Raw genomic sequence first — 237,705 nt, forward strand, 5'->3', positions numbered from 1 at the left:
TCGACTATAGCATGTGAACAGACTTCGACAACATGCTAAAATTCTATCGAATTGTCGAACCAAGAAGCTACCATTCGATCATACTAGAGTTCGATCCAATATCTCACAAATCTCCACCTTGGAACAAACTTTATAACATCAAAGGAACAAACTAGCTTTCTTCATGCAGCTTCTAAACAACTCTGCTGAACCAGTAAGACTTTCATCTTCAAGCGCCACAGACCGAAATTGTTCACTCCAGTGAACTTTTCAATCACATACTTTGTTGACGATATTTTTCTCCACGCTCACCGCACCAATTTGTTGTGAAATCAAAGCCAAGAACAAAGTATAATAAATTTCTTTTCTTGGCAAGAAACTCACAACGGTAAAAAAGAGGGAAGACAGAAGAACACAATGAAATTGGTTATAAACGGTTATTCTTTACTTTCTTTTTGAAACAAGATTACAAGTGTTACAGAATAATAAGTAACATTTATCACCCTAATTAGGATTTGCAGTATGTAATAATGAAAGACTAGTATGTTATTTATAATAAAACTAACACACTAAATTAATGGTCTTTTACACACAATCTCATTACACAAGCTAACTTAGAGAACAAATTAACTTAAACAATTAGGCATAACAGATAGTCTCAATTCGACATGCTAATAATCCTAGCATTTCGACTAACGCATACTTCAGTATTATAGGACTTTGACTACAACATGTGAATTGACTTTGGCGGCATGCTAAAATCCTGTCGAATTGTTGAACCAAAAAGTTACTTTTCGATCATACTAAAATTCGATCCAATATCTCACAAATCTCTTTAAATTTAACTAGATATCTGATTTTGAATTTATTCTAAAAAATTAAGATTAATCATATAATTGTGCACATGAGATATTTAGTAGATATTAAAATCAAATCAATCGAAAAAACTTCAAATAAAACTTATTTAAAAATCGACAAAAATTTATAATATAATAACAATATAAGTTGACAATCAACCACAAAATATTTCCATATTTTTTCCTATATAAATTTACCCATTGTCATTTGTTATTCTAAAAAGTCGATATTATCATAAGTCTATATTGTTGGTATGACATCTAAACAATCCCAAGTGTTACTCCTACTAGGAATGGTGATATTAATCACCACTTCGGAACTAGCTGCCGGACAGCAAGAAGAGGATCCACCAACCGAAGATCCACAGCCCGTAAAGGATCCATCAGTCCCCACAGATCCCGTAGAGAAGCCACCTAAAATTGGTCAAACACCACATCCAAAACCTCTTCATGAGAAACTACTATCACTCTCTTACAGCTCACTCTTTCATAAACCTTGTAATAAGTGCTGAACAAATTAAAGTAAGTGCTGGTTCATCAATCAAATTTGCACAAAGTGTGTTTTTTTCTTTCTTTCAGTTGTTTTGATGCAAAGTTGTGTGGTTTTTGTGTGTGTTTTGCTTTGTTCAATTTGTCAGCTCAGTTTCCATTTATCGTTGGAAATTATAAAATAATTATTATTATAGTGTGTTCTAATGTGACAAAAAATTGGGAATTGATTTTTGATTGTTGCATAAATTTATTTTTTGAATTTAAATTTACAACATTTCATGAAGGGGTGTCTTGTGTCATTATAGATGAACCATTGCAATATATGGTGAAAAAATGTTGTTTCATCCAGAGTTGCAAACTTATGAAACAACACATGCATGGCCTATAAATACACATTTATGAATCCAAATTGAAACACACAAAAATCATAAATCCTCTTTCAGACACTCTTCCTTACATTCGAGTTTTTCGTCGGTCTTACGCAAACTCGACAAAAGGCTGAATTATCTTAGGTATTCGTGCGTTCCAACTCTAAGACATATTGAGAGTGCTTGAAATATTTATAAAGAAAGTGATTTTGTTCACAATTATAGCCTCGACCCATTCGATTTAAATTAATTTTTCTAACAATCTTATAAGAATTTTGTTTAAGGACACCGAGGCTTTTGTTTCACGCATCAAAGAATAAAATTCTATGTCGTAGACTACACACTCTAAACTCAAAAATAATAATTGTCATCATGAATCCGAGTACGTTCTTACTAATTTTCATAGAGATTAGTGTGCGGTGAAAGTCATAATATCAAAATCTAAATATGTTTTTTTTAACAGTTTGTATGAGTGTTTGGTTATTGATATTATAATTTTTTTTTAAAAAAAATAAAATAAAATTTGAGATACTGTTAATATTAAACTGATCCCAAAATTAAAAATGATACATTAATTAAAACTCTTGTGATGCTGTAATTATATTTTCGGCTTATGCAAAATTATATATTATATGAATATGCTTGTATAATATGTATTATTATTAATTTTTTTGTTTATGCTTGTATAATATGTATTATTATTAATTTTTTTGTTGTTGTAAAACATGAAGTCAAATTCCAAATGGCTATTTTGCGATTGTATTGCAATTAGCACTGTTTACATATATAAATGCATATGCTATGTTATATTATAAATTGATACTGGGTAAAATTTGAATTACATCAACCGTTACTTACCCATTGACACATTACACATTGTTTTAATGAAGATGCTGAGAAATACAAGTTAGAGTAACATGTTTTCCATAGTATATGAATATTGGAAAACAATAGTATGTTTGCCTATTAAATAAAACCACAACTTAATTATATAAACATAAAGACTGCATTATAAAAATTATGGTTAAATATTCATTGTTGAATAAAATATATATAAAATAGTAAGATCATTTACAAAATAATGTAAACTTATTGTATTGAATAAGTTAAAATTGGTTGATCATTAAAGTGGTCAAATTAATTAAAATTTATGATTCTCAATTATGCAATTGAATTATGATCTATATGCTAGATTAATTGTTTGTGTTTCATGAAATTTATTATTACAAGACATATAAAGATGATTCATAACGAGATGTAGAATTTTGAGAACCTTATCGCGGAGGATAAGAAATTCTAGATTCCTACAAATAAGAACCTCGTGAGGAAGGTTCTCCGCGGATTGTTGAAACACAAACCGAAATATCGTCAATGATTGTTGAAAAACAATTCGAACTTAGAATAAGCAGAAAGTCTGAAAGGCTAAGGATCTAGGATCAAACAAAATCACTTTTCAACTTATTTCTCTTGTGTAGAAGGAAATAGTGAAAATTTTGTTCATTATGTCCTTATTCTTCAAGTGGAAGATGATCATAAGATTTACAAGCAATAACTTCAAAGGACTCATCCTTTTGGCATGATGTTATCCAAGACGAAATGGAATTGAGTATGTTAAATCATACTTGGAAATTTGTCGATCTACCGAAAGGATCAAGACCCATTGGATGCAAATGTTTGTTTAGAAAGAAATATCATAGTGATGGTATGCTAAAAATATATAAGGATAAATTAGTAAACAAGGGTTTTAGAAAAAAGGAACGTGTTGATTATTTCAACACATATGCGCCACTAAAAAGGATGTCAAAAACGACATTCCTAAATGGAGATCTCGGTGAGGAGATTTACATGAAAAAACCAGAAGGTTATGTGCTTCTTGGTAATGAACAAAAGGTGTGGAAGCTTATCAAATCTTTGTATGGATTAAAACAAGCACCAAAACAATGACACCAAAGGTTTGATTCTATCATTGCAAGATTCACAAATTAAAAGGGAGACACACAACTTAGGGGGGAATTTTCAATCTTATAAAAACAAGAATTCAAAGAGTTTGTCATCATCAAAAAGGGGGAGATTGTGAAGAATATATCTTATATATAGTTTTGATGAAGACAAAGGTTATCAAAGAAGAAAAGAATCAAAAGTATCATTCACATCAGTGATGAAGTTGACCGAGAAGGTTGGACATAAAAGTTCAAGTGAAATTTGAGAGAAATGAATAAAACTAAGGTACTAATTGCAATTCATACTATACTATTTTAAATTGCTCATAATTTCATCTCTCACTTCATCTAAAAACCTTCTGCATCATCATACATGATTATCTAAAAAATATTTCGTCATCTAATTCTTGTGACAAGTGTTTGTACACAAAGTTGTGTGAGAATATTGTGATATTCCTTTGTCTCTATGTTGATTACATGTTGATCATTAGCAAGGAGATGAATTGAATCTTAGAAACAAAGAGGTTTCTAGCTTCCATATTCAAGATGAAAAATCTTGAAATACTGGACACTCTTTTTGTGAGATATTGGATCGAACTCTAGTATTGTCGAAGGGTAGCTTCTTGGTTCGACAGTTCGACAGAGTTAAGCATGAAGTCGAAGGATTGTTCACATGCTGGTGTCGAAGTGTGCATGTTGTAGTCGAAGATGGGTCTAGCATGCAGATGTCGAAGATGTTAGGGTTGTTAGCATGTTAAATTAGGTTTTAGTGTTTAAACCCTAATTTGTTAAGTTAGCTGGTTTATTAAGTTGGCTTGTGTAATGGGCCTTGCTGAAAAAGCCCATTAGTTAGTATGTTAGGTTTTATTATAAATAGCATACTAGTCTCTCATCATTGCTAAGCTGCAAATCCTAATTTAGGGTGAGAGAGGTTATTTGTTATTCTTGTAAACTTGTAATCTTGTTTTAAGAGAAAGTGAAAGAATAGCAGTTATAACCAATTCTTGTGTTCTTATTCTCTTCCCTAATTCCCTATTATACTTTGTTATTGGTATCATTTTACACAACAAATTGGTGCGGTGAGCGTGGAGAAGATGCCGTCAACAAAGTATGAGATTGAAAAGTTCACCGGAGTGAATGATTTCGGTCTGTGGCGCTTGAAGATGAAAGCCCTACTGGTTCAGCAGGGTTGTTTGGAAGCGTTGAAGGGAGAGGCAGCCATGAATGCTGCATTAACGGCAGCGGAGAAGACGACTATGATTGAGAAGGCACACAGCGCAATTTTGTTGAGCCTTGGTGATAAGGTTCTCAGGCAGGTATCAAAGGAGACGACGGCATCAGGGTTATGGGTGAAACTTGAAAGTTTGTATATGACCAAATCGCTGGTAAATCGACTCTACCTGAAGCAAGCTTTGTATTCATTCAAGATGATTGAAGACAAAGTATTGGCTGAGCAGTTGGATATGTTCAACAAGCTGATTCTTGATCTTGAAAATATTGATGTGAAGATCGATGATGAAGATCAAGCGCTGTTACTATTGTGTTTTTTGCCTCGATCACATGCTCACTTCAAAGAAACTCTCTTGTATGGAAGAGAGTCCCTGACGTTTGAAGAAGTTCAATCAGCCTTGTACTCTAAGGACTTGAATGAACGAAAGGAGCATAAACCTTCGACTGTTGGCGAAGGTTTGGCCGTTAAAGGAAAACTCTTACGAAAGGATGGTAAGTTCGACAAGAAGAAAGGCAAAAGCCAGTCGAAGTCTTACAGTGGCGAAGCATCTGGCATTCGATGCTATCATTGTAAGAAGGAGGGTCACACAAGAAAGGTGTGCCCTGAACGCCTGAAAGATCATGGAGGTAAGGATAATGGCAATGCAGCCATTGTTCAAGATGATTTTGAATCATCTGATGTTCTTGTAGTTTCAAGCAGTGACTCGAGAAGAGAGTGGATTATGGATTCAGGGTGCACTTGGCACATGACTCCAAACAAAGACTTGTTCGAGGAATTATGTGATCAAGATGGTGGATCAGTATTGCTGGGAAACAACAAGGCTTGCAAGATTGCAGGTATTGGATCTATTAGATTCAAGCTCCATGATGAGTCAATAAGGTTGTTGACTGAAGTCAGGTTTGTTCCTGATTTGAAGAGAAATCTGCTTTCTCTTGGTGAATTCGACAAGAAAGGATATGTTTTCCAAGGAGAGAAAAGTATCCTAAGAGTCATGAAGGGTTCGAAGGAAGTCTTGAGAGGCGTGAAGAAACAAGGCTTGTATACCCTTGAGGCTGAAGTTGTAAGTGGTTCGACAAATGTTGTATCCACGAAACCTTTGTCGAAGACAGAAATCTGGCACATGAGATTGGGCCATGTCAGTGAAAGGGGTCTGGTCGAATTAGGGAAACAAAATCTGCTTGGTGGAGACAAAGTCGAAAAGCTGAAGTTTTATGAACCCTGTGTACTTGGAAAATCTTGCAGAGTGAAGTTCAACAAAGGCAAACAAAGAACACATGGATCCCTTGATTACATCCATGCTGATCTTTGGGGGCCTGCAAGGTGTGCATCACATTCAGGAGCAAGGTATTTTCTATCCATAGTAGATGATTATTCCAGAAAATTATGGGTATTCATCCAGAAGACTAAGGATGAAACTTTTGAGAATTTCAAAAGTTGGAAGACTCTGGTTGAAAATCAGACTGGCAGGAAGGTCAAGAGGTTGAGAACCGACAATGGCCTTGAATTTTGCAATGAGGCATTCGACAGCTTTTGTGCTGCCTTTGGTATTGCAAGGCACAGAACTACTGCAGGTACTCCACAGCAAAATGGTTTGGCTGAAAGATTTAATCGAACTATTTTGGAGAGAGTCAGATGCATGCTGACTAGTGCGGGGTTAACAAAGGTGTTCTGGGCTGAGGCTGTTTCGACAGCAACATATCTGATAAACAGATGTCCTTCGACAGCGTTAGATATGAAGACACCTGAAGAAGTTTGGTCGGGACATCCACCAGATCTCGACAAACTAAGAGTATTTGGCTGCGTAGCCTATGCTCACATTAGGCAAGACAAGGTCGAACCTAGAGCTCTGAAATGCATGTTCATGGGATACCCAGAAGGAGTCAAAGCTTATAGGCTATGGTGCCTAGAGCCAGGTCACAGGAGGTGTATCACCAGTCGAGATGTTGTTTTCAATGAAGCTGAAATGGCTTTTAAGAAAACTGATGATGTTGGTCGAAGTACAGAAACATCTGACGAAGAGCTGGAACAGGTAGAGATTCCTGTTGAGGTGGAGCATGTTGATGCTGAATTGCATGTCCCTGATAAAGTCGAAGAAGAAGCAGAAGATGCTGAGGAAGTTGAGGAAACTGACGATGACTACCTATTGTCGAGAGATAGGTCGAGAAGAGTCATCAAACCACCTCAGAGACTTGGGTATGCAGATCTTATAGCTTATGCATTAATCTCTGCCAGTGAGGTTCTTGATGATGAACCTAGAGATTATAAGGAAGTTATGAGGAGTCAAAATAAGACTGAATGGCTGAAGGCCATGGATGATGAGATGAAATCTCTTCATGATAATCACACTTGGGAACTGATCAAGAAACCTGCTGGGGCAAGGTTAGTCAGCTGTAAATGGATTTTCAAAGTTAAGGAAGGAATTGAAGGAGTGACGTCGAAAAGATATAAGGCAAGGTTAGTCGCAAGGGGTTTCACTCAGAAAGAAGGTGTCGACTTCAATGATGTGTTTTCTCCTGTTGTGAAACATAGGTCCATTCGAATGCTGCTTGCCATGGTGGCACAGTTCGATCTTGAACTGGAACAGATGGATGTGAAAACTGCGTTCTTGTATGGTGATCTAGATGAAACGATCCTGATGAGGCAACCTGAAGGGTATGTCGAAAAGGGGAAGGATGATTATGTGTGTAAGTTAAAGAGATCCTTGTATGGGCTGAAACAATCTCCTCGACAGTGGAATAGGAGATTCGACAAGTTCATGGCACGCATAAATTTCATTAGAAGTCAGTTCGACCACTGTGTTTACTTCAGATTTCGACCTGGTAATTCATTTGTTATTTTGTTGCTTTATGTGGATGATATTCTCATAGCAAGCAACAGTGTCGAAGATGATATTTATGATCCAAGAATGATATAAGGGAAAAAAATTATTATTGATCTAAATAATTTTGTAGAGTTAGGTCCAAGGTGGAGATTTGTGAGATATTGGATCGAACTCTAGTATTGTCGAAGGGTAGCTTCTTGGTTCGACAGTTCGACAGAGTTAAGCATGAAGTCGAAGGATTGTTCACATGCTGGTGTCGAAGTGTGCATGTTGTAGTCGAAGATGGGTCTAGCATGCAGATGTCGAAGATGCTAGGGTTGTTAGCATGTTAAATTAGGTTTTAGTGTTTAAACCCTAATTTGTTAAGTTAGCTGGTTTATTAAGTTGGCTTGTGTAATGGGCCTTGCTGAAAAAGCCCATTAGTTAGTATGTTAGGTTTTATTATAAATAGCATACTAGTCTCTCATCATTGCTAAGCTGCAAATCCTAATTTAGGGTGAGAGAGGTTATTTGTTATTCTTGTAAACTTGTAATCTTGTTTTAAGAGAAAGTGAAAGAATAGCAGTTATAACCAATTCTTGTGTTCTTATTCTCTTCCCTAATTCCCTATTATACTTTGTTATTGGTATCATTTTACACAACACTTTTCGATCAAAGTAAAGCGAAAGAGTGGGGGTTTAAAACATAGTCAAACACATTATATTGAGAAAACTTCCACATTCAAAATGAAAGATCTTGGACTAGTTGACACTCTTTTGGGGATCAAAGTAATGCAAAAATAGTGGGAGTTATGAACTTAGTCAAATACACTTTATTGAGAAAGTTCTTGATAAGTTCAAACTGTCACGTTTCAAGAAAATGAATATTCAATTTGATCTTAGTGTCAAAATGATGATTGAAGAGTTGTGGCTATATTAGAATACGCAAGTGTAATTGGTTCTCTAATGTAATGTACTAGACCTGACATAGCATTTGCACTTAGTAAATGGGTAGATTTACTAGAAATCCAAATAGTGAGTATTGGAAGGCCATCACAAGGATTTTCGATTATCTTTTAAAGAAACCAAAATCTTGACCTCCATCGTGGTAGGTTTCCTACCATATTAGAAGGATATACCAATAAGGTTTGGCTATCGAGTGTTGGAGATCATAAATGAGTGCATATTTACAATAGCGGGGATCTAATTTCTTGGACGAGCAAGAAATACACATACTTTACTTTTTAATCAAGGGAATCAGAGTTTGTGGCTCTCGCTTCCGCTGGTCTAGAACTTGAATGGTTGTGGGATCTTAAGTTGGAAGTTCCATTGGCTAAATACAATGTTTCAAAGGTGTTGATACATTGCACGATAGTCAGGCCATTTTAGTTAGAGCATTCAGATAAGTGTAAAATGGAAAGTCTGGGCATTGAGGCCTTAGACATTCGTGAGAAAATTGATTAAAGATGTAATCATTTACTCGCATATATACGATCGATCTATAATTTGGGAAATTCATTTACTAAGCCACTGGCCAGAGACTTAATAAAAACAACTTCGAGAGGTATGGGGTTGAAACTCCTTGAGTAAGAGTTCCGACAGCGGCGACAACCCAATCTTACGTTAACAGAACATTAACCTCAAGATTTTCAATGGGTAACAACAAGTCGTTGATTTGGATAATTGTCGAACATTTCGTGATAATGTTGACCTTAAAACGAGGGTTGAGTTTTATGTTAAAACTCTTAATGAAGTTCAATACCGAGGGTACGTGTCTCGTGGAAAAGGACACAATATGAACTTCACCTATGTGAATTTCGAGATGGTGTCGTCTCAAAGTGAGAGTTAGAGTTTCTCTCATGAAAAATTCATGAAACAGGATAGCATATGGCCATAAATAAGTGCTAAGCGAGATATGTAGAGGAAGAACCTTTAAAGAGTGTGTGTAAGGTAATGTCGGTCTAATCACATGGATTAATGGTTTAAAAGCATTGCTACCTAATATTCCGATTAAACTTTGCGTTATTCTCACTAAGGTTAAGTTTTAAATCGAAAGATACCTAACTGTATTAACACTCTTTATATCTTTATTTCTGGAATAAGTTTTTGTCATTATTAGAACAAGTGGGGGATTGTTGAAAATTATAAAATAATAATTACCATAGTGTGTTCTAATGTGACAAAAAATTGGGAATTGATTTTTGGTTGTTGTATAAATTTATTTTTTGAATTCAAATTTACAACATTTCATGAAGGGGTGTCTTGTGTCATATTATAGATGAACCATTGCAATATATGGTGAAAAAGTGTTGTTTCATCAAAAGTTGCAAACTTATGAAACAACACATGCATGGCCTATAAATACACATTTATGAATCCAAAATGAAACACACAAAAATCATAAATCCTCTTTCAGACACTCTTCCTTGCATTCGAGTTTTCCGTCGGTCTTACGCAAACTCGACAAAAGGTTGAATTATCCTGGGTATTCGTGCGTTCCAACTCTAAGATATATTGAGAGTGCTTGAAATACTTATAAGGAAAGTGATTTTGTTCACAATTTTAGTCTCGATCCATTTGATTTGGATGTAAATATTACAAATTTAGTTACATGGATACTTCAATTAACTTAATCTTATTACATTTGTAAGCATTTATCATTTTATGTTATTCTTTTAAATCATATGAGTTTGTTAGTAGATTAATTATTTTTAGTTTTAATTACTTTGTTTTCTAAATATTCTACATATACCAATTAAATGAATATTATATAGTAAAAATATAATGAAAAACTTACAAGAAACTTGATATATAGCGGCGGGAATTTTATGCAATAAAACATAGATAACACATATTTTGTTTCAGGAATTTTAATTCACTATACCCAAGTAAATTGGTTGCTCAATAGCCTATATATCAACAATGTTTTCAGGTTCTCACACAAAGTCTACGAGCTATTAGATTGTTTGATTCACCCACCCCTTTCTAAAGGTTTATTTTTTATTGCAAAAAGTTTAAGTGAATTGGATTTCTGGAGTTTATTAAATTCAAGATAAATTTTAAGATTCAACAAATACGAATAAAAATATTTATAGATTATTCAAAAAAAAATTCTTACATATTAATTATGGGAATTGTCTTAAAATTAAATCAATAACGATCGACCAAATACATCGTCAACAAAGTATAACATATAATTTAATGTAGAAACCAAATAGTCATACACATGTATAAAATTAAAGGATTTACAAAGTAATTTTTAATACGTGAATTCTTTGAAAAAAATCCTTTTGACGGTAATTTGAACGCAAAAGTTAAGAGACACAACAATCACTCGATGACTTGTCGAGTATGTTGAAGTATATTACAAGTGGCAGTGCCATCTTGGAGGAAAAGGAAACAAGAGAAAGAATTTTGAATTAGAATTCTTATGTGCTCTAATTGAGCAATGGAAGCAAAAGATACAATATAAGTAAATCATAGTGGGCCTGTACTAACATGAACCTAAGGCCCAAACATAAACCCGGAAGCCTAATAATACTATTGATCTAATACACCCATAAGTATGAGGGTAGATGGAAATTAGCCCAAGCTTACGGATGTTCGAATTAAACAGGGAAACAACTAAAGGTTTTGTGAATAGGCCTGCGAGTTATTGAGATGAAGAAACAGGAAGGAGTTGAAATAGGTGTTGTTGAAGCTTTTCGCGAACAATGTGGCAGTCGAGTTCTATGTGTTTGCTGCATTCGTGGAAGGATGAATTGTTGGCAATGTGGATAGTTGGAGCATTATCACAGTATAATAGAGCCGATTGTTTATAGGTAATGAGGAGTTCGTGGAAGATGTTAGTTAGCCATTATAGCTCACAAACGGTGGAGGCCATAGAGCGATACTCGGCTTCAGTGGAACTTCAAGAAACTATTGCTTGTTTCTTGGAATTCCATGAAATCAAAGAATCTCTCATGTAGATGCAGAAACCTGTAAGACTTGCGAGCTTCTAGACAGGTGGCCCAGTCAGAATCAGAAAAGGCTTTGAGTTGTATAGTGGAATTGCTAGGGAAGAATAGTCCTTGAGCTAGAGAGGATTTGAGGTAGCGGAGAACACGTATAGCAGCATTATAATGCACATCTATAGGCTTACTCATGTGTTGATTGAATTGTTGTACGGAGTAAGAGATGTCAGGTCGCGTATTGAGCAAGTAAATGAGCTTCCCAACAAGTCTTCGAAATTTGGTTGGATCGGATAAAGGTGTGCCATCGGTTGTGTTAAGACATGTGTCACGAGCTATAGAAGTGGAAGCAGGTTTGCAACCAAGCAGACCTGTGTTGGGGAGGATATCCAGAGTATATTTGTGTTGATTGATGTGAATTCTAGATTTGATTCTTGCTATCTCAAGGCCTAAGAAATATTTCAAAGTCCCAAGGTCTTTGATGTGGAAGTGAAGTTAGAGAAGCTGTTTGATTAGGTTAATAGTACTGATGTTGTTGCTTGTAATAAGGAGGTCATCAATGTATATAAGAATGAAAGTAAAGTGAGATTTAGATTGATGTACAAATAGAGAATGGTCAGAAGAGTAATGTTTGAAATTATTAGCCAAAAGGACTGTGGATAATTTTTCAAACCAAAGTTTGCTGGATTATTTTAATCCATATATGGATTTTAAAAGTTTACGAATCTGATTTGGATAAGTGGGTGTGATGCCTTTAGGAAGACATATGTACACTTTCTCATTCAAATCACCATGAAAAAATGCATTGTGAACATCAAGTTGATGGAGATGCATATTTAAAGAAGAGGCAAGGGCAAGAATAAGTCTTACAATGGTTAGTTTAATGACAAGAGAGTAAGTTTCAAAAAAAAATCAATACCTTGAAATTGATTAAAACCTTGAGCAACTAACCTTGCTTTGTATATTTCTAATGTACCATCATAATGAAACTTAGTTTTGTAAACCCATTTACAGCCTATGCATTTCTTACCTAGGGGAGAGTAGTGAATGTCTATGTGTTGTTATTGGTGAGTGCCTGAATTTCATCATTCATGGCTTTGTTCCAATGTTTATGAATACTAGCTTGCTTGAAAGATATAGGGTCACAAGTAGTAGATATAGCAGAAATATAATTGAAATATGCAGGGGAAATGTTTTTGTATGAAACATAGTTAGAAATGTCATACGTGATGTTAGTGTGAGCAGTAGTGCGTATAAAGTCTTTTAAGTAGGAAGAGGCAAATTTGGTTCTAGTCGATTTACGAATGGTTTGAGTTTTAGGTGGTTTAGATGGGAAGGCAGGGTAGGGAGACTCGTGTTGTGTGGAGGTGGAGATAGGGGATGTAGGGATATCCTGAGTGATAGGTGAACGAGGAATATCCCGAGTGATAGGTGAACGAGGAATATCCCGAGTGATAGGGATGCTGGAATGTCCTGAGGATTAGAGGGGTGATGATCATTTTCAGGACTAGATATAGAGTTTTCAGTCTCAAAGAGGAAAGGTATGATGTTATGTATGGAATCATTGTTAGGGGTAGGACTGTCTAAGATAAGAGGAGGTGTGTAGGGGAAAATATTTTCATAAAAAACATAATTTCTAGATGTAAAAACAACTCATGTATGAAGATAAAAAAAAAGAAACCCCTTGATACCTATAGGAAAACCTAGGAGGATGCATTTTGTAGATCGAAGATCTAATTTATCCTAATGTCTAAGAAGTGTGGAAGCATAAGCCAGGCATCAAAAGGTTTTGAGATTGGTATCTGAAGGGGGTGTTTTAAAGAGAAGAATATAAGGGGTTTTGTTTTGTAGGGTAGGACTTCATAGTCTATTGATTAAATAAGTGGCATGGCATAGAGCATATGACAAAAAACACTTAGGTAGGTGAGCATGGAAAAGAAGGGATCTAGTAACATTAAGGAGATGTATGTGTTTTCTTTCAACCATAGAGTTTTATTGAGGTGTTTCAACATAATTCCTTTGGAGGAGAATGCCTAAGGAAGCGTAATAAGAAGGCATGATGAATTCAATTCCATTGTCACTCCTAATAGTTTTAATTTTGCAATTTAATTGAGTATGACAGTAAGAGATGAAGTTCTTAATGTGCAAACGTGTTTCAGATTTATTATGCATAAGTAAAGTCCAAGTATATCTAGTGTCATCATCAACAATGGTAAAGAAATAGTGAAATCCATCTAAAGAGGGAATGTATATGGGACCCCATATGTCCATCTGCACTAAGTCAAAGCAATTACAAGCAACAAAAGTTCTTAAAGGGAAAAAGAGCTTACAATGCTTAGCCAAATGGCACGTGTTAAAAACAATTTTTTTATTAAAAGTGATATAAAAAAATTGTTGAGACATGGTATGTAAAACATCACTATAAGGGTGCCCTAATCAGTAATGCCATATGGCAATGTCAGTGCTATCAGTATTGGTAATGCTAGCAGAAGTACAAATATCATCAGTGGAGTGTCACGGATTCAATCATCTCCTTGGTATACACATCCTGGATTTGACAGGAATCATGTGAGAAAGATATTGCAAGTTGAGAGTTGGTGCACAGTTTGGAAATAGAAATTAAGCTAAACCTAGATTCTAGAATGCAAAAAACATGTTGTAAATTGAAAGTAGTATCAAATTTAACAGTACCACAAAAGTTAGCAGAAAGACAAGTGCCATTAGGTAAGTTAATAGACATAGGAGTTATGGGAAAAATATCATTAAAGTAGTGAATGTAAAAGAAAACATGGTGTGAAGAGCCAGAGTCCAAAATCCACATAGAAGGATAAATGAGAATACTACCTATTTGTACAATACCTAAAATCAGAGTTTTGCTAGAGTTGTAAGTCTTGTCATCTTTAGAATATGGACTATCCTTATGAAATTGTTGAAGGAGAAGAACTAAGTGTTGGTAATATTCCTTGGAGATACCTATATTCTTATTGTGAGGCTGAGAAGTTTTGTTGTCTGAAGCAGTTTTACCATCGTCGCTTCTGTATCTAGGTGGGAAACTGTGCTTGAAGTAGCTAGTGTCGATGGTATGGTTGGTTTTGTGGCAACTGGTATACAATGAGTTAGGTGATGTGTTGAGAGTGTAATTCCTTGTGTCGAAACATGATGTTGCTTGACACAAGGTGTGTCGAAAAGCTTAGTCTGTTGAGCTATATGTAGTTGTCGAAGTGCTATAAGCAGGTTGCTACACACAGATTTCAATGTTGGTCTAAAATAGTTATTTTGGACTTTTGTAGTTTTAGGCTTTGGCTTATGGAGCAAGCAAATCTAAAACTATAAATAGAGGGAATAACCCTTATTTTGTAATGAGACTTGTATTCACAGAATTTTGCAGTTGCAAAATGAATAAAAAAAATTCACAGTTTGTGGGCAGAGCTCTGCAGAAAATCATCATCTTTTTCTCTTAATTTTGTTTAAATCCTAATTCACCTTTCTCCCCACATTCCCTTTCTTTCATTGTCATTATATAGTGATAACAATTTTATTCATCAAGATTGATATAAACTTTCATAAGTTTTGATGGACTTCCTATTAAAATGTTGACATTATTAAGGTAATCTACTTCTACTATCTACTATCTACTATTCTACTATCTAACATATACTAGAAGATTGACCAAAGAGACTAAATTACCCTTCACTCCAAAATCATTTACAAACAAAAAAGGGCAATTATGTAACTAACAATATAACATACCACTTTTCTACTTTTCAACAACCACAAGCCAATTGTTGGTCTCTCATTGGTCCACCTTTTCTACTTTTTTACTTTTGCATTTATATCTAAAAAAATGTAGATTTCAATTTTTTTCCAACTCACATATTTTTTTATATGGTTATTTAATATAGATGAATTTTTATGATTATTATTCACTTATAATTAAATCATTCATTTTAAATTTACATGTTTTTAAATATATTTTATACAATATTAAATAAATCTACATATTAGACTATATTTTACGGGTCACTATCAACATAATACATATTTTGTTTATTTTTTCAAATGTTTAAAATTCTTTTTATTCTCTTTCTGTCTCACAGGTCAATTTTTTTCTTTGTATAATTATTTAATAATTAAGTAATTCATTTTAAATTTATTTGTATTTAAATAATTTTATATCATATATTAATTGCAATGATAGTATAATGTATTTTTTAATTTTAATAACATTAAAAATATATTTATCTCACGGGTCACTAACAAGACAATATTTATTTAAATTTAATCAATTATTATTTTAATCTAAGAGACAAAATCTTTATTTTTAAATATTAGTTTTTTCTCCATCTCACAATTATAGTTTATCTTCTTTGTGTATGATTCTTTAATATAATTAAATCTTTATGATTACTATTCATTTAAAAGAAAATAAATAAATCATTTTAAATTTTATATTTGTATCTAAAATTTTACATTTGTATTTGATACTATCTAAGTGTTATGACATTTATATATATATATATATATATATATATATATATATATATATATATATATATATATATATATATATATATATATATATATATATATATATATATATATATATATATATATATACTTATTTATTTATAGTTATTTACACAATAACATAATTAATCTCTTACTAGTTAGTAATACTAAGTAAAAGTGAATAAGGTTGACGTTGTGGTTGAGAAGTCTACAAACACTTTTTATTGGAAAAAAAAAAAATTCTTAACAACTCAAAAACAAAAGTCAAGAAAGAAAGTGCATTAAGAAGTTTATGATTTGTACAATGTGGGTGTCCCAATGGTCAGTCATACCCAATGGTTCACATGCCTTTGGATATTCCATCATAAATATTCTTTTCTTCTCACAAAAAAAGTTGATTTGATTTGGGACATTCCATTCATTCTTGGTACCAGCTTTAGCCGAAATTCTTACCTTCTGTCCTTATTATGAATTGATTTCTGATCTTATCCCATGGATTTTAAGGCCACTAATATCATCTCTAAAATTAGTTTCATTCAAAAGCTTATCTATACTATCCCTTTCACCGTTGCACTCTTGCCTAATTTGGATACAAAGTTTGGTTTGGATATTGTTAAAAATAGATGAATGTCAATGCTAATGCAATTCATATTTTCGATGTCAACCCTTAACTATTGGGAGATAAAATGGATTTGAATAATTAACATATACTAGTATATTTGTGAGTACCAAATTTATGGGCATGAACTTTGAAATGAAGACAAAACATAATTGACAAGAAATAAATGTTAAAGAAATGTTAAATATGTTAAAGGTGTGAATTCAAACATTCCATATTTTTATTTGTGGGTGTTAATTTGTTTATTTGATGTTCTGTAGAAAGAAAAACGACACAAAAATCAGTTCTAATTTGGTTCTCTAGGTAACTTTTTGTTTTAATAAATATAAATATTAAATAAAAAAGAAAAATAAAAAAAAAATGTCGTGGCATAAAATCTAACTCATCAAATTGTTAGTAAAATGGTAAATGGACATGCACAATCTATTTGTAAAAAAATATTTAAAAGCTCAAATAAGAAGTGAATCTCACCAAATATCATAATAAAAAAAAATTACATTGACAAATTTATTTGTACATACATTTTCCTATTTGAAAATGTGAGATATCTTAAATCTACAAGAGCGTATAGTCTGTAAAGTATTATTCCTTTTAATTAAAATATGTGAAGAGACAATATTTACATTATAAAATGCACGAATGACTAGTATTGAGTTAGTTTCAAACCGAAGATTTCTCCAATTTTTTTTGTTACATATTTGATAGCAAATATGATTCCAAACAATTAAGCTTGAAAAGAGGTGCAAACTTCAATCTTAATTGAGAAAACTCTCAATGGTATTTCTAATTTATCCCTAAATATGCCAACACAAGTTCATATCCTAAGATTTTCTCTTGAAACTTGATCTGTGTTACACTTATTCTAATTATGACTAGGAAAACACCAATTAACTTATGTGATTATAGATGTGGCAGGGGGGACATTTTATGTCAAAAGATTTAATAATTGTAAACTCGTGAATTAAATAGTACATGTTTCTCTTGAAAGAAGTAGATGTCATATAGACCTGCTGTTTAACATGAAGAATGTCTCTATCAAAGTCATTTTTACCATTTTGAAATCTAATATCATTTCTTGCGTGTCAAATTTTCTAAAATATTATTATGATGAGAGTCTTGATGAGATCCTAAATTTAAGAGCTCTAACTTCTACCAACAAGTTTGAATAAGTCATTGTGAATGTGGTCAGTGAGTTCTATTAAAAAGTCAACTAACACTTTTTATTAAAAAAAAGATACTAACAATAAAATCAAGTACTATAAGAAAGAATCACTTAACAACTCTAAAACAAAAGTCAAGAGAGAAAGTGCATTAAGAAGTTTATGATTTGTACAATGTGGGTGTTCCAATGGTCGGTCATACCCAATGGTTCCAATGCCTTTAGATATTCCATCACAAATATTCTTTTCTTCTCATGATTTGGGACACCCATTCATTCTTGGTACCATCTTTAGCGGAAATTCTTAACTGTCGTTTTGCTTCTGTCCCTATTAAGAATTGACTTCTGATCTAATCCCATGGATTTTAAGGCCACTAATATCATCTCTACAAGTAGTTTCATTCAAAAGCTTATCTTTATACCAACCATCTAGAAAGATTATGAATCAAACATCTTTTTGACCATAACTAAAGTATATATGTAGTGCATTGGAATTGACATTACCACCTCAATATACATTGGCATTGGCATTGACAGTTTCATGATATTTGTGAAATAATTGAAAATTATACCAACATTCTAGTAAGTCAACTCGTAGAAACTCATTCTAGTAAGTCAACTCGTAGAGACTGTCAACATTATTGCTTAATACTATATGCAGTTTCAAACTATTATTATTTTTGGTTTACTTTTTTAAATGGTGAACACTCCGGTACCCTTAAATTTAGATGGGTACCGGTACCCTCAACTAATCAAATGCTATAATTTCATATCATGTCACTTATTTATTTTAATTTATTTTAAAATAAATTAGTATTTAATAATAGTTTGCACTAAAGGTACCGGTATCCAACTTGAATACATGGGTACCAAAGAATTTACCTTTTTAAATTATCATAATATAAATATTAAAAAAAGTTAATATTGTTTAACTACACAAAATCAATTTAGACATGAATTTTAACAATGTTTTTGTGAGACTCCAATAGAGTTTTAAAAATCACGTATAAGGTTACTATCAAACAATAATTGTTGTTTGAAGGTTTTGAAAATCACCCACAAAAGAAATTATGGATCGAGTCGCGACCTATGTCGCTCTCTTAAAGACGTTTTGTAATACTGTTTAAAATTAGACAAAGCAATCGAACTACTGCACCACATCCAAGATAAAACAACTCAGTTGTACGATTACTACTTGCACGGTAGGTAAAATTAATCGATGATGGCGTTAAAATCACTCGCAATTTCTGGACAAAAAAAACCAATCTTGATGGCGCAGACTAGCCACTAGAAAATAGAAAAGCAAATTTAAGAAGAAGCGGAAGAGAGAGAGAGAGAGAGAGAGAGAGAGAGAGAGAGAGAGAGAGAGAGAGAGAGAGAGAGAGAGAGAGAGAGAGAGAGAGAGAGAGAGAGAGAGAGTTAGTTTAGAATACTAAATTCTGAAGTGAGTTGTAACTGATGGAAAGGTTTATATTTATTGCTTAGGATCTGACCCGAATGCAGATAGAATCGTGGAAAAAGTGGAGCAGGTCGACCCAAAACTAGTCGTTATAAAGCTTGGTCAGGAAGGAAGAGCAGAGACTTCGTAACTAAGAAAAAACATGGTCAACATTTAAAGTTAGATTAATGTTTACATAATTAATTAATAATTAATGATTAATAAATTCTTACACACAAATAAATAATTCATAATAATTAATTAATTTACACCTCACACGATAATTAGATAAATTAATTAATATTAAATGATTTTTCTTTATTTCGGGTAAAAAAATATTAAATCAAAATCCAAGCCTAAGACCGGATCAAATTGAGTCGAGTCGAGCCAACGGCGGCGGGCACACGTGTGTAATGTTACTTAGTAGTGCGTTCTCACCAAACACAAAACTGGGAACCCCTTTAGGCCCAACCCAATTTGTCCACATGGAACATATAAACACTACTTAAGTATATTTTCCCATCAAGCTCACTAGATAATACTTGTGTTCATTTATTGCCAATTTAATACCATTAACTTCTTCCAAGTCTCCACTCCAAGTTTTCAATCATCCTAAAAATTTCGACAATAACATTTTTAAAAGTGTTGTAGTAGATAGTCTAACAACAACTATTTTTATATCTGAATCGCCGATGCAACTAAGGGATATACACCTGAGACTGGAAGTCTTTCTAAAAAAGTAGTATGAGACAACATGTGTCGTTGAAGTACCCTTGACATGGTAACAGTGTCAATTACGAAACATATACACGGATGAAAACGTTTCCACTTGAGTGAAAGAATATAAAGTGGATGAACTCCACTTGTGAAGAAGATTGATGTGTAAAAGAGTGATTTAGAAGTCTCACATTATTTGGAAAAAAGGAAGTCGAGTGTTTTATAAGTAAGACAACTTATCTACCTAATGCCTTAAGATTTTAGGCGAATATGTGGTCTATCTCTCACTTGTGTGGTTTTCTTGGCCTAATATACATACTCCCCTCATGAACCATCAGTCATATCAGAGTTGATGGTTAAATTAAGAAACTGTCTCCTCGTATCAAAATTATTCCTGACCATGTGGTGGTCGGGCAACGTGTCCAGTTAAAGTACCCTTGAAGTAATAAGAGTGGCAATGTTTATACAAGTGGATGTGGTTTAAAGAAATTCCAAATGAGGGAAAGCATGTAAGTGGGTGTAGTCACACTTAAAGAGGGGATTGATATGTATAATGGTGAGTTTGAAGTCCTACATTTTTTGCAAAAGTTGAGGTTGAGCGCTTTATAAATGAGATAGCCATATATCTGATATTAAGTTTTGTACAAACAGACATGTCCATTACTCCCTCTGTCATACAAAACTAGTAATCCTCCTCAAAGGGATACCAGAACAAACATGAACTACTCAAGTTCACACATCAGAGGCATATGCAACAGAAGATTATTTAAACAGCCTCGTATTTAGCAGGATGTCAGAACATCTTCCACACATTCTTCAATCTTTAGTCTTCAGGCCAGAGCAGCACAATCAAGCAGCATGACAATTTATCATGCCCCCCCTAAATAATTGCAGTACGCAACCACAATAACTTCTCTTCGTAGCAGTGGCATAGTCAAGATGTATGTCAACCAGCATGTTGTAACATGTGTTGTAACATCAGGATAATCAAACACACTAACACTTTACTCCCCCTTTTTAGCCAAAAATTGACAAAGATAGAGTAAATGTAAACTAAATGGAAGCACCAAACACATTGCAAGCAGGCAACACACACTAGCATAAATGGAAGCACACAGACAATTGGAAACACACAAGCAGTTGGAAACACACAAGCAGATCACTTTTAGGTAGTCTTCCATCTTCTGCCCCTGTAAAAAAGCCTTTTGAATTCCTTGTGGCTTTCTTGCAGAGTCCTTTTGTTCCATCCCTTGTCCATAGCAATTTGAGTATGCTTCATCAGCCTCAGAAAATAGAGGAAAGATGCAGTAACAATTGCATTCCTCCATGTTTGTAATTGCTATAACTCTTCAATAGTGTAAGTTCTGACTTCACTGCTTATGTTTTGATTTGTTTTAAACACTACAGTAAGTTAATCCTTGTTGTCAATATGTTCCAGAGTAACAATCTTTCCTTCAACAAAATTCTTGATTAATTGGATATCAAGATTCTTGTTCCAGACATGTTGAATTAGATATATGATAATATTCATATCAACACAATGTAATGTCAAAACATTATGGTTGACATTATTCAACGTCTATTTTATCAGTTCAGAGAAATCTCCTCTTGGTTCCCTAAGTTCAACTACAATATTTACTTCTTCTTGATACAGAAAAACAAACTATTAGGATCATATGCTTTTTAGGACCTATCTATAACTACTCTCTAGGTCCTAAACCTTTATAGTCAGTGACGAATTCATGACATCATTATTCTAATGTCATCTTTATCACAAATATCTTTGCAAGTTTGAATTCAAATGATATTTTCCTCGTAATATTAAGATCAGTTTAATTCAGTCGTGACTCATTTCTATGTTACGCTTATCAGCTGGTTTCAATCCTCCCTGACCCATGCAGAAACGATATACAATTAAATATCAATTTAAAATTTAATTTTATTCACGAAATTTTGATATTACCCGATAAATTTATATCTATGTAGATTGTTAAAGATCTTAATCACATACTCCCTCCGTTCCTTTTTATAAGTGTCGTTTTAGCAAAAAGCTCTTCAACCAAGATAGTGGATTATTAGAGTTACTTTTTCTATTATACCCTTATTTATTTTTCTCTTTCCAAATAAATTCAATTATAAACTCTCTTTTTTCAATAATTAATTGAAAATTTTGAGGTAGAGTTATTGAGAAAATAAGGGTATAAATGACAAATTATAACATTAAATTATAAAATGACACTTAAATAGGAACAAAAAAATTCTTCTAAAACGACACTTAAAAAGGAACGGAGGGAGTATAATATATCTATGTAGATTGTTAAAGATCCTAATGACATATATCACATTATTTAAGTGATGCCATTTGTTATTAACACAATAAATCCAAGTTAAATATAACTTCTTCTTTTTTAATATAATACAATTTTTCCAGTAACACGTGCTCACTATTAAAGAAAAAAGTCTTCATAAAAAACAATAGTTAGTATTAAACTAGAAACGTTTTTCAGAATTCAGACAATGTTTGACTTGAATAGCATGAATCAATTCTAAGAGATATTAATGGGGTCAAGAGGTAGAACCTTTCAGCAGAGTGACATCCACCTAAATGGGTCTACTTATTTATTATAGAACTCACAAAGATTGTTGGCATGACTGAGTGCTCCACCACCTACCGCCGGCCAATGCTAGATGATCACTCATTTTTCTTTATCGCAAGCAATATGAACATCATTACAAAGGGATCATAAATAGGACCCATGCATATCTCGTTCCTTCTATCTTTTCATATATGCTCTTATCATATATTGTCTTGTTGACAGAGACAATTCCTCTTTTGTGCATCTTCAGTTCAAGAAAGTTCTTGTTCTAGCATCTTTGTAATAGGAAAGAGATTTCTCTTACTATGTGTTCGTGTTATGTCATTTTGAAAACAAGTGTATGTCTTTGTACATCAAAATCTTTTGAAATAAAGTATTTTCTTGAATCTTTGATATTATTATAAAAGATGAAAGTTAAATTTGGAATAAAATTTTGGTGTAAGAAGGTTGCGGATTTATTTTGTTATAAAAATTATGGTGTGTTTTTTCTTTTCATTTATCTCAAGATATTTCTATCTTTTTTACTCTCCTGCGCATAATCTCCACTTCCTCTCTTCTCTTAAAATTAACAAAGTAAAATCAACCTTTTATTTAGAGTTTTAAACATCTTTTTTTTATCACATTCATCCATTCTCTCTTGTATTTAACATCACTTGGGTAATAATTGATATCAGAGTCTAACACATGTTTAAATATTAATCGTATTAGAAGATAGGATGACTTTAAAAAAGTCCTTAAACAAACTTATATCTTTCAATGATGAGTGATATGCTTAGTGAAAAGAGAAAATAAAAATATTTATTAAAAAGATTAAATATATGTTATCCCTTTTAATATGAACGTGTTTTGATTTATCTTCTGTATTTTTTTTATTCTCCCTTATAATGTAAAAATTATGTTCCCTTAACCCTTAAGTGACAACTTGATAAGATATCTTCTTCAATTTGTGGTTTGTAAAGTGACTTTTTTTTTTAAAAAAAAAAAATGTTTTTTATAAAATAAATATTTATTTTTATTTTTGGTACCAATGAATCCCGTTATTTTTATTATAGCATGGTTTAAAGATTCGTTGGAACATTGTATCACAAGTATTGTGGTGATTCTTTACAATTTCTATTCTATATCTCTATATATATCTTATTTTTCTTAATCCAAATACCATCAATTCATCATAATTATTTTAAATATATCACTAATGCATTAATTTATTATTTTTTTCTTACATAAATCAAGATAATCAAGACAATACACTAGTGTAATTCATCAATCTTGTTAAATAGTAGATGTAACTGATGTAACTGATTCCTTCATCAATGGATCAAGTACTTGGTATGTTAAAATTATTTACAATTATCATACAATATTTATAATGATATATATTTTGGACTATTTTTTCAGTATATTCCGAAAGAAGTATCAGGCTTGGGAAGTTCGTGGTGCATTTTTGACGGTTTTGACTCTAAAAGTTATATGAACCGCAAGAGAAAAATATGGGTGATTTGGTTTGATTCGGTTGGCTTTAAGAAATATATCGAATCAAGTCAAACCAAATTAATACGGTTTGGATTTGGTTCGGTTGGTTTGATTTTTTACAAAAAATTTATTGAGTCATAATACACATACAGAGGACAACAGAACTTTGTGTTTAGCCATTAATACATTATCAAATGACAACAAAACTCATCATATTTTGACAAGAATTTCTTATTTAATATATAAAACTCAAATTAGACAAAAGTTAAATAAAAAACATAAAATAGTAGCACAAAATAATATAAAAACATTATAATGAAATAGAAAAAATAGAGGAGAGAAGAAATTAGAGAAGATGAAAAAGAAAGAATAGAAAAGAGGAGAGGAGAGATTAAAGAAGAAAATTAGGCTCGGTAAAAACGAAATTGGAAGAGAGAATGGTGACATAAAAATGAGAAGATGAAAAATAAAGAACTTAAGAGAAGAAAGATTAGAGAAGAACATGCGAGATGTACCTAGCAAAGAAGATGAGAAGAAGGCGTGATACTGCTGGGAGAGATTTGAGAAGATTGAAACTGAAATCCTAAGTGTGAGGATGAGAAAATTATTTGTAATTGTAAGGTTAAGGTGGAATAGATTTGGGCTTTGGTAGGATGTGGGTTAAGTAAAGTTTAGGTTGTAACCTAATGCAGTTTGGTTTGATTTGGTTTGGTTTGCAAAATACAAACTGCAAATCAAATCGAACCATGCGGTTCTGTTAAAAAATGGCTCAAACACATCGGAATCAAATTATGGTTTTTTGTGATATTTGATTCCGTTTGGTTCAGTATGAGGTTTTCTATTAGGTCGATTCGGTTTTGAACATCCCTAATCAGACTATTGTTTTATGGATAAGGAGATCTCCGATATGGATCTCATTAATGAGGACGATCAATATACTTTCCATTGTTGCAAAATCATTCGTACATCAAATGATAATCACAACACTTATTTTTATCTTGAAGCTGATTGGAACGAGTTCAAAAGAGAATGCAACTAAAAAATTGGTGATATTCTTCCAATAGGTCCTTTTATATCCTCTAACTTTTAGGGTTTCAATTGGATAATAGGCCTTGTGAATATTCATTGTTTTGGCCCAAGGAAATGATTATATTCCTTCTCTTTTCCAAGAATCTGCATTAGATAGTACAATTAACTTATCATGCAGGGGACAACATGCCATGTGGCAGGTATGCTGCGCAGACAGACAAGCAGCGCACGAAGTTCATTGTTCAACAATATTTGCAGGTGTTTTTTCTGTAGTGTTTGACCTTAGCCATTCATCTTTCCAAATTTTTCTGCTTCATTCTCCACACTTATGTCGAGATTGTCCTAATGCCAAAGACCTTCACTCCTTTTAGCATCTTTTAGCTTTAAGTCCTATTGAGAAGTAAGTTTGAATTGATACTCCAATTCTGTTGTGCCAGAACTTATCATCTAAGCATTCCTATACAAGTGACAAATACATAAAACTCACAAAAGAGGACATCTATTGTGCTCTACTAAAATTAAATTACAACAACAAAATCTACTAAAATTAACTTAATAGCTTGTAACTAAGAAATAAAGGCTAGAATCTCTCACAAATAGTCAGTTATCAATTTTCAATTTTTTTTATCTTTTGTCACTTGACTGTATTTTTGATAGTTTAGAATTAACAAAATAATTTTTTTTTTAAAATATAAATATTTGTTTTTTTTAGTAATATAGATATATTATAAAAGTATAACCATTTGTTTACTAAAGAAAAAGAAATTGCAATATTTAGTAAAATTACAACCTAAAAAGAAAGGGTAAAAATTTGAAAAGAAAACATTAAGGGTCTGTTTGGTTCAAATGAGGGGGAGGGGGAGGGGAGGGGAGAGATTTTAATGGAGGGAAGAGAATGGGAGGGATTTTTTGTAATTATATATATGTTTGGTTCAAATGAGGGAAAAAATATGTTTGGTTCAAGAAGGGAATGGAGAGATTTTAATAATAATTTACAATTTTATCCTTGTAATTTTATATAAGTGATATGATATTCAATTGTAAAAATTTCATAAATATTTTTTTGGAAATAATATTTGTACAACTGAGTGACTAAAAAGTCATAACTTATAGCATAATATTAAAAAAATTGAGTACACTTGATTCGTATTATAACTCTCGACACAAAATAAACTATGCGTTGATAATAACTTTTAAATACATAAAATAAATTATAATAAAACACAAAAAATTATTTCCTCCCCTCCCCTCCTAAAAAATTGAACCAAACACATTTCATTTTAAATATTTCCTCCCCTCCCCTCGTTCTACCTCGAACCAAACACACCTTAAATTGTGTTGTTGCAATACAACATGAAAAAATAAAATTGTGTTCTTGCAATATAACTTGATGTTTTTTTTTTTAATTAAAAAAATTAACTATTATTTTGTTAGTTGTAATTTATATTCACTTAACTCAACTATCATTTGAGTTATCCTACTTACTGATTTATAACTATAAACAAATTACTTAACATTAATATACTATGCAAATATACAAATAAATGTTGTAAACCAGGAGAAATTATAACACGCATTCATATACTTTAAATAGCACATATCAATTGACCTATAACTTTAATCGATCACCTTGATTCGATCACATGAAATAGAATGACAATTAGCAATATACTCTAAATGGGATCGTCCATATAACAAGTGTTTGGCCAAAGAATAAAGCAAATGGTATATCTTTTCTCGCATGTAACTGACAGTCGCTCACACTTATGGTGAGAATAAATATTTCAATGATAAAGTATTTTCTATTTTAATGTTTTATAAAATATTTGCATTCTAAAATATTTTTTCAAAATTAAATAAATAATAGTTAAGTTCAATATAAATTTTATTTACTCCTATAGCCAAAACAGTTAAAGAGCTTTACTCATTTTATAAGCTTTATATTTTTATTTAATTGATAATTACTTTTAGTAGCTAGATTAACTAAAGCTCCCATTAAAGTCATGGAAGTCTGGTACGGATAATTCCTCCAATTATTGATTTTCTTTATTGGACATTTGTGATGCGACAGGTTAACTTTCGGTTGCTATCAAGTGTGGCTTCCATTCTTTTCTTCAGCTATATATGATGGAGTGGAGTGGAAGATTTGAAATTTGAAGAGGAACGTAGAAAGTGAATTCAGTTCTTAATTGGTTACAAGGGGAATTCAAATTTCACGTGATTACTTGAATATGACTGCTTTTGTTGTTGCTAGAATAAGGACCAAAATTGACGCGTTTAAGTATTCTTAATTTTAGTAATTTTTTTTAATATAGCTTAGATATACTAATTATTTAATGAATTTAAAAAATAAAATATATTTATAATTTGTTTTGGAGGAATTTTATATATATATATATATATATATATATATATATATATATATATATATATATATATATATATATATATATATATATATATATATATATATATTTAATAACTTAAGATATTAATAAAAATATATTAAAATTAAAAACATTTTTTATAAAAATTATTTTTTCTAAAAAAGAAAAATATATTCTTTTGTAAATATTGGACCATCATTTTATTTGGCGGAAGCCTCTATTTCCTTAGTATATATTATGAAGAAAATCATTTGAGAGAATTTAGAAGAAAGATAAGTACTTTATTGTAGGGGTGTTCATGGATTGGGTAAACTCAATAAATCCAATAAAACTCATTCAAACCAACCTAAAAAAGTGGGTTGGGTCGAGTTATTGGGTGAATACGGTTTTCAAAAATGAAAACTCATTCAAAATAATTGGGTTATGGTAAACTCACACCCAATCCACAAAACCATTGAGTTATTAAGTGATTATATTTTTTCTCTTTTTTTGTAATTTGACAAGTGATGACTTTAATGTTTTTAATTTTGCTTGCTTCAATTTCAACCTTTTGAACATCTTTTATTTAGTAAGTAATGATTTTAACTTGTTTAGGATGTCACACTTTTATTGTTTTGATGCTAATTCTAGTAAGTTGCATGTGTTTTATGCAATTTTAGATTTTACTATAATGCAACTTTGATTTTTATAAATATATGTTTATGATAAATTTCATTGTACATTTGGACATTTGATGTTTAAAAAAATAGCACCAATATGTTAAACTATTTATTAAGAAAAAATGTGACATATCATTAATAATTATATAAGAAAAAAAATATTGGGTAACTCACTATCCAACCCAATCTAACCCAATAATATTGTGGGTGGTTATTTTACCTCACCCAAACCAGTGTACCATGTACAGGTTGGGTTATGGTTTTGACAAAATTCAATCCAAATTGAGTATTAGGAGTATTCTTGCCAAGTTACAAAAACATTAGAAAAATCGCAACAGCAACGTAAGTTAAACAAGAAATGGGATCCTTACAAAACTCATAAAAATTACAGTTGGAATGAGGAATATCTCCTAAAAAAGACCATTTCCAAACTTTCAACTTAATAGCCCAAATCAAATCTGAAACATTGCAGACCGCATTGTTACACATAATATCATTCCCGAGCTTTCAGATGCTCCACAAAATTGCAAACCACACAACTCCTTCTTTTTCTTTTTTTCAAATTTTTACTCTTTAACATTATTAAACTGGCTAAGGAAGTTCTTCCACATTATCCTTCCATCCCTCCTAGATGTACCTAACCACTCCTCCAGATTCTCCCAAATTATCTTAGCTACCTTACATTTAAAGAAAACATGATCCAAGCTTTCGTTTTGCTGAAAACATAAAAAGCAAGAAAAATTGAGGGAAGGTGTTACGATTCCTCTTTTTCGAAGTTGATCCTTGCTCGAGAGCCTGTTGAGAAAACTCCTCCACCAGAAAGCTCTAACTCTGAACGAAATATGAACTTTCCATAATTTGACAAAAGCTTCAATCTTGTATTCGTCTTGCTCTACAGTGTTTCACTCTCCTCTGTAATGAATTCATAGCCATATTTGACAATAAAATTCAGCATACAGATCTGGTAACCACACTATATAGTTATCTGCTGCACCGCTTAGAGGGCCTGCATTAACCAGAAAAATAAGAAGTTCTTGCATTCTAATCTGTAAATTATCTTCCAAAGGACCTACAATCACGAAGCCTCCCCAATTCCAAATATTTTTATTCCAGCTCCCCATACTAGCCACTACCTCTTCCTTCTTGTTACTAATAAGATACATATCTTGAAATATATGACGCAAACTAGAACTTTGACTTCAAGTTGTCGTCCAAAAGGGGGTTATGTTGCCATCTGTTATGTTAAACTTAGGATTGCCTGCAAGATCAAAAATAAAGCCATTGTGTCTCTTATCTATATTCACTAAATCCTTCCACCATGAGAATTCATGATCCTTGCAAATAGAACTTTTTCCTCTCAAAATTTTGTGGGTGATGTTCTCGTATCTTGCCTTCAAAAGCTCCAACCATAAAGACTCTTTCTCCATCTCCATTTGAGCAACAAGGCTAAATTGAATTCTTCTATACTTCTCACCCCAAGTCCTCCTAACCAATTTGGTTTGCAAACTTGTCTCCACCCGACCTGGTGAATTCTCATCCTCTCCTTCAAAGCGCTCCAAAGAAACCTTGATTGCATTTCCTCTATTTCTCTTCAAATCTTCATCGGCGCTTTGTAAAAAGACAAGAGAAATATCATTAAACTACTGATTTTAGGCGAGTGGTCCTACCTCCTAAAGAAAACAATCTTCTTTTTCACTTGCTTAACCTCGCACTAATTTATCCAACAGCGGCTTCCACGTGTTGATTCTCTCCGAATTTGAGCCTATAGGAATATCAAGGAAAGAAAAAGCTTTTTCTTCAATCCTGCAAGGAAAAAAAATTGGCAACCGCAAACAAAAAATGAATACTTATGTTAATTTCAATAACTACGCTCTTATGAAAATTGACATCAATCCTTCTATTTTGGAAAAGGAAAAGTGGGAGAGTTTTCCTGTCGGGAGGCCAAACTGAGACGATATCACACTTTTCCATCACTTGCTTGCCGAACCGAGGAAATAGATGATTTATTTATTTTTTATAAAAAAAACACCATCATGAAAAGATTTCCAATCGGTTGTTTGGTCAGTCGAGAGAATAAGTTGTATTTTTTAAAATAAAATACAAAATTGCAGTTGTTGAAAATTGAAGTCTATACTAACGCCACTTTCTCTAATGATTAATTGTCCAACTGAGGGGATAAATAATTTTTTTAAGTAAAAAAAGACATCTATTAAAATAGATTTCACTTCGACCCAATATTCAATTAGTGTAAAGAGTCGTTAAAAAATCTATATTTTGTAGTAATGACATTTTCTCCTTGTGAAATCGATAATCACTTTCAACGACCCGTTCAAGCAACAATAACTCATATTTTCAAAAATAGGTAATTAAATTAATCTTTTTGTAATTTAATTTTACTTTCATTTATTATATTAAAATTTTATTTAACCTATATCTTATAATTTTACTTTTGTTAACTTTATTAAATATCTATTTTTTCTAATAACAATTTAATAAAATGAATTTTATAATTTACATGAAATAATAAAGAAATAGTAATAATTTATAAAATAATATAAATAATTAATTAATTATAATTTCATAATTAAAAATTCAAAGAAAAAAAGCAATTGGCCAATACTTTGAACTTTTATAGATATTAATTTTTATAAATATGTAGATATATAATAATAATAATAATAATAATAATAATAATAATAATAATAATAATAATAATAGATTAAATTAGTGAATAATATATATATATATAAAAAATAGAATAATTGGTTCACTTTAATTTAAACTTAAACAATCGATTTATTTTAAAAAAAATAAAGGTGCGCAAAGATATTGGTGGGGCACATAGGAGGATGATAGTAAAATGAATCAAAGTATGGAGCAGTACAAGAAATGGTACAGAGTATATCTCCAGTCCTGTCCACTACACCGACTCCCACCAATAACAACTCCAACTGCCGTTCACGTCTGCGCAAATCACACCCATGGGTCATACTCATGGCATCCAGATTGGATATGCCTTTAAGCCGGAAAATTCATCATTGTTTCTAGTTCTATCATAACTTGCATTTTTTATACTAGTATTACTCTCATCTTACTTATAATTATTTTATAATTGTTCATTTTCATTTTCTGAGTCATGATCCATGTCAAAGTATTTTTTGAAGACGACTTATCATAATTATTGGTTAAAATTGATGTTGTTACACAATTATCAAAGTTTTGTCACCAAAATTGATGAATCATAGGTGAAGGTTAACGTGAAGAACTAACTATATTTATTGATTTATGGTGAATTAAAAATGACCCAAAATTGATGACTGTATTTTGTTTTAAAAATTTGATTTTACTGTATTTTGGATTAAAAATTTGATTTTACTGTATTTTGGATTAAAAATTTAATTTTACTGTATTTTTAAAAAACGTGATTTCACTATATATTTAAAAAAAATTGATTTTACGGTGTTTTAAAAAAATTGATTTTACTATATTTTGAAAAAACTCATTTTTATTGTATTTTGAAAATTTTGATTTCCGTTTTTTTGAAAAACTCGATTTTAATGTAGTTTTTTAATACTCGAGTTTTTCTAAAAATATAGTAAAATCAAGTTTTTTTCCCAATTACGATAAAATCGTGTCTTTCCAAAAATACATTAATCATGTTTTTTAAAAATAAAGTAAAATCATATTTTTTGAAAATACAGTAAAATTAATTTTTTTTTATAAATACTGTAAAATAAGGTATTTTTGAAAATACTGTACAATCGAGTTTTACTAAAATTACAGTAAACTCAAGTTTTTTCCAAAATTAGAGTAAAATCCAGTTTTTTTAAAAATACAGTAAAATTGAGTTTTTTTACAATACAGTAAATTTTGGTTTTTTAAAAATACAGTAAAATCGAGTTTTTCTAAAAATACACAAATCAATTTTTTTTCCCAATTACGATAAAATCGTGTCTTTTCAAAAATACAGTAAAATCAAGTTTTTTTAAAAATATAGTAAAATCAAGTTTTTTTAAAAAATACAGTAAAATCAAGTTTTTTTAAAATACAGTAAAATTAGGTTTCTTGAAAATACAGTAAGATCGAGTTTTTTTGAAAATACAGTAAAATCAAGTTTTTCAGAAATTACAGTAAAATCAAGTTTTTCTAAAATTACAGTAAAATCAAGTTTTTGAAAATACAGTAAAATCGTGTTTTTTTTCTTCTGAAAATATAGTTAAAAAATCTAGTGTTTTTTGAGAAATATGAAATATTGAATAATTCTGAAAATGTAAAACAAATATTTTATACAAAATATTTATTTAAAAAATAAATATTTTAAGTTAATTTTTTGTATGGATGGGTATTCATATACTAAAATGATCTAAATGGAAGGATTGGATGGATTTTATTCTTAATGGATGGATTGGATTAGATTGAATATTTTTAAGGAAGTTTAAGTGGATTGTTAATGGACTAATGGATTATTTTGATCCATCCATTTATATATATATATATATATATATATATATATATATATATATATATATATATAGAGGACGACTCAAGTGAGAACACTTGGTTATTATGAGAAATGAGAACAATGAATCACGACCATTAAATTTTGATTTTTTTATTTTAATGAACAAGATTGGTTTCTCTTTCTATGCTGATTTAAAATAAATATTAAAGATCATAAAAATATAAACCAATCCTGTTCATTAAAATCAACAAATCAAAATTCAATGGTCGTGATTCATTGTTCTCATTTCTCATAATAACCAAGTGTTTTCACTTGAGTCGTCTATATATATATATATATATATATATATATATATATATATATATATATATATATATATATATATATATATATATATATATATATATATATATATATATATATATATATATATATATATATATATATATATATATATAATTAAATTGTAATTAAATTGTAATTTGTGGTCAATATTGGAGTTTACTTAGAAATATATGTTTAGGTATAAATGTAAATATTTATTTCTTTAATATTATTTGAATACATAATTATTGAATATATTTATTATTAAATCAATGGTAATTTTAGTAGTTTACCGTGATGAAGAAGTAAGTTAAGTTCACCATCTTATCTTTCACCTTATTTTGGTAACATAGTCCTATTTAATTTATGTATTTTAAATTATTTGAATTTTAATTTAGATATTATGTTCTATTATTTTAATTTTGGTTTGAATTGATTTAACCTATTTTAATGTAATTTTTTAATTTGTTCAAATTACTCTTAAATAAATATTGAAATTAAAGTATAATTATATTATTTATTATCTATATCATTGATCATGAAGTTTATAATGAATTTTGAAAATATTTATATTTTATCATCTATATCATTGATCATGTTATATGAAGTTTGTAATGAATTTTAAAAATATTTATTTTATTAACTTGTGGATATGAAGCTAATTAATTAATATTATTAATTCGTTTAACAAACAATTTGATCATATATTTAATCGGTTAAATTAATTGAACCTTAAAATGAAAATTCCATGTTCAACTCACACTCGCTTCATATGAATTAGATATCTTTTGCGTGCAACTGCAAAGACTATATCTTTGAGTTTTCTAAGACTATAATAGGCGACAAATTCTTCCTAAGAAATTTAACATCATTGCTACTTGTCGATAGCTGAATTCAAACACAGAACATCTGATTAACCTAAAAAATATCTCTCTCATCTCATTCAAACGCTCTCATATGATTTTTAAAATTTTGATTAGAATTTTAAAAATGAAATATTATTTACACAATAATAAATGACAAGCTATCTGTCAAATATTTTAAATATTACACATACTTTGTTTTTGATTGGTAATAAATATTCTTTCTAATTTTACTATAAAAAATATATTTTGAATATACAATAATATATTTTAATTAAAGATAAATTAAATATATTAATTATTTAATGATCTAGAATATAACATTATATATATTTCAAATTTAAAAATACTCCAAAAATCAATATATTAACAAAAACAAAATAATAATTATATTTCTTCTGACATAAAAGTAACAATATTCACTACAAGAAATCTTCTCCCCAGCGACATATATTAGCGACGTGGAAAACACGTGGCTCCAGATTTCTTGTTGCAACGTGACAATCACCTCGCAAGGTATTTTTTAATATTAAATAACTTTATTGCTATAAAGTAATCAGAAGTCATGCATTGGGTTATGTGAAAAAAGGTTGCGACGTGGGATACACGTCGCTACATTAAATTTATAAATTAATTCATTAAAAGCCATAACGTTCAAATGGAGGGAATATTCAAATTTTTAAAAATTTGGTTGTGACGTTGGAAACACGTCCCAACCTTTAGAAACCAAACACAATGTTCCACTGAAGTGACATATTGGCAGCTTTGCAGGCAGAGACATTAATGAGTGTTACCATTGCCATGTTGCGACGTGTTTCTCACGTGGCAAATAACGATGTGAATCTCATGTCGCTACATTGAGTATTTATGTACCCAATTCACTTCACTCCACCACCATACATGAACGCTCATTTTCATTTTCTCTTCAAAACGAAACCCAGAACGCAACATTCTCTCCCAAAATCCAACCCTTCTCTCCCAAAATTAATTCAATCCAAAATATTTTTTTTATATCAAAGGTAATTAAGGTTACATCATTATTTTCTTATAGTTTCATTCTATATTTTGTTTTTAATTTTTGATTTTTTTTGTATAGATTTAGTAGATTGAATAAGCTGGTGGAGTAGATTGAAGAAGAGGTAAGTTATTTTTTTCTATTGTAGTATATTTTTAATAGATTTATTAGGTTATTTTTGTATAGATTTTAAAGAGATAAGTTTTTTAATAGATTTATTAGGTATATTTTTTAATAGATTTATTAGGTTATATTAAAATAAAATTAGATATGTTTGTTGTACTAATAATGTTTATTGAAAATAAAATTTGTAATGTTTATTAGATATGTTTGTTGAAAATAAAATTTGTAAATAAAATTAGATAATGTTTATTAGATATGTTTTTTGAAAATAAAATTTGTAATGTTTGCTGTACTGAGTATGAATTTTGGGTTATGAATGGAAGTAGGTGTTAGAAACATATCTAATAGAGTATAAACATATCTAATAGATTATATTAAAACTGTTATTAAAATTATTATATATTAATATTATTAAAATGGATTTTTTGTTTATTATTTTACAATATATAAAATAGATTATTATAAATATTAATATAATTTTAAAACGAATATAATAATTATATATATTATAAAATTTTCATTTTTAAGAATATAATATAGATATATATTATAAAGTTTTAAATAGATTATTATAACTTAAACAAATTTAATATATTCAAAACTAATATAATAGTTATATATATTATAAAGTTTTAATTTTTAATTTTTATTATATATATATATATATATATATATATTAAAATGAGGCAATTGCCGAGACCAAATCTGACACGGGAACAAACTGAATTAATAAGGCAATTGGCGAGACGCGGAAGTGAGGCCCAGATGGAGATGATGCGGAAGAAGCAATCTGATATGGAGCAACAGTATGCGCGACAGATAGAGGACATTCTGAAGAAACAAGCTGAGATGGATTTTAATCCTGATAATTAACCGATTGATGATGATGCCTCTTAAAAATATTTTGTATTTTATTTGTTTTAAATTTATATTTATGTAACTTATTCTACATTTTAATTCATTAAAATATTAGTTTTAAATTTTTAGTTTTATTTAATTGAATTTATTATATATAAATTTTATTATATATAAATTTTATTATATAAATTTTATTATATATAAATTTTATTATATAAATTAATTAATTTATTATATAAAAATACAATTAATCCTGCGTGATTAAATTTTTTATAAAAAAATAGCATTCAAAGTAGCGACGTGAGATCCACGTCGCTATAAAAGTCAAAAGCACACTTCCCCACATCTGACACACCTGCTCTGCGTGCAGGGAGATGTTTCTCATATAACTTTATTGCGACGTGGGAGTCACGTCGCTACGTTCTGACGTGGTGTCCATGTCACTACTGAGTTGCCACACGTGCTCCTGCGACATAGCAGCACACGTCGCTATTGTTTGGTTATGACGTGATTGTTAATGTTGCGACGTGGGATCTACGTCGCTGCTAGGGGTGTAAGCGGGTCAAAAAAATCCAATTAAACCGATAATCCAAACCAAACCAACCCGAAATTAAACCGATTATTATTGGTTTGGTTTAAAAACCGAACCAAACCAATAAAAACCGATGTGGTTTGGTTCGATTCTCGGATTTAGTTTTTAGGAACCGCCAATCCGATGAACCGAACCAATGGAAATAATGACGCTTTAAATATTTTATTCTACCCATCATTAAACTCAATTTTTTTATCGGTCCAACTATTATCCATCTTTGTTTACACTTCCTTCCTTTAAGCAAAACACGCATCTAGAATCAAACTCTAAAGCATAGACAATAGAAACCATAAGTCACAAAAGTTATGCTTTCACAGAACTGCTGCTCTTGCTGCCCACAACTATTGTTCCTTTCACTACTGTCATTATGATATGTTATGGTCGTCTTCTTCGTATTCAAGTTCTCTTTGTTAATTTTCATATATTTTTGTACCTTTTTTTTCTTCTTTTTCTTCATCAAAACTCATTTAGATCTTGTTACAAAATAGTTTTGATGTGTGTTTGAGGTGTGAAACATGTTAATGAATGTGTGTTTTGTTATATTCTATATGTTAAGCTTTGAAATCCCTTTCCAACTTTCTGATACTAAGTGTTAACTTTTATATTTGATAGGAAACTTGCAAAGGAAATGATGTCACTATTTCGTATGGAATAAGAGCAACTTGTAATTTGTTTGAACAAATATAGCATGAAACATATTATTTTAAAAAATAATAGTATAAAATACACCAAAAATACGATAATGGAGAATATACAGATGAATATAATGTTTAAAAAAATAATAGTATAAAATACACCAAAAAACACGATAATGGAGAATATACGGATGAATATAATATTTAAAAAAATAAATATTGTAAACCGATCAACCAAACCAAACCAAACCGAACCAAACCGGTTAGTTTGGTTCGGTTCCATTTTTGAAAAATGTTGAAAATCGAACCAAACCAAACCAATGGAAATATCATTGGTTCGGACCTTTTTTCAACCAAAAACCGGTCCAAACCGATCCGATTACACCCCTAGTCGCTGCAGAGCAGTTTTTTTTGTAGTGATTACAGTTTGTCGTTTCTTACAAAACTAGCTAACCAATTTTTTTTAAATAAAACAAAATAAAAAATAATAAACTTTAATTAAATATGACGGAGAGATAAATGGCAGGACATCCGTACGGTACATGCACATACGTAAAGTGGTAGACTTGACCAAGAATACAACATTCGTGAATGAATCGTGACTCATGCGAAGTATTGTCTTCTTACTTCTTAGTGCTACAATTCTTTTATTTTTTATAGATCGAAATATTTATTAATCATTGGTTTTCAAATTGAAAAAGAAATAAAAAGTTAATTGGTGGCACTACTTTTGGAATCTGTGCTATGCTGATGCTGCAGATAGCACTGAAAATTTGAAATATACAAAATTTCAAATACATGAACTTCATGATTTTGTCTTGTTAACAAGATTTGATTTTCTCTTTTGACTCAATAAAGAATATTGTTGTTTTAATTGCCATTAAACACGTCATCGGAATGAACCATAAGTGCACAACAAGAATGTGAAAACCAATAGAAAGGAAAAAGATTATGTTTATTGAAAAAAAGAGAATGAAAAGAAAGTGAAATGCGAAAGATAAAGATTTAAGTGCGAGCACAATCAAAAACCAGGACCAATTAAGCATATATAGGTTGTGATAAAATTAAGTTGACACCCAATAACTAAAAAGTGCAAAAGATGAAAAAGGTAAGATACAATGATATGATTATGCCCAATTTACCTACTAAATTAGGAAGATCATACCGACTAATGGTGGTCATACTCATTAATGGTGTCAACGTTATCACAATTTAAAAAAAAAAAAATACTCATTCTCATTCATTTGGAAGGTAAGAGAAACAAATGATCTTGCATACATTCAATACAAGAATAATCTACTATTTATAGAAAGGTCAAAAGTATGTTTAGTAACTAACTAACTCTAACCAACTAAAATATTTAGTAAGAAACTAATTACAAATCTAACAACCATATGTTAATTTACTAGCAACTAATAGGTTACATGTTTAGCAGGTTACATGTTTAGCGTTTACTCTCAAACTAGTAAAGGACCCGTGTGTTCGCACGGATCACGTAAAGTCGATATAAATAATAAATAAATATATAACGATGGTTAATGAATATATATAAAATATATGCAAATTAAAAAGAAAAAACATTTGAAATTATAATTTTCATATAAATATTAATTTAATCTAGTTAGAAATATATACTTTAGTAAAAAAATAAATGAAATAATTAAGCAGTCATCTACCCGTGCGCTCGCAAGAATCATACAGTATCATTATAAACCTACCATGAGTAATCATTTACCTCTGCGTTCGCACGGATTGCATAATGTTATAAATAATAAATAAATATAATATATATGAATAAAATATATACAGATTAAGTAGCTTTGACCCGTCGAAAAATATATATTTTAGTAGAAAAATAAAGAAAATAATTAAGAAATCATTTACCCGTGCGTTTGCACGGTTCGTACAATATCGTTATAAATTGTAAATTAATATAATATAGTGATGGTTAAAAATGTATATAAAATGCAAAAAGAATAACAAATTTTTGTTTTTATAAGAAATCATGTATTCATCAATCATAATTATCTCATGTTAAATGTAATTTTATAAGCAGTTTCGGCCCGTCGAAAAATGTATGTTTTTCATATGAAATTTATGTACTTATCAATCATAATTGTATCACGTGTTACTCATTCTTGCTGTTATAATTCTTGAGATGATCTTGAGGCAGTTTGATTCATTGTAGTATCTTAAAATAAAATTTTTAGAGTATTTTTAATCAAAAAATTTGGATTGTTTATGTTTTTGGACGACACAAAATTAAACAAAAAAATATTATTTTGCATTCTTATAGTAAAGCGACATTTTATTGTTTATAAAATAATTTCTATATAATTTACTTTCTTGCTAATTCCTTGCAGGTCCGACCATGGGTAAGTGTAAGAAGTATTAGAACAAAGGACCTTAAATTTTGGGAGGTCTCAAATTTTAAAAGGTTCAAATTTTTTCTTAAATATTAATCGAAATAAATAAAATAATATAATAAAAATTCAATAAATTAAAAAGATGCTATGATATATATATATATATATATATATATATATATATATATATATATATATATATATATATATATATATATATATATATATATATATATATATATATATATATAAATTGAGATAAATCAAAACTAACAATAATTATAATTAAATAAATTATCAATTAATATATAATTGTATTTTTCATGTGTCTTTTTAAATTATTATAATTGTATTTATATTTTAAACTACGATCTATTTTTTAAATTAGAACGGAACCTTTATATCGATTGGACCGACATTGATTCCTTGTAATTTTAATATTATCTTCATTGTATATAATACCCTTTGCTCATTTACATACAATTTTTTGTTTATTTTAAAAATTGTTACAAAAATAAATTTTATTTTAGTATCCTAAAATTTTTACCTTTTTAAATTATTTTTTTTCAAGCATGATTACCTTTTGGGTGTTGGAAGAGTTCTAATAAATTACTTGTAATTGATGTCAAACCGAAAGAACAAATTTTAAAAGCCAAATTATTATCCAAATTTATTTTATTTTATTATCCAAATTTTTTTATGTTTTTAAAAAAAAAATTCAAACATGATTACCTCTAATTAATTCTTATATTCATGGAGCATCTCTAAGAGAGTATAGAAGAGGTGCATATGTTTTGCATGTTGGAAGAGTTGTAATAAATTACTTGTAACTAATGTCAAATAGAAAGAACACCAACTGCGAAATAAAATTAATAAGTGTTTACACCCTCCACTTTTATAAATAGATAGCTGAAGATTGTACAAAATATGGGCAATCATGAACAATACACACTTTAGGTTGTTTTTCATTTTGCTTATTATCCTTTGTTCTCGTAAGTCTTACTTCTCTTTTATAAAATAATTTATATTTTAGTGTGAACCAATACATTTTAAATTTTAATTTTTAATTATACTTTCTAATTATTATTAGTTTAATTAATTATAAATTATTCTTATCAATATTAAAATACAAACATTTTAAAAGAAGAGGACAAAAGTGTTTTATGAAACAATAAATTCATTTTAAAAATATGATTTTATTCAAAAAATAAAAACAAAAAGTTTTAAAATATATATTTCTTTGTGTTAATCTTAATATCTAATTGATGGAAGAATGCAGAGATGGTGATAGAAACAGAAGGAACTGAATGCAGTGATATTATATGCCACTGGGCTTGTATTGATAAAGGTTTTTTTAGAGGGTAGATGCTCACCAAGTTTGGAAAGTTGCCTCTGCACCATCGCACATCTCATTGATCTTTGATGAACATGCAAACGGAATTGTATTTTGTTTTTTTCCTTCGTTTTTACTTTTTTTTTTCCTAGCTTTGTTATTATGTGGAATACATAATCCATAATAATAGCCACTTGGGTGTCTTGTTTTATTTCAATTACTTTACACCCGTAAGTTCGCTTGGATCTCGCAGTGTAGTTAAAAAATTATAAATAAATATAATATAGGAATATATTCTCCTTTACTAAAAAATAATAAAAGAAATTATAATCTATTTAATATAAATGTAAAGAAGTCATGATGGCAACCCTAGCCACATGTCATCTTGATAACAATTTTTGCCACATGTCAATTGAAAATAATTCTAAATACAAACCCTAATTATACAAACTCAATATTAAAATAAATAATAATTATAATAATAATAGAATAAATAATAATTAAAAATATAATAATAATAATAATAATAATATTAACCTTAATAATATAAATAATAAGTAACAATTAATATTATTTAATAATTGACACAATATTAATAATTAAAATAATAGTAATAATAAAAATAAATAATATACTAAAATGATGATAATATATAAAAATAAAAAATAATTTTCATTTTAATAATTACTAAATTATAACTAATACACTACTATTTAAACCCACTACTTTATCAATATATAGTCGAACCCTATATATTTGATTAAGCTAAAAGATAATCTTACTTACAATTTCATTTGATCATAATTCTTTTGGCTAGAAAAATAGTATTCAAGTATATGTTTTAAAATTTCTTTATTATTTTTTTCACGTTAATTATTTATTACTACAAGTTAAAAAAAGCTTAACCTTTTCTTTTATAATTTAATACTATTAATAGTAAAGATAATGAGAATATATCTAGGATAGCCGAATTTAAACTTTTCATATACTTGTCTTTCTATTGCTTATGATAAATGTAATGACAACCGATCACTACATATTATTAAAAGAAAAAAAATCAAATTATTGTTATTAATTTTAGGCACAATAGTTGAGCATATATTTTTTTTAATGGTAAAGCTAACGAGTGCCCCAGGGGTACTGGTTAATAGTTTAAAAACGTAAGCAATACTTACATTTAATGTTTTAGAAATGGAAATAACTAACTCTTTTTAAGGAATAACAAAGTTTGTTTTATTGAAATTACTTGTATTCAATGCATTGGAAGTTAAAATTAATAATTTATTTAAGTAATATTTTCTTTATAAGGAATGCTTAAAGAGTGCCTCTGGGGCACTCGTTAGCAAGACCCTAATAAAAATAGTAATCAATCAATTTATTAATTAAAATTTTATATTAATGTAATAAATGAGTGAATGATCATAGATAAAGAATAAAATCAAAAAATTAATGTACTTCACCGTTTTTTTTGTTTGAAATAATACTCCACCGTTTTAACAAAATTTAATTAGTAATAAAGAAAATTAATTTGGAGTTAGTGTGGAAAAATTGAAAAAAGACTAACTATAAAACTGATCACACGCTAGATTTCTAATATGAGAGAATCAATTAATGATGGTTAAATTTTGTTTTTAATAAAATTCATAATTGTAGCATTTATTATAATCCACCGTTTTTGTTTTATTTAGATTATACTCTACGGTTTAAAAAATTATATGTTCAATATTATACATAAAATTAATGACAGTTATTTGATTTTTTCTTGGAATAATATGTAGCGATGGGTTATTATTACATTTATTATAATTAATAATTTAAAATTTATTGTATTAAGTCCACCGCTTTAAAAAAAGGTTAATTGGTGATAAATTTATAACTTAAACCTTTGAATTACTTTTGTCCCTTTACATTCCTCCACACCTTTATAAACACCTTTAATCCCACATTCATTATTTATTCACTTCTATACCCATTTCACTTATTCACTATTTTTTTAGAATTTTTCACTATGTCTATTATCGATAACAACTTTAATCCGAAGTTCTTCTTTCATTGCAATGTTTTAAAGATTTGTGTGTTTTAATGAGTTGTGCAAATTATTTCAAAAATAATTTGTAGATTAGCTTATCTTATTATTAAATCTCATACTAAATTATTTTAGAGTGAAGACCCATTTTGATCCCTTACAAATATTACAAGAGTCAAATTAGTCCCTCACAAAAAAATTGACTCAACTTAATCCCTTACAAAATTTAACCGGATCATATTAGTTCTTTTGCTAATATTTTTCTCAAATCGGTTTTTTCTACTTCTAAACCGGTTCTTTTCATACTTTAAACCGTGATGAGACTGACACGTTGGATTTTTTATTTTTTAAATACTAAATTAATTTTTAATTTTAATTTCATTTTTAAACAGTTATCAATGAATAATATCAAAAAAGCCAAAATTATTTCTTATAAAGTAATTTTTAAATAAGTAATTTTCATGATTTCTACTAATATTAACAAATTTTATACATAAATTTTTATCTATGAGGTCTCAAATCCAAGTCCCTTTAAGTTAACTGATTCTCACTTTACAACTAGACAAATCAATTTCTATCGTTAATAAAGTGACTATCATTTACAACTAGAAAAATCAATTTCTATGGTTAGTAAAGTGACTATTATTTACAACAAGACAAATCAATTTCCATTGTTAGTAAAATGACTATCATTTACAACTAGATAAATCAATTTCTATTGTTACTAAAGTGATTATCATTTACAACTAGACAAATCAATTTCTACGGTTAGTAAAGTGACTATCAATAACAACTAGACAAATCAATTTCTATTGTTAGTAAAGTGATTGTCATTTACAAATAGACAAATTAATTTCTATTTTATTAAATTGACTGTCATTTAATCCGAAGAGACTTAGGTTCGAGACCATATTAATATAAATTTTGTATTTTTTATTTTAAATTTAGAATTGTTTAAGATTAACCACATGGGCCAGAGTTCAAGTCTGGCTTTTTTATATTATTAATTTATAATTGTTTAAAAATGAAATTAAAAATAAAAATTTAAAAAATGAAAATAAAATAAAATCCAACGTGGCAATCCAATCACTGTTTAAAACTAGGAAAAACCGGTTTGAAAAAAATATTAACAGAAGGACTTATATGACCCGGTTAAATTTTATAAGGGATTAAATTGAGTCTATTTTATTGTGAAGGACTAATTTGACTCGTGTAATATTTGTGAGGGACCAAAATGGGTCTTCACTCATTATTTTATTTTCATATTAAATACATTATATGTTTTTGCAGGTTTAAGGTAGATAGGATATTGCAAGAAGAAACAATGAAAATTATATTTTCTTTGAAATAGGTAAATGCAAGAGATTGGAGGTAAATCTGGGTAGAGTGTAATTATGTATTGACACTTAAATAATAAGTCTACTCAATATTTGTTTCTATTGAAATTATTGTTTATGAGAATCAAATGAGTTGATGTTCTCCACCTCCTCATTGTTAAAAATCTGAACACGTGAAAATTTAATTGTGTATATAATATGCTTATTTTTAACACTTTAAAAACTCTATTGTAAATAGCCTAAACTAATGTGCAAGAAATCATATGTAGGAAACACAATCTTTCATATTTATTGTCAAAAAAAAGATATAAAACTGATTAATATATTAAGATATTGAAGTTACTTTCTTCATATTTTTCCTATTTATTTTATTTGACTATTTACTTAGTCTATTATAAATTTTAGTTTTTTAAATTTGACTGTAGTAGTCATTTTATTGCAATTATATATGTCACTACTTTTTACCAAAAATAAATAAAATATATCATTATTGTTCTTCAAATTTGAAGTATAATATATTGAATATGACCTAAATTCTTTTGTCCAATAAATTATATCATATTAACAATTTTAATAATATATTACAATGTTGCTCTAAAAAATTGAAAGAATTAGACCTACAAAAATATTCATCTCAGGTCACTAATAACTCGAATTTGTTTTCTCGATATCTTATACAATATATATTATAGGTAAAATCACATCAATAAAAAATTTAATTAATAATTATTATATCCAACCTTCTTAATCCACAATTAAAAATATTTATTTCAAGAAATTAGGTATCTATATTGTTAAAAACATCTTTATTTTAAATTGTATAATTTTAAACTCAAAGAAATTATAAATATTATATGCAAAAGATAAAATAAATAAAAAATATAGAAGAACATGTTTCAAGATTCTTAAATTTATAAACATTGTAGTTTTAATAAATTATAATTTTAAAAAGTTTAAGATAAAAAAACATTTTAAATTCTTCCCGCGCAATGCGCGGGTCAACATCTAGTTAATATTAAGTATAAATATTGAGACATGTGTCTATCTTACTATAAATAGTAAATAAATATAATATAATAATTATTAAAAAATATATATAAAAGATATACAAATTAAATACTCTCCGTTCGTCTAAAATGTATATTTTAGTAGAAAAATAAATGAAATAATTAAATAGTCATCTACCCATGTGTTTGCATGGTCACATAATATTGTTATAAATAATAAATAAATTTAATTTAACTAAGAAATATATATATATAATATATATATTTTTAAATTATAATTGTCTTATAAATATTAATTTAATTAAAAAGTAATAATATTTTGTCATGTACAACAACAAAATTATATTAATTAAAGTAAATATAATTTTAAAAATTAGAACAAGAAAATTATAGTATATGGATATATAATAAATATATAATATAGGTGATTTACTTCGAAGATTTTTTTTAATAACTAGGTTTTAAATAAAATCAAATAAACCAACATTTCAAAAAAAAAAACCCAACTAATCATTTTTTGATATTTTTTCCACGTAGGCGCCATGTAGAGTGGCGCCTCCTTTTTTTTTTTAAATTTTGTAGGTAATTGCAGTTTTTTTTTTTTGGTTTATCACCACCGGTTTAGTCCGGTTCAGGGGTCAGTTCTGGCATCAAGTGGTTTCAGCCCCCTCCCGATCGCAATTGCGGGGGATCGAACCGTGGTTCTCCCTACCAAATTCAGCGCCAATCACCACTGAACCAACTAACGATTAGTAGGTAATTGCAGTTTTGTGTTACCTGCGGCTTTACCTGTGGATATACCTGCAGACCAAACATTAAATATTTCCGCAGGTAACTGAAAATTTCTTTTTTAAAAAATAGGAGACGTCATTCCACATGGCGCCTACGTGGAAAAAATACTCAAACATAGTTAGTTGGGTAATTTTCTTAAAATGTTGATTTATTTGGTATTTTTGTTTTAAAACTTGGTTATTATAAGTTGTTATCGATTTACTTTATTGACTTGGGAACAAATACTATGGTATTTTGTTTAAATTCGGGTCATTGTCATCTCTACCCCTCTCTTATTATAAGTGCTCGTAAAATTTTTAGCATATTTTAAATAAAAAAGGGCTATAAATTAAATTAATAGATTTATTTTTTTAAAGATATTATTTATATATTAATATGTGCAACTTTTTATTTGCATATTTTTAATATTAAATTAAAATACAACATATAATATAAGATGAAATATGACATTAAAATGGTATAAAATAAACCATACTTAATAATTGATTGAATCAATTTTTATAAAAACAAAATGATGTTGTTATCTTTAAATTTAATTTCATCCCCGTTTATAAATTCATGGAATCGTTTTCTTCTTTTTCACATTAAAATACAACATAAAATATTAAGTTTTTTTCATTTGTAACTTAAACTCATTTGCATTTTTAGATCTTTTATAAATAATGTAGTTATTTTATAATAAATATTATAACTTTTTTAAAAAATATACTCTATTTTATTATAAGTTTGATTTGCATATGTCTAAGATTAAAATAAAATATATCATAAATATTAAATATTTTATTTTTATTTTTTACAAATAAAAAAATTAATTTTAATAGAGGATAAAAAATACACTCTCTTATCTTTTAATAATCACCCGCAATATTTTCTATATTTTTTTTTTTAAAATTCAATAAAGCCTATTTGCACTTTTTAAGTTTTTTACCAATAATATGATTATTTTATAATTAACAATCTAATTATTTATTTAGACAATATATTAATTTTCGAAGAACGTTGTCTAATTATTTAAGAACTATTAATTTTTTTATATATGGTAATTGATTCTAATAAAAATATTCAACTCAATGTTCACAAACAAATTAATAAAAATATAATAAATGTTTGATTTATTCTTCCCACTATACGGCTTCTTTGTGACATTAGAAGATAAAGCCACTTGAATTTTATCGCTTTTTGGATTCCACTTTTTACCCGTTCTCCGGTCAGTATCAAATCGGTGAAATCAGATGAAGAGCTTCCAAGTAGATGACTATAGAAAGGACCAGTCAGCGTACTCATGAACATATCAACCAATTCTTTGTCAGCCAAAGGAGGTTGAACTCTGCCTGCCAAATCTCTCCACTTCTTGGCATATTCTTTGAAGCCTTCTTTAGGTCCCATGGACATACTTTGTAATTGCATACCGGTAGGTGCGAGGTCAGCGTTGTATTGGTATTGCTTATAGAAAGCAGCAGCTAAATCTTCCCATGTATGAATATTGGTCCCTTCTAGTTGATAGAACCATTCCAATTGCGTTCCAGACAAACTCTCTTGAAATAAATGAATCAACAGTTTCTTGTCAGCAGTGTGAGGCTGAATCTTCCTTACATAAGACCTCAAGTGCAGCTTAGGACAGGAAACACTGTCGTACATAGCGAAGGTCGGAGTTTTGAATTTATGAGGGATAACAACCCCTGCAATAAGGCCTAATTACTCAAAATCCAGCCCAGGTACTTTCTGGATTTCCATAGCCTTCATACGTTATTCTAACAACTTGTATTTCTCATCAGCATGTTCATTCTCATGGTAGGAATCCTCTTCTTCCTCAGAGGGCTTGAGAGAACCATGGTTGCTTCTCACATCTGTCTTGATGCTAGCATGATCCTCTTGATCATTGTCACTGTCTTCAGGGATCTCAACTTCTTTGGCTTTTCTAGCTGGGTCTCTGAATCTTCTTCCCATGTTGATGACACCAACTGATCTTCTTGATTTTTTTTCTTCTTCTTCTCAGCCAAAAGTGCCTTCATTTCTTCCTACCCCTTAGCCAGATTTAGGATCATCTCTTGGAACTGGGTATTCCGAGTCTCGAGATCTTTGACAGTTTGTTCGAGAGCCATTTCAGCTGAAATAAACAGCGAGAAGATGAGAAACCTGTTGTGGAAACCTGTTATGCAATGTTATGAGATGGTATGCATATGCAATGTTTTCAAGGATCTTTATGGGATATAGTTTGCAACATTAAAACTGAATTTGGTTGTAGGTGAACTTTGACTTTCATCTTTGAACGTCCTTTTATAAAAAAACCAGCTCACCATATTAAGTGGGTCACAACCTCTGATTCAGGATATTGTACTTTTGAGTTTGAAAGCATCTGGCTAGAGGAAAATAAATCCTATTGCCCCTTGATAGAAATTTGGCTCTTGATAATCCTTCCATAATAGAACCTTGAAATTATGCGCTATAAATACCTAAGATCCTTGAAAAGGGTTAGTTAACATGCTATATGATGACAAGATGGTATGCGGATGTTGTGCATAGAGTAAAAGCATAAGGTGATAAGGACAAGTAAATCCTGCAAAGAGTTCAAGTTGTTAGAGTACAAACAAAACTTGCCAGGAAATCAAGTTGTTAGATAATGAATACAAACAAACGACACAAGTAGCCTTAGGTTTAAAGACTTGCATGAGGTTCATAGGTGATACCCTCCCCCTTGTAGTTTAGTTTGTTCAACCTGTCCAAAAATAGCAATCGGGTTCTAGGAGTCTCAATAGCACGGATCTTTCCCGCAGGCTTTATTTCAGTTTATAAATGAATTGAAACCGTTTTAATAATTAATTAAATTATTATTAAAAACTAAATTAGCTATTTTTATGGTTTGATTCAATGCGGTTTGCATCTCTACTTCAAATGATAAAGAGTTCATGTTGTTATTAAATTACAGTTTTGGTCTTCTTGTTTTGGTATTTTTACGATTTTGGTCCATCCCAATTTTGAATCAACTGTTCATGTACTTTTCATGTACGGTCATGTACTGTTCATGGACGGACCATGCACTGTTTATGAACAAAATTGAGATGGGAGACTAAAACTGTTTAAAAAGAAAATAGGGGGACCAAAATCGTAAAAATACCAAAACAGGGGACTAAAAATGTAATTTAGCCTTGTTATTATTACGAAGATGAAGTGAATTACTTATAAAACTGTAACTAAAGCTAATAAATATTGTTTATAATTATAACAACCAATATGCATATATACAGCTTAATTAAACATATTAAATTAGAAAACATTTATATATAGCCAGTAAGTAACTTTTTTTAGTAACGTAACGATTAATTTTTAACCTTATTTAGACTGGGAAGTTAATAATTAATTCTCAAAATATTCATAATCTCTTTAAAAAAGCTCTTAAAAATAAATAAAATATTAATTTTCGGATTTATTCATTTCAATAAATAAGAAATACTATTATTACTGAAAATGAAAAGCATATTTACATAATCCAACAAAAGAAGTACGGAAAGTACAATAACAATAATTAGTATATATTTAATAAACTACTGTTAATAGTAATACAAATTAAAAATACTATTGACATAATTAGTAACTTTAATGATAGGTGTCTTAGCTTGAATTTACTATCTAATACATAAAAAATAAAATACTATTTAATATGTTTGAAAATAATATAAATGTAACTAACATAACATTTATTTAGAGAGTAAATTAAGGTAAAATTGATAATGTAGTCACTAATTCAATATTATTCTATCTGAGACACTAAATTGAGTATTCATATCTATAATATAAGAAAATTAATGGTTGTGGAAAAGTAAAAAATACTCTTATTTGATTTTTTGTCACCAAATTAAAATTGTGGTTTTTTGGTCTTTGCACAATAAAGTTCGTAATTTTATTATTAAAATAATACAACTGTTATATTTTATTAAACTTATCAAATCTCTCTCAATTCTCTATTTTTTTTTCTCTTTCATCACTTTCTCACTTCTTTCTTCCACCAAAAAAAAATTATTATTGATATATATTTTTTTATATACGAAAAATGATATTTATAATCGAAATATTTTTTAATCAAAAATGATATACGGTAAAAATTTATTCAAAAAATCAATTATTGATCTAAATATTTTTATATACGAAAATATAATATTGATCCAAATATTTTTGTAAATGATACATAAATAAAAATAATATTTGTATACGTAAAAAATCTATTATTTACGAAAAATAGTATTTATGATCAAATGTTTTTTATTCAAAAATGATATACGGGAAAAAAATCTACTATTGATCTAAATATTTTTATATACGAAATTTACTATTGATCCAAATATTTTTGAAAATGATACCTAAACAAAAACGAAGTTTGTTTGAGTTTTGAATCTCTTGAATTTGGCCAAAACGAAGTTTGTATACGGGAAAAAAATCTATTATTGATCTAAATATTTTTATATACAAAAAATATTATTTATGATCCAAATATTATTTATTCAAAAATGGAATAGGCCAAAAAGTTTATTATTGATCTAAATATTTTTATATACGAAAATTTGATATTGATCCAAATATTTTTGTAAATGACACATAAATAAAAATAATATATGTATATGGAAAAAAAATTATTATTTACAAAAAATGGTATTTATGATCCAAATATTTTTATTCCAAATGGTATACGGGAAAATAATCTACTATTGATCTAAATATTTTTATATACGGAATTTACTATTGATCCAAATATTTTTGTAAATGATACCTAAACAAAAATGAGCTCCGTATATGGGAAAAAATCTGTTATTGATCTAAATATTTTTATATACGAGAAATGGTATTTATGATCAAATATTTTTTATCAAAAAATGATATACGGGAAAAAGCCTATTATTGATCTAAATATTTTTTTATACGAAAATTTAATATTGATCCAAATATTATTGTAAATGATACCTAAATAAAAATAATATTTGTATTATTATTTACGAAAAATATTATTTATGATCCAAATATTATTTATTCAAAAATGGTATACGAGAAAAAATCTACTATTGATGTAAATATTTTTATATACGAAATTTACTATTGATCCAAATATATTTTTACATGATACCTTAACAAAAATGAAGTCTGTATACGGGAAAACTCTATTATTGACCTAATTATTTTTATATACGAGAAATGATATTTATGATCAAATATTTTTGATCCAAAAATGGTATACAGGAAAAAATATATTATTGATCTAAATATTTTAATGTATGAAAATTTAATATTGATCCAAATATTTTTGTAAATGATACCTAAACAAAAATAATATTTGTATACAGAAAAAATCTATTATTTACGAAAAATGGTATTTATGACCCAAATATTTTTTATTCAAAAATGGTATACGGGAAAAAAAATTATTGATCTAAATATTTTTATATATGAAATTTACTATTGATCCAAATATTTTTGTAAATGATACCTAAACAAAAATGAAGTTGAAAAAAAAATCTATTATTGATCCAAATATTTTTATATACGAGAAATGGTATTTATGATTAAATTTTTTAAATCGAAAAATGGTATAAGGGAAAAAATTTATTATTAATCTAAATATTTTTATATACGAAATAATCAATTATTTATCTAAATTTTTTTCTTTTTTAATATTTTTATTTAAAATAAATGATGTATCCAAATTCACGTAACCAAACAGAACCCGTGCGTATACACGGGTTTGTTAGTAGTTTACAATAAAATCCATGAGGCTATTTATTTATGATTTGAGAATTAGCAAGGAAACAAGTCCTGTCACTATCTCCATCCCTAACTCATTCTAAGAGTTGTTCTTATACTTTACTAATTGACTTAGCTGTTGATTGTTACCTTCCCACTCTCACAAGGGTCGCCACACAGCCACACGTAAGTGTCCACCACCAAATTGCTTAGTCCCCACCACCATTGAAATTGGACTCCCATCCTTAAGCAATCTCTCAAGTAGTAATCTTCATGTATAGGAAGATGTGGGTGAGAAGGAACACTCTCCTAAACATGATTTATCTGGTTTTTAGTTGTTCCACAAATAATTTAATTGTCGAGGTTTCACCTCTTAAAATTAAAAATCAAAAAAATGAAATATCGCACGTTCAAATTTGCACTGCTGCAAATTTTTCTAAGTAATTATGTACATATGAAGTTTTTGAATTTAAAAGTTATTTTAATGTATTGACATCGTCGTCAGTCGCTCATTCATTTAGAGACGTTAACAATATCTATCAATATTATAATTAGTCGTCATAGTTAAATTATGTGAAAGTCGGAAGTAGATTTTAGTATATAGCCTTAATTTTTAAAGCATAAATTTTATACATATTGCTTTAATTTTTAACACCCAAAAATATATAATAAAAAATTTAAAAAAAATGTGAATTCGTATTAATATTGCTATATAAATTAAGGCTCTTTCCTTTAACTTTAGCATTCAAAGTCTCACGCTCTCATTCTCTCTTCACCAACATTATAGGAATTACCAACCACATCAAAACACCACACCATGCAGGAAGATAAGAAAATGAAAGTGAAGAAAGGCTGGCTGGCAGTGCAAGTAGGTTTAGAGGAAGAAGAAGAAGGCGGTTCATCTTCTCAGAAATTCCTCATCCCTATCTCTTATCTTTACCATCCACTTTTCAAGACTCTTCTCGATGAAGCCTACGATGTTTATGGCTACCACACCAATGGTCCTCTCAAACTTCCGTGTTCCGTTGATGATTTTCTTCATCTTCGTTGGCGAATTGAGAAAGAATCGAGTCATAGTAATCAGCATAACGTTAACCATCATCAGCATCGTCTTCCTCATGCTCTGATTTTTCACTCTTGTTGATTCTAATTTTATAATTATAACTTCTTTTTTTTAAATACTGGTGTGATTGAATAGACTAGTTTTGTTTAGGGATTTGATGATTCCACTCTGTAATTTTAACTATGAGAGGGAAAGTTGATAAAAAAATACTCTGCTTGGAGACAAATCTTCTTAAGCAGAGAAAACGTATGTGTCTAGTGTTGTTGTAATTGTGTGTTATGGATTCAAATTCAGCTATAAGAATTGATCGCAGAAAATATCCGATTTTATCTTTGTTGAAAGGATCATATCCATATTAAGTTTTTTTAAGATCATTTCATTTTTTTTGCGTTTCAAGAGTCTGAGTCTCGTGTCCTTTAATAATTTGATGTCTCTGAACAACTACTAACTGAGTTAGTTTAACACGACTGATCAGTTATAGTCTGGTGTTTCTGCACAACTACTAATTGAATTAATTTAACATGACTGATCAGTTGAATTTTAATTGAAACTGATATTTGCTTGCTGGAGAGCAATAGTTAATGGAATAAATATGAATGATTTTGATGCTGTTTGCTCTCATTATGTGGCGAGCAATTGGAATATAGTAGTGGAGCAATGAAGAGAGTTATAGTAGTGAGAGACAGCAAATAGGCTATACTGTCCAACGCTGCAAGGGATCTTCAATGTTATGCTACCTTGCTGCCCCCTCTCCCACTTTACACTCTCTATTTGTCTACCTGCTAAGCTGGCCATTCATTATTTCTTTCTACTTTATGCCTACTTTCTATTTTACACACTAGATAGTTGTATGGTGCAAAAGTGTGATAAATGTTGCAACAGACACAGATTTTTATTGGAGTAATTCATATTTGTTTGGGTCAATTGTATAGGCAGTTAGAATGGCAAATAAACACTCCAAATAGATCTTGTTTGTATATGTTATTTGATAAAATGAGAATCAATTTTAATATGTTGGGTTATTTCATAAAAGACATAATTAGTTACTAAATGGATAGTTACTTGATTATCACTATGTAAATAGTTGGACTATAACATGGAATTTGTATGGAAGATAGTAGACTTTTGAGCAAAATAATTTCACTCAAAACTTGGGTCATAGATCTACATTTTATACCAAAGCTATTAAGAATATGGAATCATGAAAGTAGGTGAAAAGACTATGATCAGTTCTACTCTCTTTGAAACTATATTCTATAAGTGCTTGAGAAAGTTTAGAGTACCAATTTCTGGATGTTTTTTTTCAAACCATATATGAACTTTTTAGAAGGCATAGCATGTTTTTATTTGGAACTATATAGCTTTATGGGACATGTAAGCGGAGCGGAAAAATTCGTTGATCAGTTATATGAAATTAGAACATCAATACTTATTTGTTGAAGATATGATTTGAGAGTATGAGTTGTTGATCTTGTCACATTGATTCAGAATCTTGAAAAGATGAATGACTAGATCTCACTACAACACGGAAGACAAACAAAAGCGCTTTTTTTGGCCTTTAACAGCGCTTTAAAGCGCTGCCAAAGCCAGCGCTGGCGTAGGCTACGAAAGCGCTCTGGTAGACCCCCCTATAAGAGCGCTTTTTTCAGAAAAAGCGCTCTAGTAGACCCCCCTATAAGAGCGCTTTTTACAGAAAGCGCTATGGTAGACCCCCCTATAAGAGCGCTTTTTCTGGAAAAAGCGCTCTGGTAGACCCCCTATAAGAGCGCTTTTGCTGGAAGAAGCGCTCTGGTAGCCCCCCTACTAGAGCGCTTTTCCAAAAGCGCTTTGGTAGGTTGCGTTTTTTTTTCTTTTTTTTTAATCTTTGGCAGCACTTTTTGTAACAAAGCGCTTTGGTATGTGGACCTTTAAGAGCGCTTTTTAAAAGCGCTGTCGTTGCTAAATGAGATATTTTAAAGTGCAGCCTATAATTTCAGCCTCCCAGATCGACCTGTAATATTTTCGACCTGTAATATATTTTCGACCTGTAATATATTTTCGACGATATATTTTCAACCATAGGTAGGACTATATGTATATTAATATAATACCATTATAATATCCAAAATTATATATATATATATATATACATCATTATGTCAATCAAACTAAATCTCTAACATCAACAATATTATACTTCAAATATTAATTGGCAACAATATGAACAAAGTTAGTAACCATATATCCTAGAGTACTATAATATTCTCTTCAAATCGACACAAATCCTACTACATGAATAGCTGATGAATATAAAATTGACACAATTCCTCTTTGATTGCTTCCAACTTAAGTTTCGTGTAAGAAGCAGCACGGAATTCGTCAAAGTACTACAGAATAAAAACATAATATGAATGATTTAGTTAAATGTAATAAATTATAAGAAGTTATCTAATTAAGTTATAAATCCATACCATGATTGGAATCTCTAATTGATTCATTTGAAGGATTTCTTTCATAAACCTCAAAACAAAGTATCTGCAGTCTGAACTGTTCCGCTGTATCGGACACTACATAGAAAAACAAATAAGATTTTATAGTTGTCTTGTTTTATCAAGTAGCATAAATATTATAAGCAAAATTGTGAAAAATAATGTACCTGCACTTTGATCCAAGTAATGTTGTTTGATTTAGTCCGGGATACATGTGCGTCTCGTTGACTTCGGAACACTTGTATTGATCTAACAAAAATATAAAAGCATATATTTAGATCAATCTCACAAATAATTAAATATATAAATATACGATAATATTTAGAACGATCCCACTTACAAATCAAACAATCTCTATCCGGAGTCATTGAACCTGTATCAAACAAACTAAAGCACATTAGTACACTATTAATAAGCTAACAATCTATACAAGTCAAATGGAAGTCAAACCATGCATGTACAAGTAAATCGGAAACGAAATCGGTACAAATCAAAATAAGCGTCAAAAAAGAAAGTTGTCGGAATTGAACGAAATTTACATGGCTATGGTAAAACGTCCCCACGGACTCAAAAATAAAGTCGGTTTTCCGAAATTCAGACCCTAAGCCCGACTTTTGATTACGGGCAGAAGCAAAACCGATAAAAAACAGTCCCGAAATGTAAAGATAAGTGCATGAGCAGCTCCGGAATCGTCAAAATAGTATAGTTACATGTAAAGAAGTCGACAAACGGATACATGGTTCAAAAGTTATGTACAAAACGAGAATATGCACCAAAATTGAATAAGTACTATACTATTGAATAAAACAATCGGTACAAATTGAATAAACCAAAATTGAATACACGTTTGGACATGCATGTATCTTATCATAGCTCATGCCAATAGAGGACAACATCTTTTTGGCTTCATACGTGCGATTGGGAAGAACATTATCCTTTGGTAGCATATCTTTCATAAGGGCTAATAACTCTGTGAAACTTGTATCCGACCATCCATTGTCCGCCTTTAAGTTGTACAACTTTAACACCGCAGACAATCTCGTGAATTTTGAACAACCATCATACAATGGTTTCTCTACATCGCTTACCAACCTCTCAAACATTTTGGGACAATCCTCAAGATCTTCTTCAAGCGCTTCTGCAATCTCTTCGACTCGATCGCAATCGTATGTGTCTGTGCAATCGTCGTTTGAAGCATACTTCCTATTACACCTCGACTCAGCATTCCCGTTACTTTTCTCACCATGCATTGTCCAACATGTATAACTTCTATCAATTCCAAACCGTAGTAAATGGGATGCCAACTTATTCCCGTCAACCTTACCCCCATAACAGCAACCCAAGCAAGGACACGGCATTCGAATCGGGTCTTCGGAGTGCGCAACCGCAAACTCAACGAATTCCCATACCCCTTTCTCGTACTCTTTCGACAATCGGTTTGAATTCATCCATGTCTTATCCATGTCTTATCCATGTCTTAACTAAGCTAAACAAATGCTTCTTGGTTTCTCTATCAGGTACTAAGGAATTATGTCAAGATAATAAATAGCTATCATCATTATGTCTTGATCAGAATACCTAATGAGATCTTATAAAGTGTGAATAATAGGATGCCTAATCAGAATACCTAATCAGAATACCCGATTTCTTAAAGAAGACATTACCTTATTTCAAGGTAATATAAGTCCACAAAACAAAAAACTGGTTGAGAGACATTAAATTGATATTAAATAGAACCATAAACAATAAACTATAAGCAGAAAATAACAAACTATAAGCAAGAAGAAAGGGATAGTAACCTGAGTTAGACTTGATGTGGGGGATGGGTGTGAATACAAGATCACACTCAAAGATGTTTTTGATTCATGGCAAACTCAAATAAGCATTCAAACAACAAGACGGAAGCAGAAAACTTAAAGAAAAGCAAGCATTGATCACTCATAGGTCAACTCATTATGTTTATATGTTTATAGGTTGCCTCAACACAAGCAAAACAAGAAGAATGCAGAAAAACAGCAGTTAGGTCGACCTACCATCAACCCAGGTCGACCTAAAATGGAGAAAAATTCATATATCCCTGCTAGGTCGACTCACACATCATTTAGGTCGACCTAAATTGATGAATTCTACATACCAGCCTGTTAGGTCGACCTACACATCAACTAGGTCGACCTAATCTGTGAAAATGTCTCCAGAATGCATCAGAAGAGGATTCTGGTCGACCTACTCCTTCAACAGGTCGACCTAACTGGGAGCAAAATTCTGCAAGCTCTGTTAGGTCGACCTAAGCACTACAAGTGGTCGACCTAACTGATCAAGAAAGTTCAAAAATCAGTTTTTCTTGGTTCTAACTGTTATGCAATCATATATATTGTGCAAGGGTAATTATTCAAGCAACACCAACGACTGAAAGATACACAAACGCTTCTCATCTTCGTTCTTCATCATCTCCAACACAATTACACATAATCATTCTTGCGTTGCGGGTTAGTGATGAGTTCGATAACGTCCATGGAACGGAATTGAAGATTCCTAGTGGGTGAAGGTTTGTGGGGTTTGTTGGTGAATAAAATCTGCGGGTTTTGTCCTCCACGACGGGTGGTTCTTGGGGGTTTTTATCAAGAGGCGTTCATTGAGGATTCGGTTGAGTGTAACGATTGAGGAACGGGGAGTTCAAGGAATCAAGACACTGCAGAAGGGAATCAAAGTGAAGCTCTTGGATAACCTTGATCTGGCTCAAGATTAAGGGGGAAGAAGATTCAAAGGATCGACATAATTGGTTTATCGTTTATCGCTTTGTTATCTTCTTTGTATATACTACTTTCAACATTAATGAAAGATTACCCAATTTCAATTTGGAATTGGGGGCAGACGTAGTCGTAGCGAGGACGATCGACGAACTGCCTAAACAAATATCGTGTTCTTGTCGCTTTTACTTTCTCTTTTACTTTCTGTTCATAATTGGTTATAAGTGCAAAATTGATCAACGATTCAAGTGTTAAAATTGTGAATTCAAGTTCTGCACAAACATCACAATTCACCACAACTTGAATCACTATCAATTTGAACGTATCACCAAGTGTTTGTGTTTTTGCTTAATCCAATCTTACTGCATTGCAAATCAAAGTTGTCAATCTAGGAGTTAATTGGTTTTCAGTTGTTAAACGTATTGGTTAGCCATCATATTACTTCACCATCAATTCCACTTACTTTTTGGTTTTGAAACACATACGACATTTGCAATAGCGGTCCGGAATAGACGCAAGTCGATTCAGAACCGCTTTCGCTCGAGTCAGTAGAAAAATCCGTAAAAACTTAGTGAGATCTATTCACCCCCCCTCTAGATCTTTAGGCCAGCGTCTAACAATGGGTAGGTTTGAATCGGCCTTGTACAAGTAGAAACCAGAGACTTCAAAGTAACTGTAAAATTAAACACACACACACGATGCAGTTAAATACAAATATCATAAAAGTGAAGGAACTATATGCAAACTGTAGCACAAACTACAATGATTTTAGAAGTAGAAACCAGAGACTTCAAAGTAACTGTAAAAGTAACTGAACCAATGATTTTGACATAATATTCATAATAAAATCAAACAAAACTTTTATGGAACACCAAAAAAAAATCGGAAAAAGATGTACAAATACAAATTAAAATTTGAAAACCACCACACCCAACCCTTATGCCACTGTTAAAACAGAAGCCAAGCTATATTATAATCCAAGGCAAAAGCAATCTCAAACAGTATATACAATTTATAGAATAGATTAAGAATAACACCTCCAAAACTAACAAGAGTACAATTAACAGAATAATAATAAACCCACAAAAAACTCTTTGTTGTTTCAACATAAAAATAACACTTAGATTAAGAATAATATCGTCATACAAAAGCCTTATTATATAAAATTATGTATGGTTTCATTAAACAACCAAAATATTGAATCAAACAGAAGCCAGAAGCCAGAAGCCAAAAATAACACTTAAGTAGAAATTATCAAACCGGATACGCTTCCTATATACACATAAGTAGAAATTATCAAACCAACTTGCAATTACCCATAACCAAATTCAAAAAATTCTAACTTCACTCATGTACCACAACCAAATAACCATCCATAAACCCATGAAATTGCCTTACTATAATTTCACCATTACTATAATAACCTTTAACCTTCATCACCATTGACATAAACTACACAAATGCATCACAAAACTAGAACTCACATCATCACTAAATAACAAAAACAAAAGAAAAGAGGAAGAGAAATTTTCCAGAATTCAGAGTTGGATTCAAAATCAAACGAACACATCATCAGAAAATACCTATTACTCATCACTATTTTTTAAACCCCTAATATAGATTTCTATAAAAACAGAAGCCAAAAGCAATCTAGTTTTCTGAATAAAATACCTATAAACACTAATCTTTCAAATGTCAAAAACAGAACTATAAATCGTGTACCTTCGTCTTCTCTTCGTATTCGTTTTCTGGGCAGGGTTTGTTCTTCGTTCTAGCTTCGAATTCGTTTTCTGGGCAGGGTTTGTTTTTCGTTCTAACTTTGTCTTCTCTTCGTATTTGTTTTTCTGGGCGGTTTTGAGGATGAGATACGGTTTTGAGGAGTTTTTATGGAGTTTTTATGGAGTTCTGGGCAGCGATGGTTCTTCGTAATGAAGTTATGGGCAGCAATGGCAGTGAAAGAAATTAGGGATTATGAAACAGCTATTATTTTGATTTTAAAAATTTTAATTAACGAAACAGCTATGAAAGCGCTTTTAGAAAGCGCTCTGGTAGCCTTGCCTTTACCAGCGCTTTTTAGGGTAAAAGCGCTTTCGTACCCCCCCTTTAAGAGCGCTTCTGAAAGCGCTTTCATAAGCCACCTATAAGAGCGCTTTTTGAAAGCGCTTTCGTACCCCCCTATAAGAGCGCTTTTTGAAAGCGCTTTCGTACCCCCCTTATAAGAGCGCTTTTAGAAAGCGCTTTCGCACCCCCCCTTTAAGAGCGCTTTTTTTGCGTGTTTTTTTATTTTGTTTTTAGCGAAACCTATGCCAGCGTTTTCTCCTAAAAGCGCTTTAGTAGGGGTGCTGCTAAAAGACAAATTTGGCATAGTGTCTTCCTCTATATCTTACACTCCCGTACACAATTCTCAATAGGACAAGTTGTGGAGCCGTCAGTTATGCTTATGATTTCGTGATTAGAGAGGAGACTTAACCATAATGGGCCAAGGGCTAAAGCCCACACTTTTGTCCACACCAATCAGGTTTCAGATACTCAGATTTTAATTAAAAGGATCACTTAATCAATAAAGGAGCCTAACTACTTATGCACCTCCATCAAAATCATGATTAACTCGTTTTTCACAAACTTATAAAATAACAATTGATTGCATCCCACAAAATATTAGATAAATCTAACTTTCTCCCACTTAGGCAAAATCAGTTGTGTGATTTTAAATTTTAAAAAACACATTTGAAAATGACTCTTAAGTTAATGACTAATTTAAAATGTGGCCCCATTTTAAGAAAATGCATGATTCCAAGTGCAGTATCAGAATATGACTCTATCCAACAAAAGCCAAGCAGTACTTAATCATAATGATTTTTATATCCTTCATTGACATAAAACCTTCCATGGTTACAAATACTACGGGTTCTGTCAACTAGTCATCTGTGTGGAGTGTGGCAAGAAAATAGCATGCCACTGTGATCCTACAACCAACTGTTATTTTCTTTATCGGCCCTTAGCAATTTCTCTCAAATGCATTAAAGTCAAAGAAATTGCATGGTTTTATAAACCGTAATGCCTCAGCTTTAATATGGCGTCGACCACCGACACAGTGGTCCTGACAATGTCGAGCTCAAAATCATACCTCTGCTCCAATATGACATCAACCATCGATATAGTGGTCCCAAAGATGCCAAGCTCAAAATCATAACCACGCCTCGAACTCCAAACTAGTGTCAACCACAAGCATTGTGGTCCCAATGACAATGAGTCCCAATTGACATATAAATAAATAATGACAAATAATAATATTCATTGCATTATCAATTGCTCCAAATAAAAAAAATACTTGAGACTCCAACACTTAAAGCGTCCAAAATGAAATACATCGTGATAACAAAATAACATAAAGAATAAATTTCCACTAACCAAGTGCATCAAAGGAACTCGCAATGCCCGTGTTCTCAACATGGTATTTGAATACAATGGGTCTAAGTCCCTTGGTTAGATGATCAACAAACATGAAATCAGTACCAATGTATCTTTCAAAATAATTTCAAAAACAGTTCCTAGAACTAAGCTAGCATCTCCCACTAGTTCCATAATAACTTCAAGATCATTTCCTACCCTGAGCTTTCTTTCCCTCAAATTTTGTCTCCGCTGGTTTCTGAACCCCTTCAAATTTGTTCTTCTTGTTTAACCAAGATTTAAAAGCATGACAATTAGTTTTCTTTGTTTAACCAAGATTTAAAAGCATGACAATTAGTTTTCTTAGTACCATGGAAGATTCATAATAGACTACACAATTGTCTTAGGGGCATATCTTCTATTAATTTTTTGGCCTCCCGTAGTTATCGGAAAAGTAATCAGTGTGGTGACATCTTAACTAGTTTAGACATAACTCTTAGAAATTATACGTGATGGGATACCATTCACAATGATATCAAGAATGCATATATTAAGAACTTACAAGGTTTGTCTAATTTTAGAACATGTAAGTCTCGAGCTTTTGGCCTAATCCCCATAATTTTTATTCCTCTATCCATTTATAGATTTTTAGGCTCAACCTGCCTTTTGATAATTTTTTTAGTGATTTCCATGTTGAAGCGTTCATGAAGGTTGTGAAGGTAGTTGGGAAAGTTTGATATATTTAAGAAAGAGATAAGACAAAAATATAGTGTGTCATGTGTTAAGGATATCATGTAAACTTATTTTAATTTAATGGTCAAATTTAGTGGAATACGGTGAGAGACTTAATTGATCCCTCTTACTAAAAGCCACCTTATTAAATATATGTATAAAATTAATTTAGACTGATTTTACTTCGAACCGTCACATCGAATTGGACTGAAGTTAAAATAACTGAATCGCTATATTTGGTTAGTGAACTAAACCATATTGCATAAAGCCACAAACAGTTTTATAACTGCACAAAAACTAAAATCGAACCAAATCAAATTGAAACTGAAATGAGAAATACTAAAAACAAGCTTTAATTTTTTACAAAAATTAAAAATAGTTTAACGGTTCAATTCTTTAATAAATGGTTCAGTTTAAGAAAAGTAAACTTTTAATCGTTCGATACAATTAAGAATTTTGAAACGGTATATCAAACAAATCACTATTATGATTTGATTCTGTTCTGAATAAATTAAAACAATCCGGTCTAATTTGAATACAATTTTTACTATGATAGTAAATCATTATTTTAAATCAGATTTTCATCAATAATTAATTAAATTACAATTTTTGAAATACAAAATTATTTAATAAATTAAACAACTGACACACGTTTATAACATAATTAAAAAAACATATAATTCAAATTAATTAATTAAATAAAAATATTATAACTTCTCCAATCATATGATTTTAAAAACCACTCTCCACTCTCTTAAATCAATCTTCACTGTCCAGTCTCCCTCTAGTCAATCTTCACTCCTAGGGCTGAAAATGAGTCGAGTCGAGTCGAACTTGCCTCAGCTCAGTTCGACTTGTTAAGAATTGGCCGAGTTCGAGTTCGAATTCGAGTTTAAGACGAACTTTTTTTGCAGCTCAAACTCGACTCGTTAAGAATTGGCCGAGTTTGAGTTCGAGTTCAAGTTTATCACGAACTTTTTTCCAGCTCAAACTCGACTTGTTAGAAGTTCACGAACATCTCGGTTCAACTCGTTAGATTACTCTTGTTAGGTTCAAGTCGCTTATTTCACAGACTTAAAAGTAATTTTTTTAAGTCTACTTATATATATATATATATATATATATATATATATATATATATATATATATATATATATATATATATATATATATATATATATATATATATATATATATATATATATATATATATATATATATATATATATTTGACATTTTAAATTAATATTTTTTAAATAAAAAATATAGAAATAAGATAAAAGTTATAAGGTTGGAATTTATACGATGTTAATTTTATTTGTATAATTATTTCATGAACCTAACGAGTCGAACTATGTAAAGTTCAAGTTTAGCTCATTCAGTTAACGAACTTAGTTTTTATCTCATACTCAGCTCATTTGGTTCATGAACCTAGTTCAACAATTTAATTTTCGAATCGAGTTTCGAACTATTTTCGAGTTAGTTTGATTCATTGCCAACCCTATTCACTCCTTATATAATTTGCATTACATTTATTATATTATATGTGTCTCCAACTGTCGTCTTTAGGCCCTTTTCTTATAATTTATCATCTTTTGGTACATTTTACTATAATTTTCTTTTTTATTTTTACATGTTATTTCCACTTTTCCTCTCTCATATTCAAACTTTCTAAATCTACATTGTCCAATATAGAGTTTCAACATTATTATTTTTACTGTTTTGATTTGTTTTAATTTTATTTTTTGGTACATTCTACTATACTTTCTTATTTGTTTTACAGGTTGCAAGGCTGTATTTTTTTTTTTTATATCACGCCAAACCAATTGGTCAATTAAATGTCCAACGATTTGTTGATTTGATCTAATTGTATCTTACTCTTCCTTAAATCATAATATTTGACAGTTTATAATGTTTAATTTGTAAACAATAAGTGCAAATCAAATATTGATTTTTAATCATAATTTACTTTTCAATAACATTGTAAAGTATTGGAGAATACCCAAGTATCTAAACATTGTAATCATAAAATTTAAACAATTATAAATATTGAGATTGAGACTTGCTTATCATTGTCTAGCATTTTGCTGTTTTTATAGCTATTTACACATGATAATTTTTCATCAATAGATCAAACTCTAAGAATTTAAATAATTATTATATAAAATATTTTAAAGATTTAATAAATAATAATAACAATAATATCCTATTTTCTTAATTGAAAACGTGGAGTGAAAACGTGGAGGTTATATTTTAAACTTTTTCTAAAAAAAATTATTTAGGGTTTAGTTAAGTAATTGAAAGTATGGAGGATGGAGGTTGGCATTTTTTTTTGGAAATTTCTTAACAGACCTCCTAACCTTCTTGACCACCCTGGCGAAATTTCCAGAATGCCCCTATATTTCGAAAATGCATCTCCAAAATCACTTTTTTCTGAGTTTTCGGAGATGCATTTCCGAAAAATCCTTTTTTTGTTGGGAAGGGGGTGTGTTCGGAGATGCATATCCGAAATATTCCAAGACCAAATTGGTCTTGGAATGTTTCGGATATACACTTCCGAAAGAATTCTATAATTATTAAAAAATTAAAATCAAAGTGAATCAATACAATTAATAGGTATAAAATCAAGGTGAATCAATAAAATGAAGGTGAATCAAAATTTCCTAAACAATTTTAAAGTTAAAAATTATTTTACTAACTTATATAAATCAAAAACATTTTAATTTCATAATTAAATTTTGATTATTTAGAATTAAATATAAAATTTATTCTTTAAATAAAATTAAGACAATTTTTTTTTAAAATTTTTTTAAACTAAATAAAAATTTATAACTCATTTTTAATTATGAATCAGAATAGAAATATATAAATATATAATAATAATTATTAATTTTATAAGTGAAATATATAAAAATATAATAATTATTATATAAATATATAATAATATAATAATTATTATAAATTAAAACACTATTTTTTTTAATTTTTTTAATTATTATATAAATATATAAATATATTTATAATTAATATATAATAATTATTATATAAATATATAAATATAATTTTAATTTTTCTAAATATATAATAATTATTATAATTATTATATAAATATATAAATATATAAATTAAAACACTCATTTTTTTAATTTTTTTTGTAAATATATAATAATTATTATAAATATATAAATAAAAAATTATAAATCATTTTGTAAGTGAAATTATTTTAATTAAAATTATTTTAAATTTTAAAATATGAATTAGAATAGAAATATATAATTATTATTATTCATAACTCATAAATTATATCAAAATATATAATTATTATTATTCATTACTCATAAATTATATCAAATTTATGATATATGAATTAATTAATATTATAAAATTAATTTTTGGGATTTTTTTAGATTTTTTTTTGTTGTTTTGGAGATGCATCTCCGAATTTGTCAAAATCCCAATTTTTGGGATTTTTTCGGAAATGCACTTCCGAAGTCTGAAAAAATTTTGAAAAAAAAATATTTCGGAAATGCATTTCCGAAGCGGGGTAAAATTGGGTTTTCGCAGGGGGTGACCCCCATAGGGAGGTGGGTAAAGAAATTTTCTTTTTTTTACTACTTTTTAATTTAAGTAGTTGAGAACGTGTGTGGTTTTTTTAATAATATTTCAATTTAAGTCATTTTAAATTGGCTAAAAATTAATTTTAATTTTAATTTTTTTTATTATGTTAAAAATATATTATTACTAATATAAATTATTATTAACTTCTTACATTAAAAATAAAGTCAACAAAAAAACATTAATATAAATGTGTTTTATACTTTTTTAAATGAGTATTTATCAATAATAATATAATAAAATTTATCCGTGCATCGTAATAATATAATAAATTTATCTGTGCATCGTACAGATTCATCAGGTATATATATATATATATATATATATATATATATATATATATATATATATATATATATATATATATATATATATATATATATATATATATATATATATATATATATATATATATATATTTTTTGCTAACCTAGACCTACTAGATTTTATTATTATTTTAGCAACATGCACTTTAGAGTGCATTTAACTATTTTTTAGTTAAAGCTTACTAAAACACACTTTCATAAAAATAAGTGGGTGAACGTAAATCTATTAAATTTTATGAAGGTCTATTTTAGTAACATGCACCTTAGGGTGCATTTAACCATTTTTTAGTTAAAGTTTACTAAAACACACTTGCATGAAAATAATTGGGTGTATTTTAGCCAATCCCACTGAGATATGGTTAAATATCCCAACTTATTTTTATGAATGTGTGTTTTAGCAACATGCACCTTGAGGTGCATTTAATTATTTTTTAGTTAATGATGCTAAAATAGATGTTCATAAAAATAAGTGTGTTAATTTTTTTTATAAGCAAGTTTCAATATAAAGAGAACAAAAGTTTTTCAACCCGATTAAAAAAACCGAGACAAAAACTCGGAGAAGAAAAATTACATACCAATTAAGACGTAAGAGAGATAAAACAAATGATTTTTACAAAACTCATAAAAATTCTAATTGGTATTTATAATATTTTCGGTAAAAGACCACCTACACAACAAAACATTGATATTCCAAACGACATCCAAAACGGTCCAATCTTCCTCCCTAAAAATGATTTCGGGTTCCTAAGAATCCACAAACTCCAACTTATTGGCAACCAAACACAACCTTCTTTTCCTTTTTTGACATTCTTGAATTTGCAAAAACGACTCAACCTCAAAAAGCTTTTCATGAAACTATCCGCCTCAAAATTAATAAAATTATATAAATTAATAAAATATCTTTCATTCAAATATCATTATTTATAAAAATAAAATATTAATATACTTAAATTATAACATTTGTGGGTAATAGATAACTATATGAGTTAATTTTTGGATGCAAAACTAAATATATACCGTTTTATTTATATATAATTGCAGTATATAGTTTTTACGTTAATAGTATATATTCTAATAAGTAATAACTACATTGGTTAAGATATAATTATTGAGGCACAATGATAATCTATATTTATATTGTAACTATCAATCAAAAAAATAATTTTTTAAAAATATTAAATAAAAAGTACCATCTACAATGATAATTCATATTTATATAATAACTATTAGATAAAAAATATTTTTAAAAAATATTTTAAAATATATATTATATAAATAGTTACATCTACAAAATCATATTTGAATCACAAAAAACAATTCACATAATTATATATTACTCTTACTTATTAATATTTAACCATATTAATAATTTAAAAAAAAAACAATGGGAACTGAACGAAAAGTGTTTTATGAATTTATTTGAAATTTAATAATTAACATACAATCATATTACTAACATTTATGGTTAATATATGATTATATTAAGATTTTTGTTTAAATAATTATTTTAATTTCTAATTTTAAAATTGGAAAAAAATATTTATAATTATGTTAGCAACAAATATTTTGAATTAATATATAATTATTTTTAACTATTGGCTTAAACATTAATACATGTTTATATATTAATCACCAAATAAAAATACCATCTATCAAATTAATTTTGATTGATTACTATTTTTTTTAAAAGACGTAAAATCAAATATTTTTATTCTTAAAAGATAGTGTGAATTAAATTTGAAGAATATTATATAAATTATAAATAAAGAAGATTATAGAAAAAAAAATCAATCTAATATATTGATTTTATTGCATTCAAATTTAATAGTTATGATTAATTTTTCTTATTTTTCTTTTCTCTATAACTAAATATTTAATTTTTTCTCTCTTTGAAGTAATAATGAGATGAAAGGAAAATAGTACAGTTTTGCGAAATAAAGCCGAATCGTCAGCGAATCCAATCCAACAGAAAGATTATATTCGTACTTCATCCATTATCTTCACCAATTATTTCTCCCTCTCTCTGCGCGCGCCGCCGCTGCTTCTCTTCGTAAGTACTCCTCTCACAACAGATCCATTCAATCCCAAACCCTAGAAGCTTCTTCCATATCTTCAATTTTCACTCTCACAACATCTCTCTCGCACGTCCTTTCTGCATACTACAATTTTTTGGTTAATTTTCCCTCTTCAAAGCTTAACCAAGTACTGTTACTTTCTCTTACTTGCTCAGGTTTCGAAGCAACGATGGAGTTATCCGAAAGAGGTAAGCGAATTCAATCCATTCCTATAATTTTCTAGGTTCTTAGGTCTTAAGAAGATCGGTAACCATATAGTACTAGTTGTGTCTGTAAATTGTTGATGTGTTATATTCGTTTTTGATTTTGCAATATCAGATGCTGCACTCACCTAGATAACTTGAATTTCTAGAAAAAAAAATACTACAGTTGACTTTAATATCTGCATTGTGAATGAGATTGGAGATGCTGATTTCTTTTGGCTTACATAACAGTGGAACTAAAGTAGTGGTAACCAGAGCAGTCTTTGAGGGTCCCGCACATGACCTAAAATTTGTTAGGGTTAAAATATGGCTAAATAGATCTCTCATAAAATATTTGTCTTGGTTAAACCCAATATTTGTCTTGGTTAAACCCTAATTAGATAGGGCCTCTATTTTCTTTGTCTCGGTTAAACTACGAATAATTTACACAGGGTCTCCAAAAATTTGAGACAGCTTTGGTGGTGGCAATCATACTTACGTTTTAATTAAGTAGTTATGTTTTCAGACACGAGGGAGTGAGGTAGTTACTAGTTTGTGTGTTTGAGGTCTTATCTTCTTTAAATAAGAAGAGAACTCTAAGTGCCATTTGAACCCAACTCTTTTTTGTAAAATTCTATAAGTTCTCTTAGATAGCTGACAAATTCAGCTTAAATTAGATTGAAGCAATTTTACTTCATTTTATGTTGTTATAGAAGTAGTTTATATGCATAAACTGGTTATCCAAAAAAGGTTGGAGTACCGAAGAAATTACCTACCTAAGAATGTGTTGAAAGTCCCGTCCTCATTGCGGTCTGCCCCCATTCGCATAAATTGCGACATTTGACTTGACTTCATTGCAACCTTCAACACCTTCATTGTGTTGGGTTTGAAGGGGGTGGATTTAGTCACTCGTTGTTTAGAGATGTCTTGTGTGGTGTTTATAAAGTTTGGGCAGCCCTCACCCTACAAGCCGGTTTTGTAGAGATGAGTTAGGCTCAACCCAAATTCTAAGAGAATGTCTCATTCCCCTATCCATTTATTTTTTTGTTAAATATTAGTCTTTCAAATATAGGCAAACACTATTAGTTTTGAAGCAGTAAATTACTCATTTATCTCTTATGTCAGACCAACTAAAGGCTGCAGAGAGGCTCGAATCGGAGAAATTAGCCAAGATCAATTTCAACCCTACACGCATCGTTGATTTAGACGCACTTCTTTGTGATACATACGATAAACAATGTCCAAGGCCAGTTCATTATGACAACAGGAGAGATTTGATTCGCATCTTCAATATGATAGCACAGGAAATATATGGTAATATTTTAATCCATGTTTCCTAAAAATTTGGCCCGCAAATTTTGCTTTCAAAAGAATAGAAGAAGTTGGTAGTATATTTCCCACTTCATTGCATCTAATTGTACTGATTATTCAATCTTTCTTTATCATTTATATGCACTAATTCATTAATTAATTGTAGAGTTTAATACGAAACTATGTAGTAGTAGTACTTTGGGTAATTTAATGGAGCATGAAATCAATCTGCCAAATGTTTTTTCTCTTTTTGATTGAATTGACCTGATTTACTTCATTTATTCTCTCTGATTTCATATTGGAAACTTGTCTTTTTGGTAGAGAAGCAGCTTTTGCATTGGGACTGAACATTTAACAACGTCAGACTATTGCGAAATTGTTATTTTTTTGCTCATCGATTATTTATTTCACTCACTACCAAAGTACCAGTTATCGATTGAAACATTAAATTTAAGTATATATTTTCATCTTGCAATTCCCCCTGTTCTAAAATAGAAAAACAAAACCACCCTCTTTTAAAATTAAAATGACTTTTTACCTCTCCCTTTTTATCATCTCCTATTCATTTTACACTTATTGGTCCTTTTACTTCAACTTTAGCTCAATTTTTATGCCTTCCTTTGATAATATGCTATATTCCCTTCAGGCAATAGTAAGTCATCCCCCGTTGTGGAAGAATATGGATCATTTGTAATGGACATTTTCAATGAAAAAAGTGATCTTGACTTGTCTATCAATTTCAGTAAAGATTCCATTGAAATTAGTCGGCAGAAGAAGATTGACACCCTTCGGAAGTTCAGCAAGAAACTACGCTCAATTCAAAGTAAGGTTATCATACTACCTGCTTTTACTGTTGGCTTTTGCCAATGGAAAAGTTCTGCAATAAACATCACTTATTCTTGAATTATTTATCAAATCTCATGTGCTTTAATATGTCTGAGTTAATTGGGGTTCATAGGTAATAACATATTTGTTCTATATATGCATAACATGAAGCATAATTATTCAAGAATATGATCTCAGAGCTTTGTATTATTTGAGTTTGCTGCACAATTGATTATTATCATGGTTCTTTTATAAATTGTTTAACGTGTCTTTCTAATAATCTTTATCTTAGAATTGTGGATGGACTGTGATACCATATTAAAATTTGAGCCTCCTTATAGATATGACAATAGGCCTATAAAGATTGGAGTAACCTTACGACAAGTTATGGCATAACTAATTTGCAAAACATAAAGAGTGGAGAAAATTGGATGAGGAAGTCGGAAGAGACTGGTCCCACTTGTAGCTTCACATTAAGGTGCAGATTGATATAGTTGTCGGCTATGAAGCATGGACATCTCTAGGATTAGGTGTGTTGCAATGTCCGATACGTGTCAGTGTCCGACACTTGTAAGACACCCGTACGGCACATGTTGGAAAACTTTTAAAAGTGTCCCAAAAAATAGTTTTTTTTCTCTGTTTCGACACTCTTTGAATTAGTGCCTGACACACGTATGTAACTCATACGACACGTGTTGGAATTGACACCTGTATGACACTCATACAACACGGGTTGGACAATTCAGACAAGTGTTTTAATTTATTTATTTTTGCTTCAACACATCTTATACTTATTTTGAACACATCTCGACTCAAACACATTTGAAAAGGTTAAAGATGTGTCGAAACAATGATAATCAATGAAGGATTAAATACATTAAATTTGAATAGAATATTTTTCACTCTTTTAATAGTAGATAGATAATTGAAGGTCAAATACCATCATATATGTAGCGGTGTCGGTGTCCTATGTTTTTGACATTATCGGTTTTAGAGTGTCCGGGCCTGTTAATAAACATGGAGCATGTCCCCAGCGACTTCTTCAAAAGATGTTTTATCTTTTGTTGTCCAAATAATAATCTCACTCTTTTTCAAATCTGCGCCATCTGATTTTATGTTTTCTGGATACATAGTTGTCTACAAGTTCTATTTTGCAATGCGAGGAATCAAATTATTATTTACAACATGAAACTGAAAATTATTGGAATCTCAGCTTTGATAAGTACAAACGATTTTTTAAATTGAAAAATAGATGTTTCTGTTATCTTTGTTATGCTCTCGTTAAAAAGATTCAGACATTGGGTTTGATTCATTTTTATTGTGCAATGTTGGTATGTTATGAATCTACAGCTTTGAAGTTGTTGTAGGAATTATAACATCATTGGCTGTTGTGTTGCAGGAAATGGGCATGTTACTGCTTTAGAAGTTATCCTGTCTGCCAAAGTACCGATTATAAAAGTTACTGATAGTGGAACAGGTATTGAATGTGATTTATCAGTTGGAAATTGGGATGGCATTGCAAAATCCCATATTATCCGTGCAATTTCTGCCATAGATGAAAGGTTTCAAAAGCTATCTTTACTGGTAAATATGATGCCTCTGCTGTTTTGATGCCATTTCAATGAAGTCCAGCATCAATATCTTTACTTTGTTTTAAATGTTACAGCAGATAATTCTTTGGTGTTTTTGAGTAAATATTTTATTTAGGACCCATTTGAAGTGAGAAAAAGAAACAGATGGAAAATCTGTAGTGATATTGAAATTGTGATAAATAGTCAAATTGGTCATGTTTAAACACATGATTTTTGATAGGTTAATGGATTGACAGTGGCAAACCTTGTGACCAGTTTTGTCAGAAAGTTACCATAGAATTGGCATTAAAAAGTTTTTAGTGGATAGCTTTTCCACTAATCTTATTTATCTCATATCCTTCTTTGCTGGTGGCCTCATTTGTAACATGCTAGATCCACTTTCTCTTAAATGTCAAACCTACTGTTCTGGATACATTTTTTTGTATAACTGACTAATTTTTAGGAGTCATTTTGGTGCATTATGTATGCATATTGTAGATGAAATCATGGGCCAAGGCACATAATATCAACAGTTCCAGAGACGCCACTTTGAATTCTTTGTCGATCATATCATTTGTTGCTTTTCATTTGCAGGTATTGAACATTTTAAATATCTGTTGAAAAACACACGCACCGCACGCACGCAACGCACACGACTTAGGTTTTTTTTCCAATACACCCATCACACCAACTACAGTTGGACTTTGCGTGTGGATATAAATGATCGGCGACCTAGATCGATAGCCTTTGATGATGCCACATTAGATTTTAATATTGAGCATAACTCATTTTTACAAAACTGATGAGGATGTCTCTCTTTAGAAACTCTTATCATGCCTTTTAGCTTTTCTGAACTTGGGTTTTCCGCAATAAACACATTATTAGTCCATTAAACAACCATTACTCTTTGTTAAGCATTAAGCGACTTATCGTCAACTGGCACATGTGAGATGATTTGTGTAAAGGACATGTTTTTCAAATTCTTTTTCTTTAAAACAAACGGTTGACAAGGTAAAATATCAGGCGGGATATGTATGTAACTGAAAACTGATTGTAAATATCACATTTGTCATGTCATGAACACATCATTTTAGATAAAAATAGTAGTCAGAAAATCTTTGAAAGTAACATATTTATTGGTAATTTTAGAAAGCAGCAATACATTTCTAAGAGTGGTAGATGAATCAGCTTAGAAACAAATTAATTTAACATTACTTACATATTTCCTAAATAGTACCCTGTGATGCGTTGTCCATATGTTATTTTCTTTGCTGAGTTCTTCTGATTCTTCATTTTCCATTTATTTTAATTGCAGACTTGCGATCCTCCCATATTACCTCCATTCTCTACTTTACTTAAAGGTAAAAAGTTTCTGCCAGTATTCAAGTTTTTGAATTGAATGTTTAGGCAGTTTAGTTGTCCTTGAATTTATATGAACATTCTTTATTATGATTGAAGATGTTGACACAAATAAAATTGTGTTTATCTATTTCCCAACCTGTAAACACCTATGTATGCTAACAATCCAGATCCAACATTCATGTATTACACCTTACAACTAGACAACTATTACAAGTCCACTCTTTCAAAAGTATTATCACTTCAGACTTTTAAAATACTTGGAATCCTGATATTCTTACACTTTTTGTCTCAAGTTTATATGTTCTTAGCTTGTTTGTAGATGAACATACTAGCAGAGTATGTTTAATAAAGTTTTTCTTATGTGGACCACCTTGATAGGTTGTTCATGAATCATGATGGACTCTCATATCTTTTAGTATACATTCCACATTTCACACTTTTTTATTCATTTCTCCCCCTTCCTTTTCGTCTCTCCCTCCCCATCCACATTGCCGGCCACCAATCTTCACCCCCTCTACGGTTCCTCCTCGTTCAGAACCACCAGCAGCCGTTAAGGCCCACCTTAACATTACTATCTTCTGCCTGTTATTATCATCAGATTCCTCACCATTGCTCGCAGTTTACACATGTTGTAATCCTCATTTTTGCCTTTTTCAAGCACACACCACAAAAACTAGCATACCTATTTTGAACACCAATCTCTTATTTAAGAACCTGCATATAAGAGGACACCATGATGATTGACTTCAAAAACGCCTCTTAGCCTCAAGATCTGCCCTACAAATTGCCCAAAAAACCAACCAAGCCAGATAGAAGAGATGGGCAAAGATGACCCGACATTAAGTCCCACAGTTTCTGGTTTATTGCAAAATCTTAATTCTCTCCTATTATGCTATGAAACAGAATTCCTGAGTGTCCCACAGTGGATGATATTGAATTTAAGATAGGTTAGCAAAGGCTTAGGCAGTGTAATCATCAAAACTGTCAGTTTTGTATAGGCTTTACCTGCTATGGCGGGTCATTATGTTTGATCTATAAAAGACAAACTGTTGAGCTTTTTAGCTAACTTTTCATGTAATGAAAATTCTGTTAGGATGGAAATGAAAAATCTACACATTACTTTCTAGTAGATGAAATATGAATTGAAAACGTGTTTATAAGTGGGAGGCATCCCTTATGTTACAAGCCGTTTTTGAGTTTGACTTGTATCAAACCTAAATTTTAAAAGAGTGTCACAGTCTATCCAAGATTCGTTGAACCACCCACTATCGGGCCACTTGGATCACTCTCCAGATGCCTTGTCCTTTTGACATCTTTGATAAGGAGGTGATACAATTATATGGAATTCCTATATTAGTAGTCAGTAGTAGAAAGTAGAGACCTATTGTTTGTTATGTGTAATCTCTGTTGGGAATTATTGAACATATAAGGTATGAAGTGGAAAATTAGCACAACAAACCATCTAAGATAAAATTGCCAAATTGAGATCTCAAGTGGGTTACTTGAGACTTATCTATGTTAACAAACCATCAAGATAAAATTGCTAAATTTAGGTCACAAGTGGTTTACTTGAGACTTATCTATGTTGCTTCTGTGCTGAATAAATTAAGGTTTTGATGTATTACTATACATGTGGCTGGTTGAATACTGTGTATTGTGTAATACTAGTTTCCACTTAGAAGTTAATTGCATCCTGATTGGTTCCTAGATTGCAAGGTAGAGAAAATAGAATTATTTGTCCCTGAGATTTTATTAATGACAAATGAAAGGATACACAAAGGAATCTAATCCCCTCACTCGAGCTCTTTAATTCCTAACTCATAAGGGAAGGGAGGTGAGTGGCCCTTTTTATAACCATAAGAGCAGCATGCAGGTTTCAAGGAACCTATATGCTATTTTTAGCAACTGCAACTCCTAGCTAACTATTCCTTACTGTTGCTCCTAACTGACTAATCCCAGTAACTAACTGCAGCTAACTAGGATATTAAATAATTAGCAGCCTTGCTCCTCTTCCTATGATATACTTGAAGGACTTTAGGAGAATTACTATGGGGCCTAATAATAGCATTCACTCCTTGAACCACCTTCTCCTCAAGGTTTAAGTCTGGATATTGTTGTTGAATGGTAGCTTTGTCCTCCTATGTGTTTCTTCAACAGCTTTACATTGCCATTGTATGAGGAGTTAAGAATTGGGGGTACCCTGGTTTTTGTTTGCCTGCTGTCTGATTGTGTAGTGATTCCATCAGTTTGAAAATCAGGTAGCAGATCTGGAGTGACAGGATTGCTCCCTACGACCTTCAATAGCGAAACAGGGAACACAGGGTGTATGCATGTTGAGGATGTCAGCTGTAACCTGAAAGCCACTGCCCCAATCTATTTGAGGACCAATTTGGGCCAAAGTAACTGGGTGCGAGTTTATGATTAATCCTAGTAGTAGTAGGCATATTGCTTTGCATGTGAGGCCTAATTTTCAAGTAGATCCAAATACCGTCCTTAATAAAAGATTCCCTCCTATGTGAATTAGCATGTGTTATTTGATCACGAGCCCTTTGTAGATAATACTTTAATTGAACTAAGGCTTCGTCTCTGTTTAACAAGTCTTGAGCAACTGATTCACCCAAGTGGGCCCCCCCTAGAATAAACCTAGAAATAGAGGGAGGAACCCTTCCATACACCATTTGGAAAGGAGTTTGATGTGTAGCACTCTGAAAACTTGTGATGTACCAATACTCATTCCCAAGAGCGAAATCAGCCTATGTCTTAGGTTTCTTGGAGCAAAATCACCGTAAATATGTTTCTATGGTTCTATTTAGAACTTCAGTTTGACCATCTATTTCAGGGTGATAGGCAGTGCTTTATTTCAATTATGTACCTTGTTTAAAGAGCTCTGGCCAAAAGTGGTTTGGGAAAGTAGGATCCCTATCACCCACATATAAGGTCTCCAATGTTGGATGGATAGAACCAGTGTTGGATATAAGGTCTTCTTTCTTTAATAAGTTAGTAAGAGGTTTAACCATTTTACCATAATTACAAATGAATCTTCTGTAGTATTCAGTGAGGCCTGGAAATTCCCTGACAGCTTTAAGTATTATGGGAATAGGCCACTGGAGAACACAAATTTTTTGAGGGTCGGTGACACACCTTTTGCTGAAATTGAATGGCTCAGATAACAAACAGTTTGTTGACCAAAACTGTGTTTCTTCAAATTTGCCAAAACTGTGTTACCAATTGATAGGTTCCTTGATGGCAAGGTAGAGAGGAAAGGGAGTTATGGGAATAGTCCCTGAAATTTTATTAATGACACAAGAAAAGATACACAGAGGAATCTAATCCCCTCACTAGAGTATTCTAGTGCATATAATCCTATGCAAATGAATTCCTAACTCAAAAGGGAGGGGAGTGGCCCAATATAGAACCATAGGACCAACATACATATTTGAATAATCCTAACCGACCATTCATAGTAACTAACTGCAGTTCCTAACTCACTATCCCTACTAACTAACTAACTAACTGCAGCTAACAGCTACTGATTAATTAGTATTTAGTAGCCTTGCTCCTCTTCGTATAATACACTTGAAGGGCTTAAGGTATTATTACTGGGTCTAACACACCCTTTTTGAAGTTGTTTATGAAAGGCCCTGTGTGAAGTATTAGTGGAAACAGCCTAAGTGATTTGAATTTTGAAAGTGTCAGAGATGACAGTGTTAATATTGATGAGTGGTTACTTGCTAAATGATAATTTAATCATTTTGGAATAGAGTTTTTGGATAGAGAGTTCCCATTGTAGAGAATATGCCAAATCTCTACTTAGGTGGTTTAGACTTTTATTGAGAAGATTTATGGAAGCATCAGTTAGGAGATTAGGCTGATAGAGAATACTCCAATTGTTAGAGAAGGGGGGCACCCGAGTAGTTAATACCACCTAGTAGTTATTTCTGTTAGTATTATCACTAGTTTCTAGTATTGATTCTACAATTAATTTTGATATTTGTGTATAATTATGTGTTTCAGACGGAGCTGATCTCGAGTCTGTAACGAAGATTGTTAAAACTCATACCAACTATGGGAATAAAAACAAAGAGTCATTGGCCAAGCTTTTCGTTACTCTTTTAGTCAAGGTAATTTCAATGCTTTTCAATGTTTTATACTATGATAATAATTTTTCTGCATCCAAACTAATGGCACACATTCTGTTTTGCAGTAATGCTTGTAAAGTGTTTTAGACACGCATTCATGATTTTGATCTATGTTTTTGTTTTGTTTTGATAACACATCCTTTTGTGACACATTCTGTTGATGTTCTAGAAGCCCTCATACCCGATCACTATCCTTGTCCTCTGTCTTCAACATTATTGATTCGAAACAATAACTTTTTTTCTGGTGATTGTTGTTCTGATGTTTGGGAAAGGGTTGTGGATGTTTTAGAAGTCCTTACATCCGATCACTAACTTGTGTTTTGTCTTCAATATCCGTTGCTTTTGTGGCCTCTTTATGGTGAATTTTTTTGGAAAAGGTTTTATTTTGCGGATGCATTATGTTGCTAATGTATATTTAATCACTTGCTTTGTCTTCAACATCCTTTGCTTTTACTGGATCACTAATCTTGTGCTCCGTCTTCATCATACTTTATCCCTTACGATTTCTGAGTTATCATATCCATTATTGAGAATTTTTCTGATTTTGATTTTCTGTTTGGAAAAAAACCCTGGTGTTGTTGCTAGAGACCTCCGATACTCTTTGACCATCACATTGCTCTTCAGTAATGCCAATGTCTCAGTTTATAAGCCTCCTCTTCCCTATTACTGTTTTATTTTATTTATGTTTCAATGTAAGAAGATGACGAGTGAACGCTAGGTCATTTCTGGCCTTTGAACCAGGGTTTTAAAAAACGGTCCGCGTCCGCGAAAACGGCCGCGACAAAACGGTTTCTGCGAGTGCCGATACCGATACGTTGTCACCGTTTTTTATATTAAAGAAAAAATTATGATTAGTTCACACCGCGACGACTGCAATCACACCTGTACTGACCGAAATCGCAAAAACCTTTACGCGACCGCGACACGACCGTTACCGTTTTTTAAAACCCTGCCTTGAACTACTTCGTCGATGTGAGTCTGTCGTGGTCTTTGTTCGGGCTTCTCTGTTTTCCGTTTATTACACAATGTTAAACGGTAGGCAGGTTTCTTGTTTTTGTCTAATAAAAAACAATTATTTTCTGTTATTATACTCCATATGTCCCTAATTGTAAGATTCCTTTTCTATATTTGTAGTCCCTTAATATAAGATCCTCTTCAAACTTCAACATGCTTTAATGATTTACTTACCAAAAAACCTCTATTAAATTTACAATTGGAAAACCCAAATTTGTTTTCTCTATCATAATATATCAGTTAATGTAAGTGTAATTATGTAAAACTAATACACATTTTACAATATATCGCTACAACCACTTCCTTAATGTCCGTGAATTTAAGGAGTCTTGTAATAAGGGATAGAGGGAGTACAATTTTTTCGAAAATTTGATTATGACGGGCTGACTAGAGTACTACCTCTTAGCTGTCTTACTCAAACAATATTTGGATTATATATTGTTGATGTTGTTGATGAAAAATAGGAGTAGGTTTAAGTTCAATCAGATCAATCTAAGTTTGAAAACCATGAGTTTATCGTCCAACTGTCTCAGCAAAATCAGGTTAATGTGTCTCAGCCTCCTCTTCTATCTATGTTTAATTTTTAGAAGTATAGTTTAATTTGTTCCCATGCTCTTTTAAACTTTTGGCTTTACCAAAGTGTCTTAATACGAAGGTAGGAGTGTTCATGAGTAGGTTGGATTGGTGTCAAACCATATTTGGATTCTTTCCTTTTTTTCACAATCCTTAAAGAGAGGAGAAAGTAATCTATGTAATTAATAATGGTCCGTTTTGTGTTTAGGATAAACTAAGCTTCTTACAAATCACATATTTAGTTGAGTTGTTTTGTTTGATTTTTAAAAACTAGAATCAATTCAAACCAAATCAAACTAATGTGATTAAGTTTGAGCTTGTGTTTTTTAATTAAGCAAGATTCGGATATCGTTTAGTTGTGATTAATGATATGATAATCTTCATTGATGATCAAATTGGTGCCATTTTTTTGGTAGAAAATTTAATGTCAGGTTTAGAGTTTAGTTTTTAAGGTATATAGTATGAAATATGTTGTGTATTTCAATTTCTTGGAAACATGTTCATTTGGTAATTTCATTTCTAGTGCAGCTAGCTTCAGTTGAAAATCTTTGGCAGGATGGATTTTGTACGAGTTCCTACAAAGGGTCGTGGGTTTTAAAATCGTGGAGATACTCAATGAGTGTAAGTAAATTCATGTCCACTACCCCTATTTTAATTGGATTAATACCCGTGATATTGAGTTTATGTTGATTATATATTTTCTTGAACAGATAGAGGATTTCACAGATCCATCACAAAATGTCGCTAGAGCAGTTAGAGCTGAAGGATTTAAGGCGATCTACAAATGTATCCATAATTCCATCGACTATGTTTCGCGATTTTTAAATGGTGAGATCCAGGGATTTGAATTAATGGACCATTTGTTTGGAAACCCTATGGTTTCATCTCCAGGAGTTGAGGGTACTTCTACCAGCACCATCAATGAAAGAAAGAATACCCCTCCTATTTTGCGAAATCCCCGCCCAACGAAAAAGAAAAAAAGAAGCTTAGCCAAAAACCTGGTTCCAGATTTTCAACGAACTAATCCCCAGGGCACAGATCAAGTGCATGTACTATGTTCTACTCTAGAAGTTCAGGGTACTACTACTACCAACATCAATGGAAATAAGAATAACCCTTCTACTAGCGGCATGAATGAAAATAGGAATACCCCTCCTACTAGCAACATCAATGAGAATAAGAATAACCCTCCTACTAGCAGCATCATTGAAAATAAGAATAACCCTCCTACTAGCAGCATCAATGTAAATAAGAATAACCCTCCTACTAGTATCATTGGAAATAAGAATAAACCTCCTACTTTGCAAAATCCTCGTCCAGCGAAAAAGCAAAAGCAACACTTGGGTAAAAACCAGGTTCGAGATTTTTACCGAACTGAATCTTGGAGCACAGGTCCGGTACATGTACCGCCTAGTATTAATATGCCAAATGGCATTCCTTCTTTTACTCCCCCACTCCCTTACCAGTCTCAATATCAATCACCGTTTGCTACTTATAGTTCAAATTTTGAGCATCACAGTTATGTTCCACGGAATGTTCCTCCTCCTCCTCCCTTTAGCTTAAACCCAGCTGTTACCCAATTTTCTTATAATCCTTCTGTACAGTCTCGTCATGTTTTGTCACAAACAGATGGGGGTTATGTTCCAACATTTCATCAGAATGCAGTAGCTTCAAATTCCTATCATGGTTCATTCCCCCAGTCCTCACTACAAGGAAGAGACTATGCCTCACTACACAGAAGGGACTATGCCCCACCTCAAAGATGGGACTATGGCTCACCCCAAAGATGGGACTATGCCTACAGAAGGGACTATGGCTCCCCCCAAAGATGGGACTATGCCTACAGAAGGGACTAAGCCTCACCACAAAGAAGTGACTATGCCTTATGCCTTATACAATTACGAAGTGGTTAATTTGATTTATGGGGGTTGATTTTCATACATACTTTTTTTTTAAGATTAACAATTGACAAATGACTTACATGTGAACAGCCAATCCCCTTCTATACTCTCAATGCCTGTGACTGTCTTAAATTAAATCTCCCGGATTTGTATCTAGTGTAGATTGAAAATTGTTCTATAACTGCTATTTCGCTTTTGAAGCCAGAACGCGTTCGTCTAAGTCACTCTCTTCTTTATTTGAGAAAGCAGTTCAGTTGATTGTAGATGGTAATGAAACTTTCTTCTAGCTGTCTTTTATGAAGGATGAACCTGTGTTTTATTGGTAGGATTTAAGGACTAGAATATGCAATGAACAGCACAGGAATAGACGGGCAAGTCTGCAAATCATTTTAGTTACAACTTGTGCAATAGTAAGTCATGTTGTGATATTATTCGAAATGCCGAAAAATGTACTAATACTAGTTTATTAGTGTATTCATTTATCTTTTTTATTGAAAAATTAGTTTTTTTGAATTTAAGTCAACAATGTTGGAGACGGAGTGTACTCTGTTTTCCATCACTGTCTCTTGCAAAAGTCATGATTAGAAAGACAAATTATATCCATGATCAATTAAAATAATATAAATAATATTTAATTAATAGTATAGTTACTTATTATGGAAGATTCATCTATGGACATCTACAAAATTAAATCTCTTAGGCGCAAAACGGCACATCAATTAAATATTTCAATAGTGATAAATTTGATTTTTTTTTTTTTTTCTCTTTTTGACTTTTGCATTTAAGTGTCTTTAATACATAATTAAATGTGTGGTTGTTATTTCATAAACCTTGTTCTCGTTTGTATGATCTTTTGCAATTTAGGGAAATTCTCATTTCATCTTAAGCATTATTTTTTAAAATTTTGTTACCATCTTGTCTGAAAGGATGTTTTCAGAACAATTTTCTGGAGCAATTCAACATTTTAACGACTCAGTCTCTATCTCCCTTATTCTTGGTTTTCTAGTTTAAAAAAATCACAATTTTCTAAACCTTTAAACTCTTGATTTTATCCAAATAAGGTGTTAAGTAAGACTCTGTTAAGTCTCTATGTGACACTTACTATTGGTTCTTTAGTTTTGAATATCAACGGGTTAATATAGTTTAAAAACAACTTTTCTAATTCTTAATTAGTTTTGCATTATTTTAAATTGCAGATAAATGGTGGAAGAGCAAGAACGATTTATACACTATATAGCATCCCAATATACCCTTGCACAGAGAGAAATAACAATCATCATGGGTTTTAACGTACACAGTTTGAGGTATTGCACATTTGGGGATGGGTTTCCCAAGACAAGTTAGAATTGTTATCTTGCAGTTAGCGTTCACGATCTCAGGGCATGTCTCGTGTTGCCAGCCACATGCACCTGCTCTCATGCTTTGGCTCCCGCACCTGAAAGATATTATGGGGGCTATTAGACACATCAATGTTTCTGCAATATTCATACCATGTTGCTCCTCCCCTGGCATGTAAAACAAAAAGGTAAATATTTAATTTTTTTTCCAGTAGAAATTGAAATATCTTCTATGCGCAATTCTAGAGACTAATTTTATGGACCGAGGAAGATCTCAATAGATGACAAAGTTTTCTCAAGAGATTTAACATTGTTACGTGTTCAATTCGAATCTATGATCTGTGGTAGAGTTGGAATAAACCATTACCATCTCATTAAATATTTAATTTAATTTAAGATTTAAATTTATTTTTAGTATGTATATTTTAAATTTTTAATATTTTAGTCCTTCAATTTAAAAATTCATTCCTTTATTTAAAATTTTTATTTAAGAAAAATATGCCACTCTACATTTTTTAAAATTATTTTATAATACTATCTATTATTCAATATAGTTAGTAAATCGAATAGTATTAATTACAAATTAAATATTTTATAATTTGCAAAATATTTTTTTATGGTGAAAGGGATTTGAATCCTTGACATCAAAGCCAATTTTTTTCTGGCTTATTTTAGACTCATCGACGATTTGAAACTCCATCACCATACAAAAATTATTTTATGAGTTATGATATTGTGTAAATAATTATAAAAAAAATGTAGTAATTTAAATTTTTTAAATAATAATCATGAAATAAAAAAATAACAACAAAATATTTGTTAATGTGATAACACATGAATGAATCTTAATATAATAACACATATAGTATAGAATACAAATATAAAATTTTAGATATAAATGTAAAATTATTTACTTTTGTTAAAATGAACAGTAATCATATAGTTTAATTATATTAAATAATCTTATACAAAGAAAAAAAATAATAATTATGAGATGGAGAAAAAACTAATATTTAAAAATAAAGATTTGATCTCTTAAATTAAAATAATGATTGATTAAACTAAATTAAATATTGTCTTGTTAGTGATCCGTGAAATAAATACATTTTTAATGTTATTAAAATTAAAAAATACATTATATTATCATGCAATTGATATGGTATATTATTATTTAAATACAAATAAATTTGAAATGAATTATTTAATTATTAAATAATTATAATCAGACGGAAAGAGAATAAAAAGAATTTTAACATTTGAAAAAATAAATAAAATATCTATTCGGTTGATAGTGACCCGTAAAATACAGCCTAATACATATAAATTTATTTAATATTATATAAAATATATTTAGAAACATGTAAAATTAAAATGAATGATTTAAGAGTTTAATTTATATGCACTAACAGTATAAAATTATTTTATATTGTCATCCAATAGAAAACTAACAAAGTATTTATTAAAAGAACTTTTAAATTAAAGTGTGATTTATTTTGATACAAGATTGTGATTAATTAACCGTGTAAAATTATTTTAGACTGTTAGTGTATGAACCATCTTTTCATGATTTAATTATAAATGAATACTAATCATAAAAATGCAAATTATTGAAAGACACCTCTAAAACTCTGTTTTAATGATAAATTTTAACAATTAATAGTGAGAAATAATGGTTTACTGTCAAAATATTGAAAGACACCATTTTTATTAAATCAAATGAGAAGATATGATGTTAGGTATGATGCTTAGAATAGATATGATATTATTATATCTCACTCGATATATATTGGGAATTTCATATCAGATAATAGGAAAAGCTAAATAATTTTCCTAATAAAATGTAATTTGTTTTTTCTTTATAAGTTTGGCAATTTAAATTATATTCTTTTAGTCATTCTACAATATCATTCACGCTAGAAAATTCTACAAAGAAATGTAATTTGTTTTTTCTTTATAAGGTTTACGTTGTAAAATATATTCTTTGTTTAGATTCTGCAATGTATATTTACCGCAGTTAATTCATAAGCCTACACACTAAATTTGTCTACCTAAACATTATAGCATAAAATAGTCTTCAAAAATATGTTATAGCTTCAAAAGAAAAAAAAAAACTCTCATGTGGGATAAATTCTAGGTGTAATGCATAGGTGTAATGCATGCTCTTCTTTCTCCACCAAAACTCTCTGCCGCAGAATGATCAACCTGGAAAAAAAAGATAGAAACGCATTGATTAGAAGGCCAAGTTTTACTCAACAAAATTCATGAGCACCACAAAATAAATTTCTAACAAATAAAGGAAATCACTAAGACCAAATAATTAAATTTAAGAGAACAATAATAAATGCTATATCATAGCCATCAAGCAACGTAATTAACAAAAAGATAGGCAACATAGAAAAATTTCATTCAACATTGAGTGCACAGGCAGTAGGTACCAGGTACTCGGAAGACATTGTCACTCATTAAACACAAGCAACAAGTATCAGACATTTAGAAATAAAACTCAATATTTTCTTCTACAATACAATCACTATCACTCAATATAAAAAGTGCCAACAAAAAGTTATATGATACCTTTCAACTGGTTTCTTAAAATCAACAGCGAAAAGATCGTGTTCTCCACACACGTATGGACACTCTGACCATAAACTGATCCCCATTAGTTTGTGATGACACTAACTCAGGAATATTGGTTCAGTGTAATATGTTTATATACCTTAACAATCTGCCAAAGCTCAGGCCTTTTATCTGGATTCAAGGACCAACACTGCTCAATTAAAAGTCACATAGGGTGGGCAATTTAGAGGAATAACAGGCCTTGAATTCTGAATATCATATCATAGGAGTATTAGAATTGCATACGTAAAACATGACAAATTACTTTCAAGAGAGACTGAAATTATATGCACAAGATGGCCGACAAACTATACTTTTATTGAAAATCAAATTGCATAAACTGCTAATAGAAAATGAAATGACATGACTTAATTGCAAAGGAGCATACCTGATTTACGATAGCAAAAGCAGCCTGAATGGGAGTCATATCCTCATATGGTATTGTACTAGTAAACATCTTCCATAATATAAGGCCATAACTATACACATCAACCTTTCTCCCATAGGATTTTTGTCTGATCATCTCCGGTGCCATCCAGCGGTAGGTACTAGGGTCATCAGCAAGTAAGTCACAGTGTGCTTCCTCACATGCAATACCAAATTCAGCGATTTTAAGGTAAAAGTATTCATTAAGTACATTATAAAAAAATTAGTAAAGGTAAAATGAATTTAAGACAGTATCTGTAAAAGTGATAAATCATGCAGAATTTCAATATAGTCGGGATCCTCTTTCAGTGCATTTCGATAGCACTTGATTGCCTCCATGTATTCTATGTCTGACCAATAAAGGAGAAACTTTTGTCTTCAAATGCACCCTATGAACCAGAATTGAGTGGCAGAGTTTGCGGTTTCTTATATGGTTTCTTTTCCCTGCCAAGAAATAATATCGACACCGAAAATACATGACTTACTTTGTATAAACATATATTCCCCAATTTTATATGGATATATATAACCCCTAACCTGTAGTGTACTACAACCAAAATGAACATAAGAAATAAAATTGAGTGTTTGAAAAGATATTGAATTCAAACAATAACTAAATTTTACTAAACCTTAAACTAAGATGAAGCAAACTAATTAAAAAGTTAAAATTGACTAAAATAAAACACAACATGGTTTGATAAAAATGATGGCTTACTAAAAGCATGCTAATTTTAATCTATTCATAAAGCAAAAAATGAAGTCACCAACTAATTAGTAAAAGTTGCAATAGTAACCTCATACACCATAAATCCTTTTCATTAGTTTGAAAAATGCATAAATAAATGCACAAATCTGTAGCAAAAGAGGAATCACAGTCAAAAAATTCATCGAGAAAAGACTTGTAAGACTAACTAATTGAATCATTAATTGTTTCATTACACTTTTCATACCTCTTTTTCTATTAACAGGATGGCATCGACCAAACAAAACATATCAGAATTGTCATCAACAGAAACAAAACAAAATCAGAATAAAGAAATACTAACTTTAATGCTCCACTAAGTCCAAATGGGATCATCCAAATAGCCACTTGTAGTTTAGAGTAGAAAGAAAACTGAAAGGAGACTGGATAGTCTTGGACAGAAACCTAAAAGGAAACTAAAAGAAAACTATAAGAAATAATGAAATCAAATGGTTAAAAAATGTGCAAATCTGAAAGGTAAATGTAGGTTCATGAAATCAAATAGTGAAACTAAAAGGTAACCTTGATGAAGATATAGTTCATGAAACCAGAACAATATAGGTGCAAATCTGAAGTGATGCTACAACCAAATTTTAGACGCGACAAATAAATATGCTGAATTGCATCAACAATAACTTCTCCATCCTCAAAACTCACAGATCCAAAATCTTGCAAGAATTTGACTACCATCCGCTATCTCAGTTCCCGTGAACATCTTCAACTGTCATTTTCTTCTGCAACGGCGTGATTTTCATAGCTATGAAATATGAAATGTAAAAAATAAAGAACAACCAGTGGAACCATTAGGCAAAAAGATAGAGGTGAAGTGAACAAAACAGAAGAACACAAAAATGGAAATCGTGTGCTATTGGTTTAAACATACCATTGTCTCAGCGGTATGAGGAACCCGCTAGGGTTTGTAAGGAGAATAGAAAGGGTATTGGAGGATGTTGATATGAGGAAAATCGATTAGAGAGAATGGAGAGGCGAAGGTTTTAGGGTTTCAGTGAAAAGAGAGTGAGGAGAAGACGATAGAGAGAGAAAAGTGATTTGGGAGGAGGGAAAAGTGATTTTAATCTGACCAATGGAAAGCGAGCATTTGGCATGGAATGTGACATCATAGTACATAATATTTATGTAGTTACAAAAAATCCCATGTAGCATGAGCAAATGAATTTTGTAATGCATAGGGATGAAAGGGCTTAATGGGTAGATTGTGTACAAATAGTAAGAAAAGTGATTTAATTAGAATGTTACGATTTTGCCCTTTTATTAGTGTAAATTAATTTTGATGAAAGGGCAAAATAGGGAGATTGGTCAATTTGATAGTAATGGTAAGATAGTAGATAGTAGATAGTAGATTGATAGTAATGGTAAGATAGTATATAGTTGATAGTAGATAATAATGTCGTTAATGACATGTAGAATCATCTAATATTTAAAAATATTATTTTATTTATTAATTATTAATTAATAATTATATTAAATAACATATAATATTTATAAAAATCTTTTAAAAATTTGTTGCATGACAAATTTTGCTTAGGTGGCGTCATAATGATATACTAAATAAAATTTTCAACTAAGAAAATCTTAAATAAGGAAACTAAAAGATTGAATTTTTTAATGGGAGATTAAAATATTAAATTTTTTACAAATAGGAGATTAAAAGTGAATTTAAGTTTTAAGTTAGTTAGAATTTATCAACTTTATAGCTACAATAAACATAGTATATATATTACATGCACAAATTCCTTTTGCAGTATTGTGAGACATTGAAATTTATCAATCAAGTTAAAAAAATATCAACATTCACTATGGTTTCATGATGTACTAATATTTTGGCTGAAAGGATGTTGCGAGAATTAGATACACCTAAGTAGACAACAAACTATTGTCAGCATTTATTGAGAGATGTCATTACGATACATCATTCTTTCATCTTCGCATTGGTGAGATGAGTCTCACTCTGAACCATGTTACTTGACTATTTTGATAGCTTTGTGTTGATAACCTAGATCTAAAATTGCATAAAGAGACAATAAAATAAAACAAACTTTTCTTCTTACTTCATTAATGAGAACATACTACATAATATATAGTAGGGTTATAACCACTACTTGGGCCATGGGCCAACATAACTAAAAAGACTAACACAATATTAATAAATCTACCAATAATTGCACCCCTTATCCTAATATAAAATCCTTCAGCATTATTGACTTCTTTTTGATTCTTTTGGGCCTAGATAACTTCATAACATTACTCCCTGGCCCACAAAGAACCTTGTCCTCAAGGTTCAAAGGACTTGGGCTGGATTGAGGGAACAGATCTGTTGGGCTGGAATTACCAACCGTGGGCCCAATTAATTCGTTTTTGGTACTTGCAGCAACTTGAGTGAATGGCTTAGGGAAGGCCACGCGAGGAGGAGTGAAATGAGGAACAAAAATCTTTGGCAGATAAGGAGAAATCGGAGCGGTGACATGTGATTGGTTATTGAGAGATAAGGTTTTGTCTTGGGCAGTGGAAAGCGTGTCTCGAGACCCGCGCTTGGACTGTGTAGGAATCAAAATCTTCCCGTTGGATTCGGTGGGGGTAAAATGGTCCACTTGTCCAACTGTTTGTGTACTTTCCCATGTGACTTTACTTTCCCTTAAACCAGTTTTAGACAACTCTGCAGATACTTCACATGTGTTTGAAACATCAACCTTTCTCTCTCTTTTGGTGCTCTCCGAAAAATTTTCTCCCTTTCTCTCATTTTGGTCTACCCACCTAGAAACTTCATTTTCTTTTCCTCTCATCAAGCAAGGATCCAACTGTGAGACCCCTTTAGATCGTTCAGTTGCAAAGCTCTTGGTTAGCACAGGCAAATCGGTAAGGATCTCTCCCTCTCTATTGGTAGCTGACAACCGTTTAGCTTGGTTTTGGGACTCATCCTTGTTCTCATCTGTTTTGACGGTGTTTACAGGTAGTTTGGAAGACATGGGAAGTGGTCGAAACGCCACGGTGTGAGGTGATCCGTGGAAAGCTTTCAGCAACGAAACATGGACTACCGGGTGTGTTCGTGATGATGACGGTAGATCTAAGAGATAATCAACATTCCCTATTCTTTTGATGATGCGGTATGGACCAAAATAGCGTTTGGCTAACTTCTTAGACTCCCTACGCGACACTGTGACTTGTCTATAAGGCTGAAGCTTCAATAACACTAGATCCCCTTCCTGAAAGGTAACGTACCGTCGTTTGAGGTTTGCTTGTTTTTCCATGACAATCTTGTTGCGTTGGAGATGTTGTTTTAACTCTGTGAAAACTTGTTGTTGTTGTTGTAGGATGGTGTCTAACGTTACTTCCTGGGCTGAGCCGCTGACGTAGTCTAACAGTTGGGGGGGATCACGGCCATACAGAGCTTTGAAGGGGGTCATGTGAATCGCGGAGTGAAATGACGTGTTATACCAATATTCAGCCAAGTGCAGGAACTGATGCCACTTTTTCGGATGATCTCCCGCTAAGCAACGTAAGTACGTTTCTAATGATCTATTCACTACTTCTGTTTGGCAATCTGTCTCTGGGTGGTAAGCTGTACTATATTTCAGGTGGGTTGCTTGCTGTTTGAAGAAATGCTTCCAAAACTTACTCAAAAAGAGAGGATCACGATCTGAGACAATGGATCTGGGAACCCCATGCAAGCGAAAGATTTCAACTGTAAAACGTGCGGCCAGATCTTTAGCAGTGAAGTGCGTAGGCAACGGAATGAAGTGTACAAATTTGCTCAAACGATCACAAAGGACCCAAATAACGGTGTGACCATACGAATTGGGTAAGTTTGTAATAAAATCCATGGTTATGTCTTCCCATACTCTGTTTGGTACTGGCAATGGCTGTAGCAATCCCTTCTTCTTTTGTGTGTCGTATTTATTGTGCTGTTACTCTGAACACTGTTTAACCATTTCCTTGACTGCAAGGTACACCCCTGGCCAGCAGAATGATGAACGCAGGCGAGCTAATGTCGCTTTCACTCCTGAGTGGCCACCTTCAGGTGTTTGATGGTATTCTCGCAAGATGCGCAGTCGTAGCCTTTCCAAGTCTGGTATGAACACTCTGTTTTTGTAGTAAAGCAACCCTTGTGATATTGAATAATCTGCTGTGTTTTTTGTGGCTAAGTCTAGCAATTTCTGACCCACTGCATCTGTGTTATAAAATTGTCTCAAGGTTGAAAACAGATCTGACATTGGAGAAGACAAGGCAAGCAGCAAAGGTTCTTCTTTTTCAAACTTTCTACTCAGAGCATTTGCCACAACGTTCGATTTCCCAGGTTTGTAAGATATGTCGAAATCAAATCCTTGTAGTTTTGCAGTCCATCTTTGCTGTTCTGGAGTTTGAATTCTTTGTAGTAATAAGTCGCGTAGGCTCTTCTGATCTGTATAAATGTGAAACTTGTTTCCAATGAGGTACTGACGCCATTTCTTGACAGATTCTGTTGTGGCAAACATCTCACGAACGTAGACCGAAGCCGCTTGCATACGAGGGCACATTTTCTTACTGAAGAAAGCAATGGGATGACCCTCCTGAGATAGAACAGCACCAATAGCAACGCCAGAAGCATCGGTGTCAATATTAAACTGTTTTGTAAAATCTGGTAGAGCTAATACCGGCATGTCGGTCATTTTATTTTTTAGATTTGTAAAAGCTCTATCAGCATCTGTACTCCATGAAAATTTAGTGGAACGTAACAAATCGGTGAGAGGAGCGGCGAGAGTGGCGTAATTCTGAACAAAACGTCGATAGAATCCGGTGAGGCCGAGAAATCCACGAAGTGCCGAGAGGGAACGTGGCGGTGGCCAATCTAGAATAGCTGTTACTTTCTCTTTATCTGTTTCAACACCACTTGCTGAAATGACATGCCCTAGGAAATCAATCTGCTTAGCTGCAAACACACACTTAGAGAGTTTCACAAAGAAAAAATTGTCCTTTAATAACTGAAACACCACCTGCAAATGTTCAATATGCTCACTAAAATTGGAACTGTAAATTAAAATGTCGTCAAAGAAAACTAAAACGAATCGCCTTAGAAAAGGTCGTAATAGGTCGTTCATCGCTGCCTGAAAAGTAGAGGGGCCGTTAGTCAAACCAAACGGCATCACTAAGAATTCATAGTGCCCATCAAAAGTGCGAAAAGCTGTTTTATATGTGTCTCTCGATGCAACCCTGATCTGGTGGTAACCAGAACACAAATCTATCTTAGTGAAAATGGTAGCTGATCCTAACTCATCTAAGAGTTCATCAATAGTTGGTATGGGATATCTGTCTTTAATAGTAACAGCATTTAATGCGCGGTAGTCAACGCAGAAACGCCAGGTGCCGTCTTTTTTTTGACCAGTAGAACAGGTGAGGAAAAAGGTCTAGTACTAGGGATAATTGTTCCATCTTCAAGCATTTGCTGAATTAGGGTGGTCATAGCGTCCTTTTTAGAGTGTGGGTAACGGTAAGGTTTAACATTTATAGGAGCAGTGTTTGGTAAGAGGTTAATATGGTGATCATGGGTTCTTTGAGGGGGGAGGCTTGTTGGTTTTTGGAAAATCATTTGAAATTTAGTGAGTAACTTGGTAAGTGGTCTTGGAAGGGTGTCAAGTTCGTTGGGGGCTGGGTTGGGAGGTAGGCTTTGTTGTGACTTATCCAAAGGTTCCATGATTAATAAGTGAAAAGAGGCTACTGAATCAGTGTGAATTAGGTGTTTTAATTGATGGAAAGAAGTGAGGGCTGGGGTTGACTTTGGGTCGCCGGTCAGGGTGATGGATTTGGTGAGGTGTTGGAAAGTCAGTGAGGGAATGGAAAAATCAGCTTGAATAGGGCCTAAGGTTCTTAGCCAAGCCATGCCTAGCACTACATCTGCCCCTTCAATTGGTAATAGATAAAAAGGAAGTGTGAAAGGTTTATTTTCCAGCATTATCTCCACATTGTCACATGTGCCTTCACATTGCAAATGGGATCCATTTCCCACCATTACTGAAAAATGATTGATAGGTGTAGTTTTGAGGTTTAGGTGACGAGCGATTCTTGGTTGCATAATATTATGTGTGCTGCCCGTGTCCACAAGGACCATAACCGGAAGTCCTGCGATTGACCCTTGAAATTTGAGTGTTTGTGGAGAGAATTGGCCTGTTACTGCTTGTGGTGAAAGTTGAAAATAAGTATCAACTAAAGTGGGGTCACTTGCAACTTCTGTTTGTTCTTCCTCTTCTAAAAAATCAGTAGTTAAATCTTCCTTTCCCACTAAAATAAGGAATCTGCTAGTTGCAAATTTATGACCGGTAAAAAACTTTTCATCACAATTAAAACAAAGACCTTGAGCACGTCTTTCTTGAAGTTGGGCTTGAGTTAATTTTCGAATAGGAATTTTGGATTGAGGCGTTGGGGGGTTTTTGTGAGATGAAGTGGTGGCTGTGGGATTTGGGCTTTTAAAAGTTTGTGGGTTTGGGGTAAATGAGTTTGGTTTTGGGAAGGGTGATGAAAAAGGTTTGGAAATCTTGGATTTGGTGTCTTTAAGTTTAGCTTCAATCAGTTTGGCTAGCCCGATAGCTTGGGAAATAGAGGTGGGTTTGTGAATAACTAATTCATGCTGAATATCCTGCTGTAGACCAGAAATAAAGCAATTTAATATTGCTTCTGCAGGCAGCCCATTAACCTTGTTACCTAGTTGCTCAAATTTTGTTTGGTATTCCATGACTGAGCCACTCTGTTTTAACTTAAACAATTCTGCTTGATGGTTCTCAAATGTTGATGGCCCAAATCTCAATTCTAAAGCACGTGTAAAGGAACCCCAATCTGTTAATAGTTGATTTTGGTACATCCATTTAAACCAACCCAAAGCATCCCCTTTCATATAAAATGAGATAAGAGATAAGCGATTTGCTGGTGGGAGATTGTAAAATCCAAAAAACTGTTCAGCTTGGAATAACCATTCCAACGGATTACTACCATCGAATAAAGGAAGTTCTAATTTTGGAGTTCGTAAGGGGGGTAAGGGCGGAATCTGGTGGGGTGATTGGAACAGATCTGGCTGGGTAAAAGGGCTGGAAAAATTATTAGTTGGGGCAAAAACAGATTGTGGGTGTATATAGTGTGGGTAAGGTGGAAAAGGGTTTGGTTGGGATGCTGCTGAAAATCCAGCGGGAATAGTGTATAAAGAAGGGTTAGTACTAAGTGGGGGCTGAGTTGTTGTGAAGCTTGATGGAATGGGTGGTTGTGATGTTGGTAGAGTGGTAGGAATGGGTGTAGCAGCTTGTGTGGCTAAGGGAATAGATGGAGAAACCTGCTGGGTGCTGATATGTGGTGGTTGAGTGGCTGTTCGAATAGTAGATGTGGGTGGTCGTAGAGGTGAGTTTGTAGGGGTAAACACATGAGTGAATGGAGGTGAGCCAAAAGAAATGGAAGAAGAGGATGGGTTAGTACCTGAAGGGCTGGTTGTAAGTGTGGCAGCAGCCATTGTTTTTGGAGAAGAATCACGAAGAAGAGCTTTGTGAAGGGTGGTCATAACAGCCTCAAACCTATCCTCTTCTATCGCTTTTTCCGAATCTAGCCGTGAGTGAATTTCAGCCACCTTTTGTGTGAATACGTCGGACATATGAGTAAACCGCTCATCCAATTGCTCTTGAGTTTCAGCCATAGCATTATTGAGGTTTAAGGTAGAGATTTGTAGAGCTTCTTCCAAAATCTCCTTGGAAGATGGGTTGGGTGGTTTAGGAGGAGCCATGGGAGGTTAGAGAAGGATCAATGGAAGCACCAATGATAGCTTTGTGTTGATAACCTAGATCTAAAATTGCATAAAGAGACAATAAAATAAAACAAACTTTTCTTCTTACTTCATTAATGAGAACATACTACATAATATATAGTAGGGTTATAACCACTACTTGGGCCATGGGCCAACATAACTAAAAAGACTAACACAATATTAATAAATCTACCAATAATTACACCCCTTATCCTAATATAAAATCCTTCAGCATTATTGACTTCTTTTTGATTCTTTTGGGCCTAGATAACTTCATAACATATTTCATCTATCTATCTAAGGGAAACTACTGTATCATTATACGACTGTTTGAAACATTAGACTTAATGTTTCAACACTTAAGAGTTGATCTAGATGAGGCCCAAACCAAGATTACTCAAACGTAGAGATGTCGTGCACGATTTAGATGGATGCAATAGATATATATCGGTCATTTGAATGACGTTATTACTCTTCATAAAGATGATGCACTTTAGAGAGTAACACAAACTATGCACCATAACGATAATTTTGTTGTACTTGGTTGACACAATAATTTTTGCAGATAAGAATGCAACATACATTGATGCTGTATAGTTGAATTACTTCTTAGATATATAATGTATTTATAAGTACAATTGGAGAGTTGTATTTCTAGTTCATTTGTACTACCAATTGGACGAAATATGTAAACTCAAAACTAATCAGTTGTTAGAAAACATCTTAGTTTAAGTAATACTCATGTAACTTAATATTTTTTTGTTTAATCTATTTTTTTCCTGAATGCTTCAACATTTTCTTGCTACCGATTCGTGGCAAATTTTCAATGAATATGATGAAGAGTTTCTTTGTGCATGTTAAATTTCACCAAATAGTGGGCCTACGACTATCGAGGCACATACATTCTCTATACTATCTTTTGGCGGAAGATATTTATTTCACTTCATACAACAATCACCGTTAGACATGATCCTTGAAAAAAGTTCTATTGGTATTTAGGGTGGCTAGTCTGCAAAACTCGACTCATGCATGTTGATATATCAGAGCAAGTACCGAGACAATTTGAATTTCTACAAGTATGATCTTACTGGTTGATTAGAACCTGAAATGGACCAGAGACTTTGCCTACAATGCTGGAATCAAGTAGGAGGGGGTGTACCCGCAAGACATTTCGATGTTAAAGTCAATAAGAGTGCATAGATACGTGAGAGTGTTTTTTAAGGTAAGATTGGAATACCTGACCCTATTAAATGAGAAGATATTTATAGTGGCTCCAACGCATGGCTATTGGTCCCTATTTATGGCATCTTTAGATCTTCATTTGTGTTTAGTTCAAGACTAGCGAAATGGTCATTCCCTTCTAGGGGTGTTCAAAAATGTGGTTAACTGGATTGTATACTTGAACTGAATTGCATTGTACCATAAAAAAATTGAACCACTTAAATGGTTAATGAACTGAACCATTTAATTGAAACAATTCAAATTCAGTTTAAAACCGGTTCAGAACCAGTTTATTTTATAAACTGATTTAATTATAAAAATTAATTTCTCATAAAAAGAGTAAAAAAATTAAGAAATTAAAAAATAATATTTTTCTTCAAAAATAAAAGAATTTCCAAAAATAAAAATAAAATATTGTTTTTAAAAAAAAACTTGAAAATAATTTATGCGTCAAGGGGGCAGATGACCCCACAAAGTTTCTAAAATATTTTTATGCATGCATATGTAATAGTACCTACACCTATGTTAAATTAAAAAATTACTTCAATAACATATCCTCCCTTTCAAATTTTTTTCTTGGACACCATTCATTAATTTAATAAACTTTTTATGAGGTTTTGGAAGCCCAAAAAAATATATTATGAATTAGTTTTCAAACTAATAATAATAATAATAATAATAATAATAATAATAATAATAATTAATTAATAATGAAAACAATTTGGGAGCGCAATTGGCAAGTACACTAGTCTAATGTCTATTTCTATAAGGAGGTCTTAGCTTTGAATTTCTTCATTTTAACTTTTAAATCAATAATGTGTAACATTTTTTTCTATGGATATTTTCAAAAATCAAATGAAAAATTACATGATAGATAAATCATTTGCAAGTTGCTAATATATGCAGAAAATATTTTACAAATGATATAAAATAAATAAATCACTACATTTTGAAATTATGAACGTATTAAGAAATATTTATATTTAAATAAATGATATGGTATTTTTAATATTATAAATTTATGTATAAATTTACTCTCACTACTTAAATCTTTCAGACGTGTCTCTGAATCAAAGCATATCCAATTTACAAGGATTGAAATTGAAATATAATGAAAATCAGTATTTTTTTTATCATCTGTGATTTTAATTTATTCTTTCATTAATTTTTTAGTTGCATCACTTTTTTTCTTAGAAGTTGCATCAATTTGAGTTTTTATTACATAACTTGTTATATATTTAATGTCGTTAATTAATCCAATTTGAGAATAATTTGTATGTATAATAAGTATGTATATTTTCTTTTGAAGTGTCAGTTTTTGCATTTTGAATTTGAGAATTGTGGTTTTGATCTAGAGTTTGATCAAGTTGAAAATGGTAGATGGATGTTAGTGTTGAAAAAAAATTCTAAAATAAAAAACGTTTTTTTTTAAAATAAAAATATATTTTCTCCCTAAAATAAAATTTTTGAAAAAAAATCTGAAAATAATTTTTTGTATGAAAATAAAAAAATTGTTTTTTAAAAAAAAATATATATTCTAAAAAAAAATTAATGTAATTTTTTTATGAAATTAAATAAATTGGTTTTAAAAGAGTCTAAAATATAAATTTGGTTTAAAATTGTAAACTGATTATAAACTAGTTTATAAATATAAACTGGTTCTAAACTAGTTTCAAATTGAATTGAAACCATTTTAGCAGTTACCTGAATTTTTATTGAAATGGTTATTGCAAACTGAACCAAACCATAAATGTGGTTTGGTTCAATGCAGTTCATGAACCATGAACACCCCTATTCCCTTCATTGTCAAATGAGAGTGAGCGATACTCAAGCTTAACAACTCTGTGATTTTTTAGAAAGCACAACAGAGTATTCAGTTTAGATATCAGATTTGCGAGGGCTATTTCCTCGGAGATCCTAAATGGAAGGCAGTGATTTTTGACTATTGAAATACACAAATGCAAGGTGGGGATATGAAATCATTCTCTCTGGTTTTAGTTTTTTGGTGCAGCAAATAAGGGTTGAGACACACCTTATTTATACAAGTATTGAGTAACTTTGGACCACAAAATTCTTATCATGTATCAGGTGAAAATTAAAAAATGCTTATTAAAAAAAACAAGACGTCTTATTACAAAAAGGATGAGTTCGAAGTTACATATTCGAATAAACAACATGTTTAATTATAAAAAGGGTGACTTCGGAATCACATTCCAGAAAACCTCACTGAACCAGAAAAATCCATAATCTTTGTAAACATGCACATGCATTGTAAACCAAAAGCAAACCATACAACTAATATGTATTAAATCGTATCAAAATTAATCTAAAATGCATCAAAAGATCCAGTACCACATAAATCTACAGCTGGTTCCGCCTTCGACACTTCCTTATTTGAGTCTCTTTTAAACTTCATCAATTTGGTGAATTCTATCATCCTCTCCGTAAATTGATCCAGCCTGGTTTTCCGCCTCAATTATTGAATGTGTCGTCCACTCGATCGATGTAGCTAGAATTGGACACCCAAGTTTCAATAAACCTGAACAAAATATAGACCCTTTTAAAGAAACCCTGTGCATATGATGCGTCCGACACCGTTTTTAGGTGGACCACTGTGTAATGGAAAAAATGTCTCCGATAGCCCATGTCTTGTCATATCGATACACATTCTGTCATACACAGTTGTTGTCATGTGACCCATTTCAAGAAAACACATCCATTTTGAAAAGTGTGCCTTACCACTACGACAAGGAACACGTACACTGTGAATTGAATCAAAATTTTTGGAACCGTATAACCTCGTGTAAAATTCCCTTTGCGGCGTTTACTCTTTCAAAAGTACGACACAGACAAATGGGTGATCCTCGTATGATTTACCAAGCAACCTGGATACAGTCCGATACTTACACTTTCAAATCTACAAGTATGTTTTTCGGCGTCACATTGATTGAAGACACGTTTAAAACAATTACCTTCTCCTCTAGTTTAAGACGACATACGATTGGATGACCGACTAGCTTTGTTTACAATTCGTGGTTATGTATTCCATAAAGCACATTAAATTTCCACATCCAATCGATGCTACAATATCTGCGCAGTTTAAACGGACAACCACACTTTCTCGTTCCGTTGTCATCACATTTCAACTTCTGAATCAGGGGAACATACGTCCCAATTCTCTCTCATGTCATGGTTACAAATGCATGTCTTCTATTAGAATCATTGTCGGACCTTCCAATTACAATGTCAAATCCAAATTCATGGCTACCACGCGGACCCATTGAAACATATGTTCGCGAGCAGTATACAATTGTTCCTTTATGAAACGTTGATCAACGTCTATTTGTATTACTTTAACTTCATGTTTCACTTTTTTCGATTTGATTTCCTTCTTAACTTCAACTGGTTTAACTTTATCCTTCGTTACATCCTGTTTTACATCGTCATGTACAACTACTTTGGGAAACATATCCGGGTGAACCATATCTAATAAGAAGTAAAACAACATACTTTTTTAAAACCAGTAACAAATGAGTTTGGAAATACACTTCCAAAAAAATGTAGGGGAGTTCAGTTCGGAAATACATTTCTGAAGCAACACGTTCTTTCTTTCAGCTCAAACTAAAGATCAATGCAAGTAGGGATGGAAAACGAGCATGCCCTCCCCGTTTAGACCCGCCCCGCAAAAGACCGCGAAAAAATGGGGCGGGGCGAGCATTTTTGAGAGTGCGGGTCTAAAACCTTGCCCCGCCTCGCAAAAAAGTGAGGACGGGGAAAGCCCGCGGACATTAAACGTCTTAGGCCTAAAAATAGTAAAATTATATGAAAAAGCTCATACCCGCAAAAGCCTGCAAAAAAACGGGGTGGGGCGGGCGGGCACATTATAGGGAGCGGGCCTAAAACCTTGTCCCGCCCCGCGAAGAAGTCCGAGTAAAGCAGGCTTTCTCCGCGGGCGGGACCTGTTTTGCCACCCCTAAATGCAAGCAATAAGAGATGAAATGAGGGAACTTTACCTTAAATTGCAGCTTATGATGCTCCTTCTGATGTGTTAGAATGTACAAAAATCTCATTTTGAATCGAAAAGTTGGTTGATAATGAGATTTTTTTCAAGGGTTTTTTTGGTTATGGAGGTATTAGGTTGTGTTTGAAAAGTGAGGAAGATGATCATGCAAGATGGTCACATACTCAAGTTCCCGTTAGACATTTTCAGAAACACATCTCCGAAATGTTTACCGAGTGATAAAAAAAATTTAATTTTAACAAATGTGACTACGGACAGACATCTCTGAAAAACATTTTGACAAAAATTGGTGTTTGGTACGTGTGGAGATCAATTTTCGAATTCATCTAGAAACATGTTTGAATTTTCAGAGGTGCGCCCTATTTAACAAGGGTGTGATGAGAAATTGCCCCGATAAATACAACCCACAATTCATTAGACCCACAGAAACCCACCTAAATTTATTTATTCAGTCGAATTACTTGAATTGCACCGATTTGTGTTTTTATGTCACCCCTAAATTCAATTCAATTGTGGTGTACATTAGCACATAATACTTTTTCAGAACTCATAAGATATTGAAAATCTCTTATCTCACCTTATGGATCTCTTACACACCATGCGCGTTGCCAAAAATATCCGCTGCTTTCATAGATGTACTTCTGGAAGCACCTTTTTTTTTCCTTCAAAATTTGGCTTTTTTCGAAGATGGATCTACGGAAGCGTTAAAAATATAGTAAACTTTTGGATAATTCAAATTAATTCAGTTCATGGAATCTTCCGTAGCTACATCTATGGAAGGTCTTGAAAATAGAGTGTTTAGTAGATTTTCCTACGAAATATTCTGTTATATTTTCAAATCAACTACATTTCACTCAAAAACTTAATTTTATAACAAAAATGAAACATCAAATTATAGTAAATCAAAGTAGTGCAATTGAGGTTTTTCAATAACTTTTATAATTTGATGTTCCATTTTTGTTTAAAAAATTGGAGTTTAAGAGTGAAATGTAATTGATTTGAAAATATAACAGAATGTTCTGTAGGTACATCTACGGAAGACTATTTTTTCAAGACCTTCCGTAGATGTAGCTACGGATGATTTCGTGAACTGAATTAATTTCAATTTTCCAAAGGTTCACTATGTTATTTTTAACGCTTCCGTAGATGCATCTCCGGAAAAAACTAAATTAAAAAATAAAATACTTCCGAAAATACATGTACGAAAACATGGGACAAAAATGAAATTTCGCTATATAACCAAGAGATTTTTTTTTTTGACAAAAACAAAATTAACAACTTTCATTAATCAAAAGGATCTCAATACAAGGAGGAGGTAAATTAAAGATACTACGCCTAGACTATAAAATGGCCGCCTCCGCTAACGAGTGAGCAACCATATTCGCTTGACGTTTAACAAACTTCACCTCAAAGTTGGAATAAAATTGTAACAATCTCTGAATAGATAAATAAGCAAACTAAATTAGGAGTTTCCACAATGCTTAGAGTGGATCGCTTGAATCACTTTTTGGGAGTCACTTTCAAAAATAACTATCAAAATGGTTAGCTATAGCTCCAAGAATTGCTTCCTTAAGTGCCAACGCCTCTGCTTCGACAACGGAAAGAAGGTTTGAATCCTAAGCAGTACCTGCTAAGATAAATCTACCACAGTTATCTCGCACACACCATCCCCTATTAGTAGTACCCTGATTATGATTAAAACCCGCGTCTACATTGCATTTCAACCATCCTGTGTCAGGCGGGTTCCAAGCTATTAGGGATTGATCGGTATTGTCTATATGATTCCAATTTTGCGCTGAATACCAATCCTACCATCTATAAAAAGCTTGCATACCAAGAGTAGAAGCTTCTTGTCGCTCGTTATTCCAAACAACATTGTTTCTATTATTCCATATCACATCTAACATAACAGCAAGACGCTCTACAGTCCGACTATCTTCATTGGAGCAAATATCAAAAATAATAGATTTGGCATCATGAAGACGAGGTAATATAACTAAGAGATTTAAAAGGCGAATTGAGATATTCTCTATAACATATTCATCATTTACACAAGTTTTAAAAAAAAAAAATGAGAAGTGGGTTAAATAAATAAATTTGAGGCAGGTGTAGTAGGCGCGTCTAGACACGCATTAGACTTAACTAACCGCCATTTACCAGAACAACATAGCAGACGTTGCAGTAGCGCTAGCCATAAGATCATTACATCACATGAAAATTTTACTTCAATTCACTCTCTCTTCCAATATTCCACTATTTATTGTTTAACTCTATCATTCCAATTCGTTTCGCTTGATGATCCCTCGTTCTTCAAATCAACAACCTCATTCATCTCTTTCCGTTCTCCATTTCTAACCCGAAATGTGGCACCGCTTGTCCTCTTCGAAACTCAATTTCAGAACTTGGGGTTTAGGGTTAGGGTTTCTTAAACGCTCGTTCTCAGCTGAATCGGGGAAGAGGTTCGCTGCGCTCTGGGGAAACGGCGATTACGGCAGATTAGGACTAGGCGATTTGAATTCTCAATGGACACCTGCTATTTGCACCTCCTTCCATGATCAAAACCTTAAAGCCATTGCTTGTGGCGGTGCTCATACCCTCTTCTTGACAGGTTCACACTTCCTTCTTCCATTATCCATTTCATTATTCTTCCGTTTTTTTTTTTAATTTCATTTTAGTTGAGATCAAATAGTTCATTTCCAGCTTGATCATGTATCTGGTATTTTAAGGTTTTAGATTTTGTGTATTTTTGGTTTGACTTTTGGAATAACCAAAAGCAATTCTAGAAGTGTAGAATTGATTCTGGAGTAATTTTGAGGTGTTTGGAGAAGTAAGCTAGAGGAAAAGGAAAGACCTAGAAAAACTATAATAGAAGTTATTAAGGAAGATTTCGAGATTTGGATAGAAAGATGATCATGGATAAAACATTATGGGAGAAGTTGATCCATGTAGCTGACCCTACTTAGTGGGAATGGGATACGATTTAATAGTTGTTGCTGCATTATATAATTAACTAAAAAAATTTGTATTATTCTGTGGTAGTGTAATTTTGTGAGACTTAAATTGATTGATGACGAGTCTACCAATGTGGCAGTCTTTGAAATTGGTGATGAGTCTAATGACTGTTGAAGAGTCCCGTAATGTTTGAGTAGGGCTTACATTACAAATTGTCTTCCTTTCACAGACAATGGATGTGTTTATGCTACTGGTCTCAACGATTTTGGACAGCTTGGTATTTCGGAGAGTAAACAATACTCAGTTGTATGATTACTTTTCCTTTTTTATCCGTATATTGTCAAATAAACTGATGTAATTGTGTTATCTTGTTCTTTTGCGCTGATGTTCAAGAGTGCCTACTTGTCAGCATTTTCTTGCTTTAGATGTTTTCTTCACATGTCCCTGTTTTTTCAGGTGCCACTTCAAGTTTTTGACCACGAGAAAAAAGTTGTGCAGATTTCTGCTGGCTATAATCATTCGAGTGCAGTAACAGGTCTGTTTTTACATTTTATGCCTACTGTTGTCTACATCCCAATAAGAATAGAATTGACCCACTAACTCTTATTTGAAGTTGTCCGACATTTTCTCCTTTAGAATAATTATTTTAAAGCTTAAGTTCTTTGAAGATAAAGGGTAATAAATAATTTGACAGTTAAGGAATCTTTTTTTGAACACACTGCATTTAGTTAATCTTAATCCTAGTAGTAGGTTTGCTAAGAAGCTATTTCAAAATCAAAACCATTTATCATTTCAATGTAAGATATCATCAATTTCTACTGTTAAGTAACTTGCAGTTGAATTATTGATAAACAATTTTACATGTGTGAGATTTGTATTCATGATTGATTATAATATCTGCTTTACAAGGACATTCCAGGAGATAAAATTCACACAGAGGTTTGAGTTCAATTTGTTTTGAACTAATACAGGATGTGGCATCTGATTCATATTGTTTTGACATGTATAAATTAGTTACTAGAGGCTGCCCAGTGCTTTTATTTTTTACTTATTCCTCGTAAAGCTGTTAGTATTATTTGGTAGTACATTTTCGCTGTGAATTCACGTACATTCTTTACCTTCTTGTTTTTAAACAGAATTTTTCTCTCTTTCTTTCTTTTTCACAGTGGATGGAGAACTATACATGTGGGGAAAGAATACAGCTGGGCAGCTTGGACTAGGAAAAAGTAAAAACCAGACCTTGTTTTGGCATTTAATAAGTTGAAGTTGAAAAGCTTTTTTCCCTGAACTGATATATTATATGATTTATAAAAGCGGATACCCTTAGTAATTAGAGTTTCTAAAGCTGGTAAGGTTGGCTGGTGGAAGCTACTTTGAGTATAATGTCGTTTTGCTGACATGTAGGGGCTCCCAACATAGTTCCTTTGCCAACTAAAGTGGAATACTTGGATGGAATCACCATTAAAATGACAGCTTTGGGTTCTGAGCACTCAGTGGCTATTAGTGGTATGCAATAAGCAATCACAAGTTTATTTCATATAAATTGGCGATATTAATTTATCTATTTTTTCCCTTTTATAATATTTTATTTTTTAAAAGATTGATTCTTTATATAGTTTTTCAGCTACAACTTACGTAGGGTTGGAGTGTTAATTAAGTTTGCATGTCAAAGATACTGAAGAGATGAGTATTACCGAAAATTGAAAAGATAACAAGGTGATTGGAGTCATAATCAACCCTGTTGGAAACTTTTTGCTACCAGTCCAGCATAGCAAAGCCCAAGCTTTCATCAAACAACTTTTAGAAACCTTAAACAGAAAATTGTTGGACCTAAATACTTGCTAGTTGAAACTGAATCCAATGAGAAGTGCAACCATGAAATGAATATTGTGGCTGGTGTCAATTACAAGTAACAATGAATTCAACACTGGTGGAACTAATTAGCGAGATAAGAGAAATAATCATTGGTATGATTCATGATAATGTTGGTAATGTTATGAATCAAAACCATTTTATTGCCCTGTTACTATGGTAAAAGAACATTGGCTAGATTGGGTCGCTGAACAATTCTAACAAAATGTATAAACTTAGGGACCAAACATAGAGAATGACACTAAAGAATGATATATCCCAATTTAAAATTTACCTGTTGAAAAAGAGAGAAGAGACTGAGTATTTGATATGGTTAGTTACAATTTGATAAGAAAGACAACACCAATCCCTAATAGGGAATCGGGTCAATTACTAGACTCCCAGTAGTAATCAAACAAATAAAAAACTTAATAGAAAATCGTGAAGAATAATTTTATGCTCATTATAAGATATGTAAACATAAGCTAACACAATTATTCCTCGTATGAAATAAATTTTCCTCTTCAGTTATGTGCATCATCCTCTACCTTTGATCATCTGACAGCAACTTAGAAATATCCTCAAAACATGAAGGTGATTAACATGAAAAAGGCGGTTGCGTTGTTTTTTTGGCTCTCTTACCGTAAAATTAAAACCTTGTCACAATATGTAATATATAAGTGATATAAAATTGTAGATTATGCTTATTATGAATATGAAAGTTTAAAGTGATTTTGAAAGAAATCTTGCATATGAGGTTACTTAACTATTTCAAAATGTTTAATGTAATGAAGCAAACATTTTCACATTCTTTATACAATACTCAAGTCTTAGATCAGTGAAGAATGTACATGCTAGTGCTACATGAAAGTTCTGCCTATGCCAGGATTAAGCACTTCAAGCTAAACGAGCTTTTGTTTGAGGGCCTTGATAATGATAAAATGTATGAATTATACCAATTACCATGCACGGACCCTGTTGCTTAAACTTTTAGAATACAACGATATTTGAAAATGTGTATTCTCTTCATGATATCACTTCCTTTGAGTTTAATCCCACTTTTTTGGCCGAGTTGTTTGTAGCAAGTAAGCTCGCCTTCTGTTGTGCTCTAAGTATTTTTATGTTCTCTATTTTTTGTTACTATCTTTGCTAGATGGAGGAGAGGCCTTTAGTTGGGGAATGGGAGTGTCTGGTAGACTTGGTCATGGCCATGAGTCAAGCATACTAGGATTCTTCAAAAGTAACAGGTTTTCCCCTTCTTTTCTTTTACAATTTTTAGCGGCATTGATCTGTATTGAAGTTCTATTATTACACTTTACCCTATATGATTTGTTTCCAAAATAGAAGCATGGTCCTGGATAGCACATTATGGCGAAAGTTGATCCATGTAGCCGACCCTACTTAGTGGGATAATACTTGGTGGTGGTTGTTTTTTTGTAATTAGTATATTATCGGAACATATTGTAATAAAACCAGTTTTTCTTTTCGTCTTTCATTCTCCAAGATCAAGTGAGCATCCATTTTTCAACCTTTTCTGTTATCCTGCACTCATTCAAGTTTAGAGAGCTTTTAAAATTACAGCTAGTATATTTCATTATTGCAAAGTAAAGCCCAAACCGTAGCACCCTCTTCGATATAGTTCAATTTGGAAAAAAATATGTTGAACCTTGGAGTTGCCTATAAAGTGGTTTCCATTGTATCATCTTATGAAGATCTCATCTATACATTCAAGGTTAACATTTGAGACAAATCGGTTGACTGTAAACAAGATATAGCCCCAAGCATACGGTTATATCAATGTAGTAAAAATGATCGTTCCACTGGGGACTATTTAGATTACCAATTTTCAAGTATCCGATGATTAGTTAAAACTATGTTTTGATTGACTTAGGATAACGCTTATATGTCTATGACTAGTCATGCAAACCTATATTTCCATATGTTATGAGAACTTTTCAGAGTATATGATGGTATCTTGAACCAATGAATCCTCTACTTTCATTGGTTGATCCATTTGTTCAAGACCCTTTAAGAAAAGCTATCTTTTAGAAACACAACTTTCTCAGTTGAACCACCACTATTTTCATGTTTTAGTTCAACCGTCTGACTTTTTAGCTCAGATATCGGTCCTCACCTTTCAGTGTATCAGCCGATATACAATAATGTTGTTTTCAAAATCTGAACTTTCTCTGGTGAACCACCACTATTTTCATATTTTTCAATTTATATGGATCTATAATAATGTACCTTTCGATATCATGCAGTGAATACACCCCAAGGCTTATAAAGGATCTTGAAGGAATCAAGGTGTGCTGTTAAGTTTACTTCCTTGTTTCTTAGATAAGATTGATAAATTTTCTTCAAATTTGTTATTTACCATGTTTTTTGGCTACATTCTTGAAATATTTGTAGGTAAAAAATGTAGCTGCTGGGATGCTGACCTCGGCTTGTACTGATGGTAACTGAATTTAATTATATCCTTAATTCTTTCTTCTAATTTCTCGTTTATTACCTTGGTTGTACTCTGCATTTTGAATTAAGCTTTAGTTTTAGCTCTTCGTTCATGTAAATCTTGCAGAAAATGGTTCTGTATATATATTTGGAGAGAAAGGGGTTGACAAATTGGTACGTGCAATCAGTATTTTTTTACCGCTTCTATGCTACAACTTGTAATGACAGATATTTTTTTCAATCAACATATTCAGCTCTTGAAGGAGATGAGCAATGCAACAAAACCATCATTAATCAGGGAACTTCCATATGCTGAAGAGGTTGCTTGTGGTGGCTATCATACCTGTGTCTTGACAAGTAATCATCAGCTTCTGAACTTAAACATATGTTGATTTGTGATAATTTGTTTACCGCTTCATTCTATTTAGTGTTTTTTGTATAGATTTTGGTGAGCTTTATACTTGGGGTTCAAATGAAAATGGTTGCCTTGGCATAGGGTATCCTTTTTATTCTTAGAACTTGTTACTCGATCTTTTTCATTTTCTACATTTCCATTCCCTATTATTTCATGCTATTAAGTGTTTTGATTCTTTAAATCATTTTTACCTAGGTCCTCATATGCTATTCATCTGCCTGAAAAGGTTCAAGGGCCATTTTTGGAGTCTTCTGTCGTTCAGGTTTCTTGTGGTTGGAAGCATACAGCAGCCATTTCTGGTAAGTTCTTCTTTTTGCATAAAATATATAAAGAAGTACCTTACTGCTGAGTACTTTTTCTTATTAAATTCATGTACAGGCATGCATTTCTTTTTTCTTTTTATCATAAGAAATTACAAGAATATTGGTATTGAATATGTATCTGATAGATTTGATGCTTTAGAGTTATTAAGTGAAGCCTAGGAATTCAATACGATAATAATAAAAGAAAGTTTCATTTACGAGAATAATGAAGAACTTAGCGGAATGGCAGTATAGGAACTAGTAAGATGTAGCATGCATGTCATGTGTTGTAAAATAGTCATGCTGGCTAGTTTCTAAAAGGAATTTGATGATTTATAAAATAATTGAGGTAGACGAGTGAAAGAATGTATCTTTATCTTTCAAGAAATGATTGTGAACTGATTTCAAAGGCTAACAGTAAGAGTGTCATTCATGACAAGGTATTAAAGAGTGAAATATAAAATAAAATAAAAAAACAGTGCTTTCTCAGAATAGAAAGAGATTGGCATTCCTTGGATCAGCTGATCAGCATGAGAAATGTTACAGGAGAGAGAGTGCATATTTGCCAGGAGACATTGAACACTTAAATTCCCCATAAAATTCAATCATGCTGGTTGAAGTCACATTAAAAGACTTGAAATATTATGATGTATATCTATAGTCCTTTGTTTGTGAAACTGGGACTGCTAAAGTATCTGTGCCCTGTATCCAGTTCACTTCCTATATCTTTGGATTAAGAGTTAAGACCTTTTTATTTCCAACCTCTTTTCTAGAATTTTTTTTTCAATTGTCTTATACATACAGCCAATGAGCGATTCTACTGACAGCCACGGAACATGTCTGAAGAGTTGGGTGCTATATATTCAAGTTATACTGCTTCTTAGACTTGTCCATTAGGCAGATATCTAATTGAATTTCTTTAGGAATGAGGAAATTAGGACTTCAACTTAGTTAATAGGTTTCTTGTCTCTTGAGAATTTCAACCTTTTATTTGTTTCCAGTATTTGTTGGTGGTTTACTTAGTTAGTGTTTGTTTTAAAGATTAAAATATGCTTTTCCCTGCGTGTAAACTGGCATAGCCTTCACGTATTTCTGCATAAAGCTGCAGGCTTTGCATGGATATAAACTCCCCTTTTTCGATTATTCCTTGATGTTTTTTTTATTAATATTAATTGCTTTAGTTTTTAACCTTTTCTCACTTTTAAAGAAAATATTTATACTTTATACTGTATTAGTGGTAGTTGTGAAATGAAAGGATTTTATTGCTGTGGTGTTTACTGAATTTTTTCATCGACTTTCAGGGGGAAGAGTCTTCACATGGGGTTGGGGAGGTTCTAATGGAACTTTCTCTGATGATGGACATTCTTCAGGTGGACAATTGGTATGCCTCTGCATATTATTTATGCCTTAGTGTATTTTTTTAAAATGTTTATCAAAAGAAAGTTATCACAATGGTTGGGGTGTAAAATTCTATGGCAAGTCCTCTGACAAGAGAGCCAAAAAAGTTATTTAGAGTAGCAAGGCATTTTAGAATTAATCACAAATTTCAAATAAATTACCCACCCATACACTTAAAAACTTTCTTCATATTAATTTAAGACTCAAATTTCCTTGGCTTCCGAAAACAAATTTTAAAAAAAATATAGGAAAATATTTGACATTTTTTGAAAAAATAATTTTATATAAAACTATAAAATAGTGTTTATTATTACTTTATTTTTAATTTTTAAAATACTATAACAACATAAAAGATATTTGGGTTATTTGAAAAATTTATGTAAGTCCTCCAAAACTCTCCTTCAATACAAATTTTGAGTTCTTCCAAATTAGGGTGTTTTTGATGTTAGGAAGAAAAAAAAAAACCTCCCAACCAAAATCTTTTTATTCTTTTCACTTAATCCTTCCTATTTTTCAAAGCCCTCCCCTCCCTTTCCCTCCAAACTTCCAAACAAAGCCTTAGGAGAGTCTGATTAGTGGGCAGGTAAATTACCTAAATGGATTTGATTAGTTTCTTGCCTTAGATTTTGCAAAGTATCAATTCCTTGCACTGCTCTATGAATGAAGTTTCTGATTTCAACTCAGGGTCATGGAAGTGATGTGGATTGTATAAGTCCTTCAAGAGTTTGCTTTGCAGATGATGTGAAAGCATTGCAAGTTTCATGTGGTTTCAATCATACAGGTGCTATATTTGAGTATGCATAGGTCTGGCTACTCCGGGAATACATAATTATCTGCGGGAATACATAATTATCTGTAACTTATAAAAGGAAATCAGAAAATAAAAGTAATTCACACACCCCATGTATCATCTATAGATAACTTAATTGAGGGTGAGGTATATATATTATCCTTTGTTGTATTTTATTATCATTCTTTTCACAGGAATACAAAACCACAAATATGTGCCAAATAAAACTTCCTTGATGTACAAAACTTATGTAAAGAAAAATGCTTCAGATAAGAAGTTTATGCGAGTAATGCTATAAAGAAAAGATATATTTTGTTTTTGTTATTCTTATGGCTAAAATGAGTTATGGAACTCCCCTTAATATATGAATTAAGGTAAATGCTTATGTCATTTGATATGTTCTTAATGAAAAGTTAGTGATGCAATCATGTAAGACTATCATCTAAGTTGTCACCCTACAGGACATGATTCTTTTGTAGCATCATAGTTGAAAAAGATTCCCATTCTCTATTGGTATATAGTGTTTGTGTGTGGATATTCTCATTTTGCAATACGCCAATGAATGCATTGTTTCCATCAAGCATGGTGCATATGGGAATTGGAATCCTAGCGATGTGGTAGGGCAACATTACTTGTAGTTCATTTTTATGTTTGGATAGTTACTAGCAAGATGTAGGGAAGGATTAAATTGTATGACAGCACTCAGAAAAGACCATCACCCTGTTTTTTCGCATCATCGCATCAGCTTCTACTACTACTACTTCACAGGAAATTGCATTTTGGACATTCATTGCAGTGGTCCTGTAATTCAAGTCTGTTTAGACTAGTTAGCGTCCTTGTAAGTATGTAATAAATTACTTGAAATTTTAAAATTAAATCTGACAATATGATTTTTGTGTAGTGACAAAGCTAAAATATCTTTGGATTCCATTGTATGATATGCATACATCTTCCTCATAAGGGGAAGGCACGTAATAAATGTCTGCGCTGATAAGTCATAACATCGAGGCATTACTTTCCTGTTAAGTTTTGGCTATAGAATTAAGAGTTGATATCAATGTTGTCGTTCAGTCATCAAACCGGTGAAGATATTAGGTTATTAGATTATTGGTCGAATCAATGGGTCACCGATCGAATTGTATGTATATAAATCAGATTAAATCAGATAACTCAATTGAATAAATCGGTATCTATGGCAAAATTATGTATTTTTTAAATCGGTCGAAACAAATGATTTGACTTATAAAAAATATAAGTAACACCCACAGAATTTAAAATTATCAAAATATCACAATTTTAGAGATTATTTTTTAAATTTAAATTCTAAGTATAATTATCATTCGCAGCAAAATAATACAAAATATAAATTTAAATAAATTTTGAACGAGACTTAATTGCAAACAAAAAAAGTTTTTTGAAAATAAATTTTGAGTAAAGTTTAATTATATTTATTTTTTTTAAAAATTATCTAAACAACGTCGTTTTGTTCAAGAAAAAAATCATGCATTTGACCCGTTGATTTTTTAAAACCGTCGGCTCATCAGTTTTTGGTGGTTCCCACCGGTTCAATAACATACTTGATTCAACAATCATACCAAATCAATGCTCCTACGATTACTCATTTGACCGATCGGTTCGATCTGATTTTTAAAACAGTGGTTGGCCTATAGTAAATCACATTACTACTAAAATGCATTGATGATACTAAAATCACCAACAAACTCCCCCCATTTTAGTATAATCCTTGATTTACTTTACAGGTATAACAATCAAACAAATGCATAGAAGAAAATGTCTTACGATTGAATTTTCATCTTAGTACAAATACACATTCCAAATATTCGAAAATCGGGGTGTCATAATGATTGAACCCGTCAATCCATTTAAATATCTAAAGATATAGTACACATATGTTTCTTACAATACTCTACTATTCATACTTTACACTTTACAAGCCATGTGTCCTTATCCATTAATAAGCATATAGGAAGCCAAGTCCAAGCTTCTTGAAGCGGCAAAACTTCATGCTCACATAGGTGATCCTTTTAATCTTGCACCTGCATTAACAATTTTTCAAAAGAACCATTAAGAAGATATACTTCAACCTAGCCATCACTTGCAGGTCTGAGCACATACCTTGGGAAGATAAACACAATTGCTCCAATCTTTAACTATGATCTTTCCACATTGAATTCTGCTTCTAACGTTGTATTAGAAGGGAATTGGGTATACCATAACTAATATATTTAAATGGACTTTAATCCCATCCCAATTACCGACTTTTTCACTAAGTCTCTAGCTAACCCCTTCGTCAAGTGGTCAGCTAAGTTTTGTTGTGACCGAACAAACTCAATAGATATCACCCCATTCATGATTAATTCCCTAATCATACTATGTCTAATACCCAAATGTTTAGACTTTCCATTGTATATTTGACTATATGCTTTAGCCAGTGTGGCACTACTATCACAACGGATAGAAATTGGTGATATCGGTTTAGGCCATATCGGAATCTCATATACCAAGTTCCTTAGCCATTCTGCTTCTTTACCAGCAGCAGCTAATGCTACAAACTCAGATTCCATTGTGGAACTAGTTATACATGTTTGCTTCGTGGAAGCCCATGAGATGGCACCTCCCCCAAGCAAAAACACCCATCCACTTGTAGAGGATGAATCTTCAACATTATTTATCCAACTAGCATCTGAATAACCCTCTAACACCGAAGGAAATCCCATATATGACAATCCATAATTCATAGTACCCTTCAAGTACTTGAATACCCTAGTTATCGCATGCCAATGATGTCTACTAGGATTACTAGTAAATCTACTCAACTTTCCAACCGCATAAGCAATATCCGGTCTATTACTAATCATAGCATACATCAAAGAGCCTATAGCTCTTGAGTATTCGAGTTAATCCACAGGTTTACTTGTATTTGGCATAAGCTTTTCTCCCGGATCCATGGGAGTACTTACTGGAGAACAATGTTCATAATTGAACTTCTTGAGTATTTTCTCAATGTAATGAGATTGCGTAATTACAATCCCCTTATTCTCCCGTTTAATCTTAATACCAAGAATAACGTCTGCTTCTCCCATATCCTTCATGGAGAACTTTGATGACAAGAAATTCTTTGTTTTATCAACTTGATTTTGGTCGGTGCCAAAGATCAACATGTCATCAACATATAGACAAATGAAAACTCCTTTACCGGATGTATCGAATTTGCTATATACACATTTGTCAGCTTGGTTTAGAATGAAACCATTAGACAAAACAACCTCATCAAACTTTTGATGCCACTGCTTCGGAGCTTGTTTCAGCCCATACAACGACTTAACTAGTTTACACACTTTGTGCTCATTACCAGGCATTACAAATCCTTCAGGTTGCTTCATATACACTTCTTCTTCCAAATCACCATTCAGAAATGCTGTTTTGACATCCATTTGATGGATCACTAGATTATGAATAGCCGCCAAGGCAATCAACAATCTAATAGTAGTGATACGGGCAACTGGAGCATAGGTATCGAAATAATCAATCCCTTCTTTTTGTCTGAAGCCTTGGATAACTAATCTAGCTTTAAACTTGTCAATTGTACCATCGACTTTCATCTTCCTTTTGAAGATCCATTTGCAACCCAATGGTTTGCAACCTGGTGGTAAATCAGATAATACCCAAGTATTATTTTCCATGATAGAACCTTTTGGTTAAGTAACATTTTCAATTTTTTTAATATAATTGACATTTTTTGTAAAATTATTTTTATTAATATTTTAAAGATAAATAATTTTTTTAACTTAATAACAATTTTGGTTTAATATAATTCTTTTATTCCAAAACTATAATTGACATTTTTTTCTTTCTATTTTCGCACCTTAACTAATATTGTCTTGTATGTCACTTTATAACTTTTATGTATTAAAAAATATAATTAATTTTTTTTGTAAAATTACTTTTATTAAAATTTTAAAGATAAATAATTTTTTAACTTAATAACAATTTTAATCCTCTTATATACAAAATTAATTCTCTTATTTTAAATTAAAATATTTTTAATCTTATTTTATTTTTTCAATTTAAAATTAACGAACACTTCATTAATTTTAAGTGAAAAAAAATGAGTGAGAAGATTTATCAAGTAATACCTATTTATTTCCATAATGAAAAATACTGCTTGTATCTTATTGAACCCAAAGGGGAATATATATATATATATATATATATATATATATATATATAAAAAGTAATTGACAGTAAGTCCTTAATATTAGAAGGACAGTTACAGAAAACTAAAAATATCTAAATAAAGAAAATAGGCTAGGCCGATAATAGGATCTTACAGGCTAGCCTATATAGGCTCAGACCAGGCCACATATTATTTTTAAATAGAAAAGGCCTAGGCTTCTTTATAAGCCTATTTAGTTAAAAAAGCTAGGCCTCAGGCCCTTAAAAAAGTCTTCTAAGCCTATCAGGCCGACCTATTTAAATAAATATGAATACTTTTTTTATGATCATTGTGTTATGTTTTGTACTTTGAATTAAAATACATAAATAAAACTTAATTGGTTATCTTGAAGAACTTGTGAAAATAAGATGAAAACACCATATGAACATTGTTTTTGTAAGTTTTCTTAAACAAATAATCTCCTAGAACTTATGCTAATAGGTAAGTTAAAGTAAGTTAGTCTATTTAAACATAATTTTAATTGCTTATTTACATATGTCTAAAACAAATAGGCTTTTATGTAGGCTAACAGGCTAACCAGACCTTCGAAAAGGCCAGACTCAAGCCTAAAAAATAAGCCTACGACAGACTACAGACCAGGCTTAGGCTTCGATTTTTTTGACAGGTCAGGCTTAAGCTTGGCAAAGTCTAGCTCGGCCCAGCCTATTTCTAACCCTTGTTGTATGTGTGAGACACCCCCACAAGCTGGACTATGGAGGTTCAGTAGTCCTAGCTTGGAAATATGCGAGTCAAACGTCGGTCTGTAAAGAGGCTTCGTGAGAAAATCCTCTAGCTGCGTGCGAGTATGTATAGGAAACAACTTGATGAGGCCGTATTCGATCTATTTGCGAGTGACGTGGCAGTCAATCTCGATGTGTTTGGATCTTTCATGAAAGGATGGATTATGTGCAAGGTAGATTGCGGAGTTGTTGTCGCAGTAGATTGAAGTAGGCTGATTGAAGTTGTGATTCAGATCTTTAAACAAGTAATGGAGCCATTGAACTTCGCAAACAAGGCTGGCTAAGGCACGGTACTTAGCTTCTGAGCTACTCTGAGATACAGTGGTATGCTTCTTGGATTTCCAATATATCAGAGATGAGCCTAAGAAAACAGCATAGCCAGTGACAGATTTACGGGTTAGAGGGCAAGCAACCCAATCTAAATTTGCAAAACCAGATAATAATAAGTTAGAATTGGCAGCATAGAATAAACCAGTGGCAAGGGCTATTTTTAAATACTGTAAAATCCTAATAGCGGCTTTAAAGTGAACAATTTTAGGATTAGAAATGTATTGACTAAGTTGCTGCACAGCAAAGGCGATGTCAGCTCTAATTGTGGTTAAATATAAAAGTCTTCCAATAAGTCTTCGATATTGAGACTCATCCTCGAAGGGAGGGGAGTCAGCACAATCAAGTTTAATGGAAAGGTCATAGGGAGTATTAGAAGGCTTGGTAGCAAGTTGACCAGCATCATCCAAAAGTTCTAAGGTATATTTTCTTTGATTGATCAAAATACCTTTGGAAAAGTGAGCAACTTCTAATCCAAGAAAGAATCTAAGATTCCCTAAGACCTTTATTTTAAACTTATTATGAAGAAAGGTTTTAACAAATCGAATTTCAGAAAGGTCATTGTCGGCAAGAACAATATCATCAACGTATATAAGCAAAGCAGTAAATGAAGAATCATTATTTTTAGTGAATAGGTAGTAGTCATCAGTAGAAGGTTTATACCCAATGCTAATCAAGGAATCAGAAAGTTTGGCATACCATTGTCTTCTTGCTTGTTTGAGTCCATAAATGGGCTTTTGAAGCTTACAGACTTTCGTTGTAATAGTGTTAGAGTGAGGCAGATTTAAACCTTTAGGCAAAGACATATAAACCTCTCCATGAAGGTCACCATGCAAAAAAGCATTATTAACGTCTAATTATTCTAAATACCAACCTTTGATAGAAGCTAAAGCAAGAAGAAATCTTACCGTGGTGAGCTTGACAACCGGGGAAAATGTATCAAAATAATCTATACCTTCAACTTGTGTGTAGCCTTTGGCAACGGGACGAGCTTTGTATCACTCGATTGAACCATCTACATTGTACTTAATTTTATAAATCCATTTACAAGCTATAGGTGATTTATTAGCAGGCAAATCAACAACAGTCCAAGTGTTGGTGGAAATTAAGGCATCTAACTCAGGTTGCATAGCCTTGTTCCAACAATCCATTTTACTAACCTGAGTGTAAGTTGTCGGTTCAGTGATAGAGGAAATAGAAAGACATAAATTTTTATAAGTACATGAACAATTATCATATGTTAAAACAGAGGATAAGGGAAAGGGAGTGTCAAGAGAGATATGGTTAGTGGTGGGAGGGTTATGGAGGAGATTACAGTGGTAGTCATTTAAGTATCTAGGAGGACGACTAATCCTAGTGGAGGCTCTTAGAGGGGGGAAGTTAAGGTGCGGGTGGATTATGTGTATTGTTGGGAGGGGGAAGAGGTGAGGGAGGGTTGTGGGGAGGAGATAGGGGAGGGATGGTGGAGGCTCTGTAGGTATGAGGTGAGTGAGGGGTTCTAGATCAGGTAATGTAGAATCAATGGTGAGGGTAGTGGAGTTATTAGGTGGATTATGGGTAGGATGAAAGGGAAACATTGTCTCATAGAAAACAACATTCCTAGAAATAATGAAATTATGTAAAAGCAAATCATAAAAAAAATATCCTTTAGTACTGTTTCTATAGCCTAAGAAAATAGTTTTGTTAGCACGATGAACATGAATAGTAGAAGCATAAGCAAGGCATCCAAAAGTTTTAAGGTGCAATAAAGTGGGATCTTTCTTAAAAAGGAGTTGAAATGGGGATTTATTTTTCAATAAAGGGGAAGGGATTCTATTTATTAAATGCATAACATGTTGAATGGAAAAATTCCAAAAATTATGGGGAAGGTTTGCTTGAAAGGAAAGAGTCCGAGCAACATTTAAAATATGTTGGTGTTTCCTTTCAACCAAACCATTCTGTTGGGGGCGTTCAACACAAGATCGTTGATGAATGATTCCTTTGGTATTGAAAAAATCATGCATCAGAAATTCAGGCCCATTATCACTTCTAAGACATTTTAATGTAGTAGAAAACTGATTTTCTATAAAGGAGACAAAGGTGGAAAGATGGCGACGTGTTTTGCCTTTAGGTTTCATTAAAATAACCCAAGTAAAGCGGCTGTAATCATCAACAAGGGTCAGAAAAAATTTGTGGCCAACGATGGAGGGGACAGAATAGGGTCCCCAAATATCAGCGTGGACCAGGTCAAACATGTGAAGGGAAGTACTATTACTAATAGGATAAGATAAACTCCTTTGCTTAGAGAAATGACAAACATCACAAGGAGCTGTTTTATTATATGTAATGAAAGGAAATTGAACAGAGAGAAGTTTGGATACAGAATCTGATAGATGGCCTAATCAAGGTGCCATAAATTGGTATTATTCCCTAAGGTAGAAACATTATGTAAACTAGAAGAAGGAAAGATGTTACGAAATGCAGGTTGGGCAAATAGCACATATAAGTCTCCGTAACGGTTAGCTAAACCAATCGTCTTCTGGGACGAATTCTGCAAAATAAAACATTTATCAATGTGAAAATTCAAGAAACTATCAACAATGGACGTTAATTGAGTCACAAAGATTAAATTAACAGTAAAACAAGGAATGTAGTAGACATTTACAAGCGTAATGGAAGGAGAAAGGATAATTGTGCCAGAAATAGTAGCTGTTGTAGTTTGCCCATTAGGCATTTTTAGGATAAAAGGAGCAATGGTTTCATAAATAGGAAAATTGGAGAACAAATAAGTTACATGGTAAGTGGTACCAATATCAAGTATCCAAGGAATTAGATTCTTACCCATAGGTGTAGAAATTGCATTGACATTACCATTGGAAGAAAAGACAGAGTGGACGTCGGAGGTTTGAGCCGGAGTAGGAGGCGCAGTATCGGCGGTGAGATGTTATTGAAGAAGAGTCAGGAGTTGATTGTATTGCTCTTGAATGTTGAGATTAGAGGTATCCGTTGTGGTGGACGGAGTGGTCGAAGAAGCTTCTCCAACAGTGGAATGAACAAATGGGTTTTTGGGGCGGTGTTGGAAACCGGGAGGATAATCGTGTTTAACAAAGCAACTCTCGATGGTGTGATTTGTGCGGCCACAGTGGGTGCAAATGTGAGTGGATGATGGATTGGTACCACGACCACCGTAGTTTTGAGAGCGACCTCTGCCTCGGAAAAAAGACAGTTGAGAACCACGACCAATGCCATTAGTGTTTTGTTGCAGTTAAAGATTGGAGGAAAGGGTTTGATTCTCAGGAACAGAGTGTGGAAGAGGGTAGAGTAAGCTTGTCTTGATCACGGAACGTGCGAAGGTCGGTGACGGCGCCGCAGGTGCAGGGAATGGCGCAGGTGCAATCTCTAGTAGGTCGATAAGTGCCGATTTGTTCCCAAATTGAGGTCAGATGAGTGAAGTAGGTGAAAACATAGAGTGATACTTGTTGAAGATGAACAAGATCGTGTTGAAAATCAGAGAGATGGAAAATGTCACCTTCAGAGAACCGATTTCACAAATTATCCCAAACTGTGGATGCATTGTCGAACCAGAGAATCGATTGCGCAACATTTTCGGAGACAACGCGTTGAATCCAAGAAAGCACAAGGTTATTGCAACGAACCCATGGATCATTGATAATGCTGTTGGCGGCAGGTTTATGAAAAGTGCCATCAATGAAACACAACTTGTTCCTGGAGATGAGGGTCACCTTCATGGATCGGACACAAGATAAGTAATTCTTGCTGTCAAGAGGAGGAGAAACGAGGATTAAGGTAGGGTTTTCGTTGGGATGGATGTAGTAGGGGTTAGATGGATTGGTAGCGAAATCGGCATAAGCTTGTTCCGCCATGGAAAGGGATTTGGGAATAAGGTTTCTTTGTGTGGTAAAAAAGGAGGATAGTGAGAAAAACGAAAAGGAATAGTTAAAAAAAGCAAGATTTTGGTGAAGATTCTATATGATTACAAGAGATAAGATAGAGAAATTTGTAGGTGGCGAATGAGAAATAAAGCCATGTAGAAAAGAGATGATGAAAATGAAAAGAGATATTTTTATCTATGATACCATATCAAGTAATACCTATTTATTTCCATAATGAAAAATATTGCTTGTATCTTATTGAACCCAAAGGGAAAACAATATATATACAAAGTAATTGACAGTAAGTCCTTAATATTAGAAGGACAGTTACAGAAAACTAAAAATATCTAAATAAAGAAAATAATAATGACTAGAAAATATGTTGTATGTGTGAGAAGATTGAAAGTGTTTGAATTTAAAATAAAAAAATTAATCAAGCGAATTAGGTTACATTGAGAAATTAAAAATGAGCCAAAATAAATAAATAAATATTTAAGATATAGTTAAAATTAAGATTTTATTGATATTGTAAAATACTTCCAGGTATGGGTATACTCTGAAACTAATTCTTTATCATTTGTAATTACTTTTATAAATTTTTTTCTTAAAAAATTAGTATATTATATTGAGTTAAGAGTAGTTTTCTATGTTGTTGAAAATGACTATTTTGTAGAAAATGCAAATAGAAGTTTGTTTTTTTAAATAAAAACATTCTTATTAATTGGATCTATTGTGGAATTTGATTCAATATTTAAATTGTTAGAGTGATTAATCATATTCTGTTGCTCATTAATTCAACCAATTGAATCTTTTTATCCTAATGGCGTTTGTGTTTGGGTGGGGATGGAAGCACCAAAATGTTAATGGATGAAAGGTTGTGAAATGTTGGGTATTGAAGAGACATTGAGACCATATATTAGTTTAAGGCAATTTCTTAATCTACCTCTTGATACTTTTAGTATCTAGTGCAATTTCATTTATGCTCGTTATTTTCGGAGATACATATTAAGAAGTACTTTTTTTCTCCAAAAATTAGTTTTTTTATTCCGAAACTACATATATGGAAGTATTTTAAACTGAATAACATTGAGAAAAACTTCATAATGATAGGGTTTGCATTGACTTGGCGTGATAGGGGTTTTCAGAAACCTTTTTTCCGCTCCGCGCCACATAGAAATCTAAATGATCGCATTATGTGTATTGGGTGGCTTGTAAAATCAAGTCATTTTGTACAAGTTTACTTGAAATTGGGATACCCCATACCACCTACATCACAAGAATGGACGGCTCATCATACCGCAAAAGCCAAAACGTGGCCGGATATTTTTGTTGAAAGGATGCACGAATTCGAAAGATTGAACAGCATCGAAAAGAAATCGAATGCGGAAAAGTCCATGATGGAACCACCAATAGATTTAGCCGACGACACTTGTTTTGATTCGTTTTGAATTTTGGAAGTGTAATATACTCACTTTTTAACATTGCAATATAATCAATTTCTAACATTGCAATATACTCAATTTTCCTTATTATTGTGTTCTGCTAAAAAATATAACAGGGAAAGTTCTGGATATGTATCTACGAAAGTTTCTTAAGTTGCAATACCAGGGTATTTTTTGTAGATAAACATATGGAACCAATATATCTGAGTTCTTTCCGTGGATATAGCTACGGAAAGTTGTGTGACAGAAAATAGGTAGTCCATATTCGCCTAGGTTTTCTATAAATTTGGAGTTTCTTATGTTTTCTTTCACACAAATACAAAAATGCCTTGTTGTGAAAAACGATGGCGAAATCACAAAGTATAATAGGGAACACAATGGGAAGCAAGAAAAACAACAAGAATTGGTTATAACAATTATTCTTTACTTTCTCTTTCAATCAAGATTACAAGTGTTACAAGAATAACAAAATAACCCTCTCACCCTAAATTAGGATTTGTAGTATGCAATGATGAGAGAATGGTATGCTATTTATAATAAACCTAACATACTAAACTAATGAAATTTTTCACAAATACCCATTACAAGCTAACCTAGGGTACAAGCTAACTTAAACAATTGGACATGACAAACAGACCCAATTCGAAATACTAACAACCCTAGCATTTCGACACCCACTTACTAGAACATACTTCGACTATAGTATGTAGGTCTTCTTCAACAACTTGCGAACAAGCTTTATTCTCATGCATATTTTCTATCGAACCAAAAGCTACCCTTCGAACTAATAGAGTTCGATCCAATTCTCACAAATCTCCACCGTGCTTGATTACTCCTCTGACGAAATGCAACCTCACATCGATGTGCTTGGTTTGCTCGCTTAGTTCTTAGACAGGTGTATAGCACTTTGACTATCACATTTAACAGTGATACCTTGTCCTTGAAATTCCAGCTCCTTCGCAAAGCCTTCAAGCCACAATGTTTTTTTCACTACTTCAGTTAGGGAAATGTACTCCAGCTCAGTGGTTGATAAAGCAACAACCTTTTGAAGTGTTGCTTTCCAACTAATAGTGAAAACATATCCAGAAATAGATTTTTTGGAATCCATACAACCTGCATTATCAGAGTCGATATATCCTTTGATTACTGCATTACTATCTTCACCCAAGGCTCCACCATAAATTAAGACTTTGTTTAGAGATCCATTTATGTACCTTAGAATCCACTTCAATACTTGCCAGCGAGCATTTCCAAGATTCACCATGTACATGCTTATAAGACATACTGCATATGCTATATCAGGTCTTGTGCAGACCACAACATACATCAAAGAACCTACTGTATTAGCATATGGAAGACTATTCATGTTAGCTCTTTTGACATCAGTCAGTATTAGAACACTGATCAATACTCAGCTTGAATTGAGGGTTAGTCAGAGTCACAACAGGCTTTGAATTCAACATACCAAACTTGTCGAGAATCTCCCGTATGTATGCCTCTTGAGTTAATCATAACTTCGACTGCTTTCTATCTCTTCGGATGTAATCCCAAGAATCCTGGATGCTGCTCCCAGATCCTTCATATCGAACTCCTTATTGAGTTCAACCTCACCCTCATTACAAATTTAACATTGCTGCTTGCTATGAAAATATCATCCATATAAAGCAACAAAATAACCAATGAATTACCAGCTCGAAATCAGAAGTAAACACAGTGGTCGAACTATATTCTAACTAAACTTATGCGTGCCATGAACTTGTCGAATCTCCTATTCAACTGTCAAGGAGATTATTTCAGTCTATAAAATGATCTGTTTAGTTTTCACATAATCTTCCTTTCCCTTTTCGACATACCCCTCAGGTTGCCTCATCAAGATCGTTTCATCTAGATCATCATACAAGAACGCAGTCTTCACATCCATTTGTTCCTTTTTAAGATTGACCTGTGCCACCATGGAAAGCAACATTCATATAGTGCTTCACAATAGGGAAGAACACATCATTGAAGTCGACACCTTCTTTCTGAGTGAAACCCCTTGCAACCAACCTTGCCTTGTATCTCTTCGATGCCACTTCTTCGATTCCTTCTTGAACTTTGAAAATCTATTTACAGCTGCTAACCTTGATCCAGGATGTAAGTTTAAGAGTGCGCCTAATACGGGAGGTGAATTAGGACTTTGAAAAATTATCTGGTTTTAGTGATGGAGGATATTATTTTTCTGGTTTATAAGTTTTAGTGAGATCATAAACGAGTATACTCACGCATAAAATCTTTTTTTGATAGACTCGAGTAGAGTCGCATAAACTCGTATAGACTCGCGAGTCTATCAAGAGTTTATGAGTTTATAAGTTTTTTTTCAATTTTGTTTTTCAACCAAAAAAAGCCCAAATTCCCCCAAAATAATTATTTTATTTTTAAAAAAAATTATTATTTTGTTTTGCTTGAACGAGAATTAAAAACTCTCTTTCCTAGTCTTTTGTAAAGGATTTCTATAGAGATATGAATTTAAATTAAAGAGGTTTGCAATTCGTGTTCAAAGCTTAACTTGTAGCTCCTCTGATCATGAACTGACTTGGAGCACCCTTGAAATAGTAATGAATTATTATTTGTTTGTTTATAGACTTGATTTTTTTTATTAAACATTGAGTTGAATTATTATTTACTTTGCAAGTTCAATCAAAGAGAAGAAAGATGTTGCATAAGAAAAGATAAATAACTTGGTTTATGTCATATCCATTTTGAAGTTGAAAAGTAGAAAAGGAAAGACAAAGAGTGTTGCTCTTTCATTTGAAGATATTCATTCAGATGATGAATGGATAATTGAAGATCCTAATGAAGAAAATATGCAAACTGAAGTTAAAGTTGAGCAAGATGATGTTATTGTTAACAATGTTATGGAAGCAGACGTTGTTGTATAATATTGTGCAGTGGCGGTGATGCCACTGTTGAATTAGGTGGAAGTGTAACTTCAAGAAGATGGTGATGATATTGGTGGTGTGATTTAACTGGAGCTTTCGATGTTTGAAGCCTTTAGCATATCTATTTTATGATTTTTTTTTGTTTGCTTTATGTAGTTGTCAATTAAGAAGATATTAGTACTTTAAGTCTTTAACTACATACTTTGCAATTTTGTTTGTTTTATTATCGTGTTTTTTGCTAAAAAAAAATTATGGAGTATGAAATTTTAATTTTAATGTTAAATGGTGTTTTATTTTATATATATATTGTTCTGGACTGGGCCAAGGTTAGGCCCAATATGATTTTCGGCCCAATAAACCTCAGAGGCCCACGTTCCTCTACGACCCTCCTACGCACCTGGGATGCCCACCTTAGACATGCTCGGCTGCCCTATATCCCCGGAGCATATGGCACCCGACATGCTCGGCACTGACGACCCCGCAAACACCTTCGTTGCCGAGGACTCTGCTCCGCGCAGGGTTCCTTCATATTCAACCCTCCGAACAACTCGGATTCCACGTGGCTCCTGAAAGACCGCGTCTCCCTGGAACTTCGGAGCGGTTAACCAGGACAGAGGGCATGCACGCACCTCCGATATTTCCGCTCAGGAAACCTGGCAGTCTCCTAGTTGGGCTTGGGAATCCAACCCAATAGCGAGATCATGGCCCAGCGCTGGGGGCTATAAATACCCTCTTTAACTAGAGGGTCAGGTATTCAATTCTTACTCACTCTTAGCTAGTACTTGCGCTCCTTTGCTCGTCAACTTACTTTGGCATTGGAGTACCTTGCAGGTACACCCCCCCCCCCCCCTTCTCCTTCCTAGAAGATCCAGTCCGAGCAGCCTACGACGATTCTTCTGATCAGGTACGATCAGTGGCGCCGTCTGTGGGAAACTTGCTTCCCCATCTTTAACGAACAAAGATCAAAGCTAATCATCTCCAATCGTCATGGCTGACAACAACAACAACATCCCAAGCGCTGACCCTTTCCTCCTTCACGAGCTGATCGAGGAATCCTCCCGCGAGCTAGCTAACCATCGTCGGGGGGATCGTCGGCAACAAAGGTCCCGGCATGAAACCCAGGACACTCAGCTGTTGCAGGTCCTACAACAGGTCCAGAATGTCGACCATGTTCCTCCCGAAGGGCACGTTCAGAACGGGGGCGGCGAGCAGATCCGAACCACCAATGGGCCAGAACATGCCTAGAATGTGAATGAGACCGACCTGCGAGATGGGCAACATGCTTCCTCATTCACCCACACCTCCGAGAGGCGGAGAGCCCGTCATGGAGAAGAAGAGGAACCGCTCAACATTCCCGAGGGCGCTGACCCCGTCACCGTCCGCTTGCTCAAAGAAATACAATTGACGAACAACCTCCTCAGAATTCAGGACGACCGAATTCACGAACTGGAAAGACAGCGGCGACGTCGCCCCTCTCCGCGGAAGCACTACAGGTCACGCTCCTATTCCTCCTCGCGCTCACCGCCGAGAAGATACCGTCGGCGTTCCCCATCCTCTTCAAGGTCTCCCCCGAGAAGACATCGACGCCGGAGGACTCGTTCCCGTTCTCCACCCAGAAAGAACAGGAAGAACTAGAAACCTGAAACCGCTGAACAAAGAAGCCCCTCCCCCGAACAGGGCCGTCGGGGCCCCTCCAAAGCTGCGTTGGATGCCAACCAAGAGGATTCCCGACGAAATAGGCACTACGATTCACCAGGACCAAGCGACGAGGAGGACTTCCGCAGCCCCTTGTCCGCCAATATCCGGAGAGCCCACCTCCCTCGGGGGATGGAAAAACCGCCAGTATTGGACCAATACGACGGGACCACTGACCCCGACGACCATATTCGGAGCATCGAAGCGGTCATGGACTATCACGTCGTCAGAGGCTCGATCAAGTGCCGCATTTTCCCGACCACTCTCAGGAAGGGAGCGATGAATTGGTACAGGAACCTCCCTCCGAACTCCATCCATTCCTGGACCGAGCTCAAAGAACTCTTCTTGAGCCACTTCACAGCCTCCCGACGACAACCGAAATCGGAAGCCAATCTCGAGGCTGTGATACAAGGACCCAACGAACCTCTTCGGGATTACCTTGAAAGATTCAACAAGGAGGCCGTCCAAGTGCAGACGGCCGACTACATGAAGAGGTACATCTTGGAGCGAGGACTTCTCCCCGGCAGTGACTTCAAGAAGGCCATTAAGATTGAGAAGGTGCACTCGATGAATGCCCTCCTCCGCAAAGCAAAGGCATTCATCGACTTTGAGGAAGGCAAGGCAGCCGCGATCAAAGCCTCGAGGGGCAGTGATGCCGCTCGCAGCTCAAACCTCGAGGATCCAGGGTCACGCCGAGGACAAGACAAAAGAAGGGACGACAGGTCCCGAGATGTCGAAGAACGGCGAGGACCGGCAGGGCGGTTCAACGACTACACTCCTTTGAACACCTCCCGGGAGAAAATCCTGGCCGACTGCCAAAACACCGAGTTCAAGAAATCCAACATCAGGCCCCCGAAGCCAAATCCTACAAGACCGGGGACGGACAAGTCCAAGTACTGCAAGTACCACAAGAGTCACGGGCATATGACTGACGAATGCATACATCTCAAAGATGCCATAGAGACCCTGATCAAAGAGGGCCACCTGGAAAAATACACCAAGAGGGGAGAACCCTCCAGAAGAGACGTCCCTCGAAACTCTGACGAGGGGAACTCACCAGACAGCAGACCGCTTCAAGTCGCACTGTCCGTAACCCGACCGGAAGACTTCATCCCTTCAGTCGGCGTGACGACCGCCCTCAGCACCTGGGAACATTTCCCCACCGCAATGGTCATCTCCAACGGCGGCGACCCCGGCTCTCTCACCGTCAGTTCAGTTAAGAGAAAGTTCGACGAGCTACTCAGCGCCAATGCCGATCTCGGCCCTACTCTGCGGAAATTCCGAGGAAAGTCAGAGCCAATCACTTTCTACCTCGAGGAACTGCCCGGCGGAGCTCCAAACGCCACCATTCCCCTCCTCGTCCGAGCCAGAATGGCAAACTTCGATGTTCGACGGGTCCTGGTAGATGAAGGTAGTTCGGTCGACATCATGTACTCTCACCTCTTCCGAACACTTCAGCTGGACGACTCGCACCTCACTCCCTATGTGGGTTCCGACCTCCAGGGTTTTAACGGAGCCACCACCAAACCATGGGGATACGTCGAGCTGATTGTCACCTTCGGGGAAGGGGAAGCGTCCAGGCAAGTCAAAACCAGGTTTCTGGTGATCGACTGCAAAACATTGTACAACTGCATCATCGGACGCCCAACACTGGCCGAGCTAACCGCCGTGCCCTCCACGGTCCATCTGAAGATGAAGTTCTACACGAGGACAGGGAAAGTGGCCACCATCAACGCCGACATTGAAGCTGCGAGGAGGATCTTCGATGCCTCCGTCAAAGGACTAGAGCTGATCGCCCCTCCGACCAGCTCCAACAAAAAACCAAGAGCCGAAGACAAGCATCCTCGGGAAGATCAGGTTCCAACGGCCAACGTCAGCTCAGTCGACCTCGATGCAAGGTTCACACAAGAAGAACTGAAGACCGGGGAAGAGACACAATCAAAGGCCCCTCATCCCGTCCGGCCTGTCCCCGACGGAGATTTCGAGCTGATCCCCCTGGGAGACAACCCCGACAGAGCAGTGAAGATCGGCAAGGGCATCCCTGACCTGCCGAGGAAGCAACTCGTAGCCTGCCTTCGAGCCAATGCCGACCTGTTCGCCTGGAGCGCCGCAGAGATGCCCGGACTCGACCCTGAGGTCGCCTGCCACCACCTCTCCATTAATCCAACCGCCAAGGCCGTAGTACAACGTAGGCGTCGGCAGTCTCCCGAGAAAGCGGAGGCTGCCGAGAAAGCTGTAAAAGACCTCCTAGAGGCAAATTTTATTTCCGAGGCCAAGTATTCAACTTGGCTCTCAAACGTTGTACTTGTTAAAAAATCTAATGGAAAATGGAGAATGTGTGTTGATTATACTGATGTTAACCGGGCATGTCCAAAAGACGCCTACCCTTTACCTAATATTGATAGACTGGTCGACAACTCGGCCGGCTATAAACTGTTGTCTTTCATGGACGCTTATTCTGGTTACAACCAGATTCCCATGGCGAAATGCGACAAGCAATGCACGGCTTTCATGACCGAATCGGGCAATTATTACTACAACGTAATGCCCTTCGGACTCAAAAACGCCGGGGCAACCTACCAGCGGATGATGAACAAGGTCTTCCGAGGAGAAATCGGCGACACGCTCGAGGTGTATATGGACGACATGATCGTCAAATCTCGAGAAGACTCCGACCACACGCTACATCTCGAGCGGGTCTTCGAGCAGGCCAGGTCCTGCAGGATGCGCTTCAATCCGGAGAAGTGTACCTTCGGAGTACGGGCAGGCAAATTCCTCGGCTTTTACTTAACAGAACGAGGAATAGAAGCCAACCCTGATAAGTGCCGAGCATTCTCAGACCTCCCTACCCCCACCAATAAAAAATCCATCCAAGTACTAAACGGAATGCTCACGACATTATCCCGCTTCGTCGCGAAATCCGCCCAGCATGCACTTCCATTCTTTAAGCTTCTTCGGAAGGAAGCAGCTTTCGAGTGGTCCGAGGAATGCGAACAAGCATTATCCCACCTCAAACAAGTGCTCTCCAAACCCCCGGTGCTATCCCGACCAGACAGCAACGAGGTTCTCTATCTCTACTTGGCCGTTTCAGGCGAGGCGGCCTGCGCGGCCCTGATCCGAGAAACGGAAGACGGGCAGAAGCCAGTGTACTTCACTGGCAAAGCCCTACAAGGGCCCGAGGTCCGCTATCAACAGATAGAAAAAAATCGCGCTGGCCCTAATAACGGCCGCCAGAAGACTGAGGTACTACTTCCTCGCCCACACTATCATCGTCCGGACAGACCAACCGATCAAGCAACTTCTCAGCCGACCAGACATGGCCGGGAGAATGCTGAGATGGTCCCTCGAACTGTCCGAGTTCGACATACAATACGAGGGCAGGAAAGCGTTAAAAGCCCAAGCACTCGCCGACTTCGTGGCCGAGATGACGACGATCTCCAACTCCCCAACACCCACCGAGAATAAGTGGACCATCTATGTTGATGGCGCCTCAAGCCACGCGGGCAGCGGAGCCGGTATCATCTTGGAGAACGACGAGGGGCTCGTCATCGAAGTATCCTTAGTCCTATCCTTCACCACATCGAACAACCAGGCCGAGTACGAAGCCCTCCTAGCGGGCCTACGCCTCGCCGAGGACGTGGGCGCTCGGGAAGTCATGATTTATACCGACTCTCAACTGGTCGCGTCCCAAGTTAGCGGCGATTACCAGGCCAAAAACGACACACTAGCCGAGTATCTATCGCTCGTCAAAGAAAAAATGAAAGGATTCACAAAGGCAGACGTCGCACACATCCCTCGGGAACACAACTCGCGGGCCGACCTCTTATCCAAGCTTGCAAGCGCGAGAAAGAAGGGAGGGAACAAGTCGGTGATACAAGAAATCTTGTCCGATCCAAGCGTAGGCAAAAACACGCAAGCCATATAAGTGTTTGCCATCGGAGACGACCATTGCTGGATGACCCCGGTGTACAAATACCTCACGAACGGCGAGCTCCCCGACGACCCGAAGGAAGCCTCAGCCATTAAGAGGAGAGCCTGCTCGTACACAGTCATCGAAAATAAACTCTATCGACGGGGCTTCTCCGTTCCCCTCCTTAAATGCATCGACGGCTCGCAGGCACTGGAAGTACTGCAAGAGCTTCACGAAGGGATCAACGGCCAGCATCTCGGCGGCCGGTCGCTGGCGAGGAAAGCCCTCAGAGCCGGCTATTATTGGCCGACTATGCAGCAGGACGCCAAAGAGCATGTTCAGAAATGCGACAGATGTCAGCGGCATGCCGACATGCACCTAGCTCCCCCCAACGAGCTTAAATCCCTCTCCTCTCCTTGGCCTTTCTCCACCTGGGGAATGGACCTCCTCGGCCTTTTCCCGGTCGGATCGTACCAGAATAAGTACCTGGTGGTCGCCGTGGATTACTTCACGAAATGGATAGAGGCCGAACCTCTCGCCAAGATCACGTCTCAAAACGTGCTACGCTTCTACAAACGAAACATACTCGCTCGGTTCGGGGTACCGCAGGCTATAATCACCGACAACGGCACCCAATTCACTGAAAGAAAGTTCCAAGAATTCGTGGCCAAGCTCGGCACAAAACAGCACTTCACCTCAGTCGAACACCCTCAAACGAACGGGCAGGCGGAGGCAGCCAACCGAGTCATCCTCCGAGGACTGAAAAGGAGGCTCGGCGAAGCTAAAAAAGCCTGGGTCGAAGAACTACATAGTGTACTTTGGGCGTATAGAACGACGCCCCATTCGAGCACAGGCGAGACTCCTTTCAGATTAACCTACGGCACCGAAGCCGTAATCCCCGTGGAAATCCGAGAACCTTCTCGGCGCACCGAATCCCCCCTCGAGGAAGAACTTAACGACGAGGCCATGAGGGAAGAGCTCGATATGGTAGAGGAGATCCGAGCAGGATCCTCCCTCCGAGAAGCTAAACTAAAACAGCAAATAGCTCTTCGCCATAACGCCAAAGTTATAAAGCGCGAATTTGAAATCGGCGCCCTAGTGCTCCGCAGAAACATGAAAGACTCGCGCGAGGGCAAACTAGCCCCAAACTGGGAAGGCCCATACCGAGTTTATGACAAAACCGAGAATGGCGCCTACTACCTCGAGAATCTTCTCGGCGAAAAACTTGCTCGACCCTGGAACGCTGAAAAACTCAGACGTTATTACAGTTAAACATAAACTAAAACGCCCGGCCCCTGGCCCAAACTCAGGTAACAGACGGGCACGGATCCACGTCGTCGGTACGGACGTGAGTATTCCACGACAGCAACTGTCGATCCCCCTCGTCAGATGGACGGACCGACCCCTCGGCGGATTCTACACCTAGACCCTCCGTGGAAGTACCTGCATGGCAGAACCCCAGCTCGCGATGGGATCGTTCACGCCGCGAACGCTTGGCCACAACCGCGGTCTCGCACTCGCTAAAAGCGCACACCTGCTCTGCGCACCCGGGCCGTACTCAACACGCCCGGGCAATCAATCTAGGCCGAGCATAGTCCACAAAACCGATAATATCGCAAGTATATAGGTAACTCTCCGGCGTATCCGAGCATAAGTCATCAGTTACCTAAAGCAATCGAAAAATATTCTAAGTATGGAGGAAATACCTCGTCATACGAGCACAACAGGAAAGTTATCAAAACACGAGCATACAACGATAACACTGAAGGTGCAGATAAACAAATATAAGCAAGCAAAATTATAAAACATTAAAATTGCCGACCAACTTGGTCGACGATGTCCAAAAGTTACAATCAAAATGCCGGGCACGCAGGCCCCCAAAGTAGTCCGGGCATTACCCAACAAAAGATAAAATGGCACGCAGGCCGAAGAAGAAGGGCACGCAGGCCCGGGACCACTATCTACTCTTCACTCCCTGGAGACTCGGGCACCAACGCGCCGTCCACAATCTTCGAAGAAAGCCCGATATTATCCTCCTTCAAACCAGGGTTTAGAAGCCTCAGTTGACGAACAGCACGCTCGAAACCGACTTCAGCCATGTCAGCCAAGCTTATCTTCAAGCCATCTATCTTCTCCACGAATTCATCCCTAGTCTGCAGAGCGGCCACATCCGACGACTCGTCAGCCGAGGGAGCCCACTCAAGCTGAAGGTCGGCAAGCTTTTTCTTCTCCGCCGCAATCTCCCCGTCCTTCTGCTTGAGAACCGCATCGATCTTTCTCTTCAACTCCTTGCGATCAGTCTCCAGGGTCTTCACCCTGTCCTCGGCAGTCTTCTTTGCCGCCTCCGCCTCCTTCAGGGCCTCGGACGAGCCCGAGCCACCATTGGCTAACATTTGGGCCATCCCCAAAACCCTCATCACGGCAGCACCGTCGCACGCCAGCTGTTTCTGAAGGGACGGAAGGTCCATCTCACCGATCCGACGAGCTTCATCCGGAGAGGTAACCAGGGGAAACTTCTCAAAATAACCTCCATCCTTGTAGCAAGGAGGCAATACAAAGCCACGCTCGGGACCTAGGCTCGACGGCTCATGACGTCCCCCCTCGGTAGCACGAGATCTCTTGGAAGCCCTCTCGTCCTCCTTCATCCGAGGAGAACCTGCTGAGGCCGAGTTCTCTGCAGCACCAGTTCCCCGATTCTTCTTCTTCTGATTCCTCCTTGCATCCAGAGCCATCTTCAGGACTGGGTCCTCCTTCTTCGGCATGGCATCTGCAAAGAAAAAATAAAAGGAGTTATCGAAAACACAGGACAGAAGAGGAAAAGCAGGGCGAACGAACACGACCTAACAACGACCGGGTCTCCTCGGGAGTCCGACAAGATAACAAAGCCTTGGTATTAATAGGCCGCTGCTCCACAACCGGCACACCATTCTCGTCCAACACGGGATTCCCGTTCCTCGTCACCCACCGGGACATAGTGAAGCTGTCTACGTATTTGCATAGGACCGAGTAAGACTCTGCGTCCTGCTCGTCCAGGTCCCCATCTTCCCAAACGTAATGCTTAGGGGGAGACGAGAAGTGACCTTTCCACCAGAAAAACGGGAACCTCGTACAGAATTCCCTTGCTACCTGCCCGTCCTCACCCCTCACTAGCTCCCCGTCGGCGTCACGAAGGACCACGGAATCCGACACATCGTAGTAAGCCGTCGGGCTGAGCGGACGAACGACAAAGTATCGGTCCTTGAAACCTTTCACAGAGTCAGTATACATCCCGAAGAGCTTCCGCTCGGCATTTTTGAACGAGACCCAGCCATATCGCCCGTCTGCCGCCTGCCTTTGGACACGAAAACACCGGCCAAACAATGCGGTCGTGGCACCAATACCCAAATAATTACAGACGATCTCAAATGCTCGCATAAAAGCAAAAGCATTGGGATGCAATTGGGACGACGCCAAATTTAGAAACGCCATCATCGATTTCTGAAAGTCAGAGAAGGGCATTCGGAAGCCGAGCTCCTTGAACACGTATTCATACATCGCAAAGCCATCCCCGTTGAACCGAGAGCATATGCGCTCGTCCTGAGACGGGCACATCACTTGGTAATTCGGCGCTTCGCCCTCTCTCAAAACCTCGATTTCTGTGAAGGCCCCGTCTAGAGACTCAGTGTATCGAGAAGTGACCGTTAAGGCTTCCTCGGCTATCCAGTCGGCCGCATGGTCATTGTCGACCAGAGAGGGCGCATTTTGATCCTCGATGATCTCAACATCGGAGCTAGTGGCCGTCGAGCCGTCCGACTCGCTACTCCATGAGTCAGATTCCGAGCTGGACTCCGAGCTGGCGCTCGAATCAGATCCACCTGCACGCAGAAGGGAGAAAGTGAATTCGACAGTTCATCAAATCCACCCTTCCACCGCAATGCAAGCGAAAGGGTAGAGCAGGAGCTGCGGAGCCCTCGGCTAAACCCTCGTCGAGGAAAGACGCCCGTTAGCCGGGGACTCGCAAAATGACGTGACACGACAATGAAAAATCGTATCCGAACAGGCACGACGATCCAACGCCACATCATCTGGTCCACCGACCCACGCTAACCCCCGGGCATCGCCTGGATAACCCGAGGAGGAAACAACAACCGCTCGTTGGACCCGGCCTACGTTTACGACGACGACCGCGAAAATAAAGCGCACAAACCCTAAGGAAAAGAATAAAGCAACGAAGAGGGAAGCGGACTTACGTGAAGACATGATGATGATAACCGGATGAGCTTCTCGGTAGACGAACGGTACGTTGAACAATCTGGAAGAGTATCTTCCGAGGAACGCCTGTCTGATGCCGAGCAGGTAAACAGAGAGATGGAAACTTCCAAATGAGAGGATTCGCCCCCTTTTATAGGGAAAGGGCTCGGAAGGCGAAGCGTCGCCTCTCCTGACAAGCGCCGCCTCCTAGACCCTAGGCCATTATTACCTATGCCACGTCAGCGCGTGTCGCCCACGCGCGACGTTTCGCCCCTCCACCGGCTGTTCCTCCGAGCACATATGCTTGACGAGGAAATATATCTCATCGAGCATCTCCCGAGGGTCCCCGGACGCCGCACATAAGGTAAAGTCACAGCTTCTTGACCAGAAAACTCCGACTTGGGGGGCTCCTGTTCTGGACTGGGCCAAGGTTAGGCCCAATATGATTTTCGGCCCAATAAACCTCAGAGGCCCACGTTCCTCTACGACCCTCCTACGCACCTGGGATGCCCACCTTAGACATGCTCGGCTGCCCTATATCCCCGGAGCATATGGCACCCGACATGCTCGGCACTGACGACCCCGCAAACACCTTCGTTGCCGAGGACTCTACTCCGCGCAGGGTTCCTTCATATTCAACCCTCCGAACAACTCGGATTCCACGTGGCTCCTGAAAGACCGCGTCTCCCTGGAACTTCGGAGCGGTTAACCAGGACAGAGGGCATGCACGCACCTCCGATATTTCCGCTCAGGAAACCTGGCAGTCTCCTAGTTGGGCTTGGGAATCCAACCCAATAGCGAGATCATGGCCCAGCGCTGGGGGCTATAAATACCCTCTTTAACTAGAGGGTCAGGTATTCAATTCTTACTCACTCTTAGCTAGTACTTGCGCTCCTTTGCTCGTCAACTTACTTTGGCATTGGAGTACCTTGCAGGTACACCCCCCCCCCCCTTCTCCTTCCTAGAAGATCCAGTCCGAGCAGCCTACGACGATTCTTCTGATCAGGTACGATCATATATATATATATATATATATATATATATATATATATATATATATATATATATGAGACGTATCAAATGAGAACTTTCGCTATAATGACATCTGCGAACTTTTAATAATAACCATTAGATTTGAATTAATGACTCAGATTTACCTCATATTTTAAAATATTTAATTAATGTTTAAGTGAACAAGATATTTATATAATATGTATTTAACATATGAGGTAAATCTGAGCCATTAATTCAAATCCAATGGTTATTATTAAAAGTTATCGGTTCTCATTATAGCCAAAGTTCTTATTTGATACGTCCCATATATATATATATATGAGGCATTTACAAGTTTAAAAATATAGGAGTGTGTCATATACGTGTAACTTATAGGTTTTTGAAAGTGATTTTATTTTTCATAGACTCGTACGATTTTGCGAGTCGAGTCTATGGACCCTTTCCGAGTCTAAGTAGACTCGCGAGTTTGACAATCTTGGGCGACATTATGAAAGAAATAGAGTGCAGAAAAATAAAGGACACAAGGATGTATACTGGTTCCCCTCACAATCTGAGAGTACTCCAGTCCCCTTTCAACATGAAAGAGATTTTACGATTGTTTGTGACTTGTACAAGACCTACACAAACACTAAGAACAATCCTCTTGGATTTTCACTAAGTACACTAAGAGAACAATCCTCCCTTAATGACTCACTTGTTTCCAACAATCCTGGACAACAAGATTTCAACCACCAAGAACAATCCTCTTGGATTTACTAACTTGATTATGAGAACAATCCTCTCAATAATAAAAACTCTTGCTTCCAACAATCCTGGATAGCAAGTCAATAATAACCAAAATTTGGAAATATATTTGAGTAATAAAATCGATGAATATGTATCAATCATTAAGATTGATATTCCCTTCAAAACAAGCAATTTATAAAGATATATTAGTGCTCAAGTGTTTTTGAATGAGAGAGAAATTTTTCTGAAATAATATGAAGAACACGTGTAGAAAAATTCTCCATAAAAGTTGAAGTATCAAAACACTTGATTTTAAGAATGAATGAATATAAAAATGTTAATTGCAATGGAAGAGGTGAAATGTAATTTGAAATTTCATGTATTTATATGAGCATTACAACTTTATGAATCATGGTGAATTCATGAAAAATATCATGAACAAATGTCATGTTAAAAAGAAAAGGATTCATGAAAAGGTGTTAAAAAGGTGTTTTTTTTTTCTTCAAATCTGTACAGGGCTTTTTATGTCGGATCAAACGGTTACCTGACTTAACAAGTTCGCAACATCTTTCAAAATTCAAATATAAAGATACTGTTTCAGAACGTCGTAAATTGTGGTCGTTTTTGTGCTGTTACGGGGGCTAAAAACGCCACAATTTACCAAAAACTGCATGTTTGAAAAAATTAAAATATTTAAAGAACTGTCTAAATATTTGAACCTACCTTATGCAACTAGCGGGAAACCCGTGCATACGCACGGGTTCAGGTCCTTGGTACGCATTGCTGTTTCAAAAATAAATTGTCATTTAAAAAATTAAAGAGTAAAAAAAATAAATAAATGTTGGTTGTTGAATAGTACTTAAGAATTGTTTAAATCGCATATGACCTTTAGCCATAAGAAAAAGAATAGAATGAAAAAAAAAATTTAATTTTATAAAGACGGATTGTAATTGATATATTCCTATAATAGGGGTTATAAAGAATTTAAGTTTTCAACAAAATATATTGTTAACAAAAATATCAGCCAAGTGTATTATTTGTAATTGCAATTGAATGTGAGTTATAAAGACAACATATTGTTATTTGTTATTGAGTTATATTGATCAGATTTAATATTAAATAAAAAAGTTACAATAAAAATGTGGTTATAAAACATATTTTTGGAAGTGAATTAAAATTCTAAAAGTTCTAAACGTTAAACATTAATTGGTTTAGGGTTATTTTTTATTGGGCCAATATTGATGTATGGTGTTGAGCCCACATTGAAGTGATATAAGTTAAGCACAGAAAGGAACAAAAAAGTAGCAACCGAAGCATTTGGTGAGAGGAAAACGTATTTTGTTAAGAGCGGAGAACGGTTTGTCAGTGTGCGCAAGAACGGTTTGTCAGTGTGCGCAAGAACAGTTGGTCGAGAAGGCGTCTCAGTTTGATGGCTTGAGCTTCGTCGGGTAAGTTGAGTTCATATTGGTTTCTTGTTTTTTCATATGAATGTTGAGAGTCAGATGATTTACAGACCGATAATACAAAGCTAAAACTTTTGTAAACATATTGAGTATTGGGTTGCCTTAATGTATATTTTTTTTCCAGATCATCAAGTAGTACCAAGGATGATGCTCAGAGGATGAAAACGCAGACGAAATCGATTGTGTCAAAGAAAACCGGGGAGAAAGACAAAAGTCCGTTAACACTGGAAGAAAAAAAATCGCCCCATTGGTGTTTCCACTGAGAAAGCCATTCCTAGTAGGTCGTACATTAGTATCTCTTCTGATAGTAGCAGGTAAAAATAGAGATTGCATGACATCAGTTACCCTGCATTGAATCTCAAATACAGAAATAATGATGTTCCCAAAATGAAATATGTTTTGTGTTTGATTCAAATTGCATGATGTATTATAGATCTGCAATACTGCATGCAAGGTATATTTGAGATCTATAATGTTATTGTGAAAATGTTATAGATGTTGTACGGCTAAGTTTTTTGTGCGAAATCTTGTTTTTGTAGTTCGGATGACGAAGAAGAGGCAAGCAAATATAAATGGGAGAAGGAGATAGATTTTGGATACATTTCAAGCAAGAATGTTATGGTATTAGTTGTGTACATAAATTTTTAGGGGAACTAATTTCTCTGTGCCATCTATGTCTATCATAATGCAATTTTGTTAATGTCTGTTGCAGCATTTTCCCCGCGTAGTCACAAAGAAATGGTTGCGTTGGAACCAAAAGTCGATTATCGTGGTTGATGGAGACAACGGAGACACGTACAATGTAGCCATACGTTGTGCCAAGAGAAAAGGGAAGGTTGAATGGAGGGAGAAGTATATATGCAAGGGTTGGTACGAGTATGCTAAGAAAAAGAGGCTCAGAAGAAGAGATGTTCTTGGGTTTAGCATTAAGCGGCCTGCTGATAAACTTGTTGTGAAATTGTTGCAGAGACCAAATGCATGGTGATCAAAGGTTGAAGGTTCAGGCATCCGAGTTAGATTAGGTTTATGTATGTTGTCTAGATGTTAAGAATGAAAAGCAGTCCATATGAAGTATGTATTAGTAGTTGAATCTGTGTTATTTTGGTTGGTAGTCTAGTGACTTAAGGTGGTAATATGTGTTATGGGTTAGAAAGGGCCTGTCATTGTAACATAATGGATTCCAAATCCTGACAAAGTTTGTTTAAGGTTAACTAATGTTTAATTTCATTTGAAATTTTCTATCCTGGAAAAAGCTTGAAAGATACACCAACACAAACACAAAAAAATATCTAGAACAACTATCATTATTCAAAAAAAAGAAAATTACATGAGCTCTTAGAAACATGACTTAGCATACGTAGTCTAAAAAAATGAGATTTGCATAACTTGCTGAATCAAATCAGATTTAACAAACCTATGAGGCTTGAAACAAAAGCATATAACACAGAATATTTAACTAAGGCTATTATTACCTACAATTAAATTCTATACCATTGAACCATGTTCATTGACAGATTAAATTCTATACAATTAAATTCTATACCTTTGAAACATTGGTAACTAACTGAAAGTGAAAGGGAGAGTACTAATGACTCTTGAATTGTTAGAAGGAGGAAAATCTCTAGGCTTCTCCAGTCCATCAACAGAATGTTGTTATTCTTTTATTCTTGAATTAAAGAGTACCATTTCTCTATTGAAAATATGTACCATCCAAATCATGTAAACCACCTGTACAAATTATTTCTCTGTAATAGATATTCATACCGAACCTGTGTAATGGTATAAAATATTGCTTAGAAGTCCAAAATAATCAAGCCATTGTCATGTTTAATTGTTTTTGTACATGCACTACAATTAATGAATTCTTATGTTGCCTAATATCTCCTCTCTTATGTCATATGTGTAACACCTTGAATTGTCTGTAATCTGAATATTGCTATAAAATCATAAGTTCCACAACAGAAATTTTTTCATCACCATTGTAAAGCCAAAACACAATATTATGTTCCAGATCAGAATATGAAGCATATTTCCAAAACAGAATGATAGAATCTTAATCATTGCTAGTTCATATGAGACAGAATTTTATGGTTTTATGCATAACATTTGAGGTTACATATAATTTCCATAAGGGAAAAATTTGAACAAAATAATCCCAAAACTCTCGCGTGGTCGGAGGCTCCGTTGTTACGCTGTCAAGCGTTGAATTCAAATAAAAGCCTGACAATTGAAATAAGTGAATTTTAAGTAAGAGTGTATAATCCTTGAAAAGAAAGTTGTTAAAAATTAAAGAAAAGGCTATGACACATAGAAATATATAATTTTAAAAAAAGGAGGTTAAAATGAGTTATCATACCGGCTAAATATTGGCGAAAACCTCTTTGTAGACAACATTTGCGGTAGATGTCTTGGATTTGTTGTTATCATCATGAATCAAAATTTTGATTCCTTTTTTACTCGTTACTCTCGAAATCGCAACATATAATTGCCCATGACTAAAAACATCTTTTGGGATGTAAAGTCCTACCCAATCTAAGGATTGCCCTTGAGATTTATTGATGGTCATTGCGTACGAAACAATAATTGGAAATTGCCTCCTATTCAACTTGAAAGGCCAAGGTGATTGTGAGGGAGATGTATCCATCCTTGGAATATAGATAACCTTGCCATGGCCTTTTCCACCCATAACTTGAGCCTCAATGACATGATTTGCCATTTTTGTAACTATGAGCCTAGTGCCGTTGCACAAACCTTCAGATTGGTCTATGTTTCGCATAAGCATTATAGGGCAACCCACCTTCAATGTAATGAGATGGTTAGGCAAACCAGAAGTGCGGAGAGAGCTGAGAAATTCAGGACTTAGGACATCAATAATGTTGTTATCATGTATCTCTGATCGATCAACCGAATTAGAGCTATAATAATCCTTTGATTCACCTAAAACAAAAAATTGTAATTGTAAGCATCATACATCCAATATATGATTTAGCATTGTGTTTAAGAAGGAATAAAATTTAGAAAATTTGTAATGGAAGTATTACCTGGTAGCATTTGAAGTACGTGACGGTTAATTTGATCAACAACTTCGATGGTTGATGCTAAGATTGCCCGACTCTTTAGGTAGTCATAAGACTTGTAATTATCCATGAAAGATGGATAAGTACTATCAACAATAGCAACAATAGGGTCATCAAATTCTTGAATTAAAAGCTCAGGTGGTATTTCAATATCAGCATAACCGTCATTTGGCTCAGAAATGCGACCTTCACCTAATTGTAACAACCATTTTGAAAATTCAGCAATATCACGTTTTTCTTCGTCACTTTGCCCTCCATGAAGACGCATATTTTTAGTTAAGGTCAAAACCTCAACCGAATGCCATATATAAGATGCATTGATTGTAGAGTGAACAATATCCGATCGACTCCCTCTGGGGATGACAGGCAAAATCTGTCGGAAATCTCCACCAAAAACGACAACTTTACCACCAAATATCTCCTCCGAGTTACCGTAGCTACTCATGACATCCTTTAAAGTTTTATCAAGAGCTTCAAAACAAAATTTACTTGCCATAGGGGCCTCATCCCAAATAATCAACTTAGCTTGGCGTAGTAATTCGGCATATTCATCACCATAGGTTATATCACAAGTAGAATTTTCCAATGTTGGGACTGGTAGTTTAAACTTTGAATGAGCTGTTCTCCCACCAGGTAATAGTAGAGAAGCAATTCCACTCGAAGCGACTGTCAAAACGATATCATGTTTGGACCGCAACGAAGTTGCGAGTGTTTTCCACATATATGTTTTACCAGTACCTCCATAACCATGCAAGAAAAATACCCCCCCCCCCCTTTTGGTTGTTCACAGCAGATGTGATTTTGTCATAAATACATCTTTGTTCTTCTGTAAAACCAAATAACACAAAAACTGTCATAAGGGCTATTATTATAATTTAAGGCACTATTATGCTAGAGCGTGTGTTGAAAAAAGACACCTGTAAGTGCCGTGAATAATGCTTGGAATTCATTCTTCATGGCTGTAATGTTATAAGATCTTTCCTCAAAAATTAGGCGGTTGCCTAGCTGTTGAAGGACATAATCACTCGGATACGGAATCGGTTTGAAATCGTGTAGGCTTCTACGATTGGCTTGAAGTAAGGTTTCAATCTCAATTAAAGTTAAATTCTGCAAATCTTCCACAGTGAGTTGCAAATCTGTTGTATAAGATAGTAATTTGCAGAAAAACATGTTAGACTCATATGGCAGTGAGTGAATAAAATTTAAAAGTAAATGAACACATGTACAATGATTAAGTAATATCATGCCTTAAGCGCATGGTGTAGTTTCCAATTTATTAAACTGGAACATTAGAATTCCTATTTATGTTGTTGACATCACAGTTTACAAAATATAAAAGCATATTGGAAAGGACCTGGATTTTTTGCGATAATTCTCTGAGAGTGCAGTAGACCATCCGATAACAATATCCAACTTTGATTCCACACATGTGCCGGTCTGCTAATAGTTCCAGAGAGCAACATAATGACGAACAACTTTCTAAGAAAATGTCCGGAACCCCACTGACTGGCCTCTTTAATAGCGCCAATATATTCCCTATCATCCTCTAGGAAACCCATGGCGAAGCATGCATCCCTAAAAGAGTCATGCGGTGTCTCCCCCACCTTACGAATGTCTTCATAAGTTTTTGGACCTTTCACGACCATCAACATCATTCTTAGATAATAGAGTTCGCCGGTTGTTGGTGGCACCCAGATAAGCCTGCCAATGGTAAACCCTTTTTTACGTGGTTTCCACGCTCTCTTCCTCTTTTCATAGACAAATTTAGACACAAACTGTGCATATGTAAGATTTTTGGCCTCTTCAAACTGTCCATTTGCAGTCAACCATGATGTGAACATCGATTCGGTTACACTTGGTTTTTCCAAAACATTCTCCATCCTCTCATAATCCTGATAGTAGACTGTATTCTCACCAATAAGATGGTAAAACATACGTTCTACAGCTGGTTTTCGTCCGTGTATTTTATATGAAAATAAGCGCCAACATGCCTCACTTGGGGAGACATACCTACAGTCAAGGTACTCTTTGATTTCATCTACTGTTTCAGGGTCTTTTGACGATTTCTTTGAAGGAACTACGGACGCCGTGATTCTGTCGTACCCTTTGTTAATATACTTGAACAGGTACTTGATGGAAGTACTTTGGTTACACCATTCCATATTAATGTGAGCTTGGTATTTTAAAAGCAACCTTGTGTTATAAGGAACGACGTATCTATTGTCCAAGGATATACCATTCTTAACAATATAGTGTGTTTTGGCACTTCGCTTGTAGAGAGGATAGCCTTCGTTATCAACAATGGTTGTTTCATTGAACTTTTTGGGGAAAAACTTAGAGCATTTATTGTTTTTCATGCACGTCGATTTTAGGCGTGCCATACCACAAGGACCGTGCATCATGCTTGTCTTTACTAAGTGATACAACCTTGGATGAAGTTGTGGATCAGGAATTTCAGCAGATATGATTTTGTCAATGTCAGACGGGGAAGGATACTTACTCTGTGGATGTAGGAAAAGTAGGATGTGTGCATGCGGCAATCCTCTTTTCTGGAATTCGATAGTATATATGACTGCACCAATTCATGTGCAACACAATATGTTAATCATAAAGGGAAATTTCAAAAAAAGGATATACACATACATTAGGTGACAACAAAAGATATATATATATATATATATATATATATATATATATATATATATATATATATATATATATATATATATATATATATATATATATATATGCATACATTTAGTTGCAAATATAATTACTTACATGCCATGACCTTTCCAAGAATGTGTCGTTTAGTTAAATCAATCATTAGCTCGTCGAACTTGATTTTAAAGACCTTCGAAATGATATCTGGTCGATCATGTGGCTTTAAATTTTCTTTCGACAGCAACCGGGTAATTTCAGGCCAGTTAGGATTGCATGTAAAGGTAATAAATAAGTCTGGAAAGCCAAGAGCACTGGAAATGGCCATTCCATCAAAATAGAGTTGATCCATGTATCTCTTGCTACCAACATAGGAGGAAGGTAAGACAATTCGCTTCCCTCTTTTGACATGTTGAGTGGACTGACCAGGTTGTTGTTGTTGTTCAGATAGCTTTTGGTATTTTCCAACTCGAAGTTTTGACTGATTCTTCCTCAACCAATTAAGGCGTTCCGACTCCATCATGGCGTAGCCATCTACCAAGAATTGTTGGAATAATCTTCTTGAATGCAACAGGGTTTTGGCCTCACTTTTGCGTCCTTGTAATCGAAAACATAACCACATTTTTATTGTCTGTCGATTTTGCTTTGTAACCTCCTTTTCATGAATATATTTGTTGAGTATATTCGGTCTATAACCATCTTCACCATATGGAAAAATCAGAGGGTATTGAAAGGCAAGGTAACTTGCATGGAATTCATCGATTCTTTGTAAATGACCACTGCTGTGCTGAACAATTATGTCTCTCTGTGATGCAGAGTCTATATCCCCAACTATTAGAGCAGCAACCTCAGATACGGTAGGACGGTTATAGACACGACCATCGGTTTGTCGATCAGAAATAAGTTTCAGCTTCAATTCCTGGTATGCATTCTTTTTCAGGGAATCCCTTGCCATTCTATAAGCTTTTGCATGAGGATTATTCTCATCCAACATTTTCAATAAGGTGGCGACCACTGTTTCTCTAATATTGTCACTGTCCCTGTAAAATGAATGAAAAAGATGACCATATATCAGGAACAATGAAAAAATTCACCAATCTTGGAACTGCATTAAAGTCAGAAGTTATACCCGAAGCATTTGATTCTGTTATTGACTTCATTGTCGGTATCATAGATATATAATTGAGCATATTTTGGAGTTTGTCCCGTCTCGGGTAGCAAACTTCCAATTCGGTGGCAAGTCTGACCATGCAACCGCAATGTAGGAGGACCTGTCCCCTTGATTGGTTTGGTGTCAAATTTCATTCCTGGCGAAGTAAATGAAAACATAGCATTGTAAGTTCGAATGGTACTTTGAAAGTTTGATGCGTCGGGACTACCGTGATCGAACAATAATCTATTCAATTCAGGCGGAGGTGTTTGTAGCATAGGCAGCACAACTTTCCCTCCTTTGCAACAGACAGAAAACTTTGGGATAGTTGTATGTTTTGATTTGCCTTTGCGCTCTTGATACCACATCAAGGCTTCACAATGCTGGCATTCCCAAACAGGGTCACCTATATCTGAATATTCTGCATATGCAAACCAAAGAAATGTTAGTAAATAAGTATTTAACTAAAAGCAAATTAATGATTTTGAAAAGAAGTGAATAATGTTAAGGCAGGTGTTTGAAAAACATAGGACCCTGTTGAGTTGGATTTCCCCTAGCTACTGAGACATGGCATTCTTCTTCATCAGAGTTGAGAAAGTCCGATTCCGAATTCTCAGAACCGTCATCTGACGAATAAGTAGCATTGTTCATATTTCTGGAGCTTGTTCCCGGTTCATTTGCTGTAGTTGAAGTATCTCCTACCAAGCATTCATCAAGAGATAAATTAAAAGTTGGTGCCATTGGTGGTACAGTTGCAGTAGATGTAGAAGCTCTTGCATCCATTTGAAAAGGAATTCTACCATAGTTTGGAGGCACTTGTGGTATAGTTGCATCAGATATAGAATCTACTGTATTATTTTGGAGAAAACTTGCACTTAAGTTTGGTTCCACATCTGGTGGAGTGGCAGTAGATTTAGTTGCCCGTTTAAAAAGAGGTCCACTAAAGTTAGGTGCCAAAGTTGGTTGTGCTGAGTTGAACGCACCCATAAGATTAATTCCTTGGTTAAAATCTGACCTTGGTCTCTTCAAACTGTGCCTACCGTAGTGATGACGATCAGATGAAACCGTATGAAGTGTGTTTGGTAAAGTTGTTGTTAGAGGTGTCCGATTGTTAAGTGACGGGTTTGACGTAGGAGTAACATTGACATACCCCGGTTGCGACGGGTTATGATTTTCTTTGTTGGTCGTAGATGATGCTGTTTTTTTGTTCATCAATGTTAGCCTGCGTCTTTTTCTAGCCATGAACGCAGCAGTTTCTGAAGAGTTAGATTGTGATGAATCCATTGGTAAGTTGTGATTTAGAAATTATTTGAGTTAGTTAGTTTCACATTCTGGATTATGATCTGGTACGAACTTCTGGTTGATGTCAAGCAAAGGTGTGATATCAATTGTGTGTATCAAAAAGCATTTACCAATAAGGCGGGAGTATGAAATATGGACCAAAATAAAATGTTCCCTAACAGTGTAGAACTAAGAAAAGAAAATCAGGCGGGAGTATGAAATATGCATCAGCTTAGTAGCTAAAATGCTTTTTGATATTTCTTGGAAGCAGTGTCTAAAAGTGAAGCAGAGACATTGTATTTACTTGGGGGATTATATAAGTGTGTTATATATGTTTATGCTTGTATTTACTTGCTAGACCTTTGACGCTGTTGATGAAAAGCAAGGTAGATAAACTAATTCTTCAAGTCCATTGGGCTGTTTGATCACGGTTATTTTCCTCATCATTTTGTTCATTCTATTGTTTTTCATTATGTATACACCTTTATGTCATTCATGAAGATATAACATACTGCATTGCAGAGTGTGAAGCACTTGATTGAAAATAAAGTCAATCATTTATAAAAACTATTTTTTCAACTCCAAGACTTACTTTTGTGAGCATAACCATGTGTGGGAGAATTAAATCTTTTGGGGCAACTTGGGAATAATGAGTTATTTTGATATCTATCTCAAGATGGTTAATGAATATCTATTATTAGCAACTTTTAGACATGTGTATGAATTGTATACTAAACAATAGATTGCAATAAAGCTAAATAAAATTAGTTTGTCTAATTAATAGAAATCAGAATGCAATCAAAATACGTATTATTTATGCTAAAAAACTATTCTTTTTGGAATCACAATATTTATTATAGATCATTTACTATAATCATACACTCATAGCCGTTGCAGAAGGTAAATTCTTTGGTTTTGAAATAGTTTGCTTTTGATGATCTGGTACGAACTTCTGGTTGATGTCAAGCAAAGGTGTGATATCAATTGTGTGTATCAAAAAGCATTTACCAATAAGGCGGGAGTATGAAATATGGACCAAAATAAAATGTTCCCTAACAGTGTAGAACTAAGAAAAGAAAATCAGGCGGGAGTATGAAATATGCATCAGCTTAGTAGCTAAAATGCTTTTTGATATTTCTTGGAAGCAGTGTCTAAAAGTGAAGCAGAGACATTGTATTTATAGTAGGTGTGGACAGCTTGCAGGAAAGTAGCCATCATTACTGTGTCTATCCAACTGCTATAGAGTGTATAAGTATATTAAAAAAGTGTACTAAACTGGTGATTAAAGAAAGGTGGAAATAAGAATTTGACAGTAAGATTTGATATCAAAATACAAAGTCAAACAATGAAAGAAACAACTACTTGAGCATTGTTGGTGATATATTGGATAATTGTGCGGTGGTACACAGCTGGTGAACCATTTGAGAATTGTAAGTTTTTTAATTTTGATAAAACTTTTTTTGACTTATCATAGAATTTTGTGGGCTGAGATTGAAAATAGGAATGAATAAGTTTGTTTAATTTTTTTTTAGTTTGTCACCCCCAAACTGTGTTTATGCGTGTATATTCTTTGGAGCAGTTGTTTAGACTTTTTTTCTAGAACAAAATTCTTATATGCAGCAATAAGGTGTATGGGACATGGAGAAAATATCTATATGCACCGGTTTTATTCAGCAGCCATAGCTCACAGGCTGTGATAGCTTGCAAGTGCAGCCACTGAAAATGGACAGCTTGAATTATGAGCAACTTGACAGCCACACATCAACCTCCTTAAGAAACCTTGAATTTCCTAATACGCATTATACCACACTCCACCAAACACGATGAATACGGTATTTAAATGACAGAACAATATATTAGGGCGATAGATGGAGAAATTTCAGATCCAAAACCACTACGAAATAGATAAAACATAGTTTTTACATAATGAGTTCCAGATTTTCTGTTTCATAAGTATTATAACCGAACTATAGTCAAAAGCGGTCATTACAATCTTGTTTCATTTTTAACAGAAGGTTTGAAATCTCCCAACAAAAGGCAATATAAATAAACGATAACACAATATCCATGACTTTTCCACTCGTTACAACAACATCGCATCATGTAGCAGTTTTCTCCATCTTGATAATTTTTTTCAATTTCGTGGAGGAATGGTCTCCCTGCTGAATTTCAAAGCTGGCTGCATCTTCGGTAGAATTAGGAGGCGCAATTCTTTTAGTGGCGGAGGTTGGCGTAACAGGTTGAGGGTTAAGTTCTGATGTAATTTCAGCATCCTGCAAAAAATAGTGGAAAACATAAGTTATAGTAAAACACAGTCCAGTCCAATACAGAATATAACCACAGTGATAGTCCAGTCCAATACAGAATATAAACACAGTCCAGTATAATAATGATATAAGTTCTTATGCAATTTCAAGGGTAACCACAGTGAATGAACAGAATATAACCAATACAGCTGAGAATATAATCGATAAAGATATAAACAACAAATCCTTACGGCAACCACAGACCAGTCCTCAATCAATTACCTGCTGAGAGTCCGAAACTCTACAGAATATAAACACAGTCCAGTATAATAATGATATAAGTTATTATGCAATTTCAAGAGTAACCACAGTGAATGAACAGAATAAAACCAATACAGCTGAGAATATAATCGATAAAAATATATGAAACAAATCCTTACGGCAACCACAGTCCAGTCCTCAATTGGTATAGCCTCGTCGACACTCTCATCCAGCTGTGAATTGAAGAGAACATTTGCAGATGTGAAAAAATAATAAGTGGCAGCCATTTGATATGTAAATAAACATGTTCTAGTGGTAAACGACATACCTGCTTGATGCTTGGAGCTTCACGGGATGGAGATGGAGCCTGTGAAAAGAAAAAGAAAATGGCTAAGATATAATTTTTAAGGACAATCGTTTGAGAAAAACTACTGTCAATAATGACATTGTTTGTTATAAATACCATTTCTTGTCCAAATGAGTGTAAAAGCTTTAACATCACAGCTTCATCCCTGTATATAGAAACAACTGTTCCGTTATCCCAATCAGGTTGCCATTTGACCTTAAATCCCAATTTCAGGCCAACCAAAGAATCCAATGCTACAGGATATTCCAATGGGTTTGTTACCCCAGCCTATACCAAATTGCAAAGTATTAGAATACCTGCAACATACATAAAAAATAAGGATTGATAAAGCACAGACAATCATACCTCAAGAAGGGTGTTACGCATCTGAGCTGCTGTAACTTCCAGAAGTTCTGTACACTCGCGGTCCCATAGAACAAATGTAGCTCGACATCCATTGTTGATAACATCAATTAGAATTCTATACCTATGAAAGTGTAATGAATCTTTAATAATTAACGACATTATGAAGTAGGAGCAGGTAAATAATCTGGCATATGAATAAATAGATGCCACCTTAAAATTTCAGTTTCCGTAGAATGTCCGTTGCTACAAACATAAGGCGGTTGATTTCCTTTTGCAAACTTTGGACAAGCATGGCATGCGAGGTAATACCAACCCCCTTGTGCAGCTTTAAGTTGTTTGATTTTACCAACGGTGACACATTGAGTGGTCTAGAATGCACATAATGAGATTGTCTAGTTAGAAAATATGAAATAATCAGTGCCATAAAATTATGAAATTGTAACAGTGGGATAACACGCACAGTATTCAGCTTTATAATATCACATAGAGGGAGTACAACAGCCTTATGCATAAACTTGTCGTACGGGGTCATCTGTGAGTTCCCAGATGCCTGAGACAGTTGAGACATGGATGTATCTCCTAAACCAAGTTTTGGGATACTACCAGAAAAGAAGAATACATTATTAAGGAATTATAAAATATGTTATAGAATTGCAGTTGGCATGAAAAGATAATTAAGTTATATGCTTTAGCGACAAACCTGTTAAAGAATTCCTTAATTTCAGCAAGATCACCATTGATGTGCAACATTGTTACATTAAATGTGTTTGAAACACACACAGGATATTTGCCTACGAATAATGAAACATATAAAGTCAGAAAAAACTTTTAAAAGCAGGGTCACGATACGGACAATGGATAGCTAAACGTGGACCTCAAAAAAAAGCAAAGACAATATACCTTCCTCTTTGACTTTTGCGTATTGCAAAACCATAACAGTTGGTGAAGAAAGATCTTTCCTTTGTTTATGGAATTCATGGAACTGCATAGCGTACCCCTCCCACAATGTACAATTAAGGATGTTATTGCTACACATATAAAGAACACAATGTGAAATTATGTTATTGCAGAGATGTTATGAAAATCCTATATTGCATACGTACCATAAATCCTTCAAGACCAAATTTATCTGTTGCTTCTTGTTTCCAGCTTGAATTTGAGTGTAACCAATCTCCGACACCATTCCTATGACATCTGAGGAAATCATGATATATCATATATAATATTTATCTTTGAATGCTTAAAAGTAGATTAGTAAAAGAGAAAATATAATGCAGACCTATTAAAACATCCCTCTTCCATTTCCCAGTTAGGATTTCAGCGAAAGGAGTGAACTTCAGGGGTTTAGGAGGTATGTCATGCTTGTTTATGTCAGTCACAGAAGTGCCACCAGTGAAAGTCAATAGGAGTTTGTGTTCGGTAGGTTTGAACAACATATCATTCAAGGATACCTGGAAGTTAGAAATTGTAAATGTGTTATTGACCATCAACACCGAATCAAACGCTTGTTTATACGCAGTAGGAACTCTACATTGAATATCACATCCCTGAAATGCAAAAAATGAAGTGTTTAAACATCAAGTAGCTAATACATGAAAGCATTGCAAAGAGTGAAAAGCGAAGTACTGTTAAAAATGTTTGCAAACATATCCAAAGCAGAATAAGAAATCCGTGTGAAAGGTTTGAAAATGGTTCCAAAACCAGAACTTATAAAAGCCAAGTACTGTTAAGAATGTTTGAAAATAGGGTTTGAAATTTATAAGTTAACCCTAGGAGTTAAACTCTTTGTTTTAGCTTTTGTATACCATCATCTTCAAAAAGCAAGAACTTGTGAAAACATAAACAAATAAGACAGAGTCATAACCGGAAAATGAAACAACATACCATTAAAATCGATGGGTCACAACAGCAACATAAATAAAACTTACTTCTTTATCGCATAGTATCATCTCAAAATGTTCCTTGTTCTTCGAAAGAACGGTCCATTTGTGATGGATTCGAACAGCGATTTTCCACAGCTCCTTCGAGTCGGTAATGTCCTTCACTTGCTCAAACGGTCTAGCCATATCTTCGGTTCTGAAATTTGTTCAAGGAAGGAATGAGGAGAGAAGAACAGGTTGAAGTTCTTGAAGGCAGAGAAAATAGAAAGCAAAACCAAGATGATGTGATATAAAAAAAAATTGGGGAACAATTGCTTTCGTCGTACAGCAATATGGTTCAGAAAGTTGTATCAGCAGGTGCTGAAAAGGGGCACAGTTCCATAGATAGAGACTTTTGGTAGATTTTATTCAAAATGCCTAGAAAGCATGACTAAACGCACGGGGAAGGATGCAAAGAAAAGTTTCTTTTTCAATGTATCTGTACTTGACTAAAGTAAAAAATTGTCTCATTGCAACAACCAATTACAAAAGCATGTGAAAAATAGAACAATTTATAGTAACTAAATTTTTGTTGAAACCAAAAGTACACATTGGTTAGAAAAAGTAAATTTTGGACACATTTTACCCCCAAACCAGTGAGGTGGAGGGTAAAGAAGAAAGGTTAATTTGATCTTTTCCAGAGCCATAAATTTTCTTATATTATAGATATCTATTGATTTATCCAAGTAAATAGATTATATTTGAAAGTGATTTAACATGGTTGAAACATGAGAAATAATATATTTGAAAATGATTTAAAATGGTCAAACATGAGAAATAAATTTTACAATACATGATAAAAAAATAAGCATTTTATGCATTTGAGTCAAATACTTTTATGCATGATAAATTGAGAACTTTAACATAAATGAGTTATGCATGCAATTGAATTATGTAAAATATTGAGCACTAATTTATCAATATGAATTGCATGCTTATACCTCAATTAATCAAGATCACTGCTAGTATTCAAAATATAATTCTTAAGTTCTTTGATGCTACCTTTTACACATGATGAATCTTGAGTACTTGATTTGATTAAATGCAATTGAGGCTTTTTCCATACTTTTGCCATGATCATTTGATTATTACTTTGTTTTCATCAAAACAAAATAGATAGAGAGTCTTGACTTCACACATGAGGTTTCTTGATTAGTTCTCAGGTGTGATTATCATGAAGATATTTCATCTCATCATTCAGGATCTTCAGCCATTCAGTCTTATTTCGACTCCTCATAACTTCTTTATAGTATCTAGGTTCTTCGTCTAGAACCTCACTTGAACAATCTTGTTGCGCCAATTTTTGCTCTTGCTGATTCTTGTTAGCCAAACAAGCTCCTGATTCCACCCTTGAATGTTATGACTAATGTTCATTAAGGATGGCAACGGGTAGGGTTGGTGCGCGTTTCACACTATCCAAATTCGCACCCGAAATCACCACCCGAAGCCAAACATGAACCCGAAGGCTATTCCGGTGGCAAAATAACACCCACGCCCACACCTGTTGGGTTCGAGTTTTTCCACCAGAACTTGCAACAAAACACATAAAATACAACAGCAAATCAATCAAAATTCTTGACCAATCCATTCTCCATCTTCTCAATTCATAACAATTCGAAATCAATTGCTTACTCGAACAACATGTAATCCTTCTTTCTTTTTCTTTTATGTAATTTTTTTTTTAATTTTTGTAGTAACTGTTCAGAGGAAGTTACACAACTCACGCAAATTTTTGAATAATAGACGGAGAATTTGAGAACGGAAATGGCAAAGCTAACAATGAACCAGCAAGAATGCTACAGTGTGTGATCCACGATTCAATGGTCAAGAAAATGAAGCAGAAATACGAAGAGATCGAAGACATAAATTATGAGGAGAAAACAAATTAAGTTCGGTAGATCTATTACCTGAATATGTCCTTTGGAGCGTCGTTTCAGAAAGAAGTTTTCGGGATGGCAACGAAGAGTGAAGGAATGGGTGAAAGTGAAACCCTAAAATTTTACACACACACACACACACACACACACACACACACACACACACACACACACACACACACACACACACACACACACACACACACACACACACACACACACACACACACACACACACACACACACACACACACACACACACACACACACACACACACACACACACACACACACACACACACACACACACACACACACACACACACACACACACACACACACACACACACACACACACACACACACACACACACACACACACACACACACACACACACACACACACACACACACACACACACACACACACACACACACACACACACACACACACACACACACACACACACACACACACACACACACACACACACACACACACACACACACACACACACACACACACACACACACACACACACACACACACACACACACACACACACACACACACACACACACACACACACACACACACACACACACACACACACACACACACACACACACACACACACACACACACACACACACACACACACACACACACACACACACACACACACACACACACACACACACACACACACACACACACACACACACACACACACACACACACACACACACACACACACACACACACACACACACACACACACACACACACACACACACACACACACACACACACACACACACACACACACACACACACACACACACACACACACACACACACACACACACACACACACACACACACACACACACACACACACATATATATAGGGGTATTTATATAATTTAATATCTAAGCGGGTGTGATTTCGAGTTTCGGACGAGAGTTTCGCACTATCCAAACTCGCATTCGAAATATCAGGTGGCACCCGAACCCAATCAATTCGAATTCGGGTGCGGGTGGGTCCCACGTGTTTGGGTCTGCCTGCCATCCTTAATGTTCATCCACCTAAGAATTTCCTCACATGTGTACCAGCACTCAAATATCAAATGGTGTATAGTTTCGACACAGTCACAAAAAACTAGTGGATTTTAATAATAAAACATTATTTATATTAATTTCTCTCTCGATTATTTTACTGGTAGATATTTGTTCTTGTCATCTCTTATTTTAAAAATACTCTTACTTGATAGTACATCCCTTATATATATATATATATATATATATATATATATATATATATATATATATATATATATATATATATATATATATATATATATATATATATATATATATATAAATATAAAATTTTCTCTCGTCTTTATTATAATTTTTTAAATATATTAAATAAATAATATATCTAAATTATATATTAATTGAATACATTAATTATTTAATTAATTTTATTTTTTTTACTATTAACAACCGGAAAAATTATTTATGTTTAGTTAAATTAGATTTTATATGGGTTGTGGGGGGAAAATATCTTGAATAGATTGACTTATATCTACTTAAATGGAATAGAGCAGTGTTCTTAACATGATTTAATTTTCTAGTGTAATATGAATCTCCAAATAGTATCATATGAATATGAAGTTTGAATCTCAACTCAAACTAAAACTCAAAGAGACAAACATATTTAGCGTATATTTTGTTATAAAAAAAGTTGTACAATGAGCATCTGGTACAATTAAGAGCAGTAAGTAATGTCTCTAAAGCTGATTTCTTTTGGGGTGAAGCCTCTAAAGGTGATTTATATTCATTGAGACATGGATTTGGTTGATTGCACTTCACAAGTCAACAGTTTCCTTTGCTGGGACCAGAGATCGAAGCTTAGCTTCTAGGGTCTTGTTGATTGTATAAACAAGTCATATGACGATATGACTTTTTTTATTGACTATGCTCTGTCACTTTAATTCCCCATGTACGGTATACTTTCAAAAATCATCACCATTAAAAGTATAAATCCATCGTAAAACCAACATTAATTGGTGTTACAGGTACTAATACTAATAACATTGACCATTGTAAAAATTTGAGTTGGAATATTTAAACTTGGATCAATATAAAAAAATATTGAATTTTTTTTTATTTAAAATGAGAAAGTGAAAGTGAGAGATTATTGAGAGAGATGGGGCGTGTGTGTGCATGTTCAGAAGAAATTGAAAGTAGGGTTTGGAAAAGGCTAAAAATAATAAGGTAATGATGATAGAATCACATTAAAAAAAGGTGAGTGAGTGAGTAACTCCTTTTGTCTTGTTCTCTGTGTTTGACTAGGAGGCAACTTGTGTAACAGGTAACAGGTCGGTTTTTTCACCGGCATTTACAGGTCATTCAATCGCTTTGGAAATCAAAGTTAATTTTTCCAATGAATATAAGAGTTTGGAAAATGTTACTGTAACTTGGAATTTATACATATTAATTAAAAAAATTAAATGTAACAATTGTATTTTGTAAATGTGTATTGGTTTTTATCAAAATTAAAATTTTCTTTTTCCAACACAAACCATTTAGTAAAAATATTAAACTTTCCTTTTTGAAAAAAATTATTATCATCTTTATTAAATATTCATATGAATAAATAATTACTAAATTAATCAATTTGATTGAGATGCTATAAAAATGATTAGTTAATATTATTTTAAATAATAAGTTCTATTTATTTGTAATTTTTATTTTAAGTTAAATTACACGCGTTCAAAATAAATAAAATTTATTATTTTTTTAATAATATATCTTTATTTTATAATTTTATTAACTATTTATTATCTCATACACTTCTTTTCTAGTTGCATTAAGTAATTTGAAATTTTAACAAAATAAATTGATAATAAACATTTAAGAGAAAATTCTTCTAAAAACAAACAATTACTCTAAAAAATTGAGAAAGTAATATTATAAACCTTTTAATATTAAAATATTAAATTATTTTTGTTATTCTCTCTTCCTCTCTTCTAATTTACAAAATAATTTATTTTTTAAATATAATAAATAACTAATATACCTGCATAATTTATAGACTAAATACATTATTTATTTAATGAATGTAAAAAATAAATTTTTTCTTATAAATATAATTAGAGGTGTTTATTAAATTTTATATATATATATATATATATATATATATATATATATATATATATATATATATATATATATATATATATATATAAAGTAATTCCTAGTGATAGTAGTAGACATAGATGGAAGGGCCTCTCCTAAATCTCAGTTACACTAGTGAGTCAGATGTTTTGTTTTGGTGAGTGTTTAGAGCATCTCCAATGGTGCAATCCATTTTTGGGTTCTTTATGGGTCCCACTAGCCACATCATCTTAAAATAATTTTTATAATTTTTATTTTAATTGTATAATTTTAAAAAGTTATTATTGGGCCCACCACTTTACCTCATAAACTAATTTGATTGGGTACCACAATTTTTTCATAGTTGCATTGCAATGCAATGGTACTATGATGTGGCATGTCTAGGTGGAGAACTTATTAGAAGGAACTACCATTGGAGATGGTCTTAGTAAAGGGAAGTAACATGTTGGGAAGTGTAAGTAAAATATTGCATAGTTTTTTGTTGATTTATCTATCTTTGACCTAAGGAAGCACTGAAAAAATATCAGTTCTTTAAAAAATAGAAAAATAAAATAAAATTTCATTACCACCAACTAAAATTTACAAAATATAAAAATAAAAAAGAAAAAAAGTCTTGTAACAAAATAAATTTTGTAATTTAGTAAAGAAAATCAATTTGGAAAAATAGAAAAGAAATTATATTTTGGACAAATTGAATATTTTAGTCAATAAAATAAAATAATAAAAAATTGCTTTTTTAGATTTTTTTATTTTTAAATGGAAAAAGGAAATACATTTTACAAAGTAATTTTGGGGAACAGGCTGGCATGCACACATCTGAACGCGGTAAGTGAAAAAAAAAAAACAAGATAAATTAGATTAGTGAGAGTCAGTGCTGTGCGGCTGTGGCTATATATAAGAAGCTATATCCGGTTAGGGTTTATTGTGAGTGTAGTGAGAGAGAAAGCATAAACGGCAGATAATTGTTTGTTGGGTTGTTGAGGGGAATGTTGGCTGGCTCGAGGCTTTTCATACTTGATCCATATCATCATCATCATGATTAAGCCTTTTCATACATCATCTATCAGAATGATTATGGCTTTTCATTCTTGATGATCTATACTATGATTAACGCTTCGGACCAGGCTTCATTCCCCTCAAATTAAACCTCTTCCGTCGTTCATCACCATAATTTAACCACTCGCCGACTCCGCAAAGGTTCGGCTGAGAGGAATGCTGGCTGGCTCGAGGCTTTGATCTTGTCAGATCTGATCTGATCATAACTAACCGACTCTCGGACCAGGCTTCATTCCTTCCATCCAACTTTTGCTTCTCATTTTCCATTCATCATTTGGTAAGACTAATCACATTTTTGCAGTTTCACATTTTTTATATTAAGTGGCCGTTTTTGCAGAAATGAAGCGAAGGATCTAAAGAATTAGTCATGAAAATGGAGAATGGAGATAGATGGAGGAATCAGAATCAATTGACGAGAGAAAGACACAGAGAGAGCGACAAAGACAAAGGCCATAGCGCCACCAACCCCAACGCTCTATAGTTTTTTGCAATAGAATACTGATTTAAGATTAATTAACTATAATATAGATAATACTATTATTATTATAATTGTAATTTTTTATTATTATTATTATTATACTGTAGAGGTTCATCTATTATCATCTATGTATTCAAATGTTCATGTAGTTACATAAGAAAGGTGAAAGCATGTACAGTGAAAACCTAATGGATGTGAAATTCTTTCTTTCTTTATCTGCAGGTGCCGTGTTGCCCTTACTAGTTAGGTCTTTTTACCTATGTCTTTCAAACTATTACATCGTTTTCCCTCTTCTCTATTTGTCCTTTCACCCTTTTCTTTTAAATTAATCGCTTTTCAGAGTTGAGATCAAAAATAATTTTAGGGAAGGCAACCCCCTCATTTCACTGAGTTTATTAATTAAAAACCACATCATTTTCATCAATCTGTCTCTCTGATTGAAAGAAAATACGTACTACTTTTAGTACTACAGGTAAATTAACAGTTGCCAAGTAAATATTTCTAACGTAAACTTTCACTCTTAGATTTTCTTACTTTCTGGCCATCATGTTCCAATGACTAATTCATTGTTTTTTTATATGAATTAGATATTATCTGTACCGAATTGTGAAGACTAATTCGGTGTTTAATGAAACATTTTCTTATAATGGTTTTTTATTTAATTTTAAGATATTGTATATGATGTGAGGGGCTAAAAAGTAGAGATAGCTAGGTTTTGAAACGTAACTGTTGAATTTATTGTGTTTTGTAGTGTAGTGAAAAATAATGGCAGTCATGACATGAGTATTAATTAAAAGACATGCACTCGGTTCTGAAGCATCTGTGATGGTGTACTGCATGAAACAAGGAGGGAAGAATGGGGGATTTTGAAAGAGATGAATAAATTATATACATATATATATATGCTGGAACAGTTAACGAAAATTAACAGGAGAAGTTAGCTATGGATTCTGTATATATATGTGTATGTATGCATGTGTCACTGTATCTAGAGAATAGATATGTTTTAAAAAGTTTCCATTATACTCCCTCTGGCCTGAATTATAAGCAAATATTCTCTTTTTAGGTTCATTGAGTAATGAATGTATCTGGTCTTTATAAAGACCAGATACATTCATTACTCAATGAACCTAAAAAGAAAATATTTGCTTATAATTAAGGCCGGAGGGAGTAATGAGGAAGAGCTTTCCAGCCAGATACAAGGTGATGCAAACTAAACATAGAAAAAACTCAGAAATTAAGCAGTGTTTGTGTTTGCTAGCTTCTTCTCTTTTCTACTACTAGTACACTATATTACAGGTAACTAGTACGTGTGTGTATTTGTTTTAGTGTAAAGTATTTATGGAGCTTAAAAAGTAGTTGAAAAATCAGAAGCCATTACAGGAAAGAAAAAGCTTGGATGAGGTTAAATTGAAAATGAAAAAGGAGAGAGTGAAAGAGAAAAGAGAAAGAGAGAGGTAATATTAAATGACGACTATCTGACAAATCTTGGGAAATGAAATGGAGAGAGCAGAGTTTGGGGGAACGTTTCATAGCAAAAGTTGGTCTCTTAATTTTAGGGAAACAATATTGCGTAGCTTTATGGTTCACAGTTTGGTTTCATCATCAATTTATTATTATCACTTCAACTGTTTCTTTCTCCGTTTCTTCTGTTTCCTAGTGCCAAAGAATTTTTTCTTCCCCAATGTACACCTTCACTATTTTTTTACTCCCGTACAAGGAGGAGTTCTGCACTTTACACCCAAAATAGAAGAGTATCTAATCAACCTTATGTCATACTAGATCTTACTTTTTCAGTATTTTTTTTAGTATACTCTACTATTAATTAACATTAATTTTTTAATAGTTAAGGATTAAAATCTAACTAGAGCCCTAAAATATACAAAATGCATGTTTGGTAGTATAACATATATATTTGAGCTAAGTTAGACAAAATCGTGGTGAGATTGAAAATTTGTTGAAGTTGCAAAATTCGGCTTTTGCATAATCATGTCGATTAATCATAATTTTTTAAGCAAATCAAATGCTACTATGTCTTTTTGTATGTACAAATTGGTGAATGCTCTAAAAGCATAATCACATATATACTAAGGGCAGTTTGAATGACTTTTTATTTTTAGTTTTTAAAATCTATTTTATACTTCCTCTAGTTTTTATTACAAGAGAAACTTTACTTTGTAGATAGATTCAATAATTAATATATCTAGTCTATATATAAATTAAATATATTATTTATTTCATGAATTTAAAAAGTAAATCTTCTCAATAAGAGACTAGAGGGAATAAATTGATTTTAAAAAGTAATTTTAAGAGAATTTTAAAATGTTTGTGTTTGCCACTATTGTTATTTAGTAGGAAATAAATTGAAGAAGAGATGTAAAAATACATATCACTATTCACTATTTTAGAGGTAAATTTTAAATTAATTTTAAATTAATTTTCTTTTTAATAGGAATCATGGGTTGTGGTGTTAATGAATGGTAATCGTTTATTCTTTCCTTTTTTCTTTTCATATTTTCTTACTAGTAAGCATTTTTCTTGTGTTTGGTGATTGTTTTTAAAAACAATTTTAAAAATGGAAAAAATAAAAATTTTGCTTGATAAATTTGAATGTGTTTCATCATTTTTTTTTAGAAAGAAGATTATCTAACATGAAGAAAAAAAACATGAGATTATGTGAATTGTTTTAGAAAAATTAAAATTAAAATAATGTCAAGTAGTCTAACGTAATTAAAGATATGTAAAAAAAAAAAAAAAAACATAATACTGTATGTTATAAAAAAAAAGATACAACATTAAAATGGACACTTTTCCGTGTTTTCATCTAATGTTATTTAAATTGAAAAGTAAAATTGAGTTTCAAATCTCTCAAAAGAATTTTGATTTTTCAATTTTAAAAACTAATAAAATGAAAAATGTTTTGAAAAACTTTTTTTAAAATAAGCAATCCAAACAAGCTTTTTAAGTTTTCAAAAACTAAAAAACTGTTTTTAAAAATCAAATCAAACAAAACTTAATTATTTGAATCGAATGAGACCATAATGACCGTTAACATTCTTTTTTAATAGGAGATCGGAGTTGGAATCACCTTTGGACAATTAAAGCCATGTTGAGGGGTTTTGAAATGATATCATGTTTAGGTATTAACTTTCATAAGAGTAAATTGATTGGCTTTAATATCAACCCACATTTTTTTGGATGTGGCAACCAATTTTCTCTCTTGTAGTTGGTCTAGTGGTGATTGGCGCTAGACTTGTTAGGGAGAACCACGGTTCGATCCCCCGCAACTGCGATCGGGAGGGGGCTGGAACCACTTGATGCCAGAACTGACCCCCGAACCGGACTAAACCGGTGGTGATAAACCAAAAAAAAAAAAGGAGTTCAAATTTCTCGGTATTTTTGTTGGCATAAATCCTAGAATATTTCCTCTTGGAAGCCTCTCTTGGATAATATTAGGAGGAGATTGAATTCTTGGAAAGGACGGTGGCTTAGTTTTGGAGGTAGGATTACTCTCCTAAAATCGGTTTTGAGTAGTTTGGCGATTTTTACTCTCTCTTTTTACAAAGCTCCAAAGAAAGTAGTTGATGAACTAAATAAAATGCAAAACAATTTCTTATGGGGAGGTTCTGAGGAGAAACGGAAAATGCATTGGGTTAGTCGGGATAATGTATGTTTACCGGTATAGAAGGGAGGCCTTGGTTTTAGAAGATTGGAAGATTTCAACAATGCTCTTCTCTTGAAGTGGAATTGGAGAATTTTAGGGGCTTCTAATTCTTTGTGGTTCCGTTTGTTGAAGGCGAGGTATGCGGATGTGAAGCTTAGAGCTTTTATGGTATCAAGAACAAAACTAAGGATCGGTCAATCTCGGTGTGGTGGGTGGACATATCATTATTAGAGAAGAAAATACCAGATGATTTTTTTGCTAACAATTGTAAATTTCTTGTAGGTAATGGTCATTCAATTTTCTTTTGGCATGCTCTTTGGTTGAAAAAGGTTATATTAAAGGATATTTTTCCAAATATTTATAGCATTTCTCAATTGCAAGATGTCTCAATTGGAGCTATGGGAGGTTGGATAGATGGGAGGTGGTTATGGGGTGATATAGGCATAGCTTTGCCCACTATTTTTGACGTTGTAGCTGCCATCAGTTCAGCCGACACGGGCGCTGCACCCTCGGCTCCAGTTCTGGCCGCTGAATGGGCGGAGCTAGTTCAGCTGTTGACCGCAGCTGTGGTCACGGTTAACCAACCGAATGCGGCCTCTTGGAAGCACGACGGCGATGGAGCTTTTTCGGTTTCTTCTTGTTACAATCTTTTGTGTAGGAAATTTATTCCTTTCGGTCCGACAAATTGTTTTGATTTCGCTTTTGTAGCTATATTGAAGGTTGAAGTTCCTTTAAAGGTTAAAGCGTCCGAATGGAGAAGCTTCCTCAACAAAGTGCCTACCAAAGACGCGCTTTTGATCCGAGGTATTCTTAATTCTTCTTCGAATTTAGAATGTGTTATTTGTAAGGACTTTTATGAGACTTTGCAACATTCCTTCTTGCTTTGTTGTAACGCCGCTATTGTTTGGATGGAAATGTCGGGGTGGATAGGATTGAGTTTTAATAACATTCTTGATTTCAAGGAGAGTTTTTGGTATTGGAGCTCCTTTTGTCGCGCTAAGAAAGTTAAAAGAGGAAAGGAGGGAGTTATTTGGCTAGCTATTCTTTGGAGTATTTGGTTGCATAGGAATGATATACTGTTTAACAATTCCTCTTGGAATTCTAGAGATGCGGTGTGGAATTGCAAAACGCTTATTTGAAGGTGGTCCTTTATCGGTAAAATTACTCATCCCAGTTGTAATTTCTATGAGTTTAGCAATAACCCATTGTTTTACTTAAGTTAGGATTCAATCGGTGTGTAATTTTCTTTGTTGGGCTTGTTGTCTTTGTACTTTAGTATTGATTGGTTTTTATTAATTTATTTCTTGATTTAAGAAAAACATTCTTTTTTAATTATAATTGTATCTTACAAGTATATTGAAATCTAAAACATTTGATGACATGAACAACATATATCATTTTTTTTCAAAATTTAAATTGTTGATATTTTAAATAGAGTATTGAATTAAAAAGAAAATGTACAATAACAAAAACAACAACTTACCTTAAAAAAATAATAACTTATACCCTTTACTTATCTCAACAAAAACAACAATATAAAACCTATAATTTCATCTTAACAACAAGAAAAAATAAATCTTATGTTGGACAAATATTTAGAACAATACAAATATTTCACGTATATTTTGAACAAGAAAATCAAGACAAATATTTTGAACAACAACCATCATAACTCAAAAAATGAATTGTGAAAAATGTTTCAAATACGTACCTTTTCTTGAAAAGATATGTGAAAAATGAAGACAGAGAAATGAGTTACTTGTTTCGTTTTGTAAAGATTTGTGACACATTTCCTTGATTCATACTAGTTGGAGTATGTTGGAGTTTTGTAAAGAAATGATAGAGTTTTGAGAGATTGAGATAATGTGAGAGAAGTTAGGGTTTCACGTTGAAGGCAGTATATTATGAAATGAACTAAGTTAGCTTATATAGGTAAAATATTTCATCATGGTTGATAAAAGGAACCACTGTGAGTTATCTTGATATTTGATTGCAATTGTTAATCTGGACCGTGGTAAAGTGTTTAGTTTTTATTTTAAAATAGAAATTAAGGGTAGAGTCGTGGTAATGTAATCACCTTGCATATATAATTGAAATTGTGATTAGTGCACTGTGAGAGTGCGTGACGTTGATTATGTGAAATGTGTGTATATGTGTGCATATGATTATGTATGTGGTGCTTGGTGTGTGAATTACTACTCCTCCTTAGCATGTGATATTCACCGTTATTTTTTTGAATGTAATTTCCACCCCTTTTCTATTATTGTGTCTGTACTTCTTGTAGGAGTACAGATGACCAGGTACCTGAGTACTTCTTGTTACGTATCATATTTTGACTAAGATGTTGGACCATTGAGATTGGAATTTTATTTGTGATTTCAGACTTTAGTGCCATGATTGATTTTTGTTTCGTATTCCGCTGCTTAATTTCAAAGAGAGATTTTATGAAAAAAATTAACTTGTACGATTTGAGATTATGGGATTTGCATCCTATTTGCTTTATTTATGTTTTATCACTCTTATTTTTATAATTAAATAATAAAGAGAAGTGAGGTGTTTGGGTTTTTCACCTTTTTCATGCAGTTCGGAAGTTCATTTCCGAAGTCAGAGGTAGTTTGGGTTTTTCACCAAAAGTGAACTAGAAGGTTGGGAGGTTGGCAAAGAAATTTTCATTATTATTATTATTACTATGAATATGTTCGCTCAATTTATGTGAATATAAAAATTAGAAGCAAGTTATATTTTTCTATTTCCTTACTTTTTCTAATTTTAAGTTTTTTTATGTAAGATTTTGTTGTGATTTGATTAATACTATTAGAGGAACAGATAAAGAAGGTTATTTTGAGGGAGAGAAGTCATCTTCATGATTTTATTGCTTTATAAGATTAATTGTCACACTGTTAAAATATTTATTATATTTTTTAATGTAATTTGAATTAAAAACACAGTCAAAATAGATCTAGTTAAAATGAAATATAATAATTTGATCAGAATGAAAAAAAAAATCAAAATAGCCTGACTTTTTAAAATAAAAACACAGTTAAAATGGATCCAAAAAATCAATTATTCTCAGTTGGGCTATAATTTAAACTGGACCAGTTTTTTACTCAATCCATAAATAATTAAGAGAAAATAAAAAATTTGATTTATTTTAAAGTTGGGCTTAAAATATTAATTGGCCCAATAACATCTTTAACCAAAAAAAATCTATCTTACTAACCGAACCCGAATAAACCGAAAACTGAACCGGTCGAAAGTAGGGCCCATATATTCCACCCCTGGGTTGGTTCGGTTGTTGGTTTTGGGCCCAAATTCGAACCGATGTCCACCTCTACGGGTGTTGCAAGCATTTCTGTATTGTTATTGTTGCTTTATTTCTTCGTTTCATACATAATCATTAATACCTCTACAAATTTTGCATCAATCACACATCAAACTAATAGTTTCACTCCATCTTCTATTACACACACCTATTCATCACAAAGTTATAAAGTAGTTGGTTACTTATATTGCATGTCCCTAACAAACATCTAACGAACCTTAATAGAACGTCTTGTAATTACAACTTAGATTTTAAAAAAGTATTCAAATTTGCAATCCTTACAGCAAACCTACTCAGTTGAAATCATAACACCAAAATTCAGGTTTGAACTATGATAAAGATGATGATTCTTGTATAAATAAGATCAACTTTGCTCTCTTGGTATATTCTATGATGTTATTGTTACATGCAAACAAAACTCCTATTCGTGAACACCACACAATAGTGCCCATTCCAACACATAAATTAATAGGAAGAAAAAGCACTTATCTTCTGCTTATTTATAACCAGAAGTAGTTTAAGAAGATATGATTATTGTTGAACAAAGAACAACATTAGGGAGATGAAAATAAGCACTAGCCCACCGTTCCAAAACACTGACTACTGCAGATGATGCTCGAACAAAGATGCCATCTCAATCTGTACCACAGACAACAATACATGAAACATTGATTCAGTTAAACTATTTAGCCGAGCAAAAACTGTTGAAACTCTCAGGAAAATGATGTCCATAGAGTCCCTCCTTATATCACCTACATACTGATAACTACTGCAAACTACCATAACCAAAATAGCTACTACTTCATGTTTGTTAACTAACAGAGGTAGTATTATAAGCTGTAACTAATATCTTCAATTAAAAGAAGACAAAGCTGTAAATGATATATAAAGAAATCTCCCGTTGAGCAACGATCAGAGATTACATAGACACGCCGAAAACTTATAAGATTGCATTTCGACCATTTTTCTACGAGTACAAATTAGAAGGACCCGCTGTTAGAGATGCGATAAAGTCACTCATGACTAAGTCTTTATTTAACAGCTTAAGGTTTGGGGGTAATTGGCTCATGGCTCATGGCATGATCATAGAGCCTCTATAATTAAGTAGTTAGGATTTCGATCTTTGTCATCTCCATTCTTTTGTATAAGTAAAATTCAGCACAGGATAGGGTAAACAACAACATTATGTTTAAGCACAAAGGGCTCTTTCATGTGAGAGCAGATTATACATGTAATGAAGTCATTTATGACCCTTCACTTGATAGCTCAAGCTTTTGAAATGATTGGTTCGTGACATGTTCAAAAAGACGGGGGGTTAAGACATCTTCCGACAAGAAAACTACAACTTTCAAAGCATATAAATTTTTAGATAGCTCCATATAAGTTATTGGATGTTGTATAGTAACTTTGGGATATCAATTTGTTAACTTACAGCAGTCAATGCAGCCTCAGCACCCTTATTCCCAGATTTTCCACCAGCACGATTTATAGCCTGCAGATAGGCAAAAAAGAAAGAAAAAAGTATTGATTTAATGATAATGCTCAGAAAAATCCACAACTTTCATAACAAATGCTATAGCTTAGGTTTACCTGATCCATGTCCTCACATGTTAGGACTCCAAATATGCATGGAACACCTGCAAAGTCATCTCAAAATTTAAGTAAGTTTTTCTGTTTACGACAATAAATTAAAAAGGCATATACATGTAAATAAATGTTATCTTATGATTAGAATAGAGCAAATAAAAGGTTTGGTATTTATTCGGCGAAGACTGGTCGTCTTAAGTTTAACTTACATGGGTGTATAGTTTTACTCATAAACGACGATTCACAAAATTATAATCCTTAGAATTCAAAAGCTTCTTATTGACCTTAGTGCTACTCTAGATTCTATTTGTATTTCCTAGGAAACAGACAGTTGCTAAATAGTAAATACTCAATTCAAGCGCGATTTGTTGGTATCTAGAGATTACCATTGACAAAAACATAATACAGACCTGAGTTTAGACCAGCTGAAAGCACTCCAGATGCTGCTGAATTAGCAACTGCATCGTAGTGAGTTGTATCTCCCCGTATCTGTTAACAGCAAATGTAGGCCACAAAGGACACAAATTAAGTCGACATAAATATAAATGATTGGTAATCATTAGTTTTACAAATTCTACAAAAGAATTTGATATATTTGTCAGGATTTATCATACCACGGCTCCTATGCATATGATTGCATGATATTTCCCTGATTTACCAAGTCTTGTTGCAACAGCACCAATTTCAAAACAACCTGGAACCCACACAACCTACAGGATAATAGAAATCAACAAATTCTGTCAGCAGTCATTGCAAAAGAAAGTGAGGCTAGCATTCAGACCAAAGTAAAACTGTCACTATTCATATATCTTTGTGAGTGATAACAATGCAACAAGAACAACAACAACACCCAAGCATTATTCCACTAAGTGGGACCGGCTACGTGGATCGAATTTCGCGATAATGTCCTATGGTGACATGACACACCAAAGTAAACACAAATGAAAAATGTAGAGCATAATGTATAAAGATAGGAGATGGTAAATGTTACTCCCTCCGTCTCATAATAAGTGTCTTGTTTGAGCTCCGCGCGGTTCTTAAGAAAATGATTAGATGTGTTGATTTTAATGATAAAATTAGTATCATTTACTAAAATACCCTTATTTATTATAGGTAGTGGAGTAGTTGAAAAACGTGAAAGTTAATAAATACGGGTATAGTAGTGGAATAAAATAATAAATGTTGTATTGATATTCTAAAGAGACATTTATTTTGAGACATAGAAAAAGTGCAAATGAGACTCTTATTATGAGACGGAGGGAGTATCCATTTTTAAGTTAAATTCAAACTATCAGTCACCTTATACAATGGGATCAGTGGAAGCAACAACTTCAGCTAGTTGATTATCGGTCATAGTTTCTGTTAGTTTGAGATTCCCATAGTTAGTTTAACCTATTAGATGATTAGTTTCTGCCGCATGACACAGCAATGCACTCCTTGTTACATCAGTGTTTTTCTCTATAATCTATATAGACTTACTTCATGATTTTCTGGAATAAATGAAAGACATTTTTCTCTTTATTCAGTGTTCACAGAAGCAACTGTCAAGTGATGCATATTTATGAGAGCAGGGGAAAAGGAAAAGGCATGCAAATTTTTGCTTTACATCATTGTTCAATAAGGCTTATAAGCAAGGCAGTGAAGGCCTTGATGCATCATGAACAGAAAAATAGGTAAAGGATACAAAGAGTAAAACCTTTGTAAAGACATCAACTCCACCTAATACTACGCAATACAAAAGTAGTATCATATAGAGTAGTAAGTCATATTCCAATAACTTATAAGACAGACCACTTACGTCAATATCTTCATCTTGCACTGAATAATTCTTGAAAGTACCCAAAGCTCCCTCCAAGAGCGGCCTGGTGATTATTTCATTAAACCGTGCAACAACCTAAAAGGAAAGGGTTTAGAAATAAGCATAGATAGATGAAACAATAAGAAAATTTTCATGATTATGATCCATTTTAAATGGAAAAGAAATGCAAAATCGGGAAGCAGAATATGATAACTTCCTCATGGTAGAGACTTATGTTGTTTCACTACTACATATCACCACATTTGTTGTTAGTCCTCTACATACAACAACCCCATTAGCAACTTCCTAGCTGTCCAAAATTCTCAAATCTCTGGAAAATAAGATTTGGGCACTAGATATTTGTGGTGCCGTACTTTTCAGTATTTGGATCAATTTTTTATCTGCTACTTCTAAGGTTTGGCAAGACGGGAGATAGAAATATCCTTTGGTGGTGTGTAATGTGTTTTGTGATTTGATGACTATAATTGGAGAGAAGGCTAGAATTTTAATCTTTAGGGATAATTTCTTTGCATTGCTGCTTCTATGGAACAAAATGGTATTTAACCTTTATGCGGTGATGGCTACTTTGGCAGGTGAGTAATGTAGAGGGTAGTTTTTGTCAGATGCATGGAGATATTGGAATGTCAAACATCTGACTTGAATGTAATGAATTTTCCATAAATCAACTAAAAGTAAGATGGAAATCGTAACTCCAAAACATACATGCATTTCATTCAAATTGATGGTGTGGTTTGTTTTTTCTTGTTGTTTCAAACATTACAGAAGCATTTGGAAAAGCTTATCTTAACTCATCTTCTGCAATAAGTACTTGAACTAGTATTCATACACGCTTATAAAACCAACTTATGAAACAGCATTTACATTTTTTAAATGATTTCAATAATTTCCCCCATAATAGCATATTAAACAACTGTTCAAGTAAGCTTTTTAACTAAACTTGTTCTACGTGTATTCTGATCAAAAGTTAAAAAGCGGTGAAATAATACAAGACTAACAAAGGCAAATATTTGTCAAAGGCATTGCATGAAACAGTTTAGCATTAATTTTGTGTCATTCTTACCACAGCAAAACGGAGTCCCTGAGTTCTGGTAACAGAGCCCGTCAGATGCCTCACAGCAGCTGTTTGCGCAAAAGACGATCGACCCTGGCTCTGAAGACATGGCTTAACATCCAAAGCTATAAAAGAAAAACAGGGAATTGTTCAGCTACTAAAACAGCTTCAATGCAAGAAAAGAAAATTACCACAAGAACAAGGAGTATAACCTCGCGAAGAAAGCAAAAAGGAACTCTTAGGAGCATTACGAAGACGCAAGACGTTAATACTACCGCAAGAACGATCTCGGCCATCATGATTCAGAAATCCAAGCTGAGGCTTAAGTGCGGGAAGGAAACAATCGGTGGAAACAAATGAAGCCATTCTAATATGATGAGATAGCACCACACAGTCTATAGAAGCTAAAAACATAAAATGAACTAAATAAACATCTTGTTTAAGATTACATTCATATTAGTATATAATTATAGCCTTAAACCCAAAATATTATAAATCTCAAACCATACAAAACCTTAATCTGAACATAACAGTTAAAATTAACCATAATAAAAGGCGTTTAAGCTGCAATTCTAATCCCAAACCCTGAAATATGAGCTTTAATATTATGATTATAATTGAAACATATAATCAGATAAAGATAAGTACAATGCTGAAATATGAGAAAGTTAAAAATAAGAAAGACAAATTATGGGAATCGGAAACAGAGAAATCACCGGAAATGGAGCCGGCGGTGAAGACGGAGATGCAGATTCAAATGTTGGCGTTTGACTTTAGAGGAAAGAGTAAACCTGTTATAAGAGTTGAACCGATACTAAATCGGTTTCAAAATTGTTTCACAAAATCATAATCCGGTTTATGGAAAGAAATCTGGTTCGGTTCATGAATGCTGAATTTAAAAATGGTTTTTCAGATATGGTTTGATTTGATAAACAATTCTATGAAGGGACTACAATAAACTTTATCTTTTATCTTTTAAAATGTTTGGTCTGTTTTAAAATCTACTTACATAAATCTATTTAATTTGTAAATATAAATATATTTTTTCATAAATTATAATTATATGATCATATATTTTTATAATCGCACGATAAAGAGAAACTCAAAATACATTTAAAAATAAAAACGTACTACTTGTATATATATAATTTTAAAAAACTTAAATATATATTTGGTTTCCCTATGTTTATATTTTTTAAATTTTAGTCCTTTTATTTTAAAATTCTAACTTTTTGGTTCCTAAACTTTATCTCATTTGAGATTTTTATGGTCTCTTCTTCGGGGACAGCCTCATTAATGACACGGCATGCTAAATATTCGGTCACATCACATTTTTTGATTATTTTATTTCAAAGTTTTTATTTTAATTTTAAAAATCAATTTTTATTTCTGAAAAACATTTTTATTAAATTTCTAAAAATCTTAAATTACTTTTGATAATAATTTTTTAATTAATAATTAAGTTCTTTGTCAATTTATTTAAAAATTATTTATTAATACAAATTTTAATACTTAAAATAATATATTCTTGGGCTCCAAGATAAGCCCAAATCTTCGTAAGAATTTTTCAGCCCACATTTGCATTTTGATAATATTTTTTAATTAATAATTAAGTTCTTTGTCAATTTATTTAAAAACTATTTATTAATACAAATTTTAACACTTAAAATAATATATTCTTGGGCTCCAAGAATATTTAAAAACTATTTATTTAAAATCATATTGCTCTTATATGTATAATTTTATTAATTATGTTTTAAAAAACTTTTAACTGAAAATTATAAATAGCTATAAGTAGGTTATGTGTTACAGAAGTATGAGTGCAAGGTTTGATTCAATCGTGTAATTCATTTTAGTCTAAATGCAATGGATTGAATCTTATTCTATGCTAAAAAAATTATGGATAAAAAATTAGGAGATAAGACTGAGACACGATAAAAATAGGGAAAGGTTCGAGTTAATCATCGAAATCTTCAAATTTGAAGTATATCTAAAAGGAAGAAAGAGTTTTCAAGTTAGTGGCTTCTTAATCACCATTTAAAATAAGAATCGAAGTGTATGTTGGCAGTGGCGGATCCAGAAAATTTGTTTAATGGGGGCAAGAAATTAAGAGATATTTTTTAATAAAAAAGATGAAAAAATAAATACAATTATTAAATTGTATAAGTCGATGCAAAAAACAATGTCTATGTTGAACGAATTAAAGAATGACTATTAAAAATATTGATTTTTAGATAAATTGTTTAATTAAAATTATGCTATAAATGTTACAATGTATTTCAATTTATCAAAAAATTAAATAAGCTGATGATTTATATAAATATCTAATTTTTGACCTCCCTAAAAACATATATTTAAATATATTATTTTTCATTAATAAAATTGATACTACCTATTAAAATAAATTTATATTAGGCTATATAAAGGGACTAAAACTTAACATACAATTTATTTGATCAAAATGATAATAAGAACTTAGAAGAAAATAACTAAATCTTTATTTGGTAATTGATAATAAAAAATTGGTTACTTAAAAATATTGTTTGATAAAATAAAGTTAATATAATTATTAAGTTGTTTATTAAAACTAAATAAAATAGGAGATATAATGAGAGATTAGGCAAAACTTAGAAATTGAATGGGGGCAAGAATTTCAATTTTTATATAATGAGAGAAATACTATAGGTAATGTTTAATGCAAAGATAGAATTGGTGGGGCATCAGCCCCTATAAACTTGTATGTACATCCGACACTGTATGTTGGACAAATGACTATAAACAAAAAAGCAAAGGAACGAATTATAAATATAATTTTTTAGAATAAAAACGCTTAAAGAAAAAGGATTTTTAATTAAAATGTTTGAAGATGAATAAAATAAAATATGAGACAATAAATAAAGATCATGGTCGGTTTTTAGTCTGTGCAACTTGATATGTTGCATATAAATCTAAAGTATTACACTAAATCTCATTAATATATATATATATATATATATATATATATATATATATATATATATATATATATATATATATATATATATATATATATATATATATATATATATATATATATATATATATATATGGGGACGACTCAAGTGAGAACACTTGGTTATTATGAGAAATGAGAACAATGAATCACGACCACTAAATTTTGATTTGTTGATTTTAATGGACTGGATTGGTTTCTCTTTCTATGATCCTTAATATTTATTTTAAATCAACCTAGAAAGAGAAACCAATCAAGTTCATTAAAATCAACAAATCAAAATCTAATGGTCGTGATTCATTGTTCTTATTTCTCATAATAACCAAGTGTTCTTACTTGAGTCGTCCCCTATATATATATATATATATATATATATATATATATATATATATATATATATATATATATATATATATATATATATATATCACGTGAGCTAAAGATACAGCTCTATGGCCATTTTTTCTCTTAAGAAATAGAAGATAAAGCTTAGGGAAAAACTGGAATTGAAAACCCTCTACAGTGGTCAACTTCAGTCACTCTTGTGATAGGTGCTTCTAAAAGCTTAAGAATCTGCCATCGTCTTCATGCGAAATTCTCTATCGCCGTCAACGTGAAACATCACATTGTTGTTCTTTCTATTATCACAAAATGGGCCGTGTTGTGGCTCTTCTGTTCTCAACTCCTCAGGTGTTCCATTTCCGCAATAAACGAGTAGCATATACAATCATTATATTTGTTGTCATCTACAGAGAAATTCATCTTAATCTGGTAAGACTTTTCCTTAATATTTTGTTTATGATTTAAATGATTGAATACATGAAACAAAGCTATTAAATACGCTCGTCTTACCCCGTTTTTTTGCGGGCTTTTGTGGCGTGTCGAAGCGGTAAAACAGCAAGCAAAAGATTGGAAGTATTCTGAGTTTTATCGTATCCACAGGGATTAGTGCGAGGGAAAGAATGATATTGAAGAGTTTCCTCGTTTCTGAGCTTGGGTTACAATGTTTTAAAAGTAAAGTGCGGAAAATAAAATATATGAATAGAAAATAAATACATTCTTCGGATATGAGAGAACTCTCGGGATTGAATTTCATATACCCGTCAAATACTTAAACCTAATACTCAATCGTACTCAACCTAAATTACTTGTCAATATCATCACGTATCACTCACAACAGAGGTTATGTTTAACGCAAAGTTACGAGAATATCTGTATCACTCTCGTCGGCGATGTCTTGCGCAACTCAAACAACACTGAGGCATTAAGATTCGATACACACAGTGAATATTAGCTATAAATCTATCTCTAGAATCTAGAAACTAATAGATATCAATCCTCAATCCGTATCTGTAAGGTATATGTCTATAACAACACAAATCCAAACATAAATGCAAAAAGATCAAAGAAGACAAGAATAATGTGTTATGAAAAACGATACCAATAACAAAGTATAATAGGGAATTAGAGAGGATAAGAAGAACACAAAAATTGGTTATAACTGCTATTCTTTCACTTTCTCTTAGAACAAGATTACAAGTTTACAAGAATAACAAATAACCTCTCTCACCCTAAATTAGGATTTGCAGCTTAGCAATGACGAGAGACTAGTATGCTATTTATAATAAAACCTAACATACTAACTAATGGGCTTTTTCAGCAAGGCCCATTACACAAGCCAACTTAATAAACAAGCTAACTTAACAAATTAGGGTTTAAACACTAAAACCTAATTTAACATGCTAACAACCCTAGCATCTTCGACATCTGCATGCTAGACCCATCTTCGACTACAGCATGCACACTTCGACACCAGCATGTGAATAATCCTTCGACTTCATGCTTAACTCTGTCGAACTGTCGAACCAAGAAGCTACCCTTCGACAATACTAGAGTTCGATCCAATATCTCACAAATCTCCACCTTGGACCTAACTCTACAACGTCAAGGAACAAACTAGCTTTTTTCACGCAGCTTTATCAACTGCATACAGTGGAAAAACTTGCAACTCGGCAATGTCTTGGTGATCATATCAGCAGCATTGTCTTCAGTCGAAACCTTCAGCACTTGGACTTCTCCACGCTCGATTACTCCTCTGACGAAATGCAGTGATAGGAAAATAGCAAGTGTACTATTTTTGCCTATGTAGTAGTAATGGGAAAATCCCAAGTATCGAATCTCAAGGACTGCTTGACGATATAGAGTTTTATCAGTGTTTCAATTAAACAAAAGTTCAAAAGGTTGTTTTGATTGGTTTTGCAAATAAAGTGAATAAACAGAATAATAGAACTATGAACAGAGATGAGTAGATTGCTAGGGACGGTGAATGATTCTTCATGCAACGAATTTTCTGTCTTAATACAATAACATGCTTTTCATAGTTAATTACCGGTTCTTTAGAGTATCTAATCCTAAGGCCTTAGTGAAAAGATCTTTGACCTCACAACCTAATTACTATGTCCATAGACAATTACGGTTATGATCAAGCATTCCAATAACAAGAAATTCCGGTTACAATATAATATCCCTAGTCCTGGGTGATATAAATATTATATGTTCTTAATCGTGTCCACAAATAATATGCCGTCCAGCTACACTATTCATTCATATTCAGAATCTGTTTTTCCGACGGATAAAGCATTATTAACGGATGAAGAACAAATTAACAAATATGAAAAGTAAAATAGTTATTGCATCAATTGAATAAATTCATCACAATCAGAATCAGGGTCACCCCCCTAGCAATGGGGGGTTTAGCTACTCATGAAAATAACAAAAACCATAGTGTAAATTGTAGACATTACAGATAAATGAAGGAAATCCAATCTTCAATGGCAAAAGCTCATAGAAATCTTCAATCCTTGCATAGAATCTGAGTTCTCCAGCCTTCTACAGTGTATTTTCGCTCCCAAATTCGTCGAACCCTTGTCCAAACGCAACCTCCTCCTTTTATTTCTGCCAAACTGGGCTTTTCAGCAAGGAAGCCCATTCTTTTACGTGCACACGCGTTTGGTGGCTGTGACACGCGTCCTGGGACGCGTCTTGGCAGGGGCAGGCATTCCTTTGTAATTCTGGCAGCTGGGACGCGTGTGGGCACGCGTCTGGCAGTCTGGGACGCGTCTGGGCATGCGTTTGGTGGCCTGGGACGCGTCTGGGCACGCGTTTGGTCAGCAGACCTCAGCATTTCACTTCCACACGCGTTTGGGGACGCGTTTGAGCAGCAGGATGCACTTTCATAGGCTCCACACGCGTGTGGGGACGCGTTTGGCCAGGCCATGTGCTTTTTCATCAGTTTCTTCACGTTTCGCACTGATTTTCTCCACTTCATTCATCTGAGCCTACAAACACTTAAACACAAAACCAAAGCATAAAATGACGAATAATAAATTAAAACATAAAATAAAATACTTAAAGATAACTAAAAACAACGGTAAAAATACGTGTGAAAACCACTGATCATGCAGCCTCACATCAATGTGCTTAGTTCGCTCATGATAGGCTGAATTCTTTGACAGGTCTATTGCACTTTGACTATCACATTTAACAGTGATACCTCGACCTTGAAGTTTCAGCTCCTTCGCAAAACCTTCAAGCCACATGCTTCTTTCACAGCTTCAGTGAGAGCAATATATTCCGCTTCAGTGGTTGATAGAGCAACAACCTTCTAAAGAGTTGCTTTCCAACTAATTGCTGTGCCAAACATAGTGAAAACATATCCAGAAATAGACTTTCTAGAATCCATACAACCTGCATAATCAGAGTCGACATATCCTTCTATTGCTGCTTTACTATCTTCACCCAAGGCTCCACCATAAATTAAGACTCTGGTTAGAGATTCATTTATGTACCTTAGAATCCACTTTAATGCTTGCCAGTGAGCCTTTCCAGGATTCGCCATGTACCTGCTTACAAGACTTACTGCGTATGCTATGTCGGGTCTAGTACAGACCATAGCATACATCAAAGAACCAACTATATTAGCATATGGGATGCTATTCATATAGGCTCTTTCGACATCAGTACTGGGACACTGATCAATACTCAGCTTGAATTAAGGGTTTGTTGGAGTCACAACTGGCTTCGAATTCGACATACCAAACTTTTCAAGAATCTTCCGTAGATATGCCTCTTGAGATAGACATAACTTCGACTTTTTTCTATCTCTTCGAATGTCAATTCCAAGAATCCTGGAAGCAGCTCCCAGATCCTTCATATCGAACTCTTTATTGAGTTCAGCCTTCACCCTCATCACATCTTCAACATTGTTGCTTGCTATGAGAATATCATCCACATAAAGCAACAAAATAACAAATGAATTACCAGGTCGAAATCTGAAGTAAACGCAGTGGTCGAACTGACTTCTAATGAAACTTATGCGTGCCATGAACTTGTCGAATCTCCTATTCCACTGTCGAGGAGATTGTTTCAGCCCATACAAAGATCTCTTTAACTTGCACACATAATCTTCCTTCCCCTTTTCGACATACCCTTCAGGTTGCCTCATCAGGATCGTTTCATCTAGATCACCATACAAGAACGCAGTCTTCACATCCATCTGTTCCAGTTCAAGATCAAACTGTGCCACCATGGCAAGCAACATTCGAATGGACCTATGCTTCACAACAGGAGAAAACACATCATTGAAGTCGACACCTTCTTTCTGAGTGAAACCCCTTGCAACTAACCTTGCCTTGTATCTTTTCGACGTCACTCCTTCAATTCCTTCCTTAACTTTGAAAATTCATTTACAGCTGACTAACCTTGCCCCAACAGGTTTCTTGATCAGTTCCCAAGTATGATTATCATGAAGAGATTTCATCTCATCATCCATGGCCTTCAGCCATTCAGTCTTATTTCGACTCCTCATAACTTCCTTATAGTCTCTAGGTTCTTCGTCTAGAACCTCACTTGCAGAGATTAAGGCATAAGCTATAAGATCTGCATATCCAAGTCTCTGAGGTGGCTTGATGACTCTTCTCGACCTATCTCTCGACAATAGGTAGTCATCGTCAGTTTCCTCAACTTCAGCATCTTCTGCTTCTTCTTCGACTTCATCTGGGATATGCAATTCAGCATCAACATGCTCCACCTCAACAGGAATCTCTACCTGTTCCAGCTCTTCGTCAGATGTTTCTGTACTTCGACCAACATCATTAGTTTTCTTAAAAGCCATTTCAACTTCATTGAAAACTACATCTCGACTGGTGATACACCTCCTGTGACCTGGCTCTAGGCACCATAGCCTATAAGCTTTGACTCCTTCAGGGTATCCCATGAACATGCATTTTAGAGCTCTAGGTTCGACCTTGTCTTGCCTAATGTGAGCATAGGCTACGCAACCAAATACTCTCAATTTGTCGAGATCTGGTGGATGTCCCGACCAAACTTCTTCAGGTGTCTTCATATCTAACGCTGTCGAAGGACATCTGTTTATCAGATATGTTGCTGTCGAAACAGCCTCAGCCCAGAACACCTTTGTTAACCCCGCACTAGTCAACATGCATCTGACTCTCTCCAAAATAGTTCGATTAAACCTTTCAGCCAAACCATTTTGCTGTGCAGTACCTGCAGTAGTTCTATGCCTTGCAATACCAGAGGCAGCACAAAAACTGTCGAATGCCTCATTGCAAAATTCAAGGCCATTGTCGGTTCTCAACCTCTTGACCTTTCTGCCAGTCTGATTTTCAACCAGAGTCTTCCAACTTTTGAAATTCTCAAAAGTTTCATCCTTAGTCTTCTGGATGAATACCCATAATTTTCTGGAATAATCATCTACTATGGATAGAAAATACCCTGCTCTTGAATGTGATGGACACCTTGCAGGCCCCCAAAGATCAGCATGGATGTAATCAAGGGATCCATGTGTTCTTTGTTTGCCTTTGTTGAACTTCACTCTGCAAGATTTTCCAAGTACACAGGGTTCACAAAACTTCAGCTTTTCGACTTTGTCTCCACCAAGCAGATTTTGTTTCCCTAATTCGACCAGACCCCTTTCACTGACATGGCCCAATCTCATGTGCCAGATTTCTGTTTTCGATAAAGGTTTCGTGGATGCAACATTTGTCGAACCACTTACAACTTCAGCCTCAAGGGTATACAAGCCTTGTTTCTTCACGCCTCTCAAGACTTCCTTCGAACCCTTCATGACTCTTAGGATACTTTTCTCTCCTTGGAAAACATATCCTTTCTTGTCGAATTCACTAAGAGAAAGCAGATTTCTCTTCAAATCAGGAACATACCTGACTTCAGTCAACAACCTTATTGACTCATCATGGAGCTTGAATCTCACAGATCCAACACCTGCAATCTTGCAAGCCTTGTTGTTTCCCAGCAGTACTGATCCACCATCTTGATCACATAATTCCTCGAACAAGTCTTTGTTTGGAGTCATGTGCCAAGTGCAACCTGAATCCATAATCCACTCCTTCTTAGAGTCACTGCTTGAAACCACAAGAACATCAGATGATTCGAAATCATCTTGAACAATGGCAGCGTTGCCATTATACTTACCTCCATGATATTTCAAGCGTTCAGGGCACACCTTTCTTGTGTGACCCTCCTACTTACAATGGTAGCATCGAATGCCAGATGCTTCGCCACTGTAAGTCTTCGACTGGCTTTTGCCTTTCTTCTTGTCGAACTTACCATACTTTCGTAAGAGTTTTCCTTTAACGGCCAAACCTTCGCCAATAGTCGAAGGTTTATGCTCCTTTCGTTCATTCAAGTCCTTAGAGTACAAGGCTGATTGAACTTCTTCAAACGTCAGGGACTCCCTTCCATACAAGAGAGTTTCTTTGAAGTGAGCATGTGATCGAGGCAAAGAACACAATAGTAACAGCGCTTGATCTTCATCATCGATCTTCACATCAATATTTTCAAGATCAAGAATCAGCTTGTTGAACATATCCAACTGCTCAGCCAATACTTTGTCTTCAATCATCTTGAATGAATACAAAGCTTGCTTCAGGTAGAGTCGATTTACCAACGATTTGGTCATATACAAACTTTCAAGTTTCACCCATAACCCTGATGCCGTCGTCTCCTTTGATACCTGCCGGAGAACCTTATCACCAAGGATCAACAAAATTGCGCTGTGTGCTTTCTCGATCATATTCGTCTTCTCCGCTGCCGTCAATTCTGCATTCATGGCTGCCTCTCCCTTCAACGCTTCCAAACAACCCTGCTGAACCAGTAGAGCTTTCATCTTCAAGCGCCACATACCGAAATCATTCACTCCGGTGAACTTTTCAATCTCATACTTTGTTGAAGGCATCTTCTCCACGCTCACCGCACCAATTTGTTGTGAAAAACGATACCAATAACAAAGTATAATAGGGAATTAGAGAGGATAAGAAGAACACAAGAATTGGTTATAACTGCTATTCTTTCACTTTCTCTTAGAACAAGATTACAAGTTTACAAGAATAACAAATAACCTCTCTCACCCTAAATTAGGATTTGCAGCTTAGCAATGATGAGAGACTAGTATGCTATTTATAATAAAACCTAACATACTAACTAATGGGCTTTTTCAGCAAGGCCCATTACACAAGTCAACTTAATAAACAAGCTAACTTAACAAATTAGGGTTTAAACACTAAAACCTAATTTAACATGCTAACAACCCTAGCATCTTCGACATCTGCATGCTAGACCCATCTTCGACTACAACATGCACACTTCGACACCAGCATGTGAACAATCCTTCGACTTCATGCTTAACTCTGTCAAACTGTCGAACCAAGAAGCTACCCTTCGACAATACTAGAGTTCGATCCAATATCTCACATAATGATTTGTAAAACATATATTATACAACACCATAATCGACAAATATACATAGGTTCAGAGTAAGCTTACAACCACAACCCAACAAATAGAGAAATACATAGAGAAGAAGAGAAATTAACCAAACATCTCACGGGTTGTCAGCTCCAATTGATGAGAAATATGCTCCGGAACATCAAGATGCAAGCTCCAATGTTGTTTTCTAAGCCTCTCTACCAAAGAATGAAGGTGATGGAGTTAGGCTCAAAAATATCCAAACCATAACCTAAAAAATATATTTGAATGGTATTTATAAATATTCAAAATTGCAGACCGCGCTTTTTCCCAAATTTGGGACTTAGCCCTAAACTTGCTGTGTTGAAAAAAATTCAGCACATGTTTACGCCATAAACTTTTAAATTGTAACTCCGACTTATGCACGGTTTGAAGCGTTGAAAAGATTATTAAATGATCTATATAATAATGACATAATACCATTGCTTTAATACCTACAAAAAATGAGATAAAAAATCAATCAAACTCAATGATATTTACACGATAATGCAACTATACACAATATTGACACGATAACGAAATATAAACATATTTACATACAAGTAGAGGGTTATTTACTATATCCTAACAAAATAAGTCAATAAGAACCACAAATTAATTTTCAAAATAACGACATTTTGACACTTATCAACTCTCCCCAACATAAGACATTGCTTGTCCTCAAACAAAAGCCACTCCAACCTAAAGAAACAGAAGCAACCACTAAAAAATCATGAATCAACAAGTTTGAAAAACAAAGACAAATGTATGGTTCAAAATAAAAAATATACAAGCAAAGGAATGCTTACCACAATCCTACAACAACAACATGAAAATGAAACGAATCCTAAGTACAAAAATGATATCGAACAATCTAAAACAACACAAGCTCAATCATGAATCACACCTAACAAAAGTTCAACAAGGGATGAAAAACACACAAACATGAGGGACTTGACACTCATCCAACAATTTGCAAACAAAAGACTAAATTATGCATTCATTTAAAAACTCATATTGAAAACATAAAAGCCGAAATCACAAGGGCATTCAAGGTTGTAATGTGGTTGGGCTAATAATCAAGGGGCAATTTCAAAATGTAATTGAAACAAAAACTTGCCTAATTCTAAGGGAGTGATCAATCCACAAAGTCTCAAGCACCGAAATTCAATCACACTTCTTCTCTTTTCCCAAAATGTTACACCAACACATAACTTATTTAGCACGATTATTTAATACTTTTTTTATTTTTCAAAACGTTTTCACTTTTTCTTTATTTTCTTTTTCACATTTTTTTCTTTCTTTTTCTCAACCTCATAGCAACCAACAAATAATCAAACACTCATTTTTCTCCCCAACTTGAATTCAACCAACATCATAGTGTGAATACTCCCTATTTTCTAAGGCAAGGTAAAAATTCAAACAACAACTCATGATTGAGGGTTCAAGAAACAAAAAAAAATCAAAATCCATTCAAAAACAAATGAACTAAATACTCCTAGACAAACATTAAGTTCAACTACAACATGGAAATTGACAAAAAGGCTCAAAAGGGGTTAACAAATTCTTGCTCACTCGCAAGGTAAATTGATTATTTGGCCAAATGGTTATGCTCAAAATGAAACAAAATGCCTTGATCCTTTTCATGCTTTCATACAATCAACACAATTAAAATATTAAACATAATAAAATCTAGTTAAAACAAAAATTGTTGGTCTCCTGCATATGGTAAATAATGGAAAGCTTCCTCACATTTAGGGTTTGGGAACTAAAGTGATTCAATCAAAAGCAAGTACTGCAAAAGAATGGATGACATGGTATTTGTACAAATTACAAGTTTCATATTCATGCTATGCTATAGAAAGCGATAAACAAGTACCTTAATAATGAACCAACTTCAAACATTATCATTACCACACAATTGTATTGTTGAAACAATCAAACTTGAGCAATCACCACATGCGACTTCAAGCCAACGAACCAAAATTTGATGACAAACAACAAACAAAGACAATAGAAAATACTACTATTATTTACTAATCTTAAAGCTTTGGTGAAAGTGGGTAAAATGGCCAAGTGAAAAGACTTTCCACTGGCTCAGTAGCAGGGTGCGCTTAGCCCCCACAGAGTGCTATGCGCTAAGCGTGCACATACCGCACTCAGCGCGAGCAGGTCTGTGCAGAAAAAAAAATCAAATTTGCATATGAAATTCCATGCCTTTCATCTACCACACCTACAATACCTAAAAAACACATATAGAAATCATGAATGTAGGGGTGCCTCCCAACAAGTGCTTGCTTTACGTCGTTAGCTCAACGCTTGTATTTATGCACATTCCTTCAAGTTGCCTCTTTATACGGTTAGTTTTCACCGACGGCTATTCCTAACCAAACACATTAGCAAACATGAAGAGAAACAAATATAGATATGATATTCACAAGTATGCAAAATATGTAAAATTCACAAGTTTGGTAAACATAAACAAATAAATGCACAAGTATACATATACAAGTCTAATTACACAATATAAATAATATAGACATTATGTACAAAGCTCAAAAACATAGAAATTATTGCAATGCTTTCAATATCTAAACATCAATCATCAACAACAACGTCATTTTATTAGTAAGGTAAAGCAGCAAGCAAAAGTAAGTATTTTTGTTTTATCGTCTCCACAGGGATTAGTGCGAGGGAAAGAATATCATTCAATAGTTTTTGTGTTTCTAAGCTTGGGTTTAAATGGGTTTATAAGGTTTGAAAGGCAAAACCATGAACAAGAAAATAAATTCATTCTTTAGAGAGGAGAAAATTGATCAGGCATGAAATTAAACTACTCGTCACAAACTTAAACCTATCGATTAGTTGCACTTAACATACAATATTCGTCATTATCATCACGTATCTCTCACATCAGTGTCCATTTCAGAAACACCTATGAGATGCACCACAACAAAGGTTATGTCTAACGCAAAGTTACGATAACAACCGTATTACTCTCGTCGGTGATGTCTCGCGTAACTCAAACAACACAGAGGCATTAAGCTTTGATACCCACATTAAATATTAGTTATAAATTTATCTCTAGAATCTAGAGACTAATAGATATCAATCCTCACTCCGGGCCTATGAGGTATATGTCTATAACAACACAAATTCAAACATAAATGCAAAAAGATCAAGGAAGACAACAATAATGATTTGTAAAACATATATTAACAACACCGTGATCGATAAATATACATAGGTTCATAGTAAGCTTACAACCACAACTCAACAAATAGAGAAATTCATCGGTAAGAAGAAAAATGAAACAAATATCTCACGGGTTGTCAGCTCTGATTGATGAGAAATCCGTTCTAGATCATCTCGCGAGTTATTTATATATTTTTTTAAATTACAAGAGATAAATGAGGTTATATGTTAAGTTGGTCAAATTCGTTGGTGCTATTTGTTTAAACTTAATTTGTCCTAAAACATTTGATGAAATCATGAGTTATAAGATTGACCCTAATGATGAAGTAACTACTTTATCTCATCTATAATCTTAGGATGCTTTTAATTATTCACAATTTATTATTAGTGTTTAAGATTTAATTATTGAATTTTATTTTATATTATAGAGTGTTTAAATTTGTTGTCTTTGTTTTCTAAATTCACCCATTTTAGATTCTAAAATCCAATAACTTTAAAAACATGTTTTGAAATTTATTTTTGTCAAAACCTTCCTCTCCAAAACGGTGCGTTTAAACTCGCATACACCAGAAGCGTAGAGTCTACAGAGTCGCAGCACCTGATATGCGAAGCATCGTCTTCCTCAATTCCATAGGGTTTACAGAATTCAATTCGTCACACTCCTCGCGTGTCAGATCCAGTTATTCTTGTTTCTGAAAAAACATTGTTTCATACTCAAGATCGCAATTCCTCGCCAATTTCCGAAATCAAACGAAATTTCTCGTTTTGAGCGACACGATTCGATTCCCCGTTCCTTGATCGCTTCCAACTGTCATTATAAGGTTTGATTTCCGTTATATGAGTTTAGATCTGTTTTCAAAATTTCAGTTTTCTCAGTTGTATGTACGTTTGTGTCTCGCAGGTGCAGTTGGCAGGGTCTTGAAGATGGCAACCACCGCTTGTTTCATCATTGTTAGCAGAAATGATATTCCTATATACGAAGCTGAAGTTGGAGTAGCTGCTAAAGTAAGATCATTTCATATTTTAATTTTTTTGTAAAGTTAAAAGCTTAACCTTTCATTGGTTTATGGATTGTTTATTTTTTACTTGCTTCTTGGTGGAGTTTATGAATTGTGGCTATAAGTTTGGGATTGGGTTTTACATTATAATGGTAATTGTTAGGTATTGGGACCTGAATTGTGGCTATAAGTTTGGGATTGGATTTTACATTATAATGGTAATTGTTTGGTATTGGGACTTACGGTGTTAAGAAATGAGGTTGAGCCTAACTCAAACCTACAAAACCGGCTTGTAGGGTGAGGATTGCCCCCCACTTATAAAGACCTGTTCAGGAAATATATTGTCCGACGTGGGACTCTTAACATACGGCAACCCATCCTTTTTGGATGATTCTTTTAAAAACTACATTTGTAGACCTAGGAGGAGACACCACATTGTTATGCATGACCCTTTGAACTATGTGTAGAAGATCTACCGCAAATGATATAAAAGCATGTTGAAAATTGGAACATGTTTTCTCATGTTTGGCCACTTTGCTCTTGAAGCGGATTTGTGGACGTTTGTCCCATAGTAAAGCCTCTAGTCCTCAATTCCACATGTGGAGAAACTCCAATCAAACCTACACATGCATGTTTCTCTCCCATCCACCCGTACACTAGAACATTTGCTGACCCAAGTGTCAATCTTCTCTCTCTTGGGTTGGTCATGAAGTTCATAGGTGCCTCTTACTTCACAATACTCCCGCTTGCCTAAATATATTAACATGGACATCCTAACAAAGTCATGCAAAGATTTGAAGTCTAAAAGCTCGTTATAGTTATAATCTGTTCACTTGATTCACGTAAATGGACCAGGCTTCTCTAAAGCAAACAACTAAAGTGGTTGATGATAAATAAACCAATAGTTTATATTACATGCTCGTGCATAGCAAATCATAGTTGGTTAGAATACCAACCATTGATTTATAACTTTACCGACTATTCACTCTAGAGGAGTCATTTCTTGTGTAAATATTTATCTTTATCTTGCGTCTTGTTATTGCATGGCTTAGATGGTAAGTTATCTTGTTTTCTTCACAAAATTTACATCATTTTGCAATCTGTTGCCACTGTGTGACAGAGGGAGGACGCTGCTCAGCTGCATCAATTTATCCTACATGCTGCCCTCGATGTTGTCCAGGACCTTGCATGGACTACTAGTGCTATGTGAGTTACATATTCAGTTGATTTGCGATCCAAGTTCAAACTCAACTGCAAAACTTTGGCCTTATAATCCTCTCTTTGTGCCTGTTGTTTTTGTTTCCACAGCTTCTTATTCCTTAGCATTCTCTATGCAGGTACTTGAAATCTGTAGATAGGTTTAATGAACTCGTGGTGTCAGTATACGTCACAGCTGGTCATATCCTTTATCGTAGAGAAATAATTTACATCTGAAATAAATTCTATATGATTTTCAATTTTTTGTATCTGAATACCAACTTTAAGAATCATTTAATTTAATTTTCTTCTTTAATGGGATGATTATGCCATTGTCCCCCGACCCTTACTTCCCTGTCCTTCACGTGAATGGGAACAAAATAAAAGATCCATGAGTGGGCAATGATCAAACCTTAAATCCACATACTTCTTTATGCATTTTAGTTTTTTGAGATAATTTCCTTGACCTGTCACACATACCCGGTTAATGTTGCTTCATGATTCGCGTAATGACGATGGCATTAAGAGCTTCTTCCAAGAGGTGCACGAGCTTTACATAAAGGTAATCTTGCCTTTTCTTGCACTCTATAACATATTTTGTATGCAGTGTTCCCTTAATTATTTGTTAACTTCCAATGTATCTTTTTCTTATTTTACAATAGAATGCTTCTCTTGAAATAGGATCACGATTCATGATAAAGTTCATGCTTATCAATTCTTGAAATATGCTTTACAAATGTTATAATAGCTGCCGGACTATTATTTTATGGTTTTGTAAATGTAAATGAACCATGTACATGTTCCCTTCTAATTAGTAATTAGAATTTCAGTGTTTCACGATAGGAGGCATGCCAATTTTCCTAGCTTATACCTGGTACATTATTTTGAGTAGAATGACAAAGTTCTTTTTTCAACTTCTTATAAAACTTCGCTGAATTCCATTTTAAGTGTTTTATGATGTTGAATTAGTTCCTTTGGGAATAGGCAGAGCGTAAATAATTTCTCACGGATTACTCTGTCTTTACGTTACTTCCTTTTTCAACTACTTTTTTTTATTACTTTCGTTTTCAACTACTTTTTTTTCTCTTTTCCTATGTGGATATGACTGGAGACGCAAGGATCAGTAAATAAGTTGAAGTTTCTGATTGTTCTCTTGATTTGTGATGATAAACATGTAGATGGTAGATACTTGAGTTATAAATATTTGTAAGCTTACTCTGTTTGATGGACTATGAAATGTTAAGCTGGTGGGAGATAAGTAATTATATTTGTATGTTTGTCAAATTGCAGACCCTTCTTAATCCTCTATACTTGCCTGGCTCCCGAATCACATCATCACATTTTGATACAAAAGTCCGTGCCCTTGCAAGAAAGTATTTGTAGAGACTAGCAGTCTGCTCTTGATGATCTGTGGTTGACGAGCTGCTTGTTCATAAAGCATTGAGGCCCTTACCTTACACCTGTTAGTTCTTGTTAGTAGCCCTGGAAAACTTTTTTTTCTCCCTCATGATTTGACTGGTAGATTTCCTGTTGCCTATATTGTTGTGTACTCGAGTCATTCGCAGAAGGCCGTGTTTGGAATGTCATATGTTGGCAAAAGTTGTTCCATTGCTAGTGCTACAATTTGTAATGCTTACTGATCTTGTTCTGGATGATCAACTATTTGATTTTAAGTGGCAAAGAATTATTGTCTCCCCCTTTGTGCTTCAAAATTTTGAGAGTATACCAATTCTTTATTCATTTCGAAATATTATGGTGCTGCATGTGTTTTCTAAACACCCTTTTCAGCCAAATGTTTCTTTTCACGTGTTGTTTTCCTTATATTTTGTGAAAGACAAATCATAATGTAGAAAACTAGTTTATTACAATCTTAGGACACTCCTACAGTGGCATAGTGTGGGTTTGGAAACGCGATAAAGTACAGCTGCCGTGCGATTATGATGTTTTGATGTATCCTCTGTCAACAGTTTTTTTTTTTTTTGAAATATGGTTATTTTAAGAATTAGTAAGAAAGCCAATTGAATTGACATATTCTCTACTTGGACAATTTTTTTTTTGTTTGAAATATGGTTATTTTAAGAATTAGTGAGGAACCTTTGTTATTTGAGGAATTTTTTTGAAAATTTTGATTATTTTAATAAAAAATTCGACTTTCATTTTAGGAAGTAGAATTTAATTATTATATTTTTAACACATTAATTAATAAAGTTAATTTAATAAAAATGTACTAATGTCTTTGATGATATTATTGTATTTTTTTAATTTCTGTGAAAAAATAATAAATGACAGTTATTTTGAAATGAAGTAATTTTTTTTTTTGGTCTCCTGGTTCTCCAAATATTATAGGTATACTATAGTTATATAATTGGTTTATATTTTCTTAAGTGTCTTCAATTTGAATTTGAGCTCCATGAATGCAGTATCAAAACTAATAATTCTTAAAAGTTTTGTTGTCTATTTATTCTCCACAATTGCATGCAAAGCTACTAAATTTATACCGACATAATTTAGACAATCCATTTAGGAACGTATACCTCTGAATTTTGAAATGTATGTGTTCTAAAGTTATCTTTCAAAAATACTCTATTCATTCAACAATAGTTTGATTTTTTTTCAAATGTGAAAATGGTGTAAGAACTCTGAATTTTGAAATGTATGTGTTCTAAAGTTATCTTTCAAAAATACTCTATTCATTCAACAATAGTTTGATTTTTTTTCAAATGTGAAAATGGTGTAAGAACTCTGAATTTTGAAATGTATGTGTTCTAAAGTTATCTTTCAAAAATACTCTATTCATTCAACAATAGTTTGATTTTTTTTTAAATGTGAAAATGGTGTAATAAATTTATGTTCGGAAGATAATTCACGGACACCAAATTATGTAGTAGTTCGTATATTATCTTCCAAATCATTACACTTTTTACCTGATCAGTTTTTTAAGACTTTTTCACTCAAAACTTTATGTTATATTTCCTTATATTCTCCCATAAATTCTTCATTTCTTATTCAATTATTGTATTAAGTAACACAATCCTTCTATATTACGACTTCATCAACTTCATAGTTATTCTTTTTTTTTTTTATAAGACTCTTCGTAGTTATTCTAAATTACAATTAATTTTCATCTGTATTTCTTCTTATTAATTCATAATATACATTTTTTTTGCATTAAAGAAGTTGTGAAGATATCATCTATTAACACTTTAAACTTCTTATGGATTCTAACTTCTGGAGCTAAGAAATGATTGCTCAAGTTTTGTTCATTTTCAATACTTGTAGGTATGATTCACTTTGATGATATCAACCCAACTAATGCACGAGAGCATAGTGTAACGGAAGATCCTCAACCCAATGATGTATATATTGATGTTAAAAAAGAATTTAATATTGAACAAGAGTTTATCTTACATATGATTATATGTTTAAATAGATTTGTGTGGAAGCTGTTAAATTAGGATCTGGGATAATAATCAAGAGATCTAATTCTTGTTATGATAAAAGACCAATATTTCCTACAATAAGATGTGAAAGAAGTGATAAATATAAATAAGATATAGGAAAGTTGAAACGTAATGACTCCATAACAAAGACACGCAAATATCTTTTTTAGTTAAGCATGTACTATACCGTGAAAAATGTTTGAAAACATATAATATGTTGCAAAGTAAACATATTCATGGTTTGATATTCATGGGGCGATCATCATCTTTTCTTTCTTTTTTCTTTTTTTTTTAATTTACTTGTATGAAAATCAATGATAGGAGATTAAATTTCGGAATATTTGTTCAAAACCACATTTTAGCAGCCGAATCAAATGTCAAACTGCATGTATTAATTTTATTTTTTATTAGTAGGAAATACTACACTAATCTATTAGTAATTTTTAAGAGGAGAAAGAAGGGTCCTTGGCTCTCTTTCACATTTTCCACTTTTAGAGTTTAACAAACATGATGATCACGGTAAAGCACATAAAATTGGTATCTATATACTATCTGAACGGGACTACTCTGAAAGTACTCTTTTGAAAGTATATTTCTAACAGTAGAAAAAAATACATATACTCTTCTGAAAGTGTATTTTAACATAAAATTATAATTATTTTTATACTAACAAAAGTGTGATTCCTATACAATGGCGTCCGGAAGCATTATTCCGAATAAGGGGTGTTTTGAGAATTCCAGAAGACCTCCGACCATATAAAGGATGTGTATCATGTTCTTGCTCAATCGTCTTTAATAATTAAATGAATTTGAATGCTATAAAAAAGTTTGATACAAATAACAAATTGCAGATATCCCAATATGAGCTGAGGAATATAAAATTCGAAATAAATATATAGAAGAATATCGTGACATTTGATTATTGCATGCCACGGGAAGTGGTTACTGGGTGAACTTACATCAGAGGCTGAAAAGTAAATGGCGATTAGAGGAGCTTCACATCATTCGCCTGTTCAGTGTGCAGCAAATATTTGATTTACCATAGAACTCAGAACTTATGCAGTTGTGACTGACATGTTCTGATTCCAAACTGGCCAACGTATCACTATTTGGTGCGCTTTAAGTAGACCAATAAACTAATGCTTGTTAGAACAACGGCACCTGCGAAAATACCAGAGCGGACAGACACTACACTCGTTTTCTGTTTAGTGGCTGTACCAGAGTTTGGTTGTATCTCTCTGGTAGAATCAGCAAACTTCAAATTCAACTTTAGAGCCTAAAATACAGAGATGCTTGCTACAATCAGTTTGATACATCATAGCAAACCCACAGAAGCAAAAATCGCCAAATGAAAAGACTAGTAAAACAGACATCTTTACCTTCAGTCCTGCAGATCTAGCATAGCTGACAGCAGCAGCAAGATCGTTATTAGTTGCAATAACAATTTTATCTCCTTCATCGTCTTCATACTAGAAAGGGAGAAAAATAGGTATCAGGTCAAATTAAACGCATAGAAAAGCCGACAAAAAATGTAGACAAAAGTGAACTAGATTAAAACACACCATCAATGTAGGGCGTTCTCCATCATTAACAGGACCAATTCTTTGCATAACAGCTGATGCAAGCTCATCCTGATTTTCAGAACCTACGAAAATTGCAGAGGCATATACTTGTAAGTTCTTATACTTATAAGAAAGTGTAGGAAAAAAGGAAAATTACAAGGCCTAGGTATTATTCATAAGATATTAGCGGCGACAGAAATAACATTTTGATATTTTAGATATAGTAAAGTCGGTCACAAGATGTCACTCACCACAGTTGAAACGATGCACTTGACCATTGGGATCCTCGAATTTAAAAGTAAATGAATGTCCAAAACCTGCAGACTGGTATGTAGACTTTGTGGTATCTGCCCCATCCAGAGTTAGTTGTCCAGAGACTTCACTGCAATAAAAAATATTTAACTATTTGTAGAACAGAACAAAACATATATAAACAACATTTCCACATAAAAACTTATAAATAAACAACATAGGTATTACCAAAGTACCTGTTAGTGTCGTAGTCTTCAGGTGGTTCAAGAGAAAAAGCTGAGTCCCAAAATTTTTGCATAATTGTGCCTGCCACATCATTAGCATTTCCAGAAGAGCTACTTTCGACCTACAAAGTACATAGTACCAAAGGTTAATAGTTCTTATCATACAAGGTAATACTTCATTTTTTATATAAGGTGAGCTATCTCAAATATATATTTACCAGAGAAATTGCAGCATGAGTGATCTGCAAAACATCCACACAAGCAACAACATTTCCATCTGCGAAAGGAATAATATTTAGCACATAAATGTAAGAAATTATGGAAACAACTGAGAAGGCAAAGTTTACCTTTGTCTACCACAGGAAGATGTAAGAACTTTCCATCATGCATCATATGCAGAGCATCGATAATTGTTGTCTCTGGTGTTGCACATTGTGGGTTTGGAGTCATTATCTAATAAAGAAGAAAATCAAATCAATTCTAAATACTTGAGCAAACATTAGCACCTGAAAAAAGACAGAAGACAAACAACTTTCCAATAATGTTGCTTCAGAAAATAAAACCATAACAACCTTTTCCACTAAGGTCGACTCTGGGGAAAGATGTAGAGCCATGACTCGCAAAAGAATGTCTTTTGAACTGCATAACAGATCCACAGAACAATATATAAGTCAAAATAAAATATTGTCTAAAGTGCATTTTATATTGTCCAAAAGTGTGTTTTATATGTATCGATCAAGGAGATTTATGATCTAAAAAACACAGTCATGTATGTTATTCCATATAAGAGAAAATAAAGCCTCAAAAAGGAATTTTACGTCAATATCCCCTGAACTTTGGCATCTGTTACGATCACAGATGAACTGACATGCAACTCCTGCATCCTTTTTGCAGCTACATGGACATGATCTGATGCTGATGCAATAGCAACCCTGGAAATACATAAAGCTACATAGTTTTAAAAACTGTTATAAAAAGCATCCTTAGGCAATTCATCAATACACAAGAAAATATGATGTGAAAATTACCTTGTATTTTCACCAAGTATAGTTGACAAGGAAGGCTTGAACATGCGCTCCCTCAATGTATCAATGAAAGCATTTGGAGCTGACAAACGTAGTGGCAGTTGGAACAAACATTCAGCATCATTACAAAATGAAGGGAAAATATAGAAATTTTCAATACTTTCAAATACTTCTATGAGAAGAAGCCATGAGCTTTAGGCTACAAATCTACAAGAATTCAGTAAAAAATTTCTCAAGTTAATTGATACTTTTTCAGTCGCAAATTACAACCGAAGGCTGAAGTTTGTCTGCTCCATCCACCTCTTTTTAATTACACAGTTTACATTTTCTTTTATCTTAACATTTGTATGATGGACCCAAGATAATTAAACCTTAAAACTTATAGATACAATCAATGAACTCAATCATAACTGTTATAAACATATACAGTGATACCGCATGCAAGTAGAAGCAATTCATAAATCATAAGTTCATGCACAAGCAGTACCAAATTGGTAAGATATGCATAGAGGTGACTGTTAAGCAATCTATATTACTACCTCGCTGATGGTCCGGCCCCTCAACTGCAGCAGCAGCAACGGCACTCCCTTGCTGACAAGCCTTCTCCACCCTAGCTATGGCATCATAAAGACATTTTGTGATATCCAATATGGCAATGACTTCACCGTTTTCCACAACAGGGAGGTGCCTGAATTTACCTAAAATCAGTTAAGAAAAAAAAATCAAATTGTATCTCTCACTTAATAAATTATGTTCTAAACAATGAATCCATTAAGCTACATGTAAAGGTAAATCTAATCAACTCATTTACCCAATTCAAGCATCATTAACTAGTTAAAGAACCAGAAAAGGTAAAAAGAAAATAAAACACAAGCAGAAACAATAATAAGAGGGGATCCTATAACAAAAAAATTGGTTACTTTTTCAATTCATGTTGGTAAATAGAGTTTACATGGTTATCAGTTAATTCAGTTCAAGGCAACAAAGTTGTTTGCCAACTCTAAGGCCCTAAGTTACATTTCCACATTTAGCCTCCATAATATTTTGCTCCAAACACAAACAAATTGAAATGTAAGGACATGTACATAGACACACTCAGCATGGGGCTCCATAAGAAACAACAAAGCCCCAACTGTAAATAATCTCCACTCCAGGATCTAAATTGTGCGAAGAAAAGATAAACACACTAAAATCTTGGTCATCTAAACTACAAACAACTCCAGAAAAAATTCACTGCAACTACTAAACCAATTGTCTGTCATCAATTTCTGACAACAAGTTGCGACTCTTTTATCATGCAAGATTCATGTAATCATGCCGAATAGTAACGACAATATAGATGTAAACAGCTCATTTAATAGCATAAGAGAATATATTTCCATTTACACATACTAGCTGATATCCAGAAATATGACTTCAATATCCAAACACAAACACATTGAAATGCAACTAGCAAGGACATGTACATAGACGCACTAAGCACGGGGCTCCAACAGAACAACAAAGCCCCAACTGCAAATAATCTCCATTCCAAGATCTAAACTGTGTGAAGAAAAAATACAACAACAACAACCAAATCTTATTTCGTGGAGTCGGCTACATAATCAACTTTTGCCATTATCCAAATCGTTAATCTCAATATCTTCCTTAATAACTTCTCTTATAGTTTTTCTAGGTCTTCCTCTACCTTTAGCTGTTAGACTATTCTCCATGTGATATACTCACCTTACCACAAAACCTACAGATCTTTTCTCTACACGCCCAAACCACCTAAGTATATTTTCCACCAAGAGAAAAGTACAAAAAAATTCATCGTAACTACTAAACCAATTGTCTTATATCATTCTCACAACAAATCGCAACCCTTTTACCATGCAAGATTCGTGTAATCATGTCGAATAGTAACAATAATATAAATGTAAACGGCTCATTTAATAGCACTAGAGAATATATTTCCATATACATAAGAAATATATAGACTTCAATATCCCGACATGTCAGAAACACTACTGAAATCTATGTCAAAAACCGCTTATAAGCTCAAACAAAGCACGGCAAAATCCAAAACTAACGATTTAAATGCTAATTTGAGAAACTAATATCCAAACCAATATTAAAGAGCTAAGAAACTAACCCTGGATCATCTTCTGAAGAGCATCAATGGCGAGAGTATCCGACGTAACAAAAATAGGATTCCTTGTCATTACTTTCGACACAGCTGTCTCATCAGGTAACAACCCCTCAGCAACAACTCTAGTAGCAACATCCTAACCACAAACGTCACAAACATATACAACACAAATCAACAACATTGAACATCTCATTTTACAAAACATCAACACAAATATAGAAACAAACCTTATCAGTAAGAATCCCAGAAAGCAAAGCACTGGAATCAGTCAACAAAACAGCATCGACACGGCGAGCCGCCATTCGTCTACATGCATCAGAAACCGATGTCCCATCAGGAATGGTAAGAGCCTTGGACAATTTCACCTTCTTCACCGTTCTTTCTGCTCCATCACCCCTACCAAAATAACAACAATAACAAATCAAGAAAAATTCCAATTCCATAATTAGAATGAACGGTGAAATTAGATTTGAACATGAACGTGCATGGTAGAAAAAAGAAAGAAAGAATAATATCATACGGTTGCGAAGAAGGCGAGGGAGGTTTTCCGTTTCCATTTTCAACATGGTGAGATTTCTTGGAAGGACGTTTGGTTGTCTTCTTCATTCTGCAATCTCTTTGGCGCGCTTAATTTCTAAGTCTGCGAAATGTATATGAATCTTATACTATACAAATATACAATTGAATTGAATTGAATATACTATACTATACCCTATCTCATGTCAAATCAAAACTCACAAAATTATATACACAGGTAGATTATTATTATTATTAGGGTTCTGCATTACTTTCATTTCATTTTCTGTCATCTCCAAAATTATAATTTTATTTATTTGTTTTTTTTCCAACTTTGAAAGGTTTAAATTATTTTATTTAATTAAATGGTGCAAATGTTTTTGTGAATGGTTGAGATTAACCAACCATTGAGTGGGTATTAATGGACGTTAAGTGTGTTTTTTTTTATAAATAAATTAAACGCTTCGGATTTGCGAATGGTAACTAACTAGTGAAGTGCGACATGGGAAATTTGCAATTTTGTTTTATCCAAGTTGTTACACGTAGGTATTTTGTTTTGTTTGGCGTGTGGTGTGGGCGGGGACATGTCATGGAGACCGTGACCATATAATGTTTGGGGATAGAATAACAGTTACAGTCTTTTGAAAAATATTATATTTAGCTTCGGATGCAAGAATGTGAATTAGTCTCAGGAGAAGTATGCATTATAATATCTATGCCAGATGAAACTATAACTTTGGCCATGAAGTCATTATTTTTAGATTTTTTAAGGGTGTGGATAACACTGAAATGTCTGGTTTTTTAACTTTTCTTTAATGCTTTAAATTATTACTGCATATTTATGGTATTTATTAGAGGGAGACTCTATGATACTAATGTTATGGGATGAGACCATATAGTAAATTGGGTCATTTAAACTCATAGTTTTGTCTAGCGAGATGGGATGATGGATGGCCCCGCAAAGAAATAGTTCAATCCAAGTTTTTTTTTTTTCTCACCTTGAAGGGAGCATCGATGACATGGTTCAAAGGCCTAGAAGAAAACTCCATCAATTTTTAGAGAATACTATGTAAGGACTAATGAGTTCACATCCCACTTCATAACACACAAAACATTAGCTGAATATTCGTATTCATTCTCAGTACAATTATGAAAAAGAAAAAAGGAGACATTACTAGAGTATATTGAAGGAATCATCAAAGAACTCGTAGAAGTTAGAGGAGCTAACGCCAATTTGAAATGCCGGATCTTTTAAAAGGGCTTAAAACCAAATTGCATGTTTAGGGAAAAATTGGGATTAAAGGAACCATAGAGGATGAGTAAACTACTCGCTCAAACTCAACCATACAACAACTATAAAGAGAAGTTAATGGTTGAAGATATCGAAAAGAACAAGACATCTGGGACATTTAAGGATAACAAGCGTCATGAAGAAGGGGGTCACGAGAGGAGCAAATTACCCTAATCCTAGTTCTTATAGTACACCCCTTTTGAACACGTCTAAAGAAAGAATTTTGCAAGAGTGTGTCAATATGAAGTTCAAAGAAGTCGGTGTGAAATACCCCCAACCCATGAAGTAGTTTGCATGCACTTACAAAATAAAGTACTGACGATTTTCACAACGGTCGTGGGCGTGAGACCGATGAGTGCATTCACCTCTAGTATGCAGTTGAATATTTAATAAATAAGTGAAAGCTTGATAGGTACACCATGAAATATAACTTAAGAGGGCATAATAAGAGACGTGAGGACTCTTCACGAGAGTCTCTACGAAGAAGGGGCCGAAGTGATACCTGCATGAAAAGATAATTGAAACAGTAGAAGGAACCAACAAAGGAATAAATAACAGCAAATAGAAAGATGATAAGAAAAGGAATTGACCCTTCATATCCCCTGTTTTTGGAGGCCGTTATTTCATTGCATCAATCACATGAGGGTTCTCATCCCCGAAAAAACCATCTAAGGGAATCTCCAAGAGAAAAATAGTATAGTTTTTCCCATATATCAGAATCGAGAATCGATTTTCGAAGAGAGTCCTAACAGCCTATAATAGACTTCATAGGTTTATAGGCATTGAAAGGATAAGAGGCATACCTAACAAGATACTTCCATTGATAATAAAGCAATCATGGCCAATTTAACATATCGTAAATTCTAATTAATAAAAGGAGTTCATCTGACATTATGTACATCAAATATGGGAACCTATTTGCAAGTCTTCAACAAAATGGTAACCCCACCCATGGGGTTTCATCGAACTGCTAGTTACCTTTAGAGGAAAGGGCGACACTAAAATCATAGGAATCTAATTCTTGGTCATCCCATGTAGAGGTGGGAATAGGTTGGGTCGAGCAAGGATTTGCCAAGCCGAAGCTTGGCCTACTAAAAAATTTAGGGTTAACTATATTTGTGGTCCTCCTAAATATCTCAAACTTCATTGAAGGAAATATTTTGAGGGACTAAAAATAAAATTCGAGATATTTAGGAGGACCACAAATATATTTAACTCAAAAATTTAAAGCCTAAGTCGGACATGTAGCTTATCATAGGCTTACTTTTAGGTTCGAGTCTGACCTTTTCGAATATCTGACTGACCTATTAGCCTACTTAAAAAGCATATATCATTTTAAAATATATAATTAAGCAACTCACCTAATGTTTAAAAAGACAAAAAAATCAAAAAATTGTATGTGGTCTAGCCTATTTAACTAAATATGCTGATAAAAAAGCCTAAATCTTGTTTATTTTAAAAAATATATGGTTTGACCTTGGCCTATGTAGGCTAGGCCATGGGTCTCTGTTATTTGGTTTGGCCTATTCTCACCCCTAATCTCATGCAAGTTAGACTACAAATGCATTTTGGGGAGACCCACCATATAGGTCTTAAGGTGAATACCATCCATTGTCCATCTTAAAATTAAATACCAAAACTCCATAGACGAAGGGGTGGCCATTTGCACAAACCATACATGAGCTTGGCGCTACCATAAAGCCCTTCGAAAGATCTAGAATGTGACCTTCGTTGTGAGAAATTGAAGGTGAAGACTGTCATCTCTTCCAGAAAGCAACCCCTAGACGTTAATATCGTAGACTTCAACTGTCGTCTAGAGGAAGCTACATCTGAGGACAAGTACTACCCAGAGAGACATCTTCTTATCGAGGCAAGATGAAGGTACAAATGTGAATCAAATAAAGAAATTTTGTGTCCATCCAACTTGACGACAATCCCCCATTTGCTGAGAATATTAGGGGAAATATCCCTAACTCCTTGGAAGACGGACTCGTTAGATGTCTTAAAGCCAAAACTGAAAAATTTTGTGTGCTTCCCCAACTAAACATAAACCCAAATGTCAAATATGTCACCTAGAGAAGGCGGTACTAGTCATGTGACAAAGTTGAAGCCACTAAAAGCATCACGTACGGGCTCGTGCACGTCAATTTCATATCAAAACTGAACTACAAGAAGTGGCTATCAAATTGTGTGTTAGTTAGAAGGCGACCGGATAATCATGTGAGTTAAATATCGAAGAAGAATATACAACATCATAAACCAGATACAAAACACAAAGATAAACATGGTACATGCAACAAAAATGCAAATATACATGCAACAAAATTCAACAATATACAATTAAGTGATCAGAACTATCATGTAAGGAAGATTAAATAATGCATGGACAAGTATAAGAATGCTTAAATGCATATAATTAGCCACACGCATTTAAAAAGACTTTAAATGCAAAGAAGAATAACCAAAAACATGCTAGAGATGAATGAATGAAATGAAGAAGTAATAAGCAAACCAATGAACATATCTAGAATAAACATGCACACAATGATATACAACCAGATATAAGAATTATAGAGACATACCAATATGTTCAGTGAAACCATGATTTTCTACAAAATAGTGTTAGTGAAAACAAAATATACATAGATTGTGAGTGACTCGAGTCACACACAATAAATATCAATTTTCAAGTTTTTCAAAATAGTTTGAGATTTCACTTCCCACATAACTTGAAACAATATCACATATGGTTACTGTTTCATTAACTCAAGCAATTAACTTAAAACATCATGATCAAACTCAAATACAACCCATTCAATTATGCATTCTAAAAAATGAATCAATTCAAAATTGAATTTAAAAATGTGCAATTGACGAGGAGAGTCAATAAGCAAAGATAAACGAAACGAAAGCGTAGAAGACAAGCAACAAAATCACATAGGGGTTCTCCTCTGAATTTATTATAACGAGTCCCACATCGCCCATAATAATCCTTTTTGCAAGGTTTATAAGGCTAGACCATTCTCTAGTCAGGGTTAACCTTCTCTTTGGAGATCTTTATCTTAGTGTACAAAAGCTCTATCAACCCTAAGGAATTTTCAAAAGCTTCTTGAATGGACGAAATTTTTTATTGAGGTGGTTTTCAAGTTGCTTCTCCAAGTGCACTCTCTCTATCCCCACCGCATTCAAAGCTTCATAAGAAGCTTACAAAATAGGGGTGTAATCGGATCTGTTTGAACCGATTTTTGGTCAAAAAAAGTTTGAACCAATGATATTTCCATCGATTTGGTTTGGTTCGGTTTTCAACCTTTTTCAAAACTGGAACCAAACCAAACTAACCGGTTTGGTTCAGTTTATTTGGTTTGGTTGATCGGTTTACAATATTTATTTTTTAAAACATTATATTCATTAGTATATTCTCCATTGTCGTGTTTTTTTGTTGTATTTTATGCTATTATTTTTAAAAATAATATATTTCATGTTATTTATTTTATGCTATTATTTTTTAAAATAATACATCTCATGTTATTTATTTCATGCTATATTTTTCAAACAAAGTATAAGTTGCTCTTATTTCATACGAAATAGTGACATGATTTTTATTTTATCATGAAATAAGTTTACTATCAAATATAAAAGTTAACACTTAGCATCCGAATAAGTTCACACATCTATTAATATATTTCACTCCTCAAACACGCATCAAAACTATTTTGTAAGAAGACTTGAATGATTTTTTTTGAAAAAAAAAGAAAAAAAAAGTTACAAAAATATATGAAAATTAACAAAGTGAACCTGAACACGAAGAAGACGGACATAACATATCAGAATGACTGTAGTGAAAGGAACAATGGTTGTGGGTAGCAAGAGCAGCAACTCTGTGAAAGCATGTTTTTTGTGACTTATGGTTTCTACTTTCTATGTCTTAGAGTTTGGTTCTAGATGCGTGTTTTGCTTAAAGAATTCGAGCTTAATGATAGGTAGAATAAAATATTTATAGCGTCATTATTTCTATTGGTTCGGTTCATCGGTTTAGCGATTCCTAAAAACTAAAACCGAGAATCAAACCAAACCACGTCGGTTTTGAAGGATAGAAAAACACTTAGAAAGGGGGGGTTTGAATAAGTGTAGCTTTAAAACTTGTAAGATAAAAACAATTTGCACAATGATTTTTATCTTGGTTCGTTGTTAACTAAACTACTCCAGTCCACCCCCTTGGAGTGATTTACCTCACCTGAGGATTTAATCCACTAATCACACTTGATTACAATGGTTTTCCACTTAGACAACTGCTAAGTCTTCTAGAGTATCCTGATCACAACCTGATCACTCTAGGAACAAACTGCTTAGACAACTTCTAAGACTTGCTAGAGTATACTGATCAACAACCTGATCACTCTAGTTCTTACAACTTAATGTAAACAAATTCTTTTAAGAGTTACAAGTTACAATGCTTCTTATAAAGCTATTATCACAACTGTGATTTTCTCTTACGTTTAAGCTTAAATCTCACTAAGATATTACAACAGCAATGTAGTGAGCTTGATGATAAAGTTTGAGAGCTTTTGAATTTGACAGCGTTTCTGGATAGTACGCAAGTGTTGTATTTCGTAAGTTGTAACCTTGCTTCTCATCAGAACTTCATATTTATAGGCACTTGAGAAGATGACCGTTGGGAGCATTTAATGCTTTGTGTATACCGTACAGCATTGCATTTAATGTTTCACTCTTTTGTCAACTACCTCGAGCCTTGTTTCCGCTGTGTCTACTGAAGTTGCCTTTAATAGCTTCTAACGTTCCTTTTGTCAGTCAGCGTAGCCTGCCATTCTAGTACTTGCTTCTGATCTGATATTTGTGTAAACAACGTTTGAATGTCATCAGAGTCAAACAGCTTGGTGCAGAGCATCTTCTTGTCTTCTGACCTTGAAGTGCTTCTGAGCGTGATACCATGAGAACTTCAGTGCTTCTGCTTCTGATCTCAAGTTCTTCTGATGCTTCCATAGACCCATGTTCTGATTCTGCTTGACCATCTTCTGATGTCTTGCCAGACCATGTTCTGATGTTGCATGCTGAACCTTCTGAGTCAGTGCTTCTTGCGCTGATTTTGTGCATACTCTTTATATAATTTCTGAAATGGAAATTGCATAGTATTAGAATATCACATTATCTCATACAAAATTCATATGCTTGTTATCATCAAAACTAAAAATATTGATCAGAACAAATCTTGTTCTAACAATCTCCCTGTAACTCGGTGAACTGACTTTTATTTTTTTGAAAGCAACAATGTTGCGGTGAGCATGAGTCGCCACCGACTTTTATTTTGTCCAATGTTAGGAAAGGTAAAAAGTACAGAAAAAGACCTTATTTGAAAGAAAACGGGCTCGGGGGTAAGTTATGAAAAGGGAAGGTGCAAGCACCCTTTTCATCCGTAGTTATCTACGGGCTCTTAACTTGCTTAGCTCATGTTTGTTTGTTTTGAGTTTAAAAGGGGCATAAGGACTTTAGCGTAAATGCGTAGCCTTAGTTTTTCGAAATAGTGGTGAAAAGATATTTATTATTGAGCTAGGCAGGTTAAGAGCACTACCTAACTAATTGATCCTTTTCTATACTCTTTACGATTCCCAGGATTATCCATACTATATAGAAGTAGGAAATCCTTGTTATATTGGACGTGCGGATCATCGAAGGGTCATCGAGGTCGTTTGAAGGCAACAAGTAGAGGTACCTTTTAGCAATATCGGAGGGACAATCATATTTCGTTAGACAACCATTTGAGGGACTAGATCATATCATCGTAGGCAACATCGTGGGTCATCGAGGGACTTATGATCTTTGCGATGATTTTTAATCGAGGGATTTTTGCTAATAGGTACCTTTACATTCGAGAGACACGGCCTTATTTCTAAGAGGCAACCGAGAGGGGCGTACCCTAAGGGTGAGTGCGTGCAAAGTGTGTTGTATTCAATTAAGATTTATCTTGTATTTTTAGTTAGCTAACGTTTGATTCAGTCTTACCATACACGCCCTGATTTAAGCATACATCTAGCACAATATAATAAAAAACGAAAATTAAAGGTGCGGGAAAGTAAAGAGATTTACTATCATATTTACATTTTGACCTATATACATTCTAATGGCTAAATAATAAAATAAACAAAACACGCGCCATACAAGGGATTTCGAGATGAGAGAAGAAATCGGAAGAAAATAAAAAGGGGTTTTGTTAGTAAATTAAATTAAAATTACTCACTAAAAATCCTAATTTGAAACTAATTATTAAGTTATTTATTAGATTAATTAAATTCTAAATAAAAGTTATATTTAAAATTATTAAAAACCTAAATAATACTAATTATTTTAATGGTGAGAAGAAAAAAAGAAAATTAAGAGACTAATTAAATTAAATTATGAGTGATGAAAAAAATATTTTATTAAAAACCTAATTCTACTAGTTATTTGTTAATCATAATTTTTATGTTAATTTTTGGATTAGTTGAGCATTAGATGGTTAATTAACTAATATTTGATAATTGGAAAATAAAAGGAAAAGCAAAACAAGGGAAGAAAAAGCTAAGAAAATCTGGAAAAAACAAAAGGGGATCGCTGGGAATCGAACCAAGCATCCCAAGGTTACCACTTCCTTCTCACGCCAACCCATCTGCATATGTTAACTGTAAATAAAATAGCCATCATTAAAAATAAATGAAAACACATGGTTATGGGGAAAAGTCAACAGCGGACGACGTGGCATCCACTCACACGTTGAACAGCCAATCATAACGTGTTCACTGGCCACGCGTGTTGGTCAATCTTCCAGGGGTACTATTCATCTTCCCCTACCTCGATACCTGCGGATTCTCTTGCCATTTCACCTAGGATTTTACCTGCGAATTTTCCTTTCTTGTTTTACAAAAATTTGAAGCTCAATAAAATAATGTTAGGAAAATAACAAAAGGACCCAGATCGACATAAAAATGTCCTCTGAGTTCATTGGTGCACTTAGTTTTTGGTAACATGGCCTGTAGCATGAAAAACGAGAGCTCCACACGTTTTGCCCTAAGCATGGTGGATTTTGATTCGTGCATCTAAGCTTCGGTTTAATAGTTCTAAGCTTATCCAGACATCATCATAAACTCAAAGAAAGCATTAGATTTAATTATTATGCACAAAAACATGGTAAACGAAAATAAAATATGCATGGAAATAACATGAATATGAGACCAACGCTCCACACGTCATGGGGCTGCATTAATCATCCATTGACAATCTATATTACCTGCTGAAGAGATCCTGATGGTTATTTGCTCTCGAAAAAGACTTCAACTAGGAGCACGAAATTTTTAAGTTCTTTGAGATTTTTGCAAGTTTGAAGCGCTTGTGGTGGCTAGGGTTTTTTCATCCCTTTGTGAGGCTGCACTCTTATGCTTATATATGGGACGAAATTAGGTCAAAAGATTAGAGAAAGATCAAGAGATTTTATTGAAAAATATTTTGTTTTGAATATGTATGAAAACCTTCCTTTTTCCAATTGAATCCTATTTTGATGCCCTTTTTTCACGTGTAAATGAGGCCATGGGATGTACTTGGACACTTTTACATGAATGGAAAGTTTTTGTGTGATTTTATTTTATTTTATTTTGATTTTATTTGATTTATAGTGAATTTAAATGAATAAATCCAAAAATAAATAAATAAAATCATAAAATAAATATCCAAATGACATATGGGCCTTTAATAAGCTTGGAATTTTGTGGGTGATTCACAAATTATGGCCCATTGCTCAAAACTTTGAATTTGGCCACTTAGGTTTTCACACTTTTCTTGAAAATCGACCAACTTGTACCAATCATATCTCCCTCATTTTTTATCATATGAAGGTGTTCTTGTACATTTTAGAAAGCTCAAAGAGTCTTCTAAAAGATCCTTTTGGTTTCACCTTCATTGAGTTTACCATGTTCATTTACCATCCTTTGAGAAAAAATGTCTTTTTGTTGTCTTTCAAAAGGACCTATAATGTATTAGCTTGTATCTTTCAACTGGTGCATTTCTTGACTTTGGACCCAACATCAAAGTTGTAGATAATGAAATTTACTTGAGAATAGGCTTTGGTTGGGCAATTTTTGATGAACTATGCGAGAGTTATGATCAGTCAAAGTTCAGTTGACTTTCACCTTAAAACCTTAATTTAGTAACTTCCTCTTTTGATGATTTTGGACCTTTTTCCTGATGAATCATGATCAAATTTTGATCAAATGATGAATATAACATGAAAATGTTGATGTTGCCCAAAAATCAGGAGTTTTGACTGTGTTTTGACCATAGTTGACTTTTAGGTTAAACTAATCGATTGTTGATCATTTGAGCAATTGAGTGAGCAATCCTGTGAATAAAGGCTTGAAATTTGGCATGAGAGTCCTTTGAGGCATATGAGAGGCCATGGAGCCCACTTGAGATCTTAGATTTGATTTAACCTTGAGAAAGTCCAAACCCTAGTTTTGGCCTTTATTGCTGAGGAGGAGAATGAATCATGCTTTCAGTCAGAGATTGTATGAGCCTGTGGAGACTATCTGAGCCCAACTATCTTGAAATATAGTGGGCAAATTTTGGGGTATGACACTCCCCCTTTTTGATGATGACAAAAACATACATAAATGATATGAATTTGCGATAAGAAAAGACAGACGGCTAAGGACAATTACACAGCTATAGCATAAGCATATAAACATAGTGTGTGAATATGTCTCCCCCTGAGTTTAACAATCTCCCCCTGAAATAAATACTAGAAGAATTTTATAAATAAAAGACTTCCCTGAGTATTTCAGTTGAGACGTTCACATATGCTTAGATCTTCAGAACATTCATATCTTCTGATTCTTGCTTCCATAGGACAGCTTCAGAACATGAATTTCCTAGATCTTCAGAATATTCATAGCTTCTGATTCTTGCTTCCATTGGACAACTTCAGAGCTTGAATTTCTTCTTGAGTCATTGCATGCTAGATTGTATCAGAACATCGTTGAATGTCTCAGAGCATTATCAGAGCATCTTTACATCCTGAAATGTTACAGAACAAACTAAACGACAAAAGTCAGCATGAATGAATCAGAACATAGAATATGTTTCAGAACATATTATATGTCTCAGAGCACACAAACATAATGTTGCAGAGCATATTTTGTAACTAAAAACATGCATCAGAATAATAAGGAATAAGAATGAAAGCATATTCTATCATCAGAATATCAGAACATTCTTCCTTCTTGCTTCTGATCTTGAAGCTTTATAGCACTCAGCTTGCTTCAATTTTCATGAGCTTGATTCTTTATAGAATTGCTTTTCCCCATGTCTTTGCTTCTCATGTTGAGCTTTGAAGAGGATCTTCAATTCCTGCAAAACAACACTCAAAGACATAGAACTTTGCAAGTTCTGTTAGAAATGTGGAGCCTTTCTCCCAGCAACTGATAAAATAAATCAGATCATTTATCACATTTTCTCCCCCTTTTTGTCATAACATCAAAAACATAAAAGATTCAGATGAAAAACAAAAAGATAAACACTCGAAGAAAAGGATAATTTCATTGATAGCACAGGAAGAAAGATTGTCAGAAGTACAAGAGGGCAAGGGAAGATGCATAAAAAAACAGATGCAGCAAACACAAAAGAAAACAATCTAAGACTCAATGACTAAGATGACCCTAGTTTTGACATGATCTTGGCCAGCATATCATGAATCCCATTGTTGCTCTCATTCTGCCTCTCCATGAAAGCACGAAACTCAGCGTTGATCGATCTCTGCTCATCCTGGTTCTTCTGAATCACTTCCAGAGTCCTTGCGAGACGAGAAGGTTCATCAGAAGAAGCTTCACAACTTCTTTCCAGAGGGATGGCATTCTGATCCGTAGCTTCCATAGTCAGATCATTTGCAGGATTTTCCTCAACAGGAATGGTTTCAGCAACATGATCTTCAACATCTGCTTCTTCCATAGAAGCATCTCCATACTCTGCAGCAGGAACCTCAGAATCTCCATTCTCAAGAGCCTGAAGAATGGCAGCCAGATTCCTAGGAGCAGAAGGACCTTCAACTTCTGACGGGTCAACAACTTCTGGAATGACCAAGATTGGGTCTTCCTCAGAAGGATTCTCCCTCAGAAATTCAAAGAGAGTCCTGAAGTCTCCAATCAGAACAGGATATTGAGGTCTCCAGACCACAATTTCCCTGCAAGGATTAGCTTCCATTGCAGCAGCAATTCTTGCTTCCTCAAGTTCATCCACAAATCTCTTCTCTTCAAAGATATATCTACCTCCGAGACGAGCGAACCAAAAATCTTCATAGCTTCTCAGAATTCCACAAGGTCGTGGAGCAGCTTCTACACAAACTTCCTGAAGTTCTTCAAAACAAGCATCAGCTTTTCTTCGGAAGATTCTCCAGAACTTTCGCATAGCAACATCATTCAGGCCAGCACTTTCAGCGATTCTGAGAGTATCAAAGACTCTTCTGAGATTCCTCTTTACCAATTCAAAAATTACACCAATAGGGTATTCCTGGCGGGATTTTATTTTGGTTATTGGAGAGTCAGGGTTAGGGATAGAATAGGGTTGAGGTTCTCTATCTTGGAACGTCTTTCTTTGAGAATCGAGCTCACCATATCGAGTGGGTCATCGCCTCTGATTCGGGATACTTCTGAATTTGAAAGTATATGGCTAGAGGAAAATAAATCCTCTTGCCCCTTGATAGGTAATGTGTCTCTGAATTGGAAGGTATGCGGCCAGAGGAAAATAAATCCTCTTGCCCCTTGATTTGAAATTCGGTCCTTGATAAGAGTACCTAAAATTGTGCGCCCTAAATCTCTAAGATCCTTGAAAGGGTTAGTTAAATCGTGTTATGCTTATGATGTCATGAATGTTATGCGGATGCAATTCATTAGGCATAGTGTGAGATAGTAAGGGCAAACACGTCCTTTTAACAAAACCTGCAAAGAACGAAGGTTAGTAGCAAACACAAACAAGTCACACAAGTCACACAATTTTTGGCTTAAGGCTTGCATGGCGTCTGATCAGGTGTCCTTCCCCAGGGTATTTCTATGGATAAGGAGTTTTCAGCAACGGGTTCTACCAAGTGACTCAGAATTGTCAGCCCCCTCTAAAGCACCCTCGAACATGGTACATGAATACCACGCAATAATACTTTAGGAAGAAACCTATCTGAGTTGTAGTATCGGGTAGCGACCATAACTTGGCATGCACCAAGAATAGCCCTCCCACTACGTTCCTAAAATTCAGGATGGGTTAAAGGTGACTAAAGGTCCTTGAGCTCCGACGCACCCAAAGATACATGCGTAAACCTCTCTCATGCAAAAGAGGTACACAATAACCAGTGGAGGCCTAACTCAAGTGCGAACTTCATTTTGACCAACCCCAAGCATGCACAAGGGGGGTCTCCATGACTATGCCGCTCCTAATCTTAGGTGTTCTTGAATCCGGGAATATGATTCGTCCTTCAATTTTCCCAAAACAGCCCTGAAAAATAAAACAAGCAAAGCAAGCAATAGAAAACATTTAAGTGATTCCTAAACTTTTAAGGTAACCCCTCTTTTATTCGAAAGCTTCCCCAGCAGAGTCGCCAGTTCTGTAATACGGTGAACTGACTTTTTAATAATGAAAATGTTGCGGTAAGCAAGAGTCGCCACCGACTTTTATTTTATCCAAACATATTCGGAAAGGCAAAAAGAAACAGAAAAAAAAACCTTTTAAGAAATCTAAGTTCGGGGGGTAATTTATGCAAAGGGAAGGTGTAAGGCACCCTTTGCATCCATGGTTTTCCATGGGCTCTTAGTTGCTTTGCTTGCTCGTTTGTTTTTAGAAAAAGGTAAATGAAAGACAAAAGTGGACTTCGAGGAATTTTGAGAAAGAATATTAAAGATGAGCATTGCAAGGCAATTAGGGGCAATTACCTTAAACTCAGATGATAGGTCTCTTTTTAGCCTTTCAGAATGAAAGGGTCTATCCTTGCCATAAGAGGGCAGGAAGCCTTTCGTTTGGAGGTTGAAGGGTCATCGAAATATCCTTTGCCATAAGACTGTCCCATGCCATAGGAGGGCAGGTAGTCTAAGGCAAGGATCAGAATAAGCCATTTTTCGTTAGACAACCAGAAGATACCTCAGCCTTTTTCCGTAGGCAACTTCCGAGGGTCGAGGTCATTTGTGTACCGAAGGCAGCATCATTTAGGGTCGTGACCTTTTTATCGAGGCAACATGGCTGAGGTATCCTCGTATTCGAGGGACATGGCTTATTCTGCAAAAAAACACAAAGGCAACAGGCAACAGGCAACAAGGCAACAGAGAGGTTACCCCAAAAGCGTGCGTGTGTGCAACAATCACGTGATTATATTCAGATATTTATCTTTTAATTAGTTATTCTTGGTTAATTACAATCTTGCACTCCCTAAATTATTAACCACACAATAATATAAAGCAATAAAGGGGGCGGGAAATTGTAACCAGCGGATCCCTTATCAGGGTTTGACACAAGTAATAATAATAAAAGGCACAAAATAAAATGAGGTTTAGGGTTACCAACAACGTAGCTTTGGCAATTGATAAACCCTGAAAAAGAGAAAGACAATACAGAAAATATATAATGAGTGCACTATCAAATTCGAGGGCAAACTTTATTGACTACAGAAAAAAAATTAGGATAATGAATTAAAAATAGAATAGGGAGAATGTACTTAGCTTGGCATTTGCCTGACAAGGTTGAGGGCAAGGGTTTGCTAGAAGTATCGGCTCTGATCATCAGAATAAGCAAAGAAACAAACAAGGCGTGAGTGTATAGGCAGTTCATTGATATTTAATTTTATCCCTAATTTATTAAGGAAACAAAATAAAATAAAAACGACTATTTGAATTAGATACGAGATAATACCTAGCTTTTGAATTTGATTTGATATGGTTGCTAAGGCGCCTTTAGGGTTGATCCTGAAAAAGGCAAGGCAGAAGGGATGAAGGCAAGGCAAACCCTGAGTTGTCAAAAGAAAACAAAATAAACTTTGAATAAAGTAGGGTACTTAGCTTTGAATCTTGATCTGATATGGTTGGCGGGAAGCCTCGGGGTAACCCTGAAAAAGGCAAGGCAGAAACAGACAAAAAAAGAAGTGAGTGTAGGCGGAGTTCATTATATTTGAAGGCAAACCCTAATTTTAAATAAAATAACAAATATTTAAATAAGGGTTAAATCGAGACTTAGCTTCGTAATAGGCGTGGCGCGTAGTCGGAAGACGTCTGAAAACTTGCGCAAAAGAGAGAACAGAACCGCAATGAAGAAATTCAATGTTTGATTACAAAACCACATTATATGAATCCTTAGATTTGGAATTAGCGAGACTAGTGGAGGAGCTTGAGGATGAATTTGCAAATATCCATGAGAATATATGAACAGCTCGGATGTACCTCGCAAAAACAAAAAAGTGTTAGTACGGATAAAAAAATAATGCATGAAAAATGATAAAAACTAATGGATAGTAATTAACAAAAAAAAACTAAACATAATAAACTTTAAAGAAAATAGTTAATGGAAATATTTTTGGTGTTTAATAATTTTAATACCTAACTAAATTAGATGACCAAAATTCAATTTGTAAATTATCTTATTACTAAAATTGTCAATTTTAATACTAAAAACTAAATATAAATAAATCCTATTAATCTATAATTAGTTAAGATAAAAAAGAAATGGAAGGGAAACAAAAGGCTGGAAGCGGTGGATTATAGACAACAACATGAGTTGAATCTTCAAATTTCTTTTCAACCAGTTATATCACGACAAGTGGAATAGTCATTTTATTAAAACAAATAAATAAACCATAAGCAAAAAAGATAAAGAAACCACATTAGTAGCAAATCGTGGTTCCCTCTTTCTCATAATCTTATCTTCCAAAATCCATCTCTCAAATCACTTCTTAAAATCAATCAAACCAAACTGTTCCATGAAATTGAAATCAAACCCCCACTCTATCATGTGTGAATCAAGAATATTCATGGAAAGGGAACATTCAAAGTGATGAAGAGTACCTGTTGGGGTTCGACGGCGGAGCGGAAGAGGATTCCACGGCGGTTGTGGGTGCGCGAGGATATCACACGGTGGTTGTGAAGTCGGCTTGGCCTCGCCGTCGTGGATGCAGCAGCGGCATATTCGCGTGGAGTGAAGACCGGTTCAGATTTGCGGTGGACCGGATCTGAAGTTGAGGATCGTGTTAAGGTGTCATCATGTTGAATAGTGAGGTTGCGCAGGATTTGGAATCGGTCTGAGTTATTATTGTTGACGTGTTGATGATGATGGTTGTTAATCTGACGTCGTGGTACTTCAGCTTTGGATTCATATGCGTGTTTGCGGTTATGATTCGAAGTGTTGAACACCAGGTGATGATGTTGATGTGAATCAGTCGAAAGAAGTGTTGTTGTTGTTGTGAGAAGAATCCGATGCGTGTTGCGCGAAGAAGAGGCTTCAGCGTTCATTCTAAATCGTGCGGTGATGGTAATGATGGATTGGTGAAGATGATGATGACCGCATCGGAGCCGTATTGTTGTTGTCAGAATTTCATACCGGCTGCTCTTTTCTTCTTTTCCTACACAAGAAACAAAGGTAAACAAACAGAGGCGATAAGACAATAACTTTCCAAAACTTGTTTTGAATCTTCCCTTATTGATGAATTGTTGTTGTTCATGACTTTGTATTTGTGATGTTTAAAACATGGACCATGGATTTGTTGCGACAATGACCTTCTACGCTTCCGGTTTTTTTTTGAATGGTTGTTGAGTGGAGACTTTGTGAAGTTGTTGATCGGAACAACAGTAACAGTAACAGAATAAGGGTTAGAAATTATTCGTCTTTCTTGTACGTGTGTGGAAAATTGTTATTTATATAAGAAGAAAATTAGGTTAATAAAAAAAAGTGGGCTTGGACCTCATCTTTATTTGCACTTAAATAAAAAGAAAATATAACAAATACAAAAACACAATAATATACAAACCGATTTACTAATTTTAAATTTCAACTTAAATCTAAATTGAATGAAAATTAGCATTGTAAACCTGACGAGGATTAGTAAATTAGTAAATCGTAAGAACGACCTAAATGAGCAAAGATATGTATATTTTGATTTTCTGGATGAATGATAATGAAATTAGAAGTAAAATTATAAAACTAAAAGGTTAGGAGAAAAATTCGAACCCGGGACCTCGCACTGACGTAGCTTTCACGCTCAAATTCTTACCAACTGTGCCAATTCATTCATTCGAAATAAAATGACGTTTGTAAATATATGAGGGCAAATTTTGGGGTATGACAGCTGCCCCTGTTCAATTATCTTAAACCTGAAGATGTAGAGTGGTCTGTATGCCAGTCGGTATCTGAAGGTGGAAGATGATTGAACACTAGAATACCAAGAAATTTGCCCTATTTGAAGTAGGGACTTTTGTCGGAGATGGGCTTGTAGATGCCATCTGGTAGTTGTTGGAGTATGGATTGTTGCAAAATTTCTGCTTTTGTTGTCTTCCCTTTTTTGAATGTTGAGGAACCGTCAAAGGTATCGACTCAAATCTGTGTTGGGTTATTTAAGGAACCGTCAAAGGTATCGACTTAAATTTGAAGCATATTGTTGAGGCACCGTCAAAGGTATCGACTCAGATATGCAGGTAGGTTGTATAAGGAACCGTCAAAGGTGTCGACTTATATCTGAAGTGTGTTGTTAAGGAACCGTCAAAGGTGTCGACTTAACTCTTGATGTGGGTTGTTAAGGAACCGTCAAAGGTGTCGACTTAACTTTGAAGCATATCATTGAGGCACCGTCAAAGGTATCGACTCAGATATGCAGATAGATTGTATAAGGAACCGTCAAAGGTGTCGACTTATATCTGAAATGTGTTGTTAAGGAACCGTCAAAGGTGTCGACTTAACTCTTGATGTATTAAGGAACCGTCAAAGGTGTCGACTTAATACTTGAGAATAGATTTGTTAAGGAACCGTCAAAGGTGTCGACTTAACTCTTTTGCAAATAGAGATAGTAATATCCTGAAAAGTAGAGGTTAGTTTTCTTATGTCATGATGCATGTGTTTATGTAATGAGTATCTCAAAATAAATGAGAAACTTTACATGTTATGGATTTGTTATGCAGCGATGTATGCGATGTATGAATATGTTTGTGTCATATGGTATGCGAATATGATTTAGTCGAGAAAATAAATCTCCAAGTCTTTGTAGTTTGGATTTCGTCTTGAAGATGCTTAGCTGGGGATTTATAATTTCTGCTTGGGGATGATCAGTAACTTGATGTTCCCTGATTGCGGATAAAGGGAAACCATGTTGGGGAAGAGCAACATGTTGGATGACCGGTAGTGTTGAAGATGTAAGCTCTGTTGGGGAACCATGTCTTTGTCGGGACGAGTATGTTTGAAGATATCTTCTTAATGATTACTCTGTGGGGATATGATCTTATGAACGTGGCTCTGTGGGGAGATGATCTTGTGAACTCGGCTCTATGGGAAGACGTGGGTGTCTTGAATGTTGCCCCTAGTATTATAGTACCTGCCATTCCTGGATTTAGGACATGCCACTGAATGTTGATCAAGATGTCAAACTGGACTTGCATAGATTTGCCCCAGTTAGTAGGGACTTTGATTCGCCTCGCGAGGACTTTATGAGATATGAACTATGGGCGACATGCCCCCCAGTAACCAACGGGCTTAAGACAATGTCCCATGTTGATTGGGGGATAGTTTGAAACCCACTTGGGATATACGCCTCTGATTGTTTGGCATTTGAAAGATCCTTGGGATCTTGACTTGATTGCCCCAGATTGAATGGGGAGAACCTGTCATGCCCCTTGTATACGTAGAGACATTGCTTCTCGGAGTAGTATTGTCTGTCGGAATAACTTTCAGTCATTAGTTGTATCATGTGCAAGTTCTTTCTGACGCTAACATTTGAAATTATGTAGCAGAATATGTTAATAATGAATTCAATGAGATGCAATGCATACGTCTGTCTTGAGTTTTTGAAAAACATTAAAACTGGAGATGTAAAATCATGATATTTATAAAAACATGATGTTTGTAAAAAACAGGATATCAACTTAACATTTGTAGTAAACCTTAAGGAGTCAGGATACCTTTTTGGTGACAGTATGCTTTCGAACTAACCATGCTTCAATTAGGACTTTCAAGGGTTGTAACGTGGCTTGGTTCACGGTTTAAGAAACAAAGGATAAAGGCTCAAAATTTGATTGTACCCACCCCTCTTCGTGATGATCTTCAATCCTAAGCTCAGTTGATTCAACTTTGCGCATTCAGGTTCCAAGAGACTTTTGGATTTGCGCCTTGGATAATGTTGATGGCTCACAAGCAAAGAGAACTTTTGAAATGGCAGTCACTTCTTCCTTTTGGTAGTCACAACATTGTGTTGTTCAGGAATTTCTTGACTTCTTTTTCATCTTTTTGATATCCCTAACTTTTGCCTGAACTGTCTATTTTAAGCTTACAGTCAGCGGGACGCCTTGATTTTTGCCTAAGTCATTCTTTTTGATTTTTGACTTAGCAGGATTTTCTTTGTATATATGTTTTTCATTTTTTTTTTGAAAGATAATGACTGCCTTGTTTGATTGATGAAACATCTTTGGCTTTTGACTGACATCTCCAACACTTCTTTGACATGTGCGGATGAACACTTGTAGTTGAAACCTTCGTTGAAAGGTGTATTGAATGATTTCTCTTAAACTAGAATGCAAAGCCAACTTAACTGAGAACTACCCTGCCCCAGGTTGAAAATGCGGTTTTTTCGTACAAAAAGAAAACTTCTACTCCTTAGGCTCAAAGGGGTTGACAAGGGATTATCATCCTTATATCTCCACTGTTTAGGATTTGAAACAATGCCTGTACATCGTCAGCATAGTCCATTCGAAAGCATATTGTATGAGGTTGCGGTATCGTTTTCGTCATCCTCCCTCAAAAGGCTTACAGCTTAGCAGGAGTTGAATAAACACAAAACATATGCAAAGTAAATACGCAATTTAAAATGAGTGATAACGAAATAATGTATTCAAGACAAACATATGCAATGCACTGATGATAATTATTAAAACAGATAATGTCTATCATGATTCGAATGTTTAAACAAACAGAATAAAATTTGCGCATGAAAGTAAATCTAATGATTAAAAGTTCATCCACTTAGACATTAATCAGTCTTGTCGTGACTAGGCATAGGAGCGGCGATCACCACAGAAGTTCTCGGATGGTTGAATTCAATTTCTCCAGCATCGATCATGTCTTGAATCTTGTTTTTCAATGACTAACAACTATTTGTATCATGACTAGGACTATCAGAGTGATATGCACACCTCACATTAGGATTATAGCTACGAGTAGAAGTACTAGGATTCTTAGGGGGATCCTTTAAAGTGATCAACTCCGACTTCAGTAGGTGTTGTAATGCTTGAGCCAATGACATATTGATCTTTGTGAATTGACGCTTGGGTACATCTGACTCGCGTCTTTGTTGTGGAACTGGTGTAGAGATCAAAATTGTCCCCACAAATTGGTTTTGTTCATTGCGGCCTTTCTGATTGTGCTCAGCATTAGTCATGTGAGGTTCTTCAGATGAGTTGAAGGCAATGATCTTTGTAAATTGATTAAGTCTTAAATCTTGTGCTTCAATAGCCAACAATCCTTTGTATCATGACCAGGATTATTTGAATGATAAGCGCATCTCGCATGGTACTTATACCCAGGAGTGGGGTTGGTAGGAAATGAATATGGAGGTAGTAGAGTTATCAAGTTCTGATTGAGCAGTTGTTGCAGAACTTGAGACAGCGGCATGGGTAACAGAGAAAATGATCGCTTAGGCTTGGATCTTTGATTATCTTGACCACCTTGGTGCTTATGTTGATTCTTCTCTTTCTCCATCAGAAGTGCCTTTAATTCTTCTTGCCCCTTGGCCAAGTTAAGGATCAAAGCTTGGAATTCAGCATTCTGAGCTTGGAGATTTTTGACAGTTTGTTCAAGATCCATGATGCTGAAATAAACAGCGAGGGAGGATGAGAGACCTATTGTAATAAACCTGTTATGCGATGTTATGGATGCAAATGAAATGTTTTCAAGGATCATTGGGTATTTAGTTAGCAACATTAGAAAATGATTTGGTCGCGTCTTTGTCGGAAGAAATCTGAACTTTGTCTTGGAACGTCTTTCTTTGAGAATCGAGCTCACCATATCGAGTGGGTCATCGCCTCTGATTCGGGATACTTCTGAATTTGAAAGTATATGGCTAGAGGAAAATAAATCCTCTTGCCCCTTGATAGGTAATGTGTCTCTGAATTGGAAGGTATGCGGCCAGAGGAAAATAAATCCTCTTGCCCCTTGATTTGAAATTCGGTCCTTGATAAGAGTACCTAAAATTGTGCGCCCTAAATCTCTAAGATCCTTGAAAGGGTTAGTTAAATCGTGTTATGCTTATGATGTCATGAATGTTATGCGGATGCAATTCATTAGGCATAGTGTGAGATAGTAAGGGCAAACACGTCCTTTTAACAAAACCTGCAAAGAACGAAGGTTAGTAGCAAACACAAACAAGTCACACAAGTCACACAATTTTTGGCTTAAGGCTTGCATGGCGTCTGATCAGGTGTCCTTCCCCAGGGTATTTCTATGGATAAGGAGTTTTCAGCAACGGGTTCTACCAAGTGACTCAGAATTGTCAGCCCCCTCTAAAGCACCCTCGAACATGGTACATGAATACCACGCAATAATACTTTAGGAAGAAACCTATCTGAGTTGTAGTATCGGGTAGCGACCATAACTTGGCATGCACCAAGAATAGCCCTCCCACTACGTTCCTAAAATTCAGGATGGGTTAAAGGTGACTAAAGGTCCTTGAGCTCCGACGCACCCAAAGATACATGCGTAAACCTCTCTCATGCAAAAGAGGTACACAATAACCAGTGGAGGCCTAACTCAAGTGCGAACTTCATTTTGACCAACCCCAAGCATGCACAAGGGGGGTCTCCATGACTATGCCGCTCCTAATCTTAGGTGTTCTTGAATCCGGGAATATGATTCGTCCTTCAATTTTCCCAAAACAGCCCTGAAAAATAAAACAAGCAAAGCAAGCAATAGAAAACATTTAAGTGATTCCTAAACTTTTAAGGTAACCCCTCTTTTATTCGAAAGCTTCCCCAGCAGAGTCGCCAGTTCTGTAATACGGTGAACTGACTTTTTAATAATGAAAATGTTGCGGTAAGCAAGAGTCGCCACCGACTTTTATTTTATCCAAACATATTCGGAAAGGCAAAAAGAAACAGAAAAAAAAAACCTTTTAAGAAATCTAAGTTCGGGGGGTAATTTATGCAAAGGGAAGGTGTAAGGCACCCTTTGCATCCATGGTTTTCCATGGGCTCTTAGTTGCTTTGCTTGCTCGTTTGTTTTTAGAAAAAGGTAAATGAAAGACAAAAGTGGACTTCGAGGAATTTTGAGAAAGAATATTAAAGATGAGCATTGCAAGGCAATTAGGGGCAATTACCTTAAACTCAGATGATAGGTCTCTTTTTAGCCTTTCAGAATGAAAGGGTCTATCCTTGCCATAAGAGGGCAGGAAGCCTTTCGTTTGGAGGTTGAAGGGTCATCGAAATATCCTTTGCCATAAGACTGTCCCATGCCATAGGAGGGCAGGTAGTCTAAGGCAAGGATCAGAATAAGCCATTTTTCGTTAGACAACCAGAAGATACCTCAGCCTTTTTCCGTAGGCAACTTCCGAGGGTCGAGGTCATTTGTGTACCGAAGGCAGCATCATTTAGGGTCGTGACCTTTTTATCGAGGCAACATGGCTGAGGTATCCTCGTATTCGAGGGACATGGCTTATTCTGCAAAAAAACACAAAGGCAACAGGCAACAGGCAACAAGGCAACAGAGAGGTTACCCCAAAAGCGTGCGTGTGTGCAACAATCACGTGATTATATTCAGATATTTATCTTTTAATTAGTTATTCTTGGTTAATTACAATCTTGCACTCCCTAAATTATTAACCACACAATAATATAAAGCAATAAAGGGGGCGGGAAATTGTAACCAGCGGATCCCTTATCAGGGTTTGACACAAGTAATAATAATAAAAGGCACAAAATAAAATGAGGTTTAGGGTTACCAACAACGTAGCTTTGGCAATTGATAAACCCTGAAAAAGAGAAAGACAATACAGAAAATATATAATGAGTGCACTATCAAATTCGAGGGCAAACTTTATTGACTACAGAAAAAAAATTAGGATAATGAATTAAAAATAGAATAGGGAGAATGTACTTAGCTTGGCATTTGCCTGACAAGGTTGAGGGCAAGGGTTTGCTAGAAGTATCGGCTCTGATCATCAGAATAAGCAAAGAAACAAACAAGGCGTGAGTGTATAGGCAGTTCATTGATATTTAATTTTATCCCTAATTTATTAAGGAAACAAAATAAAATAAAAACGACTATTTGAATTAGATACGAGATAATACCTAGCTTTTGAATTTGATTTGATATGGTTGCTAAGGCGCCTTTAGGGTTGATCCTGAAAAAGGCAAGGCAGAAGGGATGAAGGCAAGGCAAACCCTGAGTTGTCAAAAGAAAACAAAATAAACTTTGAATAAAGTAGGGTACTTAGCTTTGAATCTTGATCTGATATGGTTGGCGGGAAGCCTCGGGGTAACCCTGAAAAAGGCAAGGCAGAAACAGACAAAAAAAGAAGTGAGTGTAGGCGGAGTTCATTATATTTGAAGGCAAACCCTAATTTTAAATAAAATAACAAATATTTAAATAAGGGTTAAATCGAGACTTAGCTTCGTAATAGGCGTGGCGCGTAGTCGGAAGACGTCTGAAAACTTGCGCAAAAGAGAGAACAGAACCGCAATGAAGAAATTCAATGTTTGATTACAAAACCACATTATATGAATCCTTAGATTTGGAATTAGCGAGACTAGTGGAGGAGCTTGAGGATGAATTTGCAAATATCCATGAGAATATATGAACAGCTCGGATGTACCTCGCAAAAACAAAAAAGTGTTAGTACGGATAAAAAAATAATGCATGAAAAATGATAAAAACTAATGGATAGTAATTAACAAAAAAAAACTAAACATAATAAACTTTAAAGAAAATAGTTAATGGAAATATTTTTGGTGTTTAATAATTTTAATACCTAACTAAATTAGATGACCAAAATTCAATTTGTAAATTATCTTATTACTAAAATTGTCAATTTTAATACTAAAAACTAAATATAAATAAATCCTATTAATCTATAATTAGTTAAGATAAAAAAGAAATGGAAGGGAAACAAAAGGCTGGAAGCGGTGGATTATAGACAACAACATGAGTTGAATCTTCAAATTTCTTTTCAACCAGTTATATCACGACAAGTGGAATAGTCATTTTATTAAAACAAATAAATAAACCATAAGCAAAAAAGATAAAGAAACCACATTAGTAGCAAATCGTGGTTCCCTCTTTCTCATAATCTTATCTTCCAAAATCCATCTCTCAAATCACTTCTTAAAATCAATCAAACCAAACTGTTCCATGAAATTGAAATCAAACCCCCACTCTATCATGTGTGAATCAAGAATATTCATGGAAAGGGAACATTCAAAGTGATGAAGAGTACCTGTTGGGGTTCGACGGCGGAGCGGAAGAGGATTCCACGGCGGTTGTGGGTGCGCGAGGATATCACACGGTGGTTGTGAAGTCGGCTTGGCCTCGCCGTCGTGGATGCAGCAGCGGCATATTCGCGTGGAGTGAAGACCGGTTCAGATTTGCGGTGGACCGGATCTGAAGTTGAGGATCGTGTTAAGGTGTCATCATGTTGAATAGTGAGGTTGCGCAGGATTTGGAATCGGTCTGAGTTATTATTGTTGACGTGTTGATGATGATGGTTGTTAATCTGACGTCGTGGTACTTCAGCTTTGGATTCATATGCGTGTTTGCGGTTATGATTCGAAGTGTTGAACACCAGGTGATGATGTTGATGTGAATCAGTCGAAAGAAGTGTTGTTGTTGTTGTGAGAAGAATCCGATGCGTGTTGCGCGAAGAAGAGGCTTCAGCGTTCATTCTAAATCGTGCGGTGATGGTAATGATGGATTGGTGAAGATGATGATGACCGCATCGGAGCCGTATTGTTGTTGTCAGAATTTCATACCGGCTGCTCTTTTCTTCTTTTCCTACACAAGAAACAAAGGTAAACAAACAGAGGCGATAAGACAATAACTTTCCAAAACTTGTTTTGAATCTTCCCTTATTGATGAATTGTTGTTGTTCATGACTTTGTATTTGTGATGTTTAAAACATGGACCATGGATTTGTTGCGACAATGACCTTCTACGCTTCCGGTTTTTTTTTGAATGGTTGTTGAGTGGAGACTTTGTGAAGTTGTTGATCGGAACAACAGTAACAGTAACAGAATAAGGGTTAGAAATTATTCGTCTTTCTTGTACGTGTGTGGAAAATTGTTATTTATATAAGAAGAAAATTAGGTTAATAAAAAAAAGTGGGCTTGGACCTCATCTTTATTTGCACTTAAATAAAAAGAAAATATAACAAATACAAAAACACAATAATATACAAACCGATTTACTAATTTTAAATTTCAACTTAAATCTAAATTGAATGAAAATTAGCATTGTAAACCTGACGAGGATTAGTAAATTAGTAAATCGTAAGAACGACCTAAATGAGCAAAGATATGTATATTTTGATTTTCTGGATGAATGATAATGAAATTAGAAGTAAAATTATAAAACTAAAAGGTTAGGAGAAAAATTCGAACCCGGGACCTCGCACTGACGTAGCTTTCACGCTCAAATTCTTACCAACTGTGCCAATTCATTCATTCGAAATAAAATGACGTTTGTAAATATATGAGGGCAAATTTTGGGGTATGACAATGCAGTATCTGGAAGATTAGAACCATTAGGGTTGTTTTGAGAGGTGGAAGGAATGGGTTCAAAGTTTGCATGAAGAGGTGGTCTAGAGGTGGATATATTTGTGTGAGGTGGAAAGAGAGTTTGTAGGGGTGGTATATCAAGAACAGTGTTTTCAAGGGCCTGGTCAGAAACAAAGTTGGTTGCGGGTGGAGAAGAAAGAGTGGGAACATCTGGAGTGGGGGAAGGAGGAGGAGTAAGGGTTTTGGTTACAGGAGAAGAGGGAGGTGTGAGAACATGAACTTTTATGGGTGATTCTGATGGGGCTTTATCTGGTTGATTTACTGGTTCAGGGGTTTGGGCAACTGCTATTGGTGCAACTTCTGAACGTAAAACAGGAACAGAATCAGGTTCAGAGAGATGTATACCTTTGGATACCTTCTGAACAGCTTCGAACACAGCCTCAAGCTTCTTCTGCTTCTTACTCTTCTGCTCTACCACAATCTTTGCCTTTTCACGAGAGATTTCTTTCCTTCTGGCAGATTCAAGAGCTTCCTTCTCATTAACAGCAACCTTCTGACCTTCAACTGCTTGAGTTGTTGGTCCTTGAGAGATTTTAGCTTGCTGATTCACAGCTTCTGCTTGCTGATTCACAGCTTCTTGAACATCCTCATCTTCATCAGAGGTATTAATTATTAACTTCCTTTTTGTGATCTTCTTCTTCTCAACAGCTTTAACAATTTCAACATTTTTATTTGACTTCTTCTTCTTCTTCTCAGCAGCCTCCTTCTTATTCTTTTCAAAATCAATTGAAACAGCCTGAACAACTTTAGCAATAACTTCTTCTGGAACAACTTTTTCAACAGTAGCAGCAGCTACATTCTGAACTACCTTCACCTGATTATCAGAAGGATGATCAAATTTTCTTTTGGTCCTTCTTTCCTTCTTCACAGCAGCTTCAGGAACAGCTTCTGAAACATCTTCCGAGGCAGCAGCCCTAGAAGTAGAAGTTTTCCTGCGACCTTCTTTAGCAGGAGCACCTTTTTCTTGATCTTTTACTCCTTCATCTTCTTTGAGTGACTTCAAATATCTAGTTCTGACTTCTGGCACCTCACTTCTGAAGAAGGTTTCAAAGTTAGCAAGAATAGGATCTCTTCTGCTTCTTGTTCCAGGAAGAGGTTGAGGGGTTTTGATGATAGTATCAATAACCTTCATCTTTCTCAAAGTGAGAGCATTCAAGCAAGTTCCAGTGGTAACGACAAGGTCTTTGATAGTACCTTCAGCTTCCAGGTTCTCAACAATCTTGGAGTGAACCAGAAGGTTTGTAATGATTCTTCCAAAAGGAATGATAGTACAATTTTTCACTCTGAAGGCATTTTTGGAATCCCTCACAACATTCCACATATGATTGAAGATTATGTAGATAACATCAACCTTCTTCTTAGTGGCAATGCAATACAGAATGTATTTCTGCTCATTGTTGACGAAATCTGCAGCATGTGTTCCTTTCCTGTGATAGAAACACCCCAGAAGAATCTTGGTCCAGATTTTGTAGAGGTCTTTCATGTCCTTGACATGCTTTGTCTTCTTAACGTCTGTGTAAAGGGTAGACAACACTTCATTCCAATCAGCCCTTTGATCAATTTCATAAGCACCCTCAGGGTTTCTTAGATCGAACATCATTCTCAGAATGTTCTCAATAACTACCACAAACTTCCCATGGACGAAAGACAGAATGGATTTAGGGGCAACAACTGCATGCACCCAAAATTCCTTAACAAGATCTGGGTAGACCGGTCCACAGAACTCAGCAAACAATGAAGTCCATCCTTGAAAAATGATATCTTCTTTAAGATGATATTCATGTTCTTCGATGCTATCAAAATCTACCATGAGTTCACAGATAACTTCCAACTCCTTTTTGGAAATAGAACAGACAATAACCGGAGTGATTTGCTGATCTTCTTCTTGCAGATGGAGAGGGACAGATGAGCCAACATTGTGAGATGATGAAGCGGCCATTGAAACAGAACAGAAGTTTGAAGAATAAGATCTGGGTTTGCGCTTAGGGTTTGAGAAGAGACTGAAAAGGTTGCAAAAATGCATGCAAGAAGAAAGAGAGAATGGGAGCGAAAAAGATAAACGTTATGATTTGAAATGTATTTATAGAGACGGATTTGAAAATGAATGCAATGAAGTTATGAGAATGAACAGTTACAGAATCAAATGAAATCAATTGCATTAAATGATGAGTGACGTTAGATGAGAGATCGTGGTAAATGAAATGATTTAACACAGTTACCTAGGGCGGCGTCCCATCAGATTAACTCACACTTTTACCAACCGTACATACACGTGTTCACCATCAGAATATTCTTGATGACAGCTGTGTTGCACTGAATAGAGTTTTTCATCTTCTAATTCTGATAACTGCTTCTGAAGGTCTAGGAACCAAATCCCATACATCATTCCTTGTAAACAGATTTGGTTCTTCTTGCATGGCAATTATCCAGTCTGGATCTTCTAGAGCTTGATCAACAGAAGTTGGCTCGATCAAAGAAACAAGACCTAATTGACATTCTGCATTGTTCTTAAGGATTGCTCTTGTTCTGATGGGATCATCTTTCTTTCCAAGGATCACATCTTCTGAGTGAGCAGAGGTGAGTCTAGAAGATCTTCTGACTGTTGGCTCTTCAGAAATTATGAGATTCTCTAAAGATGCAGCAACTTGATCTTCTGATTCTTTGCTTCTGAGACTTTCAGCTTCTGGAGCTTTGCTTCTTGGTTCTACAACTTCTGATATGTCAATATCTATATCTGCAAAATTCTCAAACTGCTTTGGCTTTTCAAGACCAAGCTTATCATCAAACCTGATATTGATTGATTCTTCTACAACCAATGTCTCAGTATTGTATACTCTGTAGCCTTTAGAGTGTTCAGAATATCCAAGAAGAAAACATTTTTGTGCCTTAGAATCAAACTTACCAAGATGATCTTTAGTATTCAGAATGAAACACACACATCCAAACGGATGAAAATATGAAATGTTGGGCTTTCTGTTCTTCCACAATTCATAAGGAGTCTTATTTAGAATAGGTCTTATAGAGATTCTATTCTGAATATAACATGCAATGTTTATTGCTTCTGCCCAGAAGTGCTTAGCCATATTGGTCTCATTGATCATGGTTTTGGCCATTTCTTGCAGAGTCCTATTCTTTCGCTCTACAACTCCATTTTGCTGTGGAGTTCTAGGGCAAGAGAAATCATGGGCAATACCATTTTCTTTGAAGAACTCCTCAAAGAATCTATTCTCAAATTCGCCACCATGATCACTTCTGACCTTTATGATTTTGCACTCCTTCTCAGATTGGATCTGAGTGCAGAATTCAAAGAACACTGAATGAGACTCATCCTTGTGTTTTAAGAACTTTACCCATGTCCAGCGGCTATAATCATCTACGATGACTAATCCATATTTCTTCCCTCTGACAGATGCTATTTTGACTGGTCCAAACAGATCAATGTGCAGAAGTTCTAACGGCCTTGAGGAAGAGACAACATTCTTAGATTTGAATGCAGGTTTGGAGAACTTGCCCTTCTGACATGCTTCACAAAGAGCATCTGATTTATATTTCAGATTTGGGAGACCTCTGACCAGATTTAGTTTGTTAATCTGAGAAATCTTTCTCAAACTAGAATGTCCTAATCTTCTGTGCCAGACCCATTGCTCTTCAGAAACAGACATAAGGCAAGTCACCTTCTGCTTCTCAAGATCAGAAAGATCAATCTTATAAATGTTGTTCATTCTCTTGCCTGTAAATAGGATTGAGCCATCCTTCTGACTTACAGCCTTGCAAGACTTTTGATTGAAGATTATGTCATAACCATTGTCACTTAATTGACTTATGGACAATAAGTTATGCGCTAATCCTTCTACAAGAAGTACATTAGTTATGGAAGGAGAGTTACCAATACTTATGGTTCCAGAGCCAATAATCTTGCCCTTTTGATCTCCTCCAAACTTGACTTCTCCACCAGACTTAAGCACCAAGTCTTGAAACATAGACCTTCTTCCCGTCATGTGTCGCGAGCACCCAGAGTCCAGGTACCATGACATTTTGTGCTTTGCCTTCTTTGCTGCTAAGGATATCTGCAACAGAAATTATCTTCTCCTTAGGTACCCACAATTTCTTGGGTCCTTTCTTGTTAGTTTTTCTCAAGTTCTGATTGAACTTGGGTTTAGCATGATAAGTGACAGGAGGAACAGCATGATATTCTTTGGGTTTGTCAGCATGATATCTTTTAGGTTGTGTCACATGCTTCTTGGTGTGTGTTGTGTTAAAACTCTGTGCATGTGATGTGAGCTTGATATCATGTGAGTGGCCATATTTGAACTGATCATACAATGGCTTGTATATGATTTTCAAATCATCAACAGGTTCAAATTTATGTGAGGTATCACCCTCATAGCCAAAACCAAACCTTTTGTTTCCAGAAACACCATATATCATAGAAGCAAGATAACTTCTGCCAATACTTCTAGATAGGAACTTTATGAAGCTCGAGTCATATTCTTTCAGAATATGATTGAGACTAGGAATGGATTTTTCTGATTCAGAAGGAGATCCACTATCTTTGGATAATTTAAAATTTTTTCCTTCAGTTCAGAATTTTCCACTTCCAGCTTCTTAGTTTCAAATTCAAATTACTTTTTCAGCTTTTTGTATTTGATACTAAGATGAGCCTTGAGTTCCAGAAGTTCAGTTAAACTAGAAACTAACTCTTCTCTAGATAGTTCAGAAAATACCTCTTCAGAATCTGATTCTGATGTAGATTCTGATCTATCATCCACTGTAGCCATCAGTGCAAAGTTGGTTTGCTCTCCTTCAGAATCTGATTCTGATTCTGATTCAGAATCATCCCATGTTGCCATAAGACCTTTCTTCTCATGAAACTTCTTCTTGGGATTCTCCTTCTGAAGTTTTGGACATTCATTCTTGAAGTGTCCAGGCTCATTGCACTCATAGCAGACGACCTTCTTCTTGTCAGATCTTCTGCCACCAGAAGATTCTCCTCGTTCAAACTTCTTTGAACTTCTGAAGCTTTTGAACTTCCTTTGTTTTCTCTTCCAGAGTTGGTTTACCCTTCTAGAGATCATGGACAGTTCATCTTCTTCTTCTGATTCTGATTCTTCAGAATCTACTTCTTCAGCCTGAAAAGCGTTAGTGCATTTTTTAATATTAGATTTTAATGCAATAGACTTACCTTTCTTCTGAGGCTCATTTGCATCCAGCTCTATCTCATGGCTTCTCAAGGCACTGATTAGCTCTTCCAAAGAAACCTCATTCAGATTCTTTGCAATCTTGAATGTAGTCACCATTGGACCCCATCTTCTGGGTAAGCTTCTGATGATCTTCTTTACATGATCAGCCTTGGTGTAACCTTTGTCCAGAACTCTTAATCCAGCAGTTAGCGTTTGAAATCTTGAGAACATCTTCTCAATATCTTCATCGTCCTCCATCTTGAAGGCTTCATATTTCTGGATTAGAGCAAGAGCTTTGGTCTCCTTGACTTGAGCATTTCCTTCATAGGTCATTTTCAATGACTCATATATATCATGGGCAGTTTCCCTGTTAGATATCTTTTCATACTCAGCATGAGAGATAGCATTCAGCAAAACAGTCCTACATTTATGATGATTTTTGAAAAGCTTCTTTTGATCATCATTCATTTATTGTCTTGTAAGCCTTACGCCAGTAGCGTTCACTGGATGTTTGTAACCATCCATCAGAATATCCCATAAGTCACAATCTAGACCAAGGAAGTAACTTTCCAGTTTATCTTTCCATTATTCAAAGTTTTCACCATCAAATACTGGTGGTCTAGTATAACCATTGTTACAATTTCCATTGTATTGCTCAGCAGAGCCAGATGTAGATGTAGGTGTGTTTGTTGGAATTTCACCAGCCATCTTTTACTGAAGCGTTTTTCTCTTCCTGAATCTTTTCTAAACACGGTTAAGTGCTTGCACCTTAGAACCGGCGCTCTGATGCCAATTGAAGGATAGAAAAACACTTAGAAAGGGGGGGGGGGGTTGAATAAGTGTATCTTTAAAACTTGTAAGATAAAAACAATTTGCACAATGATTTTTATCCTGGTTCGTTGTTAACTAAACTACTTCAGTCCACCCCCTTGGAGTGATTTACCTCACCTGAGGATTTAATCCACTAATCACACTTGATTACAATGGTTTTCCACTTAGACAACTGCTAAGTCTTCTAGAGTATCCTGATCACAACCTGATCACTCTAGGAACAAACTGCTTAGACAACTTCTAAGACTTGCTAGAGTATACTGATCAACAACCTGATCACTCTAGTTCTTACAACTTAATGTAAACAAATTCTTTTAAGAGTTACAATGCTTCTTATAAAGCTATTATTACAATTGTGATTTTCTCTTAAGTTTAAGCTTAAATCTCACTAAGATATTACAACAGCAATGTAGTGAGCTTGATGATGAAGTTTGAGAGCTTTTGAATTTGACAGCGTTTCTGGATAGTACGCAAGTGTTGTATTTTGTAAGTTGTAACCTTGCTTCTCATCAGAACTTCATATTTATAGGCACTTGAGAAGATGACCGTTTGGAGCATTTAATGCTTTGCGTATTCCGTACAGCATTGCATTTAATGTTTCACTCTTTTGTCAACTACCTCGAGCCTTGTTTCCGCCGTGTCTACTGACGTTTCCTTTAATAGCTTCTAACGTTCCTTTTGTCAGTCAGCGTAGCCTGTCAGTCTAGTACTTGCTTCTGATCTGATGTTTGTGTAAACAACGTTTGAATGTCATCAGAGTCAAACAGCTTGGTGTAGAGCATCTTCTTGTCTTCTGACCTTGAAGTGCTTCTGAGCGTGATACCATGAGAACTTCAGTGCTTCTACTTCTGATCTCAAGTTCTTCTGATGCTTCCATAGACCCATGTTCTGATTCTGCTTGACCATCTTCTGATGTCTTGCCAGACCATGTTCTGATGTTGCATGCTGAACCTTCTGAGTCAGTGCTTCTTGCGTTGATTTTGTGCATACTCTTTATATAATTCCTGAAATGGAAATTGCATAGTATTAGAGTACCACATTATCTCATACAAAATTCATATGCTTGTTATCATCAAAACTAAGAATATTGATCAGAACAAATCTTGTTCTAACAGGTTTTTATTGGTTTGGTTAGGTTTTTGAACCAAACCAATAATAATCGGATTTATTTCAGTTTGGTTTGGATTGTAGGTTTAATTGGATTTTTTTTATTCGCTTACACCCCTATTTAAAAATGCCCCCCTTTATGACCAAAGTTTACTAGGTCGTGCTTAAAGCATCATCCTTTCCATCCATGGCCTCACAGACTTCACCGAGGGTTTTCTCCTTAATATTTTGAACTTTACAAGACTTTTTAAGGGAATTCTCCTTTTTAGTCAAAGACTCTTGAGACTTGATAAGAGAAACTTCGTTTTCATAAATATATTTGCGTTATTTACTCGCAAAATCCTTAAGATTGTCCACCTTCGTTTTCAACTTGGAAGAGGCCCCAAACCTCTTAGCATGCTCTTCAAACTTGGCTAAACTTTCAAAATACTCTTTTTTTATGTCTTAGCAACATCAAGTTTTTCCTTTAGCTTATTCTCCATCTCATAGACTCTTTCCTTATTTGTATTGGAGGTCTCCAACCACTTCTTCAGGGCATCCTTCTCATCACAGAGTTTCTAAAAGGAAAATACTTGGGTCTTCCCAGCCGCTATCACGTAGATGATTGCTAGGAGCATATGCATATGATGAAGGGAATCTACAACCACTTCCCAACAAGGAATGCAAGTTAACTTGGCCCTGGACTCAAATTCGTTTCTTAAGAATGAAATGTCATGTGAGAAATGAAAAAGGGGGCTTAACTCTTTTGTTGGTCCAAGTATATTTGTTTGCAGAGGCATGTGAGAAATGAAAAAGGGGGCTTAACTAGCAGGATTGAACAATGAATACAATATAACAAATAACTCTTTTCATGACGAAGCTTTCACGTCATCCAGAAAAAAACCTAATGTTTTATTCCAAGGCGATATATATATATATATATATATATATATATATATATATATATATATATATATATATATATATATATATATATATATATATATATAAACTTGTTGCCTCAATTGTTTTAAAAATTGGGATAATATATCATTCAGGACATGCTTCGAATCCCAGCTAATGCACTTTATGTTCTTATTTGTTAAGAGCTATAAAATAAATGATTTAACCTTTCGGTTTCTTTGATAATCCGAGGGATAAAATAATCAGATTTTATTATAAAATACTCTCTAAACAAATTTCACCATAATGTTATATTATCTGTAACCGTCCTACCGTCGAATGCATAATTTTTTGTAGGATGGATTGCAAAATTAAAAAAAAAATGTTATTATACCTTGAACAAAATATTTTTTCAGCTTTTGCAATCCATCTCGAAAAATGGTGTTGATGTTGTTGTTGTTATTGTTGAAGGTTTTGAACAACTATGATTTATTCCTAAAAGTCTTTACTGATGGATTGCAAGTGCTAAAAAATTTTTCTCTCCTAATTAGAAGTTGGATGCATTCAAAGCATGCAAATTGTATATGCTAGTGAAAACACTGATAATGATACGATCAATAATCAATCTTGGTGAAGGCAAGTCTAACATTCAAGTGTAAATCTCTAACATCTTGTATGGGATCGGGACATACTTTATTTTTAATATTCTAGGTAATATTTAGGTAAACAATCTTGATATTCTGCGAAGATTTGTTGCATACAATATATTTTTAATATTATGGATAAAGAAGTCCATGCGATAAAAATCGAGGGGTCATTAGTTTTTTTAATAAATCTTAAAAGCAAAAACTCCTCCTATATAAAGAAGTCTTTGTTGAAGAATTGAAATTTGATCTCATACGCGCAAAAGCAAAAAGAGCACTCAACTATACTCATATTTTGTCATCTCTTATTTTGTGATTTAATTTAGTGTATACATCACAGTTGTGATACAACTTATTAGAAGCATTTTTGTAAACACATTAAGAGTATTGTTTTGTAATTGTTGTTCCTTGTGCAAATCGAGTTGTGGTTTGATCTTGAGAAAACGTTGACAGTTGTCTTCGTGATTTTGTAATCATCGTTTTGATTAGTGGATTAAGACCTCGTAAGAGAGAGGCATATCACCTTAACAGGGTGGACTGGAGTAGTTTGAGTTCAAACGAACCAGGATAACCAAATGTGTCTTTAAGTTTTAATTTGTTTAAAAACCCAATCCAATCAAACCCCCTATTGTGTTTTTCGTTTCTTTAGGGCGCACCAAAGAAGAACTTATCCTTGAAATTCTTAAAGGAGTCCATGTACACTTCTAAGAGTTTGTGATTATGCTTCAAAGAAACCAACCCTCCATGAAGGCTATGGTTAATAGACTTCCTAAATACATGGAATAGGTGAAATAACAAAATCACTATATATGAGCTTTTCTTGTACCCAAACTAGTATTGGAAAGCTTTTACACATGCCTAACTTATCCAATGCAATTGCGAGGAAAAATTTCTAGATGGTTGAGAACCTCAACCTTGAAGACGTTGAAGGGAAGAATGACCCGCATATAGGAAAACAAACACTTGTACAGGGAGCCTACATACATTAAACCAACTATAAATCACAGGTCTCTCCTAATAAAAGTCACTTGTTAGTCTAACGACGGTCCCGATGCGTAAGTTTTTACTTGTCATCCCCGATGTAAAGGGACAAGGTTTCTAATATGCACTTAAGTGGACCTAGGCACGTCACCTTCCTTCCCTATATGTGTGGGGGCACGTGGAAGTCATTGTTGTGAGCATGTTTTATCTGTACTAAATGCATTTAATGCACACATCTATATGCCACTTACTCCCACTAGGTGTGCTTAGTACAAGGCACTTTCTCCATTGAGCACCTTCCCAACGTGCAATATCTCTCAACAAACAATGCTATCATGATTCAGATTCTTGGGCCAACCTTTGCTCTAACAAAAATCCTCGCTTCAATATTGATAGTAAGGACTTAAGGGACAATTGTTCCAGGTTGACAAAAGTCCCATAAAGACCGACTCAATCCATAAGTCCAATCACTGATGTATATATGGACTTGCATCCACATACACCACACGAAAGCACTACCCTCTTTCCATCAAGATCATTGATCTGCATCCAACGACTCCCGCACTCACGCTTGACAATTTGAATATGGTTATAAATATCCTTCCTATATAAGTGTGAATGTAAGTCACATTCAAGTAGGATTCATCTTCTACTTGCAATGTCTCATCTCAATCTCATCGGAAAACAATCACCACCGCATGATAAACTTTTTTATGATATCGTCTTCAACCTAACATTGATTCTCTAGAATGTTCCAATACATAATAAAACATAATTCAATTTCATCTCATACCACTCAGTTTCACCTCATTTCATCAATTCAAACAAACACTAAAGTGTATTTTTGTGTTTTACGAGTAAAAAAATGAAGAACAAACAATGCAAATCACTACTCCAATACAACACTAATAAAAACCACCAACATCACCAAAAACAAAACAAATGCAACAAGGTAACACATTTAATGACAGTATCAAACTAACAAAACCAATTAGCGGGAACAACGCGCCTTTGTTCAAAACAAACTTACAATCCTACGCGCACCTTCAACTAGAGTTAAAAAACCACCACTAGAGACTTTTTCTTTGTGTCTGTTTTCAGACCCAAATCCACAAACGGTCCTACCTACGTTCCCTAATCTGTCTCTCTTTCAATCATATCCTCAACCCTTCCCTCCCATGATGTTCCTTCCAGTTCCACCCATGCACTTACTGTTTCTCTGACATTCCTTCACTTGTTTCCTTCTTCTTCACTCCACCTTTTTTCTTTCTTTTAGAAGATTCAATATGCTTTTTTTTCCTCTTATCCTTACTCTCCAACTCACCGTGGCGTGAAATTGGGGAGACTCTGACTCAGAGTTTTGAGTGTAAAGAAATAGACACGTTATGACTACTCTGATCCCTTTCACTTCACATAAACGTTCAAATCCAGGTAGATATCATTGGATTGGAAAGTGAATTCTAAGCAAATTTTCAACCTACTTTTTTTTATTGACACTGAACTATAAATATATTTTTTTTATAGTTTTTTTATTAACCCCATATGGTCAAGTTCTGAGCTTTTGCTGTGTTGTTCTTTTTTCAGGTTAACGTTTTTTTGTGGTGCTGGTGTTTTTTTGACTGAGGTATAGATGGAAAGAAGGAGTTGGATATGGCACAGTAAAAGTTCTGGTGAAACTGAGAGTTCTGAATCAATGTCATCTCATTCTGAAAGATTATCTGATGACCAGGTACCTGGTTTTTTCCGCTATCATCGGACTTTTTTAACTGTTATTTTGTGTTTTATCATATTTGTTTCTATCATAGGTAGTTGCTGTGTGTGTGTTTGGGATTATGTGAATTCTGTTATGTCCTTTTTTGAAGTCTGAGATCTCTGATTGTTCAAATTATTGGAAGTTTGGAATAGAGAAATATGAATGTGATTTTTTTGTCGTGCTGTATAGGTACATGCTACTCGAACTGCTCCGTCTCCGGAAGTTGCGTCCAAGGCTGCCTCAAACGAAGATGTTGTTAGTGATGTGCATACTCTAACAGAAAAGTTGTCTGCTGCTCTCTTAGATGTTAGCTCCAAAGAAGATTTGATAAAGCAAAATGCTAAAGTTGCTGAAGAAGCTGTCTCAGGTATATGTTGTTTGCTTATCTTGAATTTCTCGTTGATTTGGCAGACAGGTTTGTCCAGCGTAAAAGCCGCTTAGGCATTGCAATTGACTTTGTTGTTTTTTGGTCTGATTGTTGTATTTGGTTATATTTAGGCTGGGAGAAGGCTGAAAATGAAGTATTGACTTTAAAGCAAGAACTTGATGCTGCAAAACAAAAGAATGTTGTTCTTGAAGACCGAGTTAGTCAGCTTAACGGGGAACTAAAGGATTGTATGAGGCAGCTCCGAGAAGCTCAAGAAGAGCAAGATAAAAAGATCCATGAAGCTGTTGCAAATAACTCTTGGAATCAGGAATCCGGAAGACCTGATCTTGAGTGGAAAGTTGCTGAGCTTGAGGCTCAACTTCAAACAGCTAAAGAAAATGCTGCTGCATCAGTAAATTCTGGTCTTCTACAGAGGCTTGAGGACGTGGAGAGGGAGAATTCATGTCTTAAAATTGAACTGCAATCTCGACTCGAGGAACTAGAATTCAAAACCATTGAAAGGGATTTGAGTATCCAATCTGCCGAAACAGCGAGCAAGCAACATTTGGAGAGTTTAAAGAAGGTGGCTAAACTTGACACTGAATGCCGGAGATTGAATGCCATGGCTCGTAAAACGTTATCTGTTAACGATTACAAGTCTTTGACTCACTCTTCAGTTTGCGCAGAGTCTTTCACAGATAGCATGTCAGATAGTGGAGAGAGGCTAGTTGAAAGTGATATACACAAATTTGGAGGCTGGGAGATAAATGAAAACACCGCTGCTCAAAATCATATAGGCCTTTCAACTCAGAATGATCTGATGGATGATTTTCTTGAAATGGAAAGGCTTGCTGCATTGCCAGATACAGAAAGTGTAAGCAGTTTCTTTGTGGTAGGTAATGGAACAGACACAGTGAATGCTGAAGTGGAAGCATTGGTTGAAAAGAATTCTACATTGGAAAAGAAGCTGCTGAAAATGGAGGCAGATAAACTTGAGCTAGAGATGGACTTAAACGAATGCCAAAAACAGCTGGAGGTATCACAAAGTCGGGTAAAGGAAGCAGAGTTGGAGGTAATAGAGCTTCAAACTCAGTTAGATCTTGCAAGTAAATCAAATGAAGAAGCATACGATGAACTAAATGCAGCCCGAACAAAAAATGAAAAAGCTGAATCAAAACTTAGAGCAACCCAAAATGAGGCAGAAGAATTGATCTCAAAAATCTGTTCACTGGAGGAAGAGATTGAGAAAGAGCAGGCTTTGTCTGCTGAGAATTTGGCCAAGTGTGAAAAGTTGGAAGACGAGCTTTCGAGAATGAAACAAGAAAATCAATTCCAGCAACACACTGAAATACTGCATAGGGAAGGGGTTGATAGCAAGTTAATGTTCAATCAGGTAACACTTTGGAACTCGCTATGCGAACTCTCTAATTTAAGGCATAGATTAAATGTACTGCTGTGTACAGCTTAAAATGAGTTGCCAACCATCTCGCTCTCGCGATTTTCACGATGCAGAGAGCTAAGTTTTAGTTTAAGTTTTAACATGTGACACTCAAGATTCCAGATAAGATTTTGAAATTCGTTTAATGACTAAATAGCTAAGTTTTGCATTAACCATTTTATACTTGGTCTTGATCTTGTCAACATTTGATGTAGGAGAAGGAATTAGAATTGGCTGCTAGTAGATTTTCCGAGTGCCGGAAAACCATTGAATCTCTGGGAGAGAAGTTGAAGTCCCTTGCAAAATTGGAAGACTTCCTACTTGATTCAGAGGACACTATGGAGTTAACTAGTGAAGTAACACCAGCAGGTCCCAAAAATAACAGTGAGGAGTTGAAATTACATAATAGTGATTTGAGTTCGCCAAAAATAGATTCTGAATTATCAGATTCTCCAAATCCATCTATTAGCTTTGGAAAAAGCCACTTTAGTTTTCGTATGTTCTATCCTACAAGTGCTTGAGCAGAACAGGAAGTCATTGAAGAGAAGCAAGAGAAAAAATAAAGTGAACTGTAAATTTGCTTTATAAGCATTCAAGCGTGTAAAAATACAAACGTAGGTGTACATATATATCTAGATTGCACTGCTTAATAAATTAAAATCAACATCTTTTTTCCATGTAGGAGTATGAATTATGCAGCATATTGCATACAGGTAGGGGAAAGGGTAAAAAAGGCATACATTCATTACTAATATTGAGTACCAAAATCTAATTGTACCACTGACGGAATCGAATAAGGGCGAAAAACTGAAATTGCCATCAAAGGCATCAAGTTTTATACTAATAATAATGGATGAAATCCAATACACCGAAGGGAAAGAAGAAAATAAAAAGGACCCTACAAGCTTAAACAAACTACAGTGAAAGCTTTCCTTTAACTGGAAGCAATATGCTAGCTACTGCTACTGTTCTTCCTTTTTACCTTCTTAGCATATCATAGTAATATTCTGGCTTTCTGTAATCTGACATGTAGATGGCCTGATATCACAAAAGTACCAAATCTTGTAATATATACACGCGTGGAAGAAAAATCATTTGAATTATATATTAAGGAAAATAACCGATACTGTACAAGTAGTTTTTCTGCAATGAAAGAAATGTTTACCTGCATTGCAAATGCTAAGTGGATTAGTGTTGCTTCAGACCAAGGTCTTCCGATAAACTGAAGGCCGATTGGCAAACCCAATTTATCATATCCAACCTGTGATGTATGAAGCACACATATAGGTATGATAGCACATAAAAAAAAAACTATGAAGTCTTATATAAATAAAATAACACAGTTTAAGTATATATCGTAAGCTGGTAAGTATGCGACTAAGTAAGAGAGAATGTAACACTACCGGAACAGTGATAGCAGGAAGTCCTAGGAAGTTTCCTGCTATGGAATATCGAACAAGTGCGGCTGAAATAATGGAAAACGGTTTAAAAAAATGATACTACCTATTAATAACTTCAAAAAATAACAATTAGAGTTCAACAGCCATATAAGTTTCATGTATACCTCCATTTATATAGTCAAGTTCGCCGGTCTTCAAGGCATCGTCTTGAATCGGATATGCTGTCACGCTGTTATAAATATATCATAAACATGTAATTGCATGATTAAAAAAAAAAATTGATGATTAAAGTAAACCATTCTTGAAATTTGATAGATCAGGACGAACGAACCCCGTTGTTGGTGAGACAATGACATCTGCTTCGGCAAATATTTTCTTGTGAAACTGCAGTTGGCGGTTCCTGTTCACATTTAAAGAACAAGTTGCCATAAAAATGAAAACACTACTCACATTCTTGTTTAAATGATTCATAAACACTGAAACACGGGCATTGAAACGCCTTGTTTCACTCACCTAATTTTTTGAGCTTTAACATACTCGATGCCGCTGAAAGCACCATAGATGCTTTGTGCCACCCTTACATCCCATCCTAATTCTGCAAAATTCCTTTTGGTAGTAATGAAGTGATGTCAGAAACTGTACTCTTTCAATCTAGAGAGCAATAAGGAGTAAAGCAAAGAGTTTATAAAGATTGCATACTTTGCTTTATAAGAATCAAGCGCTGTGGAACACTCCGATCCAATTGTTATATAATGAGCCAGGCGCATCATTTCTATATCTGGTATCGTGACATCTATAATCTTGTATGTTTGAAGAAAAAGAATACCAAGTTAGCAAGTAATGGCTCTTCTGTTTCTCAATTTTGGATTCGAAAATTGTTGATGAGGGGAGTAGCAACCATTATCTAATAGAATTTTATATTGTTCAGTACCTTCCAATTGTAATGATCTTGAAGCTTTAGCAAAGCTAGGGAGCAGCATACTTTGACATCATTACTGCAATCATCAAACCACTAATTGATGGAAGTAGTGGTTAAACAACATAAATGATGTTAGAGCAACCTACTTTTACAATCCACGGGAATGATAACGCATGTTTATATCTGGAAATTAGATATCTAACCTTTCCGTATTTCGCCAACCTGATGGATGATATGGACTTTGTCAAGCTAAGCCTTGGAAGATTTATCTTGGTCTGAAGCATTATAGAAAGGTTTTAGAAGTTCAAAGATTATAAAAAGTGAATATCTAATCAGAATTGTGATAAAGGATCAAAATCTTTAATTTGGGAAACAAGTCCTTACAGATACACTGGGGGGCTGATGCATTGGAATTTCGCCACTGAGAGCTGCATAACTATAAAAAATCGAACAGAAGATGCTGTAAAACAAATCTTATTTGAAGATGAAATATAACAGAAAAGACTACTAACACAATCATCGCATCCTCGACAGTGCTTGCTAGTATTCCGACCATTCCAACTGTCCAGTTTATAGGAAGAACTCTGGATATAGCACAAGAACATTCTTGTAAATGATTATCACAAATCTTCTAGTATTTAAACACGATGCAAAAAAAAAAAAAAATGAATACCAACCCGTCATGTGGTATACGTGAGAAAGTTGGTTTCAGACCAACAACACCACAAAGAGCAGCAGGCATCCTTACAGATCCTGAACAGGTGCATACATCTTAGTGATTCAACAAATGAAAGACCAGATAAATCATCATTCACTCTAGTTATGACTATATCAAGAAATTCAAATCAAATACCTCCTCCATCAACACCAAGAGCAACAGGGCATAGTCCTGCTGACACCAAAGACGCAGATCCACCAGAAGAACCTCCTGCAATCTTTTCGCAATCATATGGATTTCTAGTAGGCCTATAAAGTGAATAAAGTATGTGTCTGAGTAAATCTACTAAGGCACAAAATATGTAACATAATATGAAAGAGTGTAACACATGGTGACGGAAGTACTATTCTTACCCATAGTGTGGGTTTATCCCACTAGTTCCAGACCCCAGTTCATGCATATTGGATTTCCCAACAAGTATGGCACCGCATTGCCTTAAACGCTTAACACAGTAAGCATCGTCTTTACAAGGCCTTTCCTTATGCATCCACTTTGTACCTCCTAGAACACAGCATTTTAAGATGCTTTAGTAAATTATGAAATCAGCAGCTTAATCATTTGAATAGATGATCCTGAGAAAAACATTAAAACAGTACACTGCCTTACCTGTTGTTGGATATGGTAAACAATCTATCTCGTCCTTTATTGCAACAGGTACTCCGTCTAGCACCGATATTGGTTCCCCTGTAAATATTATTGCATCAGATTAGTATCTGAACATGGTTGAGTACACATAGCATAGAAGCATAGACAAGGAGTAAAAACAATGATCCGGATTCTCGGTTGTAAGAGAACCACACATTTGCATGCATAAACCGTCTTTCCATTATAAAGTACCTCTTTGATACCGAAGAGTTGATTCAGTTGCTTGTCTTAGTATATCATCAACATTATAGTCAATAAAGAATCCCATTTGAAATGGTGGTTTTACGGATTCATCAATAGCAGCAACAAATCTTTCAGCAACCTGTGTAAATTAAATTTAAAAAACTAACGAATGAAAAATTACATCAGAACTAAGCACCAAATCAACCACTAGAATCTGATCTATACCATAAATTTATGCATGCATGCTAAGTTTTCATGACTGAACAATGTAAAAGGAACAATGAAAGACGAAATACCAATCGCGGTGTTATATCGCCTGATCTGTAAGCTTTATAATAATCCATTATTGTCCAGCGACAGAATGAAGGTTTTCTTTCTAAAGATATAGGCAAACAATCTATTGCATGTTGAACTTTCTCAGGTGGAGACAAACAAGAATCAATGCATTTCACTTCTTTTTCTTCAATATCTGCAATTATAAACTCAAATCAGTCATCTAGGCCAAAATTCCACAATCAAATAACTCTTATTCTCATGACCATAAATGAATCTCTCTCAAACCTTCAAATTGATGTAATGGAACATACAGAGGTGACTCTTCAAATTCTGCATTTGTAATAAGCTGCATAAACAAAACAAAACAAACACTTGTTATATGTTGTACAAGTACAATGTTATGTACTCATGAACCAGTTACATACATTACCTCATGAATAAGATTGTTTCCTTTCAAAATGTACAATATCATGGTTCCAAGCAAAGGAAATTCCAATAAATAAGTAAAAATCTTGACTAAAATTCCTGTCATACGAGGAGCTGCATGCAAATGAGCAAATCATCAGCATTTTGTTGACATGCATGACCATCAATAAGGACATTGAAAGACACTGAACAACAACAGAATAAGAATAAATTTAGAAACCTTTGACATTTGCTTGAATGTAGAATTCAGTGCTGTAAGGGCTCAAGTCAACATCATCTGCAGGCGGGTAAACAACAGAATTACGTTTGAACAAGCCCATCAGGTTGTTGGTATTTGGAAAGTAAGACAGGAAAAGAAGAAGAGAACAAGATTTGGCGGAGAATGCAAGAGTAACTAGAAATGAAGTGAAGAGAGAGAGGAATTTATAGTGAGAGTAAAAACATGATGCAAGTATCGTATGAAGAGTTGAAAATTGGTAAGAAATATTAAATAGCGGTTATTTAACACATCATGCTTCTGACAATTTGAAACGGTGTTATTATTACAATTCACACGAGTCAGAAGCTGACTTGTAATGATAGAGGCAGTTAGGTAATGCACTAATGGTGTTGAGGTAAGAGGTTACAAATAGTCAAATACTTGTATAAAACATAAATTAAGGACTAGTACATTACATTGTTGTTTGTCTTGTTTTCTTTCACTCTTAACTTATTTATTTGTAATTTAATGTAATGTGTGTACATCTTCATAAAGTTATCAAATATGGAATACTAGTACTCCCTCAATGCAAACATAATTTTAGTGAAAACACAATAAGTTAGTTTTGATTTTAGATATTTTGAGAAAATGACCCATCAGAAATTATGTGGATGCATGATGAGATTTTAATAAATGAGTATTTATATGTTACTACTATATAGGTTGGGATATCAATAAATGGGACTATTCATATAATTTGCAAAGTCAACTAGTACTAGTTTAGAACTTCTGTAATTTATAGTTTGGATTAAACTAGAGTTTTTGGTTAAGACTATTTTTTCCTGCGAATGTTACTCTAGTAATATTTTTTTATTCTTTCGGTTTCGTGATTGACCTAGTTGATAATTTGTTACTAAACTAAAAAATATATAATTTTTAAGTAAAAATGTCCTTATCATTTATAGTGTCTTATCTTTGTTTTTTTATTAAAAAATTATTATAAATAGTAATAATTTATTTATATTAATATATAAATATAAATAAATATTGTCGCTAAAGATTGAATCCTAGACTAACGGTCATGTCCATTTAACTCAACTATAATATTATGTGTGTTTTTTATTATATTTATTTTTTTAAAAAAAATAAAAATAAATTGTCCAACCTAATAAAATTAGTATCCAAATGGTTGTGGCAAAAGGCTTAAGTGTTCTGTTTTCTAAAGTTGTAAACTTATATATTTTCTCTAGATTTAGACCGGACTCTTCAAATTTGGTAGTTTCTCATTTTCAATATACAAATGATCTGCTTATTTTCATGGATGTTTCGGTTGAGATACTTTGGTCAAAGGCTATTCTATGGGGTTTTGAATGTGCCTCAAACCTTTATGTTAATTTTGTTAAGAAATGTATCCTAATTATTGTTGATCCAATCTTTTTAGACTAAGTTGGTGATTTCCTCCATTGTAAACTTTTCCTTGGACTTCTGGTGGGGGTCAACCCCCGTTTGGACTCTATGTGGGAATCTATAGTTAGCCTTATTTGTAGACATCTACTTTCATGGATACATAATTATATTAGTCTGGGGGAGGGGATCCTTCTCAAATTTGTTCTTAATGACATCTTTATTTTTTTTCTTGTTTTTCTTGAAAAAGTCTATTAAGATTTGAAAAAATATTGTGAGGATTCAAAGAAGGTTTCTCATGGGTGGGATGAAAGGTGATTCTAAGATCTCGTGGGTGAAGAGTTCTGATGTCTGTGAACCTAAGAAGAAAGGTGGTCTAGGTGTTTAGGATCTTCATTTGGTTAATTTAGTCCTTTTTGACAAGTGACGGTGGCAACTTATCTTAGATGTATATAATCTCTGGTGTGATATTTTATCTTCTACGTATGGTGTATTTATTGTTTCCTCCTTCGTGGG

The 237,705-nt window shown here is 34.1% G+C and overlaps 11 protein-coding genes and 1 pseudogene across 13 annotated transcripts; 6 read left to right on the top strand and 6 right to left on the bottom strand.

Moving 5' to 3' along the window:
- The first annotated feature begins 52,480 nt into the window (after window positions 1-52,480).
- LOC131657914 (auxin-responsive protein SAUR32-like) lies at window positions 52,481-52,807 on the top strand. Its single transcript, XM_058927263.1, has one exon. It carries the CDS (start codon window positions 52,481-52,483, stop codon window positions 52,805-52,807), a length of 327 nt encoding a protein of 108 aa, XP_058783246.1.
- A 15,102-nt stretch (window positions 52,808-67,909) lies between these two features.
- LOC131661070 (protein HESO1-like) lies at window positions 67,910-81,470 on the top strand. The gene is made up of 10 exons (XM_058930476.1): window positions 67,910-68,054; window positions 68,235-68,267; window positions 69,387-69,575; window positions 70,219-70,395; window positions 71,797-71,981; window positions 72,467-72,562; window positions 73,284-73,329; window positions 77,345-77,451; window positions 79,585-79,677; window positions 79,767-81,470. Exons 2-10 carry the CDS (start codon window positions 68,249-68,251, stop codon window positions 80,910-80,912), a joined length of 2,058 nt encoding a protein of 685 aa, XP_058786459.1. The 5' UTR covers window positions 67,910-68,054; window positions 68,235-68,248; the 3' UTR covers window positions 80,913-81,470.
- A 19,764-nt stretch (window positions 81,471-101,234) lies between these two features.
- LOC131661071 (ultraviolet-B receptor UVR8-like) lies at window positions 101,235-110,458 on the top strand. Of its 2 annotated transcripts, XM_058930477.1 has the most exons (14): window positions 101,239-101,699; window positions 102,273-102,349; window positions 102,500-102,578; window positions 103,210-103,269; window positions 103,448-103,549; window positions 105,048-105,141; window positions 106,159-106,201; window positions 106,307-106,352; window positions 106,473-106,519; window positions 106,600-106,702; window positions 106,788-106,842; window positions 106,956-107,059; window positions 108,364-108,443; window positions 109,145-110,448. In XM_058930477.1, exons 1-14 carry the CDS (start codon window positions 101,453-101,455, stop codon window positions 109,262-109,264), a joined length of 1,257 nt encoding a protein of 418 aa, XP_058786460.1. In that variant the 5' UTR covers window positions 101,239-101,452; the 3' UTR covers window positions 109,265-110,448. The 2 variants fall into 2 exon arrangements, with proteins under 2 accessions (XP_058786461.1, XP_058786460.1); XM_058930478.1 differs by lacking the exon at window positions 106,788-106,842 and having other exon boundaries at window positions 101,235-101,699; window positions 109,145-110,458.
- A 3,870-nt stretch (window positions 110,459-114,328) lies between these two features.
- On the bottom strand, window positions 114,329-115,360 carry LOC131657915 (uncharacterized mitochondrial protein AtMg00810-like). Its single transcript, XM_058927264.1, has one exon. The coding sequence runs from the start codon at window positions 115,358-115,360 to the stop codon at window positions 114,329-114,331; it is 1,032 nt and encodes a 343-aa protein (XP_058783247.1).
- Window positions 115,361-138,183: 22,823 nt separating this feature from the next.
- On the bottom strand, window positions 138,184-143,996 carry LOC131657917 (uncharacterized; annotated as a pseudogene).
- Window positions 143,997-146,092: 2,096 nt separating this feature from the next.
- On the bottom strand, window positions 146,093-147,984 carry LOC131657918 (uncharacterized). Its single transcript, XM_058927265.1, has 9 exons — window positions 147,913-147,984; window positions 147,673-147,811; window positions 147,423-147,580; window positions 147,213-147,333; window positions 146,964-147,134; window positions 146,829-146,867; window positions 146,636-146,733; window positions 146,522-146,540; window positions 146,093-146,266 (listed from the first exon to the last, which is right to left on the bottom strand). The coding sequence occupies exons 1-9, from the start codon at window positions 147,960-147,962 to the stop codon at window positions 146,093-146,095; spliced, it is 969 nt and encodes a 322-aa protein (XP_058783248.1). The 5' UTR covers window positions 147,963-147,984.
- An 11,343-nt stretch (window positions 147,985-159,327) lies between these two features.
- Window positions 159,328-160,532, top strand: LOC131657919 (uncharacterized). Its single transcript, XM_058927266.1, has 3 exons — window positions 159,328-159,381; window positions 159,526-159,601; window positions 159,676-160,532. The coding sequence occupies exons 1-3, from the start codon at window positions 159,328-159,330 to the stop codon at window positions 160,530-160,532; spliced, it is 987 nt and encodes a 328-aa protein (XP_058783249.1).
- A 2,513-nt stretch (window positions 160,533-163,045) lies between these two features.
- LOC131661072 (6,7-dimethyl-8-ribityllumazine synthase, chloroplastic-like) lies at window positions 163,046-168,049 on the bottom strand. 2 transcript variants are annotated; one of them, XM_058930479.1, is made up of 9 exons: window positions 167,889-168,049; window positions 167,385-167,576; window positions 167,182-167,297; window positions 166,101-166,196; window positions 164,917-165,012; window positions 164,713-164,791; window positions 164,306-164,352; window positions 164,148-164,207; window positions 163,046-163,354 (listed from the first exon to the last, which is right to left on the bottom strand). In XM_058930479.1, the coding sequence occupies exons 2-9, from the start codon at window positions 167,536-167,538 to the stop codon at window positions 163,316-163,318; spliced, it is 687 nt and encodes a 228-aa protein (XP_058786462.1). In that variant the 5' UTR covers window positions 167,539-167,576; window positions 167,889-168,049; the 3' UTR covers window positions 163,046-163,315. The 2 variants fall into 2 exon arrangements, with proteins under 2 accessions (XP_058786462.1, XP_058786463.1); XM_058930480.1 differs by lacking the exon at window positions 167,889-168,049 and adding an exon at window positions 167,687-167,757.
- Window positions 168,050-181,675: 13,626 nt separating this feature from the next.
- Window positions 181,676-185,087, top strand: LOC131661073 (uncharacterized). Its single transcript, XM_058930481.1, has 6 exons — window positions 181,676-182,001; window positions 182,082-182,185; window positions 183,299-183,384; window positions 183,516-183,576; window positions 183,851-183,937; window positions 184,666-185,087. Exons 2-6 carry the CDS (start codon window positions 182,105-182,107, stop codon window positions 184,756-184,758), a joined length of 408 nt encoding a protein of 135 aa, XP_058786464.1. The 5' UTR covers window positions 181,676-182,001; window positions 182,082-182,104; the 3' UTR covers window positions 184,759-185,087.
- Window positions 185,088-187,606: 2,519 nt separating this feature from the next.
- Window positions 187,607-192,766, bottom strand: LOC131661074 (CBS domain-containing protein CBSCBSPB3-like). The gene is made up of 15 exons (XM_058930482.1): window positions 192,748-192,766; window positions 192,530-192,649; window positions 192,237-192,405; window positions 192,013-192,145; window positions 190,418-190,576; window positions 189,882-189,960; window positions 189,672-189,785; window positions 189,426-189,492; window positions 189,201-189,306; window positions 189,072-189,130; window positions 188,866-188,975; window positions 188,629-188,759; window positions 188,378-188,460; window positions 188,195-188,284; window positions 187,607-188,091 (listed from the first exon to the last, which is right to left on the bottom strand). Exons 2-15 carry the CDS (start codon window positions 192,613-192,615, stop codon window positions 187,921-187,923), a joined length of 1,557 nt encoding a protein of 518 aa, XP_058786465.1. The 5' UTR covers window positions 192,616-192,649; window positions 192,748-192,766; the 3' UTR covers window positions 187,607-187,920.
- Window positions 192,767-228,430: 35,664 nt separating this feature from the next.
- LOC131661075 (filament-like plant protein 3) lies at window positions 228,431-231,683 on the top strand. The gene is made up of 5 exons (XM_058930483.1): window positions 228,431-228,892; window positions 229,046-229,190; window positions 229,404-229,581; window positions 229,713-230,974; window positions 231,235-231,683. The coding sequence occupies exons 2-5, from the start codon at window positions 229,092-229,094 to the stop codon at window positions 231,538-231,540; spliced, it is 1,845 nt and encodes a 614-aa protein (XP_058786466.1). The 5' UTR covers window positions 228,431-228,892; window positions 229,046-229,091; the 3' UTR covers window positions 231,541-231,683.
- Window positions 231,684-231,849: 166 nt separating this feature from the next.
- LOC131661076 (fatty acid amide hydrolase-like) lies at window positions 231,850-236,034 on the bottom strand. The gene is made up of 20 exons (XM_058930484.1): window positions 235,807-236,034; window positions 235,591-235,700; window positions 235,446-235,506; window positions 235,181-235,353; window positions 234,894-235,023; window positions 234,663-234,740; window positions 234,410-234,557; window positions 234,192-234,304; window positions 234,016-234,091; window positions 233,851-233,922; window positions 233,723-233,774; window positions 233,542-233,613; window positions 233,351-233,431; window positions 233,119-233,219; window positions 232,933-233,025; window positions 232,751-232,819; window positions 232,584-232,648; window positions 232,423-232,484; window positions 232,185-232,280; window positions 231,850-232,057 (listed from the first exon to the last, which is right to left on the bottom strand). Exons 1-20 carry the CDS (start codon window positions 235,904-235,906, stop codon window positions 231,998-232,000), a joined length of 1,812 nt encoding a protein of 603 aa, XP_058786467.1. The 5' UTR covers window positions 235,907-236,034; the 3' UTR covers window positions 231,850-231,997.
- Window positions 236,035-237,705: the final 1,671 nt, after the last annotated feature.

The sequence above is a fragment of the Vicia villosa genome, linkage group LG3 (genome assembly GCF_029867415.1).
Source record: "Vicia villosa cultivar HV-30 ecotype Madison, WI linkage group LG3, Vvil1.0, whole genome shotgun sequence".
Classification (NCBI taxonomy): Eukaryota; Viridiplantae; Streptophyta; class Magnoliopsida; order Fabales; family Fabaceae; genus Vicia; species Vicia villosa.

Bases quoted from the DNA above. Each gene is read 5' to 3' on its own strand.
- LOC131657914 (XM_058927263.1), top strand. From the start codon at position 52,481: ATGCAGGAAGATAAGAAAATGAAAGTGAAGAAAGGCTGGCTGGCAGTG.
- LOC131661070 (XM_058930476.1), top strand. The intron at 69,576-70,218 runs GTAATATTTTAA...TATTCCCTTCAG, and splicing joins GATAGCACAGGAAATATATG to GCAATAGTAAGTCATCCCCC. The intron at 79,678-79,766 runs GTAAGTAAATTC...TTTCTTGAACAG, and splicing joins CGTGGAGATACTCAATGAGT to ATAGAGGATTTCACAGATCC.
- LOC131661071 (XM_058930477.1), top strand. From the start codon at position 101,453: ATGTGGCACCGCTTGTCCTCTTCGAAACTCAATTTCAGAACTTGGGGT. The intron at 102,579-103,209 runs GTCTGTTTTTAC...TCTTTTTCACAG, and splicing joins TCATTCGAGTGCAGTAACAG to TGGATGGAGAACTATACATG. The intron at 108,444-109,144 runs GTATGCCTCTGC...ATTTCAACTCAG, and splicing joins ATTCTTCAGGTGGACAATTG to GGTCATGGAAGTGATGTGGA.
- LOC131657915 (XM_058927264.1), bottom strand. From the start codon at position 115,360: ATGTCTTTGCCTAAAGGTTTAAATCTGCCTCACTCTAACACTATTACA.
- LOC131657918 (XM_058927265.1), bottom strand. From the start codon at position 147,962: ATGTTGCACATCAATGGTGATCTTGCTGAAATTAAGGAATTCTTTAAC. The intron at 147,135-147,212 runs GTATGATTGTCT...AATTTGGTATAG, and splicing joins TGCGTAACACCCTTCTTGAG to GCTGGGGTAACAAACCCATT. The intron at 146,734-146,828 runs GTATGTCGTTTA...TTCAATTCACAG, and splicing joins AAGCTCCAAGCATCAAGCAG to CTGGATGAGAGTGTCGACGA.
- LOC131657919 (XM_058927266.1), top strand. From the start codon at position 159,328: ATGCAAAACAATTTCTTATGGGGAGGTTCTGAGGAGAAACGGAAAATG. The intron at 159,382-159,525 runs GTTAGTCGGGAT...CGTTTGTTGAAG, and splicing joins AGAAACGGAAAATGCATTGG to GCGAGGTATGCGGATGTGAA. The intron at 159,602-159,675 runs GTGGGTGGACAT...AATTTCTTGTAG, and splicing joins GATCGGTCAATCTCGGTGTG to GTAATGGTCATTCAATTTTC.
- LOC131661072 (XM_058930479.1), bottom strand. From the start codon at position 167,538: ATGGCTTCATTTGTTTCCACCGATTGTTTCCTTCCCGCACTTAAGCCT. The intron at 164,792-164,916 runs GTATGATAAATC...TGCTGTTAACAG, and splicing joins TCATATGCATAGGAGCCGTG to ATACGGGGAGATACAACTCA. The intron at 164,353-164,712 runs GTCTGTATTATG...ATGACTTTGCAG, and splicing joins TTCAGCTGGTCTAAACTCAG to GTGTTCCATGCATATTTGGA.
- LOC131661073 (XM_058930481.1), top strand. From the start codon at position 182,105: ATGGCAACCACCGCTTGTTTCATCATTGTTAGCAGAAATGATATTCCT. The intron at 183,385-183,515 runs GTGAGTTACATA...TTCTCTATGCAG, and splicing joins GCATGGACTACTAGTGCTAT to GTACTTGAAATCTGTAGATA. The intron at 183,577-183,850 runs CATATCCTTTAT...TGACCTGTCACA, and splicing joins CAGTATACGTCACAGCTGGT to CATACCCGGTTAATGTTGCT.
- LOC131661074 (XM_058930482.1), bottom strand. From the start codon at position 192,615: ATGAAGAAGACAACCAAACGTCCTTCCAAGAAATCTCACCATGTTGAA. The intron at 189,493-189,671 runs GTAAAATTCCTT...TCTGTTATGCAG, and splicing joins AAAGTTCAGGGGATATTGAC to TTCAAAAGACATTCTTTTGC. The intron at 188,092-188,194 runs GTAAAGATGTCT...TCTGTATTTTAG, and splicing joins CTAGATCTGCAGGACTGAAG to GCTCTAAAGTTGAATTTGAA.
- LOC131661075 (XM_058930483.1), top strand. From the start codon at position 229,092: ATGGAAAGAAGGAGTTGGATATGGCACAGTAAAAGTTCTGGTGAAACT. The intron at 229,191-229,403 runs GTACCTGGTTTT...CGTGCTGTATAG, and splicing joins AAAGATTATCTGATGACCAG to GTACATGCTACTCGAACTGC. The intron at 230,975-231,234 runs GTAACACTTTGG...CATTTGATGTAG, and splicing joins GCAAGTTAATGTTCAATCAG to GAGAAGGAATTAGAATTGGC.
- LOC131661076 (XM_058930484.1), bottom strand. From the start codon at position 235,906: ATGGGCTTGTTCAAACGTAATTCTGTTGTTTACCCGCCTGCAGATGAT. The intron at 235,507-235,590 runs GTAATGTATGTA...TTGTTTATGCAG, and splicing joins GAAACAATCTTATTCATGAG to CTTATTACAAATGCAGAATT. The intron at 235,024-235,180 runs GTATTTCGTCTT...TAATTTACACAG, and splicing joins GCGATATAACACCGCGATTG to GTTGCTGAAAGATTTGTTGC.